This window comes from Phocoena phocoena, chromosome 19, assembly GCF_963924675.1.
Source record: "Phocoena phocoena chromosome 19, mPhoPho1.1, whole genome shotgun sequence".
In the NCBI taxonomy this organism is placed as follows: domain Eukaryota; kingdom Metazoa; phylum Chordata; class Mammalia; order Artiodactyla; family Phocoenidae; genus Phocoena; species Phocoena phocoena.
In genome coordinates this window covers 45,721,209-45,924,064 of record NC_089237.1, presented here as the reverse complement: position 1 = coordinate 45,924,064, position 202,856 = coordinate 45,721,209, and the positions used below count along the sequence as shown (strand labels likewise).

Sequence of the window (202,856 nt, the reverse complement as noted above, 5' to 3'; positions counted from 1 at the left end):
AATAAATGTGAGAAAAATATGGAAGGTATTATCTAGTCCAAAAAGAAAGTACTTTTTGCATTTTCAAATAAGAACTTATTCAAGGATAAGATGCTATAAATGGAGAAAGAAATATTTAAAGTACATCAGGACGTCTCAGAATAAAAGAGACAGAATGTCTCACATACACAAATTCAAATGCCATTAAAACAAAGCTGTTAAAAAAACACAAAAAAACAAAAAACCAAAACAAAGCTGTTAGCACAAAATGAACACTTTGATTATAAAAGTTTTCCAAGTCCACTTAGTTCAAGAAATAATTGAGTCAACAAAATGTGAATCAAAATTGATTCAAACAAAAAGTGTATTCCATTTAATTGGGAGTTCCCTGTAAAAGGATTTTACCTGTAGATTAATGCCCTAGTACAGTTTTTGCATCTGTTTTATCGTTTCCCTTTTTAAAAGCTGGGCTTTGGTGGCAGATCCACTGATAAGGGAAATTGCTGGATAGAGAGGTAAGTGAAACAAAATATGGAGTGAGATTGGACAAAGATCAAGATGAGGGAAGGGAAAGAGGGGCATTGCCCTCACTGGTTACAGCAGAAATGTGCTGCTTCTCTTTCTGGCACCAACTAGATATGTAACCTTGGGAATTCACCATCATAGTTCTTTCTATATTTCATTTTATCCCTCAGCAAAGCAGGAGTCCGGTCTCTAGCTTTTGAAGCCTCTTAACTCTTTTCTGAGTCAGAAGTGTGAGGTGCTAGAAAAACATGATGCATATTCCTACTTGCCTCCAATACTTTTCAGAGCAAATCTCAGGATCACAACTTGTCATCAATGTGACCCTACTGCAGATCTAGCCAGAGTGTATGATTCATTGCCTGAGTCTGAAATAGGTCCTAAACATCCACCAGACTGCCAGACTATAGGCCAAATCTCCAATATAGCTTTTCATAAGCAAAGCCAAAGCAACAGCAGAAGAGATAGTAAGCAAATCTGGATTGCTGGGTCTGGGTGAGCAAATAAAACCTCCAAACAATTATGCCGTGGAAGAAATCTGCTCCAGAACATTAAGACCACCCATCAGAATCAGAGTCTAAGCATCTGTCACTGGAAACAGTACAGGATACCTCTGTTGTCACCATGGCTATCATAGGTCAAAGGTAAAAAGAATTAAGAAATAATAATAATAAATATTTTGTAACAATTTACACTTGACTGAGGACAAGGCACAGATCAAAGAAATGACACTGAGTCCTAAAGTCCAAACTCACCTCCCAAACACTAAAGACCACACATTATTGCGAATGATTCTGAGCCAACACTTTCAGATCCAAAAGAGATTATCAAAAGCAGAGATCTGAGAGACTTCTCTGGCGGTCCAGTGGTTAAGACTCCATGTTTCCACTGCAGGGGCACGGGTTCGATCACTGGTTGGGGAAATAAGATCCCGCATGCCGCACGGCATGGCCAAAAATTTTTTAAGAAGAAAAACATCTTTAAATGGTTAAAATAGCACATTAAAAAAAGAAAGCAGACAACCAGGAATGGAAATATTCGAGGAAGCACTAAACTTGGGCGGAAGCATATGTGTCTTCCTGGGCACAAGTTGTAGAAGCAACACACCAAGTTTAGGCTTTATCCTGGCACAGAGAAGAATTCTGAGCAGGGCACATGATCACGCGTCAGTGCTGAAAGACCATTCTGTGGATGGTTTGAAGAAGAGCAAGATAGGAGGCATGCAGACCAATTAAGAGTCTATTAAGTGAGGGCTTCCCCGGTGGTGCAGTGGTTAAGAATCTGCCTACCAATGCAGAGGACACAGGTTCTAAGCCCTGGTCCGGGAAGATCCCACATGCCGTGGAGCAACTAAGCCCGTGTACCACAACTACTGAGCCTGCGCTCTAAAGCCCGCGAGCCACAACTACTGAGCCCACGTGCCACAACTACTGAAGCCCGCGTGCCTAGAGCCCGTGCTCTGCAACAGGAGAAGCCACCGCAATGAGAAGCCCGCTCACCGCAACTAGAGAAAGCCCGCGCATAGCAACAAAGACCCGACACAGCCAAAAATAAATAAAATAAGTAAATTTTTAAAAAAAGCTTTAAATACAAAGTCACTTGTCCAGTACCCACCACGCATGGTGACTCAGTTGGCTACCCAGAGTACCTATGTGGCCAGACCTCCTGCCAGCGACAGGACTATTCAGACTACTCACTGTTACCAAATTCACAGCCAACTCAGATCCACATGGGACACACTGCACTTCTCAACTTGGACCTCCTCATTCTATCCCACTCCTGCTATCTCTTTTATTTCTGCACTCCTGACATGCTGAGAGAACTAGAGGCCAGCCAGGCTCTCCCAGACACCTGGGGCGAGAGACGATCGGGCTCTCCTCCAGTTCAGCACCTCCCCATCTGTGCCCTGACCTGGAGTCCTTCAAGTGACGGGTCATCAACTCAGAGTGTTCTGACTTCCTACGACCCTGCCTGTGAATCTCATTCATCCTGAAGTGTCTCCTTTCTGACCCACTGAGATATCGCCCCCCCTCTGTATCCTTGCGGCCAGAACAGACAACCTGTAACGTGAGAGCAGCTGGACTTTTAGTGAAGCTGTAGCCAGATAAAGTCCCTAGGGTGCTGGCAAAGATTCAGGCCAGGGAAACAGACATGAGAAACCACTTCTCACTTTCGGAATATGCTTGAAGAGGTTCAAGTTTTCCATCAGGTGAAACGCATTCCACCTATGGAAGGAGATGGGTGGGGGAAGAGAGATACCAGATCAGTGTATCTGTGTCTCCATCTGTGATTTGGGCCATTATGTTCCATAAAAGGCTCCCTCCCTCACTCACCATGGTTACAGTGGATCTCGCCACATGCTGACTTGGCTCGTACCTGAAATCTGAGGCAGACCCTTCATTTAGGGATTAATTATTGCTCTCTAACTAGTCCCAGGGATAAATTGTTTAGATCATTCCTTGCTTTCCAAGGCCACCTTGCCTGGGACTTGCCTAGGGCCCTGTCCCAACTTCTCTCAGCTCCAGCTTCAGCTCTTAAGACCTCAGCATGAATCAGAGCCCTGGGCCCCTCACTCATCTGGAAGGAATGGGTGGTTGGCAGGGTGTGTTGAGTTAGAGGTGCCTACAGGAAATGTCTGGTTCTTGTGTTGATGAGAAGGGTCGAAGCTGGAGATGAAGATTTGGGATTCATTCCTGTATTAAAGGTGGTAGTAGAAGCTACGAGTGCGGATGAGTTGCTCATGTAGAGTGAGCTGCATGAGAAAATAAAGGATGAAGCCCTGAGAGGACCAACAGGAAAAGTTCAGGCAGCGGTGCCTGCGCCGAAGACGGAGAAACTGGAGAGGCTGTAGCACAACGAGGGGAGAGGCGCTTTGAAGTTTCTTCACAGAAGGAGGAGTCAATAGCGTGAAACGCAGCTGAGCAGTAAAGTGAAATGAGGTCTGAATTAGACTTAACAACTGGGGCTTCACCAGGGACCTTAGGACAAGCTGGTTTAGTGGTCTGGTGGGAGCAGAAGCAGAGTGAACCACAGGCTCTGCTCTGCGGCACAGAGAGCTCTGGCTACCAAAGAGGTATCTCTGCCTTTGTTGACTGGCTACCTCACTACCTTCTGTTTCCATTTATGTTTCTCTTAGCTGATACACCCAGATACACTGCTAGTCTGGATCAATACAACAGTTGGGGATCTATTTTAGTACCACAGAAACTACTGCAAAAGATTTTCTGGGTTCATACACGGTGCTCTCACAGTTGACCTTCAAGTCCTCAGCTTGCAAGCTAGTAAGCACTTTAATTGATTCAGCATAATATAAATTCGGCTTTTCATGGCAATGCTAGTCTCACATCATTAATTCCATTGACAACAGCTGGCTGGCGTGAGTAGCAGCCTCAGCTTCCCTTGCTCTCCGTCAGGCCAAAGCCACCTCCACTTCCTATCATTGTCTCATATTAAGCTTGGTTAGCATCACTATTTTTGTTTGTTTGTTTTTTGGCCACGCTGCGAGGCTTGCGGAGGCTTAGTTTCTCAAACAGGGATCGAACCGGGGCCCCCAGCAGTGAAAGTGTGGAGTCCTAACCACTGGACAGCCAGGGAATTCCTTTTTTTTTAAATAGCTTCACTCATTTTTTGGCTCCTTCTCTCTCCCCTCAACCGTTTAATTATTGAATAAAACATTTATTCCATACATTTATACCACGCTTTCACGTTGATTTACAAAGCACCTTCCCCTATTGACATCTCACAACACACGCTAGGAATTAGTAGGCTGGAAGGGCAGTGGCGGGGCGCGCGTACCCCCTGCTGGCGTCCCGGCGCGCTGCAGCCTCCTTTCCCTCCCGCCCGTCAGGAGCTCGAGAGAAGGCTGAGACGCTAGTGCCCGCGCAAAGCTTTCTGGGAAATGTCTGGGGTGTACGTGTTAAACTACAAATCCCGATACTCACCGCGCTGCAGCCCCGAAGAGGGTGCTTTCTGGTGACTCTGAATCTTTGTCAGTGTCGTTGGGACTGCTGCACAAGCCTGATTCAGTATTCACAGGAGGTTTTGGGAGAACGTGATAGCTCTTCCGCCGGTTGTGCACGAACGGACTTGGCTTCCGCTGCTTCCTCGGGCTCGCTCGGTGTGGCGAATCTGCCGTTGCGACACAATGGTTGGGAGCGCAAGGCCCCACGGGAGGCTTGTGGAATCTGCTGTGGGAAGAAGGAAGCCAGGTTTCTTGGGCAGCCACAGTCATGGGGGAGACGGCCAGCAGTGCCGCGGGCTCTGCGCCTGGGGCGGCGGCTTCCGCCGAAGCCCCGCTGCAGTACAGCCTTCTTCTGCAGTACCTGGTGGGTGACAAGCGTCAGCCCCGGCTCCTGCAGCCTGGGAGCCTGGGCGGGATCCCGAGTCCGGCCAAGAGTGAGGAGCAGAAGATGGTCGAGAGGGCGATGGAAAGCTGCGCCTTCAAGGCGGCGCTGGCCTGCTTGGGAGGTGAGGCGAGGAGGGGGGCCTTTGGGAGGCTTAGGGCTTGGGCGGCATAGGGGTCCCCTGCCAAGAAGACCACGCGCCTGGGAGGCGAGGAGTCCATGGGCTTCGACCTTGACCCACCCCCGCCTGGTTCAGTGAGCTCGAGCAGCGCCTCCCTAGATCCCGAGGGTGGCTTTCGCCTCTGGAAATTGGATCAGAGAATCGATCCTGGGTCGGGACCTGGGGGTTCTAAGATGGTTGACTTCATTCATTCATTCGCTTTTAAATAATCATTTTTCAACAACTTGTTACTTTGCAGCTATCACGTGTCAGGCGGTGGAAAGACAGGGTGAAAACAAGATCCTTGTTCTCATGAAGCTAACATTTTAATATACATAGAAAATTGTTGAGAAGGAACCTGGAGGAGAGCTCTGCAGACATAGGGCCCAGCACCTGCAAAGGTCTGGCCGGAAGTGGCTTGAGGTTAGAAAAACAGAAAGGCCAGTGAGGCCAGTGTGACTAGACAGCAGGGAAAGAGGGGGAAAGAAGTCTGGACTTGGCTTTTTTTTTTTTTTTTTTTTTAACGTTTTGAGGATTTGAGAATGTATGTGTCCCTCCTGTATGCAGAGTAAAGAGGGTGGCCACATGTGCAGGTGATTTGAAGTCTCATTGAGAATGAAAGGCAATTAAGAAAGGAATGTAGATGAGAGTGCACACGTGAAGTAGAGCAGAAAGAAAAAAGATCTTTTTTGGTTAGGGAAAGGCCACAAGAGGAGGTGAGACTAGAGCGTGTCTTGGAGGATTGAGAGAATGGGGTTAGACAAAGAGGAGGAGAAACAGCATTTCAGGTTGGGGGTGGGGTGAGGGATTTGGGCTTTTTGCCTGCAGGCATTAGGGCAGTCATTGATGGTTTTTTAATTATTTTTTTGATGTTTATGTATGTATTTATTTTGGCTGCGCTGGGTCTTAGTTGCGGCACGCGGGATCTTTAGTTGCGGCATGCGAACTCTTAGTTGCAGCAGGCATGTGGGATCTAGTTCCCCGACCAGAAATTGAACCCAGCCCCCTGCATTGGGAGCGTGGAGTCTTACCTACTGGACCACCAGGGAAGTCCCCGTTGATGGTTTTTTAGAGGGTAACAAGTGGTAATGAGCATGTTGACTCAAGGTGGAGTGTGATGAAGGAAAGGAAAATCTGTGGATAGGGAGACCATATAGGGAATTTGCTAGACTGAAGCTCCGTGAGACATGGACTGGGTCTTTGTTCATCATTGTGCCTGACCCTAATAAATACATATCTGTTGAAATGATGAATGAGTCTTTGTAGTGCACCAGGGGCGAAGTGATAAAGGCCTTAGACTAGGATGATAATTGTGGACATAGGGTTACAGGGGGAAGCGGAGAAACAGTCAGAAATGCCCCTGAAGTTTGGAGTAGGAGTGACTGGAAAGAAGGAGCCATAAGCAGGAAAGTCTGGAGGGGAGGTGCCCACGATTTCATTGAACGTATACCGACCTTGAGGTGGCAAGAGGACATCCATGTTGAAATGTCCAGCAGGCTCAGGAAGGTCAGCTGTGGACAGCAGTGTGGGGTTTGCCATTTGGTAGCTTTGTGACCTTAGGGAAATTAGTTAACCTCTCTGAGCCTCAGTTTCTTCACCTACAGAAAGGAGAGGATAATAATATCTATCTCACAGGACTATTGAGAAGAATAAATGAGGCTGGGACTATAAAGCGTCAGAGTGATTGGCACATGGTATTTACCAAATGAGTATTATGGATGTCACCGTCGTCAAGGGAGTGATTTGCAAAGTTGATACCTGAACTTGAGGGTGACTGGTTTACATGTGAGAGTGTAGAGAGAGAAAGAGGGTTAAAGACTGAATTTTGAGGAATGTTAGAAAATGAAAGGAGGAAGAAATCCAAGAAGAGTCAGAGAAGAAGCTGCCAACAAGATAGATTCTGGATTTTGTAATGTGGAAACCAGACAAGTAGAGAGTTTTCCAGGCAAGAGGGGGCATCCTCTTTGCTGGTGGCCATCCAAGAAGGTGCTATTTGAGTATGACCCCATTACAGTAATCCAGAAAACATACCAAAGAAATCTTCATCTCTGTGTTTGTTTTTAGGATTTGTCTTGGGAGGTGCATTTGGGGTGTTCACTGCTGGCATTGATACCAATGTGGGCTTTGACCCTAAGGATCCTTACCGCACACCTACAGCAAAAGAAGTTCTTAAAGACATGGGGCAGAGAGGAATGTCCTACGCCAAAAATTTTGCCATCGTGGGCGCCATGTTTTCTTGCACTGAGTGTTTGGTAGAATCTGTAAGTGTCCCTGCCTTCTGAGAAAGCCTTGCCTGTTTCCATCTTGGGACTTCTCAAGAGAAATACTCTTAATGCTACTAGAAAGCAGGTCAGAAATGTCCAATACTTGCTAGATTAAATTTCCATGAAATAGTCCCTAATGTAAACTTTTTGTGCATTTATGATTTGGGCTTGCATTATTTTTTACTTGTTTTTGTAGGCTAGAAGTTGGTTAATGAGTTTATTCTATTTATTTTTTGGCTGTACCGCGCTGCTTGCAGGATCTTGGTTCCCCAACCAGGGATTGAACCCGGGCTCCCTGCAGTGGAAGCACGGAATCCTCACCACTGGACTGCCAGGGAATTCCCAGTTAATGATTTTAAACAGAATACTTACTGGGGAACTGAGAAGAGATTTTGATTACTTCTCAAATGTTACACTTGGTTTCAGCACTCTGGTACCACCTGCAGGAAGCATTTATGAACACATTCAAATTTTAGGAACTATACTTTTGAAAGAGAAAAAGATAGGTTTCCTTTGGGGAGGGACTAAATTTGCCAGCCAGAAACCCCACCTTTTTTTTTTTCCTTAATCATCTTGTCTGGCTTGTTTCTTTGGCTCTGAACTGCTCTTCTCCACCCACAGTACCGGGGAAAATCAGATTGGAAGAACAGTGTCATCAGTGGCTGCATCACTGGAGGAGCCATTGGTTTCAGAGGTTAGTAAACAGTTCTCAGATGGTTTTCTTTGTGGCCTTGGACAACATGCTGAAGTTGACATTTCTAAACATATGAGCATTCCAAGGACAGCCCAAGGCATATGTGGACACTTGATATTCTTCCCTACTGACAAGTAAATCACGTTTGCTTCTGTGTTAACTCAGTTTTGGAAACTTCTAGTATCTAGATCGGGGTTTCTGATCCTTGGCATTGTTGACATTTTAGACCAGATAAATGTTTGCTAGGGGGAGGGGGGCGCTGTCCTGTGCATGGTAGGATGTATAGCAGCATCCCTGGCCTCTACCCCCTAGATGCTAGTAGCATCCTTTAGTGGTGACAAGTAAAAGTGTCTCCAGACATTGCCAAATGTCCCCTGGGGAACAAAGTCACCCCCAGGTGAGAACCACAGAGAGATCTAGATCTATCTTAGAAAAAAGAACTGCCCCCATCTTGAACGTACGGGAAGAACTTCCTCATAATATGCAGGTGTGTGTTGCTATGCGGGAAAGTACAGAAGCATAGCTGGGCCCCATTTGGCCAAATAGCAGGCTCTGCTGAAATTTCAGTTCCATGCATTGCAAACAGACATCTTTCTTCGTACTATACAACTGTCATTTTGTGTATAAGTTATCACAGTAATAGGGTTCTTAGATTTCTACCCCTTGAAAGCCAAATATAGGTATTCTAGAAATGTTGGATTATCATCTATAAACAACGAAGAAAAAAACCGGTTTCCTGCCGCTTCTCCGTGTTGCTGTGTCCGTCGAGTGTGGTGCAGTGCGTCAGTGGCAGGGTGTTCTTAACAGTGTCCGTTGCTGGACTGCTCTCCATCTGCTGTGCCCGGACTTATCCAAAGCAAAAAGCCTTTTTTCTCATTTTCTGAGAGGCAGGATAATTTGCTATCATTAAAACCTGATTTTCCTCCTCCAACAGCCATTTGTGATTTATGGAGTAACTTCCCCTTTGGTCTTCCCATGTCTCAGCTTTGTCAGGGCCTTTGAGAGGCTCAGCTCCCTCTAGGATTGCTTTGATCACCTTCCCAGGAATTTATTCCATAAACAAATCAGGGTACAGGCCATATGCTTTCACTTGATTCCAAGGGCGGGTTCTCTTAACCAGTTTCCTGCCTGTGAGGGGCTATTTTCATGAGGCTGGAAATAGTAATTCTTTAGAACGAGAGAAGTTAAATGAACGTACAGTTAGATAAAAGCACACTGGATCAGATCGTGTGCGCAGCTTCACTGGAGTCTTTCAGCTCTCTGCTAGGTTGAGTGATTTGGAACGCGTACGCCGGTTTCTTTGCGTCTGCGGGTACCCAGGCTCTTCCTGAGTGCAGCCTGACCCTGCATCTGTCACCACAGGTGATGTCATTTGTGTTTGCTTTGCAGCTGGCGTAAAGGCTGGGGTCATTGGTTGTGGAGGTTTTGCTGCTTTCTCTGCCGCGATCGATTATTACCTACGGTGAGAGCGGTTGCCTTCCAGGGAAGGATGATGCCAGCCCAGGATCAGAGCTGTTCTGTGTAGAGCAGTTTCTGCCCCATGCCGGGGCACTTGCTTCAGAGACTGAAGACATTTGTTTTCCCTCCCATAGTTGGTGTCGTGAGGGAGCTGCCTGGCTGCCATCTGCCACCTCTGGGCAGCCACGCTCTCTGCTCCTGGACTCCAGCCAGGCTGTGGGGGGCTGTGCCACGCCAGCTGCTCTCTTTCGGGCAGATCAGGAGTCAGCGTGTTGACCTGTAGGAATTGAGTTCCGCAGACGTTCAGTCCTGACCACAATTGGCCCTCTGGTGGTTTGGTGCCGCGGGAATGGAGGGGACTTTACATATACCCGGGAAGCTGTTCTACCTTGGACCTCCATGCCGTCATCCATCTCACACACTGGGGCAGGGCAAAGTGAATTTATGCCATCCGACCAATGATGTCATTTTGTTTAGTGTTCTGCCTTGTTAAAAAACATATAGATATATGTATTTATATTACAGTTTAAAAGGTTGGCTTATTTTTATTTTCAAATTCCACAATTCCCAAAAATGGTTCCAGGTGCCCAAAGATTGAACATACCTAGGGAGAGCGTGAGCAAACTCCTGAGAAGTTTGGGAATGTTAGGTTCCCAGGATCTTCAGAGTAGCGTTATCCTCACTGAGATTGTTACATTGGCCAGGGCCTTCCCCTAAAGAAGCCCAGCCTAGCCATGTCCTAGGATGCGTTGAAATTCCGCGCATAACCCCTGCTGGCCTCTTCTAAAAAACCCCTCCTGTGGGCTGGCCAGTGGGAATGCCTGTGGTCGAAACCACCCACTGGTGTTCTGCTCTGACCACCAGACCAGGCCCGGCTCAAGGACACAGTGTGTGAAGGGTCCTGCTCTGGTCCTCCTGGTGACTAAGTCAGCAGCCACTGGTCACGATCAGACCGAGTTGAGGAGCTGTTCACCGCTACCATTTTTCTCTGATGTCAGTGTTTTTCTTTCTTCCTTAAACATATTAGTGTTTTTGACTTGACCTGGTAGCCTTTTTCCTGACAGTAGCAGCTCAGCCTAATTCTGTGCCATATGCAAAGAAATAGGCTTTTACAATTGGGATCTGCCACAGATGCTGCTTTACTCGGGTGCTTTGGTGGTGGGGTGAAGATGAACTCGGGACAGGCAGGTAGCTTGGTGGGGGCCATGTAATTCCAGCCACCTTAAGCCAGTGGTAACGTCTCCTTTATTCTGCCTTTGCCTTTTTGCCTCCTTTTGGCTTTCTGCCCCCTTGTCTGCTGTCTTCCAGCTCACCCACCCTTAACCAGAACTCAGACTCAGCTGAACCATCCAGACATCCTGAGTGAGTGTGTGTGTGAGATAATGTCAAACCCAGCTGGTAACACCTTCCTCTGGCCACGTCTGCTGTTGCCTTTGGAATGAGTGAGCTAGTACACAAAACTCATGTCCTTCTATGGGGAATTCTATAGAATGCCTGTCCCGGTCTCAGTCACGAGGCTTCACTGCAGCTAGGCTGGCTGGAGCATCCTCACCGGTCAGAGAACAAATGTAGGAGTGTTTCCTTTACCGTCTGTAAATAAGTCGCCTATAAGCACTTAGAGCAAGAGTAGATACTCCTACCCGGGCACCTGTTACAGTGCTAGAAGCCCAGCATCTTCTACCATCCAGTCTAGTGCGTGGGGTCAAATACATTGACTGACTGAGTACAGGAAACTGTCCTCACGACTGCCTTGAAAAGGATGAGCCCCGGGCTGTCAGTAGCCATCAGTTCAATAAGCCAAGCATTGTCCACGTTGACTATTCAATCAAGAGAGGAGATGAATGGTTTCCTGTTTTAGATGGCTAAGGAGGCAGTATGAGCTCATAAACCAAACACCAATTTTCAGAGACATCTGTTCCTGATCTCCAGAATAAACACAGCGTCCAATGGCTTAGGCTGGTGGAAGCCTACATTAACCCCACTAGCTCTCTTACAGGGAGGATGGGCCTCTAGGGGATCCAGACTCTCCAACAAGCAGATGAGGACAAAAGGCTGCCCCAAAGACCTGCTACTTCCAAGGAAAATGTAGAGAAAATTCACATAAAATAAGCCTCCACTTGAATGGACAACTTCCTGCCATCTCTCTGAGGCGTACTGATGGCCACGTCCCTGGTGGGGCAGTTGTATTTCATGAAAAGAACCGGCTGGTGACTGAGGTGGAGGCGTTGGTGAAAGAGCAAGGACGGGGCGCGGGCTCTTCGCCCCCCAAAACCGCCACAGTCTCCACAGGCCGAAGGGAAGCTCAAGGGTGAGTTCACTAGGTAAACAGATTCTTGGAAGCACATCTGGATGCAGCTGGAAGAGTTAAATATTTAGATTGGTGGTCTTCCCTGGACTCCTGAGAACACAAACGTCCACACCACAGGGCTGAGTTGTGTGCAAATGTTGGGGCTTTGCATTTTTTTTATTAACGTTTTCTTCTCACGTGGTTTACATCAATTTATAATCTACGTAAGTTGAAACAGAACATAGACCAAAAAAAATATATCCTTACCAACTTATTAAAGTCAAATATTAATGAAGTGTCCCATCCTACCTGTATCAGCAAACACCGGCGGCCCACAGCCGTTGCCAGCAAGGACAGGCATGCAGGACTCCTGTAGCCTGTCTGACGGGCCTCTGTCGGCACAGCCTGCCCTGCTGGGCACAGTGGCTGGGGCTTCTGGGCTGTGCAGTCCCTGTCTCGTAGGAGAACCCACGGGCTATTTCCTTGGCGCAGCTCAACCCAGGTCTGGTACCCGCCCCTCCCTGCTCTTGGGGGTGGAATTTATAAATATTCTGAGCCTTTTGCATTTCTCAGCCCTTCCGGCCTTCCTCCCATTCTCATTGCCTAAGTGAGGTTGGGGGGCTGCAGTATACCTGATGCTGAGAAGCAAACCTCCCTTGTTTTGGGGAGGTGGGAGGCACCCATTTGGGGCTGTAAATAGCTCTAGCTGGGCCTCCAGTTCATTCCAGTCAATGGCTGTGGAAGCAAGAGCCTTCCACGCCACATACCAGCTCCTGAGTGCCGAGCAGACTCCAGGGATCATCAGACACTGGGGATCTTTAGACTCAAGCGGCCTTCTTTCTCTACCCCCCGTCTCAGAGAGCGGGGCTCCTTGCTAAGCTGCTAGCAGGCAGCTAGGGGGTCAGTACTGCCCTCCTCTTAGGCATCTCTTTCCTCCGATGTGCACAGAATGTGTACCGTTCTGCCCATGATTGGGCAACAGGTGTAAACAAGATGAGAAAGGGCCCTTCCTCTCACTGAGCAAGTGCTACGGCTTTAGGGCCCTAAACCCTTCTTTAAAACAGCTCTGAGCTCAAGCTAGGGGAGCTCTTCTCTCCAATCCTGAGGGCCTAGAATCTAGTCTCTGCCACGTAGGAGAGCCAGGGAGCTGTGTACTGCAGCTCCAACCTCTGCAGCCCGGGAGTGTCTGCCCTCCCAGGCTAACTGCCAGAGGCCAGCGGCCCCTGCTCAGGTGGGAAGAAACTGCACTTTGGGGGTACTTCTCACTCCTTTCCAGTGCTGAGCAGCGGGCCTCGGTGTTGGGATCGGGACCTGCTGATCCCCTGCTCTGGAGCAGAGCGTCCACAACGAGGGTCCCCCGCAAAACCCAGTCCCGAGAGAGGCAGGTACCTGTGACTCCTCATTCTTCCCCAGCTCCTGGAGTTTCCCCGAGTTCACCCGCAAGGCTGCATCTAGAAGCCGAGGGTGGAAGGCAGCACCAGGACGGCTGGCTAGCTGGACCGTGCCTGCCTTTCCCAGGGCCTGGAGCACACGTGGCCGTGGGGGCTGCCCCTGGCAGTGCTTGGCTGTGGAGAAAGTGTAAACCCTAAGGCAAAGGTGCCACGAGGTACGGGAGGCGCCGGGAAGGACTAGCCCTCCTGGACAGAACCTGCCTGTTTCTGGACACCTGCTTCAGCCGTAGTAGCTGCCCTCCCAGAAGCCCAGCTCCACGAGAAAAGCCACCACAACTGCTTGCTGCCGAGAGCCTCTTTCCCCCCAGCCCGGGACACCCAGCGCTCCCTGGCGCTCCTCTCAACGTCCCACCCGTCCCTTTTCCTCGGCGGCCTGACCCTCCCACCTCCCCCAATTCTTTCCTGACCCTCTGGCTACCTTGGTAGCAGGTCACTTGTGAGTCTTGTGTACTCAAAGGAAATAGAACACCAAGGGAAAAGGAACTGAAAAGCAGAAGAAACAGTCAAAGATGCCTCACTGGTACTGGAGACAGAACAGATAAAGCCAGAAATGGAGAGTCTCGGGTGGAAAAATCGCAGAAATCCGCCCTCCAGCCTGTGCTAAGCTGAGGGTTGTGAGTCTGTCTCCCTGCCCACCGTCTGCACAGGCGGCAAGGCGAGCAGGTGCGCTTCCGCAGGCACAGGGCAAGCAGAGGCCGGCGGCGGCACGGCACGGGCCACCACGGCCACCGCCGCCCAGGGCCGCCTCAGAGCTTTCGAGGCGCTGGATCAAAAGCCAAGGCTGCACACGCATGCAGGCAGGCTGGGAGGGAGGAGAGGGCGGAGGAAGACCGAGGGGAGGCTGCCAGGAGACTGCGATCTGGGGGCAGGGCCAAGAGAGGAGAAGCTGGCAGCAGTCACAGAGCGCAAAATAAAAGCCCTTGGACCGGACTCAGGAGGAAAGAAAGTGTTGGAGGAAATGAAAGAACAAAGCAGGCTGTCTGTGTGCCCACACCGGGTCGGTCACTACCTTTCCTGCATGACAAGTAGACGTAAAACAATTCCCAAACAGCACGGAGCATTAGACACAACTAGAGGAACAGAGGGCAGAGCCCGGGGTGCGCAGCAAGGCTGGGGCCGGGTCAGCTGGCTTTTTGTACAAGGTGGCACAAAAGATGCACGTCTTCCAGTTCTTGGAAATCTGTGTCCCTTGGAGTCTGGAGCGCTGGATTTGGGAGTTCTCTATTGTAGTCCTTCAAGTCTGGGTTGGGTCCCCGGCTGGAGAGGCTGGCTCGGGCCACCCCCCGAGACGCTCCCACCTCGGGGCTACACATCGGTGGAGAAGTACAGTGTGTTCCTCTTCAGTTCTGCGAAGGAGATGGGGGGGTGCTGCAGGTAGTAGAGAAGGACCTGGACCTGCGGGAAGACAGGGGAGACTGAGGCTGGGGTCCTCGCCCTGGAGGCCCTCCGACCCGCTGAGAAGCCCTGGTCTCCAGGCTGGGCCCCTGTGGCTCCCCGCTTCCCCTTCCTCTGAAGCCCAGGTGTGGCTGCCCATTTTCAGCAGTAGAGGGCGCTGCAGGGCAGAGGGTGGGGAGCCTGGGGCCACTTCCCCAACCTCAGTCATAAACTTCCAACCTGCTCCAGAGCTTGGCTTTGGCTTGGCAGCCCTGCTTCAGACCAGACCCCGCCCTGGGTCTTGTAGGGCTCCTAGGGAAGCTTCCTGACCCTGGAAGCGATGCTAGAGCTTCCATGGGTGGGGACAAGGCCCCAGATTTTTCTGATACCCCTAGGCTTGCTTTCTGAGGCCCAGGCGCTCCCAGGATTGCAGCCAACACTTGAGACAGACAACCTCTGGGCCCCTGGTCTAGGTTCCTACTTTTCAGCAGGACTGTCCAGAGCCCTGCCTCCCTGGTGACATCCTACAGACCATCATCCCCGCTGTCAGGAGGGGAGGGGGTTAGGAGTCCTAGCTGTTCTCTCTCCACCCCTCAGGGAGGCTTGTCCCTCCCCTCCTGCAGCCGCAGGCCTGGGCAGTGCGTAGGTACCTGTGCCATGACATCGTGGGACCAGATGTCGGCAGCCGACGTGAGGTGTGCTTTGCTCTCCACTTCTGAGGGTCTCAGTAACGTGGGGCCAAACACAGTAGCCAGGTTGTGAAGGGACATCTTGTTGATGGGCTCCTTCTCAGCAACCCTGGGAGGGAGGGGAGGGGAGGGGAGAAAAAAGTCATTCCTGGCAGCCGCGTGGGGCTCCAGACTCTTGGCTGTTACCACTCCTGGAAGGATTCCCACAGGTGGTCACTAGCCTCCCTCTCCTGAGGGTAGAGACCGCTTGGTAGGGAGGGGACTCAGCCAACGGACCAAGTTCCGAGCTATGTTCCAGTACGTTCCCATAACAGATTCCCAGCTCCTGGGCCACCCCTTGAACTGATGGTAAACTGTCAGAGCCAGAAGGACCCACTCCAACTCCCTTGCCTTAGAGATACTATTACTGGTTCAAGAACTTTCCCTGTAATAATTCATGCTCATCACAAACCTTCGGGTAGGTAATATTATCATCTCCACTGTACAGATGAAGAAACCAGAGTACAGAGAAGTTAAGTGACTTGCCCGAGGTTACACAGCTAGCAAGTGGCAGAGCTGGGATCTGAACCCAGGCAGTTTGCCTCCAGAGCCCAGGCCCTTCCCCACCGATTGTGCGCGTTCCCCACAATCAGCCGTGGAGGGGGGCCCTGAGGAAGAGTCCGAGCAGGCGGGGCTGGGCAGGGGGCAAAGGCCTGAGGTCTGCCTGCTGTACTGTGGCAGGAACAACCCTCGTCCCAGATGGAGCCCAGGGGCTGTTCTCCCAAGCTTTTCCAGAAGGGTCTGCCTCATGGGGCTCCAGAGCTGCCTCCCTTTGGATCTTCCTCTGCTTCTCTTGCATAATAAGCCAGATGCTCTGTAGATATTTCCCGAGTGACAGCAGGGGCTGCCATCTGTGGCTGGTGTCCAGCAGGCTCAGTACCAGCCAACTCATCAGAGAGGCCCTGTGCCTCCCCCGGTCCCAAGCAATGTTCCTGGGGCTGAGACCCAGCCACCCTGAACAGCGCCCCTCGCCCCACTCCCACTACACCGTCACTCCACCCTCCAGGCCGGAGCCATGGATGCGCCTGCTGACTGCTTTGGAAACAGGCAGAAAAACACTGCCATGCCAGGAGGCAGCTGTGCAGCTGGCCCAGCCCCTCACCACACCGCCCCCCCCCCCCCCAACACACACACACAAACACACACCCCGGCCAGGGCCCAGATGTGGGAACAGAGTGTGCCCGGTTCCCAGGGTGGAAAACCTAATGAATTTTCCTTCCCATTCCTCCTCTGTGTGTCCTCCCCAAACTATTTGGGAATTGGTTGGGACTTTGGTCCTGGCCAAACCAGAGGGAAAATGTCTCATAATGGGAAAAACAAGACAGCAGCCCAGGCGTTCCCAGGTCTCTGGCCCTCCAGAGCCTGGCCTGGCCTGGTGGCCGAGCCGCCACTGGGAGCCTGGGCCTGAGTGCTCACGGCCCCTCACCAGGGGCTCCCTGGTCCCGGGTGGCAAATGGACTTAAAGGACACCTGGGGACTTTTCCTCCCCACTCACACCTGGGACCAGTCCCGGACTCAAAAGTGAGCGCAAGGTCACCGTCAGGGCTAGCTTCCAGTATGAACTTTGCTGCAGGCATAACTTGAGCAGCTGTTGGTTTGACCTGACTGTGGAGGGGGCAGAGGAGAAGGTCGGAAGGGCTGTAGTTGAGGATCTGGGAGATGTGGCTTCTAAGGGCAGAGCTGCTGCTGACCCCAGGCAAGTCCCTGCTGGGCTGGGGACTCAGATTCCCTATCTGTTCGATGAGCTGTGGGTCAAGACCAGCGGGCTTCAGATTTTTTTGACTGTGACCCACAAGCACACGCACGAACACACACACACACACACACACACGTCTGACCTGAGCATCCAGCACACGCAACGTGCGTAACTGAACAGAACAATAGGCACCCCAAGGCTGTCCCTCCTACTCCGTTTAAAAAATGCTAAGTGGACCGAATGACCTACTGACTGTAAAATCCACCTACAGTCCTTGGCTCTAGCCCTGCCTTTCTAAGCATTCTCTAGCCAGTATTTGAGGCTGCCATTAGGACCCAAATATTTCTCAAAAGAGAAGAATGTGAACACAAGGATTTGAAGAGCAAACTCTCACCCTGCTATGGTGTCTCAGCAGACACCAGCACCCACTTGGAGGCACGGAGGACGTGGGTCCCTCAGCGGATGTGTCCTCCCCGCAGCTGAAGCCTGCCCTGGCTCCCTGCCCCCTCCCCTGGACTGGGCCCCTCCCCATTACCTTTTCAAGTGTTCCAGCAGGAAGAGGAAGGTGATGAGGTTGGGGTCTGGCAGGGAGCGGAGCAGGTGCATCATGCAGTTTTCCTTGGCAGCAGGGTCTGACAGGGCTGTGGGGAGAGAAGGGGCTGGGGCGGGGCTTGGCTCTGGGCAGGGAGGCCTTAGCCTCCTGTGGTCAGGAGGCTACAGGACACTGCGGGAAAGCCCAGGCTGCAGGGGGTCAGGGGAGCAGACCCTGCAGGGAAGGGCCTGGTATTTCCCCAACAGTAGGCTATTGGAGGTTCCTACAGGAGGCCCCACCACAACCTGTAACTCAGCCAGGAGGCAGGCTGGTGGTTCAGCAGACACTGTTCTTCGCCTCCCTGCAGAGTCCTTTGGGGCTGGAGCCATTCCCCATACCTGGACTGTAAGGCTGAGTTTAAGACAGTGATGTCATGGCATGAATGTTCTCTCTCTCCTTTTTTGGCCGCATCATGCGGCTCGTGGAGTCTTAGTTCCCTGACCAGGGATCGAAACCAGGCCCTCTGCAGTGAGAGCACAGAGTCCTAACCACTGGACCACCAGGGAATTCCCTGAATGTTCTTCTTCAAGCACCTCCACTGCCGGAGCCCAGCAGTGAGCTGCCTTCCATGGGCTCCTCGTTCCTGTGATTCAACCCAGAAGACAAGGCAGGACGGATGCGCCCAGGCCAGGATTTGGCCCAGGTGGGTAGAGGCCGGAGCCCTGCCAGCCAGGGCTCCCAGCTTCCTCCCCACCCTGGGCATAGGTCAGAGATGAGACAGTGCTCCTTTTGGAAGGCTCGGTACAGGCCATGTCAAGTGTACGCCTGCTCACTTCTTCTTGGCCCCAGGGCACCAGCCCCTGACCACCCACCTCAGGGCAGATTTCCCTGGATGCCTGGGTTTCTAGGCAAGGAGGTCAGTGTCCAAAGAGGAAGCACAGAGGGCAGCCCAGAGGGATGAGACGGGAAAGGGGCAGGGGAGAGAGGGTCCAGCCTCCAGATGAGGCCCCAGCAGGCCACACCTTGCCCTCCAGGCCACTCAGCCACACGGCCCTATGCAGTGGGCAGATCAACAAGCAAGGGAAGCCACAGATCTCCTCTCTCACTCTTTTTTTTTTGCGGTACGCGGGCCTCTCACTGTTGTGGCCTCTCCCGTTGCGGAGCACAGGCTCTGGACGCACAGGCTCAGCGGCCATGGCTCACGGGCCCAGCCGCTCCACGGCATGTGGGATCTTCCCGGACCGGGGCACGAACCCGTGTCCCCACCGCGCCACCAGGGACGCCCTCCTCTCTCACTCTTTACTGGTCAGGGAGGCCTGGCTCAGCCCAGCCCTCAGGCCCCCACTGGAGGCTCACCGATGCCCTCCATGAAGGCTGGGTAAAGTCGGTCTGTGAGGAGGGGCTCGGGCAGCTCCCGGAAGTATAGCTTGAGGGTGCCAGCGATGGCGTTGATGTCCATGTCACTCAGCATCAGCAGGATGTCCTTGTTATCTGTAGGGGAGACGGGATGTCAGGGGCTGTGCTGGCTGAGCCACCTCCGCCCCCCACGCAGCCCTCAGCTGGGCAGGTAGCCCTGTTCCGTCCCTCTATCCATCCTGAGACAGCTTGCCCGGGACACCCCCACGCTGTCTCTGGTCTGCTGTCCCCAGGAATGGCAGGATGTAGGTAGTGTCCACAGGTGGCCTGTGACTCAGCTCTGTGGGGGGAGGGGAGCATAGATCATCGTCCAGAGTCCTGGAGCCACACTCACACCACGTGTCACATGCCCTCCTTCCAACTGGAATCTCCCCACTGCTAAGCCCCTCTCTGGAAGGCGCTGTGCATTTTTTATACCTAAAATCATGTTCCGACAAAGCCTCAGCTTCCAGGTGGCACAGAGGAGCCGTGTGCCAGCACGTCCCCAGCTCCCCACCCCAGGCTCCCGGAACACGTCTGCCGGGCAGCTGCCCAGGGACACCCACCAGGCCCCCTCTCAGCTCCCATGGAATCAGCACTGCCCGGCCAGTTCAGGTGTCCTGACTGCTGGGTGTGCTGTTGCTGCAGCCTGAACGGCGAGGTAGGGGAAAGAACCAGGAAGGTCAGGCGCCACCACCAAGGAGCCTGCAGTCAAAGCGAGAGGCAGCAATGCCCCTCCCAGAGGGCACTGGGGGCCTGGGAGAAGGTGGAGGTGCCCCTGTTAGCCAACCCAGGCTCAAAGCCCTTTAGTTTCCCTGCAGCCCACCGGGCACCAGGGAGCCAGCAAGAAAGCCAGGAACACGGACTCTGGAACCCGAAAGATCTGAGTTTAAATCAGGCTCAAAGCCTATATACTGAGTAATCCTGGGCAAGTGACTTGGCCTCTCTGAGGCTCAGCTTCCTAATCTGTAGCGATGGAGAAGAGATTGGCGGGCAGGGGATCACCCCATGCCGTGCTGGGCTGCAGTTCACAGACCGAGGCCCCTCTGCCATTGGCTCGTGGAGGCCTCTCCGTGGAGGAGCCTCCCGCTTCTGCTGCGCTCTCCTCCCAGCCCCACGAGCCTGCCGGAGCGCCGCCTCCCCGTTGCTGCCCAGCTGGGCCTCCCAGACTCACTGGCATCAAAGACGGCCTTCAGCGCCTGGATGTCTGTGGCCACCCCTGATATCCGGTAGATGCCAACCTCCTCGATGCCCCTCTTCTCCACCTCCTCCACGCACTGCCGGACGATGTAGGGCACCTTGGAGCGCTCCCGCCTGGTGGGGAGGGGATGTGAGGGGAGGGAGGATGGAGGGAGCCCCCCAGTGATAGCTATATGTACCCCTTCTCTGCAAACTTTGGCCTTAGAGAGCTCTGGCTTCTGGGATCAGGAGGTGGGGGGCAAGGAGAGGGCTGAGAAAGAGGCCACGCCACCCCACCCCCCAACAGCCTGCCTGCAGCTGAGGGACAGCAGGGCACAAAGGTGGGAGGGAGGAAGTTTTAGAAGATCAACCCAAAGACTAAAGAAAGAGTGTTCCTCAGAACAGAGGGCTCAGATTCAAATGCTATGGGGGCACCCAGCAGGTTACCTACAGAGGGGGGTGGGCCAGGTCCTGGAGACAAGGGGAGGGCGGGGGGGCTGAAGGGTGCCCTCTCCCAAGGAGCAGCCACTCCTGGATTCCAGCCTGCCACCGTCACACCAAGACACGGGCCTACAGGTGTCAGATCTTCCCACCTATTACAAGAAGCTGACCATCTGGGACCTTCACGTGCAGTCTCCCAGTGCTTAAGTGCTAGCTCATTTATTTCTAAAGCATCGTGTGAGGCAGAGAACACACCTCTGCAGGCCACTTTTGCCCTCCAAACTGGCCCTTGTGACTGTTGAACTGGAAAGTGATTGTTGAGGGGCCAGACAAGGACGGGGGGCCTGGAGGGCAGGGCTGGCAGGGACCCCGGGCGCAGCACCTACTTGGTCACCACGCTGATCTTCACACCGAAGACGCCGGTCTGCTTTTTGGACGGGGTCCTCTTCAGGCTCATGTCTCGGCTGGTGAATTTCATGGAGAATTCCACTTTGATCTGGTTGGGGGCAAGGCAGGTACAATCCCCCAGGGCATGAGTGCCCAAGGAGTGCCCCCCAGGACTGCAAACAAGGGCTACCTCTCCCACCCAGGGCTCCCTGAAACACCTACAGGGTGGCAGCGAGAGGGGTGGAGGCAGAGGAGAGGGGGGAGGGGCTGGGCTAAGGAGGTGGGGGTCCGACAGCCCCCCACAGGGCACCAGCAGAGGCCAGGCTGCCCACCCACTGTGCAGACACTTCCTATCTCTCTGGGCTCACCCCATTCATCTCAATCACATCTGTGTGCCAGTTCTTCGTTTCTACAGTTTGTGGATCCAGCTGCAAAGAAAGAAAGAAAGAGAACGTGAGAGAGAGAGAGAGAGAGAGATGACAGCTGAGACCAAGCCAGAGCTCTCCCTGCTGCTCAGCCACAGCTCAGAAGTTGGCTAAAAGGTCAGGAAGATGGAACTGGGGGCTGATGCTTGTCTTGACATCAGTCCTTCAGGGGGCTCCAGCCCCCAGGCCCCTCCTGCCCTGGCTAGTGCAGGACTGCCCCCACTCTGAGAGGGAGGTGGGGTGCGCTCTTAGGCACATTCACCCATCACCTCTCATTCACTCCTGACCCCATCCTGCGAGATGGGTATTATCACCCCATTTCACAGATGCAGAAACCGAGGCTCACAAACCATCAGCAACTTGCTCAACTTCCTGAACTGGAGTTGACAGCAGGGGACGTAGCCCATGTACCTGGAGGTGGCGAACGGGAGGCGGTGCCACGTAGAGGTGAAGGGCCCAGGGTCTGAATCCCAGCTCTGCCACTGCCAGACTGTGTGACCTTGGGAAGTTTTCACCTTGCTAAACCTCATTTGTTTCATCTGTTCACTGCAGCCAGTAAAGAACCTGCCTTGCTGGACTGTCGTGAAGACTCAGTAAGATAACGGGTAAATGGCTGGTCTCCCAGAAAGCAAACACTCTGTAGAGGAGGCCCCCAAACTGGGCAGGAGCCCCAGGGAAGTGGAGATGGCAGGGGGAAGCGCAGAGACATCCACAGGTGATCAAACGGGACTCCGTTTCTCTGGCTCAGTGGCCTTCAAACTGTTTTCCCTGTTCATCCATAAAGTAATTTGGAAAAACAATGCACACCCTGGCACATTTTTAAGTCAACATGTGAATATTTCCAGAGCAAGTTTAAATAGGTGCAAAGAATATAATTTCCGGAATAATGTAAATATTTGCATCTTAAAATAAAACTGTTACATCATTCTTTTAAATGTATTCAGTGGAATCCAAATTCCATAGTGATTTGATATCCACCGTCATCCATTTAAAAAACACATAAACAAGTTCTTCTTTCCCTTGTAGAAACCCTGCAACATTCCTTTTTCTCTTTGATTTTGTATTTCTAGTCTATTTCTCCCAAAGAATTATGCCCTAGTTTGCATTTTTCTTTTTTAAAGTCTTTTATTCCTCACCCTATTATATTTTGCTTCAACAAAAATGTCTGTATAAATGGAAATGAAAGATCTCCTGAGACCACTAGGCTCCAAATGTTCCAAACATACTCTGGGTTAGTTATTACAATGATTAGCAGGACATAATAAAAAACTTGACCAACACAGTACAAATTTTAATAAATATTCAGCAGCAAAGTACCATTCTGGTGGAATTGCATCGCTTAATGAGATGGGTAGAGCATTTTTTCTGTTTTAGTTCATGTATGTATACAGATATTTGCTAGGGTGAAATGGGGTTTTAGCATTAATACTATTTTAATTTTTATTTCATTTTTTTAATTAAAGTTTTATTCTAATGAGACCCCACCAAGATTTTTACCCAGGGAGTGACATGATTTAATTAGCATTTAGTATTGCTTAAAGATCTTGGTGGTTTTTTTTTTTTTTTTTTTTTTACCCTGGTCGCACAGTGCAGCTTGTGGGATTTTATTTCCCCAACCAGGGATAGAACCCATGCCCCCTGCAGAGGAAGCGTGGAGTCTTAACCACTGGACCGCCAGGGAAGTCCCTTGGTTTGGTGTTTAAAGATGTAAAGGATGAAACATCTTGTTCACATACAGTAGATGGGGCTGAACCTCTTTCCTCTGTATTTGCCTTCAATTGCATAGATACCTATTATCAATATTTATTTTAAATGATCTCAGCCGACCATTTCCATCACTTTTGTGGAAAGAAAGAACTGGAAACCACGTGACTTGTGAAAGGGCCGGAAACCCGGCTTTTAGAGTCTTTTACTTTCTCAGCTCCTACATCAGCACTTCAAGTGGCCCCTCTGTTGCCACGCAGGAGGCCTGGGAGCCCTGAGCCGAGTCCCCCAGGAAGCCTCGGGCTCCGCTGCAGAGCGAGGTGGTGGTGCAAGGCCCTTCTCTGGCGGGTCGCTTTTTGGCAATAGCTCTGGTGGGAGCTGAGGATCTGCAAGCTGAATGCTTTAAAACTCTTCTGCCCTCATACCCCTGGACCGTCTCTGCACCCCCAGGGCACCTCATACCCCTGGACCGTCTCTGCACCCCCAGGGCATGTACACCATAGTCCGAACACTGCTGCTCTAACAGGCCCCTCGCCACAAAGGAAAGCTGGACCCGAGTCAGTCCAGGGTGGGCTGGGCCCCGGTGCTTCTTACAGCTCAAGGTAAGACCCCCGCACCTTCTATCACCCACACACCCGCTGGGGACAGGGGGCACCCAAGCCTCCGACAGGGTCTGGGCCCTGCATCTGGGCCCAGGCCCAGCCTGGAGAACAGGACAGAGGGAGAGTGGTGTGGAGAGGACCGAACACCTCCTCAAACATGCTAGGGAAGCGTGTGGGACTCACAGCCTGGCTGCTGCCCCGACTCTCTGTTCTACAAGGCTCGGGGCCAAGTCCTACTGGGCCCCTGAAACCTTCCTCCCCTAAACGTTTTGTCCCAACCCTCACCGGGCCTGTGGCACAGCCTGCTCCTTCCACTTCCTTCATCCCCTCCTGAATCCTGGGTCTTGGACACAGGGCCTTGGTCTGTCCCCAGCCCTGACCTCGAGCAGTGGCCACCTGGAGTAGAGAGATCTCCACTGCTCTTCGTCAACTGGGGCAGATACTACCCTTGGGACACACATTCTGGAATGACCACCTGCTTCTAATGCAGCTCTCTCCAGTCATCAGCGTAAGCCTCGGGCCAATTCTGTGGTCCTGGCCCCTAGTGCCCCTCCCCTGCCCTAGCCTCCCACGACCTGGCACCTCCTGGCAGCTGCTGTGGACGGAGCCAGTGGTCCCTCCCTGGGTCCTTGAGTGGTATGTGGACATAGCCCAAGTGGGGAAAGTGCAGGGAATGAGAGTCAGACCGACCTGGGTCCAAATGTTCACTCTTCCACTCAACTGTGTGAATGTGGGTAAGTCACTTAACCTCCCGGAGCCTCAATTTCCCTACAGGGGTGTCCATACCTGCCTCAGAGTGTTGCTATGGGAAATAGTAACAGCGACTGATGGGTTGTGAGCCATTTCCTGTAAGTCTGGCTCTGTGACAAACCCCTGACATACAGCATCTCAATCAATCACCATAACAAGCCCATGAGGTTTAAGCCTTTCTAGCTGCTCCCCTTCTACAGATGAGACACCAAGCCTTAAAGAGAATGAGGAGTTTGCCCAGTGCTACACGTCTAGGAAGTGAGAGCTGGGGAACAAAATCAAGTATCCCTGACTCGCCCCAGCTAAGCCTGCAAGATCCTACCCAGCCCAGCTAGGTGTACTGCACCTAGCCTGGCACCCTTGCCTCTTGGCAAGGCAGCTGCTGTGATCATTATTTATCTAGAAAGGAGACATCGGCCCTCCACGGTCTGCCACCACAGGCTGACCTGGGTGCTGGCAGGCCAACCCCAGTACAATTCTTTCATTCCTTCCCTCCCCATCACTTCTATTCCAGCTGCCAAGTAGCAACCCTACATTTTCCTGGGAACATCTGAGACAGGGCCTTAGCAAGCCCTGATGCTAAGGCCTAATCCCAGCCCTGCTTCTTCCAGAAAGCCTTCCCAGGTAACTCCAGGCCTCAGGAACCTTCAGTTCCCCTCTGCCTCCCTGCCACGCTAGGACCCCGTCCCCTGCACAGTTTGCTCTTGTTTCAGCCTATCTGAGGCCAGGTCTGGGTAAGGTGGCACTGTCGTGTTTTACTGTGAGTCCTGCCACCGCCCTGTTCCAAATCCCGTCTGCAGGTGCGGCCCTGCCACCCACGTGGGGAGGCCTGCCCAGCCCCTCGGTGCCCTGACAATGAAGCCCTGTCTCCCAGGAGGCCAGCAGCCTCCAGAAACCAAGTCTATTTCAGGATGTCATTTAAATACAGAGAAGGGAGGGTGCAGAGTAGAGAGGGACATGGCACATTTTCCAGAGAAATAATGCTGTCTGAATTGCTGTGGTTATTTATAACCCCTGGGAAATGTGGACTTTGCTATTTCCTGATTAGATTAGCACTGGGGGTGGAGGAACCAGCTCCCTGGATGTCAGTGGACAGGAACACCTGACCGCTCACCCTCCAGTCCCAGCCGATCGGTGCTGTGCCCCCCCCCCGCCTGGGGACCAGGTACCAGGGGGATACCAGATCACCTGAGGTAGTGACACAGATGGGGCTGCGAAGGGCCAGGCTGGGGAAACCCCCCAAGAGGGGCCCCTCCTTCACCACACAGGTAACAAAAATGCAGTGGGGCTCCCCGCAAGGAGCACAGGCAGGAGACAGAAGCAGGCCATAGAACATCCCGGAGAAAGTTATAAACGAGTGGTTGAACACAGCCTCTGGGAGCAGCTCGATTATGTCCTTTTTGCCTTTGCATTTAGACCTGGTCAGGTCATGGCTGCACATTCAGACCTCTCCTGTGGAGAAGCCGCTGCCCTCTGGGACTGATGTCCCCCAGAGAACCCCCCAGGTCCCCTGCAACAACATCCTGGGCCCCCGCTGGGAATCCTGCATCCCAGGCAAGGAGTCCACAGAGTCTGAGAGAGAATCTGGCAGGTGGCTGGGATGCTGCCTCACGTTCCTGGGCCTCAGCAGCCTCACGTTTAGGACAGGAAATGGGCTCCCCAGCCTTGCAGGGGGCTGAGAGGATTTGAGGCCCTGAGGCCAGGGGAGGATGCTCTATGTGCACCCAAACACCCCCCAGGTGGTGGGTGCGGCCTTCGTTTCAGGAATGTCCTCAGGAGTCTCTTCTGAGGGGTCTAAGCCCTTCCTCCCACCCGTTTCTCCCCAGCCTGGGGCAGGAGACCCTAATGTTCTCTCTGGCTCCAGAGCTGTTCACGGCTACTTCCTAGTGCTTGGGATTTCAGAGGCACCAGCGAGTTTGGGGGCCCCCTTCCTGCTCCCCCTAGTAGGTGACAGAGTCCTTTGGAAGGTGGGCACAGTCCTCCCCCCAATCCCACACTCCCTCCGCCACGCAGCTCACCCCTCCCTGCGGGCCCTCACGGGGGCTCAATCCACAAGGAGGGGTCAGTGTGGGATAACCTGTCACAACCGGCAGCTACAGTCCCAGCACAGAACACAGAGCAGCGGCACAGTTACTTTGGGAGGTAACACGGGGGCTTGCGGGTGACAGGGACCCGTGAGAACAGTATTCATCTGGGCTCCCAAGGGCTCCCAGACCCCACTTTCCCACCCTGTGGCCCCTTGGCGCTGAGCCTCTTCCCTCAAAACCTCACACTGTCATTTCCACAGCACAGACCCTGAGGAAGCCCGCCTCCTCGTGCACAACCCCTGACCTCCTGTCCCTCTCGGGCCCGGCCCCACTCTTTCTTTCGTTGAGCACTGCTCTACCCTCTGCCCTCTGGGCCTGGGGCCTGGCATCCTGGGCCTGTCCTGGGTTGGTGGCATGGACTTCACTCGAAGCCCAGAGTTGTTCTGGGGGCTGATGAAAACTAAGTGCAGTAAACCATAGTATAGCTGAAGTTGTCACCCTCACAGGTGAACAGGACACCGAACAGAAGGCAGAGGTGTGGCTGTGTTTTGGGGACCCGGCCGGAGGCTGAGCGCTGGGCCGTGGAGACCAGGCCCTGAGCCGGGTGTTTTGTCTGACGGGGGGACATTTCCTGTGGCTCCCAGGTCAGTGGCCACGGTGGCGGCCCCGGCCGGCCTTCTCCTGCCCTCCCCCAAGTGCGTGCACATGCTCTGGGCTGGTCCCCTTGGGACACCAAAGCCAGCCTGTCATTGGGGCAGACCACAGGCGTGAGAGGCACGGTAGGGCTGGCAACTGGGGGAACAAACAGGGCACTGCCAAGAGCCTGCCTCCCCTCCCCCTGCCCCGGGAAGGGTACTGGAGGGTTCCATCAACGTGGCCGCTTGAGAGAAACTCAAGAGAGGCAGGGCGGAGTGGGAGGGGGCGCTGGGGCCTGTATCCTGGCTTCTAGCTCAGCAGCTGGTTTAGGGGAGACCAAGGTCAGCCTTAGTAAACTGAGCCCATTTTCCCAGGGGCCCCCCCACCATAAGGTCAAGCAAGCTCTGTCCCTGCAGCCCTGGCCCTGCAGGGTCGGGCACCCTCTCCAGGACAGCCACACGGAAGGCCTGTGCACACTGTCCTTCCAGGCACCAGGATGAGGCCACTTCGCCTCCGCTTGCCTCCCCTGCCCCCCGGAACTGTGCAGTTCCCTGAGGCCCACGTATGGGAAGGGTTTAGCAGCTCTGAATGAGGCATTTATTGAAGCCAGGTTAGCCCTGTAGAACCCACTGTGACCTGCCCCCCCCAGCGCCCTGCATTCCAGGGCTCAGCCTCCTCTGTGCCGCCAGGCTTTTAGCCCTCAGGCCGGCACAGCTGCAGACAGAACTCGGAGAGGGCCCGTCTTGCCCCGAGCCCCGGGGACCCGTCTTCCCCAGAGTTGGCTTGCCCTCCACTGCCTGCCCGGCCTGGAGACTTCACCCCAGAGCCAGGCCTCAAACCAACAGCCAGCAAGCTGTCCCGCCCAGCTCAGGGCCACCAGCTGACGAGCACAGGGTCACTCTCGGGAAAGGGACTGGTCGGGGCTAAAGCAACACAGGGGCAGCCCCCAGCAGCCCTGTCCCCAAAGGGAAGGGGCCACCTTAGAGGTCAAAGTCCCAAGCGAGGGGCTCCCCCAGGTATGACCGGGAAGTCTCATGCTGCTGCCACGGAAAGAAAGGCCAAGGGCCTTTAGGACTGCCATGGGCTCAGCGGCCTCCCTCCAGACTTAGAGCGGTTTGGTAAGAATTATGAAAGTCCTTCTCTGAAGCTGAATTCATGTTCCCTGCCCAGGCCAGGAACATCATCTGGGCGCAGAGCCTGCTGGTGAGAATGCAGCTCGGCAAACCCACTGCCTGTACCCGCTCTGAGGGGCCTCTTGGTGGGCTCTTCGCAGGCCCCACGTGCGGGCCCATTTCTGTGCACTGCTTGCTAGGCTGGGTTCTACACCCCCGGAAGCTCCCCATCGAGGGCACACAGCCTTGACCCCAGTGGGGCCCCACGACCACCCAGACAACCAAGAGATAGCCGTAAACCCGAGTGGGCCCTGGGCCTCCTCCTTGGCAGGGGGGCATGATGGCTAAAAGCACTTCCTGCACTAAGCCGCTCGGTGGGACCTCATCGTGTCACTCTCTGAGCCTAACAGCACCTCGTGGGTTATCACCTAACTCACAGAATGAGCTAAGAATGATGCCTGGTACTCAGCACCGGATCAAAACATGTCAGCATCACTAAAACTGGGCTTAAACTCCCCAGTGGCTTGCTGCTGCACTCAGATTAAAAGCCCATCTCCTCGTCAAGGCCTGCAAGGCTGCTGCCCGCTCTGTCCGAGGTCACTTCCTATGCTCCACACAGCCTCTGAACCCACCACGGTCTTCCCAGGCTGCGGGGTTTTCACCTCTGCCTGGAAGGCATTGTCCCCGGATCTTTCAAGAATCCTTTTTGTCATTGAAATCTTAGTTCAGAATTATCTCTTCAAGCAAGGCCTCTCCCCTCTGCTTTATTATCTAATCTGCTACCCGATTTTATCTTCCTGCAGTACTTGCGCAGCGTAAAAGGATCTCATTTATTGCCGGACTCTCCTATGGACAGCAAGTTCCCTGAGGGCACGGCCTCTGCCTGGGCTGGAGTGCCCAGCACATGAAGGTGCGCCATCAATATATTCAGAGACCAAATGAACAAACTGGGCCATGCAGGCTGGAGAAAGCAACGCCCTTTGTTCGGGACAGGGGTCGAGAAGCCCCACAGTCCTGCTCGCCTCTCTCCTCCCGTGCTCAGTGAATGGCTGGCCGTGGCCCAGGGGCAGCCCTGTGACCTCTTCCACCCAGACTTTCCCAGCATGTTGAGAGTTTAAGGCTTAGGCGTAGGAATCTTGAGACGTGGCCAAAATCATCATATGAACTGGATCTAGGAGATCATCCTGTTCGGCTCCTTCATTATACTGATGCCAGAGAACCAGAGAGGTGAAGCGATCTGCCCAAGGTCACACAGCAAGTTAAGACCGTAGACTCAGGATTAGAAAAACGAGGCCTCTTGACTCCTACCAGCCCAGTGCCCTTCCTTCTCTGGCCTCCTAGGCTACACCAGCCTGAGAGGAGGCGGGGCGCTCCAAGTAGGAGGCCAGAGCACAGAGGGGACATTCAGGTGTCTGATGGGAAGGGGAGCTGTGGCTGTCGCTGCTCTGGCTGTGCCCCTCTGAGGCACCCACCCTGGCTGGGGTCACTGTCCAGGAGAAAGACGGTTCCACCTTCTGGCTCAGGCATGAGTTCCACTCTCTCTCAACCAAAGCAGAATTGGTGAAATCACCGTGGGGCTACAGGGCCCTCCCAGCCTCTCTGCAGCAGACTCCCACCGGCAGCTCCCAAAGTCACTTCCCACCTCTCTAGGCCCACCTTGGGGGACCAAGGACAATGGGGCCTTAGTCTAAGCCTCACTGGGATCCAGGACTGACTCTGGCTTTCTCCCGGGGACTGCGCAGGCAAGTTCCAGGCACGGGGATGTGTGTTCCTTTGGGTGCAAGGGAGCTGTCAGAACACGAACATCTTTCCAACTCCTAGCACGATTTGACGGGGAAAAGGGAGCCAAAATAGCACCTGCGGACCAGCTCCTGACAATCCGGGCATCCAGCAAGGCCACTCAGCAGAGGGCTGGGCCTTTCCAGACTTGGGCGCCCTGACCAGCGCCTGGTAACTCCCCCACACCGGCACCTGCAGAAGTTGCTGGGCTCTTTCCAAAACGTCTGCCCTCCTGGGCCTTCACGGCCTCTGGAGAGTCCTGCACCACTGGGCTTGGGCAGAACTGGCAGGCTCAGCTCTCCCTGGTCCAAGGCCAACCAAAAGCTGGGGCACCAAGCCCAGCATGGCTGCCTGGCCAAGCCACCTGTGGACCACAGAGATGCTGGAGAGGGCCGATGCCCCTTCTAACCTCCCCAGGCGCCAAGAAACAGCAGCTTGCCAAGTGCACTCAGAGCACGGGTTCCTACCTGGGGATCCGTGACCCTCTCTGAAACAGCACACAGTTTGTGCATATGCGTGGCTCTGGGGCTGGGTGGAGCTCCATAACTGTCATCAGATTCTCAGAGTCGAGGACTCCTGCTCTGTGGAATCAAACAGGCCTCTTGGAAGCCAGCTTAGTGGAGAAGTGGGAGCAGGGGGGGTCAGGAGGCCACCCGTGTGGCTCCAGGAGTAAGATCCTCTCCCTCTAGGGAATATGTATGCTGGCTGCAGGGAGGCAGGGAGGTCTCACTACTCCCCCTTCTAAGCCCCCAGCCAGCCAGCCTGGTCACAGTCCTGGCCCACACAGAGGCCAGGGAGGAAATGGCTGGCCGCAGGGGTCTCCAGCCCCGCGGAGAGGCACTACAGGCCGCTTCCGACAGCTGAGGGATCGCTCTAGGGGTGTGAATGGGCATGTGAATGGTGAAGACAGGATGCAGGTCCCTTCCCTCCGGTAAATAAGGTGGAGGGGGGCAGGGTGGGAGAAAGGGGGTAGGGGAGAGAGGTGGGCAGCCGGGGCAGGAGAGGTATCTATTGGTGTCTAATAAGGTTTCAAGATCTTTCTCGATGCCCAGAGCCAGGTGATGAAGTGAAAGTAAATGAGCCCAAGACATCCCTCTATACCCCAGCACCCTTCTACCCTCAGTGCCTGGAACAGCCAGTGAATGGCCGACTGAGCCCTGGGGACATGCACATGGTGTGCATACCAGATGCTACCCGTTAGGAAACTGTCAGGTTATATTACAGACTCTGGAAGGGGTCTGGAGCTGTCCTGCAGTTGCAATCAAGATGACAAAGAGAGGGACCCTCCTGAACCCTAGGTTCCCCAGACGAGTGGCCCAAAGAGGGCTCCCCATCCTGTCTTTCTTTGGGTTGCACCTCTGACCTTCCCTAGAAGTAGAGGGGAGCAAACCCCACCTCAGAGGAGGTGGACTCGTCCTGGAGCTCAGCAGGAAACATCTCAATTCACCCTGCTGGCCTCTGGTTTCCTGAGAGAAGCTCTTTGGTGGTGGGGAATTCCCAGACCCATGTGGCAACCCCTCGAAGTAGAGGCAAGGTCATCAGGAACCATCCTAAACTCTCCCCCACTCCCCTGGACCCTGCCAGTTCAGCCTGAGTCCCTGCCAGTTCAGCCTGAGTCCCTACCTCCAGCCAGTATCTGGCCTGGTCTGGGTCTGGACGTCTTCACCTTGGCTGCAGGGCAACAGTAGGGGCATGGATTCCTGTCTCTCCCCACCCCCGAGACAAAAACTTCTGGCCTGGCCGCTGCTTCCCTGGGGCACTCCTAGCCTCTCTGGCTCCCACGTGACCCCATTAAAACCTTTGGACACTCTGTGGGGTAGGGATGGGATTCCTCATTCAGTCCTTCTCCCTCCCAAGTGCAACCTAAGGATCTAGAAACAGGCAGGATGGGAGGAAGACCAGGCACGGAGCCTGGTCTTGAGTGTGATTTAAAGCCAAAAAAAAAAAGGAAAAGGAAAGCAGAAATGTGAAGTTAAACGCCGAGAGCACTGGCAGAACCCACAAACTCAAATGCCACGTGTCTCCTCTGCTCAACGCTTGCACAACAAGTCGACTGCCAAGTCAGAGTCTGGAGTGAGGCTTCAGCCCCAGGACTCTCCTCGGGGACAAGCACAACCCCAAACAGAGCTCCCCACTGCGGACCCAAAGGAGAGTCTGTGAGTGGTCCCTACCGCCCCTCTTCCAGCGAGCGCAGACTCCTGGGGCCAGAGGCTCCACAGGCTAACACTGGGCTTTCTCCATTCAAACAGATTCTTCAGCCCCAGCACGGGGTCCCCAGATGACTCACATACGCCCCCCTCCAGGCTTCATGAATCTTTAGTTAAGTGGCAGCAGGAGGGCCACAGGTGTCTCAGGCATCCACAGCATCACATCCTTGTGGCAAAGTTACATGAGGAGTTAATGAGGTGACCCCTCCTGTCAGGCTGGGCAGTACCTGGCACCCTTCCCCCACCCACCTAAGCTGCTGCCTGATCCCAGCCCCCTCATCTGGCAGTGAGCCTGCTGCACTGAAAAAAAATAGGTTAATGCAGCTGGGAAAAGAAGGGAGGTGGGCAGCGGGTCCGGCTCCACAAGCCTGCCTGCTCACCCACCAACCCCGGGCACAGCAAGGCAGGTACAGCAGGGTGAATGAATGTCCCTCTGTCACCCACGGTACAGACCCTTGTGTCTGTGACACCAACATACTTTGTCACACAGCAGGAGCTGGAGGACTGAATCACCCGCCGCACAGAGCATCCCAGCGCCACAGCCACCCTGCAGTTGCATTGATGCCAGTCAGCTCAGCAGCCTGGCTGGCCCGCGCTCTTGCCCAGAGGGCACCGTCAGACACAGAAGTGTCAGATGCCACCAGAGGTGAAGCTGGCTAAAGGATTCCTGAAGCGGCTTCTTGGTTTTGCTAGTCACTAATGCCCAGGGAAAAGAACTGAAAGTCTGGAGTTTCAAGGTTGAGAAACTGCCCCCTACCTGCCACCCCCCAACCCCAGCCAAGGGGCAGGTAAACCGGAAGGACTCTGTTTGGCTGGGACTGGGCCAGGAACCTGCTGGGTCACTTTCTCGCCAACCTCTGGGTCTGGAAATGGACAATGAGCTTTGGGCCGGTGTCTGCTGGCCTCAGCAGGGGTTGGGAAGGGGGTACAGGCGGGGGATGGCTCCGGGCTGCCGGGCACAGACAGCTGCCTCAGCACGGAGGGGCTCTGGTAGCAGCTGAGGCCAGCAGGGCTCTGCTAGCCTCGTCCCTAGAGAGGCTGAAGGTGACACAGGGGCCAATGCAGGACAGCTCAAGTTGCTGCCCTGCCCAGCACTTTCCAGGACTGATGTCCCCGCTGGGAGGTCACGTATGCCCCGTTGGAAGAAGATGAAAGTAGATAAGGAGCCAACGGGCCCCAGATCACATCCTCTTGCAGGTGCCAGGAGCCTCTATGCTGGCTGGCAGTGAGGACCTGCGCGGAGGGACCCCCCTCGGGCGGGCTTGTAAATCCCCACCAGCAACACAGACTAGCCACGCCTCTGTTATCACCACCTGGAAGGACAGGCATGGCCCTGGCCAGCCGGGACAGGCACCCTGCGACATTTGCTTAGGTGGTTAATCTGGTCTACGGTTATCAAGCGCTCGCTGTGTGCTAGGCGATGGCCTGGCTCTTCCTCAGACGCCCAATGCCAGGGCCCAAAGCCAGCCCTGCGGCAGCCTGCCCAGCTGCAGGACAGTCAGCTTCTATCTCAGACTTTCATCCCCGCCCAGGTCTGGGGCGGCAGGCAGGATGGGCAGTCTGCCCTGGCTCAGCTTGGTCTGAGCTGCCTGCTGGGTCAGGAAACCCCTGGCACGCTGACTGAGTTGCCTGGTGCCTGACTAGCACTGGGCCAGCAGGCCTCTGGGTGGTCCCTGAAGAGGCAGCCTGTAGCCCCCAGACCCGGCAGCACTGCCAGCTCCCCACAACCCCAAAGAAACCTCACACGGCCGGTGGTACTGAGGTGCTTCCGCCGGTGCCCCTCTGCAGAAGGGGCGGCCACTGGACGCAGGGGGTCGGGCCTGGGCTGGGCGCTGTAGGGGAAACTGAGACCTAGGAGCCCCTCGCCCCATCTGTTCATATTTCTACCCGCAGAGGCAAAGAAAGGAGGCAGGCAGTCCTCTCCCACAGGAGACAGCCCCCCTCTTCCTGAGACAGGGACAGAGGTAGAGAGAGCAGGGCTCGGAGGCTGGGGTAGCAACAGCGTTAACCATCACGTTAAGGCCACTTAGAGCCCACCACAGCTTACCCCAGCCTCTGTCCCAGGGTCCCTCAGTCAGGTAGGAGGCGCAGTGAGCTCCGAGAAGGGGCTGCCCAGAGCCCCAGCAGGTTCCCCGCCCACCTCAGTCCTTCTCATCCACCCCCGCCGACCCGCTCCAGCCCCTTGGGCACCTTTTGGCGGAGAAGCTTGCTGCGCACGCGGCCCCAGAGCCGCGCGCCGGTGTTGGGCGGCCGCTTGCTCCCCGGCTCCTCCAGCGGGTCCAGGCAGCAGCGCTCCAGGGGCTCGCACACCGCCTTCAAGCTGCAGTCGGGCTGAGGCAGGACGTCTGTCATGCCGGCGGCAGCGGCAAAGCCCGACCCGACGGGGCGAGCCTGCCTGCGGGGCCAGCTCAGCTCCGGGGACGGGGAGGCGGGGAGGCGCGGGCCGCCGGGGCTCCGGAGCCACTGGAGGGAGGGTGGGAGCGGGCGCAGCCTCAGCCAGCCGCCGGGACTGTTACTCGAGCCGGGCAGGGAAGCGCATGGTGCGGGGCTCCGCTTTCTCCTCCCTCTGCGTCCTCCCTCCCCAGAGACACCGCTGGAGCAGCAACGGCTCGCTGGTCCCGGCCAGGCTAGCGGGAGGCCAGCCCCGAGCGCGCGGCACAGCGCCCGAGGCTGCCAGGGAGCCCCGCCCCCAGCCCCCCCCCAGCGGAGGAAGTGACTCAAAAGAGGCGCGGGAGGCTGCCCCCTCCAAAACACCCAACCTCCCGGTTTTAACTCTTGGCAGGCTGGGCGTCCTCCACACCCATTCTTCAGCCCTCCCTCCAGCCCCTCCTAAAGTAAGTTTGACAAGCAGCACATCCAGCCAGGCCCTCCTCTCTCGAGCCCTGGTTAACCCCTTCCCCACCAGGCGGCGCCTCGCGGCTGGGGTGTCTGCGGGAGGCTGGGGGAAGCCAGAGGGGGTCTGCAGAGCCCAGGGCTCAGGGCCAGGAGCCATCACCAGCTGCCCTTGTCCCGGGCAGAGGACCAGTCCTGCCCCGGGGTTCTACTCCTGCCCCAGATGCCTCCCTCAATGCCAACTCAGTGACAGGGCCCGACCCGCGTGGACTCCTGTGTAAAGAATAAAGAAGATCCCTAGCTGGGCAACCTCCTGGGCTTTAGCAGCCCCAGAGGGAATCAGCTACTATGGACCTTCTCTGGGGACATGAGCAAAAAAATCCAAGGACGACACGGGTTACAGATGCCCAGCAAGAGGTGCTCCTCTCACGGGCCACTTCTAACCATCGCTGGTGCCCTTCACCAGAAAAGCCAAAAAAAGGGCTGTGCTGCTGGGGGCAGAGCACGTCCACTGACAGAATGGCAATAAAAGCCACTCTGTGCTGGGTGCCTTGGGATAGAGAACTAAGAACTTGTTCTTGACTCTCAAGTTGATGAATGTTCATTTCACAAGGTAACAACTCAGTGTCCGGTGTCTGGAGAACAGAGAAAGGCCTGAACCCCAGATGATTAGGGTCCACACACCCCAGAGGCGTCCAGGCATCCCACCCTGTAGAGCTTGGCACGGGGGGAGGGAGGAAACCAGTATTTTCGCAGTGCCAACCGTGAGCCGGGTCCCATGCAAAGGGCGTTCAGATATCTGCTGGCGTTGAAGCCTCACGACTTCTGTGCCGTTGGTGGTATTGTCTAGAGTTGTGAGGACTGGGGCTCAGGGAGATGAAGTTCTCGCCTGAGGTCACGGAACTGCAGCTGGCTAGTGACAGGTCTCCTCCAAAGGCCCTGGCGCTCACAGCCACTGAAGTGTGGCTGGTTCTCTGGATTCGGGGAAAAGAGGTGGGTCAGGCCACCAGGGCAGGTGGGTCGGGGCCCAGAAGCGGCCCCTGGCATCTGGAATGCACCTGCTGAATCTCAACTAGCGCACACGTCTTGGGGTTTACCATCAGAGCCCGCGGTGCTTTTGCAGAAAGGGGTGGCTTCACCACAGAGGGAGCCAAGCCTTGATCATGACAAGAGACGCCCTTCACCGAGCTTACTATGCGACAGGCACCACGCTAACCCTCCACTTGGAGTACCTCACTCACTGCTCCCCCAACCTGAGGAAATATGTCCTCACATCCCCATTTTTCCATTTGAGGAAACTAAGGGTACAGAGAAGCTAAGCCACTTGCCCAGACCAGCCTGGGCCAGGCCACAAACAGAGGTCTGGCTAGGCCCTCACCACTGTGATAGCCCAGTGTGGCAGGGTCTGTGCTGCCTTCTGCCTGGAGGTGAGCATGGAGTCCTGGAACTCTGCTGGACTCTGGTGGTCCCTGCAGGGTGGCTGGGCCAGCCCCATCTCTTCTAGGGCTCCATGCTCCACACCTGCTTCTGCACGGTGCAGACAGGGCTGGGCCGCCAAGGCTTCACAGAGCCTCCTGCTACCTGAGCTAAAGTTGCCCAAAGCCAGTGAAGCTAAGCAGGGCAGAGCCACGACCGTTTTCCCAGTAACCCCTGAGCGGGAGGGGAAGAGACCCACCAAGGCAGGGACGTGCCTGTGTCCCCTGCCCAGCCGGGGCCTGAGCCACCCTTCTTGACCCACCCCTGACCTGCTCTCCCAGGGCACCTGGGGGCCACCTCTGAAGAGAATCTCCCTCCAGCCCCATGAGGGGCCAGCAGCTGCCCCCACCAGCTGCACAAAACCCACCTCCTCCAAAGGTTCACCCATTCCTGTGGTCTTCACCTCTTCATCCCAGTGATTTCATTCAAGAGGTACTGATTGAGGGCCTGGCTATGTGCCCAACCCTGGATAGGGGCTGCGGAATCACAAAGATGAATCAAAAGGCTGTGCTTGACAAAGCTGCCAACCCAAGAGAGAGGAGACAAAGGCTTAAACACCTCTTAACAGGAGGCAGAAAGGCATTCATGCACCTGGCATTTACCAATCGTGCACCTACCACACGTCACACCCAGATGGACAAAGCATCATTTTTGCCCTCAAGAAACCCAGTCTTATGCCGCAAGAACAGCACAGACCAAGTGTGCCACGAAAGCTGAGAGAAAGGAGAGGAAAATTCTAGCCAGAGAGAATCAGGGAAGGCTTCCTGGAGGAGGGGTTGGCGTGGGCCAGAAGAGAAAAAAGGATCACCCTCCCTGGCTTTGCTCTGCATCCCTCAGCTAATGGGCAAGTGCTGGTTGTGTAGCTGGCCGGCAAGGTGCCATTATAATTGCTAACCACGTTCACCTGCTGCAGACACGTGGTCCGTGCTGGGCACTGCCAACTGTTAACTTCAGAACTGGCCCCTCACTGGCTTTCTAAGGTTCTCTGTCCTCTATCTGGGTCACATGCCACAGGATGCAGTTGGGGGGATGCTGAGTAAGGTGCGTCCCCCGCCAGGTGTGCGGGAGAAGGGGGGCAGTGCAGATCCTCTTCCCAAAGCTTTATACTTCTCTGTCTTAGGAACCCCAGGCTCAACACTTGTCTGGGTAAAGCAAGCTCTGATTGGATGAAAGATGGCCAACTGGTCTCCATGGTGACATAAGCGCCTTAGCAGATGGATAGCTGTTGGGAGGCTCTTCCCTTGAGATGCTCATCTTTCCTTCCTCCCTGTGGGCTGGGGGTTCTCTCTAGGGACAGCACAGATTTGCCTTCTCTTCCCCAAGCCTGACTCACTGCTTCCTGGAAGCAATGGTCTAGGAGCAGGCTGCAGCAGGGGGGGGTTGGGCAAGACAAATGATCCTAGCAAGTTCCTCAAAAGCAGCCGTCTGAGTTCTGCTCCCTCCAGCCCCCCACAGACCCTTCCTCAGCTTCGCTGGGTGGGCTAGGCTCAGGCTGTCCCGGCCACCCTGGAAGTGATGGCACCCCTTTCCGCTCTGTCCATCCTGGCAGAACCGGCCTCTGAGGATGAGCAAAGGCCCCCTGTCTGGATAAACAGAGCCGGGGTGGGAAGGCCCACGTGAACAGATGTCGCTGCCTTTGGAATTAAAAACATTCCTAGTAGACTGTCCCATCCTCCCTCACCCCCTCCCCAGGCTCTCTGCCAAAGGAGTGAGAGGGGCCGTCCCCAGGGAGGTGCGGGGCAGGACCCTAGGTTACACCGAGGGAGGGGTATCTACCTGGGGTGGCTGGGACCGGCCATCCAGCACAGCTATGACTGAGGCAAAATCAGGCTAAAGGGATCAGCAGAGGCATCACGGAAGAAAAAAAAAGGTCAACAGGGAATATATGTAGCCTGAGCTGTGTGGGCAGGAGAGGCAGGGACTGCCACCAGTGCTGCGCGGTGACAGCTGGGGATGGGGACGGCTTCCAGGCGAATCCTCCAGCCTGTGAACACCAGGAGGAAGTTTCTTTCTCAGAACCCTGGGATGCTGCTGCTACTTCTCTGGAGTGACCTCCTTTTCCCCACTGCAACGACTTTCATCTTTCCTTCAGCCCAGACTGGGACCCCGATTCCCTGCCCCTATCCTCCAGCCAAGTGACTTGAAGGCAGGAAAGGGGGTTTCTGAGCAGCCAGCTAGACCAAGGCCACAGGCACCCCGGCGAGGACAGCCTGGGGGTGAGGGGGAGGGGAGAGCCCCAAAGGGCCACCCGGGGAGGCTGGGTGCAGGAGCAGGAGCTGGAGAGGAGGCTGGGATGGCGCTGAGGAGGACCGAGAGGGGTGTGGTCCGGGGTCAGCCAGGTGTGCTCCCTTCAGCCCCAGGGGAGCAGAGCTGGGAGGCAGGGTGTGGGTGGAGAGCAGGTGGCGTGTGAGGCTGGGAGGGCTGCAGAAAGGAAGCCCATGGTGGTTCCTGCCCAGAGACAGGCACCAGAGTCCAGCCCAGGAGAGAACCAGCAGGGCGGGCAGTGCACGGGAGCCCGGGGCCCACGCAGAGGGTGTACGAGTTGGCAGGGAGGGTGGCACATCGCAGGGAAACTGTGAGAAAGGGGGGCGGGAGAGTCCCTTTAAAATGAATGGCCCTGGGGTCCCTGCATTCCTAACGTGTGTTCTCACCTTGTTCTGTACCGATCCTAACCCAAACTGTGGATCGGAAGGGCAGAGATCTTCAGAGAATGAGAAAGTGAGACCCGTTTATGTTTTTCCATCCACACTTTTTGGGCATCTGCTATGTCCCAGGCCTGCATTAGGCCTGGGGACAGGAACACTTTGCTCAAAGTCACTGAGTAGCCAATGGCAGAGCTGAGCCTAGAAGCTACTTTTCCACTCATTTACCCATTCATTCATCACTGACTAGATAGCCACCACATGCCAGGTGGGGAGGACCCTGAACAGGTCACAGCTCACTTGGAGCTGTGAAACTCCAAACCGAGCCCTAGCCAACCCACCGCTGACCCACCATCCAAGGAGATAAGTGCCACCAGCTGGGGACTCTTTCAGGCATCCAGGCCAGGACTCCGGGGTCTGGGCCCTGCCTGCTAACAGCTGTGCATGGGGTTACAGGTCTCTAAGGTCTGGAGCCTCAACTCTGTAGATTAGTGGTTACTGGTAGCTTTAGATGGCCACCTGAGAGAGAGTTGGGGAGCGGCTTCCAGGATGTTGGGACAGGCGGCAGCCAGGACTCAAAGGTAGTTGCTCTGCAGCCCAGCCTCAAGGTGTACCATGACCCTCCCGTCTCCCAAGGCCTGGCCTTGGAGTCATAGGACAGTGCAAAGCACGGGCTGTTCTGCACACAGCCTCACCCTCCACTCTGCCTGGCCACCCCAGGCTGGTGTCTCGAGGGTGCTTGGTGGCTCTAGGAGAGGCTGAGACAGCCACAGGGCTTGCCTAATGTGGCTCACATCCTAATGTCCTAATGTCCTAATGGGCCCTGGCAACTCCTAGTAATTCTCACAGCATATTTGGTCACGGAAAAAGGGTGGAAAATCCACTTGAGCCTTTGGGAACATCTTGTATACCTAAAACAAAACCCACCAGGGATGGAGTGGGTAGAGCACACCCACCACACATCCATCCATTCCTTCCCACACAACTCATGGATGGAACTCACAGCCAGACTGACACCCAGACCCCGTTGGCCGCTTGCCTGCTCCCAGGATGGAGGCAGTATGGCCGGGGTCTCCCAGCACAGCCAGGGGCCTGAGCACTCCAGGGGGCCTCCCAGGCTGCAGACTGAAAACACAACAGCCTCAGGCAGGGGGGTTTGAAAGTAGGTCAGGGTCCGCTGAGCCTCCATGCTTTTTTTCTCTTTTGCTAATATTAAGCAACTCTTTTCCACCCACTCTGAGCTCCAAATGAACAGAAGAAAGCTCCTGGGAGCCACGGAACCAGGGTGTGAGTCCTGCCTGGTCACTGTGGCAGCCACTCCCTCTCTCTGGGCTTAGTTTCCACACCTGTCAAACAGGATCTTGGACCAGACAAGTGGTCCGCGGTGAACTTTTTTTAAGCAGAGGATACAGCCCGCTTTCTTTCTAAATGAAACTTTAGGCCAAAGTCTCCCTGCCCCCAATCAGCTAACGGCAGAAACAGGGAGCAGAGGCCCCTGGCTGAAGTGGGGTTCCAGGGCCCTACCCACTCACACTGCCGTTGTCCACCACTCCCTGCCTTGGGGGCACCTCCTTGGGTTGCCCCAGTAATCCCCAAGCCCCGCAGACTCTGAAGCCTCTGGTCCTCCTTTAAGGACAGAGGCTTAAAGGAGGACAGTTCCCATGAGAACTGCTATTCCTCTACCACAGCCATTGGCACTCGCTCCCCTCCAGGGTGGGCAGATGTGGAAGTCGGGAGATTAGGGGCTTTTTAAGGAAACTTTTGGGTCAGAGTCCTGGATCCGAAGCTCATGTTTTATCTCTACTTTTCTCTCTGCTTTGGGAAAACTCTGGGCCTCTGCTTTGCTGGTGTGGGTTCCCTTCGGTGGCCTTACAATAGGATAACGCTTGTCTCATGGAGTCAGTCTGGTTGGTGTTTTCTAGGTCACCTCCGGCCTGAAGCCAGGGCAGCTCAGCTCTTGCCTCCAAGGGTGTGAGCAGGCTATGCCTCGCTTTCCCTGTGCCAGCCCATGGGGAGCGGGTGGCACCTGGGGGTCAGACCCTCACCAAGAGCCCCCACTGCCCCCACGGTTCGTGCCACAGCCAGGCTGGGCTGGGTGAGGCGCTGAGGTGGGCTGTGCAGCGCCCACAGCGAGGGAGAGCCACACGAGGCGCCCCCGATCAGCATTCATGTACAGCCTCAGCCCTCACTCAGGGAGTCCCTGGCAATTCCCCTACTAAGTCCTTCTCTCAAAGGTTTTGAATAAAATCAAAGACAGGGCCTTCCTAGGAGGCTGAAGTTGCAGCCTCCGCCAGCAGGAAGGTGAGCGGTTACTGGGAGCGTGCAGTAAGCCAGGTACTGTTACCTCCGAGGACTCATCTGGTCCTTGCACAGGTTTGAGAGGGAACACACAGAGAGGTCACCTCGCTGTTAGATGGTGGAGCTGCGATCAAACCTGGGTCTTCTGCTTCTGAGTCTAGGAGCCCCCGGGGCCCAGAGCTGGGACAGCACCCTCTTTTGGTTTGTTGAGAGGCGGGATTGTTCTAAGGGCCTGAAGGAATCAGTTCCCAAGGTCCTCTCCAGATCAGCTTCTCTGTGCCTCTCACTTCTCCCAGGTAAGCAGGGGGCATTCCCACGCAGGGCAGGAGGCAGAGGAGACCCGTGCCTCTGTCTGCTTCCTGCCCAATGCTTCCTGTCTCCAGAACCCCCTGGGCGGAGCCCAGGCTCCCCAGATCAGGAACACCCGGAGACGGAGGTAGCTGAGCGGGGGCTGGAAGAGAGAGGTTGTCCTACAAGTGCGGGGAGGCCTTTGGACAGCAGGGCGGGCCCTCTCGTAGGATCCTGCCCCGGGCTCTCCCGCATCCCGCTGCCCACTCTGCTCTCCAAGTACAACCGAGCCATCCAGACCTGCCTTGAAGAGGGACAGCAGGCGAGGCACTGGACAGTGAACGGCTCTAGTCACCTGGGCCCTGGGAGGAGGTGGTGTCAGAGGCAGGGAGAGGAACAGTCCCGGTGCCCCCGTCCCTCCCCGTCCATGTGCTCCTGGCCTGGCACAGTGGCGATGATGGCAGCGAAGGGAAGAGCCCCCCCATGGACCTGCCGAGAGCAGCAGGCAGCACGGATATAAAACACGGCCTCTCGAGGCAGACGCTTCCCCAGGACGTGCACACCCAGCCCAGGCTGAAGGCAGGGGAGGGGTCCATCTTCCAGGGAGAGGCTGGAAAGCCACACCCTGCATGCTCACTGCAGTGTCCCAGGGCGGGGAGCTGCCTAGCTGCCTCCCTGCAGGCAAGTTTTCTCCCAGCTGCCCTTCCCCCCAATCCGAGTCAAAACCGGCCACTCTCTGGGGACAGGGCCTGGCTGTGGTCAGTGTGGCCTGAAGGATGCATGGGAGAAGGTGTTAAGGACACCCGGTAATGTCCCCTGTCGTTCCACACAGGGAGGGACCCAGGCACCCAGCTGTGAGGAACCCGAGTGGAAGGGGTTCTGGGTCAACCAGGCCAACGCCCCAGAGCCCAGCTCCAGGGCAGTAAAGCTGGGATGCTTGACCCTTGGGCAGAGTCAAACGGGGACAACAGACACCTCGGGGGCCAGAGGGAGGTACGTGGGGTGGGGGAGCCCTCGACTCCTGCCCTAGCAGCCTCCCGACCTGCACTCACTCCGAATTTCCTTATGCCCTGCAGAGTAACTGAAACCAGAAGTAGTTCCCGCTGACAATGACCCCTTGTTCCCAGCTCATCACTCACTCTGGGCCTGACCGCGCCACGCCGCCAGCTGAACGCGGCTCTGAGGGGGATGCGCCCAGAGCTGCTCAGCCCAGGGTGGGGGCACAGCAGGAAACCTCAGGCTGGCAGGTCGTGAGGCCCCAACCTTGACCTCCTGCCCACTCCGAGGTCGGTTCATCAAAGCTGGTCTGACTCCAACAGCATAAGAAAACAGACGTGGCCTCAGCCAGCCTAAGGCCCAAACACAGGGGCCACTTGCAGGTGATAGCCTTTGGGAAGGGGGTTTGCTTGACAAGCTACACCCAGAATCCCTGCAGGAAGGCGGAGGACAGTGGACCTGGACCTGCCGGCTTGGGCAAAGGGCTGTCATCACTAGACAAGGACAGGCCTTGTGCCAGGTCCTGTGCCAAGGGCCTCACGGACTTTCCCCTCTGTTCTCTTTACCACCCATTTTACAGATGAGGAAACTGAGGCTCACAGAGGTAAAGTAACCTGTTCTCCCAACTAATGAATGGAGAAAGCTAGACTGAAGCCCAGATCTGTCTGGCCTCAAAGCCCCTTCAACACTGACTGAATGGTCGCAATTCTCCTCTGTTCTCTTCACTACATGGGGAGGTCCTGTTCATTCTTTGCATCCACCACACAGTGCCTACCACTTAGAGGGAGTTCAACAAACAGAAATGCGGGAATAAACTAGTGAAAGCGTGGATATGCACTGACCAGCTCTTTCAGGGACATTCCATCCTTTGAGCCTCACAACAAGCCTGTGATAGAGGCACAGTGGGGATAATTGTCCCCATTTAATAGATGAAGAAACTGAGGCCTCCAAAGGTCAAGGGACCTGGATGCATTTTCCCACCCTCAGCCCAGTGTTCTTCTTACACTGTCAGGGTAACTGCACTCCACACTCAATCTATCTAAACCACTGACCGAAGGGAAGACAAACAAGTTAGGAAAGGAGGGCCAAGGAGACAGGGATGCCTAACCTGGGGGAGAGAAAGCCAGCGGGCGGCAGCTGTTTTCTTCAACTAGAAGAGGCTAATGGTGACAGATGTAAGCTTTTATATGTAGAATGAATAAACAACAAGGTCCTACTGTATAACACGGAGAACTATACTCAATATCCTGTGATAAACCACAATGGAAAAGAATATTAGAAAAAGGATGTGTATATATGTATAACTGAATCAATTTGCTGTATAGCAGAAAGTAACACATTGTAAATCAACTATACTTCAATAAAAAAATATTGATTGAGGGGCTTCCCTGGTGGCGCAGTGGTTGAGGGTCCGCCTGCCGATGCAGGGGACACGTGTTCGTGCCCCTGTCCGAGAGGATCCCACATGCTGCGGAGCGGCTGGGCCCGTGAGCCATGGCCGCTGAGCCTGTGCGTCCGGAGTCTGTTGCTCCGCAATGGGAGAGGCCGCAGGAGTGAGAGGCTCGCGTACCGAAAAAAAAAAAAAAAAAAAAAAAAAAAAAAATATATATATATATATATATATATAGATTGAAAAAAAAAGAGGCTAGGGCTTCCCTGGTGGCGCAGTGGTTAAGAATCCACCTGCCATTGCAGGGGACACAGGTTCAAGCCCTGGTCCGGGAAGATCCCACATGCCGTGAAACAACTAAGCCTCTGTGCTACAACTACTGAGCCTGTGCTCTGGAGCCCATGAGCCACAACTGCTGAAGCCCGTGCGCCTAGAGCCCGTGCTCTGCAACAAGAGAAGCCACCGCAGTGAGAAGCCCACGCACCTCAACGAAGAGTAGGCCCCGCTTGCCACAACTAGAGAAAGCCCGCGCACAGCAGCAAAGACCCAACTCAGCCAAAAATAAAATAAATAAATAAATAAAACAAAATCTTAAAAAGAGGCTAATGGTGACCAGTTGTGTCCTGGGGGGGTTGGGGGGCCTGATCTCCTGTTACAGCTGGAGAGAGATGAGCAACCAGGGGTGGGGGAGGGGGCGTGGTAACCCTGGGTCGGGAGGGAAGGAGGCTAAGAAATCTCCATCCTCAGAGACCATGCTCTTCTCCTCACTTAAAAGTAAGAAAGTCTGGGCTTCCCTGGTGGCGCAGTGGTTGAGAGTCCGCCCGCCGATGCAGGGGACGCGGGTTCATGCCCCAGTCTGGGAGGATCCCACATGCCGCTGAACGGCTGGGCCCGTGAGCCATGGCCGCTGAGCCTGCGCGTCCCGAGCCTGTGCTCTGCAACGGGAGAGGCCGCAACAGTGAGAGGCCCGCATACCGTAAAAAAAAAAACAAACAAACAAAAAAAAAAAGTAAGAAAGTCTAAGGCGGAAACAACCCAAATGTCCATTGGTGGATGAATGGATAAACAAAATGTGATCTATACGTAAAATGTTACGCAGGCTTAAAAAGGAAGGAAATTCTGACACACGCTGCCATACGACATAGATGAACCTTAACGACACTGGGCTAAGTGAAGTAAGCTAATCACGGAAGGATAAGTATTGCAGGATTCCACTCACACGAGGTACCCAGAAAAAATCGTCAAATTCATAGAAAGTAGAATGCTGGTTGCTAGGGGCTGGGGGAGGAGGAATGGAAAAGTTACTGTTTAATGGGTATGGAGGTTCCGTTTGGGAAGACCAAAGGTTCTGGAGATGGATGGTGGTGACGGTTGCACGACAATGTGAATGTACTTAATGAATGCCTCTGAATTGTAAACCTAAAAATCGTGAAAATGGTAAATTTCATGGTATATATATTTTACCACAGTTGAACAAAAAAATAAGAAGGTCTAGATATTGTCAGACGTACCAATCTGGGCTCTGAGAACACACCCAACTCCTGAAGGCAGGGGACTGGCCTTCATGACCTCCTCTGAGTGTCATTTCTAATAGCTCTGACCTCTCACTTCCAAGCTTCCAAGTGGCCAGGTCAAGAATGTCAAAGAAATCACCCTCCTTTCCCCTTCAGACACAGGCTCCAGGCTCCAGATGGGAAGAGGACAGAGGGCGAGGCTCCCAACGGGCCTAAATGTTGCAATGAGGGGGATGGGGTGGAGGGAGTGAGAGGGAGTTACCACACCAGGCATTAGGACAGCTAGAGCTTCCTTCTTGGCCTGGAACCCTGCCCCAGCTCACCCCAGGCTCTTGAGCTCTCCTATGGCCCAGGGGACCACCCCTAGCAGGCTCACAAGAAAGTGCAGCTGTGTCCCACCAGAGGGAACAGGGCCGAAGGTTGGGGGCCCGTCCCCGGGCTTGTGGCTGAGCTGGGAAGCGGGGGAGCAGGGGCATGAAGGGGATCCCAGGTCTCAGACCCCTCTCTAGTCTGAAGTCAGTGGCAGGAACTGAGCTGTGAAGTCCTCAGGGAGAACTCTCCCCTCTGGCCCAGCCAGTCAACGAGGGCTGGATCCTGGGAATATGCTAATCAGCCAGGGAGCAGGTCCCAGTTGGGGACAGCACATCTGGAGCCTGGAGCAGCATGGTTGGAAATAGACTGGGACAAACATACAGGAGTCTCCTAGGGCCAGGGAGCCAAGGCAGAGGAAGGCGGGGCCTCCTGGCTGAGGGGTTCCTGGGCTGGGCAGGGGCAGGGCAGCAAGGAGGAAGCAGACAGTGGGGGTGGCCTGGATGGAGAAGTTGGAGGTCTGGGGAGGGAAGGGAGGGCTCAGAAATGCACCAAGCTGGTGGGATCTTCTACTAAATTTGCAGTGACAAAGGGCTGACCCCTAAGAGTCACAGGCTGACATCCAGGTCTCCCCCTGCCCCGTTCACTCATTTGACCAGCAGCTGACCAAGCACCACCAAACTGGGATCAAGATCCCGAATCCGGAGCCTTTGCTCAACCACTAATGAGTTGTGTGACTGTGGCTATGTCACTCACCCTTTCTGGTCTCAGTTTCCTTCTCCCCTCAACACAGGATTGGATGAAATGCCCTCCAGGATTCCTTCTGGCTATAACCCTACCGATCCCCCTTCTTTCGTTCATTCCTTCAACCTCCCTCTTACTTGCACTGCTCACAACCCCTCCAGCCCAGGGCAGGCGGGCTCCTTAATTTCCTGGGACACTCCCTGTGCATTCCTGCCTCCCTCCCTGCTCTGGGCCACGTGGGCCCTTCCCCAGAATGCCCACCCCGCTGAGCCTGCCCACCTTGCTAGAATAGCAGAGCCTTAAAATGGTAGTTAATGTGCTGACCATTATGTAAATGATTTTTATAAAGTACTTTGGACAATGTAACAAGAAAGGTAATTATAAAGACTACGTTCAGACCTAGAAAAAGGGGGGTTTATGGTAATGCTACGTGAAAATAGAAGAAAAAGACAAAATACGCGCCATCATTAAAACCATATAAAAATCTGTATACCTGAGGACGGGAAAAGGCACAAAATAAGGCGGCTGTTTCAGAGGAGTGGCAGTAGGGACGGTCAGTGATTGTGTTTCAAGTCTCATTATTATTATTGCAATTCTCTTTCTAATATAAACACTGCTTTTGGAATTTAAAAAGCCCAGTGCTCTCCAATCCCTCACTCCGCCTCCTCCTGGAAGCCTCCCTAACTCCAGCCCACAAGGATCTCTCCTTTGAATTCCTGCAGCACAAGTTTCCATCTCATTATGCAGGGAACGGTGGGAGGCTTGCCCTGGAGAGGGCAAGGCAGGGGCTCTGGAGACTCCAGGCTCTCCCACCCTCTGGCTGCCTGGCCTTGGGCAGGTTCCTTAACCCTTTCGTGCCTCAGCTTTCTCATCTTTAAAACTGTGATAACTTTCCTACCCCGCAGGGTACTGTGAAGATCCCCCGGGGTAACAGCTGTGAGCATTGGCCCACTGTGGGCTCACGGAAAGCTCTCTGATGTGACCACCACCACCCCCACCCCCACCCCCACCATCAGCAGCCCAGCATCACCACCATCTCCCGCATCGTTATTGGCACCTTGCCTCTAGTGGGGTGGCATATATCCATACTCTTGTCTTTCCAATCCGGCAGTAGATTCCCTGAGGCCAGGCCCCTGCACCTCAGAGCAGCCAGTCCGTGAGGGGCACACTGCAGAAGCAGAGGAAGTCCCCCTTCCCTGACTCTTTTCCACGCACACTCATTCTGCTTCCTTCCCGGTACACCAGGCAGAAACGCCCCTTGCGGGGAGCTAAGACGACTCCAAAGGCTGGAGAGGGATGCAGGGCTGGGAAATCACCCCAGCTCCTTCTCCAGGCCACTAGCCAGGCAGTGCCCTTCACCCAGGCTGGGGCATTCCCTGATGAAGGCCTGGGCCATGGAGACACAGCACAGAGGAGGGAGCAGGGCCTTCCCTGCTCACCGCCAGCGGAGGCACCAGGGCCTCAGTGTCCTCATCTATAAAATGGGGTGGATACGACCATCCTTTCCCTCACAGAGCTGTTGCAAGGATCACACGAGAACATTTGGGAACGGGCCTCCAAGAGCACAAGTGCTGGACACACATGTTGGTGATTAGCACTGCCATTTGTCTGTCACTCAGTGCTGCCCCTTCCTCACCCCCCAGCCTGCCGCTCCAGGGCCCCTGCCCCCACTGCCACATGAGGCCAACCCAGAGAGGGAGACTCATTTTGGAGCAAATGCCTGGAGCTTAGGAGATGGGATCCCTCGCTGTTCTCTAGATGAGCTGAGGGAGGATAGGCTTAGAAAGAAGTGGGAGCAACAGGAGTGGGCCTTCTTCCCCTGCCTTTCTTTCAGGCCACTTGAACATCCCCTGAACACGGCCCCTACTGTGAGGCCACCTTTAGCTCCATCCTAGGCGCCTGCTGAAGGGGAACAGGACCGAGTGCCAGAGGCTGGTTCCAATTCTCTTCCTTGGACACGAGGTGGGAGGGAAGATGGGAGTGAGCTGTGGGAACAGACACCGTTCTGTGGCTCCGTGGGGTTCAGTGCAGTCTCTCCAACCCAGCCCGGTCATCCTGGGTGGCTCCGAGGGTAGTCCCAGGGTGAGAGGACTTTACAAGGCATGGCACACCCCTGGTGGGGACAGCCCGCCCTCTGATCCACAGGAAGGAGGGCAAGACAGCTCCACATCTGAGGACAAGGCCTGGGCCTTGGGGAGTTGAGGGCTGGGAAACTTCACAGCCCTCCAGAGGACGCTGTCTCTGAACCGGAGGCTCACAGGCCCAGGTCAGCTGGCAGCAGGAAGGTTTGTGTTTCTTTTAATATCAACTCCCAGGCATTTAACATTCCTCGAAGCTTAAACACAGAAACATTTTCCTTACCAGACTGTGCTTTCTGCTTTGCCAAACATAACCTGGCTTCCTCCCCTTCCCCCACCGCCTCCATCTGCTCCTGTCTCCAAGATGTAATGATTTATGGTGTGTTTCCCCTGGGGCCCGTGCAGCTAGCTGACAGCGGTGAGAAGGAGGGAAGCAACAGGGCTGCAAGTCCAGGTGGGGACAATGCCTTCGAGCCCTGGAATCCGGGTGCTGGGGGGTTGGCGCCCACGGTGCTTACTGAGCTGGCTGCCCAGGACACCCTTTTAAACTCTTCCATCCTGCAGCCACTAAATGACCCGGGGGCGTGGCCACCGGTCACGCTTCTTGGCTGGGTATCTCCCGGGGCTGGACGGGCCGGGGATGTGCAGATGGGGCCCCCATCCTCATCCCTGCAGGAAGTAGCTTCCCGGGACTGAATCTAGAGCTCACTCTCATCAGCTCCCATTTCCTAAATAATGAAGGACCGGTTCACGGTTGCCTGGCAGCACTATCTCCCTGGCAACAGTGCTGAAGAGTGAGGTGCAGGTCCCCAGCATTAAGAAGGGATGTGCTCAGGAACATGGGGTGACATGAGGCAGATGGCTGGGCCCCCGCTGAATGGTGCCATCTCCCTTGTTCAAACACAGGAGCCTGAGACAGGGTCGGGGGGAGGGGGTTGGGGGCGCACGCAAGTCCCCAAGGGGACACTGCCACCAAGGACACACAGCCAAGAGTCAGGTACCAAACTCTGCAGCCTCAACAGTGCATCAGAGAACAAATGCTTCCTGCGACAAAGCACCATTCTGCTCCCCGCACCCAGATCGCATCCGGGGCAATTGTTAAGAAGCCTACATGTATACGCACAGCTGGTTCACTTTGTTATAAGGCAGAAACCAACACACCGTCGTGAAGCAATTATACTCCAAGAAAGACGTTTAAAAAACATAATTAATTAAAAAGAAGCCGAGAGTACCCAAGGCCCACGGCTCAACGGCAGGGTGTCAGTTACCATTTCCTTTGATTGCACGGTCAGAGAATCCACACCCAAAGCAGGCTACTTGTGTCAAAAGCACGAGGCCATACAAGGTGCCAGACGGAGTGTGGATAGCTCCACACTGAATGGCACCCCTCCAAGCCTGCATCCCCTTGACAGGTAAGTGAATAGCAGCCATCTTCAAAACTGGCAGAACTTCCAAAGACACAGGCTGCAAACAAAGCCCTTTTCCCTCTGTACATTGGTAAGGCACCGAAAAACGTAGCTGAGGCATTTATACTCTCACCCTGCCCCTGCTCATACCACAGGACCCACCCTAAGCCAATGAACTCCTAGCACAGGTGAGTAAGCCCAGCAACCCTAGCAACAGGTCAGAGACCAGCCCCCAGCAACTCAGCTGGATCCTAAGCCCTTCCGGTCCAGTGGCCAATGCTTGGGGTCTCGCTCCTCCCATGGGAGACAGGGCTAATCCAACACAGCTCTCACGGATACAGCCTCGGAATCCTTCTTAACACAGTGTTCCTGGAAAAAGCCACTAGTAGGCTAAAGATGGGATGTGAAAACAAAGGTAGCTGTCATCCATACTGTCCGTCCTGCAGGAGTGTGGATGATCCACTGGCACCAGATGTGGAAGCCCAAGGAACCAGGCACATGTGGGCTTCTGGGGCTAGAATAAGACACCATCTCCAGCAGGGGAGAATAACCACCTCGGGGAACACTTCTCAGAACAGCTTTGAACCCAAGTCACAAAAGGCTCATCACCCTGACCAAGAAGGTGGAGGAGAAGGACGCCTTCCCCACTGGCACCACCTCCTGACAGCTCCCTGAGCCTTGCCCTGGTGCCCTGGCTGTACCTGCCTCTCACCTGGATCTGCCCTTTGCCCATGATCTTGTCCACGATCTCATTGTTGTCCTTGTTGACCTTAGTCTTGTCATAGCACTTCTCGTAGCACAGGATCCTCAGGGACTGAGACCCCTCCAGCTCAATCTCGAACTCCTGGGGGAAGATGGGACAGGGTCCTGAACCTCCAAAGCTGAGCTGGCTTCCCAGTGGCTTCTCACCCCACCATTGCAAGGGTGAGACGGGGTGAGGTGGGCCTGTGAGGACCACATAGTGAGGCCTGGCGCAGCATCCTCATTCTCTGGAGATCCAGAGGCCTCCAAATCACTGAGGACGTGGAGTTTAGGGCTTGAACTGTTAACGCCGTGTCTAGATACAAACCCAAGATCAGAGCCAGATGAGCAGGGAAGTGGGGGCAGAGGGGTCACAGGGACAGACCTGGCCCAACAGCAGGCTTGGCCGTCCTGAACCAGCCAATAGAACATGAGCACCAGGAGTGGGATGGGCACGGTGGGGGACAAGCCCAGGGGTCCCCACGGGGACACCAGCCCCTCCACTCACCTCGTCCCACTTGGGCTCTGTTGTGTCCCGGAACACCCTGGTTTTGGCTTTGCTGACAAAGTAGCCGAAGGAATCCACCTCCAGGGTACAGTACAGGTCTGTGGGGGGACAGGCAGAGACACACCGAGTGAGGCCCGAGGCTCAGGAAGCCGGGAGGGAAAGGGGGATCACTCATCGGTCCCCCCAGCATCCCCATGGGCGGTCTGCAAATCCACACACTCCCTCCCGGGCTCAGGCCCTGGCAGTCTTTCCCTCCATGGGTGGTGCCAAGGCTGTTTCTCAGGGTAATGGTGTGTGTTGGAGGGTGGCTTTGGGGTACTACAGCCAATCCTCTGCAGTGTGAAGCATGAGGCCGGGGCAGAGGTCAGAGGATGGACATAAGCGCCCCTCCCAGGCCTCAGGAGCTGCCCAGCTGGGCCATCCTCCATCAGAAGGGCTTTCCTACAGAGGGGAGAGTGGGTACAGCCATCCCTGAGTTGCCTCTAACTGGGTGTGACAGAGACTAGATGTAACCGGGTATCCGAGCACAGCAGGCTGTGAGCGCAGGTGAACAGGCGAATAATGTGGAAGGCCTGACGCACCCTGGCCTCCATCAGAGCAGAGACGCGTCTGGGTGGCTGAGAGATGGAGGGGCGTGAAGTGCCCCTTAATTGATTCTGCTATGAGTGAACCCTTTGTCAGGGGCCAGGGGATAGTTCCTGGGATAAAAGGAAGGGCTTTGCAGTCAGACTGTCCAGGTCAAATCCCAGCTCTGCACAAACCAACTACCTCTGTGCCTTACTGCCCTCATCTCTAAGTCAGGAATGACGACGGTGCCTGCACCCTAGGCCTAATGTAACGAGTTTACTATGACAAGAAGCCATGGCTGAAGATTCACAAGGCTTAACTCCCCGAGTCAGAATGAATGTCTGAGTGGGTCAGGGGGCCGGTAGAAGGAGAAGGTGAGGACTGTCTGGAGGTGAGGGGAGACCCTGTAGCAGCACCTCACCCCATGTCTGAGCACCCTGACCCAGTATGAGAGGTAAAACCCCTGCTCTGGGGGAGTGGGATGCCCCACCCCAATGGGCCTGCTCCCTGAGGCCCATCCCAGCCAAAAGGACGCAGAGAGACAGTAAGCATGAGACATCTGGGCACCAGGAGATGGGAGGGCCCTGGTCCAGCTCAGTGGGCTGCAGACTTGGGTGTGTGTCACAGCCCCAAGGAGCTGACTGACCAGGAATATTCCTGGGCCACCCCCTCGCCAGGGGATTGTGTGGGTGTGGGGAGGGTCCTGGAAGCTGTCGCATGTACCACCAGCACAGCCTGGAGTGATGAGAGTGGTGGTCCTGGCCATATTGAGAGAAGGGCTGCTCTAGAGTCAAAAACGTGGGCTTCAGTGTCAGAAGACATGGATTTGATGCCACGACCTGTGTGCCCTACTGGGCCACCTGGGAAAGTCCCTGGAGCCTGCTGGGCCTCAGCCTCTTTGTGTGCCAAGTGGGAATGGCATCAGTGACCTCAGAGGGATGCCAGGAGAATCAGAGCAGATAACGCACCTGAAAATGCTTTGAACGTGTCAAGCACTACCCACTTGCTGGCCACGTTTGCATTTTCTCCAGCATCTAGTAAGGGACCGAGGCACACAGTAGGTGTCTGGAAATAAACTACTTTGTTCAGCATTTCTGAGCTCCTGTTCATCCAAGGATTAAGGAGATGTGGTTTCTGCTCTCTGTGAACTCATAGCAGAAGAGGCAATTTATTTTTATTTTATTTTTATATTTTTGCGGTACGCGGGCCTCTCACTGCTGTGGCCTCTCCCGTTGCGGAGCACAGGCTCCGGACACGCAGGCTCCGTGGCCATGGCTCATGGGCCCAGCCGCTCCGCGGTGTGTGGGATCTTCCCGGACCAGGGCACGAACCCGTGTCCCCTGCATCGGCAGGTGGACTCTCAACCACTGCGCCACCAGGAAAGCCCGAAGAGGCAAATTTTAAGTGACAAAACAGCATGACAGGTGCTGCCCTGGGGTGATGGGAACACAGAGAGGGGAGGCAGATTTACTGCAGGAATTCAGGCTTCACAGTGAATGTTTAGTAAATGACTGTTTGCGAGCCAATGGCATAAACCTCTCTGTGGTGCTCTGCAGGGAGAGAGGCAAAGGGCAGATCTCATCCACCAGAGGGCAAAAGAGGGAATGAGAGGAGTCAGGAACCCTGGGTTTCTGATCCTACGTGATGTTAAGTCCTTTTATCTCTCTGTGACTCAGTTTTCTCATCTGGCAAATGGGGAGAAACTATTAGCTGTCTAACTGACTCACAAATTCCTACAGGGAGAAAAATTAGATAAAAATGGAACTGTATTTTGTGAAATACTAAGAACTGCACTGATGTAGTAGATGGTGATTTAGAAGGAAAAAGAAGTGTGTGTGGCAGTGTGCTGGCACTACACATACAGGTCATATTTAAGCCTGCTCTTAGGTCTGCATTAACAAGCATGATTGCCTTTTATGGAAAAAGAAGCTGAGGCTCAGAGAGGTTAAGTGACTTGCCCAAGGTCACACAGCTTGTAATCGGCAGATGTGGGATTGGAGCCCCGTATTTCTGATACCTGGGGGTGGGGAAGGGCTTGGGGAAGTGCAGACCTTGGAGACAAAGGGCAGGGATGATCCTCCGCCAAGAGGAGCTGGTTCCTGGCCTTTGCGGGAATGCCCCACATCTCAAAGGAGCTGGCAGGGCCCCAGCCTGGGCAGACAAGAGCAGAGCAGGTGAGCAGTGGGAAGCCCTATGCAATGGGTCCACAGGGACTTTCTGTGAAAGGATAAACAATGGCCCACCCAGCCTCTTCCTGGGGCTGGTGGTCAGGGGTACTTACTGGCTGACTGTTTAAACCCCTTGGCAGAGTGGACGATGACATGGAGGAAGCCATAGAGTCCTGGAGACTCGTCGTCTGCAAGAGAGAAAAGCCCCCAGGGAAGGGGGTGATGAGAAGCCTGCTTCTTCCCCTCCTCACCCCAGGCTGGTTGGATGCAGAAAGGGCGGGAGACAGTCTGTGCCTTGGTCCGACAGCACCACCTGGTGGCCAGATGAAGAAGCTTCCACAGTCCACTGCTTCCTGGAATGTGGGCCGATGCTCCTTTCTCCCTCCACTCAGCCTGGGTGGCAGTCCACACCTTCCTCCTGGGCCAGGGACTTCGTCCCATTTCCCGCGGGGCACTTTCCCTCCCCCATGAATCCTGCCTAACCCCTGGCTGCCCGACTCAGCTCAGCCTTCCAAATTTGGAATTAACCAATATTAAGTAACTCTGTGCCAAGTAAAGAGAAGGTCCAGCTCTGCCTCCGCTGTGGGACACACAGGGCAGATGACCCCCACTGTGGAGGAGAGCTTGCTTTCAAACCCCTCCCTTACTCCAGAACCTCCCACAGGCTCCTCAGCTTGAACAACATACTCCCTTGTTTGGCATTCAAGGCCTTCTAAGATCTGATCCCTGGAAACTTTTAGCCGTATTTCTCATACACTACTCTCATCCACCTACCCTTCCCCTCCGCCACCACCCTGCTCCATGAACTGGCTTCCGTGAACTGACGACCTCAGGAACATATTAACAACAGAATCCCAGTGCACCAGGGCGCCAGATCTTCTCTCCAGCCAGAGGTGGCCAGGGAGTAGTTGGGGCTGTCTGGAGACTTAGCAGAGAACCCCTATTCAAACTCTCTGTGCACCTGGCAACTGAGTCTTCCCAGCCCAGCGGAGCAGAGAGCAGCTATTTGTAGCTGAGTGTCTAGCTAGGTCTTTGTGCAAGGCCCCAGTAACGCCCCGGGGGCTTGGACCTGCTGATTTGAGTAACCTTGGGTTCCAGATCTTACCGTCTTTATTGCTGGTGACAGGAATGTTGTGTACAGTCCTAAGTTTGAAACAGGATCCCGTGAGCACCTGGAGCTCCACTGAGCTCAGGACAAAGGCCTGGAGATCTGCAGGAGGAGACGAGAGAGGGTAATGTCACCACAGGTCCACTAGGACCTACTGCTCTTCCTTGGGGGCTACTGCAGGAAAAAAGCTGAGCTCTAGGGGCAGAGTGGGTCACTGGCAGGGAGAGAGAGTAGACATTCAGCTGGGAATAGTCACGGGTGCTGCTGGAGGGGTAAGAATTGGAGGGTCTAACTAGAGAGGTTCACGAATGTGTGTACGAGACAACAAGAGCAAGAGACAGAGAGCTGGACAGCCCTGGGCTTTGGGTCAGTCCTATTGCTAATTCATCGTATGCCTTAAGCAAATCACCATCAGGGTAGCGTAGTTGGGGCAGGGTTTTACCTTTCTTCTGTAGTTTCTGAATTGCTTCTCTCCACTCTGACCTCTCATAGTCTGAGGACAGTAGGAACAGGTAGCTCTGGAGAAAGGAGAAGAGAATTCAGTAGGATGACCAGAGTCAGGCCAAGGACATTTCTGGATCCTGGGGCCCACAGTGAAGCTCCTTTACCCAGGTACCCCTACGCTTGGAGAAGGGCAGCTAGGAGGAAGGCCTTCCTCCTAGGAAGCCTGGTGACAGGAGTGGCAATGCCAGTGATGGCCAGCAGAGGGCACTGGCTCCCCATCAGCAGGGAGAGGGAGTCCAGGGCTGGAGCCATGGCAGCCTCCTTGGGAATTGGGGGCCTGAGTCCCTGATTCCCACGGGTCAGGGCCAGGAGCTATAGAGAGTGGGCAGCCCTGGACCGAGGAAGGGAACTGTCTCTGTTCCATCCCCACCCTTCTGACCTTTCCATTCCGATTGTGGATCCGAAATGGGATTGTGGGGGAATTGAGCAGCAGCAAGAACTCATTCTCAAACATCTTCTTTTTCAGGCGCTCGATGGCCCGGCTCTGTCCTTTGTTGGCTTTCTGCGGGGGACAGAGGACACAGACGGTTCTCTTCACACTCAGACTCCACTTCTCACCCAGTAGCTCTACGTATAACATTCCCCTGTGTATTCATCATTTTTTTTTTCCCTTTTCTATATTTTATGATGATTTGATGTCTTGGGGGGCCTAGCCAGCCACAGAGAAAACTGCTCCTCCCAGGACATGCTAAGTCCTAAGCTAGTAAATGACTCCTCTGTGAGTGCATCTCTCGTGTGCAGACCAATCGATCTTGAGTCCACACCTCTAACCATCTCCTTTAACGAACTCACACACAATCCAACATTTCCTCTGCCCTAGATAACCCAGGGCAACTAGACACCACTACTCTAGCCCAGAGCCTGCTGCCTTATTCAAACTAGCCAGTCCTAAGTTGTTTCCTGTGGAAAACACAATCCAGGCTCTGGGCCACGCACTCCCCACGCTCCTTCTGCCTCTTGACCAAACCTGGTGCTCTCCCATGTGGCACGCCCCTTTCTCTTGGAAACTGTAAGTAATAAAATAAATATAAGTAATAAAAATCTTCCAGTGGCATCAGCATCTCTGAGTTGTCACTCATTCATCTCCATAAATTAGATCCCGGGTACCACTGAGACACCCTGCTTAAAAACTGCAGACACCTTTCAGCATAAAGACCCCACCTCTGGCCTGGCACACGGGGCCTCCCCTGGCTGGGTTCCAGCTTCCACGCCCAGCCGATGTCCCGTCACACGCCCCCTGCACCCTCCACCCCAGCATCACACTATTATTATCCCTGTTCTCTAACAAGCCGTTCCCCCTCTCAGCCAGTGTTCCCTTCTCCAGTTTTTCAAGTTTATATTTTATAAAGGATCCCTTTCCTTTTATTAACTGCTATCGTGTTTCATATCTCTGTTCCAACGCCGTCCTCAAGCTCCACGGTTAGAATGCATCTCTGAAGCACTTTTTTTTACCCACTAGACTGGCAAAATTGTGACAACTGCTCACAGCTGGTGCTGTGACAGTGTGGGGGAACAGTGACTGTGACACAATGCTGGGGAGAACATGATCGGATGCAAACTTTTCAGAGGTAAATCTGGTAATGAAATGCACAAGCCCTCTGCCCCAGACATCCCACTTGTAGGGAATCTACCGGAGGGAAATATGAGTGCAGATTAAAGAACGAGAAACAAGCTGAAGACTCAAATACGTTGTCATGTAGTCAAGCAACAGAAGAGGATGCAGCTGTTACAAAGGATCTGCTAGGGCTTCCCCGGTGGCGCAGTGGTTGAGAGTCCGCCTGCCGATGCAGGGGACACGGGTTCGTGCCCCGGTCCGGGAAGATCCCACATGCCGCGGAGCGGCTGGGCCTGTGAGCCATGGCCGCTGAGCCTGCGCGTCCGGAGCCTGTGCTCCGCAACGGGAGAGGCCACAACAGTGAGAGGCCCGCGTACCGCAAAAAAAAAAAAAAAAAAGGATCTGATAGATTAACTTGCAAAACAGCACGTGTAGTCTAATCTCATTAAAAAATACACACACACACACACACACACACACACACACACGTATAAGCATAGAAGAGTCTAGAAGATGATAAGGGTGGGGTGATGATGATCAGTTCCACTCTATACACTTTGATATTGTGAGCATTTCTTGTTATATAAGCTAGCGTTACACTGGTAATTAGAAAACAAATTGTGTTTACAAAATATTATTAAAGAATAAACTGCTGCTTCTTTTGTGATCAGAGAACAACACTGTGCCTCTCCAGTGACTCTTATCGTGTTGTGTCGCGTGCTGTGGTCACACACAGGAATGTCTTCATTCTCCACAGGATGAGGAGGTCTGTGAGGCATCCGGCACAACCCTGCAGCCAGCAGCCAGGAGAGGTGCGTAAGCATGGATTCAACTAAGCAGAAGGCCATGTCTGCACACCCGGGGAAGGACGGAGGGCACAAAGCCTGCTGCTCCCAGGACCGGGTGAGAAACATGCATGCAGGATGCCCCTGAAGTGGGGATGCTGGACAGAGCCCGACGGGGAAACAGGCTCCGCCGAGGCAGGGTAAGCCTGGCTTTTCAGGAGGAGGACACCTGTGCTTGTCAGGGGGCTCCCTCTGGGCAGATGCACCCGCAGTCTGACCCTCGGCCCTAGGACATTCCCCTGAACCAAACATCCCTGGGGTTACTACTATGGTCTTCCTCTCCCCTGTTCAAAGAGAGATGTCTGGGTTTAAAAAATCCTTAGAGGCCATTTGGTCATGTATTTCTCAACAACTGTTCCCAAAGCACCTATTTATTACGTGCTAAGTACTAGGGCATAGGACTGGAGAAAACAGCCCCCTCACTAGAGCTGAAATTCTAGTGGGGAAAAGAGAAAGCAGAGCGTGCAATTTTCATTCAGTACCAACAAAGCAAAGCAAAGAGGTAAACGTCTGGAACCAGGAAGCTGGGCACCCAACCCAGACTGTAGCGGGCAGACATCAGGGAAGGGTCATCAGGTGAGGTTAGGCCTAAGGCCGAGCCTGGATGGGTGAAGAGGAGAGACCAGGCCAACCAACCAAGCCCCTCCACGCTCTTCCTTCCATTCATGTGTAAGGCTCTGCCTGTAAGGTGCTTTCCTCTAGCCACTGTTTTCAAATACGTGAATTTAAGGCTATCCATTGTCCTCTAAAGAGCACTTTGGCTACATCCCATGGGTTTTGATATGGAGTGCTCTCATTTTCATGCAGGTCTAAACAGTTTGCAGTTTCCATTTTGATTTCCTCTTTATCTTGCAAGTTTTAACTTCCCAGGCATATATTTAACTATATTCTAGCTGTTAATTTCTAATTTTACTGCACTGTAGTTTGTGAACATGACCAGTACACTATCATTTTTTCTTTTCAATTTGAGATTTCCTATGCAGCCTAATACATGATAAATGTCTGTGAATGTTCCATGTGTGTTTGACAGAATCTCAGTTCTCTGTCAGGACACAAGCTTCTGTGCATTTTTAGATCAAGTGATATTCAAGGCTCCCTCTGTTATTTACTTGCCAACTTGACCTGTCCATTTCTGAGGGGCCTCCCAGGTCCTTTCTCTTGCATACATCTTGCTTTTCCTTAAGAAGGACTTTTTCTTTTCTTGCTTTCCTATTCTGCAGTGTTTGGCATACACTGTTCCCCAGGAAACGTCCCATAATTAACCCCACTGAATTCTGAGCACTGATTCCTTGGCCCGCCCTCCATATGCTCCATGCTAATGGTTAGAGTCTTTCCCTGGGCACATAAATGTATCTTGAAGACTATAAAGAAAGACCTCCCACTCTTACATCCTGCCTCCCTTGTCAGACTCCCAAACCTTACCACTTCCCCTCCCTCTACCACCCTGGCACACCCAGTTCAAAGGACCCCAATAAAAATGGCCTACTTCACTGCCCCAGCTGAGGCCAGGCTCTGCTTACCTCCTTCTGGATTTCACTCTTAAGGGCAGAGATCTTCATTTTCATGTCCTCCAGCTCATGGTCCGGGAAGGGGTGCACCTGGGGACTGGCCTCAGACTCCTCAGGGGATGGAAACACTAGGTCAGCCAGGGGGATGTACCATTTGCAGTCATATTGCTGGTGCTTCCTGCAAACAAATCAGAGGGAGATGTGAGCCAGAGAGGAATTTGGATCTTCAGGCCTGAATTGCTGGAACCAAACACTACCTGAAAGGGATTTACTAAGAACTCATCACAGGCAAGAACGATCCTCCTCCTTGAGAAGCCTAATCAGGAAACACTCGTGGAATAATGAGAGTTGGGTTCTAGGGTCAGGCAGCAGTAAGGGCTCTGGACCTTGGGCCTGTCATTCTTCTGGCCCAGAACAACTGACGTTCTTAAACAGCCCAAACCTCTAGGGTATGAGCAAGAGTGGTCTCATGCCTTCCTGTTCCCCATCCCACACTCTTCCTTCCCGTCTAGCCTGTCTATACTTAGCTTATATTCATTATCTTCTAGGCTAGAGATAGAATACAGATGCTATTTTGAATGCCAACTTTTATCAATAGAGGTCACATGGGATACTGAGTTGAGGATTATAAAGCCACATCCAAGGGACTTCCCTGGTGGCGCAGTGGTTAAGAATCCGCCTGCCAATGCAGGGGACACGGGTTTGAGCCCTGGTCCAGGAAGATCCCACATGCCGTGGAGCAACTAAGCCCGTGCGCCACGACTACTGAGTCTGCTCTCTAGAGCCCGTGAGCCACAGCTACTGAAGCCCGTGTGCCTAGAGCCCGTGCTCTGCAACAAGAGAAGCCACCGCAATGGGAAGCCCACGCACCACAACAAAGAGTAGCCCCTACTCGCCACAACTAGAGAGAGCCCGCACACAGCAATGAAGACCCAACGCAGCCAAAAATAAATAAATAAATTTATTTTTTAAAAAAAGGAGTAAAAAGGAAGTAAGGAGTAAAAAAGAAGTAATCTCTGAGAATGTACCTTAAAAAAAAAAAAGGCCACATCCAAGTCTAACGAGAAACGGTGCCATGGTCCACTAGTAACGTCTGCCTTGGGCAAAGGACTTAAGGCAGAGGTACGCATACTTACGACTGTCACCTCCGCTTTAGAATCATCTCAAATGTCATCTAGTTCCAGGGAGTCATCCCTTCTTTTGAAACTCATAATAACCCCTCCTTCTCTCACTTCCCCCAGGACTTTGGTTTGCACCTCCCTGCAACACTGAGCGTATGGCTTGTCTCCCCTGGCACCCCGTAGATGATAAGGAAATATAGGTGGAAGGATGTGGGAGTGAATACTGAATAAGCTTTTCTGCTCATGACACAGAGACACCCATATCACTGGGTATAGTGACGGAGCTGGAAAGAAGCTTTCAAGTCAGATTAAGGTTCAAATCCCATCTCCTCCACTTCAGTTGTGCGGGCAACTTATTTAACTTTATTCTAAGCCTTTTCTCTCATCTGTGAGATGGGGATAATAATACCTACTTTGTGGAGTCACTGGGGAGATTAGAAATAATATATTCGAAGCATTTGTCGTGGCACCTGGCATGGCATAACCACTCAATAAATGATACCAGCAGATTTAATGAATATTCACTGAATTGCAGTTAGCAAAAATTTAGTGATGGCTAATAAAAGGAGAATGCTTAAGTAAATTATGACATATACCCACTTGTAACATCACGCAGGAAAGTCAAATGATGATTATGAAGGTTAGGCAGCAACAGGGAAAACGCTTATGACGTGAAATGGAAAAAGCAGAGCCCCAAACTGGGTATTCACTCTGATTACAAGTATACGAAAAAACATAAGAACATTTTAAAAAACTGGAAGGAAATACAGCAGCAGGAGACCGATGCTTACGTTCAGGTGGGTGACGGGTTTTTTGGTTTTTTGTTTTTTCTGTAATCTGGTTGCGTTATCTTTACAATTAAAACCATGATTTATTTTTAGAAAAAGGCTATGAAGTAAAATAAAATTAATATGTTTTTTAAAAGGGGAAAAAAAATGCAGACGGCCCCCGGTTGCTGAGGGGCTCCACAGCGGGCAGGGTCGAGCTGCACTGCAGCCCCCCATCCTGCACACTCACCCCGCCGATGTCTTCTTTAGCTTGGCGCACAGTAGGACGTCTGTGAAGAGGAAGACATGCCGCAGCTTCCGGGAGCCCTCCGACACTTCCACCAGGAAGCCGTCCTTCACCAGCTGCCGCGTCTGAGGGAGATGGTACACCCACCCCCGCCTGGGAGTCAGCCCAGGGCTCAGCCTGCACCCATCCAGCTGTGGGGGTGAGGGTGGGGCTCCAGGGAGGGACCGTAGTGTCTGGTGGTTAAGAGCACTGGCTTTGGGGTCAGGGACATGGGCTTAAATCCAGACTCTGCCACTTCCTGGCTGTGATCTTGAGGGCAATTTCCTTGATTTCTCTAAGCCTCAGTCTTAGAAACTGTAAAATGGGGATAATGATATTTGCCCCACAAGGTAGGATCATGGTGTATGTAGAACAGTTAGCACAGTGCCTGGCATGTAAGATGTGGTCAACAAGCCGTAGCTTTCCACTTCCCTGCAGCTCTCAACAGCTCACACCTGGATGGACCCACCCTGGGTCATGAACACTCCCTGCCACCCCCACCATAAAACCCCCCTAACCCTGCCTAAGATGTTGATCTAGTTTCAGCTAAACCTCGACCTGCAGAACCACTCAGGCCCATTTACACTGTCTCTGACCCTGGACTTCCCTCCGTGGGGCCATCTCAGTGTCCTGGGGAACCTGCAGCCATCTCTAACCTGGGCTCTGGCTGGGCCAGAGCATTCTGCTCCACGCATAACTTCCAGAGCCTCCTCCCTGCCACCCTCAGAGCCAGCAGGCTGCTGTGGGGCTGTCACTATCTGTCCCAGCCTTCCCCGTATTACGTGCCACGTGACCTATATACGTTGCAATATGTAGGTGAGCACCTAGAAAGTATACAATTAAAATGATCTGAAACTGGTCATGTTCCAGGGCCTCTGGAGCTCTTCCAGACATCCGCAGAGTCCAACAAACTGGTGACATTCCAGGGTTTGCAAACCAGGGCTGGGAGCTGCACCAGCAACAGCTCTCTGTACCCTATTAGTCACTCTCCAGAACGTGTCCCTCATTACTTCCCTCCCCAGGAGACACTGGAGGCTCGTAAATGTCACAAAAGGAGCATAAACCCAGCCAGCCTTCACTCCTAAACGCCACTTAATTACCTCTCTTGGACAGGAAACCCCGTATGTGGGCCAGGCTGCTGACCCATGCAGGTAACTGTCCCTTTGATTCTTCACATTGCTTCCCCTCACTGAGGTGCCCCCACCCTTCCACCAAAAAGGGCCCCCAGGGAACTGGAGCTGCTAGCCACACCTAGGCGCCCACCTGGGACAGTCCAGCCACCTGGCAGCCTCAGTCATCTCTCCCTGACTCCACAAGCTCCCTCAGCCTGAGCCATTATCTTCCAGGGGACTCTGAGGACATCATACTGCCCAGAGGGGGCTGTCTGCATTCAAGAACGAGATAGCCAGAGCCCTGGTCTGGGGTCAGCGCATGAGGCTTGTAGACAGATAACCCCAGCTAAAGAATCCAGTTCCGACACTTAGAGCCGAGAGACCTCATGCAGGAGACCTGGAGAGACTCTCCGGGGCCCCGTTTCCTCTTCTGCTCCTGTGGACTATTGTGAAGATTCATGAGACGCTGGACTTTAAGCTGTCAGTCCAGGACCTGAAGGCCTCTCCTTGGCTGGGAATGAGAGATCAGGGTTGGAGAGCCACAGAGCATCGGGCAGTGGTGCCTGAGCAGGGCTGGAGAGCAGGGACGGGCAATCTGGGTGCTAGGCTATGCTGGGTCCTGAGCTCACCTCCCCCTTGGGGGTTGTGACTGCAGTCCGGCGGGGGTCAATGTCCTCATTGATGCTGGACAGGAAGTTCTGGGAGATGCGGAGGGCATCCTGTAGCAGCGGGTAGTCTGGGTGGTCCACAGGTGTGTGCTTCAGCAGGTCCTGGGAAGGATGGGGTGGTGAGTTGCGGGGAGCGGTTCTGGGGCTTAGTGAGAAGACAGTGGGGAGAACTCTATCCTCACTGAAAGAATTCCGAGGGAGACACTAGGGACCCACCCTCTAACTTGGTCATGCCTGCAAAATCTGAAATAAAAATTAGGGTCAGAGCAGCAGGGGTGAGGGCAGTGGTGCCCCTTTATTCCTGCTGCAGTCATTACTCTTCCCCCGGGTAGCACAGACCAGGTGGAGTCTCGTGTCACCAAGCAGCTGGGAGAGACACTCCCCTACTCACCCCACAGCTGCTCCAAGGACACTCGAGACCATCAGTCAAGGGATCGGGAGGCAGGAAGTGCCTGCCCCCTGGGGAGCATTTGGCCCAAAATCAAGCTTAGTAGCCAAGCTACTTTTAGGCCCTGGACCCATCAGCACGGTCACCACAGGCCAGGCGGGCAGTCAGGGCCCAGCGACCCTCTGCCCAACTCCCCAGATGGGCTGTTCTCAGCGACTCCAGTGCCCGCCCACCCTGAGTTCAGTCTCCCATCCAACTCTTAAGCCCTCTCAGGCCATTCAGGGGGGTACACACTCACGTGTAGGACAAGGGTGCTCCTGGTTACTCGGTCAATGGGCTTGTAGAGCAGAGCTGTTGGGGGCAGGGAGAAAGGAGACAGGTCAGATGAAATACAGGGAGCAGCCTGAGACCTTAGGGGGCAGCCTCATGCCCCACCCGCCTCCCTCCCTTGCATGGACACCCGCTTACAGAAGGCCAAAGTGGGTTCCATGGTAACCCACACCTCCATTTTCACCCCAGGCAGGCCAGATAACACCAAAAGGGGGACACACAGCTCTGGTGGCCCGGGTCCCCTCCCACCTGCCTCCTCATCTCATCTCCCACCAGATGTGATTTCTTCGAGGGCTGTGCATCCCCCAGGCCCGTCCTGGCTTGACCAGGCTCAAAGCAGACACAGATACTCCTCTGTACCCTCCACGATGAATCACACAGCCTTATCCCCCAGAGCTCCAGGACTCTGGGGGTCACACCCGGGACCCCAGAATGCAGGAAGGAGACACTGTTTTTCCACGAGGGCGGTGTCCCTCTGCCCCATCATTCTCATATCCCTCTGGTCCAAGGCCTGGCACCGCCAGCTGGGAACAGCATGCATCGTTCTGACCCACACGGTTGACCTCATCTCCATGAGGAAGACCCCTCTCCATGCCCTCAACCCCCTCCTGGCTGAGGGCCAAGGAGGCATACCCAACCTCCACAGAAAGGCTCTGCTCTCAAGCTAGTGGCAGCTGGGGGCCAAAGATTTCCTAAAGGAATTCAGGTGGGGCTTCGAGTATGAGAGGCCCTGAAGAGGCTGGGAAAATGCAAGCTCATCGGGGCCCCCACTGGCCACACCCCTCGGTGACCAGGACACCAAATAAGGATTGCTGGGATTCAGCAGGGACAGGTGGCGGCGGCAGCTGGCCCACTGACACTTCCAAACAAGGCTCCTGCAAGCAGCTGTGCCCTGCCCCTCCCAGCCTGGGGGGTTCAGCTCCGGTCCTGCACCTGGACACCTCTGTCCACGAGGTCATGACCTTTGTCTTCCTGCCGTGGGAGCAGTAAGAGGCAGGATGCTGGTCTGGGGAGGAGGACGCCAGAGTGGGTGTCCCATGGGACCAGGCGGTGACAGCCCCCAAACCAGAGAGTTCCCCAAAGCCCTAGATATAAATACCCTGCGCGTTGCTAAATGGACACTTTGGGGAATAATGTGCTGGCTACGGAGAAGACGCAGTCTCAGTGGTGTGCCTCGAGCCTCACCTGTTGGCTTTGCCTGGCTGCCCGTTAGAATCACTAGAGGACTCTTAAAAGACTCAGATGCCTGTTTCCCCCTCTCCCATCAACTAAACAGCAGGCTCTGATGGGCAGAACCCAGGCATCACCATTTTTAAAAATCTCCTGTGCTGATTCTGATATGTCATAATGGTTGAAAACCACTGCTTTGTGCAAACACATCTCCCATGATTTATTTGCAGCCCTTTCTTAATTGAGCAATTCCTAGAGCCCCTCCCCGTGGGCTATGGGAGCTAGAATGGACAGGACCAGGCTTGGGGTATCTTGGGACAGTGAGGGTACAGCCCAGTTACCAGCCCAGGAGGGGGCCAGTTCTGAGGCTGTCTAGGGTACCCACCTGTGGCTCAGCCCATCTGCAGGGGGGGAAAAAATCACTCCCTGAGAACCCCAGAGACCCAGAGAAAGTGCAAGCTCAGCAGACACCTGCCAGGGTGGGCCCTTGAGTTCCCGTCCAGGGAAAGCTGATACTACAGTGTCAGCTCCCTCTGCCCCTCTGTCAGGTCCCAGGAGGAAGAGGTTTCTGACTAAGCTCAGAGGTCTGCACAAATGGTGGATTGGGTTTCAGACGGGTTATTAATATGCGTATAGTCACCTCAAGAGTCCACTTGATTGTGGCCGTGGAATGAGTCCTAATGCATCAGCCCCAGGTGGTGGAGGGGCAGGTGGGAGGAAGGGTGGGGAGAGGCAAGTGCAGGGAGAGGGCCCTGGGGCCACGGTCAGATATGGAAGGAACCAGTGCGGCCCTGACGTTCGTGCTCTCCACGGCACCTGCACACCTGCTTCCCCTAAGAATGCAGGGTGAAGAGCCCACCTTTCCCCCCTCACCTGCTCCACGGCTCCAGCAGGCTGGCCTGCTTCCTGCCTCTGCTTCACCCACTCTTGCCCCTCCTCACCACGGGGTTCCTGTTTCTGGGACAGACACCATTCACCAAGTTGCAATGCCTGTCTCTCCCCCTCCTCCAGAAAGCCTTCCCCAACCAGGATTTTCACAAGCAACACTCACAGCGCCTAAAAGTCCAACCATGACATGTGCGAGCTGGCCTCTCTCTAGCCTGCGGAGTACTTACTCTGTGTCCAATGGCACTGTTTTACGTGCGTTATTTCCTTTAATTAAAAAGGGAAGCAATTATCACTAGCCCCATTTTACAGATGCAGAAACTTCTCGAAAGCACAGAGAAATTACGTAACTTGCTCACAGTCACAAAGCTGTAAGGGACAGCTGGGTTTGGAATCTACCCATGGTCTACCCGTGCTCCTGTCTTTGAGATGTCCCCTTCCGTAGGGGAGGCAGCACCTGCAACAGCTTGGTGGCCCTGGGGAGGATTCTGGGAAAGATTCACCGGGAAGGAGTGGATGAGCGGGCCTCTCTTGTTGCCAAGGTGAGCCCCTTTCTTAGGGGCCTGGGTCACACGCGGCTTTCCTTGCACCTCCACTGTGTGTGGCCCTGGAGCCCTGCAGACTGGGCGCTCGGCACACAACCGCTAAGGCAGACAACTGCAGAGTGAGCCCCAAGTGGCACAGCCTCCCTCATACCCCACAACCAGCACCCCTTGGAGGGGCTGAGAAGAGTCAAACAGCGTGGTCAGCAAGGGCTCCTTCACTCCTGACCCCTCACTTTAAAGCTGACTTTGCTGCAGGGACCAAAGAAACCCTGAACTCCAGGTCCCAGGCCTGCTTCACTAAAACTAAGCTTCTTTTGGGGGACGAAAGAGGAAGCAAAGGGCCGACCGTTTCCTCTTTAGGGAGACTGACTGGAGACTTGACCAACTCCTAGGCCAGACCAAAAAGGGCATTTTCCCCTCAGATCTAGGACCACGCCAGTTTCAAGCCTGTCAGAATCTCAGCCGAGGGGCGGGGACCCAGGTCAGCCAAGGGGCGGGGACCCAGGTCCCCTGCTGGGACAGCTGGAGAGGGGCGACCTCAGGGGCTATCTCCATCACGAGCAGTCTTCAATGCAGGACAGCCCGAGAAGGTGAGGGGACAGCTGATAGTGCACAGCGGCCTCCGGGAAGAGCCCGAGAAACCTCAGCATCGCTCCTCCAGCGTGCTGCCTCCCCCCTCTGTTCAGCCTTCAACAAGGAGCTCCGGGTTACCACGGAGATATGAGAGCAAAGTGACTGAGAGGGGTGCAGAGACACAACGCCTGGTGGGAGAGAAGAAGGTCCTGAAACCAGCTGCCTGCCACAGGAGCCCAGAGCAGCTGGCCTGGGGCAACATTTGAGCCTTATGCCCCTGCCAGAGGCAGCGGGGCTCATCCCTAAGGTACCTCTGGCCGCGGAAGGCGGGGCCCACTAGCTTCCGGACACTTCCTTGCCTAGATCTGTGCCAGCCTCCTCTGAGCAAGAGCCTGGCTGACTGCACACACCTGTCCCAGGACCTCCTCCCTGAGGGAGCTGCGAAGATGATGCTCTGTCCGTCCCCGCTATTGTATGGTGGGTGTGTGACCTTCACAAAGCAGCAGCCGGCCACGCCCCCCTCTCCCACCAGCATTCACGGCCAAGACCTCAGCTCAAGGGTCTCCAGTGGCTAGAAACGAACGCCCGGGAGCAATCCAATTCCTTCCTGCTCCCCTGCCATTCAGAGAGGAGAGAGCGAAGGCGGTGTGTGCACTCCAGGCACACAATACCCTGGCCTCTCACGAAACAAAGAGACTCCCAACTTCTCCCTCCAGCCGGGGCTGGCGTCCTCCCGCTCCAAGGCACTGCCATCCAGACCATCTGTCACTCTCTGATTGCCCCTGCTGACCCCTCTCCAACCCCAGGGTGGCCACCCCTGCAGGCCCAGCCTTGTCACTTTCTCTCCGTAACAGCCTCTCCAGGAAGTTGCCCCCAGCCTCTGAAGCTGAGCCACCAACTCCCCACAGATCCTCGGGGGTACCTGGACCCTTCTAGCCTGGTCCTCCCATTTCCAAGCCCACCCTGGCCCGAGCGGCCCCCAGACTCCAACTCCAGGCTGGAAGCTGGCCGGCACGGGGTTAACATAGGTCCAGCCACTTGTCCCCCCTCCCCGCCCTGCTGCCCCCCAAACCTTGATAGCCACATTTCAGCCCACTCCAGCCAGCCCCCAGAGGTGGGAAGACACACCACCTCTCGGGAGAGGGGGCCTGGGTTACCATAGGTGCAGTTACAGCAGAAGCGAACGATGAGGAGAATTTCCATGGCAGCCTCCGTCCCCGCGGCAGGAGCGGGCGGCCATCGCTCCCGGCTCCCCAGCTCCCATCAGAGGCCCGGCCACTCAGCCACCTTCCCGGCTGCTGCTGCACAGCCTCCAGAATCAAGCAGCCGCTTCTGAGTGCTCTTCTAGCAAGGGGGAGGGGAGGGGAGGGGAGGGCTGCGTGCGTGGAGAGGGGAGGGGGGGGAGTGAGCCGCCTGCTGGCATCTTAGGGAGGAGCACGTTTGTAGCTGGCCAGCTGCCTGGGGACAGAGGCTGGATGCCTCGCATGCATGCACACACACACACACACACACACACGCACACGCATGCTCCCCCCACACACACACACGCACGCACGCACACGCACACACGCAAGCAGGGCACCATAGTCCACAAAGCCAGACAAAGGAAGGTGACTGTTATCCAAGCCATTCCCCAAAGTACCTTCCATAGTGACTGACGTGTGGCTGTCCTTGGAGTCCTTGGGACCTTTCACTTTCAGTTCCTGCCAAACAGAGGAGAGGAATCACTACCTGGCCTGTCCCCTGAGCCTCCCCATCCCCCATCGTGAGCAACGCAGGAAGCAGGGCTCTGAAACCCAGGGGTGCAAATAGGAGAAGAGACACAAAGACTAACACGTGCAGGCCTCCCTCTGCCTCTCCGCTTATGAGCCCCTGGGCCACACCCATCATCTCCTGGAGCCTCGGGGGTCCCCTGAAGCCTCTCCCCAGCAGCTCAGAGGGCCTTCCAGAGGAGGCCCACACCCTCCTCCATCCCGCAGCAGCGGCCACTACTTGGAGGTCTGTACACGCCAGCCCAGGGCCAACAGGCTTTTAGTGGACAAGCTACCAGGGCACCAGCTGCTACTTGGGCGTGAGCAGCCCTCGAGATAGGAGCGAAGGGCCCCACACACCTGCACAGGGGGAAGCAGGGAGGGGCAGGCAGTCCAGAGCGGAGCGTACTGAAAGGGACTCACCCAGCCACCGGCCCCACCCGCACTCCCCACCCACCATGTCTGGGCTGGGCGTCAGAGAGGAAACTTCAAGGAAGGAAGAGGCAACACCCCTCCTGGATCCCGTGCAAAGTGACAGGGAGTGAGTGCCGGAAACAGACCCCAGGGATAGCTTATCTGATCCTAACCTCTTTCACCTGCCTTTAGAGTCAGAGGTTCCAGCTCTAGCCCTTGCCACTGGACCAGCGTGGCCTGTAATTGGAGCTGTAATGCAATCCCCACTTGGAAGACTGAGTGCATGGTTGGCGGGCCGGCGGTGTGGGGGGGGGGGGCGTGTTCCCAGGGGACGTGTCAGCAGGAAGGTGGGGACGAGGTGAGGCCAAGGTCAGGTACCAGGTGATGTTGCCTGCTCTGCCTGGGAGGCAATGCCCAGGCGGGGGGGGCCTCCACACTTCCTACTCCTGCCTCAAGCTGTTTCTAGACAGAGAAAACCCCCAGGGACTGAGCCTGGGGTGTGGGGCTGGGGAAAAGGGAGGTTACTCAGCTTCTCAAGGCTGTGTCTGGATCCCCGGGTTTAGGGAATTTTTCTCCATGTCCCCTTCCAGGGCAGCCTAGAGGTATGAAATCGCTCTGCTGCAGAGGAGGAGGGGCCTAATTGCAGTAATTAAGCAGCAGCACCAGTGGGAAGTGACAGAGTCTGCGCATGAGTCAGGGTGAGGAGCCACTGGCAGCAGGCCACGGGCCTCGCTCTGCCCTTGGGGCCAGCTGGCTATGAGAGGGGCTTGGGGAAGAGCGCAGGGGTTTCTGCCAACCATGGAGAACACGCAGTCAGCCCAGGCTAAGAGGAGAACCCCCTGACCACTCTCTGGACCACACATGACCCGGGCACCCGGGCAGCCTTGGCAGGGTCACTCTGAACACAGATGGGAAACCCAGTTTGTTCCCAGGGAGGGCGGGGAGCCGTGAGAGGAACACCCTTTCTCCAGCCTCATTGCTCCACTTAGAGGGACCTTCCCACCCCTCACTCCACTCCGTCCTCCCAGGCAGAGGGTGACTCACCTGACCCCTGGGTTTGGGAGAAGAAACAGAGCTCAGCCCTCCTCTCTCTGCCCCCAATAGATGTGTTTGAACGTGGAGGGGAAGTGTTAGCAAATCCAGTGTGGCTACAGGTCCATGTCCACATTTTTCCAATCCGGCTTTGACTAGTAATCAAGCTGACATTTTCATCTCCATCTGCCCTACTCTTGTACTGCCTCCCAGCTGATTCCAAACTTGGGTATAACCCTTATAACCCCAGTAGTTTCTCGAAAACTACACCGCACCTCACCAACTTTTCCAGCAACAGAGCCGAGAGAGAAAGCAAAGGATTCAGAGGGGGCCTATAAGGCAGGACTTCCAAAACTGCAGAAGGAGCTCCCTTTCCTTGGAACCAGAGGTTCTCCTGCCCCAAGCTTGGAGCTGGGTGTTGTGACTGTAAAGCCAGTGGCCTGGCTGGGAGGGGTGGGGGGTGGGGGGTATCCCTGAGATCTTTTTGGCTCAAGGGGTGAGCTGGGCTGTGCTCCTGAGGAATCCTAGAGCCCTTCCCTGCCACTTCCTGGATAGAAGTGTCGGCGGCAGACAATGCCACATCTTCGCCCTGCGGAGGAGGGTGGTGGGAGGGCTGGGCTGCAGCCGCAGGGACAGGCATATTCCCAGCCAGACGGTCTAGGGCTTCTTATCCACGTGGCCTTTGTCCGCTCTCTGTGGGACTGCAAGGATCTTAAAAGATCACCTAGTCCAGACTCCCTCAAATCTTCCCGATTATAAAAATCACCTGGGGAAGTTTGTTAAAAATACAGACTCCTGGGCCCCACCCCAAACCTTCTGAATTGAAGCTCCAGGGAAGGTGCCTGAAGGTCTGCATTTTAAACAGTGCCCCTGGTGGTTCTTGTCAAGCAGGCTTGGGATGAGCTGGATCAATCCAGACACCTCATTCTATAGCAGAGGAAATAAGCCCAAGAGAAGGGAAGTGACTTGCTTAAGGTCACCACAGTGTGGGAGAATGCTGCCTTTTTAATTTCCTTTTTTGCTTCCCCTGTTCTAATGCAGAATAACCTAAAAGAGAATAACAAAATCATACATAAAGCGATATTCTTATGTTAAGAGGGAAAATGTCCCGGGCAAGAAAGCAAATCAGGCTAAGTGTTACTCATCCGGGGAACGATTTTCCTCACTGGCAAGCAGGGGAGGAGAGGCCCTAAGGCTAGAAGGCTCTGAGCAGCCCCCCAAACCCCAAGTCGTAGGGGTGGCTGTGCAGGGAGCTGCCCACCTCGGAGATCTTCTGGAATTGGTTGTTGGACTGGCTGCACTTCTCAGCTGTCTCCAGAGCGACTTTATAGTTATCCACAAACGCTTTGTACACGCCAAGCTGGCTGGCCTGCAGGGAGAAGAGAGAGAGGGGCAGGAGAGGGATGGGGAGAGAGGATTAATGAATGGATGAAAGCATAACCAGAGCACCTGGAGCTCCCTTAGCACTCAGAACCTCTAACTCGGTCCGAGTGGCTAGCTGGGAGCAGAAGGAAAAGGCAGGGTGAACATACTACAGTATCCCTTTGAACTTGGTAGTTTCCATGGAAACTGGCTCAGCCAATAAGGTTAACAAGGGGGGTATTGGGGGTTGGGGGGAGCAGGGCACGGCCTTTGTTGGCATGCCAAAACTCAGTTCATTGCAGCATTTGGCTTTATTTAGCATCATCAAAGTCTCGCACGGTTTGAAGCCCCTTAATGCCTCACGCATCTTTCACATCCTGGAATTAGCTGAAGCAGGGGGAGACAGGGAGAGGGGTGGGCACATGTGGCCTGCTCAGTGCCCCACTCCCCATGCTCAGTGTGGGGAACTGTATTTAAAGGCACAGTCCCCACTTCCCTTGGCCTCCCTCGAGGTCCTTGTCCCCACCTCCTCAGCCTTCAAGGAGCCAGAGGTCCTTCCTCTCTACACATTTGCATGTCGCTTTGAACCTAACACAAAGCTTTCCACAGCTTCAGACCACACAGAGCCTCGCCGCCTCCTTGGGGAGGCAGAACAGATGCCATCAGCCCTTTCTGCAAAAGGGGAAACCAAGGCTCGTTAATTCAATTCCACAAATATTTATGGAAAGCCTTCTCTGTGCTCTGCATGTACATTTCCTCTTACCAGAGCAAAGGGTGGAAATTCTAATTAAACCATAATGAGATACTACTTCATACCCATCAACCTGGTCAAAATTTAAAAGTCTAATGGTATTAAGGGTTGGAAAGAATGTAGGAAAATAGGAACTTTCCCAGACTGCTTGCGGGGGTGTAAGTTAGTATAATTATTTGGAGAGTAATTTGTCAATAACTAATAAAGTTGAAAATATGCACAGCTTAGCCTACTACTTAGCAAATCCTCTTCTACAAACAGACCCCAGGGCTATGCTGTCCCGTACAGGAGCTACTTGCTACACGTGGATATTGAGCGCCTAAAATGTGACTAGTCCAAACTGAGATGTGCTGAGTGTAAAATACACTCTGGGTTTCAAAGGCTTAGTATGAGAAAGAGAATGTAAATGATCTCATTAATTTCTTAATCTTGTTTACATGCTGAAATGATAATATTTTGACTCTATTGGGCTAAATAAAATATATTCTTCACATTAATTTCACCTGTTTATTTTTACTCAATGTGACCACTAGAAAAGTTTAAGTTATATACGTGGCTCGCACTATATTTCTACTGGAAAGCACTGCTCTAAAGAAACTTGAATACGTGTGTGCACAAGGAAATGTGAACAAGGGTATTTACCGGCCTCACTCTTTCTTTTGTGAAAAGACTGGAAACAAATGCTCACAAGGGGGACCCATACACACACAATGTGTAGAGGAACCCATACACACAGTGCAGTTAAAATGGATGAACTAGATCTTTGTGTAGCAACGCTGACAAGTTTCAAAATGAATGCTGATTGAATTGCAAAATATATGATACATATAGACACACTTATATGCACTTTAAAAGTACATGCAATGCCATAAAAAGATATATATGCATAGCGAAAACACGAACTGCAGCCTAGAAGGCTACACACCAAATTCATGTCAGTAGCTGCTTCTAGGTTGAGAGGAAGGGCAAGAGGAAAGGGAGAGACAGAGAGACTTCATTCTCATCTGTAATGCTTTGTTTTCTTGATTGAAAAGTCTTTCCATATATCTTCAGAGCTTAACATCTGTTAATTCTGGGAGGTGACTGCACCATTGTTTGCTACATTATTCTCTAGATTTTCTGGTTAAAATTTTTTCCAATGAAGTAGCAAGGACGTTCTGCCCACCAAGGTACGAGGGGGGAAGTGGGCTGCCCCTGAGCCCTGCCCCGGATCGACTCTGCTTTCTGCAGAATCCCTGTGCTCCTCAAGGATCCGAAGAGGTGGGTGGGGGACCTGGAGCCACCCAGGGCAGAGACAGAACTCGAGGAAGCTGGCAGGTGGGGCGCAGGAAAGCCAGAGGGGAAAGTGAGAGCTGGGATGCTTGTGAAGAAGCCAGGACCAGAGCCATGCAGGTCTCAGCCCCAGATGGGCCAGACTTTTCAGAAAGGAAAATCCCAGATGGGGAGGAGCGGGAAGGGATGGAGTTCGTTTCCTCTTCCAGAGGGAGTCCTGGCCCATTGGTGTCCCGAGCTACAGGGGATGTGCTAGCCAGTCACTTCCTAAACCAAAGTATCGTTGCTATTCTTCTAAGTATGCACATTCCTTGCCCCCCTTCCCACAGAAGGATAAAGGCTGGGTGCTCAGTGTGGAACGCTACCCTCCTATCCCACTACAGAAGGGAGTAGCCGGAGGTGAGCCAGAAGCAGGATCCACCTGGGCAGAAGGCCTGTGTGCAGGGCTCACCGGCCATCCCAGGCACTGCCATCTCCATGGAGCACCTTAGTCTGCAGGGTCCAAGGCCTGGCCTGCCAGGGCCATTAACTGGGAAGTGGAGGTTGCTTGGAAACAGCAGCTCGGCACTGGGGTGATCCCATAAAACAAACAACGGAGATGCTAATTCCCTTCTCTCAGTAATGGATAATCAAATACCCGGAGACCAGCTGAAAATAAACTGTCTCCAGATGCCTGGCCTGCCCGGCCTCCTCCCAAGCCTGTAGCCCCAGGGGCTTCAGACATCAGTTCGTGATGCAGGGCGAGGGAAGAGGGGGGTAGCAAATTCATAGCCAGGCCAGTGAAGCTCAGACCAGAATGGGGAAGCCTGGTGACAGCAGGGTTCAAGTGACAAAGATAAACTGGGACAGCCTTTCCACTCTGCTCCAGGCTACTCACTCCTAGCACCACGCCCCCCCGCCCCCCACCGGGGTTTGCTCTCTTCTGCCCTCCTGAGGGCTGAGGAGAGGCTGCCCACCAAGCCAATCAGCTCAGGCTCCTGGACCAGGCGGGCAGTGATGACTGGGCGCTCATCATCCCTGAACTGGGGCCAGCACTCTGGGGCTGCCAGAACCAGAAGTGTGGAGTTCCCTGGCAACAACGCCTTTCAGGGGTGCTTCTTCCTAATAATAATAATAATAGCAGTAATAATAGTAATAACAGTAATGATAATGGCTAACTACTGGGTATTTACTCATTTACTATATTCCAAGTCCTGTTCCAAGAACTTTTCAGGTATTAACTCACTCAGTCCTCACAACAATCCAATAAACGAAATACCATTATTATCCCCGTTTTCACAGATGAGGAAGCTGAGTCAGAAGTTGGGTAAGTTGCCAGGTGTCACAAGTTTAACCTGTGGCAGAACCCGGATTCAAACCCAGCTGCGACCTGGCTCTAGAAACTGTGCTCATCTCTGTAACCCTGCTGTCCCTCAGGACACAGACCTCAGGTCCTGTGATGTCTCCTCAATGCCTTTCCAACTTCTGCCTGGTCCCAGGGGTCAAGGACACGGTGCACTCATTCACCCATTCCTTCACTCACTCACTCACTCACTCATTCATGTACTCATCACTGGGCTGGTTCTGGGGGCCCAAACTGAAGAAAATACAGTCTGTCCTCCTGGAGCTTATGGTTCTGGGGAGTCGGGCAGTTTAGTGTTCACGGAGCGGGTAAGCATAGGGGCTGCATTTCAGAGGCTGTGGAAGGCTTCTCCACGGAGGTCATTTGTAAATTGGAAACTGACCAGAGAAGCCAGATAAGACAGAGAAGGACATTTCAGGCTAGAGCGCCAAGTACAGAGAGGTCAAGCGCGCCTGCAGTGTGAACTGAGACCAGAAGGTCCAGCATCGGGGGCGCAGAGAGGGGAGCTGAGGCCAGCAGCAGAGGGTCTCATAAGCCACTCCTCGGAGCCTGGCCTTTATCCAAATCCCTGAGCAGGGGGGACTTGAGGTCCGGTCAGGAGTTTAGAAAACGCTCTCCTGCTTTTAGGTAGAGGCCAGAGGCTGCCTGGGAGGCAGGTCTGGGGCAGAAGCCACTCATGAGGCCACAGCAGTGGTCCAGGTGAGGGCGCCAGAGGGCTGGAGAGAAGCTGGTGGCTGTGAGCTTTAAAGAAGTGGACCCCATGGGATGCAGGGAGGTGGAAGGGGGTGGGGGAGGGGAGGTGCCAAGGATGAGCCCCCGGGAGTCATGGATGGACGGGGGTTGGGACATGGCTGCACCCACTGAGACAGGGAAAAGAGCAAAGAACTTCAGAGCCAATGAGTTCAGTTTTGAGCACGCTGGGCTTGTGGCCTAGGAGCATCCAAGCAAGAGTCTTCTCCATGTAAGAAAAGCAGAGCCCTGTCCATTCAACAGGTCCCACCACTGCAGGGGAGGAAACGGAGAAGCACTGCTCCCTGCCCCGCCCCGTCCAACTCATACCCAGAGGATAGGGCCACAGACTCCTGAGCTCCATCCCGCCTGCCGGACTGGCAGAAGTTATGTGGCGGAGAGCCGGTGGGGGCCCTGTGGGTGTGACTGGGGGTCCTCAGGGGACGCGGCCAGAGACGGACACCGAGCTAGAGGAGAGGGTCGTTCCCGACCAAGGCCGCACGCTACTTCCACCTCCTCTGTCCCTCTCCCTGCCCTGCGGGTGGGCTGGGCTCTTAGTGCTTCCTGCTCCAGGGTCCTCAGGAGAGGATCGTTGGCTGACATGGTCTCCCTCCTGACTCTTCACTTCAGAGGCAGTGCAGAAGTGAGGCGAGCATCTGAAGTCTCAGGTGAGCAGTCCCTGCCTGTCCACCTGGCACTTGCCCCTCTGCCGGCTGAGGTACAGGGCCCTGCAGTCCAGCAGGGGAGCCTTCGGTCCAGCCCTGGAGCCCCCAGGTGAGAGAAACAGTGCCCTGCCAAGGGCACCTACCCACGTGGCCTGTCCCTGGCAGCCCTAGAAGCAGTCTAGGGCTTCACTGGGGGAGGCTGGGAGTCGGGGCAGCAGGCCCAGGTTCCCCATAAGGCAGAAGCCCAGGCTTTCCTCCAGGACTCAGAAATGACTCAGGCCTTCAAGGAGGCCAGGAGGTCTGGGGCTGACCAGTCCTCTCTCAACACCGGCAACTCCACTGAGGTCCCGGGTAAGGGCCCTCCATCAACGGGAGACTCACCAGCTTCTGAAAGAGGTGGCCCATGGTGACCTGGCTGTCCCACTGCTGCACCTTGGGGCAGAGGTTGTCATAGAACTCCTTGTGGATCTCGTAAATGTCCTGGATCTTGTAGAAGATGGTCTCGATCTGTTGGATGGTGAGCACGGGTTGGGAGGTGGTGGCAGTGGCCTTCAGGGGTTTCATGGGCTGGGCGAGAAGAGGAAGAAAGAGCAGAGGTGAGAGGCAAATCAACCGGAGGGTCAGCAGGCCCAGGGCCCAGATTAGGCCCTCCTGCTGCTCGAGTTCTGCCCAGATAAGGCCACTGAGGCCAGGGTACCTGAAGCGTGGTTTGAATGGAGCAGCTGCTGTCACAGGCCCCAGCAAGCCACCCATTACTGTAAGAAGAGGGAGCCTGGTCCAGCAGTCCCATCAGGTCCGAGGGGTGGTGCCAGGACACATTTCTCCCACCCTGTGTCCCCTGAGGGACCTCTGGTTCTCAGCCTGTACTGGGTTTGCTTGATGGTTTAACGGGGTCCATAGCTTTCCTCCACAATGGCCTCATGCTCTGAGTCACAAACTCCCTTGTCATGCTTCAGTGGGAAGGAGGGTTTGACTGGGAACTCAACCCCTTAGCTATTTCCTTCCAAGAAACAGAACATGATTCTAGGACTTGGGGAATAGAGTTTCTAAGGGACCCAAACCAATCTCAGTTGCACTGATATCTTAAGTTCCCATCACTTAGTACAGAGAGAGTGAGCGTGGCACGCATGCCGCCGTGCTACCTCCGGTACCCATGGCAGACATTGCTAAGCAATCACAATGACCGTCCTCACTGAGCCTTGTCGTAGCCTCAGACTCTTGCTCAACGCCGAGGCTGACATGCAAGATGACATGCAATATCCCTATCTGTCATCTCTGCTTATCTACACCAAGGTGCTCCAAGGCTTGCTGGTGGAGAGGGTGAGGTGACAGACGGAAGCTCAGGACCATCCCCAACACCTGCTGGGAGCTGAAGTTATCTCCTTGAAGCCCAACATGAGGGGAAAATGAGGCTTGGATACATTTTCTTCAGTGGGATTTCTGTATCTTCTAAATCACCTCCAGTGAGTAAATATTAATTTTATAATCAGGAAAAAAAGCTATTAAAATTAATCATTGAAACAAACAATCAATGATACTGAAGGATAAAGAGCTCCTCCATGGCTGACCTTCCTTCAGCCCTAAAGCCCCCAAAGATGCCCAGACTGCACACCAAAGGCCCTTCAGGGGAGAGGGTCTGGGAACCTGCCCCATAGAGAAGGCATGGGGGTGGGGAGGTGGGGGGGAGGGGTACGCTTACTTGAGAGAGAGAAGCCTGAGTCAGACATGGTTGGTGTTCTTCATCTACTGTGAAGACAAAGGGCTGTGTGGAAAGAGGCCTTTGACTTAGTCTGGGTCATTCTGGAGACCCAGAGGGCAGAAAGGAGAAGTTGCAGGCGCAGGTATGGGCTCACTAGAGCCGCCCCCCACTACCTCACAGGATTAGGTAGCGAGCTTTCGACGACGCAAGCATTCTAGCAGAGAGTGGGTGACTCAGTGCTGGACTGCACGGAACACCTCCACCGAGGGAGGCTGAAGTTACTGCTGGCTCACCCTGAGAGAAGACCCCCAAGCTCGAGCCAGCCGCGGCTGCTGGATGTCCAGCCAGGCTTCACTCTATCCTCCCATCTGTCTGTCCACAAGGGGAAGTCCCATCTACTTAAAGACCCAGACAATACTCTGACTTCTAGCTCCCCTGTCCTCCCAGCTCTAAAAAATCCAGACGTGATGATGAAAGCAGGAAAAAGCAGAAGTCCTCCTCTGACCCTCTCAGTGCTGGAACCAATGAGGCCTTAACGTCCAGCCCTTTGCTAGGAAAGCAGGCTGGGGTTCGACCTGGTGCAGGCCAGGCAGTGTGGGCCAGAGTCCCCATTCTGCCGCTTAACAGCTGTGGGCAAGTCACTTAGCATCTCTGGGCCTCAGCAGCCTTGTTTGTGAAACCGGGATAATATTACCTTCTGAAGAACACTGATGGGAAGATCAAAAGCCATCATTTATCTAAAATATTGAGACTGTGCCTGGCACATAGAAGGCAATCAGTAAATGTTAGCTGCTACTGTTGTAACTATTTACCCCGCAAATAATGGACCAAGTGCCCACGTAAGGCCAGACCAGGGGGTGTAGGGGGTATTCAGTGATTCACTAACCACTGCCCCCATGGAACCTCCCATCTAGTAGAGGAGACAAACAAAACACGAGGAAACAATCAAACACAAAATCACACATAAGTGCAATGAAGGAAATAAGGGGATGTCCTGCTGAAGGACAAGAAGGAAACACTGACCTGAAATGGAAGCGTGGGGGCAAAGGGGACAGTATTTCAGGCAGAGCTCCTCAACGCCTGGTCCCAAGGTGGGAATAGCTTGGGCAGAGAGAGGAGCTAGAAGCAAGCCAGTGAGCCCGTGTGCTGCGAGCAAGGGGGTTTGCGAGCAGGGCCCTAAAGGAGGGCTGGAGGGGTGAGCAGAGGCCGGATCACACAGGGGGAAGGAATGCGGCTTTTAAGCCCATGTAATGACCTGGCTTTCCCCGGAGGGATTGAAACAGGGGAGTGACGGGGTCCAATTTTCCCTTCAGGAGATTATTTTTATGACTCATGCTCCTTGCTCCGGACAACGTTATAATCTATTTGGGTAAACTGGACCAACACAAATGAAACATTTTGGTGGACAAAGCAAGATACACTTATTACTCGACTTGGACTGTTAAATACCAACCAACTGGCACAGCTCGGAGAGGGCTTCACAGAGGAGGTGATGGGAAAGGGCCTCAGAGGGAATATCAGAGTAAGTGGAGGGTTGGGGCCTGGGGAAGCATGGCAGGCAGGGACACAGAGGGAACCGGGGCCAGGAGAAGAAGAATGTTTTCCCCACCCCAGGTCGGCAGCGACATTGAGCTCATGGCTCCCGATGTTCCGTGAAGGATACGGAGCTGGCCCTTGGGATCAGTCAGAGTTTACCCTTTTTACCTCTATCTACCCAGGTCCAGAGGAGGGTCCAAGTCACCGCGGAGTCCCTGTCCCAGCCGGGGTACAATCCCCACCCGGGGGGAATAAAGGAAATAGGAGAGAGCAGTCCTGGGGAAGAAGGAGGGGGTCAGGATTTCTCAGAAGCTGCCTATGCAGGGACAAGACACAACTGCTCTGCTTCCTCCTGAAGTCCCACTCTGTCTGCAAAAGGGGAAGCGCCGGTGCTCACCAGGGGCAGGTCACACAGACAGGGACTGCGCTTGGGGCATCAGGCCGTTGGTTCTCAGGACAAGGTTGGGGGGCCCTTTGGGGGAAGGGAAAGTGCTGGATGCGTGCCCCCAGCTGGCCTGAGACCCTGGGAGGCAGTTATTTTTATCTGGTGAAGGCCTGAAAATAGGCCTCGGGCAGGGAGGGCAGCAGAAAGGCACAGGCAGCCCTGCTCTCCTGACAGAGCACACCAGCTACCCCTCCCTCTTCCCAGAATCCTGCAGCAGAGGATGGCGCGCCAGTTCCCCATTTTATTAGAGTTAACTCTGGCTCTGGGTGTCCCATGAAGTGCTCCTCAGGAAGGCGGGCCAGGCGGGTTCAAACTCTTTTCATGACTTCACACTGTCATTTGTCTCTTCTGTCCCCCAGCAAGTTGCCTTTTGACTTTCGAAACCAGGGAAAGAAATCGGCCCACTTCCTCTACCTCCTATCCCAAGAGGCCTGGAGGCTGCCACATGTACTTTTGTTAACTATCACCACAGGCTGGGGGCGGGGGTGGAGGGGTCGGGGAGCGTCCTGAACCTATCTTACAGATAAGGAGCAAAGCAAACTCCAGAAGGAGAGTCGAAGAGAGGAGGGCCAGGTGGGACCCAGGGCTGGAAGGTGCTAAGGCAAAGGCAGGCCAGAGGGAGCACCCGGCTCACCTGCAGCCTGCAGAGACTTGCAGAATTACATGCATTTGGTCTGCCCCCTTCCTCCACTCCCCACCTCAGCCCCAGCTCCCAGACCCTCTTCCCTTGTCATCTGAGCCCATCAGGAACCTGGAGAGTTCTGGAAGGTTACCTTGCCTCGCCAGCAACCCAGGCAGCGGAACAGAGCCTCCTGTGTGGCCTCCCCGTCTGCGTCTGTGTGTCCACAGTCCAGGCTACACACGCCCAGCTGTTTGCGTATCAGGAAGTGTGAAACTGAGAACAAACACTCAGGAGAAGAGCTGCGGGAATGGGGGTAGGGTGGCAAGGAGAGCTGGGCGTGGGAGGCGGAGGGAGCTGGGGAAGACAGGTTTTCTTCTCTGAACGCCTTTGTCAGATCACCCCAAAGAGCAAAGGGCTTAGCTCCTGGGTAGCTGGGAAGGGCCCCCCAGCTCCAGGAGAGAGAGGAGGGCTTGATTCCTCATCTCTGAGGCTTATCATCTGAGACTGTGGCCGTGGAGGGTCCTGCCCCCTCTTCCGGAGGGGCCTCCAGGTGCAGACCAGGCCTCCTGGCTCGTCCCTCCCTAGCTCTTGCCTCTGCTCCAGAAAGAACCAAGCCAGGATGAACAAGTTGGGGGGAAGAGGAGGGACCTACCCTGGGTCACACCCCAGGACTGGGAGCCTCAGCCTCACAGTTTTTACCTTGAGAGCGTGAGCTGTTAGAAAGGCAGGCAGGTAGGGAGTGTTTTGGCCCCTAAATCTGTTATCTTTACCCAGACAAATGGGACTCAAATTAGGCCCAGTGACAGATAAGAACCGAGCTGTAATCTAAGAGGGGCATGCTTCTGATGGGAACATGTACCTCCCCTTCCTTCAGGGAACTGGTGGGTTGATAGAAACAAACAAGCTCTAACCTGCGCTCTTTCCCAGAACAGGAGAAAAAATTAGAATCCACTCACACTCAGGCTCTAAGAGCTTCCCCTGCAAACTCACTTACCCGTCACAACAGCCCCATGAAGAGAGTACTAATATTAGTACACCCAGTTTGCTGGTGGACAAAATGAGGCACAAAGGTTCATTAATCTGCTGAAGGTCTACAGCTAGTAAGCAGTAGAGCAGGGATTCAAAGCCAGGCAGTCTGGTTCCTCTGAACTTCTTTCAAATATGCATCCGTTACGTAATGACAACTATACCCCTGTGTCTGGGCACAGCAATTCATAGTTTATAAGGCGTATTTCGTCTGTCTGTCCTCCTTCCTTCGGATAATATTTCAGTGTCTAAGTACCTGGCACTGTACTAGGTCCCCAAAAGGATCACCTGATTTTCTCAACCCCATGAAGGAGAGAGAGAAGGTAATGGCCTTGTTTTCATCTTCAGATGAGGAAACTGAGGCTCAAGAAGGTTACCCATGGCTTGCCCAAAGCCGGTTTTTTTTTTTTTTTTAATTACTTACTTACTTACGTACGTATTTATTTATTTATTTACTTACTTATTTATTTATTTAGTGGCTGCGCCGCGCAGCATGGGGGATCATAGTTTCCCAACCAGGGATTGAACCCCTCCCTGTTCCTTGCATTGGAAGTGCGAAGTCTTGGCCGCTGGACCGCCTGGGAAGTCCCACCAGTGGTTTTTAAAACCGACAACGCATGTAAGAAAGCATGTGGCCCAGTACGTACATACACATATCCACATATCCACACAAGCCAAAAGTTGCATGAGATAGCACTTATCCTTACCACATGGGGTGCATGCCGACATTTTCCTTCTCGTTTGTTTTAAAATGCTGGTTCACCCCCCTACCCTGATTGCATTACCCACTAATGGTCAAGCTGCACGGTTTGAAAGACAGGGGCCATAAGTCTACTGTTAATGGCAGCGTCAAGTCTTGCCCTAGCTCTGGCCCCAGACCCGAGTCCTTATGGACCTGCCAAACTGTTCCTCCCTTGAAAAAAACGACTGTGCAGACCAACAAACTCCCAGCGAGATCGACCACCAACTCATCCCCGTGTGTTACAAAGCAGCTACACATCTCAATAGTTACTCCTGGGGTAATAAATGCCAAGTCCCCTGGGACACCGGGTGCCAATACCTCATATATAGCAGCAAGTACATAAATGCGTATCTTACAATTCTTGTAAGAATGACTATCTACTGATGTACATCTACCTTTCTTATCCCTCCTTTTTCTGATATCACCTGATGTCTCAGACTGCACAACACCCAAGGAAGAGAACTTCACATGCCACAATCACTCTGCATAGTAAGTATCCAGACGCATCTAATATGCACCTTCTTCAGAGGCAAAAACATCTTATATCTGTGTGGTTACTTTTACCTTTTGAAAACATTGTATTGTTCCCCTCTCAGTCCGATTCTCACAACAACGCCTCCGTCTTGGAGAGGAAACCAAGGCACATTCACAGAGGGCGGCAGCCTGTCTAATGCCTCAGAGCTTCTCAGAACCACACAGACAGCCCTTCAACACATTTCCGGCCAGAGGGCCTCAGGATGGGGCGAGCGGTTGACTACTCCAGGGAGAAGGAAGGAACGGGACTAGGGATGACAAAGAGGTCTCCACGTGATTGACTTGTTGAGATTTGCCCAGAGTACCAACCGGAGTCGGAGGCTAAGACCCCACCTGGACAGAGAACTGTGATCCATTAGTAATGCCTGCACTATAGTCAGGGATGATGGAGTGTCTGCCACCCCCAACCAGGTGGTGTTTCTTATTCTACCTTTCCCAGGGCAGGTAATGGAGAACCGGGGCTGAGAGGCCTTTTCAGTGACCTTGGCTGCCAAGCCATAGGCAGAGTAGTACCACAGACCCCGCCCCTGGGAAGGACTGGTCCAGGTCCCCCTCCCTCTCCAACTCCAAAAGCAGTTTTAGAGCACAAAGGCCCCAGAGTATATACTCACCAGCAACAGAGCTTCCAGCTGGTTAATATAGATCTCCTCGCTGGCCAGGAACCCTGAGAGAACCAGCTTCCTCATCTCCAGGCCTTTCCCTGCTTCCACCTGTAAAAGCAGATCAAAAGCCAACAGCTCATGAGAAGGGAGACCAAAATCCTGAGCAGCCTGTTTTCTTGCCTTTTTTCTCTTCTTTAACACTTTTGCAGGGGATAAAAGCCAAATACTTATTATAGAAAGTATTTGTAAAATACAGAAATATAAAAGGAAATATAATATAAAATATAAAAGGAAAAACAATCACCCTTACTCCTACTGCTAATGTCTTGCTTTAATTCTCTCCCATCCTTTTTTTCCCCACATTTCCTTATTTGTATCCATCCACCTATTCAACCTTATAATAGTGAGCAAGATAAAAAAGAACCTGACCCCATGTGTGGGAGCAGTTTAACGGGGGTGTTGGGGGGGGTGGGATACAGACAGTTAAGAAGGGAAATCAGAGTCATGACTGAGGCAGGGCACGGTCACATGGAGGGCACAGCAGGGGCCAGAGGAGGTGCCCCGGGGAAGTGATGTGTAAACAGAGAGGAGTAGGGATAGAGAGGATGGGATGGAAGTGGGCATGGGAACCCCGGCCGAGTGGCCTTCCAGCTACACCTCTGACTATATCTTCCTGTCCCTGGGGGTTCAATCCCACAATGGAAGGTGCTGGCTGTGGGCCATCAACTTTACCCCTTGTACCCCCCCGACCCCCGCCAGCATTTCCTGACTGCGTAAGGCACAGACGCCAAAAGGCCTCCTCCTCCCTCCAGAGTTCCTTCTCCTCTGCGGTGGAGATCATACCCCATTTAGCCTTGAGTGGCCACCAACCAGCACAGTGCCCCGCACACAGAAAGTGCTTGAAAACCTTCCCTGAGTGAAAAGACGTAAAATTCTTCTTGTCACCTAAGATCCCCAAGTCATTCCTGGCCCCCTCTTCCTCCTTTCTCCCCCTCCTCTGCCACACTGAGTCCCCAAGCTCTTCAAAGTGTCCTTGCTCATCTCTTCAAGGATTCTTCCCTCTGCTCCACCCTCTCCTCTGCTGTGGTAGAGACCCACAGCATCCCACTCCCCACTGGATTCCAAGTGCCGCTCTCTCCTGCCTCCGCTCCACTCACCAGAGCCAGATGAGCCTTCCCGGAACACCACCCTACACCTGAGGCTTGTCAAAGACTTAATGCTGCCAAATGTGATTACTGGGGGACTCAAGTAGGTTCTTCACTCATTTATTTATTCATTCAACAAATGCCCACCAGACCCTGTAGATACAATGGGAAACAAGCATTCAATAGCCCCTATGCTCATTTGGCTTATAATCTAGTGGGAAAGAAAGACGTTAAAAAACAAAAGCGGAAGCCACATAGCACAGGGAGATCAGCTTGGTGCTTTGTGACCACCTAGACGGGTGGGATAGGGAGGGTGGGAGGGAGACGTGAGAGGGAGGAGATATGGGGATTTACGTATATGTATAGCTGATTCACTTTGTTATAGAGCAGAAACTAACACACCACTGTAAAGCAATTATACTCCAATAAAGATGTTAAAAAACAAACAAAAAAACACAAAAGCCAAGTAAATATAAACATATGACTACAAAGTGTGATGCGGTTCAGCATATTCTCTCCTTAAACACCTGCAATGGCTCCTAGTGCCTCTCCCTACTTGTCCAATCTCCCCAACAGCCATCAGAACTCCGCCTTTCCAACATGCCAGGAATGTTCCAGCCGCTGAACTCTGGTTCTCGCCATCCCTGCTGCCTGAAATGCCTTCTCCCACATGGGGTCTTCTCTCCTGAAGACACAGCTGAAGCCTCTGGCCTGCAGTGTCAGCTCTCGTGTCAGAATCCGTGGCACGGCCGCAGCACCTGACGCGTGCCCTATCTTGTTACCTGCACGGTGATTCTGTAGGGTCTTTGAAGCACCTGCGTCACGCTCCTCTGGACACCCCTAAAGCCCAGCACCACGTGTTGCCCCTAACATGTGGGCACCTGCCATTTATTAAGCCTTGTAAGTCCTTTCCACTCTCTCATTTAGCTTCATCCCTCTCTCAAATACCTCCCTGAGGGAGGTACTATATTTTTCCATTTTACGAATGGAAACAAACAAATAAGACTTAAAAGAGGGAGGAGACTAGCCCAGAACCACACAGCCAGAAAGTGGCAGAGCTGGGATTCCCCTGCAGGTCCTCGAACACCAAATTCTGGTCTCATCCACTGCTCTGATGATTTCCTCAGTCTCCTGTTCCTTTCTCAAGCTTCGGATGCTTAACTGGAATCTCAAACAGATCCCTCTCTGGGCATCAAATGCACACCCTTAGCATAAGCTGGGAGAGTGTCTGAAGCTACCAGAAATCTCCTATGTCCCAAGGAGAGCTGCTTTCCCCCTGCTGCATGGCCACCCCAGCATGTTCTCACAGGCTTTCCTGCCCTTTCCCCAGGTGAAGGACTTAACCCTTGACCTTTCATCAGCAAACCAGTTAGCAATTTGTGCTGGAGGCTGCCTCTCCCAGTCTCTGAAATGTAATCTGATCCTGTGATAGAAGAACAAGGTCCTGCCAAAGATGTCCACCTCCTAATCCACAAAACCTGTGACTATGTCACCTTATGCGGCAAAAGGGACTTTGCAAATTGATTAAGGATTTTTAGGTGGGGAGATTATCCTGGGAATGAATGAGCAGGTGGACCCTATGTAATCACAAGGGTCCTTGTGAGAGGCAGGCAAGAGAATAAGGCTATGAGCCCCCAGAAGGAGAGGGAGAGGCGGAAGGGGACGGGGAGAGATCGAGTGCAAGACTGAAAGATGCTACACTGCTGGCTTTGAAGACAAAGGATGCGGCCAGGAGCCAAGGAATCCAGGGGGCCTCTAGAAGCTGGAAAAGGCAAGGAAACGGGGTCTCTCCCCTAGAGCTTTCAGAAGGAATGCAGCCCTGCTGACCCTTGAGACTTTAAGAGAATAAATCTGTGTTGTTTTAAGCCACTAAAGGTGTGGTAATTTGTTTCCGGCAGCATTAGGAGACCAGTATGGACGCCAAGCTTTAGGGAGAGACAATGGTTATTTATTGATGGTTTCACAAGTACTAGGCACTGTTCTAAGCACTTTACGTGGATTAACTGACTGGAATCCCACAGTCTAGAAGGTGTTATCATTATCCCTCTGAGGCACAGAGAGTGGAAAATGCCAGCTGCCCAGAGCTGTGGCCAAGGCAGGCAGGCAGCACCCCCTCCAAGGAATGAGACCGGAGCTTGGAGTAGGGCTCGCAGCCCTGGAGGTGGGAGTGGAGGTCGAGGTCAGACCTGCTGCTTCCCCAGCCTGACAAATGGGAACTCGCCCTCCACGTCGGGGGGCCAGTGCTCCCCTCCTGTGCCCCGTTTCCTGCCAGCTGGGGATTTGCCTGAGGGCCTGGCAAACACCCTCTCAAGGAAGTCACTTAAGCACAATGTGAGCTTAAATGTAGAGCTGGCTGGACCAGGACCAGGGTGAAGACGCGGTGACTCACAGCCCCACCAAGCCTTCCCCTGCCCTGGCATGATCACAGACCCTTGTGTCAGGCCCCGTGACGGCCCACTGCAGCAGGACCCGCTCCTCGTGAGACTCCAACCTCAGAGTCCAATCTTGAGAGAACCCCCCAGAAGGCAGTAAGTAGCCACCCCCAAGAGTCCCCACTCTGGGCCACATTCACCCTGACATTTTGGCTGGCACGGGGGTGGAGGTGATGGGAAAGGATGTGAAATTAAATTCTGTGCATTTTACCAACAGGTGGCCTGTTGTCAGTTACCACCCAAAACCTCATCCATCTTCACTTTCCTCAGACCCCACCTGTCCCTGGCTTGGAATTATCTGGAAATTCACAATTGTTTCTTCAATCCTCCTGGAGCTATTATCATCCCATAAAACACCAGGGTTCAACATCCATTCACTCATTCCCCACCATGTGCCCGGCACTGGGAAGACAAGTGAAGGAGACAGTCTCTGCCCCCAAAGAGCCCTCCAGAGGTGCCCACACACCCAGAATCTCCAGGGAGGGGTTTTCTGGAGTTCAGGGCCCCCAGAGCCCGTGCCACGCTGCTTGCCAGTCCTGCAGCACAAGGAAGCTGCCATCTGGGTGACACTGTCCCCACTTCCTCCCCAAGTGGAGCTTACGAAATGCAGCAGCCACGGGGGGCTCGTTCATGCCCAGTATTTTACATAATCTGCTGGGCTGAAAGTGTCCACCTGAGGCCCCAAATCCAAGAGGTCAAGTCACTCTGGTAGGGACAGTATCTGCAAGTAAGGCTTAGCTGGCTCTGGCCTGGCCTGGTCTTCTACAGTCGGGGCTAAATAAAGTCTCCAAAGGTTTGGTTCCAGGCCAAGTCAAGACTCTCTCCAGGAGCCTTGATCTCCTCCAAGACAACAACGCGGGCTGAACAAGCAGGGCCACTTGCAATTCAGAGCCTTAGGCCAAGCAGCTCCATAGACAGTAGAATTCAGTCCATGGGCCACACCAGTTTGCAAGGAGCACCCCGTGGATGGGGGGGGCTCTGGTCAGAGCAGATGCCACTGGGTCTAGGCGCTATGTCCATGCCAAGTATCAGCCTCAGCCTCAGGACAGCTGGCCCCTCCCTGAGTTGAGTCGATGCACGGACTCAACTCCAGCCATTCTCTCCTCTCCCCAGCCCTAGGCACCAGGGAGGTCTCTTTCAGCTAATTCCTCAGCAGAACAGAGTGGGGGTGGGTAGTGGGGCGGGCACCGCTGGGGGACCCTCCTAAAGGGTAGATCTCCAAATTCTGGGCTCCCTGCTGTCTGAAGCTGCAGGCAGGTCTCATGGGGTCCAGCAGTGTTTTCAGAGTTCAGCTATTCACATCCCACACCTTTGCAGTTCTGTCATACATACCACCGGCACTATAATTTACTTAATACTGTTCTTCACAACAACTGGCTTCTTAAAAGCACAACCTTATCCCAAGCATTATATTTGAAATCACAGGAAGATGTGCAAGTCACTTTTCTATTTTTATTTTTGGTTGCATCACGCGGCATGTGGGATCTTAGCTCCCTGACCAGGGATGGAACCCGTGCCCCCTGCAGTGGAAGCGCGGAGTCCTAACCAACTGGACCACCAGTGAAGTCCCTATTCTTTTCTAAGATACATTAAAATTTACGCCTAACTATTAAAGTGCAAAATATATATCCAGGTGCCACCTAAAATCATCTCTCAAATCATCTCATATGTGGCTCACACTTCGGGAAAAAAACCTAAGTGGGGGACACAGGCATGGCCATCACTGCACATGGAGGGAGCGGAGACCTGGACAAGTGAAAAAGAAACACAGGTTGTTCAGATAATCCATTAAAAATCGGCACAGAATTAACCTGAAGGGTTAATCTGCATTACAAAAGGATTTCAAAATTCCTGACAAATGAGTTCTTTATATAGCAAGGCCCCTATCAGCCCTAGGTACCTTTAAATAGAATCCTATGAAAGATTTGGGGGACGTACGCAACACTTTACAGAGGAGAGGTGATGCTGCTATCAGTATTCACGTTATTATCAGTTTATAGACCATTAACTCCTCAAAGGGGAGTGTGGGTTGAAACGCATAGCAAGCTCCAGCTCTGGAGAAAACCACTGCCATCTTCACATCTGTCCCCCAGGAAGATGAAGCATCTCGGAAATCACACTGAAAACAGGATTGATTTATAGGACTGGCATTTGGACGTGTGCTCAGGAACACGACTACTGTTTAAGGTAAGTACTCCTGAAGTAAAGTAATAGCAAAGAGAGAAATGCCTTGGATTTCTACCAGCCGCCAAGAAGAGTCTACCATGCAGGAGTGTGCCCAGTCCACAGCCCAGGACAGGAGCACACCCTCCAGAAATGAGCCCTGACCTCACACATGTACACGTGCACACGCACACACACACGTGCACACACATGCGCCCAGTCCAGCCCTGACTCAACGAGAAGTGGTCCCTCCTCCTCTGAATTTAGTACCCTTTTATCAGAACCCTTCTCATGGCCCTCCCTACTTTCTCATTATGTTCCTATTATCTGCGAACTTGCCCCCTTACCCTGAACTGTGAACTCTTTTTGAGAAAGGACCAAGCCTTGTTCACCTGTCTCCTCCCCCAGGCAGCCTGCTTTGAATAGAACACAACCTGACAGTGTTCGTTGAATGAATCAATGAGCTTTCTGTTCGTCTTTTCCCTCTATAGATGGCCAAGCCTGGTAGAGAAGGGCATCCTAGACGTGTTCAGGCTGGGACAGGGGGCTTGGAATCCCCCAACACTCAGGAAAGGGGCCCTCCCCCCAGTGCTGGAGACAGGTCCGGGAACACTGAGGTGGTGAGGTAGAGAGGAAGACTCCATCTTGGCGCTCACAGGGCTCTGGGAGGAACAGCATTTTTAGGTGTGATGTACACCCAAGCCCCTTTGGTATCCCTGTGCTTCCTCCTTAGAACACCTCTGAGATGGAATAAGGCCAGGGACATGGTACGCCCTGTGTGGGCCCCATGGAGCCTCACTCATTCCACCAATCCACTGGACACCAGCCACACACCAAGCACCGTGCAGCGTTCACAATGAAAACAAGAGGGCCCTGCCCTGGAGGAGAGAGGCACACGTCTAGAGTTCCAAACAGAATGAAACAGGGGCTAGCCCGGTATAAGCCAGACTAGAGGTCCAGAGTAAGGGAGGACCCATAAGGCAGCATGTGAGTGGAACCCCATCTGTGCTGGGGAGGGTGTCTCAGAGAAGGGCCGTTAGGAACCCACAGAGGTCCCACCCTACACACTACTACTACTAAGCTCCCAGCAGGTGCTTTTGCCTCATAAACAAGACTTTTCCCCATCCTGTTCCTGGGATGGCTGGGCAGACCCTAAGGGCAAGGCCCTGGGGGCCCAGTGAGAGATGTGACTTACCCCAGTGTGCCGAGCTAGCACCAGATGAGAAAACCAGGGCTGGGGCGCCAGCCACTGCCAGCCTCCCGTGACGGCTCCTCTCTGCCCCACACCCAGGCCTACAGCGACTGCTCCGCCCCTTCCACACATCAGCCATCTACCCGTGGGTCTGCAGTCTATTTTTACCTCCATTAGCTCCTCCTCTGATCCACACTGTAGCACGGATGGAGCAGGGCAGTGATCCCCATCTTACAGGAGGCCCAGAGAGGCTCAGCGACAGTCTCCTGCCCAGAGCAATGCTCCGTGCACCATGCCCTCTGGGGTGCAGTGCTGCCAGGGCAGACAGGTTCGGGCCCCACAAGACGGGCGCTCTCTGTTAGGCAACCTGGCTTGCAGTCTGTGAGCTCCCTGCCATACGTTCTCACTGGCCCTCCCTTCAAGCCACAGAACAGAGAGGAGGTGAGCAAAACACTGAGGTTAGAGGTGAAAGAAAGGAAGGACGGTGTGGTGTGCATGCCTTAGGCAGCACTGGCGCACTTTCAAGTGGAATCCCGGCCCCTGGGGCGGGGTGGGGGGTGGGGGGGGCGTGAAGAGAAGGGGATTGCGGCAACCACTCCCCTCCTGCTCTACCTTCGAGGCAACTTCTCTGATTAAACAGAGGCATTGCTGCCGAGACAGCCCCAGAGTCGGTGGGCTGGGGTCCAGCAGATGCTTCCTGCCTATGCCCACCTTGGGTAAAGTGCCTAGCCACCTGGCTCCTGCCTCCAAGCCAGCTGTTACCGCCCCTCTTCGGCTGATCCAATTCTTTCCCTTCAAGGAAGTTCAGGGACCTCTGGCCCTCGATCTCTCCAAATGCTCTCATGCCCTAGCCCAGATTCACCAGATTCCACTTGCTTGGAAGAGAGTGGCTCCCTTGGCCTGAACTTCACAAGTGCACTTATCCCATTGCTGCCATGGAAACAAGGAATTACGGCCTCCTAGTTTCACATCGACCAGCTCCTCTGGGGCAGCAGGCTGACACCACTGGCGTGCCCACCAGGGGACTCATGTCACTGCCAGAGAAAGCCCTCTGCACAGCTGGCCTAGGGAAAGCCAGCAGCCACTCCCCCTGAGGACAACTGGTCCAGGGGGAGGCGGCGGGCACTGCGCCTCTCCCCCAGGAACAGCTGTGCCCAGAGCACAGCCCCTTGCATCCCTTGGCAGGCAGGCGCCAGCCCCTCTCAGGCTGAGGTGCTTCCACTCAGCCACAAGGTTTGTGCACAAATCAGCCATTTCTGCCGCACAGACTTCGGCAGTCAGAGCTGCGAGCCCTGCCCCCTCCCCCGACAAGCATCCAGGGCGTGTCACATTCCCACCTTCACAGCCACCAAGAATGGGGACCCTGAGCCGGGGCTGGTCGGGGTTCCCAGCTCGCACTCCTCCAGGAGAAACACATCTTCATCCTCCAGGACCTTGTCCAAAAAGCCTATCGCCTCCTCTTCCTCTTCCATGGCAGCGGGAGCCGCGGAGGGCAAACAGGAAGCAGGGTCCCAGCAGCAGCGGCAGCGGCAGCGGCAGCCGTGGCCGCCGGCGCCCAGGAGCGAGGCCGGCAGGCGGGGACGGGAAGAGCGTGCAGGGCAGGCCTAAACCAGCACGCGGGCCTCCCCGGAGTCCGTCCTGGCGCCCGGCCACCGGCTGCCGATGAAAGGCTCCATTATGAGCCTTCTCCTGCCCGCCGGCTCCGGGTCCTCCCGGAGAAAGGGGAAGCGGGGCGTCCGTGCGGCCCCGGCCGCCTCTCGCGGGGAGCTCCGCCGCCGCTGCCGCCGCCGCGATTCCAGGGCTGTCACCGGAGCCCGCGCGCCCCTGCCGGCCGCCGCGGCCCTTCCTGCTGTGCGCGCCGGCTCTCCAGGCAGGCGGGGCCCCGCTCCCTGCCGCCGCTCCCAGCCCGGCCGGGCGCCCCGCCGCCGCCGCCGCCGCTGCCGCCGGCCCCACAGATCCCGCCCTCCTGGACGCGGAGGTTCGCGTTCGCTCTCAAGACACAGGAAATGCACGACTCGACGGGTGAGGTGGAGCCGTTCCCTCTCTGCGGTCGCCGGGCCAGCCGGCTGGCGGAGGCTTCGGGAGCGCGGAGGAGGGGCGACGAGGCCGCAGCCGGGCCGGGCGCAGGGGGAGGTCCGCTTCCCAGAGACAGGCTTTATTTACAGCCCCTCACCGGCCCCGCGGGCAGGCGGGGGCGGAGCGGACGAGCAGCTGCCCGCACAGCCTCGCGGGCCTCCGGGCCAACCTCGGTGTCACCTTGGGATGCCTACAAGCCCCTTCTCATTTCCGCCTCAGGCTCTGACACCTTTGAGGAAGGGAGGCCAAGCCCTGGTGAGAAACCATAGTTTCTTTCCATCGCCACCGTGGCTGAGGGAACAAGGCTTTGTGCGAAGGAGGCCTGACCTGCCTCGCCACGAAAGCACAAGTGCCAGCCAGGGGCTGCAGCTGGGCCGCCTCGGGCAGCCGGAGGTGCCACACCTCCTCAGAGCTCTTTTCCCTCAAGAGGGGCCTGGGCCCAGTAGAAGCAGCCCCACAGGGGAGGGTACACTTAACCCAGGACCAGGAGCACGCCAGCCCTGCCCACCCCCAGCCTGCTTCCCCTGGCTTCTTCCATGGTTACACAAGCTAAACTCTGGTCCCCTAGCCCCATCCAGAGATGTAATCCATCTACTCTCATGGGGGTGGAGTTTAAGGGCAGCAGCTGGGAAAAGCTCTTTCACAACACCTAGGGCAAAGGGTGCCAACTCCAGCACCCAAGAGGGTGCAGGTAAGATTAGTTAGTGAAATGAGCCAGGTAGGGACCAGGTGAACTGAAGAAACTGTCACTCAGCTCCAGCTGCCGGCTGCCAGGGGCAGTGCAGGCTCAAGGTTGCCCCATCTTGGATTGTTCAAGAGAAGCTGGAATCCGGATTGTTAGGTGATAGCTCTCAATTTAAAAATGATGGCAGATAAATTATATTTAAAAAACAAAACAAGATGCAGTCTCAATGAAACACATCTGTGCACTGAATCAGGCCCACAGACAAGGTTGCTGCCTTCTTGCAGTTGGTTGTGTTTCTTTGAGGGAAGGTTGGGAGGTGTGTGTGTGTGTGGGGGGTTGTTCCTTGAATATCACCTCTGTCCCATTTTATCACTGGACCTGGCATCTTGGAATCAAATTCAGCTTCACACACGACCAGCCCACTACTTATCTTTATAAACCTGTATAATACATGCCACCAGCCAGACAGATCAAGTGAAAACTCCGGATTCTGAGTATTGAGCCCTGAAGCTCCAGCCCCACTCACGCCAATCCCCTCAATCTCCCACCAGCCCCCAAACCATGTCTCTAGTCAGGGATTTCCTCAAAATCTTCCTGATGCTTCTAGCTCACAAGTGTCTCTCCCAGTACACAGTTGCCAGACCAGCCAGTGTGGTTCTTAATGATACAGTGTCTGAGTTGTCCATTAATGCCTCGTGTGTCTACCACCGGCCTCCTTATGCACACGGCACATCCCCTGTCAGGTGGCAACTGTATGGCCACAGGGGGAAGAGTCCAACTCTTTGGAGCTCGTTTGGAAATGCATTCCAAAGGGGGGGTTAACAGCGCGCCATCCTAGGCCCACCTGGGGTCATCACCTCTCCTTCCCACTGGGCATCTCAGCCGAGAACAGGGCCCTTGGCTGAGCCTCCAAGCTGGGTGGAGGGTTGAGGAAGAGCGAGGAGGGAAAAAGGAGAGGAATGGACATGGTTCCTTATCCCAACTCCCCAAAAAAGTCTGCGGAAGTTCTGAGCTCTAGGTGGGGCTCCTGCCATTCTATTAGAGCTGTCCTCACCAGTAAAAGGTTTCTCCCTGTCACCATAGCTGAAATGCAGACCAAGGGATTTGGGGTAGGTTCTCTGGGGCCTCAGGGCTGATGGGGCTCCCCAGAGGCACAACCCACCCCACACCCGCCCTCTCCCTCATCCCTGGTTCTTCCCTGTCCCCGCCTGGGCTGGGTTATAAATAGCCGGGGTAGATCTGAAGGGCCCTCTCAGCCACAATTCCTCATTTGGTTTGGGCGGGTGAGGCTGCTCCCAGCGCTTGGGAAAAACCAGGCCTGGCATTCCCCAGGGCACAAGTGTGCCAGCCCGGGGCTCTGTGCCAGTCTGTCTCCCATCCTGAAGGCTCCGAGTGCACGGCATGGGCTGCCCGCTCCGGTCGGACAAGCAGGTATAATGGGAGAAGGGCCTAACAGCCCAAGGGACACCCCCGCCCCCCGGCACGGTGTCCCTTCCCCCGCCCAAAAGAACATGAGGGGCCCTCGGGAGTCTCCGAGAGTACCCCTGTCTCCACTCCCCATGCCCCTACCTAGCATGGCAGTGTCGACACCCACTTCTTCCAAACCCTGAAACCTCTCAGAAGCTGCTCCCTGAACATCCAAGGCATCTCCACTCCACCCCACCCGGGTTGGCTGGAAATTCCAGTGAGTAATTTGAATGCCCTTCCATCTCCACTGGGCACACAGACTCCACTCAGTTCTGCCCCTGGAGGGAAGTGACTCACAAGTCCCAGTGGTGCTTCCTCCCTTTCCCCTACCAATGCCCTGGACACGAGCTTCCTCCCTGTGTCCTCTACAACTCTGCCAGCTTTGGCCTGGCTCCAGACCCTCCTCTCCAGAGAAGCAGCTGCTCCAAAGGCCTCTAAACTACCTTATTCCAAAGTCAGAGGCCTCCTTCTCTACTCCTCAGCCTCTGCAGTCTGGATGCTCTTAAATCCCTCAGCTTCTGTGGTCATGCTGATGCTGCCTCTGATCGCTCTGGTTCCGGCTGGCCCTTCTTCTTCCTGCCTCCTGTAAGTGTGGAGTCACCCATTCGGACCAGGCCGCAGCCCTCTGCTCTCTATCCTTGGAGAACTCATCCCTTCTCACTGCTAGGCCAACGGCAGCCCGTCACCATCTGCAGCTCCAACATCTTGCTCTGCTGGAGTGTGACATCTGTGCTGTCAGCTGGTTCTCCTCACTTGGAAGTCCCATGAGCAGCCCCTCAGCTCCACATCTCCAGACCAAACGACCCTTCCCCCTCCCTAAACCGGCTTCCCCTTCTGGCTTCTCCACTTCTGTGGCGGGGCCGCCATCTTGTGACTCTTCCTTCCCTCAGGCCCCACATCCTTTTCACCAAGTCCCCTTGGTTCTTCCTTCTCTTCCTTTTCCAAAGCTGCCACCCCAACCAAGGTTTGTAGAATCTCACACCTACATAACCGCAATAATATTCCACTTTGACTTCTGATCTTGCCTGTCCATCTATCTGTTCATTCAACCCAGAGAAGGCCTGGCATTACAAATACACAGACCTGGGAGACACAGGCCTTGCCATTAGAATGCTCTCAACCCAGACATATAAACAAATGAGGCAGTGTTCCCACTGGTCAACACAGTGGGAACACAGGACAAAGGCACTAACCCTGCCTGAGAGGTAAAGCTCCACAGAAGCGTGGCTTCTGAGCAGCATCTTAAAAAGGGGAAGTGTTTCCAGGCAAAGGGAGGAAAACGTTTTGTAAGGAACCCCAGGAAGCACAGCTGGAGGACAGAAAAGGGGCAGGTGATGAACTTGGAGAAGTGGGCGGGAACCATGCCCCCATGAACAAGGGGCACAGACTGAGATTTCAGACACCCACCAAATCCACGCTTTCCAAGCCACCAACAGTTTACTCTCCCCAAACCCAACAGCCTTCTCTCACACTCATTCTCCATCCCCTCATTCCCTTACCCACTCCATCAACAAGTACCTATTCAATTGCCCACCATGCACCAGGTGCTGTGCTAGCATCCAGGACACAGCCACAAGTGGGACGCTTTGTCTCTACCTCCGTGGGGGCTGATGGTCTCGGGGACAGACTGACCACCGTGAGCCAAGGCAGGGCCAGGGGAAGGGCACGATCTCAGAACTCTGGGGCTAAGGCACAACTCTTCCAGAAAGAATAACGTGGAAAAAGCTATTGTGATCTAATATGTTCTCACCCTCTGACTCAGCACCTCCACTTTAAGGAATTTTTCTGCAAAAACATTTCTACAAGGACTCAAAGATCTTTGTACAAAGATGTTCACTGCAATGATGGTTACACCGGTGAAAGACTGGAAACAGCCCAAATGTCTAACAGAAGAGGACTGGCTAAGTGAATTATGGTACAACCATTAAAAGAAACACTGCATACGGTCATGAAGGAGAATGAGTTGGTCTTTAATTACTGATAGGCAAGATGTCCAAGACTTATTAAATAACCAGAGAAAATTTCATAACAGTATTAATAGTATGATCCCACTTTTTAAAAAAGTGTATATATATAATATATACACAGAGAAAAACGTACTTTTTACATATATGTGTATATATATATATATATATATATATATATGTAATATCTCACATGGAAAAAGAAGATGTCTCTTAACAGACATTCTCTCTGTAGGATGAGACTTAAGGAGACGTTCACTTTCCATATTATATGTTTCTGTAAAGTTAGAATTTTCAGTGATGTAATCAGGAAAAATAAAGAAATTAAAAAAAGAAGTGTGGTAAGTGCTATAATTGGGCAAGTAGAGAGTCACAGAAGGTTCTCCAGAGGAGGTGACATTAAAACGCCTACCTGGGGCTTCCCTGGTGGCGCAGTGGTTGAGAGTCCGCCTGCCGATGCAGGGGACACGGGTTCGTGCCCCGGTCTGGGAAGATCCCACATGCCGCGAAGCGGCTGGGCCCGTGAGCCATGGCCGCTGAGCCTGCGCGTCCGGAGCCTGTGCTCCGCAACGTAACGGGAGAGGCCACAACAGTGAGAGGCCCGCGTACCGCAAAAAACAAAACAAAACAAAAAAACTCCTACCGGAAAATGAACAGGGATTAGCCATGCCAGGGGGACTCAGGAGCAGACAGGACAGCATGAGGCATAATGAAATGAGTTCAGTCTGGGTGGCAAGTCTTCATCCATTCAACCAATACTTACTAGGCATCTCTTATGTGCCAGGCGCAGTTCTAGGCACTACAGTTTGCAGTGAGCAAACATTTTGGTACAAAAGTGACAAAGCTCCATGGCAGAGCTCACAGTCTAGCTGGGGGGTTGTCATGAGCCTGCAGAGGTAGGCAGAGGTCAAGTGGTCAGGTCAGGCACAGCCTTGACAGCATTGCTACGGGCAGGCATTGAAGAATTTTACAGGGAGTGACCAGACAGTGTTTCAGTGCATCCCTCCTGCTGACATCAGATTACTGTTTCTAAAACACTGCTCACTCTGTACCCAGCAGGAAGCCACCAAGTCAGCCCTAAGAAGGGCAGTGGGGCCCTTGCTGATGGCTCAACTGATCTAACTGTTGACAACAACTTCTGCTGTTTGGTGTCCCATGAAAGGGCCAGGTGCATTCTCACCTCCAGGCCTTGACCTGGCTTGGAGCCCCCTCTCCCTCCTCTCTGCCTATCCCTAGCCCTTCCAACTTCCTTGGTAGGAGCTCAAGTCCCACCTCCAGACTTTCTGGAGCTCAGCAGACCCTGGGCCAATGAGAACTGACCCCAGGGGCCAGTGCCAGGGGCACTGTGTCACTCAGTCCTCCCAGCAGCCCTTCCAGATAGGAGGTATTTATCCTTATTTACAGCTGAGGGGACCAAGACTCTACAGGTTATCCAAAATCACAGAGCCAGAAAAACATAAGGCGAGGGCACTGAGGTTCCTGTTTTGGGGAGGTGGCAGAGAACAGTGGTGGTGAGCACCCAACACTGACCAGCTGTGGGACCTCAGGTGGGTTATGTCACCTCTTTGCACCTTAGTTTTCACATCTGTAAAATGGGGCAGTAACGGTGCCTACTTCCCAAGGTGTGGTGAGGACTAAATGAGTTAGTGTTTATTAAGTGCTACAACAGTGCCTGGCATTTAGTAAGTGCTATGGAAGCGTTTCTCATCTTTCTCTTCTTCTTTCTGCCACACAGGCAGGAGGGTTGGGGGGTCTGTGTGGCTTTCCAGATAGAAGCAACCAGCCCATAACCCTGTGGGAGGAAGGTCCACAAGGGCATCATCAAAGCATCATCGTGGAAAGAAAGTGCTAGCACCCACTTGTGGAGGAACTAGGTGAGGAGGATGGAAAAGAGAGTCCGTGGGTAAGAGTCAGCCTGCTGCTGGGATGCTTCCTGCCCTTCTGCACCCTGGCAGAACCCAGAGCCCAGGGGGACATCCAGCCTCTGCCCCCTGGCGGCTCACCTGTGTGGCCAAACGTCTCAAACTGAAGGCGTTCTCAGGGGCAATTTCACACCTCTTGGTGCGATTAGGCGGGTCGGTTGGCCTCCCTGCCCCACACGCAAAGACTCCCGAACCTCAAGGACAGAGAATGGGTCTGGCTCACTCTCCTATCCACTGTCCCTGGGACCTGCAGGAGATAAGCAAACCTTCACCGAATACATGTTGCTTTGGAAGCCGCCTTACTGGCTGATGTGAAACACACAGCACAGTAGCAGGGAGAGGGAGATCCCAGACAGGCTGTGAGCACTACGGGATGCTCCAGGTCGGCTGCGTGTGGTCAGTCAGGGAAGCCCAGATCCCAGCCATGTGTGAAAGGGGGGTGATGAGCCAAAAAGGCCAGGGAGCACCAGCCATGGAGAGGCTGAGGACCACAACCAGGGCACTGTCTCCCTACTTCCTATTCACATCCCCCTCAACTCACACAAGCCAAGGAACCCCCTGAGCCATAGCTCCTTCATCTACAAAATGGGGGGCTCTCCCAGTGGTTGCAGGGATAGGTGGCGATGAAGCCCGTGGGCACCTGGCACAGCACCTGGCACGTAGGGGGAGCCAGGCAAGCTCCTCCTCTTTGGAGTGGGGACCAAGATCCAGAAAGGGGGCAATGGGGAGCAAGGCTGCTGAGGCAGGAGGTCGGCAACCTGAGGAGAGATGTCTCTGGTTTTACCTGCATCTGGAAACTCCTGGGAGGCGTAAAGATAAAGGGCAGCCGCCAACCCACCCAGCCCAGGCCTCGAACGCCATCCAAAGAGAGCAGACTGGGACACCATCTCAGATGTTTCCGGCTTGCCACGTGGCTCCTCCTTTCACTTAGAAGCGACCTCCTTGTCCTGCAACCTCAGATCCCAAACCCCAAGGCTTCAGAAGGGACCAGGAAGGGAAGAGGGGGCAGCAGTTCGTCCTAGCTTCATCCCCTGAGACTGTATCTGCCCTGCCTCCCTGCTCCCTGGCCAACCCAGTGCTACTTGATTCAATTCCATAAACGCCGGGTGAATACCCCTAGGTGCCCGGGAGCTGCTGATGGGGGTCCCGGAGATGATCGGGGATCAGGGCTCCGGATCTCGCAGGGCAGACGTGCCCCACAAGTAACTGTGCACGGTCCCCAGACAGCGGAGGGCTCAGCCACAGGCTGGTAAACCTTCACAAGGGAGGTGGTATCTGAGGGGACCTGGGAGCACCACACAGACTCCAGCGTCAGAAAGATACAAGTTTAGGGATTTCCTGACGGTCCAGTGGTTAAGACTCTGCTCTTCCAATGCAACGGGCACGGGTTCAATCCCTGGTCAGGGGATTCTCAATCCCCACATGCAGGCACGGCCCAAAAAAAAAGAATAAAAGAAAGACCAAGTTTAAGTATATCTCTGGCTCCCCATGTAAAAGGCTCAAGGTGAGTCTAAGTAGCTGTGAGGAAGGGGGGGTTGTGCGGGGGAGGGGGGAAGATGAGGATGACAACGGTGATCATCTCAACTCTCCCCCACCTATCTTTAAATTATCCTGCCGTCTGGAGTCTAAACTCCTAAATTCAGCGGTTAGTGCAGTACTAACATGTACAGACTTTACTGGCAGCATCTCATAGAAGCCTCCCGACAGCTGTGTGAGGTCAGGAGGGAGGAAATTCTCAGTACATTCACTTTACAGGTGAGCGAACTGGAGCTCAGATGAGTGAAATCCCTCAGGTCACACAGCTAGGAAGTGGTGGCACTGAGACAACAACCAGATCTTCTCTCTGCCTTGTGGCCCCTTTTCATGGTGCCTCCCGAGAGGGGTGTCAGAGGAGCCCATGGCTTGTGGGGCACACGCTTTTCTGAATGACCATGGTCCTGGCAGGGGAACATGTGCCCCGCTTGTCAGTGAGATGGAGAGTCCCGCCCGTCCTTCCCAGGGTGAAAGCAGGCCCTCTCTGCTGAACTGAGCCATCGGAGGGAGCTGTACTCAGCCTGGGCTTGGGGAGAGTGAGGGTCTGCAGGGCGGGGCTTTCACCCTGATACCTCGCTGGGCTGTACACAGGGGCACATCTAGGGCGAGAGCAGAGTGAGGCTGCAGGGCGTTCTGGGGAGTGAAGAGCATTTGTCCTGTAACACCGGAGACCCGGTTTCACCTGGGCTACCACGCCTGGGAGGACAGATTTGACCCCAGAAAGGAGGTTGCAAAAGCAGATTCAGTTGTTGTCCAGCAAATATTTCATTAGACCAGGTCCTCGCAGTGCTCTGGGCTCCCCACCCCTCTAATGGCTGGTGAGGAGAGTCTCGTGGGCCCTGGGCGCCAAGGACTGAGGACCCACAGTGAGCCAGGCCCAGTGCTGCAGGCCTCACCTGAGCTATCCCAGTCCGTCCTCTCAACAACCCTTCAGGTGGTTAGTCCTATTTAGAGATGAGGAAACTGAGGCTCAGAGGGGTTATGACACTGATCCAGAGTCCCACAGCTAGAGAGCAGAACATGTTCATCTATGCAAAGCTCATGTCCCTGAGCATGTTCTCTGAGCTGCTGGGAGAGTAAGACCGTGAGGGCTAGTTTTATGCATCAACCTGACGGGGCCACAGATACCTAGACGTTTGGCCACACGTTATTCTGGGTGTGTCTGTGAGGGTGTTTCTGGATGAGATTAACACTTGAATCAGTTGACTGAGTAAAGCAGGTTGCCTTCCCAATGTGGGTGGGCCTCATCTAATCAGTTGAAGGTCTGGATAGAACAAAAAGGCTAAATAAGGGAGAATTCACTCTCTCTGCCTGTCTTTGAGCTGGGACATAGGTCTTCTCCTGCCTTTGGACTCAATACGGACTAGAGCTTACACCATCAACTCTCCTGATTCTCCAGCCTTTGGACTCAGTCTGGAACTAACTATACTGTCAGTTCTCCCGGGTCTCTAGCTTGCTGACTGCAGATCTTGGGACCTTTCAGCCTCCATAATCTAGTGAGACAATTCCTTATAATAAATCAATCCTTCTCTCTCTGTATCCTAATGGTTCTGTTTCTCTGGAGAACCCTAATATAAAGACCAAACCTTGGGCTTCCAGGAACAAGTTGGACGCACATTTGGGTGTGGAATGTCCGGCTGCCAGAGGGTAGATATCTGAATATCTAGAACAATCATCTGATTTGGTCCAAAAGTCCCCTTGGTTCCCAACGCCCCAACAGGAAGCCTGGCAGGGAGGGGACCTGCCTGGTCAAATGAGCAGAGCCAAGTAGCAGAAACCTTGGCTTTCTTTTTCTTTCCTTTTTTTTTTTTTTTAAAAAAAAACTGAAACAGCCCTCAAGTACTCCGGAAGAGGTGTGTCAACTCTCTCCAGCACCCCAATGTACACAGCAATACTTGCTGAGTCCACTAGATGGGGCCAGTGACACAGCAGAGAGGGCAGAAATGCAACTCAGGAGGGAAGGTAGGCAGGCAGCGGGTACACTGGGCTGGAATCTTTGCTAGGATCCCCAAATTAGATTAATGCTCCCCACCCCTACCGTGTATAATTTCTAGCCAATGGTGCAAAAATTAATCCTGGGGTTCGCAAGCACTTTGGCCAGTTGTCACTGTAGCATCTCTTGGATTTCAAAGTCCTCAAACCAAGCTCTTCCCTTGTGAGTCACCAAGCAAAATGGGCAGCATCGTAGTAAAGGAAGTCCCTGCCCCGAAGCCTCAGAGCTCCAGGTGGGGGCATCTCCCTGTTATGCCTGTGACCTGTTTCACTAGAGAAAGCACCTGAGTACCTTTCACCAGGGAATCTAAAAGTCGGTGGAAAAGCACTCCAGCAAGGTGGTCATGTGATGAGGGAAGGAGACAGGACAGGAAGCAAGGAGGAAGGCAGAGGAGAAAGGGAAATAAATGGCTTTTCTCTTCAGCAAGTGGCTCTAATCTGGCCACACGTTCTCAACTCTCAGCCAGGATTCCTGGTGCTGTGTTGAGTCCTACAGTGACTCTTTCTGCACCAGCTCACAGGGGTAATAGCTGAGTCTCCGGGATGGGAGGGGGATGTCTCTAAGCCCTGTTGTGGTCAGAGACCTAAAGGCAGAGACGGGAAGCAAGAGCTGTCACTTTGCTTCCCCTGGTTAGAGTCAGTTCAGGTCCCAGAGCACCCTCTCCTCCATCAGTAGCAAGAATCCTGCCCCGCAGGTCCAAGATGGCTGTCTCTCACCTGCCACCCTTCCTTAGGACGACTGGACAATACCCCAGAATGTCAGCTGTGGGGGGCCTGAACCTGATCGACGCCCTTGTCCATCACTTCCACCTCCCACCTGCCCCCACCATCCCTTCCCAAACTTGCACTGCCTGGCAGCTGATAAGCTCTGCCTAGGCTTCTGTTGCCATGGCAACAATGTGGCTTCCCCCAAGTGGGAAGCCGGTTGCCAAGGCCCTTGTTGCCAAAGGCTATAACAGCCACCCGGCTGTGTGAAGAGGGGGTGAGAGCTCTACGCAGGAGTGGAGGGTGGCCGAGGAGGCTGGGAGGGAAGGAAGCAGGGGGTTCGCAAGAAATGGTAGGGTCCAGGCAGCCCCCTGGCTGGAGTGGGGGTATGCTGGGCCCTGCAGGAGGGAAACAAGTAACTCGCAGCAACCTAGTGACTGCTCCTCGAGAGTATTAGAGGGAAGAAAGGGGACCCCCCTACAAAACACACCTGGACAAGCCCCCTACCAAGCAGGACCAAGCAATCCAAGCCCCCCCCCGCCCCCCACCCAAGAAGAAATTTGATTCTTCCCAATTTCTGAAAAATAGTCCCCAGGAATCCCTCTGTCTCACTTGCTCTTGTGTCTCAGACACACTCGCACAAGCTGAGCACGGACAGAGCTGGTCTCTGGGCCCAGGAACAGCATTAATTACAAGGATTGCAAACCTCCTCGCATCTCTATCCCTCCGCCTGTCTCAGAGCACATCCTCAATATTGCTTGTAAAATGCTTCTCTTTGGAGCAGAGCTCTCATCGGTGGACAAGAGGAGAGGTGGACACCATTACGGCTCATTCCCTTCCAGAGTCAACAGAGGAGGGCTGCACGGGGCCCTGGGTCCCCCCACTGGCGGTGCCGAGGCCAGCCTTGGTTTGCTGAGCTGGGACCTGTGCATTTATAGCCCACAACTCACATATGCAGCCACTGCCCAGCTCGGGCCCAGAGAGGAGAGCCTGTTCCCTCCCGCAAGGTCCCATCCTGCTAGAGAAGAACTGAGAGAGAAAGCTGAAAGAGGAAGTGAGGTGTCCAGGAGGCAGGGGGAGCAGATGGCTGGTAGAAGAGGCAGGGGTAGGTGCAGCAGTGGCAGAGAGAGCAGCAGGTGGGGGGCGGGGGCTAATCTGAGAGGCCCAGGACCGGAATGAGATGATGAGGGCACCAAGAGCAAGCCCAAATTTCCCGAGTCCTGCACCCCAGTAGCGCTCCAAGCAGAGCGTGGCCCACGACACCCATGCCTGCCTACCCCCCTCCCCAAAAGCCCCCTCTTCCCAAACCCAGAAGGAAAAGCAGGTGTACCTACCCCAGGTGCCAGCCCCTCAGGTGGGGTGGGGGAGATGCTGTCCCCGCCACCCTGGTTCCGGGCACTGAGCTGGGGCGACATGGTGGGCGACTCATCGATGTACGGCATGGTCTCCGAGCCCTCCGGGGGCCCCTTCTGCTCTTCATTCCCCTCTCCGTCGTAGTCGTCTGCCCCGTAGCTGAAGTCTGAGACAAGGAACAAGAAAGGCCACTGAGAGTCCTCCACGAGGGCTGCCAGGGACTGGTAGCGCAGTGGGCGCCAGCGGCGGTCCCCAGCTGCCATGCCCGGGGCCGCACCATCCACGCCCAGCCCGGGCAGGGCTGCGCGGCCCGGAGCGCCAGCAGGCACCAGGCGCTGCGGTTCAGGGGCCGCTGGGAGTCGACGGGGAGTGGCTCCGCTGTTGCCACCGGCTTAATAGCATGTCAGTCGCGTATTTCGAGCCGCTGTTTCCTTTGCCTCCTGCCTAATTCCAAGTCTAAAAATTAACAGTGGGAGCAGGCGGCAGGACGCTTCCAACTCTCCTCTCTGAGTCACCATTTTGCTTTTTATAGGGAATAAGGAGGTGCGGGCGGGCCGAGCGATGTCACTTCCTGCGCCCCTCCTCTTTGGGTACCATTTGTACACTGAGCCCCATCCCTGGATCGGGGGGCAGAGCAGGGTTCGGGGTGGGGGCTGAGGAACGGCACCCGAGGGAGCCCTCACCCCTCGAACAAGGCTCCGCAAAGGTCAGAGCCCAAGGCTGGCAGAGCATGGGCGAGAAGACGGCCGGGCCTGGCAGGGATGCGGTTGCAGAGCAGACTTCTCAAAAGCCGGAACTTATTTCTGTAATTTCAATGTAGGATTCCTTGGGAAAAGGAAGGAAGAAACAGCCACAGGGAAGTCAAGCTGCCGTTAACCCCATCGGCGCTGCCAGCACCACTCGGGGGCCAGAGCCCCCGCCCAGACACCCCCTTCCTGGACCGCAGGCCGGGTCCATGGGGGCGCAAGGCAGCATCTCAGAAAGGCCCCCATCACACCCCACCAGTGCGGGTCTCTCCTACAGCTGTGTGAGGGACCCTCCCCCACCTCCACCCCTGGCTGGGTCTGTCCCATCATCTGCTATCACTTCCTCCACAGTGTCCCCCACCCCTACCCTGCCCCCAGCGTCCCAGCTCAGAACTCCTACAGTGCATGGCCCTCTAGTGCCCCCAGTGATCCTGTCCATTCGTCCCTGAGCACCTGGAGTGGGAACTGGGTGACAGCCATCGCTGTGTGCCCAGCAGCCACGGCCCACATGGGTCAGGATCTTGGGAACATGTGTGGAGTGAGTGAATGGGCAGAGGAATGCACTGTCCCTCTCAGGTCTGAGGCTTGAGCCAAGTTCTCAGCGGGGCCCTGGCTCCTCCTCCTGTCACAACACACCAGCCCCCGGGGCCGCCGGCAGCCTGAGAATGGTGTCAACGGGTCACCAGGGCGCCCGGCCACGGCCACACTCAGTCCAATCTGCCCCTTTGGCAGCCGAGAGCGTCCCCCAGCCTCGCTGCACCTGTTCCTGCCGACTTCCTCTCCAGTCCCGTGCTGACGGCCCATTAAGCTGTCAGGGACGTGAGCTATTATTTTTCTCCCCAGGACAGGCGTGCACGTGAAGAACCACAGGACCTAGCCATCCAGACACTGGGACGTGTGTGTGCCAGGCACCCAGGAAACAGGACCCACTGCCAGGAGGACACAGGGCTTCTGTCTCAGGAGCAGGTGGGGGTAAGCCGACTCTGCTATCTTCACCCCACCAATGGGGGTCTCTCCTACAGCTGTGTGAGGGACCCTCCCCCACCTCCACCCCTGGCTGGGTCTGTCCCATCATCTGCTCAGATATCACTTCCTCCAGAGTGTCCCCCCTGGCGTCCCAGCTCAGAACTCCTACAGTGTGTGGCCCTCTAGTGCCCCCAGTGATCCTGGGAGGGAGGAAGAAGAACCACAGCATCCGGGCTGCCGGAGTCTGGCACTGTGAGGGAGCCCGGCTGTTTGGTGAGACCTACTCACTTCGGAGAAGCACGAGGAGGGAACGAAACACCCCGTTAACCTGCGGTCTTTCCTCCAGGAGGCTCCAGGCTGCCCTGTTAGTGCCTAGAGTCAAGCGGGGGATGTGAACTCTGATGAACACTGGCCTGGCCATCCGTTCAGATTCCAGCAGGCCCCACTGATTCTCCTGGACACTGACCAATTCCCAGGGGTCACAGGACCAGAGCCTTCACTCTCAGGATATTTCCCAAGGGCAAGGGGAGAAGGGACCACAGGGAAAGTGGTGAGGCTTGACTCTACCGCACAGTCTGCCGCTGCCTGGGTCACAGCAGGGTGGGAAGGTCTCTGCCAGCCTTCCGCCACGTGTGCCCAATTCATCTTTATCAGAGTGGTGCCCCTGGACCCCACATCTCAACCTAGCCACATCGGGGAGGCTGCTCTCACGATCCCCAGTTCACAGGCAGAGTCACTGAGTCTCAGAGAGATTTGTACAGAAAGGATCTGAATCCAAGTCTGTCTCCAAATGCCATCTTTCCCCCTCTGAATCTCACTAATCTTCTAGGGAAATCTCCTTCTACAGCCCTCGTCAGGGGAGGCTGACCAAGGAGGGGAGAGAGGGCTGCCAGCCACAACAGCGGGGTGCCTGGGCGTGGAGGACACTACCCTCAGAGCTCTCTGCAAATGTTCCTGGATACTGTCCCTTTCATTCCAACCTCCAGGAGACCCTGACAGCCCGGGAAGCCAGCCAGAGACCCCGGAGAATCCTACCAGGAAAAGGGATACAGAAGACAGAGGAACAACCCTTTGAGAAAGCAGGAGCCCTGGGGACTCAGGAGGGTGGAAATCTGCCAAGCACAGCCTTCAGTCTGTGCAGGTCCACAGACAGGAAGGCTGAGTGGACCATGGCTTGGCCAGCAGGTGTCAAAAGAGAAAAGGCAGAGAAGGTTGCTGACAGCCAATATCCATTTCCCCTCCTAGTCACAGAAATCTCACTATCTTTGGAGTGGCAGTGTGCTCCGTGGCTAGCTAAAAGGCTACTTTTCCTAGTGGTGTGGGCCATGTGATGAAGTTCTGGCCAATGAGATGTTGAGTGGATATGTGTGGAACTTTGAAGAAAGTTGCTGAAATTGTTTTCACTGGAAGGTATTTTTCCCCTCTCTCCATGCTTCCTCCTTCTGTTGCCAGTTTGCAAAGCAGATAGGAGAGCTGGAGCTCCAGCAGCCATACTGAGCCATGAGGGGACCTTGAGGATAGAAGCCAGTGCTGAATATAGCTGAGCACAAAGCTAGGAGCCTGGGCCCGTGATGGCACAGTGAGCCAACATACCACCCCAGGAATGTCTACCTCTGGACTTCTTTTATATGAGAGAAGAAAAATGCCTATGTTATTTAAGTCACTGTTATTTAGTTTTTACGTTATATGCAGTCAAACCTAATTATAACGGATCCAGATGGTTTTCCTTGACATTCTATCTGGGTGCTTTTCCTACAGTCTTCACTGTTCCTTCTAGTCTCCTTGGTGGAATCCTCTTTCCCCACCCACCCCTTAAAAATTGGTATTCCCTATACATCCTTACAATAGAATACTGCTCAGCAGTAAGAGGGACAAAATACTGAGACACACAGAAATGACTCTTACAGGCATTATGCTAAGTGAAAGAAGCCAGACAAAAGAACACATCCTGTATGGCTCCACTTATGTGAAGTTTTAGAACAGACAAATTTAATTTATGCTTGGAAAAAAAATGAAAATTGTGGTTGCTTCTGGGGGTCAGGTAGGGACAGGAATTGACTGTAAGGGGCACAGGGAGTTTTCTAGGGTGATGGAAGTGTTCTGTATCTTGACAGGGATTTGGAGTACACAGGCGGATGTGTTCACTGACTTTGTCAAATAGTACACTGCACCAAAGATTTGTGCATTTCACTAAATATTTAACTCTAGTTAGTGACATGAATGTTTAAGTGTCGAGGTGAAATGTGTTGATGTCTGCAACTTACTCTGACGTACATAAAAAACAAGATGGGTTGATGATGTCCAGAGGGATGGCCAGATGTGTGATAAAGCAAGTGGAGAAAAATGATAATTATAGACTCCAGATGGTGTGTACACAGGTGTTCACTATACAATTCGTTAAACTTTTAGGTATGTTTGAAATTTTTCATAATAAAATGATGGGGAAAAATTGGTGTTCTCCAGGCTTCTGTCACCTCTACTTTACTCCCTCTCCCAAATTTTATTTACATTCTAGGGAGAGGTCTGGGCTGCAGACCCATCTCTTTGATTGTTTCCTGGACATCTCCACCCCCAGGAACTTCAAACCCAAGGTTTTCCTGAAGTTAGTCTGCCAGATCACTCAAGTTGGAAACCTAGGAGTCGGGCCAGATTCCTCCCTCTTCCTCCTTACCTCCTACACCCTGAAATATCCCCACTCCCCATCCACCTTCCCACCCTCACCAACTCTTACAAGGACAATTCCAACACTCTCTCCCCGTGACTGCCAGACTGCAAATCTGATCGTGTTTCCCCACTGTTCAAAATTCAACAGTTCCCCATTCACTTCAAACTCCCGGGCTCAAGGCCTTTCACAGTCAGCACCTGACTCTTCCTTTACAGAGTCGTATTCTGCCGCCCTGTAATATCAGACATCTTCTAGGTAGGTCCCTGAAAGGGTCTGGATAGTAGCCCCAAAATATATATGTCCAAATCCTAACCTTGGTACCCATAAATGTGACCTTATTTAGGAAAAAGGTCCTTGTAGATGTAATTAAGTTGAGGATCTCTAGATGAGATGATCCTACTTTAATTGAGTGGGACCCAAATCTGATGACATGTCTTTATAGGAAACAGAAGCGGAGAAGACACAGACACACAGAAGAAGCCCATGTGAAGATGGAGGCAGAGACCCGAGTTATCTGGCCAAAAGCCAAGGGATGCCTGGAGCCACCAGAAGTTGGAAGAGGCAAGCAAGGATTCTCCCCCTAGTGCCTTGGCAGGGAGCATGGCCCTGCCAGCACCTTGATTTTGGACTGTGGCCTCCAGACTGTGAGAAAATAAATTTTGGGGGTTTTTTTGGCCACGCAGCTTCTCAGATCTTAGCTCCCTGACCAGGGATCGAACCCATGCCCTCTGCAGTGGAAGCACGGAGTCTTAACCACCGGACCACCAGAGAAGTCCCTGTGATGACTTTTTATTTTTACTTTAATTTTTAAAAATATCTAGGGGCTTCCCTGGTGGCACAGTGGTTGAGAATCTGCCTGCTAATGCAGGGGACACGGGTTTGAGCCCTGGTGTGGGAGGATCCCACATGCCGCGGAGCAACTAGGCCTGTGAGCCACAACTGCTGAGCCTGCGCGTCTGGAGCCTGTGCTCCGCAACAAGGGAGACCGCGGTAGTGAGAGGCCCGTGCACTGAGATGAAGAGTGGCCCCCGCTTGCCACAACTAGAGAAAGTCCTCGCACAGAAACGAAGACGCAACACAGCAAAAATAAATTAATTAATTAATAAACTCCTACCCCCAACATAAAAAAAATATATATATATATCTTTATTGGAGTATATAATTGCTTTACAATGTTGCGTTAGTTTCTGCTGTACAACAAAGTGAATCAGCTATATGTATACATATATCCCCATATCCCCTCCCTCTTGAGCCTCCCTGTGATGACTTTTTTAATGGCAGCCCTATGAAATTAACACAGTCCCCAAACACACAGTTTCCCACCTCTGGACCTTTGCACATGCTGTTCCTATACCTAGAACACCCTCCTCATCCTTTGACCACCCAGCGAAGTCCTATTTAGCCTTCAAATCCAGCTCAGTTCCACCCTTCTCCTATGAACCTCCTTGCCTCCTGAATATATAAAGCGCTTTTGCAATCCAATGAGAAAAAGACGAATACCTCAACTTTCTAAATGAGTTAGAGAAATGAATGGAAAATTAAAAAGAGAATTACAAATGCCCAATGTGTGTGTGTGTGTATATATATATATATATATATATGCATATAATATATATATAACATATATATGTTAAATATTAACCTCACCTGTAATCAAAGAAAATGCAAACCTCTATTTTTTGCAATTTTCCTATCACATCAGCAAGGAAAATACTCCAGCTTGTAAGAGAACAGGCACTCTCAAAATCTCTTGGAGGATATGTAGAACTGGCACAACTTTTCTAGAGTCAACTTGGTATCAAAAGCTTTAACAGGGCTTCCCTGGTGGCACAGTGGTTGAGAATCTGCCTGCCAATGCAGGGGACATGGGTTCAAGCCCTGGTCTGGGAAGATCCCACATGCCGTGGAGCAACTAGCTCCGTGAGCCACAATTACTGAGCCTGCGCGTCTGGAGCCTGTGCTCTGCAGCAAGAGAGGCCGCAATAGTGAGAGGCCTGCGCACCGCGATGAGGAGTGGCCCCCACTTGCCGCAACTAGAGAAAGCCCTCGCACAGAAATGAAGACCCAACACAGCCATAAATAAATAAATAAATAAAATTAAAAAAAAAAAAAAAAAAAAAAGCTTTAACAGTTGGTACAGCTTTTAACCCAGCATAATCTGAGACTGTGTCCTAAGAAATTAATTATAAATGTACATAAAAATAAAGTTACAAGGTTATTAATCACAGGGCTGTTTATGATTGTGAAATATTAAAAACAAGCGGCATGATTAATTATAGGGACTTGGGTAAATTATGATATTTCTCCAAGATGGACTACTATGTAGTCATTAAAAATTACCTGGATGATTTACATCACCTTATTAAGTGAAAAAGAAATGAATAATAGTATGTACAGTATACTATGTTTGAAAAAAAACGTCTGTATGTTGCCTGCAAGGCAACAATACAAAATAATTATAAAGCATTCAGATTCTGAGAATCTGGGAGCAATTAATACATGGTCTCTGCTCTCTAGGTTACTAGCAGACACTGCTTGTCTCCTACTCAATATCTATCTTCTCTCCTTCCCTGCTAACCTTATGCTGGTTTTATATGAGGTGGCAATGAACCCAGTCCCTGGCAAAGTACCCACTTTCTCTGCCTCTCTTACAACTAGGAGTGGCCATTTGACATAGTTTTTGGTCAATGAGACGCAAGTGTAGGCCTCTGGCAAGGCCTTTGCTTTGATAATTAAAAAGGGACTTTATACCTTGAACTCAGATGTGATGACCAGAGCTACAGTGGTCATGCTGCTGCCACGAGGAAATGATCATGAAAGAACGCAGACATTTCCCGGATGCTACCGGGCTACTGAGCCACACTAGAAACAGCCTACCTCACTTCTTGCTAAATGGGAACTATAAGCCCCTATATGTTGGATTTTCTGCCACATAAAATGAACACATTCCTAACTGAAATCCTTACAGCCCAGTAGAGGAAGGCAGTCCAACAAGCATGAAAACATCCAAGATGCTATGACAGAAGTACCTCACAGGCAAGGCAAAGAGGAGGGAGCAGGAAACAGTGGGGGTGAGAGGATGGCTGGATGGGCTTGGGTGATACTCCAAGGAAGGTGGTTTATCACTGTGGCTAAGAGCAAGGACCCTGGGGTCACACAGTTTAGGTTCCAATCCAGGCTGAATCACATCCCACTCCTCTGTGCTCAGAAGAGTGGCTGGCACAAGGCAGCCACTTATAAATGGATATTGGTTAAACCAATGGCCGTGAAAGAGGACGACAAAGAGATGGAGTACACAGGGCTACTGCAAGGATTAAGCCGGATAACACACGCAAGGCACTCAGCACATAGTAAGCACCCAATAAATCTTAGCTGCTATTATTAATATAATTAATCGAATCTTGAGAGATGTGTGGGTGCTTGCCAGGCAGATGGGGGACAGGAGCAGAGTTCCAGGCAATGAGAAGAGGCTTGGCAAAGGCACAAAGTGCTTTAGGGGACTATAAATAGCCCAGCCTGGCTGGAACACTGAGTGAGCAGGGGGGTGAGGGGCAGATTGCACCAGAGAAGTGGGCACAGACCAGCACACCAAGGGCCTTGTGAGCTGAGCTAAGAGTTAGGTAGGACCCAGGGAAGACGGTTGATCTCGACCATTTCCTGCAGTGGGGTCTTGCCAGCCACATGGTTGCCGAGCATCTCTAACTTTGGATAATTTCTCCCGATGGACGCGTATGTTCCTCTGTTGAGTTACAATGCAGGGAGAATCCTGTGACCTCCAGATCGCCTAGAACAGCCCAGATTGGGACCACATGTGAATGTAGGGCTACCTATTCTAAGCCTGTGATGGAGTCTGTGCCAGATGAAAGGATATGAACCAACCAGTGACAGACCATGGAGACCTCAAACATGCTCTTTCGGGGCAATGTGGAGAGTTGGCCAGTGGGGGTAAGTTCAAACCCAAATGACCAGCTCTCGCTTCTACCACCTTCAGCTCTGGGAGGCGCAAGGCGGCGGGGAAGGGGCGCCTGGGTGGCTGGAGGCACACAGGTGTCAAGCTGTTTACAACGCTCCCCTGAGACTGTCCATCGCCAACGACTGATGGACACAGCCAAGAATCCATCCTGGTATCCCAATCCCTGAAAACAGATGCTGAGGGAAGTTTGCGGGTTCTTTCCAACCTCCTCTTAGACACTCTAAGAAACTGTGGGTACAGGATAAAGATAAGTTCCAGGTGCGGAAAGGTCCTGCCCTCCCAGCAGGGGAGGTACAAAGGCTGATATTAGGTGATAAACCCACTTTCTGCCCTAGAACTGACAATGGGAGTGCGGGTGGAGGGAACCTTAGGAGAACAGTGGAGGGAAGCTCAGGCCTGCCCATCCTTCCCACCAAAGCAGCATCAAACTTCCTCAGAGAGCATCGGAAGTCTCTGTATGCCACACGCTGTGTCAGGTGGGGACAGAGCCACAGGGCACAGACTCCGTCCTCCCCTCCAGGACCTCACAGTGTGGTCCTAGCATGCTCACTGCCGTCTGTGACTGGGCCGGGCCGTGGGCTGTGCACTACCTCATTTCACCATCAAAGCAACCCTATGATGGATGAATCTTACCATGTGTTGAGCAAAAGAAACCAGACCCAAAGGAGCACATGCGGTAGGATTCCATCTCTATGAAGTTCAAGAACAGGCAAAACTAAGAGACAGCGATGGAAGTTCACAGTAGTGGCTACCTGGGGGTGGGCTGCAGGAGGCAGTGGGTATTGACTGGGAAGGGGCTTGAGGGAACTTTCTGGGTTACTGGAAACGTGCTACATCTCGATCTGGGTGGGAACATGAGCAGACGTACGTAAGAGTTCATTAAGCCGTATGCTTAACATTGGTGCACTCAAATTTTGTTTAAAATTTAAAAACCAAGTTTAAGTACCACCATTGTGATTCTCATTTACAGTTGAGGAAGTGAAGGTATAGGGGATTAAGTCACTTGCCCAAGGTTTAAAGGCTGTTAAGTGCACTTAACAGACTAGCCAGCTAGTCTGACTCCGGGACCTGTGTTTCAACCATTATAATGTGTAGGACCTGTACAAATAGAAAAAACCACCTGGGCAGGTTGCTCTCAGGGCCCATGAGTGGAAGGAACAACCTGCATCAAAGTCTGGAGGAGGAGAGGGCCGTTTGGCGAAGGGTCTGAGTGTGCCTTGACAGAAGTGAGAGAAGAGGGGCAGGAAGAGGCCATTCCCACTGAGGGGGACAGAGCTGCAAAGACCCCGGGCAGGACCACGCCCTTCTTTTCAGGGCACTGATGAACAGACTGGTGTCGCTGAAGCTGAGGTCCCTCCTGCACGGGTACAGTCCTTCCAACTTGCCACTCCTGTCACTAGCTCCCAGCAAATGATTCTGTCCCCTGCTCAGACCTCCCCTGGATGTCGGGCACTGGATTGAGGCCTGCACTGATCCTGCTGTGAAACCGTGCACATGTGTTTTCCCAATGTCGGCCCCTCCCCTGGAAGGTGCACAGAGCTGCCCATTTCCCCCCAGATCCTCTAACTCCCCCACACATTCCCAGCGGGCCAGGACACTGGCTGTTCTCAACAGGCGGGTCCGTTCTGAGGCTGATAAGCACACAAAGTGACCCTCATCTCCTTCACACAGCTCGAGGCACACAGGGCTACAGAAGTTGGCCTCTTCTCCCCCAACAACCTGGGGGAAGCCAAGATCCCCAAGGCAGACTCAGAGTCCAGAGCCTTGGAGCCACAGAATCGGGAGGACTGCTCTGCGGAGTGTCAGCTGGTTGGCTCTGGCTGCCCCAAACTTCAGTTTCTCATCTTCGAAACAGAATAACAATGCCCGTGTCACAGGCTGGTTGTGAGACATTAAACATTATGGGGGTTAAAGAACTTGGACAGCATCTGGGCAGAACAGTCCTCAGGAGAGGTTGCTGAAGGAAGAGGAGAAAGGGCTGGACACTTTCAGGGCCCCGTGACCCCAGCTGACCCCGGAGATCCCCTTGGGAGCCCCTCAGTGGTGGCATGGCACCAAGGTGAGGCATCCTGGGACCAGCATCTTTCCAATGGGACAAGCCACCTCCTTCTCAGCACCTCCTGCTCTACAACTGATGGAAGAGGGAGCTGGGAGCCAGGACAGGGCAGTGGTCAAGGGCACGGGCTTTGAGTTAGACTCAGGTTCCAATCCCAGTATTATCACTTAAGAGCCATGGGACCTTGGGAAAGCTATTTAACCTTCCAGAGCCTCAGTTTCCTCATCTGTAAGATGGGGATAATACATAATGCCTATACCTCATGAAGTTTTTGTGGGGTCCCCATCAAAAAATAAATGCAAAAAAAAAACAACCAAAAACAAAAAGTAAATGCAATGAAAGGCACCTGGTCCAGGGCAGGTGCTAAATAAACAAGTAGCTATTATCATTACCACCCCAGTCCTCTTCCTGAGCAGTAAGTGCCCTCAGAGATCTCCTAGTCCTTGAAAAACAAAACAACAACAACAAAAACAAACCAGAGCTTTGGAAACATACAACCGGGCTAGGCCCTAGCAGGCTTTCCTTCATCAGTGGACCCAACGGTTCATCAGCCAGCCTACGTTCAGTAGGCTTAGCTTCAAGCAAGGCACCACAGGCCATGGGAGTGTTTAAAATTTGAAGTTGGGAATTCCCTGGCGGTCCAGTGGTTAGGACTCGGCGCTTCCACTGCCGTGGGCCCAGGTTCAATCTCTGGTCCAGGAATTAAGATCCCACAAGCCCCACAGTGCAGCCAAAACAAAAACAAACAAATAAATAAATAAAAATTTGAACTTCAAGACACCAGTTCCAACCTTCCCTGCACACGAATCCCCTGGGGAGACCGGTGTCTGGCTCCCAACCCCAGAGATCCATATTTAGCTTGTGTGGTTAGCTGGGGCAGCAGGGCTGTTAAAAGCTCCCCAGGTGATTCGAATGTATTGTAAGGCCGAGAACCACCAGTTTCAGACAAGGACCCTGAGGTCACAGCCCCTAAAGTCAAATGAAACTAAACTCTGAAAGAGCCCCAGGAAGCCATCTGCCAGGCTCTATGAGAAGCACAGGAAAGGTTACTTTAAGAGGCAGGGTGTGACTTAAGCCTTGAAGGACTGGAAGGTTTGCTGGTGACGAGGTGAAGGAGGCGCACAGACAGGGCTTTACCGTGGGCAGGCAGGGAGGGCAGCCCCTGTCCCATTCACACAGAGCCCTCAGACTCGGCCTGCAGCAGTCGCCTGGACCGCAGGATGGCTTAACCCTCACCCCCAGCTCTTCCGGCAGGACTGGAGCAGGGGCACTAGCCCCGCAAAGGAGCAACTGAAAGACCCGGCAAAGGCGACCCGGTAGCTGGTTCCCGGAGGTGCTACCGCGTAGCTGGAACGCTCAGTTCTGGCTCCGCCCCCGCTGCTTGGAACAGACTCTGGCCCCCCGCGGGGGTGCGGCTCGGACTCTCTGGTTGCCATGGAGACACGATCCGATCCTCCACCTCCAGGCTCCCGGGGGAAGGAGGCAGAGGCCGCGGACGCCAGGAAAAGCCAGGACTCCAAAGCCTGAAGCAAAGGAGTCGTAGGTTTTGGGCATCAGTAGCTGGGGCAGACGAGGCAGGCGAGGGATGGGAGGCCTGCCAACTGGCCCTGGGCAGAGAAGGGAGAGAGGCTTCACCGTGTCCAGGCTCAGAAAGATGGATGAGAAACGCTATTATCTGCACCGTGTTTTGCAGTGTACAAATCAAGGCCACAGCCAGGATCTCATTTCATTCTCAAAACCCAGGGAGGTTGTCAGAGTAGATATTACTCCCCCATTTTACACAGGGGAAAACTGAGGCTCAGAGAGGTTCTGGGTCTCATCCACAGCCACCTGGCTAATAAACAAATGAGCCACAACTTAAAGCCTGTTCTTTGGATCAAGTCTATTGCTTGTTGTACTTTGACATAATTCCCCACCTGGGCAGAGGGGCCTAAAATTCCTAATTGATCTTAGGAAATGCAGTTATATGTCCACCAAACATATGGGAATAATGGTGCAGAATGACCAGATGACCTTACCAAATGGAGGAAAACTTACTTCATGTGTAAATGAGCAATAGTCATTCAACAAACATCTCCTAAGTTATTACGTACCAGACAGTGACAGGAACAGACCCTAAGCAGCAGTCAGCACTCCCACCTCTGCTAGCCAATGATCGGCAGCCCGGGCTAGAAGTCAGATAGAACTGGGTTCTGGTCCCAGCTCTACACAGCCTCTCCTTCCTCACTGGAAAATAGGGTGATGCAGCTGCCATGCCCAGTCCATGGGGCTGCTCTGAAGACCAATGAGAGACACCAGACAAGAAGAGTATTTCACAAACAGTACAGTGGTCAATCAATCACACCAAAAAAATAAAAAATAAAATAAAATAAAAATCCTCTACAAAGAAAGTCAAGTGCATATTCATTTGGCCTTTGGTATATTCTGGCTTCCCCACTAGGTGGCAGGAGTCTGGAAGGCAAGGATGGCCCTCCTTTTTTTTTTTTTTTTGGTTGCACCAGGTCTTAGTTGTGGCAGGCGGGCTCCTTAGTTGTGGCATGCACGTGGGATCTAGTTCCCTGACCAGGGATCGAACCCGGGCCCCCTGCATTGGGAGCACAAAGTCCAATCCACGGCGCCACAAGGGACGTCCCAGGCTGGCCCACTTCTATTTTCTTCATATTATTCGTGGCACTCGGCACAGTGTTCACACACAGTGGATGCTGGATAACTGCCGACTGGCTGACACAATCGCTTAAAAATCCTCTAATCTCTTCCCATAATAGCCAATTCAATTACTTAGGGTCTGGGGCCAGGAGGTCACTGACAAATCCTATAGGAGTTCTAACCTTTGATAGAGTTAACAGCTTTAACTTGCCTCCTGCTTCCCCTCCAAACTGTCATGAATTGATAACAAGTAATGATCCTGGACTGATTTGATTTAAGGCTCTGTTCTTCCTCCCCTCTCCCCGCTTGCTGGTGGGAAATGCAGCTGGGCCCTCAAGGGGGAGAAGTGGGAGCAGCCAGGAGGCAATGGAGGAGGAGGAATCAAAGGACCATTATGACAATGACCTTTGGATCCAATCCCACTTATCACTGGCCTCAGAGCCCCTCTCCCATATATGGTTTCATGAGTCCTTGGGGTATTTGTGAAAAATTAAATGACTCTCAATCTAGTGCTGAGAAAAGGCAGGGGCAGTTCATAGAACAAACATATAATACAAGGTCCAGAGAGGCCAGTAAGACTCTCAAAGGGCCTTGCACATTTGTGGCAGCCAGGATCAGAATCTATGATCCCCCCTGTTACATCAGGGGCTCCCTTCAATCCCAGAGCCTGGTGGCTCCAGGCTCCCCACCCCCACCTTCAGAATCAGCCAACACATTCCCAACCTGCACAAGCTTATACACCCTCACCCATACACCCACAGAAACACCCTGCACCTCTGTCCATTGCTGCCAGGAGGCCAGGCTCGCTGGCATTCAGCTCAAGCTGCTGGCCATCCACTCAGAGTCTCCCTAGACCTTAAAAAATTTCTGTGATTGCCCAGGGCCATAAGAGGGTGCCTCCAAAACTCACGTCCTTCTCCCTTCCCCTTGGCTCCAGAGTGCCAGTGGTTTCGCCTGTTCCAGCTTTGTCACCCACTGAGGGGAGATGAGAGGAACTCCCCAAGTCAATGGCCTCTTCCTTAAACACCAAAGCCACCTTTCCTCTGCGTGGTGCAAAGCCAGGTGAGGGCTAAGCTGGGGAAGGGCAATGGGGTTCCCCCCACCAGCTCGTTTCTTCTCTTTGCCGACACGCACGTGTGCACACACGTACACACAGAGGAGCACACACATATGCACACATACACACACACATATACAGACACACTCACCTCCTTAAGGCCCTGACGCCCCTGACTCCCACTGTTCTGGTCAGCCCTCACGCACAATTCTCCCTCTCCTTCTTCCCCTGCGGCAGTGACCTTGAAGGCCTTGGGTTCCAGATGGTGCAGCCTCTATTAGGTTGGGTCCCTGAGTGACCACGTGGAGCAGAGGCCCCACCTCACTTGCCATGGACCAGGTGAGCAAGTAGCAAACCTTGCTTGTGCTCAGTCATGGGGATTTCAGCATTAAGCTTCTTCCCTGGCATTACCAGCCTGCCCTCCAGCTCCTTCATGTGGGGTCACCTGGCCACCCCACTCTCAGAGAGGCTCCACGTGCCCTTCCCAACACCTGACAGTCACTTTCTCCTAACGCCACCCATGCTGGGCTCATGGCGAACCACCGCTGCCCTCCTCCTGTCCATGAGAGAACCAGGAATCCAGCACCCTCTTCTGAAGGCAGAGGGGAAGGAAATCCGGAATGTCCTCAAGCAAGTAGGTTGGTGCCAGGAGCACTGACATCTTAGTGTTTGATAGAAGCAGACACCAGAGGGCCGAGCCTTCCCCGTCAACTTGGTGAGCCACCCACTCTCCTGGGGCCAAGTCAGTGGGCCCATCCCTGACCAAGCCCCAAGGATGGCCCATTGCTGATGTGTGAAGTAAGCCCAAAAGTAGACAGGGAACACCCATGTTCATTGCAGCATTATGCACAGCAGCCAAAAGGTGGAAGCAACCCCAGTGTCCATTGATAGATGAATGGATAAACAAAATGTGGCATATACATACTATGGAATATTATTCAGTCTAAAAACAAAGGAAATTCTAGCATGTGCTACAATGTGGATGAACCTTGAGGACATTACACTAAGTGAAATAAGCAGTCACAGAAAGACTGTTATGACTCCACTTATATGACGTTCTTAGAGTAGTCAAATTCACAGAGACAGGAAGTAGAATGATGGCTGCCAGGGGGCTGGGGGAAGGGAGAGAAGGGGGAGTTAGTGTTTAATGGGTGCAGAGTTTCCGTTTTTCAAGATGAAAAGAGTTCTGGTGGTAGATGGTGGTGATGGCTGCCCAAAAATGTGAACGTACTCAACGCCACTGAACTGCATACTTGAAAATGATTACGATGGTAAATTTTATGTTATATGTATTTTACCGCAACTTTAAAAATAGAATAAAATATAACTTCAAAAAAAGCACATAGGGAAGGAGAAATACCAGAGAAACTCTTTCATGGGAATTAGCAGGGGGGGACAGGGACTGAACTAGGCCTGGAACCCATCAGTTTCCAAAGACAGATTTCGAGTCACCTTCTAAGTAACAAAGCCAGGTTCCACCTCCATAGCTCATTTCTGTTTTGCTGCCAACTTCCTGGCATAAGACAAGCCTGGCTCTGCCCTAGGCAGGGGCTGCCAGGCATCTGTCAGCTTCAATTCCAATACTCCTTCCCCCATCAGGCAGCACCTGGGCACCCCAAGTTCAACCTTCCAGTGGCAAAGGCAATGTCTTGGGGAGCATGCAGAACCCCCAGGGGTCATGGCTGGATATGAAACTTCCCCCAGGTCACCCCTTTTCCCTGGCTCTGCCCCTATCCCTCTGTCACCTCCCAAGTCCTCTACTCAGATCCACACAGCTCCCACCTGGCAGCAAGAGATGCCAGCCTTCTCCCACAGGAAGGCAGCCTCCTCCAAGAATCAAGCTCAGGACCAGACATGGCCCAGGGACTGACAGGAGACGGGGGGTTGGGGGTCACAAGTGGTGGAAAGGAAAAAGAGATGTTTCAACTCGGCTCTCATAACAAGGGCGGCTGTAGACCACAGGTCAGAGAGGACAGGAGAGAAACAGGCAGCAGGCCCTCCAGGGCTGGCAGGACCTGCCCTGCCCCAGGTGTTCACACTGAATCACCTGTGTGCAGGCAGACTAGCGGGATGAAGCCAGAGCAGCAATGGCCAAAGTTAATTACCTGCTCCCAGGAGAGCTCCTAGAAACGTCCCTTCCATGCCTGAGCACCTGAGCATGAGAGGAGAGAAGGGGCACAATTCCCACAAAAACTGGATGATGTCAGAGGCCACATCTCATACACAGGACCTGTGGGCAGGCAAGTGAGCACAACCCAGTCTCTCAGGAAAATAAAAACAAGATTCTAAACTGGGGGCAGAAAAGGGTTACAAGGTCTGGAGGCTTCCCCTAGGAGGCATGAAAGGACACAGTCGTGTACTGTGCTTTCATATGCTCTGCAGCCTGGCTACCAGAATTCAAATCCCAGTTTTAGCTGTGTGACCTTGGGCAACTTGCTTAACCTCTCTGTGCCTTAGTGTCCTCCTTTATAAAATGAAGCGACTAATAATAAAACTATTTCATAGAGCTTTTGTGACAGTTAAGTGAGTTAGTTCAAGTAGAGGCACTAAGAACAGTGCCTGCCATGTAGTAAATAAAGTTAGTTGCTGTTATTGTTGAGTTCATTATTTTTATTATTATCTTAATTATTTCTCCCTACAATCCTGGCCCTGGGGAAGACAGGAAGCCCATTTTGTCTGGAAGCAGCTGCATGTTGTGTGGGTAGCAGACAGGTGACCCAAGCACCAAAAGAGGCACAAGAGAATGCCCCCACACACACGGCAACTGTGCTCCCACTTTCCCTGCCCGCTCTTCCTGGGGCCCCTGTCCACTCTCAGCGCTAGATCTGAGCTCCTTCCTGGGAGCCCGGGGCCCTTCAACACAGTTAGGCAAGCAATCCAGGCACAAGGTCTGCAGCAGTGTCCTCCACAGCTCCACACCAGAGAGGGCAGAGCACCCAGCCTCCGGGGAAACACAAAGGGAGGGAGGGAGGGAAGAAGGGAGGAGCATCACACGCACGTACAGGTCTCCCTGGGCCCCCGCAAGTGCACAGGGCACAGCCATCAATACACAGAAGCTCACAAGTGCAGCCACGAGCCTTCCTTCCCACCGCCAGTATATTAGGGTGTATGTGTGTGTGTGCATGTATGTGCACATACATACACACTCCTCAGCGTGGGTCATACAAGCTAACTCCCTATCATCTTTCCAGAAGGTACGAGCAGAGACAGTAGAACATTTTGGTCAAGAGCTCATGCTCTGGAGTCAGACTGCCTGGGCTTGAATCCCCAGCTCTACCTCTTACCAGCTGTGTTACCTTGAGCAGGTCACTCAACCTCTCTGTGCCTCTGTTTCATCTTCAAAATGGAATAATAGCAACCAAACTCCCAGGGATTCTGTGAAAATGAAATGAGTAATTATATCTAAAGTGCACTTCAAAGAGTGACGGCACCATCTGAGAACTGACTGCCGTTACTATGCCTCGTAAGCTCAGCAAGTCAGATCTTATGACTGCCAGGCTCTCGCTGAGGCCCTAGTTCTCTTCCGGTTCTACATCTTACCCTGGACCAGTTCACCAGACACCTCTCTGTTGAGAACTCATCTGACAATTGATCCGCACCCGTAGAGGGCCCCAGGCAGAAATCCCAGGCTGTTTCTATACCAAGTCTGGGCTTTGTCAACGCCCTGCCCTGACCTCACCAACTGCTTCCCAGGTTTTCCTGTCTGCAGGCAACGCCCACATCTCTCATTCTTCCCGTTCAGAAATCAGAAATAGCTCCAGTCAACCATTCGCCACATAGAAACCGTGTTTTTTCTGGGGAGAGACACTGCCAAGATTTTTCCACTAGAAGATGTACAGTGTGTCTCTTTACTGGACATCCTAAGAATTCCTGTTTCTAAGGGCATCTGGAATCCAAAGAAACACCAGTCATAAAGCCCAAAGATTTAGGTTTAAGTCTTTGGGCAAGTCACTTAAACTCTCCAGGTCCCAGGGCTTGCTCCCCTTCAGAACCGGGGCAGCATCACCTGCTCCCGAGTGCAGAGGTAAGGAGACGAAAAAACGATGAGGCAGTGTCTAGTGCAGTGCTCGGCACACAGAAAGTGCTCAATGTGGCTGGAATGTAGACTTTTTTATCTCCTTTCCCACTGCAGGCAAAATGTGAGAGGAGAGCTCTGAACTAATAAGTACGGTGCTGGCTTGGCCAAGCAGCCGTTATCTTTAGCAAGATGATGAGCTCTGTCAGGTGGTTTTGAAAAAAAATCATGATGAAGCCTGGGCAGGTTTCATTGGCTGGGATTCAGAGCAGCCTTCCGTTCTGGGTGACAGGTTGCATCCTGGTCCCCTCCCTTCCCCCAGAATCTGGTTTACTTGGTCAAATCACCCACTGCCGCCAGAATGAGGCAGAAGGGAGCCAATTGTGTCCTCTGTCACACGTAACCAACCTGGTCAATGCCCACACAGTTTCTGGAGCAGCTGTCCATCATGCCCACCTGAGCAGATGACACATCTCCCCATGGAAGGGCTGGGAATACAGACCCTGTGTGCCTATTACAAGACATCATCACAAGACAAGAAAACCACACCCTGCGACTAACTAACTCATCCTTCTCACTGGTTTGAAGCCTAGTGGTCACCATAGCAACAGGCTCCCGCTCCAGCCTGCCAGGCGGGGCTGATGCAATTCTAAGGCAGTGAGCAGCTCCAACCCAGCTCACACCGCTCTGCTCCCACTCAGGGGCGGGCTAGTAGGGAGAACAGCTGAAGAGGGAGGAGATGGGCACAAACTCTACAGAAATCTCTGCTCTCCCCCAGTTCTGCTTCTAGGGATCTAAGGAAGGAAGAAGTGGATTCCCCTCCTGGGTCCCTAACAAATATAATGTCACTGCAGTGGCTGCCACTTGAGGAAGATTCATCTCCAAAGCCTTAGGGGATCTGGAGGGGCAGGGGACACACTATACCATGGGCCTCTCTACTATAACGTGGCCCCTTCCTCCTTCTGAGCCAGCACCCTACCAGCTAAGCACCCCCGCTTCTCTCAGCTCACAGAGAGCCCTGCCCTGTAGAATTCAACAACTTTACAATTCTCTGCTCAATTGTGTTCTCTGCCTGAGCTGTACTAAAGCACCCATAAATCCGGAACTCCCTGCAAGCTAGAATGTCCCCGTGGTATCACAGAGCGCCATCCTCCCAGCTCTCCATCCCACTCCGCAAGGGTCTCTGGCTGCCCTGGGGAGTCTTATTCACTGGCTAGAGTCAATGTGAGACAACAGTCCTGCACCAAGGACATACCGGCCAAGAGCCACTCGACCTCTTAAAGCACACAAGTCCCCCAACCAGAAGGAACAAGCCCTCAGAAAGGAGGGGGATCAAGCCCCCCCCCACACACACACAGGAAACAGGGACAGAAGCCACCTTAGGATGAGAGCCTGGCGATGCTAATGGCCCTCTCTAGCCTCCTAGTGCCGACCCATTGATGCAGGCTCTCCCTCCCAACGCCGCCGTTCTGGTGAAGATGCCTCTAGTGCCAGGAGAGGTTAGGTAACTACCTGGTCCGCATCAAGGGCATCCACCCAATTAGGAGCTGGGCCTCAGCACAAACAGGACCTGCTCTGGGAGGAGATGTGCCGGCATGCAGGTGAGGGGAGAGAAAGCACGTCTCCGTGGCATCCTCCCCCACATGCCCTCAAGGGCGGGTCACACTGGGTCCTCCCAGCGGTCACCCTGACAGATGCGGAAAGTGATTAACTCCAGGGGGGCCATTCGGGAGATGGCGCTCGGCTGTGGGATGTCCCATCAACATTTCCTGTGGGAGTCTCCAGGACTGCTGAGAGCAGATGGGCAGAGACGGTAAACTGTTAGAGATGGAGGTGGCTCTCCAGATATATAGATCAATGCAGTAGACTTGAGAGTCCAGAAGTAAACACATCTATGTATGGTCGACTGATTTTTTTTTTTTTTTTTCCATCACGCGGGCCTCTCACTGCTGTGGCCTCTCCCGCTGCAGAGCACAGGCTCCGGACGCGCAGGCCCAGCGACCACGGCCCACGGGCCCAGCCGCTCCGAGGCACGCGGGACCCTCCCGGACCGGGGCACGAACCCGCGTCCCCTGCATTGGCAGGCAGACTCCCAACGACTGCGCCACCAGGGAAGCCCTGGTCGACTGATTTTTGACAAGGGCACCAAGACCATGCAATAGTTTTTTCAACAAATAGTGCTGAGACAACTGGATATCCACCTACAAAAGAATGAAGTTGGGCCCTTACTTCACACCACATATAAAAATTAACTCAAGATGGATCGAAGATCTGTAAAACTCTTAGAGGAAAACAGGGGTAAAGCTCATGACCTTGGATTTGGCTAAGGATTCTGAGATATGACATCAAAAGCACAAACAGCAAAAGAAAACATAGATAAACTAGACGTCATCAAAATGAAAAACTTTTGTGCTTCAAAGGACACCATCAAGAAAGTGAAAAGAGGGGCTTCCCCGGTAGCACAGTGGTTAAAAATCCGCCTGCCAACACAGGGGACACGGGTTTGAGCCCTGGTCCGGGAAGATCCCACATGCCGTGGAGCAACTAAGCCTGTGCACCACAACTACTGAGCCTGCACTCTAGAGCCCCGAGCCACCGCTACTGAGCCAGCGAGCCACAACTACTGAAGCCCACACGCCTAGAGCCTGTGCTCCACAACAAGGGAAGCCACCACAATGAGAAGCCCACGCACCACAACGAAGAGGAACCCCCACTCACCACAACTAGAGAAAGCCCGCGCGCAGCAACGAAGACCCAACGCAGCCAAAAATAAATAAAATAAATAAATAAAGTTATAAAAAAAAAAAAGAAAAGACAACCCATAGAATGGGGGAAATGTGCACATCATATATCTGATAAGGGACTTGTAGCTAGACTATATAAAGAAATCTTACAACTCAACAATAAAAAGACACATAACCCAACTTAACCAAAAAATAGACAAAGGATCTGAATGGACTTTTCTCCAAGGAAGGTAAACACGGCTTCCCTTCATTCGATTGACAGATATCTGATGTGCACCTACTATGTGCCAGGCACTGTGCCAGGCACTAGGGACAAAAGTTGGAGGCAAAGCAGATTCAGCCTCGGCCCTCAGGAGACTTACACCCAGTGGAGAGATAGTACACATTTACCACGTGCCTGGTACATGTAGTAACACACTCAATCCCCACAGTGAAGTAGGTACTCTGAGAGCCCCCAATTTATGGATGAGAAAATTTAGCCACAGAGAGGTTAGGTAACTAGCTCAAGATCACACAGCTAGTAAATGGTAGGGCTGAGATTCACACCCAGGGTAGTTTTCTCCAGGGTCCATGTTCTCAACAATTACATGATATTGAGTATTATTAGAAGTGATTCATTCTGTTGGGAGTGAGAGACGGCTGCTTGAGGGAGGTGACGTGAACTGGGTTTGAAGGTCTTCATCAGGCAAGCAAATGGGGAAGAAGGCTTGCAGAGGCACAGAGGGAAGAATCCATGCAGAGTTTGGGAAACACTCGGGTGGAGGAGGTTTAAGTGCAAGGTGAGGGGTGGGGAGAGTGATGTGGCTGGAGAGGCCAGCGGCCCGCCACACAGGCCCAGAGGCTATGCTGGGCAGCGGGACCCCTCCCTCCCACAGGGCAATTGGGGGCCACGGAAGGGTTTTCAGCAGGAGGGGGACCTGATCTGATTTTAGTCTGGGGACACCCTAAGGTGGCTGGGAGGCGGTTCCGAGGGAAGGCAGGTGGTCTGGCTGACCAGCTGTGGAGGGCTGGGGAGGAACGATGACTCGGGTACATGTGGTAGACAGCAGTGCACTGGGAACGTCCCACACCATCCTCCACCTCACTGCATCCACGTCTATAACAAGAATATGGGGTGATGGGTAGGGGGGCATCTGCTGGCTATCAAGGGACAGAAGGAAAAGTGCTCATTGGGGGGCATTACATGCCTGTGCACAGATGACCCCCAGGCTGGACTCCAACGTGATCCTCACTGAAAACAACGGGAGCCCTGTGGGGACCCGAATGAAGACACCCAATCCAGAGCCCACACCAGAGGGAAGGCGAATATTCCACACCCACCCCACCAGCCCACACCAGAGGGAAGGTGAGTATTCTAAGGAGCACACACTTTGTGGGGGGCCAGGGGGTGGGCAGGCCTCTGGCTGCAGTGGGCTTGTGAGTGGAGCAGTGCCAAAAAATGAACCTTTGCTGAGAGGGAACCTGGGGCCAGATGGCTGCTCCTTCCACGTGGGGTCACAGTGAGAAAGTAAACCTCTTTTCATGTTAAAAAAAGAAAAAGAAAGAAAAGGGATTTCCCTGACAGTCTAGAGGTTGAGATTCCGCGCTTCCACTGCAGGGGGCATGGGTTCGATCCCTGGTCAGGGAACTAAGATCCCACATGTCACATGGCGCAGGAAACAAAACAAAACAACACAAAACCCCGGCCCCGAAAACCCCAGCTGTCTCTTGAGTATCAGGCTGGAAACCAGGTAGAAGGCGAAGCCAGATGCTGTACTGAAAGCTTTATGAACATTATCTCATTCAATCCTATTAACAAGCATGTGGTGAGTTCTATTATTGCCACCATTTTGTAGATGAGTAAGAGGAGGCACAGGAAGGTCAAATAACAATAATAATGGAGCTGAGATCTGAACGCAGGCAGCCTGAGTGCAGAATCAGCTTTTTTTTTTGGCCATGCTTCGGGGGATGCAGGATCTTACTTCCCCGCCCCTGCACCCCTGCAGTGGAAGCACAGAGTCTTAACCACTGGACAGCCAGGGAAGTCCTAGAACTAGTTCTTCTATCCACCTCCAGCTTCCTTTTAACTGGGTGTTTTGACCTCTTCCTAGTATAGCCACTGTGCCCAGAGATATTAACAAAGAATTAGACAGATTTCAGCCCTGAGGCACAGGTGGGCTCAGTAGCACCCCAACTGAGCCCAACACACAGCTACTGAGTGGCTGAGCTTGGAATCCAGACAGTCTGATTCCAGACACTACCCTCTCTCTTGCTACCTGACTAAATCAGTAACGCTACAGCGCACACATTTCTAACATGCCCCAGGGTCTGGTCCCTCAGGTCATGGCCCATGAGATGCAGCGACTACAAGGGCAAGGCCAGAGCTAGAACATGCCCAGCAGGACCAGGGAGAAGACAACAGCCAAGACAGATGGAAGGACGAGAACCAGGAGGCACCGTGGTCTGGTGCCAAGGGGTGTGCAGGCAGACAGCCCTGTGGGGAGCAGCAAGGCCATGCCGTGCGCTTGCCTGCTGGGCATGGAACCACAGGGTCACCACGCCGGACACATGAGGGGGTGCATCCAGCCACTGCAGGTTGACCCGTTAGTGGATAATGGAATCAGTTTGGCAGGTCACCTTTGAAATGGATTGAAAAGCAGCAACTCACATACTAAGGGAGGATAGTTTTATGAAGCTAATTCAGAGACACACACACACACACACACACAAGGTGTGTGAGCTGTGTTGCAGTATAAAATGATTTCCTGACTAAGGATTTTGTCCAAAAATGTAGGAGTACCATTGTTACCACTAAATAAGCTGTAGTTTATTCCTATAATAGAATTCTATGCAGCTTTGACAATGAATAATCTAGAACTATAGGCAAAAACAAATCCCAAAAAACATAATTCTAAGCAGAAAAAGGCAAGTCACAGAAAAATACTTCTACTATTAGCCTATTTATCTAAATTGTGGGTAAAACTACATTTATATTATTTAGGGACACATACCTATGTAGTAAACCTCTAAAGAAAAGGAGGGAATGATTAACACAAAATCCAGGACGGCGAGGGGGGCAGTGAGGTTGATAGGTTGAACAGTGTTCCCACCAAAATTTGTTGGAGTCTTAACCCCCAGTACCTCAGAATGTGACTTTTTTCGAAACATGGTCTTTATAGAGCTAATCAAGGCAGAGATCGGGTGATGCATCTACAGATCAACCAAGGAGCACGAAAGCTTGCTAGCAATCCACCAGAAGCCAGGAGAGAGGCATGGCCCTCAGAGCCTCAGAGGAACCAACCCTGCTGACACCTTGATTTCAGACTTCTGGTCTCCAGAACCGTGAGACAATCAACCACTGCGGTTTAAGTCCCCCTACTCTGAGGTGCTTTGTATTAGCAAATAAATACAGTGAGGTACACAGCAGTTTCTCAGGACTGGCAACGGTCTCTTGAAGTTTAATGGAGGGCAAATGGATGTCTGTCTTATAAGTCTTTATTAAACCAAACCCAGACATTTTATATGCTCTTTCGTATATATGATACATTTCCTATATAAAATAGAAATAAAAACCAGGTAGGGGTAGCCCAACCATTACATTTTGCAGTGGAGGGCACAGAGGACCTGCCTAAGGTCACCAGGGAGTAGCTGAGCTAGGGGAAGATCCCCGGTCTCCTGCCTCCCAGTTCAGTAAAGGCCACCATCACAGCCATGGCCCAGAGGTACCCAGAAAAGGCTGAATTCAGTTCAGAGTACAGGGAACCTGGAACTCGCAGTCCCCTGGGAGTGAGCAGGGACCCTTCACTCTTTCATGCCTTGATCTATCCATGGTAGTCTGGTGAGGCCAATGGTCCCTTTTCCTAAGAATGTTCTGAAATGCATTAAATACATAGGATTATAAAGGAAATCAATTATATTAAAATGCTATTCTAGCCATGGGGACTCTAGTGAGTCCAAGAGAATGAACTGATCAGTGCCTGTATACAGCAAGCAATCAATAAAATCATGATCAGTGCCTGTATACAGCAAGCAATCAATAAAATCAGTGGTGGTTATCACTGTTAACATTAGGAGCTGCTTCCACCTCCTTGGGCCTGGGTCAATGATACTGAGAAGGGAGACCCAGGGATCCACAGCCCAGAGCCTGGGCACCACTGCAGGGCCTGGACTCAGCTGAGGGATGAGGGACGCTGCTAGGTCCTCCGAGCACCCCCTACGCGGCTGGCTAAAAGTAATGACGGCATCCATTCTCCTCTGAACTCCAGTGAGGTACATTTCACCGCAGGGAGGCTCATTAAATGACTTGCTTGATGCCATATGAACATTAAGGGCCTCTGGGATTCAAATCCAGGCGTTCGCAATTCTGCAATTTCTTGTTCCTTTACCCGTATGTCCTTTGGAGATGAGAGGCTCCCCAGCAGAAGTGAGAACGTGTAAGACTCATTCTGTCGGGGGTACCTGGTGAGTGTTTATCAATAATAACAATTATCCCTTACTCTGGTGTTAAAGGATGAACGCACACCGTCACCATTCATCATCTTAGCTGATTTTTACAAACCCCAGGACATACACAGGGCAGGTATTTCCAACCCTCCCTTTGCAAATGGGGAAAGATGCAGAGAGAATGATTGCACCTGGAGTGCACCCCTCCAGGTCCATTCTCCCTGCCCCTCCACGCTGTTTTCTGCCCCAGCAGGAGATCACAGGAAGGGAGGGGTGCGAGGGAAGCTGGAATATTTCTCCCCACAGCTCCTCCCTGTGGGCCACCCAGGCTGTGTTGTAGCTCCCGCCAGGAAGCCGCCCACGTGGCCTCTGTGTCTCCAGGTATGGGAACCAGACCCTCCCCTCACCCTGCCCACATTTTGGTCGTAGTCTTGTTACAAGCTCTCCCCAAACCCCCCAAGCTGGGTGTGTCATCTGTTTCCTGCTGGACCCTGACAGATGAGGCATTTAAGTTGGGGACTCTGGATGGGGACTCTGGTCTCCTGATGAATGAACCAGGGCCTCTCTGAACCTGCCAACAAGCATCTACTGAATAGTCCCTTGGGGACATGTGGGTAAGGGACAGGGAGAAAAGGAAGATGGCAGAGACACGGAAGGAGGTAGGAGCAGAGGCAACAGGCCAAGCTCTTAGTCTCAGATTTCTCTTTGAATTAATTGGAGTTAACCTTCGGAATATGGGGAAAGACCACAACACTGAGAAGCTGGGCCTGGGGGAGGCCTGTGGTGGGAAAAGAGGTGGCAAGACTTGGAATCTGGGCTTCGGGCCAGCAGAGCCTTTAGTGCTACCTACAAAGTGTTCGGGAAACCCATCTCTGGTCATAAGCTGAGACAGGACGGGGCAGCCCCTTCCAACAACGGGCACTTCTGCACTGCTACTCATGGGGTGGGTGGGGGTGAGGAGAGGTGGGCACGTGAAGCCCCTGAGAGAAGGGAGCTGCGGGCACCTGATCCTCACCTTGTCTCAAAGAGCCAGCCAGGACTCTAGAGAAGGCGAGATGGCACCTACTAGTTTCCAGACCCTGTTTCCAACTCATCCCCTTCGGCACAAGCATCCAGGGGTGGTGCTGGGACATGGGGCCATTCAAGTTTTTCTATCGTGCTCTGGCCTGTAGCCTGGCCTCTGCCGAGAGCGCACAGTGGGGCTGCATGACCAGACCCTGGGCCACAGAGAAAAGCAAGGAGGAAGACTCACCTCAGGGGGTAGGTCAGTGGCACATGGATTGCCTTCCTTCTACTTTTAGGTATCTTCCTAGTCCTCAATAACTATATGCATTCATTTTACAAAAGGAAAAACACTGTATCCTGGAAAACCATGAAGGATCTCAAGAAGAGGACATCACACTGTGGCCAGTTATTTGTGAATTAATAAGATTGAAAAGGACCTGGATTAGGGTTTGCAGGACCTCAGGGATGAGCTGGAGGCTCTTTCATCTGGTGACAGGCTGGCACATGGCCAGTACCTCCGTGACCTTCAGGGGTGGTGGGCAGGAAGAGATAAACCGCAGTGTGAGCTCCTCAGGCCTGGCTGAACCCTCTCTCCATGCAAGGATCTCGGCGGGGGAACCCGGGAAGTCACACCTCCCTCTGGGAGCGTGCTGTGTTATCACCTGCTTTGTGAAACCATCCCTGTAGGTTCCCATGTCCTTGACCTTAAAGAAACTTTACATCTTTAACTGTGGCAGTTGGTAGGCAAGATGCAGCATTATGGCCTTTTAACACCAAGAACACAGGGGCCAGATTGCTTGGGTTCATATCCAGCTCATCACTTACTAGCTCCGTGTCCTTGAGCAACTTATTTCTCTAACCTGTGCCTCTGCGTTCTCATCTGTAAAGTGGAGATAAGCATCTTCTTCGTCGGATTACTGTGAAGAGTAAGGGGATTAACATACAGAAAGTGCTTGGAACAGCGTGGGGCACATAGCCAGTGCTAGGTAAGTGACAGCTATTATTATTGGCACTTTCCCATTAATCACTCATTTTTTGTGTCAATTTTATAAAAACAATCTCAGTATTTCTGTGACTGCTCCACAGAAATGTCTCATCAGCTTGGCCTCTAGGGGTCAGAGGGTGGCACAGAGGAGAGAAGAGAGTAATGAAACGAGCAAGGAACATTTAGATGGGGCCCTTGCTAAGTGTTACATACAATACCTACCATTTAATCCAGCAATAGGGACACCATATAAAATGCAAGACGCCCAGTACAATTTGAACTTTGGACGAGTAACAAGTTTTTGGTATAAGTATGTCCCAAATATTGCATAGGATATACTTATGCTTAAACAAGTGTTCACTGTTTAACTAAACCTCAGATTTAACCGGGCATCCTGTATTTTTATTTGCTAAAAAATTTGGCCACCCTATTTGGTGGGGTTCGCAAGCTTCTTCCCATTTTACAGGTGAGGAAAATGAAGCTCAAAGAGGTGAATCCCAGCAAGTATTCAAAGGCTCTGGTTCCCCCTCAGCAGCAGGCCGCTTCCCTCCAGCTGCTCTGCTCTCAGAAGGGGGGCAGGCCTATAGCCAGAGACACAGCCCTCGATCACCTGTCCACAGCCCCCAAGTGGGAGCCTGAATGCAGGAAGAGATATTTTTTTTTCCCAGAGGGGTGGGGGCTACTGCTCCCCAAAACCAGTGCACGGGGAGGCTTCCTGCAGGGGAGGGAGGTTGGGAGGCGACAGGGAGGAGGTCCTGTGAGGGCTGCAGTCAGCCAGGGCGGCACCCACAGCTCTTCCGGGAGCTGCCCCCTGCCTGGGGCTGAAATCTGGAGGCAAAAAATCACAGGAGAAAACTCAGGAAGCACCAAAGGAAACTTCTCCGGAAGTCCTGAAATATTTCCACAGCTAGGAGAGAAAAGTTTAAAGTGAAAGCAGCTATGGGCTGGCCTCTCAGAGCCCAGGGTATGACCACAGCATCCTGGTAGCCCCGGCCCAGGTCACAGGGCCCCCTCCCCAGAGGTCCCGCAGATGGCTTGGCCTCCCGGGCTCCACAGAATGCCCCACATGATCCACTCTGCTCTCCAGATTCCAAGCTGGGGCTTCACTTGAGTCATTCTCAGCTCTATTTTTACTCGAAGGTGCCAAGAAACAACGAATGTTCAAAGCAGGACAATTAAGTCGCCTGATTCCACGCCTCTGCAGGGCCAGGGACCATGGCTGGCCTTTGCTGGGAGCAGGGACAGGGAAGGGAGTCCAGGAACCTCTGGAGGGCTTCCCTCCAGACCCAGGAGTCTAGAGCCCATTCCCCAGTCTGTAACTTCCCAGGAAGGCGACATTCAGCTTCCTTCTCACCTGGCCAAGAAAGGCCAAAGCACATTCCTCCAGGCAAAGTAATGGCTTGTGCAAAAAGCAACAAACTCTGGCTGGGGATGGTGTGTCTGGGGAACAGCGAAGGATTCAGTGCAGCTGCAGGGTGGGGAGTGTGGTTAAGAGAGCCAGGAGGTGAGGCTGGAGATGGTGTCTGAAAAGGCTCCCGTGCTGTGCTAGGAGTTTAGATTTGATCTTCTAGGAAGGAGGGAGGCGGGAAGGTGCTAGACTAGTGAGGGAAGGAATCAGATCCTCCAGGAGGGCTTGAGGACCCCAGGGCCTTCCTACTGAATGGGCATCACCTGGGGGCTTGTTAGAAACACCAAACAGGAGACCCTGCCCCAGACCTGCTCCGTGATTCTCTTAGGTGGCCCTAAGTGCTAGAACGCAGCCCCCTAGAACATCCTTCTCTTCATACCCCCTCACCAACCACAAAGCATTTCCAAGCTCCCACGTGCTTGGGGCAAAGGGAGATAGATGCACGCAGTGGTTAAGAGTCCCCAAATTGAACCGGGTGTTCAGAAGAGCTTTGCAAACACACAGATGCTGGGCCCAACCCCAGGTTCTCATGCCGAGGGCCCCGTCACTTGAGCACCTTTGGTGAAAAGCACAAGCTCCGGCATCACACAGACCTGGATTTAGAGCCCAGCTCAGCTTTTCCTAGGCTGTGTGACCTTAGGAAAACTGTTTACCCTCTCTAGCATCATAAACAAAAAAAAAGTCTCCTCATCCATAGAAGTGGATAAAAATAGTTGAGACCTCTGCGGGGGGGGGGGGGGGGGGCGGGGGGGGTTGAAGATTAAACGGGACATTGTCAAGTGCTTAAGGACAGTGTCTGGCACCCTATAAATGGCAGCCTTTGTTATTCTTCTTTGTGCCTCTAAGGAGTTTAGAGCCTGGCTGAGAAGTGACAACAGGGCACAAAGCCTACACAGGTAAACACTACAAAACAATAAATAAGAAAGAACTCAATGTTGTGGCCCAGCAAGAAGTGCTGGGTTCTGAACTGGGGTGCTCACCAAGGCCGGTGCTATAATCACGCACAGGGGCTTCCTGGAGGTGGTGGTAGCTTGAGCTGAGGCTTGAGCACAGAGGTTGGCTTGGACTGGTGAGGTTCTCACTGGCTAGAGCAGGGGGCACGTGCTGGGATGCTGGCAGATCTTAATGGATGGGTAAAGCGAGGTGTCCCCCAGCATGGGGGATCTTGAAGGCAGTTTGGATTGGATGTGGAAAGAAAATGCCTCACCGAAGGTTTCTGGGCAAAGGAGAGGCGGATGGAAGCAGGTTTAGTGTAGTCACAGGCAACTGGATGGGGAGTGGTGTCTCAGGTCAGGGAGGGGGCCTGAGGATGTTCAGGTGTCCGCAGCAAGGGCCTGGCTATGGTGGCAGCCACCGTGGGTCCCCAGGCAAGAAATAGCTCTTCATCCAATTTGCATCCCATCCTTCCTTTCCAGGGAGCAGGAGACAGAACAAGATCCTGCTTCGGGTGTCTAATGTTTCTGCACCCAAAGACGGCACACGATGCCCACCGACCCATCCAGGTCAGGAGCTGCCACAGGGTCTGCAAAATGTCTGCAGACCAAATGCAGAGGAAAATGCCCCTTCCACATGGCTGGGTGGCACACCAGCTGGTCTCTCATTAACCCTCTCAATGATGCACTAGAAAATTAACAACTAAGGCTTTCTGCTCCATTAACACCAAAGTTGGCCCTTGGCGGGGCGGGGGGGGTGGTGGAAGGGGGGACATGGGGTGTGTGTGGGGGGGTGGAGCGGGACACGTTTTGTCTAGACAGAGGAACTCATAAAGGCCAGATGCCTGGGCTTCTGCCACTCAGGAAGGGGGTGGGCAGAGGAAACCTGGTATGTCTCCCATGGTGGGTGCCTCCCATGGAGAAGTCCCCAGCAGAGACCAATCACAATGGCCGCTCCCTCTTCTCATCCTTAAGATGAGGTTAACAACCCTTCACAGCTTTACTCTGAGAATTAAATGAGACTGCGAACGTGAGAACACTAGCTCAGGTGTGGTACCCACTAGGTGTCCCATCAATTGCTTTGTTATTTTTATTTTTACTGGGAAACAGAAGGGTCTGACTTGGTTCAGGGTCCACAGTCAGTCCCCTAGGAGAGGGTATAAAGGACCCTGGAGCCCTGCTACCCAAATCGTGGTCCCTAGACCGTCAACAGTAGCATTGGCATCACCTGGGAGCTTGCTAGAATACAGAACCTCGGGCCTCAGCCCAGTCCTACTGAATGAGAACCTGCATCTTAACAAGATCCCCAGGCCATTAAAATGCATAGTAGAGTTTGCGACTCTGCTCTAGTATATCTGGTCCTAGGAAAAAACCATCTTCTCCCCTCTCCTCTCCCATCTCAGGAAATACGGGGCCCAGGACTCCGGGTGGATAGAAGCAGAGGATGCTGACGCCGCAGGGCCCTTTGATTAGCACCTGCTTGCTTCCCAGGCTGCATTAAAGCACACGAGACCACATGTTGAGAAAATTACTCCCTTCTTGATTCCTTCCAATCTTTCCCACTACAGTTTGGTAGTAGATGTCTTTAACATCGATTCTGTTTCTTTCCCTGAAACAGAGACACAGGAGGCTCAGACCTAGAGCTTTCCAAGGGCAACAGTGTGTAACTAGAATTAATAACACTGTTGAGTGTTTAGTGCATTTATTTGTAAGGAAACTTTTTATTTATTGCAAGAGATACAGATCTTCCATTCGTTTCCTTTCTAAGTAACTGATATGTAAAACAATGGGTCAAATTGAAGAAAAACAGTTAGGTCCATAATAACAGAAGTGTGTGAATCTGGCAAAAATCACAACACGTACATAAATCACGGCAGTTTGGTAAATTACTATTCCTTACAGTCCATAAGAGCCCTCTGAGGTCAGCTCATCCACTTTTTTCATATTACAGGTCATGAAATCAATGTAGTAGGTCATGACCAGCACTTCTTGGGTTTGTTTTTAATGGAGTGGAATAGACTAGAAGAGCATAAAATTATGAGAACATTGCAAATGTGATAAAACAGTAAGTACTATCCCACAAACTTTTGTTTCAGTTTGTGTGTGTCCTGGCTTACAATGTAAAATGTCTGTATTCTGTATGGGCTGTGGTCCAAAGAGTTAGCAAGCCACTCATGTAGTCCACTCTCCCTTTGGCAGGTGCCCCTGACCACTGCTAACTTAATTCCAATGGGAAGGAGTTGACTCCTTTGGCCAGACCACCCACGAGCATGTGTCGAGGTCCCACCACAGCTCTCTGGCTCCTCTCTCATGACGGAACTGACAATAGTAGCCCCTGCCACAAGTTATTAAATGGATGCTTCCCAGCCCCGCTGAGGTGAGGAAAGACTCAGGCACCTGTACAGAAAGAAGTGTGGAGATGCACTAGCATGAAGATATGTCATTTTGGGAGGGACAGGATCCCCATCACCAGGATCTGCTCTCCTGGCCCTCTGAACCCTCCCAGGATTGGGCAGCTCTGTTTCATTGGCCTTCCCTGAAAGATGTCTCTTCCCTTGAAGAGCAGCGATGGAGAGGGGGAAGGAGGCTGGGGGAAGGGCAGGAAGAACAGGGGAAAGCTCTGGGTGGGGGAGGGGATAGAGTGCATCACAGGGTGGCACTTGAAGGATGGACTTGTCAAGGCTGAGCCTCTGGCCGGCTGCATCCTGGACCCACAGGGAGGGCAGGAGCACGCCGCCAGGGCAGCAGGAGGAAGAAGACTGGGGCAGCAAGTTCAAGGTGGGGGGAGGAAGGGGTCCGGAGCGCGTAAGGCCCCAGCGCCAGCTGAAATTTCACACTAGCCCCCCTACAAACAGACGAGTGAGCCAAGGGGAAGGTTCATGGGTCCCTACACCCTACCAAGCAGGAATTCCTTAAAATGCCCGCAGACTCAGAGAAGGAAGTAAGCTGCCAGTGACATCTCGGGCAGCAAAGGGAAAGGACGAGAATGGAGTTGTGGGACCCTTTCCCCTCCCCCACGTCCCCACTTTTACCTTCCTGCTTCGCTTGTCAGCTCAAGGCAGTCTTTCACCCCCTTCATCATACCCCAAAAACTCTCCACACGCAAACCCTTTGTGCAACAAGCCCTCCTATCTTGTTTTAGCCTTTCTGGCTCCAGCCAAAGAGGGGTCTGCTAAGGAGGAAGGCCCCAGGCACAGGCTTCCTCCAGAGGCCTGAACTCTCGGCAGGGGACTCTGGGTCTGCACTGGAGCCGCCCCATCATTAGCATGCTTTGTGTGGGTAAGTTCAAATGCAGAAGCTGGTTCTGTAGCCCAACTGGCCCTGGGCCTCAGCAAAGGACCTTGGTGCGCAGTGGCCTGATTTATGGCCGAGAGCTCTCTTTATTTTCCTTTGGAAACTATGGGGGTGAATTTTAAAAGGCCTGAGATCAGAGCCAGCGTGCCTGGGCTCTGCCAAGTCCTCTCTTCCTCTAGTCCTCACTTACTTGTCCCTTGCCCTGCTCTGCTCTGGAAACTGGGCCTTTGCTGTACCCCATCCCTACCCCCAGAGTCTATTTTCTCTACTTCCCCTTTATTTTGGGGTTAACGAACAGTGCCTCTTGCCAATAATCCAGGGACGAGGTGACTCTGGGATATGGGTTCCAAGTACCCATGGGAGAGCTCCTTGGGAATCATCCTTAGGAAGAGGCAGCCCAGCTGGTGGGCACTTACAGGGAACCCAGGGGCTGAGAGCTGCCCGATTGAATACCACGGGGGCAGCCAAGACAGTCTCCACACTTGTCATTCTAGCTAGAGAGGTGAACAGATCAATCAATCTCCACGAAATACCAGCTCCCATGAAAGGCAAGGGAGTGTGGGAGGAAGCGTGGCTTCGAGTCAGGCCAACCCTGTGCTCAATTCCTGGCTTGTACTCTAGCGCTAGGACCTTGAGTTAATTACTTAACTTCCCTGAGTCCCAGTTTCCTCCCCATAAAATAGAGATAATTCCTTCCTACCTCATAAGGTAGGGGCTGTTGAAGATTAGTGATAACACATGGGCACTGCCCAGGACCGTGCTGACACATAGTAGGTCCTCATCGATGTTGGCTAAGATCATTATTGCTGTTGGCAGCTGAGTGGGCTATATACAGAGTTGGAGCCATCTGAGATCTGATGCAGCTCAAACTGGGAGACCTTCGGCAATAAGTTAACCTCTCAGAGCTTCAGATTCCTCCTCCATAGACCAGGGGGATGATAAAAGGTACCTTGGTGGGTTGTTAGGATAATGTAAGGAAGTACCTACCACAGCATCTGGCACATAGTACGACTGGTTAAACTTTATGTTTTCTGCCATTCTTCCTCGACCAAATGGAAAAATCAAATTTCCTTGAACTTGGTTGGACTAACGGGCTTTCTGTTCCTTGGGTCCAGTGGTTGTGAGAGCCCCAAGGATGAGGTTTCTATGTACCTTGGCAGAGCTCAGACACATTTCCCTAAAAGGTCCCCATTGCACAACTCCAGGGGTGCCATCTCATAGAGCACACAGCCACCCAGACCCCAAACCTCTCAGAAAGGGATCTTTCTCATAAAGCTGTACCTTCAAGGGAGAAACTCACTCAGAAAGATGGACTATATGCTGCTTAGGCCCAGGGTAACTTGCACCTGAACAGTGAACACAAGCGAGGAAATCAATTGCTGTTGTCCGTGGTAGCTATCCCCCAGCTAGGGAAATAACTAGGCTTAATTGTATAACATCTTCAGTCTCCATAATCTTGATCCATTAAACCCTTTCTGCTGGCCAGGAGGCAATGCCCAGGAGGAAGGGATTAGCCCAACACACTAATAGGATCGGCCCTTCAATCCCATGAAGGTAATTATGGCCACATCCTTCCCCAACAGCCCTGAGTAAACCCACAGATCCCTAGCCAATTTGGGGCTTTTCTAGGTAGTACCAGCTCCACTGACACCACGGGAAGGCCAAGAGCTATGCTGCCTGGAGTGACGAGGACTCTGAGCTCCATCGACATTGGCCCACCTGAGTCCTCCCAGCTGCCCAACTCCTGGAGACGCTCACCTTTGACAAAATGCCTGACCACATCTGCTACGTCTACCTGTGGTCTAGAGGGACATGGAAGCCTCAGAGGTGAAGGTGGAGGAAAGAGGGGAAGGGCACCTGACCAATTAGGTCACCACAGAGCCCGCCCTGTCTCCCGAAGACCACACTGACCCTGTCAGTTTCTATATGGCCAGTAACTCCATATTCGTCTTTCGTCCCACAGTGTGGTAGGGAATGAAGGGCAGGAAGAGACGACAGAAATAAAGCACAGAGGGCAGAAAACCGAGTGAGAGGCCCAAATGAGGTCTGAACCTGGGGGAAGAGAACTGGCTGTCCCATCTGCAGTGGGTCATGGTTGCAGCCGGCCCCACCTCAAAGGGCTCTTTGCCAAATGCCTTGGGCAGGGAGTAGGCTTGGGCGTCTATCCCCAACCCTCTTATGGGGGTGCATCCTCTAGTTTGCCTGTTGCCCTGATCTCCTTCTTCTTCCCCATTTACAGGATCAGGTTCTCCCCAAGCTTCAGAGACAAGCAGAACGCTCCCACTGCCAATCAGGGCCATCCATGGCTCTATCAGACCATATCTTGCCCAAAGGAATGCAAGCTAGGGCAGACCAAGGCCACAAGTCAAAACAATCAGCCTCTCCTAACCAGCCCTGGAGACAGGTAAGCCTGCAGGCCTCTCTCCCTGGCACTCAGTGGAAAGTGTCAAGCCCCTGTAGGTAGAATGTGGTGGGAACTCCAAGCCCCATGGATTCCCCTCAGCCTACCAGAGCCAGGGGCCCGGCTGAGGCAGACCTCGCTGCGGAGATGACGTGCAGGTGTCCTGAAGCTGCCTTCCTCCTGGTTTGCCCCAAAGGGCTCAAGCTGAGCCAAACAGCTGCAGCACCAACACTGGTGTGGGGAAGGCTTCCAATCACATAATCACAAGCCCTAGCAATGCGTGGGACTCCCTTGGGGGGCTCTACAATTACCAAATCCACACAGCCAGAAACTTGTGAATGGACCAGCTAATGGGTTTCTGGGGTTTGCTGGTGGAGTAAGGAGTTAAAGGAACCAAGAACCCAGAAGTTTTCTTTTCCCTCTCATACTCACACACACAACCGGAAATTACTGTGGGCTTATTATAGCACAAGGCACTGGGCTAGGCACCAGCTGAGAACCTGGTCCAACATTCTTGACCCTGCCTGTCCCCTCACACACTTCCCAGCCCCTTCCAAACTCCTCTGCAAGCCTTTCGTGGATCCCTGTTCAGTGACAAAGGCTGTGAGGAGCTGGACAGGTGATCGGTTCAATAGCACTCCTCACCTTCAAAGCACTTGAGAAACATTAACCAGTTAATCCCCGTGGCACCCACGTGAGACATCGTAGCCTCATTTTACAGAGGAGTGTAAGGAAGGTACCAGAATCGCCCCCGGACCCAGAGAACAGCCCAAGTCGTCCATCCTACCGGCTCTCCCCCCTTCTTCTACCCACCTAGCTATTTCTTCACCAATGTTCCTGTCATTCCTTCCTTTTTCCAAAGAACGATAACAGCAGCGATCACAACAGCAACAAAAAATCACATTTCTCTGAGTAAGGAGACTTAATTCTTCTGCCAGGCCCACCTCTGGGACTCCAGCAGCCACGTCAAATATGGGCCGGTGTTGACAAGCAGGCATACGTGACTGAGGCTTTGTCACAGGACAAGAAAGCATCCATTTGAAGGTGTTCACTGGCACATCAGAGTGGTCTGAGGCCGCCTGGGTAGGAGAGTTGCCCTGATCAAATCCACACCGACTGTCAGGCCAGTGGCCTGGTCCTTGGTGCAGCTAATATAGGAATAAGGTGGGAAACGGAGGCAGGTTCCTGATCATCTGGAGATGGGTTTGTATCCCCACAGCCCCAGATGCTTTCCTGGCCATGGGACAGGGCACTGAGTCTGTAAGGGGCATAAAAATATCACCAGAGATCTCCCTTGGAAATGTCGCTTGGGGTAACAGAAGTGAGCTCCAAAGGCAGGTTCTAATAACTACAGATGATCATGTTCTGTCTTCTGTGAGGTCCAAATGTCTAGAGGTTTTGCTTGGCTCCATGGTCGGCGTGTTTGAGGCCAGAGCTAAACTGCCTGGGACAAAAAAGAGGCTGGAATGGCCAAGGAAGAGACCTTAAATGTAGCCCTCAGTTCTCTTTTACACAGATCCTGAAAGATTTCGTCTCTACTCGGAGGAACAGAGAAAGTTTCAGAGCACCTCCCATTTTTGTTATTCCATAGAACTTAGTATGATCCAACCTGATCCCGTGGTATAGAAGAAAACCAAGAGAAAGTGGTGTCTAGTGGAAACAGTGGTGAGAGAAAGACAGAGAGAAGATAAAATGAAGAACACAGGCAGAAGAGACGTGCAGAGAGAAACACACCAGCTCCAGGGAAAGAATCTAGGCAAGGCACTGAGGGGGCAAAGCCGACACTATTACATTCATGTAGGAAAATGAATGGTCCAGAAGACAGGAGGTGGGGTGGCTGGAACTCTCATCTACCACACTAGTTTACCGGGGGCAAAGACCGTGCTCCAATCAGTCCCAGGTCACATGGGCAGCTGGGAGCCAGCCCATCTCCTTGAGTCAGACAGATCTCCATCACTACAGACCTTCAGGACTTCTACTGTAGGGGACAGAGGGGGTCTGAGGTTCACCCCTTAACAAGTGACCATGAGCCTGCAGCGGAAGCGTGCACATACGCTAAAGCCAGAAAGATTGAGCCGACAACTCCAAAGGTAAGACGTGTGAGGGGAGGGGCTGGTTGTCAGCCTGGCATCTTAGGTGTAGAGAACCGCCAGCCTCAGTGAAATTAGACAGAGCCTCAGCCACCCTTGCCCTGGCTCCAGGGCCAGCCCTCAGTTCCTCCAAGAGACACAGAGGCAAGTTAGGCTCAGTCATTCAGACCACTTACCCTGCTGGACCATTTTGGGGAGAACTCTGACAGAGGTCCCCCATTCCATGACATTCCAAGACCTTGAATAAGTTCAGGCATATCTAGGTGACACTCAGGGTCTTCCTCACCATCCTAGGGTATGATCTAAATCCGAGCTTTGTCACTTACCAGTCATGTGACCTTGGGTAATGATTTTAGCCTATTCAGCCTCTCTTCCTGTAAAAGGGAGATAAGACTACCTATCTTGCAGAGTTGTGAGGTATGGAGAGCCCGGATGGAGTGCCTAGCACAGTGCTGGCATATGGTAGGTCCTCAGGAGATGCTACTGTCACTGCCACCTGGAGCAGCGCTTAGAAGGAGCCTCTATCACTGGGTCATTCACATCCCTAAGAAGTACACTGGCTACCCTGTGCCCTGGGTACATCCCCTTTACAATTCCTGACGGATTTGGCTTTTGTGGGGACTTGCCACCCTGTGAGCCTTGTAAGCAGAAAGCTTCCTGAGAGGCAGAGGAACTTCCTCTGGGAGGCACAAAAACCATGCTGCCAGGCAAATGACAGCTCGGGTATTTGTTTTAATTTAGGCTCTTGTCAAGAGGAAAATTCATGGCTAACAGCCCAAACATGACTGCACAGCACCTCCCCAGGAAGCCTCATTCTACGGCTCTCCAATCAGCTGTTTGGAAGAAGGAGGCAAGGACTCCTCCTCACATGGCTGCCAAGTTGGTGTGCCCCCTCCCCTCCATCCAGGCTGCCCCAGGAGCCCAGAGGCTAGGGCAGCAGCAAAAGGGTAGACAGCTCAGATGCCAGCCTGCCTGAGTCAGGGCTGATAAACAGGCACCCCCAAAGAAGGCCTTGGTCTAATTCCCTTTTCCAATCCTACCTTCCTCCAGTCGGAAATTTTCAAAGCACCCTCAGGCAATTTTGCTCCTTTGCTCCAGGTTGTGTATGTGTGTGGGGTTAGGTGTTGGGGTGGGTTGGGGGTGGTAGGAAAACTTGGAAATGATCAGATGATCAGGTGGGGGAGTCTTCTTTAAGGCAATGAAGAGAAAGCCAGAGACAGGTTTCCATAGGATTCTATGCTCTGGGAAATAGGGAAAGCAGTACTGGGTTTTGCAAAGAGTCAGAAATATTCAGGAACATAAGCTGCATGTGAATATGAGGCATTGTTATGACTGTTATTTGCAAGAGCACAGCTAAGAGAAGGTCACTAATCCTTCCTTCGGGTCAGGAGCTGATCTGCAGCAGGGCTCTGAACAGATGTGTGCCCCATTCAGGCAAACACACGTGCACACACACCACACAGCAACCGTGGGCCCTGACCTTCACCCAACGATGCTGGCCTCTGCAGGGGAAGGAGCAGATGGAGTGGCTGGGCTTGGCGGGGGACCGACACCCAGGGGATCCAGCTTTGTCCCTTTGATGTTGAAAAACCAAAGCAGAATGAACCATCACAAGGAGAGCTGGGGGCGGGGGGAGGCGGAGGAAAGGAAAGGGAAAAGGATGGGGATGGGGTGGGGAGGAGGAGAGGAAAGGAAAAAGGATGGAGGGAGAAGAGGGAGAAGAAAAAGGTATGGGGAATGGTGGGGACCCAAGGGGATACAGAGGTCAGAGGTTGGGTACTGAGTACTGAGGAGCCTCCAGGGCAAGCCTTTGGGCTTCAAGGCATCACCTTGTCCACTCCGCCCACCGTAAGACTGTTACCAAGGAATTCGAGCCAGGTTAACCCTTAAAAATGTCCTTGTCCCATGGCATCCAGGGTCCAGAACCAGAACCTGGCTCCACCTATCTCCCCCAACCCCTGCCCCTGCCTCAGGACTCTGGGCTAGGAGACCTAGCAAGAGAGAGTGGGAGGGTCCCACTGAACCGATCAGGCAGGGTGAAATCCACTTACTATCTTCTTCAGGGGTTATCAGGACCCTCTTCCTGTACCACTGAAAGCTAGGGGAAGGTGTCTCAAGGGAGGGGTGGGAGAAATGCAGTGCTTTAGCCACCTAAGCAAGTCGGAGTCGGAGTCGGAGTCGGAGTCGGGGTCGGGGTCGGGGTCGCGGTCCGGGCGCTGAAGACTGGGCGCAAGCCCCCAGAAGGTACGAGTGATCAGTTACACATCCCCAGCGGCAGTGCAAGAGCAATCACGTGATCGCGGCAGATTTGGGAGCGAGGGGGTGGAGACGCCGCCGAGGTTAGTGTTTTTTCTTTTTTGGGGGGTGTGGAAGGAGGGGAGAGGGGGAGGGAGGGGCAAAGTGCGGGTGATGCTGAGCCCGGCAGGAAGTACTGCTGAGCTGGGGGTTTTCAGGTCCTGAATCCAAATGGCCCCCACAGAGATGTGCACCTACAGTCTCCCTTACCACACGACCCCACCCCCACCCCGAAACACACTGGCCTCAGGATGTCCCTGAGGTGGCAAACTCAGGCGCCAAGGACTTTACCAAAAATGGCCTTTCTGCTTCAACGTGGGCAGAAGGACAAGCCAGTCGAGGAGCGGAGGCAGCACCCTACAAGAGCTCTCCCCTCTTCCCCAGGGTTGGGGAGTGCTCGGTTACACAACAGGTGGGAGAGGGGTGACACAGCTCTCCTGGCCCCGTCGGTCCACTGCGCACCCCCTCCGGCTTGAAGTCCACTCTGGGGACCCCATCCGCGGCCGATCGCGGGACCCTACGCCGCTCGCCCGCCTGCCGGCCCGCCGGGCACCTGGGCGGCCGTGCCCGCAGCCCCTAGTCCGCGCGGGGCTCCCCAGAGAAGCCCGGCATCGCGGGCCCCGGGGCCGTCCAGGCGCAGCGCGGGGTGCCGGGGCCCCTTCCCGCCTGGCCTCCCCTGCCCGAGCGCACACGTACTGCTGTAGAGGGTGTCGATCCAGGAGAGGCGCGGCAGGCCCCGGTGGCTGAGCGGCTCCATGCCCGCGGCTCCGCGCGGCGGCGGCGGCGGCGGCGGCGGCGGCTCCGTCAGATCGGAAACCCGACCCTCATCGCACAACAAAGGAGGGAGGGCGCGGGCGGCGGGCGGGCGGCCAGCCCCAGAGGCCGAAGTTGCCGAGCGCGGGGTGGAAGCCGGGGAAGGCGGGGAAACAGGTAGCAGGGAGGACCGAGCCGGAGCTGCCCGGGAGGAGGGGAGGGCGGGCGAGGGCCGGCGAGCGCCCCCGGGAGCCCTTCCGGCCCCTGCGACCGCCGCGAGCCCCGCTGCGGATCCCGGAGCGGCGGCCCCGCAGCCCGCCCGCCAACTAGCAACTTCTCCGGGGCTGCACGGCGCCCAGGGGCGGGGGGGCGGGGGCCGCGACCAATCGGCGCGAGGCTCCCGCGCCCCCTCCCCGCAGCACGCCTCCAGAGCCGGGTAGGGGTGTGGGGAGCAGCCGGGGTCCCCACGCGAGAGGCGCTCCAGCCGGTGACGGAGGAGTGGCCCGCGGGGGGTCTCCGGGCTGCGGCGCAGGCCCAGGCTCCTCTTCCTCCCCTCGCTGGGCTCGGCCAAATTCTGGCAACCCGCTGACTAGGTGCCGCGGGGAGACCTAAGAGCCCGCAGGGGTGACATCACCTGCCACCCCAGGATCTCTAAGCGCAGTTTCAGGGGCCAGTGAGGCTCCCAGGCCCCTCCCCTAGGCAAGCCTGGGGAGCGGCGCTGACGGGGTTAACGTCCTGCCCGCCCGCGGGAAGCCTTGGCTGCCCTAGGACTCTTTCCTTCCAAACCTTAACAGTGCCTCATCTATTTAAACACCCTTGACCCAAAGGCCGGGCGGTTCCTGCCCTACACACCAGCGGGCGGCGGCTGGAGAAAGGCGGGAGGCCGGGGTTCGTCGAAGGGCTGTGGAGGATAAACTGGGTTACAGGAGAGACCCCAGGGTCTCCGCTGGGTTCCCTCCAGGAGCCTTCTCTGGGGATCCCAGCCACAGCCCATGTAAGGAGGGACACCATGTATGCCTAATCACAAGCTGAGGGAAGGCTGGGGTCAAGATGCCTTTGAGAACAGACCTTTAGAAACAAAATTCCTTCTAAGACCCGCCCCCCCCCGCCCCCCAAAAGCTGTGAAGAGGTTGGAGTGGGCGAGTTTTATACCTGTGCCCTGGGTGCACGTTCTAAATGACCCAAGGCAACTTGGCTGCAGATTTGGTCCTACAGGCCTCCTTGGAACAAAGGACCCTGGAGAAGGGACTGGAGAGGAGGGAGGGTCAGGCTAGGGTGGTCCAGGGCAGTGGGGCTAAATCTCCTTTCCTGAACCCAAGGGAAGGGAGGCAGCGGGCTCACAAGGGAACCCTGCCCTGGACCATTTACCCTGCTTTTACCTCAGATAGTGAGGTTTCTGATAATGGACCAGACCCTCCCACCCCTCATGTCCAAGCAGCTTTAAGGGCAAAGACTTCATGGGACCCAGGTCAATGGACAGGGTTACAAGGCAAAGCTCACCCTGGCCTCTATAGGGGGCAGTGTTGTCAGCATCTCCAGAGCATTTGGTGGGGGGGGGGGGGGGGGCTCATCATCTCAAACAACCACAGATCTAGTTCTTCTTAAAAAAAATTTTTTTTTAAATCGAAGTATACTTGACATGCAATATTATATTAGTTTCAGACCTTGTTCTTAAGTGGAGAAGCAGACCCTCACCCATCATGCTGAAAGGAAGCCTGCACCCAGCCCCTGCAGCTGCTTAGGTAGCGGCCTCCAGAACTGCCCAAGGGGAGGTGGTGGCCACTAGGCTCACAGCAGGCCGGGTGAGCCCCTGGGAGTTGCAGGGGAAGATGCTCTGGGGAGTGAAAAGCCTCCATAGGTGGCTGCGTGGGTGTTTTTCAACCTAGAGGTGACACTGTCCGCTCACTGCATCCACTTGGCTCTCCCCCACCCCAGGCCTCCTGGCTCAGGCTCTGGATCTTGTGGGTCTCCCTGCTCAGCTGTTACCCTCCCACCGTCTCTGACTTGCACACAAGACTGGGAGGACCAAGCAAGCAGGCACCTGGAGCTTGGCAGAGAGGGGGGCGTGCATCTCCAATGAGATGCTCCAGAAATAGAGCCAGGATGGGAGAGGAAGCAAACGGGCTCCTGGAGGAACCAGAGGGAGGACAGTGAGATGGAGGAACAGAGAGGGGCCCAGGGCCTCTCTTCTTGCCACACGGGAGGCACAGAACCCAGAAGAAAGGTGCAAGCAGGAGCCCCGCCCAGGGAAGCAGCAGCACTGCCCCCTCCCCAAGGACCCCCATCCCCACCAAGGCAGCCTGGGCCCTCTCTGCACACTGCCTGATGGCCACATCTGGGCACTGACTTCGAGGAGGCCATGGATGTATGTTTCTGCGTGAGTCACATACATTTGCATACATTTTACATTTTTATCTACAAAGGCTGGAACAAGCTATTTTCAGACTAAAATGTTAACAGTTGCTCTCCTTAACATTGCCATAGTTTGCTTTTTTCTACCTTCTGTCCAAGCCTGTCCTGGACCTCCCAATCCAGAACAAAATATAGGGGAGAGGGGAGAGGGATCTTGGAGGAAAATAAGGAGGAACACTTCTAATACTTAACAGAGAACGCCTGCAGTGGACCTGGCTTGGATCTTAGGGCTTTGTTTACATGACAACCTCACTGTTAGCTCAGCTCCTTCCATTTTCCCGATGAGCAAACTGGGGCACTGGTCAGCTAAGTAACCAGACAGTAAGTGGACGGCTGAGACTTCAACCCTGGCAGTCTACTCGTGTAGCTAAAATGCCATGCATGCTGCCTCCACTGTCAGGGTTGAGAGCAGGATGGCGAAGGTCCCTGGAAATCTTCGCGGGTTCGTGGGTTAGAGACCACCTTCTAGAAAACTCTCCCAATCCTTCCATCTCCATACAACTGTCTCACACATATGTCCCAGGAAAGGGCAGTTACTTCAAGATCCCTTGATGCCTATGTGGGATGGCTTCCAATAGACATTAACGTCACACATGTTAGACATTAACATCTAACCTTGGCTATAGAGACAAGTGCGTGGAAGCACCAGGGTGATATGAGACCAGGACAGAAACCTCCAGATTCCTGGCACTGAGGGTGGAGAGGAGGTGGGGGGAGACCCAATACCACATACTAGGAAGGAAGGAGTTGCAAGAATCATTCTCATTCGCCTGTGCCAAAGGTGAAGTGCTCTGCCAGCAACCCGCATCTGTCAGAGCAGCTGGGGGACATTCCGTGGACAGGCCACCCTGATTCAGCTAAGTGTGGACCTGCCCATGCACCCCAAGGCACTGAATCAGCATCCATCACACCTCGTCCTCCAAGTCTGCGCTAACCATTTGCTGTCTAGCCCTTTGGGTGAACACGTTCCTCCTTCCCCTCTGGCCTGTGCACTCAGTCTGTCCTGGCTCCCTGCTTCCCATAGCAACGGGCCTGCTTCTGCCTCACTACCAGATTTAAGGGGGATTTAAGGGTAGGTTGCTGGGAGCACTGGGCTGATGATGAGGGGCTGAGTGGGAAGAAGATATATCCCATCCTGAAGGTCAGCGGCCTTGCCCTTAACCCCCAGGGCTGTGCTACTCACTCCCTCTCCAATGGGAAAAGGGTGACCATGCTTAGAAACAAAACTGGGTATCTCCATTTTTCTTCCCTCCTTGCTGTTAGCAACTCAGCTCCACTGTACACAAGAGGAAGGCCCCTGGGAGTCCCTGCAGGGGTCACTGTTGATGAAGAGGATGTCCATTCACCTCTTCCCACTCTGAGTCCCACAGAGAGCACCAGTGTGAGCAGGCTGGAGGTACAGGTGGTCAGGGGTGGGGTGGTGGTGGGCTCCGCATTCAAATTCACAAAAACAAGGGACTTCCCTGGTGGTCCAGTGGTTAGGACTCCTCGCTTCCACTGCAGGGGGCATGGGTTCCATCCCTGGGATGGAACTAAGGGAACTAAGATCCTGCATGCCATACGGTGCAGCCAGAAAAACAAAAACAAAATCAGACTGTGATAGACAAAAACCCTCTGGTACCCTTTCTGGCAGATCAGCTCTTGAAAAGCTGGGACTGCATCTTTTTTCACTGCACTCAGCCCAGTGGATGAATGAAGCTCAGGTAGACCTCCAAGGCAGCCGTTACTACACTGCGCCCCCAGATCAGCGTTCTGCCAAAAGCCCAATAGATCGGCCTTCAATAATACATGCTGAATAAATAAAACTAATGACAGCTAACTTTGATGGAGTGCTTCTTGAGTGCCAGGCACTGCTTCACATAGACTACCTTTCTTAGTCCTCATAATAAACCAATGAGATAGACGCCACTAGTCTCTCCATTCCTTCCTGCAGAAGCAGGAAGGCTATGCTATTGGCCAGCTAGCAGGTGGTGATACTTGGCAATGAACCGAGATTCTGAATCCGGAGTCCACATGTGTAATCTCTGTACCGGGCTGCAATGAGGGAATAAATGAATAAACAGAATGAAGTTATAAACTCAGGGAGGATGAAGGTGGAGCTACAGGAGGAATGCAATTCCAGAACCCCCCAGAGCCACCAATGATTAAGCAGAAAGAGAACCGGTTCCCAAAGAAAACCGCATCTACTACAACAGGGCACATGACCCTGGAGACAAGCTAGCTGCAATCAATCCGATGACAATTTCCTGAACTCTAGTCCCCGCCAAACCCCACTTTCCAGCCTCAGTTTTCACATCTCTAGGTGGGCACCCAGCTGGAGCAGGGAGATGACCTCCAGGCTTCCTATCTGCCCCGGCAGACCCCGGATTGGCCTGTTTCTGGCTCCTTGCTTCATTTCCTTTAACCTCTGTACAGTAAATCAGCATCTACTCTTCTAAGATTCACCCTCACCCCTTGGGCCTAGAAAGAAGAGAATTCCCCAGGCCTCTCCTGGGTCACCTCTAAGTGGGAAGTTCTGGCCTAACAGTCTGTCCTTTGCCCTCTTCCTCCCCGTCTCTTCCGAGGCTCCTCACTTTTCCAGCAGACAGCGAGATCCACAGGCAGCACCGGGCTTACTGGAAGCCCTCCTCGCTGTTCATTTCTCTTCCAAAGTTTTGTGTCAGCTTGAGTCACGGGAGAGATGTAAAAGTCATGGCAAGATGTAAACCAAAGGATTACATTCACCTCCTTGTTGCCTCCCTCGGCACCATGGTCGGGAGAAGCACGGTGACATCCAGGTCCCTGTAGCTGTGAAGCTCCCCACAGACACCCACATATTTCTCGGGGGCTGTGTTGAAGCCCCACTCCCATGGCTAGGGCCACAGTGAGTCCAGCATCCCCGGAAGAGTAGCTGCCTTAGAGTATACTAAGCAAGCTGCAATTTCAGGAGGGTCTCGGGCCAAGCCCCAGCTAAAGTGGCCCTCACCCGACATGGCTCGGATCGTTCCACGGAGAGGTCAACATGCGAGGTTTCCGAGAGCGGATTAGAGGGCTCAACAGTAGGGTCTGGAGCCCCCTTCCTGATTTACTTACCACAGCATCCCCATCAGCATTTGGAAAGAGGCAAGCAGAAGAGACAGAAGGATTCTACAAGTCCCCAAAACCCAGAGACAAAGTTCAGTGGCTCCAACCTTATCAGCTCCAAGTGAAGCAAAGGCATGTCTCTCTGGGGCCAGAGCTCACAGGCTGGCCCTCTGCCCTCCCGTGGTCACCATTCCCCTGAAGCTGGCTGTGCTTCTTGCTCTCTCAGCCAGAGTTCTGCAGGTGCCTCCCAGCCCTGCGCTGCTCTGCCACGGAGCTCTGACGCCACCCGCCAGGCTGGCCCTGTCCCTGTCAGGCCCAGGAGTGGCTGCAGGGGCTGAGGGCTGGCTGTCAAGGAGACCAGCTCCAAGAGGTGGTGGCTCAGCATTCAAGAAGGTGAGGACAAAGGAGCATCAGAGCCTAGCCAGTGGTGCTTGTCATCAGTGGAGTCTCGCTCTGGGGTTACCGTTCAAGTTTATGGTGTGCGACCCTGTCTCTTTAAGGACCAGGCCTCTTTAAGAGGAGTTCCCTCTGCAGTCACTCCAGCCACCAGTGGTCCTGCGGCAGACAACGGGGACTCCCAAGCGCCATCTGGTGGTCCAACAGAGCAGCATCTCAGCCACCCTGGACACAGTCCTGCCACCCTGGACACAGTCCAGCCAAGAGGCCTGGAAATACCTGCACCAAAATCTCAGCTTCGTCCACCGGATTTTGCTCTGGGCTTTTGGGTTACCACTGTGAGCAGTGAGGCTATAGAAGTCAGGAGGAGCTCCCTTTGGGGTCAGGAGACAGCAGGAGCCCCCATGAGTGGCCTGGGAAGAATAACCATCCCACTGGACCAAAGCTTCCCTAAGATATTCTGAAATTAGAGGACTTATCCAGTCTTCCTGCTGGCCATCTGCAGGACATAAGGCCTGTACGTATCCTGTTCCCATAAACACTGGAACAGTAGTTCTCAATTAGGAGAGGGCTAGTTTGTATTGCCCCACCAGGAAGTATATTTGAAAATGTGTAGGAGCATTTTAAAGCCAGAGATGTTAAAATGCCCTGCAGTATGCAGAAGTATCCCAAAGAATGTCTGTCCCCAAATGCCAACAGTGTTAAGACCACTACTTGGTTAGGAGGAACAGCGGCTTGTTCCTTAGCAACCTCACACACGCACGCGCACACACACACACACACACACACACACACACACCACCGTTCTTCTTTTCCCCATCATTCTGCCTTTGGCGCTCTCCCTAAATTTTACCTTTAAAACCTTAGAGGTGGAGAGAGGGAGTGATCTGGCCAAGGCCCCCTTCACAAGGAATGCCAGTGCCCCTGGCTGCCCCTCCCCCAAAGCCAGGCACACACTTGCACCCAGTGTGCGTTGGGTTGTTATGACCCTTAGATGGGAAAGGCAGACAGGCTGGCAGCCTGACTCAGACCGTTAGGAAGCAGCAGATGGTCTCTGAGAAGAAATCACAGAAGACCGGCCCCTCCTTCCCCCAAGGGGCCACCCTGCCTTCCTCCCCACACGGATGACTCAACCTAGCTTTGCTCTCTGTCTCCAAACTGTCCCGTGACACCCATCTTTCACATAAGGCACTCTCAGGTACTGATCGTGAAACCCGGTGAGTCCTAATTTCTCCTTCCCCAAGCTCACCGCATCCTGATCTGGGCTGGTCAGCTCAGTTTCACGAACACTGTCTGGTGCCACTGGCTGACATGAGAAACCAACACACGTGACATATGTCCTAATGAAGGGAGAGTGGAAAAAAATGAAACACCGTCTGCAGTGGTCAGTGGAAGCCACACAGTGGTTCTGTTGGTCTGAGAAGTCACAGGCTCATGAGGCTGACATCATAGCTAGAATGATCAGGTGGGGGAAAAAGTTTTCCAGCATCAAACAGCAACTAGAGAACACTTCCCATTGCTGTCAGAATAAAGACCACATCCTTTTAGTGGCACACAAGGCCCTGTGGCCTGGCCCCTCACCTCCTCTCATCTTCATCTAGCACATTCTTCTCCCGGTTCTCTCTTGCTTTTTCAGAACTTTTGAACAGGACGACATCTCTGGCTAAAATGCTCTATCCAACTCTGCCCAGATACCTCCTATCTTCCCTCTGATCTTAAATATCACTTCTGCTAGGAAGCTGTCCCTAACCACCAGACCGAGGAGGCCTGCATTTCAGATTACTCAATGCTCTAGTAAATCACCTAATGCATGTCTCTTCTGCTAGACTGAGAGCTCCGAGAAGGCATCAACCTCACCTCTCTTGCTCACCACTGTACCCCTGGCACCTTGAAATAGTGGTTTCAATGAATGAATAAGTAAATGAATGAATGAATAACCAAAGATGCTCCTGGTCAATAAGACCTTAGAATGCGGGAGTACAGAAGTTTCAGCCGACCCAGCTCCAACTGGAAAGAACTGCTGGGGGGAATTCCCTGGTGGTCCAGTGGTTAGGACTCTGCGCTCTCACTGCTGAGGGCCGGGGTTCAATCCCTGGCTGGGGAACTAACATCCCACAAGCTGAGCAGTGCAGAAAAAAAAAAGACAACAGTCAAGGCCAGTTGGAATGTCATGTCGAGAATGGTCTCACTCTCCGAAAGACGCAGAAAAACAACAGGATCCTAGAGTCAGATCTGGAGCAGAAGAATTGCTGTTCCAATTAATTCTCTAACTGCTCACACGAAATCCCAACTAAAAACTCCCCCGTGCCCAGGGCTCCCTTGCTAAGTAGCCAGCGTGGGATGCTGCACTCTTTTTCACCCAATCAGACTCCAACGTGGAAATGGAATAGAAACAGAAATGGTTCAGCCCACTAAGGGCCTTCTCCTAGGCCTGTCCCAAATTTGCAATTAATTTTGATTTGGGTACGTTCCTGTCCTGTCTCTCCTCCTGGTAGGGCGCGGACACTGGGAGTCCAAGAAAGAAGAGGCCAGTGGCCTGCAGCTATGCCGAACTCCCCTGTCCCAGGGGGCTGTAGGCTGAAGCTGTCACTCACCAGCTTCCAGTGATAACTTTGATGCCCCTTCAACCAGACAGATGGGAAATCTTGCTTTCAGCTCAGTGATGGGAGAAGGAGGATGGAAAATGATTCTGGGCACCCTGTCCTCCTGAGGACCCAGCTTGAGAGGTTCTACAGACTGCCTGACAGATGGACAGACAGACGGACAGGGCTTGGCAGACCCTCTGTGGTTGCTGCTTGCACTGAGCTATGGTGACCACTGGGCAGACCTGAGAGCCCTGGAGGGCACTACACCAGCCTTACCCGGTCCGCTGGGCACCTGCGAAAAGGGAAGCAGGTTTCTTTTCATTTTCCCCTTCACCAAAACAGAGACAAATACAATGTCCAATTATTCGTCCAGGTCTGATTTGTTGGGCCTTGGGTCTTGATGGTCCAGGAAATCACCCTAGGCCACTGGGGTCAGTAACCCAGATGGTTAGTCCTCTACGCTACCTGCCAACTTCTCACCTACTGCTTAGTAAAGAAGTTCTGGCGTAGTTAATACCCTTTGTGTACTTCTCTTCCCTGAAATGAAGGGACCTGCCGGGAGGAGGTAGTGGTTGACAACAAAGGGCAGAGGAAGAGTAATAAAGGTGACGGCAACAAACACATGGTGCTTACCGTGCCAGGGCCGATCTAAGGACTGCATGCATTAAATCACTGAATTATCACAGTAACCTCCAACTACCCCAGAATCCAAATTTTTGCCCTTCAACACTCTACTTCCTCTCCCCAAAGAAACACAGTAAACTGAGCACACCCTGAATCCAGGTCCTGGCTCTGCCCCTAACCTGCTGTGTGACCTTGAGGAACTCTCTTTCCATCTCTGGGCCTCTGTTTCCTCACCATGACATGCATGGATGAAGGCTGCCCAGTCTATCATTCCTTGAGAGATGACCAGGAAACAGCTGATAAGAGAGAGGAAAACTTTCTTCTTTCCTACGCCTCAGTTGCCCAAGATTTCAGGAAGTTCCATGGGTTATGAGGGCTAGAAAAGTTACTCATGACCTCATCGGATAGTCCCTGAACCCTATATAAATAAGACTGTGTTCCTCTGCCCAGGATGCTTAATGACAGCGGATCTGAGACATGCCCAGAAGTCACCAAGAGGCAAGGCAGCCCCTGCTGTGCCCAGAGAGTGGTCTAGACAGAACGTGATGGAGGGAGTGGGGAGGGTCACCACTTGGAACTGAGTTGCTGACTAAACGCTTCTTGGAGGAAGTGCCATTTGAACCAGGGCCTGGAAGGACATCTCATATTTCATTGGCAAAAATGGTGGGGTGGGGAGGCAGGCATTCTGGTGGGGGGTGGGGGGGGAAGCATAAGCAGTTACACAGAGGCACAAAGTGGATGAGGAGGGGGACCAGAATGGATGACTGGGGAGAAGGTTCTTTTGGGAACTGGGGGAGAATACAGACTTGCTAATCTGATGTGCAACCTCAGCATGAATCAGGGACACAACAGGATCTGCAGCTTTTCTTAGGCCTGTCTTTATAAAGAAGCCTTTCTGGGGCACCTCCTCCCCTTGCAACGCCCACAAAGGTTCAGGACCACCTCCCCCTCCCTGTGAGTTTGTGGGGCAGAGGCACTCATTCCTGAAAGCCCTTCCATCAATGTGTCCCCGGCTTCACCAATATTTATGTTCTGGGCACCCGTGCTACGTGCATGACTTCCACTCTCACTTTTTTCCCCCAGCTTTATTGAGATATAATTGACAAATAACATTTTGTAAGTTTAGGGTGTACAGTGTGATGACCTGATATAAGAATGTATTGTGAAATGATTACCACAATAAGGTTAGTTAACTCATTTATTATCTCACATAGTTACTTTGTGTGTATGTGTGTGGTGAGAACATCTAAGATCTACTCTCTGAGAACCTGTCAAGTATTCGATACGGTATCGCTAACTAGAGTCACCGTGTTATACATTAGAACCCCAGAACTCATTCATCTTATAACTGAAAGCTCGTACCCTTTGACCAACATCTCCCCATTTCTGCCGTCCTCTAGCCCCTGCTCACCACCATTCTACTTTTTGTTTTTATGTAACTCTAACCTTTAATACATGACACTTCTACATGGAAGACACAATCATTATCCCTACTTTATAGAACAAAGTCACACCTCTAGTAAGTGGTAGAGCCAACTTCACAGTCAGATCTGACTGGGTCCAGAGCCCAAGCTCTCAACACCTTTTTTTTTTTTTCCAGTTGACTTTTTTTTAACACCTTTATTGGAGTACAATTGCTTTACCGTGGTGAGTTAGGTCCTCAACAGCTTTTACGGACTGAATGTTTGTGTCCCCCCGTCCCTCCCCCCATTCATAGGTTGAAGCCCTAATCCTCAATGTGAAGGTATTTGAAGGTGAGGTCTTTGAGAGCAATTAGGTTTCGATGAGGTCACGAGGGTGGGGTCTCCATGATGGGACTTGTGCCCTTATAAGAAGAAGAGACCAGAGCTCTCTCTCTGCCATGTGGACACACAGCAAGAAGGCAATGACCACAAGCCAGGAAGAGAGCCTCACCAAGAACTCGATCATGCTGGCACCTTGATCTTGCACTTCCCAGCCTCCAGAACTGTGAGAAAGTAATACCTGTTGTTTAAGCCACTCAGTCTATGGTATTTTGTTATAGCAGCCTGAGCTGATCAAGATACCCACCATGGACTGTGCCTGTCCACCAGTCATGACGCTGCATGAGGCATCCTAGCTTTTGACATCACAAGACTCTTCGCTGGCAAGGGAGCCAAGTTCCCGGGCATTCCAGGCAGCTTTGGTATCTGACACTAACAAGAATTTATCAGCAGAGCTCTTAAAGCTATTCTCCAGACACAAAAGGACACAGAGGGAATTCCCTGGCAGTCCAGTGGTTAAGGACTCCACACTTCCACTGCAGGGGGCATGGGTTCAACCCCTGGTTGGGGAAATAAGATCCCGCAAGCCGCTGGTGCGGCCAAAGCCAAAAAAAAACCCAAAGAAGACACAAAGGTACATTTCCATCCTTTCTCCTCACCTGAAGTCTGACAAGCTCTGGGATCTTTCAACTACTCCTTGGGCATGAGGCCTGTAGCTGGAGTGTCCCTGGTGGTGAAGGTGTTTTGCAATGCAATAGGAAGTCTCTGGGGTACGTCTCTCACAAAAGCAGCCCCCAGCCTTGCCTGGGCTCAGGTTCATCCAAGTATTGTAAGGAGCATTTTAAGGAAAATCATCCCTTAGCGAACCTGTCAGGGGAATGCAGGAGAAAATTGGGGTATCAGCTCTACATCCTGCCTTATCCAAATGTTCATGCCTCCACTGCCCTGGCCCTAAAAAAGAAGACCAGTACACTCAGAACTTTCTCGAAAATTCTTTGTTCTCTGAACAGAGCTAGAGGCCTTGGGGGAAGGTAATACCTCATGGTAAGGTATAAGAGATTCACTTTCCTAAAGAAGGACGCTGTGCTTCTGAGAAAGCTTCCCACAGAATCTCAAAAGGCAAAGGCTCTGAGGAATTTCAGTCCCTGGCCCTGCCCTGGCCCCTGCAGTGCCACCTAGGCAGAAGCACTTTTCAGTGCTGCAGGGGTTGGCTAATCTCTGAGGCATCTCTCCCACAAAGGCAGCCCCCAGCCCTGCCTGGCCCAGGCTCAGCAGAGAATTATTAAGGAGCACTTAGAGAGAAGCCTTCCTATTCCAGAGCCACCTGGGAAACAGGGCCTGCTCTCAAGCTCTGTGTGGAGAGGGTGAGGGCTGGAAAGTGGGAGCTGCAGCAGCCTCAGTTTCCTCTGAATGGGGCAGTTTCCATCTGCCCCTGCACATCCCTTCCAGGGTGGGCCCCATGTCCAATGTCCAGTCTGACAGGTGGCAAACAGGAAGACCCTGTCCCTCTGCCCCCTGACCCCTCCAAAGTCTCAAGCTCTGGAGACTTCCTTAGATCTTAGCCATGACTCGGATGAAACATGGTTCCTCACCCTAACCCCCCTCTCACGGCCCAAGGTCTTCTAGACGACTCATTGCCCAATCCCTTACATGCCGCACTGAGTTACTTTCCAGGTTCCAGTTCCTATTTCTATCTGATTACTCAAGTTTCTTTCCTCCAGGAAGCCACATGTTCGTTACGTGGGGGTAGCCATAGGTCACTGGTGGCGGGGAGAGGGTGCTGGGAAGAGTCCCCTTTCTGGACCCCAGAGCCTTGGGTAGTGGCTCCCCACTCCGAGCAGCCAGCATCCCAGGGAGCCCGGGGCCACCAGGGGGAGACAGTGCAGTCCCAAATGAGATCTTGACTTGGTTTCCAGTTTCCCCGGAGAACAGTCTCTTTTGCAGGAGGCCCCTGACATGGGCTCTGTGTCAGGCAGCCCAAGGCAGAAGGCAGTAGCAACCACTCCAGACAGGCCAGGAAGGACATGGTGCCTCCTCTTAGCACCAGCTGGCCCTGGCTCCGGACCCGCTCTGCCCCTCAGATCCCTGGCTCTTGGGGCAAATGCAGTGTTGGAGCAAAGCTGCTGAGACATGAGGTTAGTTCTCTGGGGGCCCTCAGGGAGCTGGGCTGTTTTTTTTCTGGAGGTAAGCGGGCCGCTTTTGTAAAAAGAGACTCTGTGTGCCTCCCATCACAGCGGACCACAGACGAGGAAGGAGCCACAGAGGAGCTCTGGCGGGGCTCCTTGTTCCCGAGGCCACACGTGGAACTGCACACGCAGGCAGGCCACGTTTCTTTCCAGGCCCAGCCACAAGGAGCTCTGACTTCCTACAAGACCACGAACCCCAACAGCAGGACACGTGGGCAGCACTTCTGCTGATTTCTAACGTGGCTTTAGGACCAAAAACGAAGAGGTTCTGCCTTGTCCAGGAGAACATGGCCCGAGCCACTAACAGCAGCTGACTTTCCACCTGGCCTGCCTGATCCTGCTGGCAAAGGTGCTTGGTTCCAAGGACAAGACACTCTCTCCCATGCAGCTGGTGAAGGTGTGGAAGCTTCTGTCGGGAGTGGTCAGGGTCACAGACACCTCGTGTTGGAAAACAAGTTCTCTCTCGCGCTCTGCAGGTGGCAGGGAAGAATGGGGAAGCAGGAGCCGGGCTGAGGTCCTGCTGTGAAGAACACCTAAGCTGTCGGCTCAGAAGCCACACTGCAATTAGCACCCTGCCATTTGCTCATTTGTATGCATTTCACATGTCGCCAGAGGCCTCAAAGAAGGTGTGAGGCATATAGGCTGTTGGGTTTTTTTAACTATGAGTTTATGCAATTTGTTTTTCCTGTTGTGCAACTAATAAAGCCACAATTTAAAAAAAAAATTAGTAAAAGAGTGAAATGCGATCTGCTAATGCACCACTGCGTTAGCATTTTTCAGCCCTTTCTGGCATGTGCACCAGGGCTCTCCGGGGTGTGCTCAGGAGCTTCTCGGCTATGGATCCTCCGCTGGTCCAGCCTTCGTTCTCCGCCCCTGTCCTGTTACGTCCAGCAGGGCAAGTGCTACCTAGACAAGCTATGACCTCACTCTGCTCAGGGTCTCCTTGGCGCCAGACACAAAGATCAGCCCCTGTGTGGAAACTCTAGTTCGCCATCCAAGACTGTTCGCAGTGCAAGTGAGATGTCTCTGGTTCCTTGGGGGAGGGAGGAACATAACCCGCTTGTCAGCGCCACCAGGGACACCAGAGATAAAGTCTCATCTGCAGAGTCCTTGGTAGGAAGCGAGAGATGCTCCTGATGGGGCCCCAGGCCTCTTACTTCCTCGGGGCTGGGTGTCAGCTTGGAGATGGGAAGGGAGTCCTGGGGTTGGCCAGGGCTACCCACCTGCCTCAGAGGGGCTGTCCTAGTGATGTCAGCCCTTCAGCAAAGGAAACTGAGGAGGAGGGGAGGGAGGAACAGGGAGAAGGGTAAAGACAAAGTTCTGCGGAAGTTCACTGCCTAAACCCTAACTCCCAGACAGGAACGGAACGAGTGGAGGGCTGGGTTTGCCGTTCCCATCTCAGGAGAGCAGGACAGAGAAGCGCTGGCCAAACTTTTTCACCCGGTGGCGTGTGCAGGAAATGCCAGTGTTTGCACAGCATGTTGCTATGAGCAGACAAAGCTGCCAGCTGTCAGAGGTGAGGGGGGCCGCTCCGCTGCCCCTTGACTTGCCCTGAAGCTGAGATGTCAGTATTTCCCCACACCTTCAGCCTGTTCTAGGCACACGGATCGGGAAGCCCTGGGAGAGGGAGTGGGGAGAGATGGTCTTCTGCTTGCAACAAACCCTCCCAGGTGGCCACAGGCTTCGTAAGCATTTCAGAGTTTAGAAGCCCCCACAATGCCAAGAAAAAGCCAGTGAAACTCCCTCTAAGGCAGCAATGCCAGCCCCCATAGCAGGTGAAACGAGGCAATGTCCGGGTGAATTCACCCTCACACCCAGACAACGGGGCTGAGGGCACACTTCCCAGGAGGACATCCTATCTGCTGGGCACGGCTGCTGACCAGGCAGAACTGACAGCCTGGAGGAGAATGCCACGGCTTGGGTCAGACAGTGGTTGTGCCGATTGTCCAAAAGTTCCTGTTTCCTGGCCAAGGTGGAGACTGATACTTACTTTTACAAAAGCAGAACTGCCAACATGGTAGCAGCTCTTCTCTGATGCTCCCGGTCTGGGTTAGCCCATCCTCCCATTCCAGGTGCCTGGGGGTAGGGACACCGGCCAATTCCCTTGGGCACTGCTACCAGGAGCTTTGGTCCCCTGCAAGCAGCTCCATCACCCAAAGCGGCTCACATCAGCAACAGCTTCAAGAGGCCAGCTTCTGGGCTTCTGCAGAGCCGAGTGTGTAGAGAGTTCCAGAGTTCCGGATGCAGAGCTTAATGGTATAGGTCAGGATGTGGGTTCTGGAGATAGAACGGACCTGGGTTCAAGATCTGGTGTCCTTAAGCAATTCAACCTCTCTGAGCCTCAGTTTCTTGCATGGTAATATGATAGTTATGGTAGCTGCCTCAACTCCATGGTTGAAAGTATCAAATGAGATTAACAGATGTTAGACCCCTCAGGGCAGTGCCTGCCCCATTATATCCACCCAAGCAAAGTTAGCTATTATCATTATGGTGGTTGAACTCCGCATGCACACACACAGACACACACACACATTTCACATCACTCTCCTGAGGGCCAAACAAGGCAAAAAGTGAAACAGCCTGGCTGAAAAGATTACCGCAAATCTAAAGAAGAGATACTGTGACTTATACTGAGCCCACCAAAGCCAAACCACACACTTCGTTTCCTGTAGATGTCTCATTGTCACTGCAGAGTTAATTTTTTAGCATTTTTAAGAGACAAAGCAACCCTATTCTTCTTAAGTGTGCCCCCTCCATACTTTGCTATTCAATAGCAGCTGGAATAAGAAATAGAAGATCCCATCTAGAAAAACATAATCTCCTTGCCTTCAAGTCAGGGCTGTCATATTTGAGAGAGGTAGGAACTTCTACATTGCTAAAGATCACTGTCCTTGAAAGATTTCAAGGACAATGGAAACTGAAAAGTTGAGTACAGTATATAAGCTCTCCTGACACACAGAATTTTCTCCAGGGCACCTAGGTAGAGTACCCTCTTTGAGTAAAAGGGAAACTGAGGTCTGAAGTGTTCAAAGAAAAAAAAAAGATATATGAGTAATTTCATGTTAAAATTATAAACCTTGGTTTACCCAAAGTAAACACTCAATCAAAATCCTGGACCAAAAAAAAATTTTTCTTAACATCAGAAATTAGTGTACCCCCTCCCCACTACACACAATTCTACACAAATAAATTATAAATTTTAGGGCACGTCACTATTATTATAGGGACATGGGATCCGGAAGGACCTCTTATAATAACAGATTCAGCTATGCTAGAGCCCCACAGCTCACATTAAAGAGAAAATCTCTAGTCTATGTCTATTACTCATCTGGAACTTCAGTGTGATGGCTCATTCTAAATTGCAAATTGAAAGGGTATCCCTTCCTGCCTTTTCATATACTCTTCAGCAAACAGTCTCCAAACACAGATGTGCCAGGAAACACACACACACACACACACACACACACACACACACACACCTTTAAGGGCATACATTTAAGGGTATTTCCCCTGTGGACAAGAGGCACAACTTCCCAACTCTCTTCTGAAGGTATCATAGCCCCCTCCCCCATGGTGTGCCCACCAGAGTGTAATATCGCCTTCTCATGCTTCCACGTATTAGCCCTTGGTAAATGTTGCATGAAATTTGATGATCCTGTTAGGGAAGGGAAGATGATTCATAATCATCTACTCCTAATCCGCAGACGCCTGATGAAAGCCTGCCCAGGTTTAGGGCTTGTTTAGAAACACTGCGGCTGGAAACAGCTGGCTTGAAGGCAAACGGCCCTCTCATTTAAACGAGGAGCCCCCAGACGCCTGCAGCAACGGTAAATTCAACTCTCCCCGCCCCCTGCTAGCTTCTCCATTAGTTCACGTGAGCATCGGATCGATGGGGCTTCGCAGCCGGGCTCCAGGCCGGCTCCCCGCCAGCTCCCACGGGGTGGGGCCGCAGGCTCGCAGTCACGTGACGAGGGCTGCGGCATTTAAATGTGAAATCTAGCACGGGCAGCTAAACCTCGCGGGCTACCGGCGCTGCCGCCGTCTGCACGCATGATTAATCCGACATCAAATCAGAAACCCCGTGGTGGCCTGCAGCTCAGGGAGCCGGGTAGGCGAGGCAGCCTGGGTTTGTGAGGTTTACGCAGTTATTGCAATGCTCGTGAATTCTGGGTCTTGGGCCTGCTTTCTGTGACTCTCGCAGGAAGGCAGATGCCACAACGCTCTCTACACACTCGGCACTTGGGGGTGGTGGTGAAGGGAGGCCCAGGCTCTCCCTAATACGTGGGTGTGGCATTTATGTGGGAGCTGACACGCCTCGGCCAACACCAGCAGGAAGCGGCAGACGTTCAGGGAGGTGCTGCCTGATGCGGGTTGTGAAACCACCTCCAACGTTTATTGTCTTTAAAAATAAACAGATCAAACAGCTTTCATTTTCTGGCCTCGGTGCTGGGTCCACTGAGGAAGTCCCTGGAGCAGAGCCGGAATGAGGGAGGAAAGCACAGGCCCACCTGCCCAAGGCGCCGGGACGGCCCATTTCCTCTTGGCTTCAACTCTAGCTCTTCCCAGGTGAAGCCACTGCCAGGGTCTCCCAGATTTCCCCCAGGGCACTTGGGGGAAGAACTGTTAGGGTCCCCAGCACCCGAAAACTTTTCCTGGAGGCACTTAAAGGATGTCTTTTCAACACGCCCTAGGAAAAGGGAAGATCTGAAATCCAGATGAGTGTCGCCTGAAATTCAAATTATAAATCAAGGGCTTGCCCACTCAGGTCTCCCAAAGGACAGCTGCTAGAGGAGAGTATAGCTGAGCTGAAAGACCCCAGTGTCCCTTGGGACTCCCTCAGACCGGTTTGGGTTTGTTAGAAATACACCACTGAACAAGACTCATTCCTTTTTTTTTTTTTTGCCCCCCAAGAGTAGTGCCTCCATCTCCTGAAAAAGAGGCATTGGCTCTTTTCAAAATGAGAAACATGGGTTCAAACTAACTAGCTGTGTGCTCCTTGGCACATTACCCAATCTTCTTAGGCCTCAGTTTTCTTATCCATAAAATGGGGTTAATACTAACCTCTTATGGTTGTTGTGAGAATAAATGAAGCAATGCAATGATTAGAAAAATACTTGTACATGTGCCAAAAAAGGACTAGAAGGATATAAAATCTACAACAAACTGTTAACTGCAGGTTCCTTCTGGAGAGAGGATTCAAAGTGGTGGGGAAGAAATGACAAGACTTTCATGTTCTACTCCAAAGACTTCAGTACTGTTTGCATCTTTTATATTGAAAATACATTTATGTTTCATGCAGGGACTGCTTCATGGTAGATACTCAGTTGTTAATTTTTAAAACTGAGATCTTAGTTCTAACTTAATTTTCCTTTGGAACTTCTGGTTCAAGGTGGAAGACAGAATGCATGTAGTTTTTTTGTTTGTTTTATACCATTATGATAAATTTGTCATATGCCTCTCCCTCTTAACCCAAATCTCTAGACATGATATGTCATATAGTAACCCCAAACCTATAACAGCCCAGGAAACAGCAGGGTACTCGCAAGGATGAGGAATTCTAAGTAATCCCTGAAAGGAGAGGATGTGGGCATTAGATTGAAAGAGGAAGCCACAGGTCACAGCATGCCTAGGACAGGACTGCTGCCAACACGTGGGGTGGGGTAGGGTGCAGGGAAGAAGCAGATCCTGGAGCAGGAAAGCTTCCAGGGCTAGCTATCTGGGAGACAAGTGGAGAGGAAGCAGGAGGGGCCCAACAGGCTCTGGCTCTAGCTCTCTTTTTCACACTTGGCTTTTATTCCATTTCTGGTTCATGGAGATATCTATCTTATGTTTTAGCCCACCTATACCTTTTAAATGTTAAAAAAATGTTTTATTTATCATGGCTTTGTTTAGAGCAGAGGGATAAACTTAAAGCATGAATTCGCAGCATGAACTTGATCAAAAGTTTGAGATGATCAGTTTTCCAGGAAAATATACAGATAATGGTTTGATAGGAAAATCCTGCAAGAGCTTCCAAACCCTTACCAACAGAAAATGCCCATGTTATAAAAACTGTTTCAGGACATAGAAACAGCTGGGAGCTACCTAACTAACCACTATGCATGGTTGTGCAGGTTGTGCACTGCACAACTTGATGCCATGTGAGTGAGTTGTATAGTGTACAACTGAGCCGCCCCAATCCTTGTATATCAGATCAAATAGGGTTTATCCCAGGAATATAAGCCTAGTTCAACATTAGAAATCTATTTGTGTAATTCACCACATTCATAGATTAAGGAAGAAAAAACATATTTCTCTTAACATATTTGATAAAAACATTGTTAAAAGTTAACACCTATTTCTGCTTAAAAAGAACAGAAAAAAAAATACCCCTGGAAACTAGAAATAAAAATTACAACAACTTTCCTTAACTTAGGGAAATCTAGAATTAGCATACTATTCAAGGTGAAGTGTTAAATGTATTCACATTAAACCTAAAAAGTGGGCAAAGAATATCACAAAGAAGAGGAAATACGTATAGCCAAAGAATATAAGAAAAGATACTGTACCTTATCAGTAATCAGGGTCATATGTACATTGAGATGCCATTTTTTTGTCCATTAGATTGGCACGAGTGAAATATGATAACACGTATTGGTGAGGGACTAAACTGGTTCTCTCAAAAAGTATGGCCGGAGTATAAACTGGAACAACATGTTCAGAGGACGATCTGACAATATCTATTAATATTTTAAATGCACATTTTTTCAGCTTTGCAATTCTATGTCTAGATATTCTCTAGAGAAATAGTCATGCAGGCGCACACATGGGTTGTGTACCATACATGGTTTTTCACTGTGGCGTTGTTTGGAATAGCAGAAATTGGGATACCCTGCTAAGGATTAGATTTGTCCCCGTTGCCTTTTCTCTAACAAGAGAAGTGCTGGGGAAAAAGTACTGTTGGAATCACAGACCTTATAACCTCATAATTCCTTGGACAGCTTCTCTTAGAAGATCAACCACTTTGGAGCCACTGACATGAAAGAGGGTTTAAGAGGCCCCCCTGTGTTCTGAGGGTTTGAAAAGTAGTCTGACCTCCCCCCAGATGGGTCCCCAGTGATGGAAAGGATATAGTGGTGGATTCTAGAACTTGTCCTGCCTGGCCTTCCTGGGCAGATGGACACATGGGAAGCAGCTCTGCCTGTGACCTGAAGGATGTGAGTGTAAGGAGTAGGTGTCCCCAGCTGAGCTCAGCACTGAGGAATGGACATTGTCTTCTCTCCAAGGATAGCAGCAGCCTGTGCTAGGTCTCAATCAGTGCATTCCCACTGCCTCTGTGTACCAGGGACATCTGTTGGCCTGTGAAATGAGAGGTCCCTCCTGTTAAGGAGACTCGGGTATGGTGGCACCAAGCACTGCTCCTTCTTTGACTCTGTGAGGGAGAGCTTCAGGAACTGCTGGACTTTCTGCTGAAAGGCATGTGGGCACTGGAGCTGAAGAAATAAGGAAAAGTGCCAAATGATGTGCCCTCAAGATTGTGGAGCCGGTGCTATCACTTTCATAACTACTGGTCATCCAGCAAAGATGTGGTTGGTATTTGAACAGCAGTGGCTGCCAACAGTTTATAAAGACCTACCTTGGGTCTTATGAGACAGTTGAAGATGGCAAGCCCTTAGCCTGGGTCTCTATTGTCTATACACTTAGGTGGTGAAAACCTGCTTACCAGCCTAGTCCCACAGTGAGACCGAAGGCTCTTGAAGCAGAGATTTGAACCCTTTCCCCTGGCTCACTGCTTGGCACAATTCAGGTGTCAATAAAGGTTGCTTTAATGGTGCCTGCATCCCTTTTTCACAGATAGAAGTTTATGGTAGCTCAGAATTGGTCTCTCGTGGCCATAAAATCAGACATGCAATGCTTTACTCTCGGGAACCTGCTTTGAAGTAGGTGATGTTTTATTGTCCAAATCCTTCTCTTTTAACCCTCTAACACTTGGTGATTTAGATACCCCATAAACATTGAGAATTAAAGGTGTTTTGTTGACCTTTTTATTGGTGGGTTTGGAGGTTATAAGTACTCCATGCTCTCACAGTGACTTTTAAAAATTACCAGAAAAAGTTCCATTTATCAAAGTCCGCCAGGTTTGCCTATTTATAAACTCAGCAAATTTACAAATTGCAGCAAAACTGTCGTCTTAATATCACATTGATCTCTCCTGCCAAAGAAAACACACACACACACACACACACACACACACACACACGTATTTCATGCCACCTAAATCTGTTGATAAATCAGTGAAGGCTGATCTCTTTGAGAGAGGCAGAAAGTAATGGAATTCGGAGAGGCAGAAACTCAGCCTGCCTATTGGGACTTAGGGGCTGTCACTTGTCACCTGGTTGGAAAGAAGTGACCCTACCCCAGTGACCTCCTTCCCCAGAGCTCAGCAAGGAGAATGAATGTGGGTGAGCATTCACACCTGGAACCTGACACCTTCAAACACCATGATCACTATCTAGGGGCAGCAAGAGGGTCACCTACATAATTCAAATCACAGCTGGCCAGGTGGTTTGAAATAGCAGATCTCAATGGATTTATCTGTTCCACCATCCAAATGTCACTCAGCTTTCTGCTGCTGTGTTTGCTCTCGGGCCAAAGGTCACCTTGGGCTGCTTCCTCGCTCTAACCATTTGCTGGCTCCTAACACAAATGGATTATTTAATCGACTGTCTGGCAACTCCTTATCGAATCACACAAACTCAAAAGGGCTTTTCCTTCCACATTTTACTTAGAAGCGGCTAAAGTTCTTAAGTAAACTGGAGATTTCTCTTTTTTTGTTTTTCGGCTTCCTTTTCTTTGGCGGTACGCGGGCCTCTCACTGTTGTGGCCTCTCCCGTCACGGAGCACAGGCTCCGGACACGCAGGCTCAGCGGCCATGGCCCACGGGCCTAGCCGCTCCACAGCATGTGGGTCTTCCCGGACCGGGGCACGAACCCGTGTACCCTGCATCGGCAGGCAGACTCTCAACCACTGCGCCACCAGGGAAGCCCTGGCTTCCTTTTTAATGTCAACCTTTAGGCTGTATGGACAGAAAGGGCCTCACCAGACATAAACCAGCAATTCTACTTCCAGGTATACATACAAAAGAATTGAAAGCAGGGTCTCAAAAAGATATTTGTACACCAATTTCATAGCAGCATTATTCACAATAGATAAAACATGGAAGCAACCCAAGTGTCCATGGATAGATGAATGGATAAGCAAAATGTGGTGTATACATACAATGGAATATTATTCAGCCATAAAAAGGAAGGAAATCCTGACATCTGCTACAGCATGGATGAACCCTAGGACATTATGCTAAGTGAAATAAGCCAGTCATAAAAAGACAAATACTGTATGATTCCACTTACATGAGGTACTCACAGAATAGACCAATTTCTAGAGACAGAAAGTAGAATAGTGGCTGCTAGAGCCAGTGGGAAGTGGAGGGTGGGGTATAATGGGTATAGAGTTTCAGTTTTACAAGATGAAAAGAATTATGGAGATGGAAGTGGTGATGGTTACAAAATATTATGAGTGTATTTAATGCCATTGAGCTGTACACTTAAAATGGTTAAAAATGATCAATTTTATATTATGTGTGTATTTTAACACAATAACATTTTTTGAAGAAAAAAAAAAAACAGATAACGTGCACAGCCTAACTGTTTTCCACATTTGGTGGTAATTGTAATACAATTTCTTTTTCAATGAAACAAACTATAAAAGTGCACATCAAAAACAACATGAAAAACACCAGACACTGACCACCACCTCATATCAAGCACTTAGCAAAGCCTGCCGAACTCTGGGGAGCTGGGCTGGCTGCTGAGAATCCCCTTGGACCTGTTAAAATATAGATTCCAGGTTTTGCCCAGATCCACTGGGATTCCACTTCAGTGGGCTCTGGTAACAGGAATCTGTCTTTTTACAGTGTCCCTAAAGAGAATTCTGACTTGCAGTCAGTACTTCATCTCGATTATTCCAAAAGCAGAAGAATGATAGTTTAGTAAGTTCCTCAATTATGCTTTCAGGTTAACCAGCAAACATTTGTCAAGTAGGCAAAACACAAAAGATACTGTGGCAGATGCTAGGAAAACAGAGGGTAAATAATAATGAGTTATGACTTATTGAGTGCTCACTAGGTACAGAGAGGCAAAATAACTTTTAAAAATCCTCACAACTAGTAAATCTGATGCCAGAGCCTGCACTGTTTACCGCCATAAGCCAGTTCCTACCTTCAGCAGGCCTTGTGAGGTGGGGGAATCCCTGAAATGACCATAATAAGGGGCAGAATGATATAAGTGTTAAATTGAGATGCGAAGACAAGTCCTGGGGGAGGAGCCATGTTTGGGACCACAGTTTGGACTCCAGAGATTTTCCCCCTTTTCATCAAACAGCGAAAGGACTGTGAAATTCCCTAGCAAATTCTGGAATGGAGTCACAGAGAATCAACCCATCTGTCCATGAGACAGATCCACAGAGGTTTTTTTCCTAACAGGGATCCTTCTTCAAGACGTGGCACCAAACAAGCTACGGCCTGGGACCAAGGGAGAAACCTGGCTCTTTCCACTTTTCACTTTCTAAAACCTCTTGATTTTGTAATGTGCTTGGGGTGGGAGTCGGGTCAGGTTGGGAAGTGGTCAGACGTGAAACTGAAGATTCTGGATTTTCCTTCCACGTGGTGCCAGCAATTGACTGACCCGAAGACTGTGATTCCGGGTACAGAGAGAGGTGTCAGTCAGTTTGGGACCCAAATAGCAAATTCAGGGGCATCTAAAATCAGGAAGATGACCCTGTTTTAGGTGACTAAGCAGATATTATTTCGTCTGAATTAAGGCCACAGAGGTTGAAGGTTATTCCTAACTCAGAAGAAGTTCTTCTGCGCTGGCTTCTCAGAGATTGTGTGTGAATCGCAGCAGAGACACTGTCTTAACCCCACAGTGATCGCATGTCTTCAAAGATGACAGGCTCTGTGGTTCCAAAGAAACAAACTGGTTAAAAAAAGGCAGTGCAAGACTTTTTATTTTGAGGAGACGTGAAATGCTCTTTGTGTGTGTGTGTGTGTGTGCGTGTGTGCGTGTCAATCCTAAAGATTAGCTATTAGAGAGCTCCTCCAACCTAAAATTTTATTTTGGCTTTCATCAATATTTAGAATTTATCTAGTATATTTTATTGTTCTCTCTCTCTCTCTCTCTCTTCCTATTTCCCCATGAGTGACTGCCTTAATTTTTAAATTACCTACCTTAACAAGGCCAAATGCTAAATGTCTACGATTAACCCAATATAAAGGAAGAAAGACGGAGAGATTTAAGATTTGAATATAAAAATTCTGATTGTAAATGTCATTTTTCCATTAATTTGGCAGCTATTTCAATGTACATGTCAGCACCATGGCTAAGTTGTATTTCCCTCCAAGTAACCCAGACGAAACACTATTGCTCAAGTCTAATTCTGATATCCTAAATCAATGCTTTTATGGTATATATGAATTTGAAGCATGAGATGAAAAAATAAAACGGTTGTTTCTCTCCTTCTTCCCCCCCAAAACCAAACAAAAACAAGGCAGTCACCCTTGGAGACATTTCACAGGCGAAAAGGAACAAGAAAATAGGTCCAGGGAGATGCTGATTCGGAGCTTATTTAATATGACCGCGGTGGCAAAGACAGTTGAGGGTTCACCAAATATTCCTGCCCCAGCCCCCTCCCCAGAGTAGGGCCGTTGCTGGGAACCAGCTGTTCAGTCAGGGTCTATATTTGCCAGGACCCCCGCCTCTAAGAGGGGACATGTGCCTTGTGTTTGCCAATGGGATATGAGCAGAAGAAATGGATATCAGTTCTGGGCTAAGAGAGTTAAGAAGCAAGTGTGGGGCTTCCCTGGTGGCGCAGTGGTTGAGAGTCCGCCTGCCGATGCGGGGGACGCGGGTTCGTGCCCCGGTCCGGGAGGATCCCACGTGCCGTGGAGCGGCTGGGTCCGTGGGCCATGGCCGCTGAGCCTGCGCGTCCGGAGCCTGTGCTCCGCAGCGGGAGGGGCCACAGCAGTGAGAGGCCCGCGTACCGCAAAAAAAAAAGAAGCAAGTGTGTCTTCACTCTCTGGTTCTCCAGTGCTCCCTGATAACTGAGAACCACAGAGATCTAGAGGAGGGCAGATCCACAAGAGTGCAGGAGCCTGGCTTCGGAGCAACCATGGGAAGCAAACCTGCCCATCAGGAACATGTGCATATACTACACTTAGCCTGTTAAGCCACTGACACTTTGTTACGGTGGGTAGCACTACTCTGTTACATTCCAAGGTGCTGAGCTTAGGAGTTGAAGGAGGGAGTAAACACTTATTAGTGAGTTAAGACACACACTAGGAAATAAATACATTTTTTTCCCCTTCTATGGGAAACCGTGTAACACAAAGATTATCATCTCAAATGCCTAAAACACTAGGCAGGTACGTAGTGTTAATACTGCTACATATTAACGCTTATTATGTGACAGGCACACTATTCTAAGGACTTATTCTAACTCACTTAGTTCTCACAGATTTGTGAGGTAAACGGTTATAATCCCCATTTAGCAGATGCGGAAACTGAGGCCCACAGAGGTTAAGTAATTTGCCTAAGGTCACATAACTAGTAAGTGGCAGAGGCAGGATGCAAGGCCAGGCAGCTCTGTTCACCACAATATACACACACCTCTCACAATGTGAGTGAACAAAGGGGCCAGATGAAGCTGAAGCAATCAGCGAAATCGTGTCCAACCTCAAGGGGTCAGCTACTCAGCGCTACCCGTAATTTCCACATGTATTGTAGACCTTCCCATCTTTCAAGAAAACTCAGAAATCCAGATTTTATGTAAAAATCTCCCAATTTTAAATTGTTTCAATTTTGGTTTAACCCCCTGAAGCCCAGACAAAGCACGTAGCATGTAGCCCGGGGCCAGCCACTTGCCATCCCTGCTTTCAGAGCAGCTGTCTCCAAGGATCACAGCACCTTCTGCTTGTCCAGAGGCCCTGGGGAATTCTGGGTCTGGTAGCCAGGAGAAGACTCAACTCTGCAAACAACAGCTCTTCAGGCCCACTGATATGAATAATTAATTTCTGTTTTCTCACTGCCAGCCCACAAAGGTTACCAACAAGCCCGGCATTCAGGAAGAATGCCATGTCCTTCTGAGACAATGAGGACAGGCATGGGAGATCCTGGGGGTGCACAGGGAGCACCATAATGAAGTCCAGCGTGGTGGCCTGTGCTCAAAGGGAGCCTGTGGATGTAGGCACAGGCCTGTGTTGTACGCTCCCTGCCTGGCTGCTTCAGTGGGGCCATCAGAGTGTCCACAAGGCTCATTAGAGATGTGACACTCAGTGGCTTTCTCTGCTGACTGTCAGCGGGAGAGGACTCTGAATTCCTCAAGATGCTTTAAAATAAAACAAAATGGCGCAATTATGCAGCCAAACCGAAGGCAAGGCAGCTGCATACAAAGCAGGGCTTTCTTCCTAAAAGGACCACAACCTCAGCTAGACAATGGTGAGACCTCACCTTCCTCCCCAGGGTTCCAGCCGTGAGGCATCCGTAATTGGACGCTCCACTGCTTCAGCTCTTGGATTATTCAAACTGCAGGATTTCCAGAAGCCTCGGGTTTCAATTAAGGATATGACCAGGCAACAAGATGAGCAAGATACCGTTTTTTCACCCTCATTGTCTATTTCAGCAATGCAAATGGCCAACAACGGTAATGTTTGTGATAATAATAAAATTAGTCAACACGCTCTGTTTACTAAGTGTCAGGTGCTGAGTGCTTTATATATCAAGTTATTTAATCTTCACACAAACTTCATTAGGTATTGATATCATATTATTATCACTCAGTCTAAGATAAGGAAACTGAGGCACAAAAAATTTAAGCTAGCTTAAAGTCACATAGCAGTTAAGTGGCAGAGCTGGGATTCAAACCCAAGCAATGTGGTCCTAGACGGTATGTATGCTCTTGAGCACCCTACCGGCGGCTGTCTGCATTTATACAGAGCTTATTGTATGCCAGGCCCTGTGCTACATATTTTCTGTCCATTATTTCATTTAGTCTTTACAACATCAGGTGAGATATAATCATCTCCGTTGTACAGAAAAGGAAATAGGTTTATAGAAAAGTGAAGTAACTTGGTTAAGGGCACAAAATAACAAGCAGCCTGCAGCCTGGATCCAAACCAGATTCCTCTGATTCAAAGCCAAGCTCTTAACCATTACTTGGTACAGAGTCCCAGCTCATCCAATTTACTGGTGTTCATAAAAGTAGGCCTGGAAAATCATCTAGTCCAATCACCTTATTTTAGAGATGAGGAGCCGTAGCCTGGAGAAATTAAGAGTTCGTGGTGAGATGGAGTAGAGTAACTTTGGCCCCAGAAAGAGCTGGGCTCTATTTATTCCTAGCCCTGCTTTTTTTTTTTTTTTTTTTTTTTTGCGGTACGCGGGCCTCTCACTGCTGTGGCCTCTCCCGTTGCGGAGCACAGGCTCTGGACGCGCAGGCTCAGCGGCCATGGCTCACGGGCCCAGCCGCTCCGCGGCATGTGGGATCTTCCCGGACCGGGGCAAGAACCCGTGTCCCCTGCATCGGCAGGCGGACTCTCAACCACTGCGCCACCAGGGAAGCCTCCTGTTCTTTATTAGCTAAGTGACTCGTTTCTAGACTTATTATTACTGTAGAATAAGAATAATAATACTTGGTCTTATGGGACTATACTGATTAAAGTACGTGTGTAATATATACTTGTACTAAACACTCGGCATGGCAAAACCATATCATTATAGTCAGGTATCTCCAAATCACAGATTGATAGTTTCAAACTTTTGTTTACAAGTGTGTTCTTTATGATTTGAAATAACAGTGTAAGTGGTGAGTAGGTTGTGAGGAAGCCCCCCCACCCCCGATCTAATCAACAGACAAAGACCTTGGAAAATTGCACTGTACTTCTGCAACTTTTCTAAGTGTCATGTTCATTCCAAATGTGCAAAATCCCTGAGGAAATCACATTTCTCAGAGATCTGGGCAGACATTTAGGCATTCCATCATCACAAATGAAGTTAAGATACTACCATCATAAATGGATGTTGAATTTTGTCAAAAGCTTTTTCTGCATCTACTGAGACGATCATATAATTTTTATTTTTTAATTTGTTAATGTGGTGCATCATATTGACTGATTTGCAGGGATCAAACCATCCTTGTATCCCTGGGATAAATCCCACTTGATCATGGTATATGATTCTTTTAATATACTGTTGAATTCAGTTTGTTAATATTTTGTTGAGGATCTTTGCATCTATGTTCATCAGTGATACTGGCCTGTAACTTTCTTTTTCTTGTGGTATCTTTGTCTGGTTTTAGTATCAGGGTGATGCTGGCCTTGTAGAATGCGTTCAGAAGTGTTACTTCCTCTTCAATGTTTTTGAATAGTTTGATAAGGATAGATGTCAATTCTTTAAATGTTTGGTAGAATTCAGCTGTGAAATCTTCTGGTTCTGGACTTTTGTTTGTTGTGAGTTGTTGTTGTTTTTACTGATTCAATTTCTTCACAGGTAATGGTCTGTTCATATTTTGTATTTCTTCCTGATTCAGTCATGGGAGATTGTACATTGCTAGGAATTCATCCATTTCTTCTAGGTTTTCCATTTTATTGGCACATAATTGTTCACAGTAATCTCTTATGATCCTTTGTATGCCTGTGGTGCTGGTTGTAACTTCTCTTTCTTCATTTCTGATTTTATTTATTTGGGTCCTCTCTCTTTTTTCTTTGATGAGTCTGGCAAAAGGTTTACTAATTTTGTTTATCTCTTCAAAGAATCAGCTCTTAGTTTCATTGATCTTTCCTATTTTTTTAAATTCTCGATTTCATTTATTTCTGTTCTGATCTTTATTATTTCTTTCCTTCTACTAACTTTGCGTTTTGTTTGTTCTTCTTTTCCTAGTTCCTTTAGGTGTAAGGTTAGGTTGTTTATTTGCATAAATACTAGGATAAAATATTATCCTAAAGCGTGTGTTGTTGTTTTTTTTTTAGTTAATTAATTAATTTATTTTTTGGCTGTGTTGGGTCTTCGTTTCTGTGCGAGGGCTTTCTCTAGTTGCGGCAAGCGGGGGCCACTCTTCATCGCAGCGCACGGGCTTCTCACTATCGCGGCCTCTCTTGTTGCGGAGCACAGGCTCCAGACGCACAGGCTCAGTAGTTGTGGCTCACGGGCCTAGTTGCTCCGTGGCATGTGGGATCTTCCCAGACCAGGGCTCGAACCCATGTTCCCTACATTGGCAGGCAGATTCTCAACCACTGCGCCACCAGGGAAGCCCCTAAAGTCTGTTTTATTCTGTCAATCAAATAAACAAAGTTGCATAGGTATAATCTATTCTTTATGGTAGAAAACAGTCTCAAACCTTGAGACTGAAACAGACTTCCTTAGGGGAAGATATTCCATATATGTCTTCGTGTTTGCTGTTAGAGAGAGAGCATTCCAATATGGCCTAAGACAAGGAAGGACATCAAAAGCCTGTGCTGGACCTCTCTGGAGTCTGTTGATACATATATTTTTTCTTGCTTTTGCTCTGTATCCTCTGTAAAAAAAAAAACTTGGCCATGAGTACAATCTGCTATTGGGTCTTATAAATCCCTCCAGCAAATCACTGAATGAAACAATGGTGAAACTGTTTAGCCATTTCTAACATTGTTTTTCACATTTTTGAGACCTACCCTCTCATATACACATACAAACAGCTATGGTTACCACTTGGCCTTAGTGAGAAGGGAACTTAGAGGTTTTCAGGAAATTACTTTGATTTTTGAGGCTCAGAGAGCCATTCTTCTGTATGAAAATAAGTCAGGGGTTTGTGTCAGTCAAGATAAATGAGGTAATGCTGCAGTAACTAACAGCACCAAACATTTCAGTGGCTTCAAATAACAATGGTTTATTTCTCACTCTAGGACACGTCCACTGAAGGTTGAATAGGAGCTCTGCTCTGTATTGCCCTCCCCCTAGGACCCAGGCTGACAAAACTGCCACCATTTGGAACAGTATACATTGCAATAGCAAAGGGAAAAAAAGTGCTCCGAAGGGTCTCATACCAGCATGAAATGCTCTGGTCTGGAAGTTGCACGATCACTTCCATTCAAATTCATGGGTTAGAACTAGGCAAATGGTCCTACTCAATTTCAAGGGAACCAGGAATATAATCCTACCTACCATGTTCCTGGACAGCAAAGGGGAACCAAAATGCTTAGTTTATGGTCCTAATGACTAGCACAGTTCTTCATTAGTTGGAGAGGGCCTAGTTGGGCAGGTTTGAACGTCGGCCTTTCTGTGCGTTGACCACCTTCAGGAAACAGCACACTCCTCTCAGGAAGAGGGGCGCAAAATGGCAAATTCTCAACTGGTGGGCAGGTGGATGGTGGTAGGAAGCCAGAAGGGCAGACATCAAAATCTCCTTGGGGCATGTAATGTTTGAAAATAGCTTCAGGAGGGAAAAGCCAGCACATCCCTTGAGAATCACAGCTCCAGAATACGTCTTATCCTACTGGTCCAAAACTAAAGAGGAGAAGGGAGAAGAAGAGATGAAGATAAAGGTAAAGAAGAAGAAGAGGAAGGGGAAGAGAAAATGAAAACGGTTTTAAATGCTTAAAGACCCCAATAGTCTGCCCAGGTGGTCCCAATCCCACAAAATTCTTACTTGAAAATGTACAATCTTTCTTTTATTGTTCAATAAACACAGTATGCCAGCGTGGTGTTAGGGGCAGGGATACTAGAATTTTAAAAAAAACGGTCATCCTCTAACACACACAATTTAGGGACTTGGAATCCAGTGGGGAAAACAGAGAGGGAAACCATTTTAAATCATTTTATAATTGCTCAAATGAATGCGCAAGTTCAGGGGAGGATTGCGGAGCCAACACTGGGCTGGTTTTCCAAAAGCCATTCACAGTCCCCTTCTCCCTTAACACTCTTTACTATAGAGGCTGAAGAGTGTAAATTCCTGATTGCCCAGCCCTCTTTGCAGCTAATGGCAATATGACCCAGTGTTGGCCAATAGCATGGAAGTAGCAGTTGCTAGGTAGGACTTGGGGGAAAGTCTTTTAAAGGGACAGTCAGCCAGTATGATCACTGCAGTCTAATCTCATTAGATTTAGGGGCTAGAGCAATCGCTTTGTCTTTAATGTGGAAGATAACTGGGGCTGGAGGAGAAAGGCTAAGGGCAGAACAATAAGTTATAGCAGTGATTTACATTAGAGGTAATGGAATAAACCTCTGGGTATTCATCAACATTTATTGAGCATCTCCCATTATGTCAGGCACTACGACATCCTGGGGCTACAGAGACAAATAAGATAGATACAGGTCAGAATAAGGGTGCCTCTCACCATATCAATCACAACCCCAGGGCAGGAATGAGGGGTGCTCATGGAACCTCAAGTTTGGGATATTCTGCCCCCTGCCCCAAGTTCAGGAAACACCAATGGGGTAGGATGGGGCCCAGAGAAATTAAAGCCAGCCCCATTCTGCAGCAATTCAAGGGGCACCAGGACTGTTGCAGTAATGGGAAGAAAGCAACTTAAGAGGCGATGCTCTTTTTATGTATATATCTCACCCAAACAAGCCCTGATGTTCCTCCAAATCCAGCCTAGTTATTTTAAATCACTGCATGTGACAAATTAGAAAAGGAAATGGCAAAGTTGTAGGAGAAGCCTAGGCTCGAAACAGTCCTACTTGACCTAATGAAAATGGTCTGGAATTGGAGAGTGACAATGCCCGCAAAACTTTGTGAATATAGTAAAAACCATGCCTATCCATTTTAAACAGGTGAATTTTATGGTATGTGAATTATCTCTCAATAAAATTAATTAATTATTTTAATGGGAGAAAAAATAATTCCACCACTTAGCCCTAAGCAAACTTGGGCTTGTTAGTTAACAGGTCAGAGCCTCAGTTTCCTCATCTGCAAAATGAGAATAGTATTACTTTCTTTACAGCAAGAACAGAACAGTAGACTGTTCTGAATATTAAATGTGACCCTGTAGGTTAAGCATGTAACACAGTGCCTTGCAGGTAGTAGAAGCAAAATATCTTCTAGTTCCTTTCTTCCTAAGTGCCAATAAAAATTTTAAAACAATCATTTTCTCAGCCGCAAGATGTGACATACGTTCTAGGCAACCTCCCTTCAGACAGTCTTATCTCAGGCAGACAAGAGCAGGGAACGAATGGGAAGACAGGAACACGGACAGAAGCCGACGCTCACTGCAGAAAAACTGAAGATCTACTCTGCAGCTATGCAGTGCAGAAATAACAGGAGCGATTCATGCAGTGTGAAAACAGCTACACAGACAGAGCGGTGTTAAGGAAAGTCAGGCGGGTGCAGACATTTCTGCTTATCATTCTAGTTTAGTATCCAAACAGAATCCAGTTTTGCAAAGTAGCCAAATCCACCCCAACACCTGGACAAGTCCGTGTGGCCACAACACAGCCCTGATGTTTAGAGATGACCCAGGCCCCACTCTCCTTGCTATGGTTCCTCAAAACCAGACTGAACCCAAAACAAACCTTACACAGCCAGAATTGTTGGGCACAGTACCACGTTAGGGAATTTAAGTCTTCACTGAGCTTCTCTTTTGCGACTATTAGAAAATCAACCAGGTACTTTTCAAGTACCTGCTGTGTGCCCAGCCTTGTGAAAGATACTGTTGTGAGGGAGAAAAAGAAGCATAAGCCCTGATCCCTGCTTTCAATGAGCCAGCTAACCTCTTAGGTTTGAGAGCAACACTTCACAGTAAACATATAAAAGGCATCGTGCCTTGCACAGAGCAGTGGTTCAGTTGTTATTTGTACATTGGGTCAATGAATTAATAGACGGCACAATAATAAAACAATTGTGTACATGTGGGGCTCACTCTAAGAACCACAAGATGGGTTGGAGTACTTGGAAAAAGCTTGTGCCAGAGGCTGCTAGTTGCCTACTCAATATCAATTCTTTCACTTTTCCTTGTAACAGAGCCCCTATTTTATTTGAGGTGGCCATATGCCCAGATAAAATACTACATTTCCCAGCCACCCTTGTAGCTAGAGATGGCTAATGAGATCTAAACAGAAATTGTCATGAGAGGCTTCTAGGAAAGTGCCTTAAAAGGCAGACCAACAGCTGCTACTCACTCTTATGTCCTTTCTCCCTTTCTTCTAATTCTTGTCTGAAACATGAATGTGATGGCTGGATTTCCAGCAGCTATTTTGGACCATGAGGCAACCTTGACACAGAAAAGCAAAAAGAAGCCTGAAGTTTTAGCCACAGCAATCAGAGAAGAAAAAGAAATAAAAGGAATCCAAATTGGAAAAGAAGAAGTAAAGCTGTCACTGTTTGCAGATGACATGGTACTATACATAGAGAATCTTAAAGATGCTACCAGAAAACTACTAGAGCTAATCAATGAATTTGGTAAAGTAGCAGGATACAAAATTAATGCACAGAAATCTCTTGCATTCCTATACACTAATAATGAAAAATCTGAAAGTGAAATTAAGAAAACACTCCCATTTACCAACACAACAAAAAGAATAAAATATCTAGGAATAAACCTACCTAAGGAGACAAAAGACCTGTATGCAGAAAATTATAAGACACTGATGAATCAACATTGTGAAAATTACTCTACTACCCAAAGCAATGTACAGATTCAATGCAATCCCTATCAAACTACCACTGACATTTTTCACAGAACTAGAACAAAAAATCTCACAATTTGTATGGAAACACAAAAGACCCCAAAGAGCAAAAGCAATCTTGAGAACGAAAAACGGAGCTGGAGGAATCAGGCTCCCTGACTTCAGACTATACTATAAAGCTACAGTAATCAAGACAGTATGGTACTGGCACAAAACCAGAAATATAGATCAATGGAACAGGATAGAAAGCCCAGAGATAAACCCACGCACATATGGTCACCTTATCTTTGATAAAGGAGGCAAGAATATACAGTGGAGAAAAGACAGCCTCTTCAATAAGTGGTGCTGGGAAAACTGGACAGCTACATGTAAAAGAATGAAATTAGAACACTCCATAACACCATACACAAAAATAAACTCAAAATGGATTAAAGATCTAAATGTAAGGCCAGACACCATCAAACTCTCAGAGGAAAACATAGGCAGAGCAATCTATGACATAAATCACAGTACGATCCTTTTTGACCCACCTCCTAGAGAAATGGAAATAAAAACAAAAGTAAACAAACGGGACCTAATGAAACTTAAAAGCTTTTGCACAGAAAAGGAAATCATAAACAAGACGAAAAGACAACCCTCAGAATGGGAGAAAATATTTGCAAATGAAGCAACTGACAAAGGATTAATCTCCAAAACATACAAGCAACTCATGCAGCTCAATATCAAAAAACCAAACAACTCAATTCAAAAATGGGCAGAAGACCTAAAAAAGACATTTCTCCAAAGAAGATATACAGATGGCCAACAAACACATGAAAGAATGCTCAACATCATTAATCATTAGAGAAATGCAAATCAAAACTACAATGAGATATCATCTCACACAGGTCAGAATGGCCATCATCAAAAAATCTACAAACAATAAACGCTGGAGAGGGTGTGGAGAAAAGGGAACCCTCTTGCACTGTTGGTGGGAATGTAAACTGATGCAGCCATTATGGAGAACAGTATGGAGGTTCCTTAAAAAACTGAAAATAGAACTACCATACGACCCAGCAATCCCACTACTGGGCATATACCCTGAGAAAACCACAACTCAAAAAGAGTCATGTACCAAAATGTTCATTGCAGCTCTATTTACAATAGCCAGGATATGGAAGCAACCTAAGTGTCCACCAACAGATGAATGGATAAAGATGTGGCACATATATACAATGGAATATTACTCAGCCATAAAAAGGAACAAAACTGAGTTATTTGTAGTGAGGTGGATGGGCCTAGAGTCTGTCGTAAAGAGTGAAGTAAGTCAGAAAGAGAAAAACAAATACCATATGCTAACACATATATATGGAATCTAAAAAAAGAAAAAAAAAAAAAGGTCAGAAGAACCTAGGAGCAAGACGGGACCTAGGGGCAAGACGGGAATAAAGATGCAGACCTACTAGAGAATGGACTTGAGGATACGAGGAGGGGGAAGGGTAAGCTGCGATAAAGTGAGAGAGTGGCATGGACATATATACACTACCAAACGTAAAATAGCTAGCTAGTGGGAAGCAGCTGCATAGCACAGGGAGATCAACTCGGTGCTTTGTGACCACCTAGAGGGGTGGGATAGGGAGGGTGGGAGGGAGGGAGATGCAAGAGGGAAGAGACATGGGGACATATGTATATGTATAACTGATTCACTTTGTTATAAAGCAGAAACTAACACACCATTGTAAAGCAATTATACTCTAATAAAGATGTTTAAAAAAAAAAGAAAAGAAGCCTAAATTCCTGATGATCACAGAGTCACCATTCTCTCCCTGGACTGCTTATCTCTAGTATTCTTTTACATGAGAGATAAGTAAACCTCTATCTTGCTTTTTTGGGTTTTGTCAAATGCAGCAAACCCATATCTTAACCAATACAAGGTTCCACAGAAAAGCCAGGCCTTAAAGGAAGGGTTGGCTTTCCAATTGGGGAAGTGAAGGGGGGAGGGCATCTCAAATGCCAGAAAGAGCACTGGAAAGGACACTGGCAAGAAGGAGCACTGGCCGAAGCCAAGTGGGTAGACAGTAGGAAATAAGGAGAAGTCAGATGTTGGTTTTGCAGGGGAGACAGGTCTTGACTGGGGAAGGACCAGGGACCACAGAGGGCTAAGAAAGCTTGTTTCCCTCTGAAGGAGCAAAACATCTCTGGAGCTGGAGCAGGGTAAGAAAGGAAACAAAGAGGCAGATGAAGAGGCTTGGTGACTTTATTCCATGAAGAAATGTGAGTATGAGCTGTGGCCTGGTTCAGCCAGCTGAACGTTCCTGGACTGAAGACAGTAACAACAACACCATCTAAGATTTATTAAACACTTATGTGCTCTGCTGTGTGCTATACACCCTATACACATTATCTCAGTGAAGCTTCACGACAAATCTATGACACAGTCCTACCATTATCACCCCTATTTGGCAGACACAGAACTGGGGCTTAGAGAGAGTCAGTAACTTGTCCAAGGTAAGCCTCACAACCCTGCAAGCTGGGTAACATCCAGCCCGTTTTTCAGATGCAGAAAGTGTTTGTACCATTCTTTCAAAGCTAAGAAAAGGTATGGGGGACCTCCCTGGTGGTGCAGTGAGTAAGAATCCACCTGCCAATGCAGGGGACATGGGTTCGATCCCTGGTCCAGGAAGATCCCACATGAGGCAAAGCAACTAAGCCCGTGCATCACAACTGCTTAGCCTGTACGCTAGAGCCCGCGAGCCACAACTACTGAGCCCGCGTGCTGCAACTACTGAAGCCCGTGTGCCTAGAGCCTGTGCTCCACAGCAAGAGCAGCCACCGCAATGAGAAGCCTGCGCGCTGCCACGAAGAGTAGCCCCGGCTTGCTGCAACTAGAGAAAGCCTGCGCACAGCAATGAAGACCCAACACAGCCAAAAAAAAAGAAAAAAGAAGAAAAGGTATGAAGATCCTGACTTAAAACACAAAGAGGGCTTCCCTGGTGGCACAGTGGTTAAGAATCCGCCTGCCAATGCAGGGGACACGGGTTGGAGCCCTGGTTCGGGAAGATCCCACGTGCCACAGAGCAACTAAGCCCAGGCGCCATAACTACTGAGTCTGCGCTCTAGAGCCCGCGAGCCACAACTACTGAAGCCCGTGTGCCACAACTGCTGAAGCCTGCACGCCTAGATCCTGTGCTCCGCAACAAGAGAAGCCACTGCGATGAGAAGCCCGTGCACCACAATGAAGAGCAGCCCCCACTCGCCACAACTAGAGAAAGCCCGCACACAGCAGCGATGACCCAACACAGCCAAAAATAAATAAATAAACAAAATCTATAAAAAAAAAAACCACACAAAGATTCAGAATCAAACACAGGACCAATTGTTTTGTGAATAGTCTCTTCACCAGAAGAAAAATAGATGAGAGGAATAGAAAAGTTTTCAGGCTTGGTTACATTTACCTCTTGTAGAGGAGGAAGACATTGTTAAGAAACCCACCCACACCCCCTGGCCGAATGATGTTCACAAGGTGTAGATGTTGCTAAGGTGGGCGGGAGGAGGAGTGGGGGGTAGCACGCATTAAAGAACCAAGCAAACAGTGAGGCCATGTCAGCTCTGGCTACAGATGAATCGTAGCCAACCACCAGCTCGCGTGTCTCAAGTCGTTTTTTAACATCTCTCCACAACAGGGAATGGGAAAAAAATTACTCCCTCACAGCTAAGGCTGAAAATTCCGTACTTTGACTTAAGATATTCAGACATATCCAATGAACACAAGGAATTCTTCCTGGAGCAAAAATCTCATTAGTCACTAATGCGAAGGGGAAAAAAACCCATCAGGTTCCAAATGAACTAGGTAACATGAGTGCCTAGCAGGAAATGCATTTCCCATGAAGATTAAAAAGTCTCCATTGGCAGCCTGGGAGAATCTGATACCAGGGCCTCCCAAGTAGTAGAGAAATCTGGAATTCTACAGCTGGTCCAGGACAGCCTTACATGCTGGAAGTTAAAGAGTGTCAGCTTTGTAAGCCTGACCCAAGTTCCAATGCTGACTCCACCACGAGCTGTTTGATGCTGGGTAAATGTCCTCACCTCTCCCAGCCTCGGTATATTCACCTATAGAGTGGGACAAATAACTTCCACCCACTAAATGAGGCTAAATGAGACAGTCCGCTGCTCCTGTTACTATGATTTTAACAGCAGGGGTCCCCAACTCCCGGGGTCTAATGCCTCATGATCTGAGGTAGAGCTGATGTAATAATAATAGAAATAAAGTGTGTGATAAATGTAATGCGCTTGAATCATCCCGAAACCATCCCCCCCGCCCTGGTGCTTGGAAAGATCGTCTTCCATGAAAACAGTCGCTGGTGCCAAAAAGGTTGGGGACTGCTGTTTGATAGGACTCACATCTTAAGTTTTCTCTGCTTAAAATTCCAAGAAAGAAAAGGCCATAGGATGCAATGGAAAGAGCCTAGGTCTGGCTCCTAGACCCTGCCTTGAGGGTCATGAGCATATGTGACCCTGAGGTTACTTTTAGGGCTCCAGGGTCCTCATCTGTCTGGAGAGGGCCAGGAAGATCCTTAGACCAAATCTAAGATCATTTCTTCTTCTGTCACTGAGGTTCTAAATGGCAGTCCTTACTTAGTCACTCATTTCAGGATTTAACAAGTTACCTGCTGGAAAGCTGTTTATCTAAAAACCTTTGGTTTCTATCCCGGAAGCAAAAAAGCCAGTGAGAACCTTGAGGGCAGGTCACCGACTTTTGCCATCTTGACCCTTAACACAGACCTGGCACAAAGTAAGACCTGCATAAATCCTTGTCGAGTGGAATGGACAAGTGAATGAATGAAGGATTTCCAAGGGCTGGCAGAAATGACTGTTCATCCTCCACTAAGCAAAGTTTAATGCAAGGAGAAAATGCTACCAATTTAAAATATTAATGATATTTACTTTGCCATCTGAACTACATCAGAATACCAGATGAATAGCTGCTGCCCTTCAAAAGGATGCCTGACTTGGGCTTTAGCTGGACGAGCGCACTTTGGTCCACGTGTGGCAAAGGGGATGCCACAGGCTACAGGAGGGGTATGTAAACTCCTAGAAGGACACGTTACCCAACCTCTTTGGCAGGGTTGGCACAGAAGCATGCCAACATGAAAGCAAAAATACCAAGACCTCCACATGTGGGTGTGCAGTTGTGTCTGCCCAAGAGCTCCCAGCTGAGGAGGGGAGATCTAAAATCCAGCAGGTGGTCTGCTCACCTGTGAGGCCAAGTCCACGCAGGAGCCCCATGGGCAGGTGGCAGCCCTCACGGTTCACCTCAGCAGCAGATGAACTGGGGTCTGCTGGGTGCTTTAGTGATAAAGAAAATAATAACAATGCATACACATCACACATACATACATATGCACTTAATGGTCACTGTGTGAAAAAAGTAAACTCTTTAAGTATTTTATTTTAGGTAATTTTCATAACTACCCTGGGAAGTAGGTGCTATTGTTTGAGGCAGTATAGTTTGCTGTTTAAAAGCACGGACTTGGGAGTCAGACTGCCTAGATTCAAATCCCAAGTGCCACTTACAAGCTGCGTAACCTTGGGCAGGGTTATTTAAGCAGAGTCTCCTACTTAGCATATGTAAAATGGAAATAATAATAGTGCCTGTCTTACGAAGCTGTTGTGTGGTATAAATGAGTAAATATGTGTAAAGTGCTTAGAACAGGAGTGGGCACAAAGCAAGCCCCCAGGAAGATTAGCTACTTTTGTTATTTCTGTTAATAGAGACTGAGGTGCAGAAAGGCCAGTGGCTTGTCCATGGCCTCACACCTGCTGCGGGCAGAGCCTGGGCACACACACAAGTCTGTCTTCAAAGCACACATGACCCAACACGGCTGATTCTAGCTCTGCGGCCCCCACCCCACCCCATTCACATGACCACCCGCATCCATGCCAACGTGGCCTAGTCTTTCTTGGTACCAACCAAGGCTGCAAGGTGCTAAAGGGAGGATACTAAAAGAACTGGCATTCTAACTGACTTAAACTCTGATGTGCCTACTACGTGTAGAACAAACGCAAGTGTGTCCTGGTATGGGGATCTGTCCCTTAGCTAAGAGAAAACGGGCCTTTTCCAAGGAGGGGAGAACCTCTCTGCCTTTGGGCCTTTTTATGTGAGGCCTCACATGCTCTCCTCCAAACGCTGAGAGGAAGGCAAAGCCTGAATTGTGCAATGAAACCCCATCAGGTGAGGTTCTCTGAGTAGAGATAATGGGCCTGATTGCTGGTGGAGAGGGAGAAACAATTTGAGGGCCAATCCACCAAGAGAGCCTCATGAGCCAAGATTACCACTCTGCCCTGGGTCCTGCCCTGCTCCTGGAAGGTTCTAGAAAGAGCCAGAGCCTTGCTAGAAAAAACACGTGCATCATAGAAAACCAAACCATCTGTTGTGGTACATATATACAATGGAATCTTAGCCATAAAAGGGAACGAAATGGGGTCATTTGTAGAGATGTGGATGGACCTAGAGACTGTCATACAGAGGGAAGTAAGTCAGAAAGAGAAAAACAAATATCATATATTAACTCATATATGTAGAATCTAGAAAAATGGTACAGATGAACTTGTTTGCAAGGCAGAAATAGAGACACAGACATAAAGAACAAACATATGGACACCAAGGGGGGAAAGGGGGGGGTGGGATGAATTGGGAGATTGGATTTAACATACATACACTAATATGTATAAAATAGATAACTAATGAGAACCTGCTGTACAGCACAGGGAACTCCACTTCGCTGTACAGTAGAAACTAACACAACATTGTAAAACAACTATACCCCAATAAAAAAAGCAAAGAAAAGAAAACTGAACCATCTGTGATCCAGAATGATCTGGGAGTGGGAAGCTTTGAAGCATTAACTCAAAGAAAATGACCCACAGTTGTAGTTAGTTAATACTATGGGTGCATACTATGTGCCAGGGCCTGTTCAAAGTCCTTTAGAAATAATATCCCATTTACTCTTCATATCAATGGTATGATGTAACCTGTATTTATTAGTCCCATTTTGCAGATGAGAAAACTGAAACACAGAAAATTCAAATAACTTCTCCCAAGGTCACACAAGCAGTCTGGCTTCAGAGCCCACGGTCTTTATCAGCATTTTCAAACCTTTTGGCCCAACCCACGGCATGAAATCCATTCTACATCAGGACCCAGTATACACTCACACAGTTATATAGAACTGAAACCAAGTTTTAAAACAGAATATTACTCACCATTACCATGTGCAATGCACTCTGGTGTTTTCTCTTCTATTCCATTAAAAAATATATATCATTCAACAAATATTTATGGAACACCTATTATGTGTTAGACACCGTTCTAGGCTTTGGGGCTAAGTCAGTGGATGCAAGAGATAAAAATCCTTGCCCTCTTGGAGCTTGCATTTTACCAGAGAGAGTGAATAAGATCCACGTGCAAAATCGTAGCATCTGAGGTGGTAATTTGGTGAGTGCTATGGAGAAAAGTAAAGCAGGGAAGGCCAAGGTGGCCAGAGAAGGCCTCACGATGTGTTCACTCCCCACTACGCTGATTTCAGTGGGCTGTCACCCACAGCGGGAAAACCTTGGCCCCTAATCTCTCCACTCCAGTGCCTCCTATATGTCTGGAGGCTCTTCCTCCTAGATTGTGCACACTTGTATGTGACTACGTGCACATGTGTATACATGTATAGGCATGCATGGATGCGCTACATGCGTGTATGCATACACATGTCCACCCCATTCGCTTCCTCACTGGGGACGTTTGGGAGACAGGAGGCAGGGCTCCCACATGCAGCTTTCCAGGGGCTCCCTACACAAGCCTGCCCTGCAGAGGGGGTCCCGGAATGGGGCCTAAAAAACAGCCCAGGCACTGTGAGCCAATGCCACAAGCACCAGACATACGCCCCGGCTGGAGTCTTAAGTCAGAGGAAGGAAAATCTTTTTATCACTGGTCCACCCAGAGGGAGCACCTCTTGTAAACTGTTAGGCCAGAGGGAATGCTAGTTCCTAATCTGAATCAAGGTGCTCTATGTGCTAGAGTGCCCTTAAGGATAGAGGAGACAGAGCACAGAAATAAAAATCACTCCCTGGGGAAAATCCAGTGCATAGAGCACACCTGGCAGGGTGATTGAAGTGGGTCTGGGGGGAAGACGGGATTGGGGCCAGCTCTAAAGCAACTCTGGGGGACTTCCCTGGTGGCGCAGTGGTTAAGAATCCGCCTGCCAATGCAGGGGACACTGGTTCGAGCCCTGGTCCAGGAAGATCCCACATGCTGCGGAGCAACTAAGCCCATGTGCCACAACTGCTGAGCCTGCGCTCTAGAGCCTGCGAGCCACAACGGCTGAAGCCCGCACCCCTAGAGCTGTTCTCCGCAACTAGAGAAGCCACTGCAATGAGAAGCCCACACACTGCAAGGAAGAGTAGCCCCCTCTCTCTACAACTAGAGAAAGCCCACGTACAGCAACAAAGACGCAACGCGACCAAAAATAAATAAATTAATTAATTAAAAAAATAATAAAGCAGCTCTGGGCCACTTGGGTAACCTCCACTGAGCGCATTTGGAACTTGGCACTAGAGTGAAATCTTCAGACTCCAAGTTAAAGGGGCACATAAAAATGTTACTAGCATGGGCAGCAAAAGCATTACCTATGGGAAAAGCAGTCAATCTCTGCTAATGAGTAAGTGTAATTGATCACAACAGACGACTTGATGGCCATTCCAAATGCGCTTTTAGCAAAGCGGACAGTTTTTTTCATTGAAATGCAAGCTCACCTAGATAAGATCTAATAATGGAGATTTTGGAAGAATCCCAGCATCAGTGATTTCTTTTTTTTCCTCTTTCACTGAGCAGGAAGGCATCTTAAGTTCCTGGTCACAGCTTGACCCAATCAGATGACAATTTATGCTTTCCCTATGGCTGAGGAGACCGTGACAGTCCCTGGGGCAGCAAAGGATCAGTCACAGGACAGCCCACACCCTTATCTGTCCTTTCCTCCTTAGCCCTTTTCCCACTCCCGACCTATGGGGAGCTGGGTGGCTGGAAGACACATTCATTTCAATGCAGTCGGGCTTCCCTGGTGGTACAGTGGTTAAGAATCTGCTTGCCAATGCAGGGGACACGGGTTCGAGCCCTGGTCCGGGAAGGTCCCACATGCTGCGGAGCAACTAAGCCCATGCACCACAACTACTGAAGCCTGCGCGTCTAGAGCCTGTGCTCCCCAACAAGAGAAGCCACTGCAATGAGAAGCCAGCACACCACAACGAAGAGTAGCCCCCGCTCGCCGCAACTAAAAAGAAAGCCTGAGCGCAGCAACGAAGATGCAACACAGCCAAAAATAAATAAATTAATAAAATTAAAATTCAATGTAATCATCTACTTATTCAATAAGTATTTATTGAGCACTTACTGTATGCAAGGCACTGTGCTGACCACCGAAAGGGGATTCCACCACAACATGGCTAAGACCGGGTCCTGTCCTCAGAAGAGAGGGCAGATAGGAGAAGCAAGAAAATGACAGGAGTGCCAAGTGGAGGTCCCAGCTCACTCCAACAAGCACTTAATCCTTCTGGGCTTCAGTTTCCTCCTTTATCAAATGAAGGCACTGCTCTAGACATGATCTCTGGGCACTAGGCCAACTCAAAAACTCTATGATTCCAAGCCCTCCCCTTCCCACTCAGGCTCCTAGGCGCCTAGGAAGCTGACAGATCAGGTGGTGCCTCCTAGGAAGGGGACAGTCAGCAAAGGAAGCGGGTGGTGAGGATTATTATGTACCTTTCCCACAGTGAGGGGTTCTTTCATTTTGGCCAGAACACAAGGTACAGGCTGGAGAAGATGAGCGATAAGTTCAGAACATTAAGTGGAAGATTTAGACTTCCACATCAAGGAATCTGGAGGAAATGGGAACCACTGAAGTTAGTGCAGAGAAGGATACTATCAGTGTGGGTGGCGCAAGGGAATCTCACCGACTTGCAGAGGATGAGTTGGGGTGGGGGGCGGGGAGGGCGGTGATGTTGCAATACAGAAGAAAGGCTGAGGTCTGAAGTGAAAGATTCCTCCCTTGGTCTGGTCGAGCGCATGCATCATCCCCTCATCCCCTACCATCGCCATAGTGCTTATTTTCTTAAACTTGCCCAAGCCGAAATCACTTTGCACCCTCTTTTTTTTTTTTAAGTTCCACAAGTGCCTTCAAGGTAAACAGGTACATTTTACCTCCCTTCTGCCCAGGCGCCTGAGGTTAAACAGAACCAGCGAGGTGTGCCAGGGAGGGGTGGGGAAGCGGCCAGCAGGCGAGGCCCAGGATACAAGAGGCGGGGATCTAGAGGGGTGCGCCTACCTGCAAATGAGCCATCCTCGTGGTCGGAGCTGTTGCGGCTGCAGTCACTGCCCCTGTCGGGCGAGCTGTGACTGGGCGAGTCCCGCTCGGGCAGCCCCAGGAACCTCTTGCGCCGCCACGGGGGGAGGGGCTCGCGAGCCCTACGCTGAGGGAGCTCCTCTGCCGCCGGGGGCGAGCCCCGCCCGTCCTTGACCTCTGCCTCTAACTGCTCCAAGTCGCGGCTCCCGCGCGGCTGCCGCCGGCTCCCGAGGATCAGGTGCATCCAGCGATGGGAACTGTACACCCGCGCTGGCTTTTCCGCCTCATCGCAGGTCCCGGGCCGGCAAGGGGTCACGAGCAACTGGCTGGGGGTGAGTTTCTCGTTCAAATCCACCATCTCGAAGTCGTGGTCACTGCTGTCGCCCCCATCGTCCGCGCCCGAGGCGTCCGGCTCGTCATCCTCCGAGCCCCGCCCCGCGCGGGTCCGGGCGGACCGCTCCTCTCCCGGGGCGCTGGGAACTGTGCCATCGTGGCCGGGGGGCGCGCAGTCCTCCCGCGGCCTTAAGAGGAGGCGAGGCTGCAGTAGCTGCTGGTGGATGGCGGCGGTCAAGCTGCGAACAGCGCCCCCAGCCCCCGCCGCCCTGGGCCAGGTGGGAAGGTCCTGGCACAGGTAGGGGGGACTCTTGGCCTTCGCGGCCACCTCCGTGGAGGGGACCGACGGGCCCGGGGCGTCTCCGCCGCCGCCCGCTGCGCCCTCCTCCTCGAGCGGCGCCGGCTCCCCCTCCGGCCCGGCCGGCTCCTCAGCCGAGGCCCCCCTGCTGTCCCCGTCTCCGCCCTCCAGGCGCCCGCAGCCGAGGTCCCGCTCCTCCAGGGCCGCCTGCAGGTAGCCGACTTTGAACTTTTCCTCAGCCAGCACCTGTTGCAGCCACTTCAGGTTGAGTTTGCTGCGCTCCAGCTCGCGCTCCATGTCCAGCACCGAGTCCAGCCGCATGACAGGCGCCTCCTCCCCAGGGAACTCGGCCTGCCAGTGGCGCTCAAAGTCCTGGGGGTCCCACATGCCGGGAGCCCCTTCGGGCCTCCGGGGCCCAGCTCCTCCGCGCGCAGCGGGTTGGTGTCGCGCTCGGCTTTCTCCGCGCTGGCGCAGTGGCCTGCCCTTCACTTCAGCCCCAGAAGAGAATAAGAAAAAATAATAAAGTTTTTCCCCTTCCGCCCTCGTGCCGTTTTTCTTCTTCTTCTTCTGGGTTTCGCCTCCCTGACGTCAGCGGCCACCGGCGGCGGCGGAGGCGGGCGCCTGGGCGCCTGGGCGCCCAAGGCCCGCCCCGGGCAGGACGCGCTGAGCCGGCGATCTGCAGTCCCCGCGCCTTGCCCTGCGCCCCGCGGGCTCCGGTGTCTGGAGAGCCGCGGCGGGGGCGGAGCCTCGCGGGCGAGCTCTGGGTTGCGCCGGCGGCCGAGAGGCTGCGAGAGGGCCTGGCACGGCGGGCCTGCGGTGCTGCCCACTCCAGAGGCGCCGGCGATACTCGAAGCTGGCCGCCGTAGGCCCGGCTCGCACCTTCCTGGCCTGTCGGGCTGCGCCGTTCCCGTGGCCGCCGGCGTACTGCGCGCCGGCTCCCTGCAGCCGAGCGCGGGGCCGCGCGGCCGGGGAGGCGGGAGCGGCGGGGAGGGAGCGCGCAGGGTCGCCCTGGGCCGCAGCCAACCTCCGCCCGCCTGGCCCTCCACAGCCTCGCCTGTCCAGGGTCCGGGCGGCACCTGGGGCCGAGAAGGAAAGGGTGGGGGAAAGGCGATGTGGCGCGGCGGCGAGGGCAGGTGCTGAAGGGCTGACCGGCGGGGTTGTCCTCCACTGGGATTTATGGAGCGCCTTGAACTAACTTGTCCAAAATCACGGAGCTGCTTAATCCAAAGCTGGGGATAAACCTGTTTTGTTTTGTTTGGTTTGTTTTTTTGGTTTGTTAGTGTGTGGTTTTTTTTTTTTTTTTTTTGAGACCCCTTTAAAGCTTTCTCTCCACTGCTCACTAGAGCTTTTCGGGTGAGAAACAGGCAAGGGTGACAGCTCCAAGTGGCTCTGCTTAGAGGCCCCTGTGACTTCAAAGCTGAGGATCCTCCCATGTGACTTCGTGTGATGGAATCAAACCATGACTGGCAGGGGCCTTAGACACCTGGGCGTCTAAGAGGACCCTCCACTCTGCTTCCTCTTTGTGGCCTCAACAATTCCCCTGGGGAGGAGTTGGGTACCGGCGCCTGGCCTGACACTCTGGGTGGGGCGGATGGAGGGCTCTCGCCTCGCCTCCTCTTCACACCTGGCTGCACCACTTTTCTAGGGTCTTCGGTGAGGTCCCACTGTCTGCAGAGAGAGGGCCTGATAAACTGTCTCGCGCTCTCCTCAGGGGGGACCTTGTCGGTGATTCACATTTTCTTCGTTTTAAGGATGTTGGATATTGATCCTGTAAGAGACTAAGTGACTTGGCAGCTGGAAATTCTTCCTGGCCACAATGCCCTTTGGGGACTGGAGCTAAACTCAGCGACCTCTTCTCTCCAGATCCCTGCCACTAGCCGCTCACTTGAACCATGTGAACAGGCCATCCCTCTCCCACCTTCCAATCCCTTTCAGCCTATCCCTCAAGGCTGGATATTGGAAAGATACCAGAAAGTATTTCTTAACCACAAATGAGATAGTGTCATGCTTCTGTTCAAAACCCTCCGGTGGCAGGGACTTCCCTGGCGGTCCAGTGTTTGGGGCTTCACCTTCCAATGCAGGAGGTGCGGGTTCGATCCCTGGTGGGGGGGCTGGGATCCCACATGCCTCGCGGCCAAAAAAAAAAAAAAAAAACACCAAAAACATAGAGCAGAAGCAGTATTGTGGCAAGTTCAATGGAGACGTTAAAGATGGTCCACGTCAAAAAACAAAACAAAACAAAATCTTCAAACAAACAAAACCCTCCAGCGGCTCCTCATAACGCACACCTCCAGGATGGAGTCCAGACTCCACTGACAAAGGAGGTCCTCCCACATTTGGTCCCTGCCCACCTCTCTGCCTTTCTCCTAGGCTTTAGCCTTACCAGCTCCCTGCTGCCTGGGGGACACCAACCCTCCTTTAAGGCCCAGCTCCACCTATGAGAAAACTTTTCCGGCCCCTCTCCCTACTCTTTGTGTCACACTCCATCGTGTATGTGTCTTTATCTTTGCCCTTGTTCCACTTTATGGCAATTATTAGTGACATCTTTTGTTTCCCTTTCTCATAGCTGCTCTCAAGGTCAGGGATTGTGTCTTTTCCAGTATTATATTCTTGCTGCTTCTTGGAGAGTGTGACTGACAGATAGCTGATAATTGTTGAATGAAATGAATGAATGAATGAATGAACAGGCAGATGACCGAATCCTCACCTTGCAGTTCCTGCTTCGCTGCTCCAGTTGTGAATCACTCTGGGCTGGGAGCAGATGCGCTTCCCATAGACACTTCTCAACTCTGGAATTTCCTTCCTTGACAAAGTCTGTGTTTACTCACTTTCCCAATATCCCTTCTTCCTTTTTCTTTCTCTTTTCTTTTTCTTCCTTTCCTTCCTTCCTTCCTTCCTTCCTTCCTTCCTTCCTTCCTTCCTTCCTCCCTCCCTCCCTCCCTCCCTTCTTTCCTTCCTTCCTTCCTTCCTTCCTGCTTTTCTTTTTAAATTTGGTGTGCCACTGGTATGACTCATCTCTGTGTTTGTCTTTGTGCTCGATTGCTATGGAGAAATGGATATGTTTTAAAAAACATTAGTTGCGTATTCCCCAGCTTGTGTGATTTCTCAGTCCTTTACCTAGTCCCTTAAGCTGCTGTCTCTTCCACCTTTGCTTCATATTTTGAAGAGATTCTCCCTACCTCCCTAGAGGCCACCACCATCTTTGTCTACTGGGAGGGATTGAGGTGCTCCCAATGCCTACAGCCAGCCAGTGCAGGGGTATTCCATCAAGCGGAGTCCACAAGCATCTTGGCCTCTGTTAAGATTTCAGAATGGGGGAGAAATGCAGCACAGCAGACATGGATAACCCCAGTCAACAGTGTATTGATTGGAAGATGTTTCCATATGTATATTTAAATGCACAAAGGAAAAAACCCTGTAAGTTACTATGAGCATCCATTTCTGAATTTGTAATTTCCCTGGGAGGATAGTTTCAACTCTGTCCTTTAATTAAAGCAGCAGTATGATTCCCTTTTTGTCCAAGGAAGCTGTTACCAATACCACTAATTTTTTTCCACGAGGACCAATATAGCCAGAAATGCCAGCATTCATCATCTGTAAACAGATCCCAGGAGCAACCTTCATTGTCTCTAGCTGGTCGATAGTTCAGCTTTATTACTTGGCTTTGGGTCATCATGGGGGCAGGGATAGAGTGGCTGACATTTATTGAGTCCACACTTCTAGTGGCCACGCATCTTTGATCTCATCTAATTTCAACAACAACCCTGTAAAGAAGGTATTATTGTCAAGATAGTGAGAGAGAGAGAGAAATGGAAGATCAAAGAGGTTAGAGGTCACACAGCTAATTTTCTGGAGTCTAAAGCTCAGTAGCTTTGCAAGGGCTTGGCCCAGGTGCATCTGGTCATTAGCATTTATTCATTCAATAAATATTTGTTGAGCACCTATTAAGCTCCAGAGCCTGGCAAGTAAAGTTTAAACTTTGTAACCTGGCATATCAGACTCTTCACAATGGATCCTCTGACCCCAGCTTACTTGTCCAACCCCATTTCTTGAATTTCTTCTGCTTGCTGCACCCATTCAGGCCCCCAATCTGAGTCACCCACAGAGAAGATGCCTTTTCTGTTCTGTGCCACCTCCCTTTGGCCCATCTTGGATTTCTGCGGCAGCTGCAGTGGACAGTTCCCAAGGGCTGCTGGGGTCTCACCTCAAACACCCACCCCTACTACTCTCCACTCTTCTGTCCTAGGGTTTTTCTCAAGCATCCCAGATGAAAGCTTCTATGGGGGGAAGTTATTCCGGGGCATCCCATGGCCAGTGGAAATGGAAGTTGGTTAATAAATGCCGCAGGCTCCTGTCTTTGGAGGGCCTGAGGTATATTCTGCATGGTTGCTCAGTGGTCTCCAAGAGGAATGGCCCCCACTGTTCACAGTGGTAATCAATCCACAATGAGCTCTCTATTGGCTTTCCCTTCTTGTCTGTCTCCCTCTCCCTCACTCCTGCTTCCTGGAATAATCTCCTGACTAAAATACTTGTACCGGGTCCTTGTGTCAGTCCCTGCTTTGCCCCTCTGGTCCCCCCACTAAGACACCCTCCAGCCTCCCCACACCCTCTCTGATAGCCCCACAAGGCGCTTCACCGTTCCCCCAATTACTCCCCCATCTCTCCTGTCTTCCTTTGCCATGTTGCTTCCTCCTGTGTGAAAGGATGAGATCCCTTTTCACCTGCCCAAGCCCAGCTCACCTGTGACATCCTCTCTGAAGCCTTCCCTTCCCCAGGTCCAGTTAGGCATGCTTGTCTACAGAGGGATTTAACTTAGTCATGCCACATTGTAATTAGTTCCATGGCTCCTTGAGGAAATCCTGGCTCCAGCCAGCTGGTACCTCTTATTCCTCCTACTGCCACAGCCCCTGACACGGTGCCAGAGTCAGTGCCTAGTACATGTCTGCTAAGGGAATAAATGAATGATGAATGAGTGAGTGGACTCTTTACACCATAACCTCACGCTATCTTAAATCAGGACCACCCTCACCCAAAGGAAAAGTGGGAAGACACCTCTGAGCTCATGCTGTCAGGAACTCTGCTTTTTACAAAATTCCTTTAGATTAACAAGCAGCCTCTATGGAAATACAAAATGTGACTATCAGTCATTCACACTTCAGAGTGAACTGCTTCTCCCTTGCTTTTTCCAGAGTTATCTGAGGTTCGTATTAGAGGGCTGGGAGTTTGGACTAGGAAGGAGAATGGAAGCAGAGTGCAGCCGGAAGGAGAAGGGTAACCTGGGGAGGACTGGGCTAGGATGAGGCCTGCATCTTTGAGTGCTAAAGGTGTGAACACAGAAAAAAGGCCCCTCTTTTGGGGGACCCTCTCTACCAGGCTTGCTTCCTCTAATGCAGGAGTTCTCCTGAGTACAAATTAGAATAACCTGGGGGAGCAATTAAGACTATTCAGCCTTGGACTTGCTTCAATGCCAATTCATCCAGAATCTCAGGAATGGGACCCCACATCGGTATTTTCTTTTCTTTTTTTTACCTTTATTGAGGTATAATACAATAGGTTCATTTGTTTTAAGTATGCAGTTTGATGAATTTTGGTAATTGCAAACCATCATGTGTGTAATCTCCACATTAAACAACATACAGAATAGCTCCATCACCCTCAAGAGTTCCCTCCTGCTTTTTTGCAGTCAACCCCTTTTCCTGACTCCCAGTACCAAGCAATAATTGGTTTCTATATTTTCTGTCACTATAGTTTTGCCTTTTCTAGATTTTTGTATGAACGAATGTATCTTTGGTGTTTGATGCTGAAGTTCAGTGTCCTATTTTTGAGTTTCATCTGTTATGTGTATTTATATTTCATTCCTTCCCTCCCTCTCCCCACAGGGTCAAGTGAATAGGCATTTTAATGTACTTTGTCACGTTCAACCCCCATCACAGTGCTGTAACAGAAGTATTATCACCACCTTGCAAATAAATAAATTATGGTTTGATGAGATTGAGAGAGTTGGTATAAATTACCTCCTTTTTATTGTTGAGCAGTATTCCATACTATGAATATATCCCTATTTGTTTATCCATTCTCCAGTTGCTGGCCATTTGGCTGTCTTTTTGTGGACATAGTTTTCATTTCTGTTAAAAAATACTAATACATAGGAATAAGATTATTGGGTCGATGACAAATATATGTTTAACTTTATAACATCCTGCTAGGGACTTCCCTGGTAGTCCAGTGGTTAAGACTCTGCCCTTCCAATGCAGGTGGCACCAGTTTGGGGAACTGAGATCCCGCATACGGCTCAGCCAAAAAAAAAAAAAGAAGATACTGCTATGTAATATTTTCCAAAGTGGCTGTACCAGTACCATTTTCCATTACCATCAGCAATGTCTGAGAGTTGCATTGCTCTACATCCTTGTCAACACTTAGTGATGTCAGTCTTTTCATTTTAGCCATTTTAGACGGTGTGTAATGGTATCTCATCATGGTTTTAATTTGTATTTCCCTGATGACTGGTGATGTATAGCATCTTTTCATGTGCTTTATGGCCATATGTACATCTTCTTTGTGAAGAATCTATACAAATCTTTTGTTAATTTTTAATTGGATGTTTGTCTTCTTATAATTGGGTGGTAATAGTTCACATATTCTTTATTCAGACCTTTTGTCATATATGTTTTGCAAATAATTTTCTCCTAGTCTGTGGCTTGCCTTTTCATTTTCTTATCTGTAACCTTTGAACAGTGAACATTTTAATTTTGATGAAGTACATTTTATCAATTTTTTAATAGTTTGCACTTTTTGTGTCCTGTTTAAGAAATCTTTACCTAACCCAATGTCACAAAGATTTCTCCAATCTTTGGAGTTTTCCTCTAGAAGTTTAATGGTTTTAGATCTTATGCTTCAGTTTCTAAGCCACTTTTAATTTTAGGGTATGACATAGGATAAGGGTAGAGGTTATTTTTTTTCCATGTGGATATCTAGTTGTTGCAGCACCATTTAGTAAAAAGACTCTTTTCCCTATCAAATTACTTTGGCAGCTTTGTTAAAAAAAAAAAAAAAAAATCGGTTGACCATAAAAGTATGGATCTATTTTTAGACCCTGTTCTGTTCCATTGATATATATATCTATCTTCATGGCAATACTTTACTGTCTTGATTACTGTAGTTTTATAGTAGGTTTTAAATCAGATAGTGTAAGTCCTCTCACAGTCCTTCTTTTAAAAAAATTGTTTTGGCTATTTCTAGGTCCTTTGCCTTTTGATATACATTTTAAAATCAGCTTGTCAATTTTTCAGAAAAGTCTGTTTGGGTTTTGGTTGGGATTTCATTGAATGTGTAGATAAATTTGGAGAGAACTGCCATCTTAACCATATTAAGTCTTCCAAACTATGAACACAGTGTATCTCCCCATTCATTAATATCTTCTTCAATTTCCCTTAGCAATAGTTCAAGTTTCAGTGTGTAGGTTTGCACATCTTTTGCTCAGTTTTGAAGTATTTTATTTTTCTTGATGCTATTTTAAATAGAGCTGTTTTTGATTTCATTTTCTAATTGTTCATTGCTGGTATATAAAATTACAATTGGTTTTTGTACATTGATCTTATATCCTGAGACGTCACTAAACTTATTCATTAGTTTTAGTAACTTTATTGTAGATTCATTATGGGTTTTTACATTTTTGTTTTGTTTTATTGAGATACAGTTCACATGCCATAAGTCTTGTCATTTTAAAGTGTACAATTCAGTGTTTTTTTGTATATTTTCTCACTTGTATAACCATCACTATCATTTATTTTCAGAATACTTTCATCACCCCAAAAGAAATTTTTGCATCTGACCTCTTTCACTAAACATAATGTTTTCTAGGTTCATCCATATTGTAGCATGTTTCAGTACTTCATTCCTTTGTATAACTGAATAGTATTCCATTGTATAAATATACTACATTTTGTTCATCCATTCATCAATTGATGGCTATTGGGTTGTTTACACTTTTGGCCTATTATAAATAATGCTGTTATGAATATTCATGTACAAGTTTTAGTGTAGACATATGTTTTCATTTCTCTCTGGTCTATACCTAGGAGTGAATCATATGGCAACTTTATGTTTAACTTATTGAGGAACTGCCACACAGTTTCCCGAAGTGGCTGCACCATTTTAATTCCAGCCAGCAATGTATGAGGGCCCCAAAATTTTCCACATGTTCATCAATACTTATTATTTTCTGTTTTTTTAAAATCATAGTCATCCTAGTGGATATGAAGTGATATTTCATTGTGGCTTTGGTTTATTTACATTTCCCTAATGATTAATGATATTGAATGTCTTTTCATATGCTATTGGTCATTTGTATATCTTCTTTGGAGAAATATCTATTCAAATCCTTTACCCATTTTTCAGTTGGTGTTGTCTTTTTATTGTTGAGTTGTAAGAGTTTTCTTTTTGTTTTTTTTTTAGTATATTCTGGATACTAGACCCTTATCAGATATATAACTTGCAAATATTTTCTCACATCCTGTAGATTGCCTTTTTACTTTATAGTGTTCTTTGATGCACAGAAATTTAAAATTTTGATGGAGTGCACTTTATCTATTTTTTCATCGGTTGGCTGTGCTTTTGGTGTCATATCTAAGAAACCATTGCCTAACCCAAAATAATGAAGATTCACCCTGATGTTTTCTTCTAAGAATTTTGTAGTTTTAGCTCTTCTATTTAGGTCTTTGATTCATTTCAATATATGGCTTGAGACAGGGGTCCAACTTTATTCTTTTTTTCTCCCCAGCTTTATTGATACATAATTGACATTTGAGTTTAAGGTATTCAATATGATGATTTGATACACATACATATTGTGAAATGATTACCACAATAGGGTTAGCTAACACCTCCATCCCCTCACATAATTGCCATTTCTTTCCTCATAGTGAGAACATTTAAGATCTACTACTCTCTTAGCAACTTTCAAATATATAATACAGTGTTGTTAACTATAGTCACCATGCTGTACATTAGATGCCCAGAACTTATTCATCTTATAATTAGAAATTTGTACCCTTTGAGCAACATCTACCCATTTCTCTCACTCCCCAGCCCCTGGCAACCACCATTCTACTCTGTTTCTATGAGTTCAGCTTTTTTAGAATCCACATATAAATGAGATCATACAGTATTTGTCTTTCTCTGGCTGACTTATTTCACTTAGCATAATACCCTGAAGGTCTATCCATGGCAGGATGTCCTTTTTCACATTGTGTATATATGCATAATGGAGTATTATTATTATATAATAATAAAATTATTATTCCATTATTATTATTAATGGAATATTATAATATATATAATTATATATTACATCTTCTTTATCCTTTCATCTGAAGATGGACATAATATTGTTTCCATATCTTGGCTATTGTGAGTAATGCGACAATGAAAATGGGAGTGCAGATAGCTCTTCAATACAGTGATTTCATTTCTTTTGGTTATATAGCCAAAAGTGGGACTGCTGGATCATATGGTAATTCTATTTTTAATTTTTTGAGGAGCATCCATACTGTTCTCCATAGTGGTTATACAAATTTACATTCTTAAATAGTGCACAAGGGTTCCCTTTTCTCTACATCTTACAACACTTGTTATCTTTTGTCTTTTTGATAATAGACAGTCCAAGAGGTGTGACGTAGTATCTTATTGTGGTTTTGATTTGCATTTCTCTGATGCTTAGTGATGTTGAGCACCTTTTCATGTACCTATTGGCCATCAGAATATCTTCTTTGGAAAAATGTCTATTCAGGTCCTTTGCACATTCTTTAATTGGATTATTTGGGGTTTTTTTCCTATTGAGTTGTAAGAGTTCTTTATCTTTTTTGGCTATTAACCCCTTATCAGGTATGTGGCTTGCAAATATTTTCTCTCCATTCATTTTGTTGATTTTTTTTTCTGTGCAGCTGATGTTTAGTTTGATGTAGTCCTACTTATTTATATTTGCTTTCAATGCTTGTGCTTTGGTGTCACATCCAAAAAACTGTTACCAAGACCAATGTCTAGGAGCTTTAACCCTATGTTTTCTCCTAGGAAACACAGTTTTTTTTTTTTTTTTTTTTTTTTGTGGTACGCGGGCCTCTCACTGCTGTGGCCTCTCCCGTTGCGGAGCACAGGCCCCGGAGGCGCAGGCTCAGCGGCCATGGCTCACGGGCCCAGCCGCTCCGTGGCATGTGGGATCTTCCCGGACCGGGGCACGAACCCGTGTCCCCTGCATCGGCAGGCGGACTCTCAACCACTGCGCCACCAGGGAAGCCCGGAAACACAGTTTTATAGTTACAGGTCTTATGTTTAAGTTTTAAATCCATTTAATCCATTTAATTTTTGTGAGTGGTGTAAGATAGGGGTCCAATTTCCGTCTTCTGCATGTGATGATCCAGTTTTCCCAACACCATTTATTGAAGAGACTTCCTTTCCCCATTGAGCATTCTTGGCTCCCTTGTCAAATATTAGTTGACTGTAGATGCAAGGGTTTATTTCTGGGCTCTCAATTCTGTTTCATTAGTCTATGTGTCTCTTTTTATGCCAGCACCATACTGTTTTGATTACTATAGCTTTTTAATATAGTTTGAAATCAGGAAGTATAATGCCTCCAGTTTTGTTCTTCTTTCTCAAGATTGCTTTGGCTAACTGGGGTCGGTTGTGTTTCTATACACTAACAAAAAAAAATCTGATCCTTTTTCATTCCATAGATCAGTTATATGACATTCACTTTTGAAGGAAATTTCTGCGCAGCCAGTGTCTGCAGTTGTATTTTGTTCTCTTCCCCCAGCTTTATAACTAGAACAGCCAGATGGAAGAGATGCATAGGGTAAGTGTGTTGAGAAGCTGGAGCTGGTATATTGAATTAAGAATATGCAGATTATAACCTGCTGAATGAGGGGGCCCAAGCCACCAACATGGGGTCAGCAGGTAGCTCCCTCAACATTCGAGCTTCCACTTTGGGGAAATGAAACCCATGGGGTCATTTTGATTGAAAGTGTACTTTCAATACATCCACACAAAGGAAGTAGTCACAAGATTTATTACTTACAGATCCCAGAAGAGGGTGGAGTGAGGCACAATGAGCTGGGGGAAGGCAATCCTTCATCCCAGTTCAGGAGCAAGTAGGAGACAGAGAGCACAGTAGCAGGCATCTATTACTTATAAGGTGATTGGGGCGGAGGTCACTAACTTCTCACAGGCTCAACACTATGTGATATATTTTTTAAAGGTGCCTTAGGAGAAGCAAAGTGGGAACTTGGGGTGGGAATCCTAAGCTCAGGTCTTTATCTAAATGTTCAGACTCTGGGTGTGTGCAAGGTTCTCATACTGTAAAATGCTTAGATAGCAACTCAAAATAGCTGTTTTCTCATCACACAAAGTATGGGAAAAAGGCAAGGAGCTTCCATGCCCTCTCTGAGCACACCACTCTCCCCAAATTTCCATGTGTTCACCAACCCGGAAGCTCCCCAACTTCACTTTTCTTTTCCTTTTTGTTTCTGTTTTTTTGAATTTTATTTGATTTTTTTATTATTTTTTTTTATACAGCCCCAACTTCACTTTTTTTGTAGGTGGGTATCCAGCTCTTCCAACACCATTTGCTGAAGAGAATATTCTTTCCCCATTGAATGATATTGGCACCCTTGTTGAAAATCTTAAAAAATTGAAAATCAAAATAGAACTACCATATGATCCTGCAATTCCACTCCTGGATATATATCCAAAGAAAATGAAAACTCTAATTCAAAAAGATACATGCACCCCAATATTCATAGTAGCATTATTTATAATAGCCAGGATATGGAAGCAACCTATGTGTCCACCAAGAGATGGATGGATAAAAAAGATATGGTATATATATACAATGGGATATTACTCAGCCATAAAAAATGAAAAATTTCCATTTGCAACAACATGGATGGATGTGGAGGGTATTATGCTTAGTGAGATAAGTCAGACAGAAAAAGACAATTACTGTATGATTTCACTTACATGTGGAATCTAAAATATAAAACAAATAAAAGAATATAACAAAACAAAAACAGACTAAAAAATACAGAAAAGAAACTAGTGGTTACCAGTAAGGAGATGGGTGAGAGGAGGGGCAAGATAGATTAAGGGCATAAAGAGGTACAAACTACTAAGTATAAAATAAAGAAGTTACATGGATATAATGTACAGCACAGGGAATATAACCAATATTTTCTAATAACTTTATATGGAGTATAATCTATAAAAATATTGAATTACTATGTTGTACACCTGAAACTAATATAATATTATAAGTCAACTATACTTTAAGAGAAATAGAAAATCAATTGACCATAAACATAAGGGTTTATTTCTGGACTCACAATTCTATTTCATTTATCTATACCATTTATCTTTGTGCTATTATCACACTGTTTTGACTACTGTAACTTTGTAGTAAGTTTTGTAATCAAAAAGTGTGAGTCCTCCAAATTTTTTCTTCTTTTTCAAGATTGTTTTGTCCATTCTGGGCTTTTTGCATATTCATATGAATTTTAGGATCAGCTCGTCAATTTTTGCAAAAGAAAATCAGAGGAGATTTTGACAGGGACTGCACTGAATCTGTAGATCAATTTGGGGAGTATTACCATCCTACCAATATTAAGTCTTCCAATCCATGACCATGGGATATCCTTCCATTTATTTAGGTCTTAATTAATTTCTTTCAATGATGTTTTATAGTTTTTAATGTACAGGTCTTGCACTTCTTTGGTTAAATTTTTCTTAAGTATTTTATTATATTTAAAATTGTAATAAAAACATATAATATAAAATTACATTCTTTACCATTTTTAAGTGTACAGTTCAATAAACTTAACTATATTCACATTGCTGTGTAACAGATCTCTAGAACTTTTCATTTTGCAAAATTGAAACTCTATATCCACAGAACAACAACTCTCCACTTGCCCTTCCCCTACTCCGTGCAACCACCATTCTATTTTCTGTTTTCATAATTTTGACTACTCTAGATATCTCATATAAGTGGAACCACATGGTATTCGCCCTTTTGTGATCAACTTATTTCATTCAGCATAATGTCTTCAAGGTTTATTCATGTT

The 202,856-nt window shown here is 51.5% G+C and overlaps 2 protein-coding genes across 6 annotated transcripts; one reads left to right on the top strand and one right to left on the bottom strand.

Annotated features, from left to right (window-relative positions):
• Positions 1–4,706: 4,706 nt before the first annotated feature.
• Positions 4,707–9,941, top strand: TIMM22 (translocase of inner mitochondrial membrane 22). The gene is made up of 4 exons (XM_065897527.1): positions 4,707–4,968; positions 7,069–7,265; positions 7,890–7,962; positions 9,352–9,941. Exons 1-4 carry the CDS (start codon positions 4,731–4,733, stop codon positions 9,426–9,428), a joined length of 585 nt encoding a protein of 194 aa, XP_065753599.1. The 5' UTR covers positions 4,707–4,730; the 3' UTR covers positions 9,429–9,941.
• Positions 9,942–11,872: 1,931 nt separating this feature from the next.
• Positions 11,873–190,134, bottom strand: ABR (ABR activator of RhoGEF and GTPase). Of its 5 annotated transcripts, XM_065897140.1 has the most exons (25): positions 189,829–190,134; positions 189,598–189,738; positions 189,099–189,537; positions 104,589–104,773; positions 83,988–84,086; positions 77,154–77,339; positions 71,913–72,020; positions 69,097–69,157; positions 64,250–64,302; positions 63,525–63,665; positions 61,748–61,869; positions 59,622–59,787; positions 56,081–56,203; positions 55,640–55,715; positions 55,195–55,299; positions 54,203–54,277; positions 51,355–51,452; positions 50,818–50,949; positions 21,259–21,318; positions 20,890–20,999; positions 20,058–20,197; positions 18,845–18,979; positions 17,492–17,597; positions 15,183–15,330; positions 11,873–14,553 (listed from the first exon to the last, which is right to left on the bottom strand). In XM_065897140.1, the coding sequence occupies exons 1-25, from the start codon at positions 190,132–190,134 to the stop codon at positions 14,464–14,466; spliced, it is 3,405 nt and encodes a 1,134-aa protein (XP_065753212.1). In that variant the 3' UTR covers positions 11,873–14,463. The 5 variants fall into 5 exon arrangements, with proteins under 5 accessions (XP_065753212.1, XP_065753213.1, XP_065753214.1 ...); XM_065897141.1 differs by lacking the exons at positions 189,099–189,537; positions 189,598–189,738; positions 189,829–190,134 and adding an exon at positions 145,004–145,370; XM_065897142.1 differs by lacking the exons at positions 104,589–104,773; positions 189,099–189,537; positions 189,598–189,738; positions 189,829–190,134 and adding an exon at positions 92,248–92,382 and having other exon boundaries at positions 14,464–14,553.
• Between the last annotated feature and the right edge of the window lie 12,722 nt (positions 190,135–202,856).

Excerpts from the sequence above, each read along its gene's own strand:
- ABR (XM_065897140.1), bottom strand. The coding sequence starts at position 190,134 with ATGTGGGACCCCCAGGACTTTGAGCGCCACTGGCAGGCCGAGTTCCCT. Across the intron at positions 84,087-104,588 it reads CTGAGGGGCTGGCACCTGGG|GTGGAAGCAGGGAAAGGCCT; the intron begins GTAGGTACACCT and ends CTGCTTTTACAG. Across the intron at positions 59,788-61,747 it reads CTAAAGAAGACATCGGCGGG|GAAGCACCAGCAATATGACT; the intron begins GTGAGTGTGCAG and ends ATTTGTTTGCAG.
- TIMM22 (XM_065897527.1), top strand. The coding sequence starts at position 4,731 with ATGGGGGAGACGGCCAGCAGTGCCGCGGGCTCTGCGCCTGGGGCGGCG. Across the intron at positions 7,266-7,889 it reads CTGAGTGTTTGGTAGAATCT|TACCGGGGAAAATCAGATTG; the intron begins GTAAGTGTCCCT and ends CTCCACCCACAG. Across the intron at positions 7,963-9,351 it reads AGGAGCCATTGGTTTCAGAG|CTGGCGTAAAGGCTGGGGTC; the intron begins GTTAGTAAACAG and ends TTTGCTTTGCAG.